The following is a 288,358-nucleotide window of genomic DNA, read 5'->3' as shown; positions in this document are numbered from 1 at the left end:
GTCACCAGTGCAGCTGCACAGGTGAATCCCCTCCAGAAGAAACTGCAGAATTTTGGATCCAAAAAGCTACTCAACCTATCAAGCTAAGAACCCCAACTGGGAAGGGAGGTAAGGAAAACCTATGTGAGGAGCCTGGACATTTGGGCTAAGAGGTTATGAAGAAAGAGATTTGCTCAGGTTGCCCTGCTAATAAAAGATGAAGGATTCTTATCTCAGCATCAGGGGTATGGATGGAGCGTATTCAGTCTCACAGGACCAATTCCAGAAGTTCTGGCACTACCAATTCCTTCATCCATTTTGAGAATCATCTGGAACATTGTTTAAAATGCAGATCCCTGGATCTACCCTCATTGAGTCTGATTCAGTAGGGAAAGGGCCTCGAACCTACATTGTAAAAAGCAGATTCCTAAGTGAAGGGGGTCTTTGGATTCAACTTCTCCAACTCTGCGAACAAGTTAACAGAAAAGCTTTATCTGGCGACTGCTGTAGATTAACTGACAAGGTATAAAATGGATGTTATTAAATATTTGGAAGGTTGATAATTATCCCTTAATTGTTGGCCTTGCATCCTCCTACACAAAGTACTCTAAAGAGCCTCTGGCCAACCCTTGAGTAACAGAAATACACAAAGATTGGTATTAATTAGAAACTTTTGATTGCAAGTAGCAGAAACTGACTTACTGATTTAAGTCAACTCAAGCAAACCAATGAGGGTACAATGGTGTCCCATGGAGTTTGATGACCTGAAACGTATAACCAGAAATTCACAACACTCTGCCTCTCTCATTTCTGCTAATCTTCTCTCTCTCTTTCTCTCTGTTTTCAAATATTCCTTCCCTCCTCAGTTTACAAGGCAGGACATGGGTGCCCCCAAGCAACCCAGTTAACACATGAGAGCTCTACACACTGAGACTAAATTCCAATTCTAACTTGGGTTGGTTGCTACCTATGGTACAATCGATAAGGATCCAAGGTCATCTAGAGGTCAGGGGCCCACAAGAAGAGTGGAGAGTAATCTTGAATAGAGAGTGATAATGAATTTAAAGTTTCAATCATACTCTTTCTGGGCTTTCCATTTATCTCAAATCCTCACCCTCCTAATAGAGATTATCTTACAATTAATCATGCAGAATGTAACTGTTATAGCGAGAAACCAATGGTCCATAGATGGTTCTTTCTTAGAAGGAAAATAAAATATATGGAAAGGATTTAGTCTCAGCACCGGGTCGGCTCAAGGCATAATTGTCAAATGGATGATAAATAACTGATTCCCTTTATCTTCTCTTTCCAAGTCTTTACACTCCACCTGTGTCTACTTGCTCACTCCACCCTCTTCAGTAGACTAATATTATTTAATCATTTGCACCCAGTGTGCATGGATTAAGTCGATCTGTTCCTTACTCCAGGGGAAAAGATAACCACAATAAGCTTAAAAACATCCATTTGAATGACAGAACATTAATTTCATTTACCCTGAAGGGATCTCTTTCTTGGAGCACTGGGCGTGTGAAATGAGTCCTTGTGCTAGGATTTTGGTGCCTCTCACATTTGAGCAATAAAGCAAATCAAAACCTACAGAGTATGATCAGGAGTCCTGATGTCAAAAGCAGATGTATTCTCAGATATATCTTTTGGCACTTCATGACCTATTTGCCTGTATCAGGAGAATTTTCTGTTTTTAAATATTAAAATGGGGTGAAAGAGTTCATTTCAGCCTCAGCGACAGGCAAACCCCATGGTACCCCTCTGCAGCTTGAACAGAATTTTCTTTCTGAAAAATTTCATCCTCCAGAGGTTGAAGGTAGAGGTGTGTGCGTGCGTGGATTGGGGGTGGGGGGAGTTTGATCACAACTTAGCAAACCTTGAAATTCTTTACAAGTGCCATCATCTACTGCTTGAGGGCATTTTCACCCACCCAGGTGTTCTCTACTGGCAGTTAGTTGGGTGTGTGTGTGTGTGTGTGTGTGTGTGTGTGTGTGTGTGTGTTGGTTTTAATCAAGCCACAAACTTCTTTGCTTGAAATTTTATAAGTTCTTTCTGGATTTAATTTGTGCATTTGAAGAAAGAATTACCAATAAGCATCTGGTCTCTTGAAGGTGGACACTCACCAAGCCACCCATCAGACATCAGAGCCAGCTTCAAATGTGTCTCTCTTTGAGTCCAACGAGCACAACCTTAAGCTTTTGGCCAAGGTGTGACTTTTCTTTAAGACGGGATGAGCTCGTGCCAGTGAAATCCAATAGGACAGCAAGCAGCAATTTGTTCCCACTTCTCTTTGGGACTTCACATTTGGTGGGGGTGGGGGCGGGGGGGGGGAGTCTGTCTACACTGAGCCACCTGGTGGTTGTGTAGAGAACAACAGCCGGAGGCGCAGGTCCTGGGTGACACAACAAACATTTGCAGGGGGGCACTCTTGGGGAGGGTGTGGTAGTGATTCTGTGAGACCCCTGAAGTGAAGGAAGCAATTGGACAGCAGAGCTGGCTTCTGCTACTCAGTTCGTCTTCTGTAACAGCTCGTCAGGGCGATGGTATTATTGTAGTGATTCAGAGAGGAAATTTGGAGAGCTGGAAAAATGAGTCACTCCTCATCCCACCGACTACTGGCCGCATAACCCGGAACAAGTTATTCAGCCTTTTGAGCCTCTGAAAAATGAGAATGATAATGGTACGTACCTCACACAGTTGTTGTGAGAATTAAATGAGATAATTCATGAGGCACAGAATGTCTAGCACAAAGAATGGGCTCCAGATGTTTTACGTGGTTAACAAGCAAACACAATGCTGTCAGACTTCGTTGGGAAACTCTCACTGTTTCCCCTTTGAAATGAGAGCCGTGCTCTTCTTGCGTGGTCAAAGATCTGTTGACAGAGTTGCCTTTAGAGAAAAGAGGAAGAATCTTTTAAGAAGTGCTGTTAAATGGTCAAATTCAATTAGTCAAGTAGAAGCGACCTTTAGCTTCTCTCCATTTATGAGGAAGAGGTCCATTGTGCATCGTGGTGGACTCTGAAGATTCCCTTTCCTCTCTGTCTTCATTGTGCCATATTTGACCAAACTAGACATTGCAAAGCCTTAGGAGATATTAGTCAGAGAAAACAGACTTATTGACCAGTTTCAGCAGCTTAATTTGATGTCTATTCAGATGAAAGTTGAGAGTTGTTGGTGATGGTCACATGACCATTGCATTTATCTCATTTAATCCTCACAACAAACATATGAGGTTGGTACCATCATCATACATGCAGAGTGATTCCATCTAAATCCCAACTCACCCAAACCAGTGAGGGAAAACTTCCTTTCCCATTTCCTGTCTGTCTTCTTCCTTCCTCTTTTTATTTGAACATCAAGTGACTCATTCTTAAGTACTGATCTTCTGGATACATCTGAGAGCATTACCCATACCACAGACCCTTTGCTTCTGCCAAAATACAATGAAGAATCTGTTGAGGGGGAAAAAAATTATAGAAAAATGTTGTCCAAACCCAATAGACTTCAATTTTGAGTGATTTTTTTTTCTGCCCAATATCTCAATAAGAAAAACCTAAATAAAATAGAATTATGTAGAGGATGAAATCTCACATTATTAGTGGAAGACACCAGATACTCGGCCATATTCTTCTCTCTCCATTTCTCAGGCTGACTCACTGGAAGAAGGTCTTAGAAAGGTGGATTCAATGCACAGAAAGGGCCACAATCCCAGGTAATGGGGTACGGGCTACTATTGGCATGGAAATTAGAGTCAAGGAATCCAAAGAATATCCAACTGTAGGGGATATCAATATTTTAAGTTTAATGACAGAAGGTATGATTTTGACCTTCTTCCATCATACTATGTAGGTTAAATTAATAGGAGTTGGGAGAATGCTAATGGTTTTCCATCTCTACTAAGGCGTTCGATGTATTTTCTTGATTGTATTGTACTTTGAGTGATGCTACATGAGCAAGAATTATGTTTAATATCATAGGAGCTTTTCACTGTGCAATACTTCACAGTTTGAAAATTCCTTTTAAGTGGGTTGTTCAGTTTGATCTTCACAACAATAAAATGAATTCCACAGATTATTATTAGAATTCAAATTTGACAAATGAAGTTCCAAGAGATTAAGTGACTTGTTCAAGTACATTCTGCTAGTAAATATTCACGCCAAGATAAAAAGATGGTGTTGCTGGGAGCTTAAATGGGATGCCAAGGAAACTTTGGAACTTCCTCCCCTGCAAATCTTTTAGAAACACAGTGTTTTCTGAATAAAGCATTTTGATAAGCGGTCCTGAAGGAAGGTTAGGAAAGAGACCAGGAGACCTCTCCTAAGTATCCTGCTAGCCCTGTAATCGGGACAGTTTCTTGCTCTCTAAATGGAAGGGCAGAGATGATAATAATTAAGCTTTAGGCTTCTGTACTTCCTTTCATCTGAGCATTTCAGCCAGACAGGAAGGAACCACCCCCTCTACACGGTATGGCTCTCTTTTCAAGCAGGTCCATGTCCATTAACTCTCTAGACTTTGATTTGGGGTGAAAGACAAACGTCTTAAGGAAACCCCAGGAATTTGCACCCCCAAAACGTGTGGTCAGGGCTGCTTTTTATAGAGCTGGATGTCATCGTTATAGAAAACTTTCTGAACAAACCAAGTTGCTGCCCTTCTGCATAAAAATGAAGTTATGGCACCGTCAAAGTCTCTAGTCAGCAACATCTGCAAGTTTAGTGGGAGAGTCTGAAGGCAGAGCATGAACAGAAATGTGAATACTCCCTCACTCTGTCTCCGCCTCCTCCCAGCCTACCACCTGCAATAGACTGTATTCATATCTCCCAGAGAAAATATGCTGTTACTGATAATATGATCACTGAAACACTGGGAGTGGTTAGATACCGAGCTCTGGCAGTGGGTTAATAAAAGGCCTAATGAAGAACAAAATATCCTGCCAGTCACTGTAAAAAAATATTGCCCTCAGGAAATTATAAATCAGACATAACAGTGTGAAGTTAAAAATATACATATACATATATACATTGCATTGGCTCGCAGATAAATGCAGGAGTGGGCAGACTGGTGACAAAACAAATATGTCACTGGATGCCCTTGAAGTTCCAGTCTACCTCATACGGCGCAGTTAAACGCCTCTGCAGTGCAAAGCCAAAACCACATTTACTCAGCCTTGTCAGATCACGCTGCACCACACAGCAGAAACAGGATGCCTGGTCCACAAATTAGTTCTAATTCCCAGAGCCTCACTCGCATCTTCTCCTTTTCTTTTTCTCACTTTTTTACTTGTTTGTTTGCCTAATTCCACCTCATTCATCTCAATGGACTCTTAAATGCTGCCTCTGGTTAGAGACCCGTGGTAGGGTTTCCTTAATAAATCCACCCTGAACTTGTCTGGAAAGAACCCAGTGGAAATTAGTTTTATGGGCAGCCTCAACCCAATGCCATCTGACCAACAGAGGAAATATGAGGAACAAACCAAGGTAGAGGCCCTGACCAACAACTTAACCTACCTTTCCGCCATCACTACAGAACCAGTAACCTCAAACATAACCAGAGTTCTTAAAGTATAAGCCCAAGGCAATAAATTCTCCCCCATAATGTAGGAGTTGCCTTTCACTCCAACCTCAAAGTACCAACTTCAAATTTTTATTCTGAGACCCTTCCTCTCTACATCTAGCTTGAAGACAGAATTGGTTCCTGAAGGGTGTTGCTAAGGTAACATCTACCACATGTAGACAAAAATGGGACCAGTGACTCGTGTTTGCACTGCCCCCATCTTGAGCCAAGCCGAAGTCGCACTTTCCCTTCCACATACACTTAACAGTGGCATTGTATGTATTTGGTCATGCGTATTATCAGACAGAGCTTTGTCATGTTGCCAGATGTGTGACCACCAGCCTTATTTGTCAAATAAATTCCTTGACGGAATCTAGTTATTTAGTCATTTTAGTTCATGAATTCCAAATTCTAATATGTATTACTCAAAACCAACTGAATAACCCAACCAAGTTGGATTAACTAATACTTAACACAGTAAGTTATGCTTAAATAGCTCTTGGTCACATGCAAAATAAAGGCTATGAAAAGGTATGTTTTACACCCCTAATTTCTAAGTATTAAAGAAATGACTTGTGTCAAAAGGAGACCCTCGATGGGCAACCAGGGGACCACAAACCATCCTTTAAGAATCAACACTTTGGGAACGCTAAACTACAAATGAACAAGCCATGCCTATGGACCAGAATGTTGGCTTGATAAATTCTTTCTGGGTTTATTTTTTGGGCTTTGTGATTCCTGAGTTTTTAGTCTAGTTATTTTTTTACATGTTCCTGCTGTGCTGGGAGATCTTAAAAAAGAGTCTTCAGTCTACAGCTGAATTAGGACTACTGAGAGACATCATAGGAGACACCTCAAGTCCACATCCAGATTTGGAGTTAGGAAAGAGATGGAGCAGAGGCTGTGCCAGAATATGGTTTCCCAAGGAAACAGCCATCTTGAGAACAGAGAGAAAAGATGAAGGACCTCCCACTGGAAGGTTCTTCCTCTCGGTCAGTTTTAGAGAACTGCAGTCCTATTTTACTAAAGATACCACTAAATGCTCTTAGGTAAAGCATTTAGATAAATAAATAAATATAATACTTATATTTATAAATATATATATAAATAAATAAAGATAAATAAGAAAATAAAGATAAGGACAGAAAATCAGCCTTTGAAATTGGTCCACGAAGATTCCTAGTGGTCTTAGCCAAAGCAATTGTAGTGGAGCGGCAGGGGTGGGAGCCATTCTGGAGTTTGTTAAAGAGTGAGTTCAATGAAAATGTGGAAGTAGCCTTTGCAGACCAATCTTGGGAAGATAAGCTGTGAAAATATGTAGGGAAATGGGGCAGTCGCAGGAGGTGTGACGGGGAAGAGGAAATGTAGAGATGGGAGTTAAGACGGCATATTTGTATTATGGGAAGAGTCATTTAGGAAGAGAAAGATTGATAACGTAAGAGAGAGAGAATGGCCTAATGAGCAGAGATCTTAACAAAGGGAGAGAGAATGATCTCAGGAGTATGTACGGAGGCACCAACATTTGAAAGAAGGGATATGCACTTCATTTTAATATTAAGAAAGAAGAGGACAAGCACTACTGCAAATGGATTTGGACCACCCATTTTGATGATGGAAAAAAACGACAGAGTTCTCTATCTTATGGTTTTTACTTTCATACCGACACTAGGTTATTAGCTGAAACGAGAGGGAAAGAAGTGAGAGTAGGATAGATTTTTTAAATGATGTTGATTATTTTTTTAATGTAGAATTGTTGAATAGTGAGTATTAAGAAGCCATTTGAGGTCTGATATCTTGACTTTTTGTTTTTTCCCTCAGCTATGCCGTACTCCTTCACATGCAGATATGGAAAGGGCAAGAGAAGTTGAACCAAGACTGGAAGTTTACAAAATTCATACAACAAAGGGAGAGAGGACAAGAGCATTGGGATATTTGCAAGGGAGAGCTTTTTATCACAAATCTAACCTGGAAATGAAGGGAAGTGATAGCAGACATGAGCTCAAGGATTTTAAGTAAGCAATGAGATCAACGGATTGAATGTCATGGAGTAGAAAATACCAGAATAATGAGACATTGTGGTCCAAGAAAGAGATATATGTAACTGAGATTCTGGAGTGGATGGAAAGGACAAGGTCACTTCAAAGAGAAGGAAAGGAACTGAAAAGCCAAGTTCCCAAGAATGATGAAATAAGTGTAGAAGGAAATTCAGATCCTGAGGCTAAAATTTAATTTAATGAAAGAAGAGAAATGGCTAGGAGGAAGGCTGTAAACAATGGTCATGAAAAGAAGATGATGATCTATCTAAAGAACTGAGCCTCAAAGCTACAGGAGTTGCAGAGGACGGAGGGGACCCCTGGTCTAAAAGCAGCCTGGTGCAGTGGAGGACAATTATGTCTCTTTCCAGTCCTGGTAAGGGGGAAGAAACCTCTCCAAGAGAGAGGGCTGCTGAGGAGTGAGGTCTTCAGAGGACTGTCAGATGTCAGTCCAGGTGGCAAAGTGGACATTTATCAGAGAGTTTGGGTCTCTAGGGTGGTTTACCTCCCACAGGGAGAGTGTCAGGATTTGATAGTGAGGGGAGACTAGAGGGTGGAACCAGTTGTCCAGTGATGTCAGTTCAATGAATAGGGAAGGAGAAGAGGACGAGCAGAATTGTGAGGCGTGATGGAATGTTCCCAGGTTCTGCTTTTTCTATGAACATAGCCACTACTATGAGCATTACTGAGTATCTGCAATGTATGAGGTATGCATTTGACATGCATTGTCTCATTTAAACTTCATAACAATCTATGAGCAAGTTGCCTCATTGCCCATTTTACAAAGGATGAAATTAGGACATGGATGGGCCATGTAACTTGCCCCAAAACACACAGCTTTTAAAACACAATGTTAGACATTGTTTAACATTTAGTAACAGATGCATTACTGAAGAAGTTGATCATCATTTGAAAATTTTGTTAATCAAGCCACAGTCGTAATGCACTAACGGAGTTCGGATTTCTGGGAACACACTTATGAATCCTTTGTCAATGCAAAAATAACATCCCCAAATGGATGCCTCCTCTGTAATCTGTTTGGCCAATCCCAATTTTCTTGAAGCAAGATAACTTTTATTAAATGGTGTAGTTACATAGTATTCTAGATCAGAAATGATCAAAGCATTTTACAGACAATAAATGGTCTCTCTGATTTAAAAAAAATAAAATGACCCAATAAGGTCAGTGGCAAAAGCAAGAATTACACCAAGGCATTATGATTCTACTCACTATAAAACACTGCAATTCCTTACTCATTAGCAGAGCTTTATTTTCCATGGGATGTATTTCAAATGAGGATATGCTATAAGTAGAAAACAATACATACGGGTTCATTAGTCTTGCTCTTTTAAAGATAAATGCTGTATGTGGGATAAATGCTGTGAGCAAGAAATTATAAGCAGGTTCCCATATGCTAGATATCTATTTCTACAGCTCCTATCATCATGGTTTCTGGGCACTTTGACAGAGAGATGAGGCTAATTCAGGCAACACAGTACATTCAGAAGAGTAGGTGAAAATCCTCTCTCCTTAGCTCCCTGCCTCAAAGAACAATAATTCATCAGAAAGTGAGATGAAGAAAAGATTTTCTGGAATGGAAACCTAAGAGAAAAGCCGCACAGAAGGGGCAAGTTTCAATCTTTTGGTTACAAGTAATAATGTTGACTGTATTACCCTTTGATCAAGGTGTTTGGGAATCTATCCTAAGAAATAATCCTAAGTGGGGAAAATGTTGTATGCTGATCATCATAGCCTTAGATTAAAAAATTCAAAAGTAAACAAGAAAGAAAAGTGTTCAAAAGTAGGAGATATTTTCAAGTAATTCATAGTGTCTATTTCTCTGAATATTATGTAACTGTTAAAATCATATTTATAAAAACTGTAAAATTATTTGGGAAAGTTCTTATGTGACAAAAGTAGTAATCCATTCAATGTAGTATGTCAAATGTTAAATAAAGAATATGATTACAACTGTGATTGGGTGTTGGGTTTAGGTATTGAGACAAGAAGCATAGAAAACACAAAGCATAGAAAAAAGGTTGGGTTTAGGGATTGAGACAAGAAGTCATTTCTTTTTGTTCTTTGAACTTTTCTATATTTTTCAAATTTCTATTAAATAAAGTGTCATATTTTAAAATATAAATGATAATTAATTTATATTCTGAAGGTTTAATAGCTGGAAATTCTACCAATGATTATTACACCTTAAAAATTAGCCAGTGTGTGTTTCCACTAAGTGTATTATTATTGGCTAACCCTATGGTATTTTTTAATCATCTTTAATCAAATGTTCTTGATTTTACATACCTCAAAGTACACTAAAGTGTGGACAGTTGATGCATTTTGACAAGCATGCCCATATAACCACACCACAGTCAAGATATAAAACATGTCCCTCCCTCCAAAAAGTTTCCTTAAGTGCATTCCCAGGCAAATCCTCCTTTACTCTTAGAGACAACCATTGATCTGTTTTCTATCTCTATAGATTAATTTTTCCTGTTCCAGAATTTCACATAAGTGTATTCTTTTGTGTCTGTCTCTTTTGACTCTGCATAATGTTTCAAGGTTAATCCATGTTGTTGTGACTGTATCAACTGTTTATTTTTTTTATTGTTATGTATATATATATATCACATATATGTATATACCACACCTTTTTATCCATCCACCCGTTGGTGGTCATTTGAGTTGTTTCAATTTAGGGATACTATAAACATTTGTGTTCAAATCTTTCTATGAACATGTTTTCATTTCTCTTGGGTAAATATCTACCAGTGGAATTCCTGGGTTGTATGGTAAGTGTATGTTTAACTTCATAAAAGTTAAACCAACTTTCCATGTGCTTTTCCAAAGTGGTTTTAAGCATAAAACTTCTAGGAGAAAATCTTTTCAACCTTAGAATATGCAAAAAAATTCTGAGATAGGACACAAAAAGCACAAACCATAAAATAAAATTTCTTATATATAAGACTTCATCAAAATTAAAATTTTCTGTTCTTTTAAAGGCAGCACTAAGGAAATGAAAAGGCAAGCAACAGACTGGGAGAAAATATTTACAATACATATATGTGAAAAAGGACTTGCATCAGAATGTATAAATAACTTTTACAACTCAATGATAAGAACTCAAACAGCCAACGAAAACATGGGCAAAAGATTTGAACAGACATTTCTACAAAGAAGATAAACAGATGGCAAAAAAAAAAGCACATGAATAAATGTTCAATATCATTAGTCATCAGGGAAATGCAAATTAAAGCTATAATAAGATGCCATTACACTTCTACCAGAATGTCTAAAATTACAAAGATTGACAATACCAAATGTTGGTGAGGATGTGGAGCAACTGGAACTCTCACTGTGTTTTTTAGTGGTATGATTCATCTCACACTGACATCTTAAACAAGTAACAGATCATTTCCTTGAGTCAGGCCTGAGATTTAATTAATGTTCATATTTGTTCTTTATCTCGTTATGCCCTCAGACTTTGCTAATTTCCATGGCGGGATTACTGTATGTAGCATCACTAAATATCAAATACTCTCTACATCAGAAAAGAAACAATTAATATTGGCCTGATAACTTATTTTAGGATATCACCTCTAAAACGCCACCTCTTACATTTAACATCTCATTCCAACTTTGTTCTATTTAAATTTTTATAAATTATTTTAGAGATCATACTGCATCTCATTCTTACCATGTAAATCTTATAATGTCTTTGGCCAAATGGAATAAAAATTCAGGCCAGAAACAATTAGCAAATTCTCGAGTTATCTTTCAGTTTCTACATCGAAAGCCAAATTCCCCTTTGACTCAAGTCAAGCTTTATGGAGTCAATTAGAATGTTAACTGTGCTAGGTTGTGGAGTTTGAACTGTGAGATTGGGAAAATTCAAAAATAGTTTCATTTACTCTAGACTTTTAATTTCCTATCATCTTCTCACAATCTATAATAAAACAGCTCTGTGGTCTTTCCAAAGTGAACACAGGATCACTCTTGAATTTTACTAATTGCCCTCTCTGCAAGTCTTATTTGTACTTTTTTTTGTGTTATTCTGACTTTCCAAACCCCAAATCAGATATTTCAGAGGCAGCTGGGAGGCAAACAATCTGAGATATGTTGTTTCTCTGCCAGAATAATGAAATTTCCACAATATTTTGATGATCTATGGAAATAATGGAACAGATATTTTAAATCCAATTTTTCCAAGACCCCAGATCATATATTTACTGGAGCTATAGCCATACCAAATGTTCTCATCACACCAGAGCAGAAATACGTTTTGATGATATACTACTGAGACCTCCAAGTTTAGACATCACATGTATCTGATGGTTTTATAAATTTTCTGAGGATTGTGCCTTCCACAACTTACTGGCCCTTTTTCAGTACCAATATTGATGGGTTTTGCTTCATTATTCATTTCTTCCTAAGTTTCTTTAAAATCTTGACACATACAGATTAAATCAGATGGCAGGATTGTTCATGGTACAGCCTGTACCTTTTTGGAGACACATATTTAATGAATTAAGAAAAAATAATAGCATTCTGCAGGAAAAGCAAAAAATGCAAGATCAAAACTCCAGCTAAACTCTTTAAGCCATTATGAGTGACCTCTAAACCACAAACAATGCTAAAGTTCTTGGGAAAACTTTGTTTCCCTGGCACTCACAATGCATATTAACTCAGAAGCAGAACTCTGCCAAAAATGTAAACCAGTCACTGTTTATCAACGTGAAATAAAATTAGCACATGAGCAAAAGGAAAAGCACATCTTTGGTGTCAACCTTTCTATGAACTTCTCTATAGTGATTACAGTTGCGTTCGCTGGGTTTTACAGAGGTATGATGGGCAAAGGAAAATGTACACCTGGAGTGAATGGTACAGCTGTTTGTGGTTGCAGGTTGCAACTATGTCAGGTACAACTGTGTTCATTGTTCCTGATTCCAGATTTACAGAGCCTCTTAAAGTCACTGCAAAATGAGTAAGATTTGCAGAGGTCCCCAATTCTGGCTGCACATAGACTCACTAGAGTGTTTGAGAAAACAAACAGACAAACAACCCTCCAATGCCTGACTCCTTCTCCAGGCTCACTAAATAAGAACCTCTGGGCATGGGACCTAGATATCAATCAGTATTCCCTAATAACCCCTGGTGATGTACAGTTAGGTCTGAAAAATTCTATATTGAAACAAACTTTAGCAGCTGTGTCCAACTCAGTCTTCTGAGATGATAGGGGTGGTTGGGACAGGATTGAAGGTCATGGAGCTATTTCCAATTTCTCAAAAAGTCCAAGAGAAAACACACATGCAACCTACAACATGTGGGGTGGGGAGGGGTTGTTTGTTTTCTGTTTGTTTATTTGTGTTTTGTCTATAATTATATTGGCTCAATACTGTGTCATGAAAGAAAAATTAATTTATTTGAGGAATAGAAAATGAAGAAATGAACTATTACATAAGAAAGCATATTTTCAGTAGACAAATATCTTCAACCATGGACTCCAGTTGGGAAAAACTAAAAAGAGGATCTCTTGTAGATAGCTGCGGCTTTTGCCTATACAGCATCCATTTTCCTTTTGAAAAAACAGTGCTCTAATTTTGGAGTCAGGGGGAAAGACTTCTCCCCTAGAGTCAGTCTGAGACTCGTTGAGCCCACCACTTGGTCCTAGGATGAGCATGTGACCCTGACCTGGATAATTCCAATATCACATCCCCTCAGCCAGAATGATTGGTTCAGGTCCTTGACAATGACCCTAGTCAGGCTATTAGAATAATCAGGTGTCAGCCCTGAGTCTTTTCTAGAGGGATAAGAGGGAGCCTCCAGAACCACTGTGAGAGAAAAGTCTGTGTTAACATGAGGGCATTGCAGAGGAAAGCAGAGAATAGCAAGGAAGACAGAGCTGCTCCAGTTGACATAATTGGGTCCCTGAGATACAATGATCAAATCAGCAAGATCTTGGGCTTGTCAGTTATGTGAGTAAATAAATTTAATTTTATTAAATTCATTCATTCATTCATTCATTTTGTAAAAGTCAATATAAATAAAATTTCTGTTACCAGCAGCCAAGCAAGTGTGATGAATGCAAGATCCTTGTCAGTGAAATTGTCAGAACCATTAAGAAATCTGGAGATGCTTTCCCATCTCACAGGCAGTTTTCGTTGGTTTGTTTGTTTTACTAGGCAAACTAAAGCTTTAATTTCCTAGAATCAGAACCTCAAGGACATTTCTAGTCAATCACTCAATCCATTAACAAGTATTCAATGAGCTCCCTACCTGGGCCTGTCACTCTACTAGGCATGACAGGAAAGTGGAAGTAAGTAGAAGGCCTGGTCCCTGCATTCAGGAAGCTTACAGTCTACTCAGAGAGATAAAGCAAATGCATTAGAAATAACTCGGGGAAGAAAATCACGTAAACTTCAGTAGAAAGAAGTATTAATTAGCATGCCCTAAGTGTTTTCCATGAGCCAAATGTCATACGAAGTATTGTAAATGGTATTACCACTGCCTTCAAGGAGCATATTATCGAGAACATAAAACACAGATTCCAGAGATGATCTTAGTGCATTACAAAGCAACATGGCATAATTCAACAACAAAAATGGTACTTCAGAACAAAGGTCATGAGCAGCATGGGAATTACTTGGACAAATTTACTTCAGAGGCTTCTACTGTGACTCCCAAGTGCCTCCAACGCTAATCTCACCTAAACGTTGAATCTCTAGGGTCTGAGGTCTTCTCCAAACTCCACCACAGCTCCCATGTTCTCTGTTGGAACAGGTCATCCTCTAAAAAATAAGACTACCTCCACTGTTCCCCAATTCTCCAACTTTTCATTATCCTCCAATGCCTCATCATCCTTCAACTTCCCCTCTTTCTCTAGCTCTCTTCCACCTCTCCAACTCTCCAAGCTGTTTCCAGCTCAGTGTCCAGAGCTATCCAAGGGCACTGTAACCGAGTTCTCATACTAAAGACAGAGAAGGAGGCGATGGAAGGGTGCACTCAAAGGAGCAGAAATTGCATCCACCGTGAAACAAACCTCTATTTTGTTTCTTTTTCCTCTGGTTCTCGTCTTCCCTTCAACATCCAAATCCAGACTCCTTTGGAAACAAACTACTTTTGGGTAAAGAATTGCTTTTGTACTTTAAAAGAGGAGTTTGTTAATGCAAATGACTCTCCAGAGTATGTGTGTCTCTATGTGTATGTGTATACATGTATGTGTGTGTGTGTGCGTGTATGTTGAGGGTTGATATTTCAAAGCTTTGGAAGAGGGAGGAGGCCAGGAGAGGTTGAGAAAAAAATCACCAAATAAGGATTCTTATTTACTTTATATACTCCTGTATCATTCCTTCACAGGGCGTGGGTGATCAATTAGATTAGTACTGCAAATATTCACATACCAAGAACACAAAGAATGCCTCAGTAACAGAATCAGAGAAAAATTCAAGAATTAAAGGTTCTCTAGTATCGATTCTGCTACCTTACTACCTTAATTTTCCCTTTGAATTCTCACTAACCTTTCTGTGAAGTCATGGAGAGCATGAAGCATTGAAAGGGGAAATTACACGAATTGACTACACAGAACTCTTGTTTTTAAATAAAAAGTTGACATTTAAATGAATGATGGAATAATAATGTTAAAATATTAGCCAGCCTGATCCCACCCACACACCCCAAGTGGTCTCTCAACACGTCTTTGGCTTACCCACTGTTCAGTCAGCTAGGCTGTTCCCATCTAATTGTTTCAGAGAGAGGATGTGACAGGAGAAAACAAACAAACAAAAAAAGGAGTGGCTTCTTGGCTTTTGGATTCAAAAGCCTAAATAACGAAGTAGAAGAATAGAAATGAGTCACAATCTAGCAAAATATTGAGGATAAAATATCATGACAATGCACACAGCTTTCCCTAAGTCCTCACGGCCAATTTAGAAAACAAAATTCCCTAAATGTCACACTAAGCTAAGCCCAAGGCAGAGGACAGAAATCCCTGAGAAGCTGGTGAAATCTAGGTGAACCAAAGGAGGGAAAAGCTGAGAGAAAGAGTGACCTCTGAGTACATTGAGGCAGGTAGAACTTTAGACGATAGCAGCATTTCCCACTCTGCAGTGCAGAGGAGGACAAGGAAGATGACTGACTTTGGTCAAGTGTGGCTCAGAGGTAGCAGGAGAACCGCCCGACATGTGGTTGTGCACACCAGAAGAAGGCATGTCTCTGTGGTGATGCGAGTAGACTGACAGCTGAGATCCAGATGAAACAAGGAATGTCGTAGCCATTGTGGACAGAGATCACTGAGGATTGGATAAGGCAATGGATGTCTTCAAAAGCGCCTAAATGGGCAAATGATATGGAAGACCAGATTTGGCCTGCCCCCTGCCCATGCATAGTCTTCCATAATGCAGGATCTTTAACACTAAATAATTTATAAAGGCAGACACAATATCTGTTAAGCTCTTAAAAAAACTGACATATTTAAGTAATCAAAACCTATTATCCAGCTGAATAATAATGTTCAAGTAACTGTTTCTAATGTAAAAACTTCTCTTTCATATGGATGATCACAAAATTCTGTGAGTGATCTCCTTCTAAAATGAAGCTGATCAAAATTTTACAACTGGCAAATATGATCAACAGTCACCACATCACCTTAGAGTGATGAAAGCTGAAACAGTCACACTTCACCCCCTTGAAAACAGACATGACTGAAATATTTGCAAGCCAACAGGCACCAAAGGCATTGCTTCAAACAAGGCTCGATAATAGCTCCATTTTCCCTGTTCCCAGAGCCATGAGTGGGTGGCTTAGGGCCAGAGCAGAGTAAACCTCTGAGCTTTTATGCTGGGAGTAAATGAAAAAGTATTTATAATGTCACTCATTTGATGCCTCCACACTCATGTACCATTTCCATCATATTATGGTATGCTGCTTTTCAATGCCTTGTACATTTCCAGGGTCTATGCTTTGTGCCATCAAGAAAAGCTGTTGAGGAGAGGGATTGAGTCAAATCCAGTGGACGCCTCTTTATTTTAGGTCTTTCTCCTGTATTTGACATTATTGCCCATTGACTCTTAAATCTCTCTTTGCACTTTGCTCCTTGACTTGGAGCATTGATCACTCAATAAATAGTTATGGACCACTATGTGGTAGGTACCATCCTAAGTCCTGGGAATACTTCTGTAAACAAGGACAAGGTTCTGGCTCTCATTGAGTCAACACTCCAGTGCAGTGAAAAAAACAAGAATTTAAAAAAGAAATATATGAATGACAGAACTTCAGATTGTGATGTGTGCTTTTATTTAGGATTATCAGGAAAGACTTCTCTGAAGAGGTGACTTATGAGCTGAGACTTCAATGATTGGAATGAATCAGACTTGCATATATCTGGGAGGAAAGCGAATAACAAGTGCAAAGGCTCAGAGACAGGATGAACCAAGCCTCCTGGCAAGAAGACCAGTGTGTCTTAAGCTGAGCAGCCTAGAGGGGACATGAGGAAAGGGCCCGGAGAGGCAGGCAGGGGCTAGCTCTGTTGTGCCTTGTGGGCTATGTCCCCCCTCTCCCTGATTGTCCCCTTCTTTTCCTCATCATTCCATCTTAATCTCCTTCATGTGCTCCTCTGGTTCTTCTGGGCTCTCAAATAGTGGTATTCCCCAGATTTCAATCTTGCCTCTATTCTTCCCCTTCCAGGCTTTTCCTAGGTTATCACTTACCATTTGATGAAAACTCCAAGATCATTATGTCCAGTGGTAGAATGTGTTCATTATGGCTCTTAGTGGTGGCCACAGACACATAGCAGTGTCAACATAGGAGAGTTGTCTGAGTTCAACAGGATCAACATATAAGTGTTGTATACAGCCCATCATAACAGGGCCAGGAATAACATCGCCCACAAGGAAACCATTCGTGAAAAAAGAAATTTCCGAATATGAAGCTGTTATATCTCTATGGCACTTCTCCCAGGGGAGGGTGTACACTGCCCCTCTTCTCTCCAACTTGCTTGAAGGTCAAGTTTCCAGGGACAGAGACAACATTTATCCATACAAGATGTCTGGACTGTCGGAGGCACCCATGCAGTGGTTAAGGTAATAAGTCTTTATAGCCCTACCCTAGGTTGGTCTAGATAGATAGAATAATTTTATATTGGCATATTTCTGGAATGTTGAGTAGTCCTATAATAATTATAAATCATTTGGAAAGGCTGCCACTGGTCATTCCCACTTATTACATGGAAGCCAACAGAGCAAATCTTGCACTGTTTGCTGTAAGTCTTAGACCCCCAGCACTTTGACACTAGACCTGAACTCTTTCCTGAGCTTTAGGTTCATCTATCCATTTCCTTCTTGGTCTGTCCATTTTTTTTCATTGTTATGTATTTATTTTTATTGAAGCATAGCTGATTTACAGTGTTTCAGGTGTACAGCAAAGTGATTCAGTTACACACACACACACGCCTATGTATATATATACATACATGCATATGTATTCTTTTTCAGATTCTTTTCCACTATAGGTTATCACAAGATTTTTGTTTTGTTTTTTTTTTTATCATTTTTATGGGAGTATAGTTGATTTACAATGTTGTCTTAGTTTCAGGTGTACAACTAGGCGAATCAGTTATTCATATACATATATCCACTCTTTTTTAGATTCTTTTCCCGTATACTCAATTACAGGGTATTGAGTAGAGTTCCCTGTGCTATACAGTGGGTCCTTGTTGTTTATCTATTTTATATATAGTAGTGTGTGTCCATTATGATATAGCTGGGAAATGTAAACTCAACAGATCCTAAACTGAACTCCTCACTCTCCTCCACAAGCCTAACCCTATACTCTTCCTATATTTCTGATTTATTCTAATGCGATGTTTATACTTTCAGTCACTAATGCCAGAATCTACCAGTCAATTTAGACTCTTCTCATCCCCCACATCCAATCAACTAACAGATACTCCCAGTTTTACTTCTCTCAAATATTTCCCTAAATCCATTACTTTCTCTACATTTTCATAACCTCTGTTCGTTAGGTCCCATCATCTTTCACTAGACCATTGTGACAGCCTTCTAAGTAGCTTCTTTACTTCCAGTTTTATTGTCTCTGAATCCCCTCTACACACTAATGTCAGAGAGGTTCTCTGAAAACCACTCTCTGCCCAGAACACCATTCCCTTGCTGCAACCCTTTCAGTGAGTCCCCATTTCCAACAAAACATCCAAGCATCCTACCATGCATACAAGGTTCTCAGTGATATGTCTCTACCCATTTTTCCAGCATAATCCCACCACCACTCTGCCTTACCCTTTATGTTTTACCCACAACAGATTTCCTGCATTTTCTCACTCCCCATGCTGTTTGCTCTCTCCTTGGAATTTTGCCTGAAACTTCTCCTCTTCTCATACCACCATATCCAATCCATCAGGAAATCCTATCAGCTCTATCTTGGAATTTAGCTAGAATCTCACGACTTTGCACCATCTTCACTGCAATCAATCTGCTCCAGAAATTCACTGTCTCTCACCTGGATTATTGTGACAGTCTCCTAATTGTGTCTCCACTTCTACCCTTGTTCTCTGTAGTCTATTCTTTCCCAAGAAGCCAGAGTAATATTTTTTAAATGTCAGTCCTATCATATCTTTTATCCATTGTTTCCCCATTTTGCTTAAGTATAATCCAGATTCTTTACAATGGTTCACAGTGTCTTAACATGATGTGCTACCCTGAACTCATCACTTCTCAGCTCTCACCTCCTCTCACTGTCCCCTTTGCTCACTGACCTCTCTACTCTTCCTTGGCCATGCCAAGCCTGCCCTTGCTCATGGCTTTTTCACATGCTGTTCCACCTACCTTGAAATCTCTTCCACTCTGTATCCACGTGGCTACTCTCTGACTTAGACATGAAAGAGACAGCCCTACATAAACTAGAACACCAACCTCCCCATGAGTCTCCATGACCCATACTCTGCTTTATTTTCTCCTTATTACTTTTATTTCTCCTTTATCAACACCATTCTATATTTAAGGAAGATTGGTTTCTTTAATCACCTGTCTCCCTCACTAGAAGAGAACCTCTATGACGACAGAGATTACGTTCTGCCTTGTTCATCTTCAGCCCTCTGAGTCTGTAACAGTACCTAGACCATAGAGCTGCTCAGTGAAGGTTCCTTGAATGAATGAGTGAATCTCCATGTCTGCTTAGGCTATGTTTTCTGATGGGTATGTTCCACATTTTCCCTTCTGTTTTGTTTATATTCATTTTTCTCAGCATGGACATCATGCCCTCCATAAAGCCATTCCAGAAACCCCAGTTTGGGCTAATTGTTCCTCCTCACTACACCCATAGCACTAAATGTGTCATCACCTAGCAATCGTTTGTCCATTATAATGACATAAATCTATGTCCTTCTTCTTGCACTAGACTTCAATATCCATCATGAGGGAATATATCTTCATTCGACATACTCAATAAGCACGTATGAAGCACATAGTGCTAGGCACTAGGCATACAGCATTGAACGTATAGGAAAGCCCTCATATTCATGATGCTTGCAGTCAAATGTCTTACTCTTTGGTGCATGACTTGGCATATCTTGGCACATTAATCATCTTGGATGATTAATGAGTGTCTCTATTTGGGCCTATTATCTTTTATCTTACATTTAAAAAGGGGTCTCTCCTCATATTACTTCTGTCTTTCATCAGAATAAAGGGTACAAAATTTGAAGATAATAGCTTCGGTTTTCCTTTGTAGTTGGCAACTTGGTTCCCATTCCAAAAGTCAAAGGCATTCATGCATTTTCCCAGGAATGGGAGCACCTAAAGAACTCAAAGAGAATAAAGAAGTAAATTGAGCTTTTGATTTGTTTCCTTTTAAATCAGTTTTACTGATGTACAATAGACATACACTAAAATGCACTCATTTTAAGGGTACATTTTGATGAGTTTGGGCTAATTTATTAAACCATGCAATCACTATCACAATGACAATATAAGAACATTTTCATCAGCCCAGAAAGCTCTGTTGCCTCCTTCCCAGTCACCCCCATCAACACCTCTAGCCGCAGGCAACCATTCATCTGCCTTCTTTCCATTTAAATTAGGTTTGTCTTTTGTAGTTTCGTATAAATGGAGTTATTCAGTGTGTAATTGCTTAGATCCAATGACCTTTGCACAATCTGGTGTTTCTGAGATTCATCCACACTGCTGCTTGTATCAATATTTCATTCCTTTTTATTGCTGAGTAGTATTCCATTTTATGGGTATATCATAATTTGTTTACCCATTCATCATTGGATGGACATTTGGGTTATTTCCAATTTGGGGTAATTGTGAATAAAGCTGCCATGGACATCTGCATACAAGTCTTTGGTAGAGAACTGTTTTCATTTCTCTTGAAGAAATACTTAGAAGTGAAAATGTTGGGTCGTATGGTAAGTGTATGTTTCATTTAATAAGAAAGTGCCAAACTGTTTTCCAATATGACTGAACCATTTTGCATTCCCACCAGCAAAGTATTAGAATTCCAGTTGTTTTCCATCTTTGCCAACACTTGGTATTGTCATTCTTTCTTATTTATGTCAGCCTATTTCTTATATTTCGGGGCAGACTAATGTCTTGATAACTAGGGCAGAGTTTGGGAATACTCAAGCCTTGTAGAATAAGAAGAACCAATCTGCAGATATCTACTTATAGGCAACTTGGTGAAACCCTATATAGTGGAGCCTGGTACAAGCCAGCAGCCAGGATTTTCTAAGCCCTAGGAGCTGAACTTTGGCAACAAAACTGAAAAGACGTTAGGGTTCAGAAGATAACGATGAAAAGGATAAGAATGCAACTGGAAATCATGGTTGGGCTACAAGCTTTAGTAGGGGAAATACAGGGCTAGGTTCCTGTGAGCCTCTGGGCACAGCATTTTCATCAACCAATCAAAACATAACTTTGTTTTAGGTATGTTTCCGTTTAAAGACACCTTATTTAATATATGTTGTTGATTCATTAACAGTGAACTCATAGACAACAGCACTACGACTCATACCAGATGAAGCTTATTTAAACACATAATTTTCTTCATAAGACACATCACAGCCTTCTTGATCTTGGGGATACTAGACAGCACTTCAGGTCTTCGGCACTGTGTTTGGGGGCCATTTTAAACAGAAAAATCACCAAAAGATCAACTTGTAAAAATGTGGCACTAAATAGACCACAAAAAGGGTACGTGTTTAGAGTAAGAGAGCTGAAACAAGAAAGCAGTGTTGCTTTGTTCATCCTTTGCTGGGAATGTGCACATCCGGTGCACTGAAATTGTATGTCCACAAATGACCGTTAAAGCGCCGCGAGTACTGATCTAGGGGTTACAGGTAAATTTTAGCAAGTAGGCAAATTTGCATAGCGGAATCTGCAAATAATGAGGATAGGCTGTGTGTGTGTGTGTGTGTGTGTGTGTGTGTGTGTGTGTACACAGAGTGGACAGTACGCTCCGTGAAGACATGAACATTGCTGATATGACTTTGGAAAGAAAATTAGCTCTCTGTGGATCCTCAACATATACTGAATAATCAGTCATTTTTGATCCAACATTAGTAGATCAAAGGAATGTATTCAAAGCTCCGTTTCTCTCCAGAGGTGTTAATAAATTATAATCATTTAACCTCAAGCATTCTCTAGACTAAAGTGCTTTGCATTGGTGATGCTTAACTTTGTAAAAAAAAGTTTTTATCCAAAAATACTGATATTCCAGAGTTTGAAAATCAATCACCTTATTGCTGTACATCTAGTTTGCCAGTTTTAGAACGCTTATTGCTTGGGGTTGGGTCTTTGTGGCCAACATGTGTTCCATGTTCCTCATGGAACATCAAAATTTAGATCTTTGGGAGCTCATACTTAATTTGCACCCTAATTTTCCCTTTTACTTTCTAATGCCTCCTCAACTCTTTCTGGAAGGAGCCAATACAAGACTTTCCATATTTTAAAGAAACATGTCACCTTATACCAAATGTAGATTTCTCTTTCCATAATTTTAATACTTCTTCATATTGGCCATTCATTCACTTATTTTTAAAAATCATTTAAGAAATGATGATTGAGTGACTCATGTCCTAGATCACCATCATGTTCTATGTGGGAATCTATCATCTACTTAAATGCCACCCAGTCAGCTCTCTGCTGGGCCTAATAATCTTGATTCATATCTCCCAGACCTTCAATCATCTTCATGTTTATCTTCTATTATCTTCTTTCTTGTTCTAAAGATCTTCTTTTGGTTCAAAAGCCCAGAACTGAATCCAAAAATATCTGATTAGTGCAGGTAAAACCAACGAACAACAACAACAAAAAGAATCTTGGGATTTGAAACAGAAAAAGTTTAAGTTTTTCTAATTATAAAATGACTGGACTTTATTGTCCCAAAGTATTTAAAATAGTTAGTAAATGTCTAATCTCAGCATCCAAAGATAATGCTCTTTATAATTTGTTGTCTTTCTCTCCTTTGCATATTGTTTTAAATAGTTTAAATTGACAATGTATGCATTTTCCTGCCTTTTCCACTGTCCCATAGTTTAAATTCTTTATAAATATAATAATAGTCTTTTGTATAATGACATCATAATTTAATTAGTCATTCCCATGCTGTTAGACAAATAGATTCCTTGTAATTGAGTAACATTGCAAAGGATTTGCTTGCTATCCAAGTGAAGTCTTAGTCATTTTTGACATGGTTAAATATGACCCATTATTTCTGATTGGAATACACAGTGTTAAATTTATTCCTGGAGGATATAATACTCTGTGGTTTTTGACTTCCATTTGTGTTTACCAAGGTTACTTCAGATTTATTCCTACTAAAGGTGTGAATTTAGCAGTGGAACTTTAAGTGGCTTTATTATAAACAAGTGACGCTTGAACAGAAAATATATAGAACGGCATCTCTGCTATAAACAAATCAAACAAAAATATTCTTTTAAAAATAAAAAATGTTAGAACTTACAGGTTTAAAATAAATAAGTCGCAGGGATGTAATGTACAGCATGGTGACTATAGTCAATAATACTTTGAAAGTTGCCAAGAGAGTACATTTTAGAGTTCTCATCACAAGGGAAAAAAAAGTTTGTTGTAACTTTATATGGTAAAGGATGGCAACTAGAATTATTGTGGTAATCATTTTGCAGTACATACAAATATTGAATCTTTATCTTGTATGCCTGAAACTAATATAATGTTATATGTCAATTATACCACAATTTTTTAAAAAGAAAAATAAATAAGTAAATAAACCAACAAATAAATAAAAACAAAAATAATGTTAGAATAATGCCAAAAATGAGCATGGAGCTTGTATCTGCTAGAGTTCAAATTTTGCCGTAAAGATAACAACATGACCTATTTGGGGCAGTCCATTTCACAATAAATTATATATTTTGTGTCATGCATGATAACTAAAAGAAATTAGAGTTCTTATTACTCAGAACTTGTGGAACAAGATCCCCTTTTCCAAATGTAAGCATTTACTTTATAGTTTTAATCATTCTATTCTCACCACTCAATAAATTTATTGAGACCCCCCACTCACCCCAGGGAACATGTACCAATTTGCTTTGTATTTGCTGAAAATAGCAATTAAAATGTCCAAAGAATTTTTATTCTGCAGAAACTTGTTAACCCCCTACTGACAGGTAAAAGGTGCTCTCTTTACATCCCCAAGGTGAAGAAATCAATAGAATCTCAAGTATGATCACCTATGAGGAGTGGAAATCACTTGCACCATAATTATCTGCTATATTATATGGTCAGAACAAGAATAAGAAAGTAGCTAAGTGTAGCTTAGCTGTGGGTAGCCTCTCTCCTGCGCTCTCTCTCTCTCTCTCTCTCTCTCTTTCACTCTTTCAGTTGTGGGTATGGAGTGAGAGGAAGCATGTGTTCTGGGAAACAATTTATGGGCAAAGGGTTAAGATACAGGTATAAGAAATAGACCTCAAGAGAAGGGAGTCCAAACTGGGATGTTGAAAATTATGTACATGTGGATGATTTCACATGGAAATAAATCCCATCCATCATTTCTCAGAATTTGCACAGTGTGAGATTGCACATCCCTGCCTCCCTGATGGAGATGTGGTCATGTGACTTGCACGGGCCATGAAACATAGGATGTGCATCGCTTCCAGGCGGCAGTTTGAAGAACCAGGGCATGGTTTGCCATGATGCTACCTTCTTTACACTGTGATGGTGGATTCACATTTTGAGATGCGACCTCCATCTACCTGGGTTCCTGATTGACTATAAAGAACAAAGTCCCATTGCTAATTTGCTTTGGAAATGTCACATGCACAGGAAGTATATTTGTATTGTTCTAAGCCCCTGAGATTTTCGAGTTGTGGCTGTAGCATAACCCCAATTTATTCTGACAGCCACCCTTGAGGAGAAAATCTCCAGTAACAAAACAAAATGTTTCTTGTTCTCAGAATAACTTCATTTGCAAAGGACCAAGTAGAACTGGGGTAGATACTGGGGTCTTGTGACTGAATTAATTCTTCAAAGCCTACGGAAACGGTAATATTTGAAATTCACCCCTTCCAGACACAGAAGACTTGCTGAGTATTCCTTATTCTATGAGGTGAAATCCACTTCTTAATTCACTTTAATTTTTCCTTTTTTCATATTCGTTCACGCCACAAAGTGGAGTTACCTAATTTGAACAAATTAGGTAACAAATATTGTTACCTAATATGAACAAATCACTTCAAGATCATCTTCAAAGACGACATGAACCTTATATTTGAAGACTTTCTCACCTAAGGATGGGGATAAAAGATTTTCAAATATTAGGATATGAAATAGGAAATGACCTTCCCTCCCATAAATCAATACTTTGGAAACAATTACTTAATTTGCTGTAGAGTTTTCAGGATTTTGATGCACATAAAAAGTGTTTCTTTTCCATAAAGGGATGTGCTCTACATGGTTTTCTGGAACCTGAATTATTCACATCTCCGGAGCATCTTTCCATATGACTACACAAAGACCAACCTCATTATTTTTTTATGTTAACTCTTTTTTTTAATTGAAGTATAGTTAATTTACAATGTTGTGTTAGTTTCAAGTGTACAGCAAAGTGATTCAGTTATACATATATATATACTTTTTCAGATTCTTTTCCATTATAGGTTATTACAAGGCACTGGATATAGTTCCCTGTGCTGTATAGTAGGACCTTGTTGTTTACCTATTTTATATAAGTAGTGTGTATATGTTAATCCCAAAGTCCTAATTTATCCCCTCCCCATCCCTTTGCTAACCATAAGTTTGTTTTCTATGTCTATTCTGTTTTGTAAATAAGTTCATTTGTATCATTTTTTAGATTCTACATATAAGTGGTATCATAAGATATTTGTCTTTCTCTGTCTGACTTACTTCATTTAGTATGATGATCTACAGGTCCATCCATGCTGCTGCAAATGGTGTTGTTTCCTTCTTTTTCATGGCTGAGTAATATTCCATTGTGTATATATGTGTATATACAAATTGCAGATGCCACAATAGTTTCAGCATACATTTTTCCAGACTCACATCCAGAAGAAAAGAGTTTATATTCCAGAAAGCTCACAATTGCATCCTAAGATTGACTCTGATAGGACCAGCTTGCAGCTCGTAACATCCCTGACCAATCACTGTGGCTCAAGGAATTGGATAGGCTGTTTGACCAGGCATCCATCTTATACTCCACATCTGGAATCACAGTGATGAAGCACCCACCCAAAGCGTGTGACCTGAGTGAGAGGGAAGGATAAAATTTTACACAAAGAAGGAAGAATAAATGTTCTTGGCCAAAAAATAATTAATGTCCACTCTAACCCCTGTCTCCCTCTCTGGACCACTATTAGCCCTGCTCACATATTATCACTCTTAACAATCACTCACACATCCTTTTACAAATCTTTGATGCATATACAAGACATACACAAATGGGATTACACTATAGTTTTTTTTTGTTATTTTACATTTCATTAATAATCTATCCTAGACTCTCCATATGAGCCCACAGAAATCTACTTCATGCTTTTCAATGACTACATAATATTCCATTATAAGTATGTACTGTAATTCATTTAACTAATCCTCTATTTATGGACAATCAGTTTTTTGGGGGTAGTGTTGTCATAACAAATAATGTTTCATTGAACATACTTGTACATAAATCTGGCACATTTGTTCAAGTTTATCTCTAGATCAAAATCCTAGACATAAAATTACTAGGTCAAAGAGGATGTGCATTTAAAATGTTGATAGAAATATTCAAAAATACAAAGAAAACTAAAGGTTGAATTTCTTTGTATTCCTATCCATAGTATACGAGAATGCCTGAGTTTCATTGTACCTTTGTACTTTTGCTCCAAGCGATGACTAAAAAGCAGCATTTTTATTTTATTTTGTATGTCATATGTTTACAGGCCACATGAATGCCATTATCTATGAATTGCCTTTTTCCATGCTCATTTTTCTTCTGGGTGCTGAATTTCTCTTATTTTGTTCTTAGTATATTAAGAAAATTAGCATCTATTCTGCTATGTTAACACATGTTTTTAGTCTTTTGACTCTCTACTTTTCTATGGTATGTTTGTCACATCAAACTTTTTCAACATTTTATGCATTTAAATTTGTCAGTCTCTTTCCCTTGCAGCTTCTGGGTTTTGCATGTTACTTAGAAATCACTTTAAATGTGTATAAACCTCACTCATGGTTTATTCTGTTCTTTTAATGCCACTTTTGGGGTCAGGTCATTGATCCATCCGAAGTTATTGTTAGTCTTGGGATGTGGTAGTCCTTAATCACTTGTTTCTCTCTTCTTCCAGATACATGGTGGAGGGCACGTACACAGCTCATGGTGGATTTGACTATGAAAATAATCCTAGGTGATCATTTGTGGGTCAAAGTGGCACAAGTCACTGCAGGTCAAACTATTTAATTGCCAAGGCAAAGCCTCACTTTTCCCTCTGATATGCAATTGGCCGAGTTTGACGTGGTGGCACTTCTACCATCTTGGATCTTTGAATAAATACAATCCACAGAGGCCCCTGGGCAACCATGAGTGAAAAATAAACTTTTGTGGCATTGAGCCACTACTAATTGGTTGCTTTTTTAACTGCAACATAACCAACCCTATTCCAACTGACACAGGAGATCAAGTATTATTTTTGCGTTTTTGTTTAATAGACACTCATTTGTCCAGAGTGTTCCATCTTGTCTCTCGGGTGCAGTTTTAGAGCAGATGGTGTCAGTGCCTCTCCCATATCACCTCCCTGTTAGCATTTGTTTGCACTTGCTCCGACTCCCAGCTCCCAGCACCAGCAGGTTTTGTTGGGGTGTCCTCTCACTGATGGAATTCACTTTGCCACCTGTTCAACAAACTGTAAGTTTCTGGAATCCATGCCTCCAGAAGTAATGCTCAAGCAATATCAGAGGAATGTTGGAGGATAAAAACTGTAGCTCCCTTACCCCTTGGGTGAGATAACTCTAAAGCGGAATAACTTATATGGGCTTCCCATGCTTCTCCAGTGGGATTATACTTCATAACACTGCTCAGTATTTAACCCATTACAACTTTGGTAACCCCATTCTCATAAAAATCCAGGATGTCCACCCCCAACAAAGGAGACACAGTGGAGGGAACATGACATCGGCCATTAGAGCTTAATGTGAATTAAGACCTGGAAGCTTTCAAGTCTCAGAAGATAGAATTCATTTCCAAAAATGTAATAAACCAGTCAATTATTCCATGCTTATTCACATTAAGTGTTTATATTTAATTTTTCTGAGGTTAAATCTACTTGAAATCCTATTTGAAATTCTTTTTTAACAAGGATCTATCAACTTGCAACTGAATTGGTTGGATTTTAATAAAAGGTATACTTGTATAAGTTAAGAACAACTATGTTACTATGGAGAACAGTAAAGAAGTTCCTTAAAAAACAAAATAGAGCTACCATATGATCCAGCAATCACACTCCTGGGCATATATCTGGAAAAGATGAAAATGTTAATTTGAAAGGATACATGCACCCTAATGTTCATAGCAGCACTATTTACAATAGCCAAGACATGGAAGCAACCTAAGTGTACATCAACAGATGAATGGATAAAGAAGATGTGGTGTATATATATATATATATATATATATATATATATATATATACAATGGAATACTACTCAGCCATAAAAAAGAATGAAATAATGCCATTTGCAGCAACATGGATGGACCTAGAGATTATCATACTAAGTGAAGTAAGTCAGACAGAGAAAGACAAATATCATATGATACCACTTATATGTGGAATCTAAAAAAATGATACAAATGAACTTATGTACAAAACAGAAACAAGCTCACAGACATAGAAAACAAACTTATGGTTACCAAGGGGAAAGATGGGTGGGAGGAGGGATGAATTAGGAGTTTGGGATTAACAGGTACACACTACTGTATATATCAATAGAAATAGATAAACAACAAGGTCCTACTGTATAGCACAGGGAACTATATTCAATACCTAGTAATAACCTATAATGGAAAAGAATTTGTAAAAGAATATATATATTATTTTACCTATATATAAGAATATGTGTGTATATATATATATATATATATATATATATATATATATATATATGGGGGGGAGGGGTATAACTGAATCAGTTTGCTGTACATCAGGCAAGAAAATAACAACTAGTATATGGGTGAACAGAAAAGCACAGATATCATTCAGAGATAATATAGTAATTCTTGAGGTGATATTAGTTAAATTTTAATATATTTTTATTGGTGATAAAGTTCAAGTGAGAAGATGTTTTTAGAATGAAAGAAAATATGGTGGTATCCAAAGGATTGAATATTTATTTATCTCAGTTAATTCAAAGCTCATCTTATGTCTCCCATGAGAGGGCATTTCAAGAATGTAGAGGTCTGAGTTGTGAAGTTGATAGCTTTCCACCATGAATTAATCAGCATCCTCAGAGTTGAACAGGTGTCAGATGAGAAAGTTCAGGCTTTACTGACCTAAGGCAGCAGGAAACCAACAAACTAAAGCCTCTATAATCTATCACTGATAACCAAAAACCAAAACACTGTTTCAAATTATAGTTTTTAATGTTTTGTCATAAGCCAATTTTGCTCTGTATTACAGAAAAGGAGGTTCAAGGAACTCAGAGAGAAAAACTCACTTGTGCAGTTTACATGAGATTACGGCTGTGGCAGGAATGTTTCCACTACTGGCAAAGCCAGGAAAAAAATCTTTGTTTTTTGTTTTTTTGCAGAATTTGCAGAAACAATAACTTTAAATCAGCCCTCTTGATCTACCACAGGCTCCGGGTAATTATCCCCAATAGGTCCCTTTAGTGAGTCAGTTTCTATTTTTTTCTTCAAAAGTAGTTTCTTTTTGACATTTTTATGCAGTCTTTCTGTTTGCTAAAATAACAGAAGTCTCCTCTTATAAAAGCATCAACAACTGTCAGGGATTTTGTTTCTCCAGAGCGCAGCTCTCAAGCCTTCTGACACAGTGGCTAACAGAGCAATCTGAGTTGTGAATTTCATGCAGATTCCTCTTTTTCTTTAGCAGATTAATGAAACTGAAGTTGAGACTGGCCCACTGCTCTATTTAATTGTCAAACACCGATGCTGCATACCTGAAATCTCTTTGTGAGTTTCTTGAAATATTCTTTTCTTCTTTATCCTGATCTTAAAGAATCCAGTAGAAGTCAAAAAGAAAAATCAAATAAGGAGAATGCCTGCCTCTGGCCAGGATGGAGAATAAGGAACTGATTTAGTCTCCCACCAAAAACAACCAAAAATTAGACAAAAATATACAAAGCAATTGTTTTCAAGACATTTGATCTTCAAGTGATAAATGATACTGGTCCCTCAGATATGAGAAACAAACCAAGTGAACCCTATGTTGTTCCATCTTGCTACCTTACAAGAGTTTCCAGGCCACATCTAGATGGGGAGAGCTCAGGTGGAGTGCAGCCAACTCCTTGAGCTGAGGAGAGCAAGGTAGCTATAGTTCATGGGACAGAGTACCAGAGAGTAAAGAGCTACACAGAGAAAGTACTGCAGATACCTACAGAGTGTCCCCCTTGAGTACACAGCTGAGTACAGGTCAGTGTGTGCATGTGAGGGAATTACCTGGGACCAGTGAAAGAAACACCCAAAAGGATTAGAGGTACCAGTGCCCAGTGAACACTCAGGGGTAAGAATCTTGCGTGCACCCATCAGGCAGACTGGAAACCTGATGATTTACAGGGCATTGAGTACAATACTCAGAAGCATCTTTCGTCAATGGGGAATAATTAGCCCATGAATAAACAAGACATTGGTTCTGCCTAATAGTTATTAAAAGCAATACCAGAAAGGACAAAACTGTTTCCAAGTAACTTAACTGTGTCCCAGAACAAAGCTCAAGAGTATTTATAGAAACACAAAAATATTCAACATCCCACAAGGTATAATTTACAATGTCTGACATTCAATCAAAAAGTTCCAGACACACAAAGAAACAGGAAAATATGATCCATAATGAGGAGATAAATCAATCAATTGAATCTGATTAAGAACGAACCACAGATGTTAGAGTTAGCAGAGAAGGATGTTAAAATGGTTATTATAACGGTATTCCATATGTTCAAAAAGTTAAGCAAAAACATGGAAGATATAAAAAAGATCCAAATCAAACTTCTAATGGTGAAAACTAGAGTGTGTGAAGTAAAAAATATACTTTCTAGGATTAACAGTAGATGAGACATTGTGAGAGAAAAGATTAGTGAACTTGAAGGCATAGCAATAGAAACAATCCAAAATGAAACACAGAGAAATTTAAAAATTGGACAGAGGGTCACTGAGGTGTGGGACCATTTCAAGCAGCCTAATATATGAAGTCACAATGGGGAGAGAGGCAAAAAAAAATTTGAAGAAGTTATGGATGAAAATTTTCCAAATTTGTTTAAAACTACAAACACATGAAGCTGAGAAGCTACAGAAACATAAAGAAAATGATACCCAGGCACAGCATAATGAAACTGATCAAAACCAGTGATAAACAGAAAACCCTAAAAGCAATCAGAGAAAAAGAAACGTTCAAAGGAACAAAGAAAAGAATAATAGATTTCTTGTTGCAAACAATGCAAGAGAAAAAAACAACAGTAGAACAACATCTTTAAAGTGTTAAAAGGGAAAAAAAGCTGTTGTTCTAGAATTTTATATTTAGTGAAAATGTCTCAAAAATGAAAGCAAGATGAAGACTTTTTAGATGTATGAAAACTGAAAGAATTCATCAACTTCTTGAGAAGATCAGTAAAACTGATAAATCTCTACACTAATCAGGGGAAAAGGGGAAATATAAATTGTCAATATCAGAAATGAGAGAGGTGATATCACTAGAGACTTTACAAATATCAAAATGATTCTACATACACAACTTTATACCAATAAACTCTGCAACTTAAAGGTAATGGGCTGACTCCTTGAAAGATACAGACCATCAAACCTCACTCAAGAAAAAACTAGACAGCATAAATATCCCTCCATCTATTAGAGAAGTTAACTTTGTAGTTTAGAAACTTCCTACAAAGAAATACTGAGGCAAAGATGGCTTCACTGGAATATTCTACCGAAGACTTAAGGAAGAAATAATATCAACTCTACACAAATACTTCCACACAATTGAAAAGGAGAAAATACTCCCCAGAATGCCCTGATTTCAAAACAGATGAAGACATTACAAGAAAAACAATTGCAGACCAATATCCCTCATGATCATAAATGAAATTTTTCTTATCAAAATTTGAGCAAATTAAATCTGACACTATGTAAAAAGATAACACATTCTGACCGAGTGTGCAAGGTTGTGCAAAGTTGGTTTAACAGTAGAAATTTGCCAATGAGTTTCATAATAACAAAGAAACAAATAAATGAAATAAAGAAAAATTATATTAACACCTCAATAGATGCAGAAGAAAGCACCTGACAAATTTCAACATACATTCCAGATAAAAACTCTTAGAAAACTAGAAATACAAGGGAAATTTCTCAGTTTTATAAAGGGAATCTACAAAAATACAGCTAAAAAACTGTAAATACAGCTTTACCTGAAATCAGAAGCAAAGCAGGATGTCCACTCTCACTACTTCTCTTCAATATTGTATTGGAATTTCTTGTCAGTGCAATAAAGCAAGAAAAAGAAATAAAAGGCATCCAGATTGGAAAGGCAGAAATAAAACTGTCTTTATTCAGAAACAACATAATTGTTTATGTATAACTCCATTGCAATCTATTAAAAAACTACGAGAACTATTAGGTGAGTTTAGGCAATGTTTCAGGATAAAAGATCAATATATAAAAATCAATCATATTTTTATATATTAGCAACAAACAATCAGAACTTTAAATTTTTAAAAAATGCCAGAAGAAGGAACTCTTCCAAACTTATTCTATAAGGTCAGCATTATCCTGATACCAAAACCAAACAAAACACTATTAAAAAAGAGAGAGAGAGAATTACAGGTCAATATCCCTGATGAACACAGATGCAAAAATCCTCAACAAAATATTAGAAAACCAAATTCAATAATACATTAAAAGGATCATACACCATGATCAAGTGGGATTTATCCCATGGATGCAAAGATGGTTCAAAATCTACAAATCGATCACTATGATAAACCAAAATTAAGGATTAAAATTATATGATTATTTTAGTAGATTCAGTAAAAGCTTTTAACAAAATTTAATTTTCATTTATCATAAAAACTCTCAACAATGTGGGAATACAGGGAAAATTACCTCAACATAAAAAGGCCATCTATGACACACCCACAGCTAACATCATCATTTCCTCTAAGATCTGGAACCAGACAAGAATGCCCACTCTCACCACTTTTATTCAACATAGTATGGGAAATCCTAGCCACAGCAAAAAGACCAAAAAAACAAAGAAAAAGAAAGAAAGAAAGAAAGAAAGAAAGAAAGAAAGAAAGAAAGAAAGGGAAAGAACAGAAAGAAATAAAAGGCCCCCATATTAGAAAAGGAGTAAAACTGTCACTGTTTGCAGATGACATGATACTATATATAGAAAATCCTAAAGACTCCACCAAAAAAACTCTTAGAATAAATTAATTCACTAAAGTTGCAGAATACAAAATTAACATACAGAAATATGTTGCATTTCTATACAGTAATAATGATCTACCAGAAAGAGAAATTTTAAAAATAATCCAGTTACAATTGCATCAAAAAGAATAAAATACCTAGTAATACATTTAACCGAGGAGGTGAAAGACCTGTACTCTGGAAACTATAAGACTTTGATGAAAGAAATTGAAGACAACAGAAATAAATGGAAAGATATACTGTGTTCATGGATTGGAAGAAGTAATATTGTTTTTTGTTTTTGTTTTTGCTTTTTTAATTTTTTTAATAGATCTTTACTGGAGTATAATTGCTTCAAATACTGTGTTAGTGTCTGTTGTACACCAAAGTGAATCAGCCATATGCATACATATGTCCCCATATCCCCTCCCTCTTGAGCCTCCCTCCCATCCTCCTTATCCAACCCCTCTAGGTCATTGCAGAGCACTGAGCTGATCTCCCTGTGCTATGCTGCTGCTTCCAAACAGCTAACATTTTACATTCACTAGTGTATATATGTTGATGCTACTTTCACTTTGCCCCAGCTTCCCCCTCCTACCCTGTGTCCTCAAGTCCATTCTCTTTGTCTACATTTTTATTCCTGCCCTGCAACTAGGTCTCATCAGTACCTTTTTTTTTTTTTTTTAGATTCCATATATATGCGTTAGAATACAGTATTTGTTTTTCTCTTTCTGACTTACTTCACTCTGTATGACAGACTCTAGGTCCATCCACCTCATTACAAATAACTCAATTTCATTTCCTTTTATGGCTGAGTAATATTCCATCGTATATATGTGCCACATCTTCTTTATCCTTTCATCTGTTGATGGACACTTAGGTTGCTTCCATGTCCTAGCTATTGTAAATAATGGTGCAGTGAACATTGTGGTACACGTCTCTTTTTGAATTATGGTTTTCTCAGGGTATATGCCCAGTAGTGGGATTGCTGGGTCATATGGTAATTCTATTTTTAGTTTTTTAAGGAACCTCCATACTGTTCTCCATAGTGGCTGTATCAATTTACATCCCACCAACAGTTCCCTTTTCAGGAGGGTTCCCTTTTCACCACACCCTTTCCAGCATTTATTGTTTCTAGATTTTTTTGATAATAGCCATTCTGACCAGCATGAGGTGATACCTCATTGTAGTTTTGATTTGCATGTCTCTAATAATTAGTGATGTTGAGCATCTTTTCATGTGCCTCTTGGCCATCTGTATGTCTTCCTTGGTGAAATGTCTATTTAGGTGTCCTGCCCATTTTTTAATTGGATTGTTTGTGTTTTGATATTGAGCTCCATGAGCTCTTTGTATATTTTGGAGATTAATCCTTTGTCTGTTGTTTCATTTACAAATATTTTCTCCCATTCTGAGGGTTGTCTTTTTGTCTTGTTTATGGTTTCCTTTGCTGTGCAAAAGCTTTTAAGTTTAATTAAGTCCCATTTGTTTATTTTTGTTTTTATCTCTGTTACTCTAGGAGGTGTGTCAAAAAAGATCTTGCTGGGGTTTATGTCAAAGAGTGTTTTTCCTATGTTTTCCTCTAAGAGTTTTATAGTGTCTGGTCTTACATTTAGGTCTTTAATCCATCTGGAGTTTATTTTTGTGTATGGTGTTATGTAGTGTTCTAATTTCATTCATTTACATGTAGCTGTCCAGTTTTCCCAGCACCACTTATTGAAAAGGCTGTCCTTTCTCCATTGTATGTTCTTGCCTCCCTTGTCATAAATTAGGTGACCATTGTTTTTGCTTTTTTTAAATTTTTGGCCATGTTGCATGGCATGCGGGGTCTTAGTTCCCTGACCAGGGATTGAACCCATGCTCCCTGCAGTGGAAGCAGGGAGTCTTAACCACTGGACCACCAGGGAAGTCCTAGAAGAAGTAATATTGTTACAATTCCCATACAACCTGAAACAATCTACAAATTCAATGCAATCCCTATCAAAATTCCAATGGCATTTTTCACAGAACTAGAACAAGTAATTGTAAAATTAGTATGTAACCACAAAAGACCCCAAAGGGTCAAAGCAATCTTGAGAAAGAAGAACAAATTTGGAGGTATTATGCTCCCGAATTTCAAACTATATTACAAAGCTACAGTAATCAAAACAGTATGGTACTGGTACAAAAACAGATATATAGATCAATGGAACAGAAAGAGATCTCAGAAATAAACTCACCCTTATATGTTTAATTATTCTACAATAAGGAAGGCAAGAATATACAGTGGCAAAAGACAGCCTCTTCAATAAATGGTGTTGTGAAAACTGGACAGCTACATGTAAAAGAATAAAACTGGACCACTTTCTTATACCAAGTACAAAAATAGAATCAAAATGGATTAAAGAATTAAATGTAAGACCTGAAACCATAAAAATCCAAGAACAAAACATAAGCAGTAAGCTCTTTGACGTCAGTCTTAACAATATTTTTGGATATCTCTCCTCAGGCAAGGGTGACAAAAGCAAAAATAAACAAATGGTACTACATCAAACTAAAAAGCTTTTGCACAGCAAAGCAAACCATCAACTAAATGAAAAGGCAACCTACTGATGATATTTACAACAATATATTCAATAAGTGGTTAAAATCCAAATTCTATAAATAAATCATACAGCTCAATATCAAAAAACAAACAATCCAATTAAAATGGGCAGAGGACCTAAATAGACATTTCTCCAAAGAAGACATACAAATGGCCAACAGACACATAAAAAGATGTTCAACATCACTAATCATGAGGGAAATGCAAATCAAAACCACAATGAAGTATCACCTAACACTGTCAAAATGGCTGTCATCAAAAAATGTACAAATAACAAACGTTAGTGAGGATGTGGAGAAAAGGAAACCCTCATGCACCATTTGGGAATGTAAATTGGTGCAGCCAATACCAAAACAGAAAACAGTATGGAGGTTCATTCAAAAAAATAAAAATAGAACTACCATATGATCCAGCAATTCCACTTCTGGATATTTACCCAAAGAAAACATAAACACTAATTCCAAAGGATATGTGCACCCCTATGTTCATTGCAGCATCATTTACAATAGCCAAAATATGGAAGCAACCTGTATCCACTGATAGATGAATGAATAAAGAAGATGTAGGTATATATACATATATATAATGGAATATTAATAAGCCATTAAAAAAGAGTGAAATCTTGCCATTTGTGACAACATGGATGGATCTAGAGGGTACTTTGCTAAGTGAAATAAATCAGACAGAGAAAGACAAATACCACATGATCTCACTTATATGTGGAATCTAAAAAAACAAAATAAATAATCAAATGAAACAAAACAGAAACAGACACACAGAAACAGAACAAACTAGTGGTTGTTTGGGAGGTGAGGGGGAAGGTAGTGAAATAGGTGAAGGGGATTAAGAGGTAGAAACTTCCAGTTACAAAATAAATAAGTCACAGAGATGTAATATACAGCAGAAGGAACATAGTCAATAATACTCTAATTATTTCATATGGTGACAGTTACTAGACTTATTGTGATCATTTCATAATTTATTTAAATGCTGAATCACTATGTGTGCACCTGAAACTAAAATAATATTATATGACAACTATCCTTCAATTACATAAAAGGAGATAGACATCTTACCTTCATAGGAAGGGAAACTAAGCTAACAATGGGCTGCTTAATGGGAATAATAAAAGCAAAGAGATTGTGAAATAATATCTTCAGAGACAGAGAATACTGGGCAACATAGAACTGAATATACAACCAAACTATCTTCACAAATAAAGGTTACATAAAAATATCATCAGACTCATGAGCACAAGCATTTCTACTTTCCCTCAATTGATATTTATTCTAGTTCTAATAACATCCCAATATTTTGTTTTAATATGTTAAAGATAACTTTAAAAATTATGGAAGAACAAAAGTTCAAAAAAAGCTGAATAAACTTGGAGTTAAAGAAATGAAAGGCAAAGAAATGAAACAAAGTGTGGTGACTTAATCAGATGTTAAAATATTTTAAGATTTACAGATTTAAGACTTAATGAGTGAGAAAAATAATACTAGGAAAATAAGCTACCTCTTTGGGAAAAAATGGATCCTTACTGCATATGATATACAAAATAAATTCAAATGAATTAAGGACTGAATTATAGATGGCAATATTTCAAAGGTTTTTGAAGAAAATATACAAGAATATCTTTAACATCAGGGTAGGTATGGATTTTGTCAACAAGACACAAAAATAATAAATTAAAGGAAAAAGTCAAAATTATATTGCATTAAAATTAAGAACATCTATTTTTCTAAGTACAGCATAAAGGAAGAGCCAAAACAAACTACAACTGGAGAAAAAAATGTCTGCCCCATACATATTACTGACAAGAGATATTTACTATCTATTACTGACAAAAGATGTTGTAATGGACTGAATGTTTGTGTCCTCTCTACACTCATATGTTGAAATCCTAACCCCCAATGGGATGGTGTTAGGAGGTGGGATCTCTGGGGGGTAATTAGATCATGAGGGTGGAGCCCTCACAAATGGGATTAGTATTCTTATAAGAAGAAACTAGAAAGAGAAGATCTCTCTCTCAGCCGTGTGATGATTTAAGGATAAGATGGCTGTTTGCAAACCAGGGAAAGTGACCTCACCGAAGACTAGATCTGTTAGAACCCAAATCATGGACTTCCTGGCATCCAGAACAGTTAGAAATAAATGTTTGCTGTTTCAGAAAAAAAAATTGCCCTTAAAAATTGACAGTAAGAAATATGAAATAATTAGGGATAAATCTGACAAAAATTATGAAAGACGTGTGCACTGAAAACTACAAAACTTGACTGAGAATAATTAAAGGTGTAAATAAGTGGTGAGAGATACTGTGTTCATCAATCAGAAGACTCAATAAGATTAAGAAATCCACTCTCCCCAAACCAATCTATAGATTTTAAACAACCCCAATTAAAATCTTCCCAGGCTTTTCTGTAGAAATTAACTGACTGATTCTAAAATTGATATAAAAATCCAAAGGATCTAGAATAGCCAAAACAGTGTGGAAAGGGATGATCAATTTAGAGAACTAACACTTATGAAGCCACAATAGTTAAGACAGTTTGGTGTTGGTGTAAAGATAGACAAATAGATAAATGGAACAAGATAGAGTCTAGATATGGACCCACACATATACAGACAAATGATTCTGACAAAGTTTCAAAGGCAATTCAGTTGAGAAAAATTGGTCTTTTCAATAAATGGTGCTGGAATAATTGAATATATATATAATTTTAATGGTACAAGATATGGATACATATACAATATATATGTATATATGAATGATCCATATCTTGTACCATGAAATTAACTTAGCATGAATCATAGACCTAAATGTAAAATTTAAACCTATAAAAGTTCTAGAAGAAAACTTTTCTGACCTTGTATCAGATAAAGTTTTATTAGATATGACACCAAAAACACAATCTGTGAAAGAAAGTATTAACAAACTGAACATCAAATTTTAATTTTAATCAAAATTTAAAACTTGTGCTTTTTGAAATGCACTGGTAACAGAATGAAAAAAACATGCTGCAGACTTGGAAAAAATATTTGCAAATTACATATCTGATTAAGGACTTGAATTAAAATATATATTTTAAAATACTCTTAAAACTCAATAATAAGAAAACAAACAGTGGGCAATAGACTTGAAAAGGCACTTCACCAAAGATATACTGATGGCAAATAAGTGCATGAAAAGACCCTCAACCGCATTAAATTAAAACCACAATGAGCAAAACAGACCTATTAGGATGGCTAGAATTTTTTTTTAAAGGTTTACTGTATCTGGTGTTACCAAGGATTTTGGAGCAACTGAACTCTCATACATGCTGGTGGGAATGAATGTAAAAGGGTTCAACTCCTTTGGAAAAAAACATTTGACAGTTTTTTTATTTTTTGGTTTCTTTAGGCCACACCATGTGCCATGCGGGATCTTAGTAACACGTGCCCCCTGCATTGGAAGCCACGGAATCTTAACCACTGGACCACCAGGGATGTCCCTGATAGTTTTCTTTAAAAGTGAAACATATACCTACATATAATCTAGGCAATCCACTTCCAGATATTTACCGAAGAAAATAAAAGTATATGTCAGAACAAAGACTAGTACACAAATGTTCATTGTAACTTTATCTGTATTAGCCCAAAATTGGAAACAGCACAAATGTTCAACACAGAAAAAAGGGTAAAGAAACTGTGATATAGTAATATAATGGAACACTACTCAGCCATAAAAATGCATGAACTGTTGATACAAGCAACGACACGGGTGAATCTCAAAATAATTATGCGGAGTGAAAGAAGCCAGACACTTCCCTCACCTGCAAAATATACATACTTTTGGATTCTATTTGTCTAAGGTTCCAGAAAACACAAACTAACCTATCATGATAGAAAACAGCGCACTGGCTGACTGGGGATGGGAGAGGTTCATGAGGAGGGGCAGGAGGAAGAGATTACAAAAAAGTATGAGGAAACTTGGGTGTGACAGGTGTTTGCATTATCTTGATTATGTTGACAGTTTCATGGGTGTAAATGTTTGTCAAAACTTACCAAACAGTATACCTTAAATATGTACTGCTTGTTTTATGGCAATTATTCCTCAATAAAGCTGATAAAATTTTTAAATATAAAAAAGTAGACTAGATCTTTCCTTTTATACAGAATCCAGACAACCTTCAAGGAAGATTTGAGGTGAAAACTATGGTGACCCCACAAAGAGTCATCAGGCTATAGTCTTGGGAGGTAAGAGGATTCACCTAGAGGATGAAGCAATTTCTTTTCACCTAAAGCTTGAATAGACCAAGGTCAGATCCAAGTGTTTGGGGCCTAAAGAATGTTAATTTGAGGATGTTAGTTTAAGAAAAGAAATATAAAATTTTAAATGTTAAATTAGATTCAGAAGTGATTATCACTACAGAATAAGAAACCAGAAAACCTTTCCAACTTTACAAAGCTGACACACACCTCAAATTGCACAAAATTCAAAAAGTGATGTATATATTCATTAATTCACCACTTACACTTCTTAATACTCTTCGTGCAAAATCTTTGTTCATCTCTTTTATGACAATATTATAACATTTTCTATAAGAAGATAAAAAGATAGTTTGTTCGTTCCTCTAGAGACACCCATATAGCATGAGCCATTGCACATGCAGCATTATTTATTATATTCCTAACCAGAGCACACTTTCTATTCTGATTTCATATTGATAAGAACTACGTTACATTACTAATAATTGGAAGAATTTCCATAGACTCGCTTCCATTTCTGTACATTTCATCCCAAGTTCCTCCTCACTAGCTACCTACTTCTAGTTCTGGACAGCTTAGCACCCGTTCATTTCATGATAAAATCTCCAACCATGCGGATTCTTGTCTCAGTGCTGGGTACGTTGGCCCAGTTGATGGAATGAGTATTTCTGGAAGGCCGTCCTACACTGGGATGGCTAGCAATACCTTAACTGAACATGGAAGTGTCTGTGGCCCACATAAATACATCCCTCTTGAATTGCGCCCCCTAGAATTTCCATAGTCACTCCAATGTTACCCAACCCAAGTAAATACAACAGGGCAGAGAGCATTCAAGGGGAGAAAAGACAATTGTCAACCAATTTCAGTTAAAATATCTAGCTCTCGAAAATTTTGGAAAATCCTGTGACTATATGGACACATCAATAGAGTCCCTCCTGCAGCCTCAGAAGGGCCCTGCAAGTAAGGGACCCTGCAGGTTAACATCGTTAGTTTCCCAGTGGAATGACCTTTGAAATAAGCCTCTATTTCTTCTTCCACCTTCCTATTTTCTCTCTACTGTTTGCTGTCTCCCTCACAACCATTTCCCAGCTTCTTTCAGTTTCTCAGTTTAGAGGATAATGATAGGTATTTGGCTTTATATGTGATCCGTATAACACCTTGAGAACTATAGCCCCTTTTCACATACAGAGGAAGTTATCATCACGATACCTTCAGCAAATTGAGCAGTTATCAAGATAAAGAGAAATACCCTTTGCTTAAGATATATTAATATATTGCTGCAGATGAGAAACCAATATGTGCACACATTTTTTTAAATTAAGCATATGTGGGACTTCCCTGGAGGTCCAGTGGTTAAGACTCCGCCCTTCCACTGCAGGGGGCACGGATTCCATCCCTGGTCGGGGAACTAAGATCCCACATGTCGTGCAGCATGGCCAAAAAAAAAAAAAAAGAATTAAGCATATGTAAAGAATTTGAGAATTTTGGTCCTCAAACATAAACACAGACCCCAGTTTTTATTATTCTTATGGAATTAAAACTCAGATTAATTAGAATTATCAGAGAGTGGCATCATTTAATTTTTTTATGCCCAACTTAAAATCCTTAACTGAAACATCCTTTGTTTTCATTCTGCATTATTCAGAATCTTTGTAAATTTTAAGTGGACAACCTTTCTCACTTAGTGAGAATAGCCTGAATGTAATTTAATTTGATTAATTAGGTTGCTGAATTCTTTCAGGAATGTGATTCATACCAGAGTGCCTGTGTCACTTACAACTCTTTGTGGTGAAAGTAGCACAAAACCTATAGAGTGGCTAAAACTATAAATGGTAGTTTGAGCGAATGTTTGTAATTACTCCTGGAGCAGGTCTTACTTCAGGTAAGGCTTGATCCAGGAGTTCAATGGTTGACAGTATGAGCCTGAATTCTCTCTGTCTCTGACCTCTATCTTCTGTCCCAGTGGCTTCAAACTCAGGTTCTTCATAGTAGTTACCCCAGCAGAGCCATGCCCTCTCCCTTAGGTAAGAAAATGCTGCCACCATTTCAGAACTCACATCCTTATACAATATAGTTAAAGAAGGGAGCTACTCATTTCCAGAAGGTCAGCAAACATCTCATTCCATTTCATTGGCTCTGAATAGTACCTGTTCATTTTTGAACCAGGCAATATGGCAGGAGAAATGGTGAAGAGGAATATAGTGCTTGGCTTACATCAATTTAAGCTCACTTCTAAGGCAGGCATGGGGTCAATTCTGCACAAACCAAACAGCTCTAGTGTGCTGTGGGGGACAGGCAGTGAGGGTAGATGTTCCAGAGGAAAATAATGGTGAGGGAGAATGGATATCAGGGACACAACCAAGAAATAACTGTCCACCACAACATCTATGAAATGATTAGGCTTTGAAGTCAGGAATCTGGAGCTCTAATTCCATCAGATTCCATCATTTATTATGTACAGAACCTCATGCAAGTTGACTTTTTTAAGGCCGTTACCTCTTGTGTAAAATAGTGAAAGTAATACCTACTCCCCAAAGTTATTATGAAATTTACATAATATACATACAGCGAATGACAGAGTGTCTGATCCATAGTAGGTGCTCAATAATAATTTTCACTCTTGTACAAATTCTTCAGTCCTACGAATGGCTGCTATTAAACTGGAAGGCAGGGGAATTCTCTTTTACAGAGAACAAATCACCACTCTGGCTAGAAGAAAAACAGATGTGGACTTCAGGGGGCAACTGGCTTTTCACCATTGACCTCACCCAATGGGTAGAAAATCCCCTTGCAAGCCTCCACTGAGAGGTATTTTAGGATGGAACTAGTCCTGAGGTCCCAAATCCAAACTGAAACTCATTTTCCAGATAAATAATGATGTGAATGGTGATCAAGTTCCTATACTTGCTCAGAAGTACCCATTTAAGTCCTCAGTGTAGCTAAAAACTAGGACCTTCAAAGTACATTGGGTGTGATTGCAATGGATTCTTCCCCAAAACATAAGTCCTTCTACATCAGAGTTTCTATGAGGAAGATATATTCATAAGTGATTTCTAAATGAATTTTCAGTACAGGTCCCATTATAAAATAGTGAGTAGTTTAGTCTGGCAGCAAACACATCATTGAGTGTATATATTTTTTTAATATTTAAAAAATATCATTGAGTATATATATTTTTTAATACTTAAGAAATCTAAATGGAGTCATCTTTCATAGAAAATCCCTGGGGGAGGGAGCAGTAGATGGGCAGAGAACAGCAAAACAACAGATTTTTCAAAGATACGTCACAGTTCCCAAGGTCCATCCCCTCTGCTATCCAGTGTCCCCAGACCACGCTGCAGCACCAACAAAGGTTCTTTCTCTGTATTTCTCTGCAAAATGTTCTTTTACATATATGAAATAGCTTTTGGGATCATTTCTTTTGGGGAAGAAAGGACCAAAGTGAAAAAAAGACTTCTCATTGAGAAGCAAATTACCAGACCAGACCACTAGGTATCCCTTCCCCATCCCAAACAATGGGATAATTTCTGGTGGGCCATCCTCAGCTCCAATGAAGTTCACTGCTTTTTTTTTTTTTTTTTAATTCACAGCTCCCACTCTGTGGAATATTACAGGTGTGAAGCAGCTGTGTTCAGAGTAACATCTCATACATTTGCACAGTGTTTCAGGCTGGGCTTGCATCTTTCTACTTTTCCTTTCTCTTTTCTTTTTTTTTTTTCTTTTCTTTTCCTTCTCATTTGAGTTTATAGGACTCCACTCTAGTACTCAATAGCCATTATGGCTAGAGAGCACTTCCTTTAATTCAACGTAAAATCCTCCTGCTATAATAGCAAGGAGGTTTCTTTCCTCTTCCACTCTGTTGATATTTGAGCACAGCTGGTCAATCAATTCTGTGTTAAAAACTTTCATGAACTTGAAGATATTATTAGATTTCCTCCCTTTTCCTGGCCATAGAATTATCCCCACTCATTTGCTAAAATATTTCTTGCTTACAAATGATTTTATCATCTGTGTTTTTCTTATTTACCCTATCCCCAATTTCCCCATCCCTTCCTGAACTGAACCCCTCACTTTGGTTATGCAATATAACCAAAAGGAATATTGGAATATAATAAAAGGAGAGAAAAGTAAGTAATATAATAAGAGGAGAGGAATAAGGAATATAATTAGTGACCAGAGAGGAATATAATAGGAGGAAAGAAAAGTAACTGTGGACTTGGTCCTTAGATAGACCAGGAGTTGAATCTTGGCCCTGTTGCTGACCTTTTTGGAACATTCTTACAAATTACTCAACACTTCCGTTCCTTATGTAAAATAGAGATAATTCAAAGGGGTATTGTGAAAACTAAATGATATACTACATGAAGAAAAAGCTTTTCTGGCACCAAAGGCTCAATAAATGTTTATGGTGATGTGGCAGGCACTGTGATTACCCCACCCAGATCCCCTTGAATTCCTTTGACCCTTTCTGTGCATTTCTTCCTGCTCCTTGGTTTTTACTTCCAGCGGCCCCGCACATGACTCTCCTTGGGAGGATGAGCCCGGGGCTGTTGGAGCAGAAGTACCTGGGAATTTACATGGCCCTGGGGTGGGCCTCCGCAGTGACTGGTGATATACGTGTATGGAAGCCCAGCCTCGTCCCAGTTGCCTCGTGGGGGACAATCAACTCCCACTCAGGCTCTCTTGAAGGATGAGGCTAAACATCCCAAAGTGGAACTTGGTCTGAAGCTCACTTGTGGCTTTGCTTCTTCCCTTTCCCTGTCCTGATACCTACCCCTTCCATCACTGATTTCTCCTGGGATCACTTCCTTAATAAATCAGTTGTATGCAAATCCTCATCTCAGGACCTGTTTCTGGGGTCCTGACCTAAGACAGTTACCAATGCAATGATCATTCCTCACAGTGTTCAGATACCTCAGTTTAAGAAACATAATACTGATTTTCACTCAGGTGAGCCAATATTCTGAAAAAATTCCCAAAGAGGGCCACTTCCTTAACTCATCACATTATAACAAACTGGCACATCGTGAATTATTTAGTAAATTGCCAGAAGAAAGGGAGGCTTTAAGCAGGTGGCATGGACATTTCCAGAATAATTCACAGTAATTCATTCATTAGAAACTACCTTGCCATTCCTCACCTTGTTTTTGTACTACTGAGCCTACAAGGAATAAAACCCTTCCCAGCCTGTGGACGCAGTTCTGCTCTGCATTAAGAAAATGTGTGTCTAATCTCATCCCCTCCCTTGCAAGAGAGACTAGAGACAGGGCCTTGAGAAGTTGGAACAAGACCTCTTATCCAAGCCACCCTGGAGAAGGAGACACACAAGCAAACAGCTGAGAGCAAGCCCAGACACACACTGAAGTTGGAGTGGGAGGCGAGGAGTCTGAGGTCTTACAGAGATGGGCTCAGGGCAAGAACAGCGAAGAACACTCAAAAAGCATCCCGTGTGATCGCCAACCAGGCCCTTGGGTCATTGCATCTGAGGTGTGGGAGCATGTCAGGCTGGCTTAAAAGTCCAGATGCAGAGATTTTAGAGTTGAAGACCACAGAACGTGGGAGTTTACTGCATCTCACCGTCAAGCCACCACTCCTGAAGGGGGCATTTAAGGGACTTCAAATAAATTAATTTACTCCTCCCATGGGTCATCTCTGATCTTTGTTTTCACCTTCCCCATTGCACCCAACTTCTGGATTGGTCAGCAATTAGTCAATAAATCTGCTGCCCCTAATTGAAGTGGAAATCAAATAACCAAAGGAAGCAGCACATCTAGGGTTCCCTCCGCCCTCCAGGGCAGGACCACACCTGTCCTATACTACATGAGCTTTGTGACAGCTTTCTCTTAAGAGGCTGTATTTCAGTTAGCTGAGGCTGCCAAAAATGCAATCCCAAATATGCAAAGCAGTGTGACCATTATTTTTCATGTGCATTTGCCTTTCTTGAGTCTTATGGGGCAAAGGTCTATACTTTTTCAATTTTAAAATTAATCCGATCACTCCCTTCCATTACCAGTTCTCATTCCACTTAGGCTGAGTTTGAGTCCTTCTAAAAATCAAAGGGATATGCTTTTGTTTTAGCCAAGATTACCCTCCACCCTTGTAGCATAATTAGACTTCCTATCAAATCCACCCACACAACTGCAACCCCATTCATTTTTTTAAACTGGATTTTTACATTTAAATTGGTAACTATAGAGAGCATTTTTAAATAGCTATGTTAGACCACTTTGTTTTTTTCTAAAAGATGAGGAATCACTATTTATCTTTCCCTAGCTTTTGCTCTTGCCAAGGCCACAGCATGATAAATACATTGAGAAAGCAAAGCATACACACACACACACACAAAGTTTCTACAAGGCCTCTTCTCCGGTTGTCATGGTTTCTATTGAAGCCTGGTACCTATGGTAATCCTATTTGGATGATGTTCTAGTTTTTGTTTGTTTGCTTATTTGTTTGTTTGTTTTAAATATCGCATCATTTCCATACTTTAGATTATTGGCTGGTGCTGGGAAGGAATTTAGAACTCTCTTCCTCAATACCGTGTTCTCTCACCCCAGCCTGCTTTTGAACAAATTGTTTCCATCCAAACCCATTTCCTTATTTTATCCATAGAGGTTGTTGAGGTGTCTTGGATTATTTAGACCTTGAGCACAACAGAATTAAGTTCTTCTCAAAGTTACTGATGATATATTAGGAGTTTGAGATTTACAGATACACACTACTATATAGAAAATAGATAAACAATAAGAGCCTACTGTATAGCACAGGCAACTATATTCAATATCTTGTAATAACTTATAAATGAAAAGACTCTGAAAAAAATATATATGTGTGTATATATATATATATATACATATATATATGAATCACTTTGCTGTACACCAGAAACTAGCACAACATTGTAAGTCAACCGTATTTCAATTTAAAAAAATTTGTTTAATTACTGATGAGTTATGTATTATCAAATGCAATGGCTACATCCCAATCAATGATTCTCATCTTATTAGACCTTTCAGCAACATTTGAAATAACTGATGACTATTTCTGCCTTAAAACATGTTCTTCACTTGGCTTCCAGGAAATCATACTCTTTTTGACCCCTCCTTCTCAGCTTCATAGGCTGGTATCTCCTTATGTCTCTGAGCCCCCAGTTTCAATTCATAGACCCCCTTCCCTAAGAAGTTACCTAAGTGATCTCATCCCATCTCATGGTTTTAAACCATCTATCTGCTGATGAGCCTCAAATTTCTATCTCCAACTTGGAACTCTCTCTCTCATCTCCAGACTCATATATCCAAGAGCTTACTTGGTAACGTCACTTGGATATCCAATAGACACATACCTCTTAACATGTTCCAAATGAGGATGTTTACACACACACACACACACACCCTCCTTCTCCAATCTTCCCCATGTTAACTGAACCTCCATTCAACCTGTTAATTCAGTACCTGTTTACATCAATATCCTGAGGGAATCAATAACTCTACTCTTACTCTAAGAGCCGTCATCAAATCCTATTGTCTCTACCTTCACAATATACCCGGAACCTGCTTACCATCCCCATTACCACCACCTTGATCCAGTGCCGACCGGATAATTCTAGTAGCGTCCTGACTGACCTCCCTTTCTTTGTCTTTGCCCTTCATCCATCTATTCTCAGTCAACAAAACATCCAGAGCCATCCTGTTAAAAGGTAAGTATTATCATCTCAGTCTTCTGCACAAAACCCTCCAATGGCTTCCCATAGGACTCAAAGCAAAAGCCAAGCTCCTTTCTATGATTTACAAGATCCTACATGGTCAGGTCTTCATCACCTCTGTGACGTCACCTCCTATAACTATCCCCCTCATTTACTCCATTCTAGTAATCCCAGCCCCTTTGCTTTTCCCCATAAAAATGCCAGGCATGCCCCAGCCCTGTGGCCTTTGCACTTGCTCTTCTCTCTGCCTGGCTTACTTGTCCTCCAGATATCTATTATACATGGCTAGTTCTCCCACTGATTTCAGGTCTTTACCTAAAACCACCTTCTCCGTGAGGCTACCGTTACCTCTCTCTCTAAAACTCTTCCTTCACCTCTTTATTTATTATTAGCCCTTATCACTTTCAAGCCTGTTACTTACTTTACTTATATATTTTGTTTATAATCTGCCTCACTCACTGAAATGTAATACCCATGAAGGGAGAAGTTTTTTCTATTTTGTTCATTACTGAATCCCCAGCTCCCAGTGCCGGAAGTACAGTAAGTGCTTAATGCGTATTGGTTGAATGAATGAATAATGCTTAATATATACAGAGATAGTTTTATCTAACCCATCTCAATTATCCAAATCAAAAGAAGATAGAGTAAGGGTTGTTCTGGGAATGGATACAAGAATGGTCATGGGAAATGGGCATCATCAGAAAACCTACAAACAACAAATGCTGGAGAGGATGTGGAGAAAAGGGAACCCTCTTGCACTGTTGGTGGGAATGTAAATTGATACAGCCACTGTGGAGAACAGTATGGAGGTTCCTTAAAAACCTAAAAATAAAATTACCATAGGACTCAGCAATCCCACTACTGGGCATATTCCCAGAGAAAACCATAATTCAAAAAGACACACGCACCCCAGTGTTCATTGCAGCACTATTTACAATAGCCAGGTCATGGAAGCAACCTAAATGCCCATCGACAGACGAATGAATAAAGAAGATGTGGTACATATATACAATGGAATATTACTCAGCCATAAAAAGGAACGAAATTGGGTCATTTGTAGAGATGTGGATGGACCTAGAGACTGTCATACAGAGTGAAATAAGTCAGAAAGAGAAAAACAAATATCGCATATTAACACATATATGTGGAATCTAGAAAAAATGGTACAGATAAACCGGTTTGCAAGGCAGAAATAGAGACACAGATGTAGGGAACAAACGTATGGACACCGAGGGGGAAATGCGGGGCGGGTGGGGGGGGTGGGATGAATTGGGAGATTGGGAGTGACATATATACACTAATTTGCATAAAATAGATATCTAATAAGAACATGCTACATAAAAAATAAAATAAAATTCAAATAAAAAAAAAAGAATGGTCACAGGAGACCACGCCCAGTCATTACTTAAGCAATGTAAGATGTCAGACTAAAACTCATGACCTTCTAACTTTACGTGCTACCATATGCATTAGTCATTGCATGCACCTAGTTGGGAAGAAATGGATTTCACCCAACTCATCCAGCGTCTTAGGCTGCTAAATACTTACCTTGTACTAGATTACCTGCTGAAGCTTTACCAAGCCCTCAGCTTTTTTCCATGCCAGGGGGGTAGCAAATCTACTAGCCAGTAGTGCCAATTTTATAGGACTGCATCACTGTGCCCTTCTTCAAGGTATATGTAAACATGAAGTTTCTTGACCTTGATATATCAGAGAATTATGTGGAGTTTTGCTTAAAAATGGAGTTCCCATAAATTGATGACACGATGGGTCCCCCAGCGTGGCCATTCAAATCCCTCTGCCTGATTCTCCTGCCTTTTGTTTTTCTGATTTTTCCCATTCTCCTCTTTGCAAAATTTTTTTGCTTCCCTTTTGTTGTTATTATTATTTTTTTAACTTTGAAGGTGCATAGCAGGGATTCTATACAGCTCACCTGAAAGCAACAGAAAATTAGTCAAGTAGTGAAAAAGTACCTGCAATTGTATTACTCAGTGGAGACCCATTTAGACAATTTTTCAGAATTGTGGTAAGTCTTCCAATTTTGTTTGTTTGTTTGTTTGTCTTTCTGTGTCTCAGATTCCATCATACCTAAGACTGGGGGTGGCTTCCTTCCCCATATTGCCTCACCTGCAGACATGAAGTTACCTACAGGCACTCATGTGCATTAGCTGTTAATTTGGGGGTTGGGGATATTACTATTAGGGTGTGGAAGATTTGTTTCATACAGGGAGTTATGTAACATCTTCAGGGGATCTGAGACCTAGAAAACAGCAGTCCTATTCAAGGAAGACCATGTTACCAGGGAGCCCAGTTATCCATCAATGTACCACAAAAATTAAACCATCTCTTGTAACAGCAGTGGGAACACTATGGGCAATGAATTCTTAGGGGGTGGCAAAACAGATGAAACCCAGTCATCACATTTTACAACAGATCTGCTGCTTGATAAAGTACAACTGGAGAGCAGGCTGTTAGCAATAAGGCCATTTCTAAGAATAAAATGAGAGTTTGTAAAAGATCCATTTGAATTATTAATTCCAAAAAAGTGGCTGGAGAAGAAAATGGTTGCGTGTTATCACTGGCTTTTCTCCTCACGTGTATGATTAGAACAAAGGGAGGCACAGAAGAGCAGGGGAAAGAAGGGAAAGCAAATTTTCTTCCAACATAAGGGGGCACATTTTCACGCAGTGCCTCGTCAATACATGGAGAGGCCACCTACCAGGTAAAGAAAAACTGCGGCCATTGTGAAAGCAAGCAGATGCCGAAGCAGGGGAAAACCACACTCATTTTTACCCAACACCGTTTCTTTTTTTTGCTTACAAAAGCATTCCTTTAGTGCCAAGTGGACACCTCTAGCCTTTATTCTGCACACTGTGGATTTCCCCTCCCTGCTCCAGACACCCCAATCCAGACTCCATTTAAAATGCAAGGCATGTTGGAAGTCACAAAGAAACAGCCAAGGTGACCATTACGATCTTCTTTCTTGTATTGGCATTACAAACGGAGGATGAATCGATATGGAGAGACGTATTTGTGTTTTCCAATTCAGTATTTTTCACCACGTTAATCACGAGATGTGAAATCTTTCATCCAAAGAGAAGCAGAGAAACATGTTCACAGGTCACAATGGCCAACGCTGTCCTTTAATTTTATGAGCATGTTTCTTCCATGTCATGTGGAGACAAACAGACACATCCTGACTCCAGAAAATAAGGCTCTTCGTTATGGAATCCAGTCAGTGAAGGAAAAAAGACCCATACTATCATTGATACTGAAGACCCTGGAATGTAATTTGGTCTTTCCCTCTTCCGGAAGTTGCTCTCAGGACACTTCCACATCTTCCTTTTCAAATCCTTTGAGTAGAAAATTCCAAAATCTTCTTTAAAGAATGTACAACAGGACCCTTCAGAACGTGTAGGTCCTATAGATGACAAATACTGTCAGTAAGTAATGTCAGTGTTTCCTGTTTCCTTCCTTATTAAAGATGCATGCCTTTCTCATATAAAGCAAGCAAACGTAAGATAAGCTGAATAATATCTAAGACTGTTAGGACTTAATTGTCTTTCTATTTAAAAGATGGGGGAAATAGAGTTTACACTTCAAATATTGCAGATCTGATAAGGGCACTTCAAGAAAGACAGTCTAAGACCCAAAATAAGGGGAAAAAATGCTCCAGACATGCTCAGCCTGAATATCTGGAGGATGAAAGGCATATGATCAAAGGTTACTAAATCTCCACAGATAAATAGACTTGTTCACCGTATTATGGAATAACAGAGCTAAAGTACTTGAAGGAGGTAGTTTGGGGTTGAATTATTGCAATTTTTTGTGTTGGGTTGTAGGGTTTTTTATGTGAGTTTTTCATACCACAGGGTGAATACAGATTTAGAAAGCAGTTTTTTCTCTGACGTTGTATATAAGATCCAAAGAAGATTTGGGTTCATTTTATTTGTATTTATTTATTTTGTTTTAGGCATTCATCTAAGCACTTTTTTAAAATTAATTTATGAATCCCCACTTTGTATTCAGTAAGGTAGGTACTCTTATTATCATCATTTTTCAGATGGGAACTGAGGCTCAGAGAGCGTAAGTAACCATCTTGACATCACACAGCGGGTAGGTGGTAGAGTCTGGCCCCAGGGTCTGTGCTCGCAACTATTCCATCACCTCTCATTCAATCACACATTCACACATTCAATAAATCACACATTCAATAAATGTTTAGTGAGCACCTTGGGGGGAAAAGTACTGTGCTAAGTATTAAATAGTGTCCTTTCTTCAAAATGTCAACAATTTAGAAGAGAGATGAGACACGAACACAAATGCCTACATCCTAAAGAAGTGTGTGACAAGCTACCTAACAGAGACACCTGGAATATAAGAAGCAACTTTGTAATCCCTACAAGTGGTCCAAGGAGAGCGGGACATGGCAGAAGCAATAGGAGGAAGATTTAGGAGGAAGGGACCAAGAGTCACGACGGGGATCATTAGAAAGGGAGCCTACAGTAAATACCATTCCAATGTTGAGAAAAGAGAGTTCTCTGTGGGAGAAAAATCAGTTCTTAGAAAATGCTGGGGTTTTGCCAATTTCAATGTGCTGTCGACTCAATGAGGCCAGATCTCTTGGAGCAAAACTTGGCTCTTGCCTTTTTTCCCACTTGGACAGTAAGGAAACTGACCAAGTATTTGCACACTTTAAAAATATAATTTAGCTACAACACACCCATGAGAAGGACTAAAATTTTTTTTAAAAAAAGAAGACCTGACAATACTGACAATGCCAAGTGTTGCCAAGAATAAGGGGCAAATGAGACTCTCATAAACTGAAGGTGGAAGTATTAGATGGTACAACATCTTTGGAAAAAGGTTGAACCGTTTCTTATAAAACTCAATATACACCTACTCTATAACTCAGCAATTCTATCCCTAGGTATTTATCCCAAAGAAATAAAGACAGAGGTCCACAAAAAGGCTTGTACAAGAAACACAACGTGGTCGAATCTCAAAAACATTATGCTGAGTAAAAGTAGCCAGACACAAAGACTACAAGTTCTCTGATACCATTTATATGAAGTTCTAGACTTGCAAAAACAATTATTAGGTGTTCAAATGAGAACAATGGTTGGCCCTGGGAGAGTTAGTGCAGTTATTACTGGGAAGGAGCATGAGGGACCCTCCTGGATGATGGTGATGGTCTATATCTTGATAGGTGCTTGGGTGGCACAGATATATGCAGTTGTCAAAACTCATTAGTATCACTTAAGATTTATATATTCCATTGCATATAAATTTTACCCTGAAAGACAAAGAAGAAGTCTAAAAGATATTAAATTCTAGTTAAAGATCTGCATGATGTTATATTTAGAAGTGAAATGTCCTGATGTCTTCTACTTACTTTAAAATGTATCAAAAACTAAGATGGACTGATGGATGAATAAATAGATAATGTGACATATCTACTTATCATCCATCATTTAATATATGAAGTATATTAAAATTTTAATTATAGAATCTAGCTATAGATCTATGAGTGTTTACTGTAATAGTCTTTCAACTTTTCTATATGTTTGAAATTTTTCATAATCAAATGTTGGGAAAATACAACTCAAGAATATATTAATACACATATATTTTTAAAAGAATTTTAAAAATTTGAATTACCTACCAATTAAAGGTAAAGTACTTTGCAGTGAGGAAAGCTTAAGTTTTTATTTTATTAAGTGCCCTCATTTCTTGAAGTGTGGTGTAGAAGGAAATAACCAGAGAAGTAACACCACTAACTACAGAGCAAGACTGAAGGACCCCAGTTTCATGACACAAGACCTATGTCTTATGTTTTAGAAATAATTTCACCATAGACTTCAAATGGACTTTTAATTTAAAAAAACTGGAGTGGATAAACCAAAGATATTGGAATATAAATACAGTTTCTGGACACCTGAGAATTTGTTAAAGACATTTTTTACTTGTTGTGCAGAAGATTTGGAAAAGCTCATAAGTGCACCATGAAGAAGAAAGAAGCCACCCACAAGCCTATCCTCCCACCAAAAGAAAATCACTGTTAATAGCTAGAGAAACTTATTTCCATGGATTTCTCTTTCCACATTGTTAACAGAGTTAAAATGGCAAATATAATATTCCAGTATAATGTAAATATGTTTCATGAGCAAAAAAATTTTTTTCATAAATAATTTTAAAGACTACATAATGTTATTTTAAATGGGTATGTTCAGTATTTTACTATGGAAATGTGGGCATATATGTTGTTTTAATTTTATTTTGCTATAATAATGTTGGAAAAACATCTGAGTGAAAAGCTCTTTACATATTGATTGTTTTTAGGACAGAGAATTTCTGGAAATGTACATTTAACAGAGCCTGTTAGTTGGCCTGTGGGTTAAGAATTGTCCCTGTGGACTTGTGACAAAGTGTCCTTATTGCTGCAGATAGCTCAGTGATATTAAATGTAGGATGAACCTCGTCCCATGGTTTGTCGGCATCCCAGCAACCCATGGAAAGATAATCGTGAACTGTCTACACCTGCAGTTCATGCAAACACAGACTTATGCACCGGACGCGGGTGGGGTGGGGAGGAGGAGATGATGAACTCAGTTTGAAATGCTCCTTTCCAATCCAGCAAGGAGTAAAACATAATCTAAGTGAGGCAGGAGCCCAGCGCTGGAAGAGGCACCAGAAAGTGGGGGAACAAGTTCTTCTCATGGCATGAGGTTCTGCTTGACCCCCTCCCAGGATGAGGACCCCCTCCCTGCACAGAGCAGCCTCTGTATCATCAAAGGATAAAGAAACTGTGTCATGGCAACAAGAGGATGGATAAGCCACGGTGCCCCCGAGGCCCTCTTTAAGGAAGTGGACGTAAGATGGTCAGGTTTTCCATTTCACAGCAGAGAAAGGTGAGAAGCATGGACGGACACTCAGAAATGGGGATTCATTGCAAAAGGACTTAAACTCAATGTATCCTGTAGGCAAGAGGACCTGGTGCAAAGTGAGGAAAGATTTGTGTCTCTCTCGTTCTCTGCCTCAGCCAATGACTCAGAACCAGGAGTGTAGTGGAGCCAGCAGGCACCAGCTGGAGAGAGCTGAATGGTAAGTATTCAGAAATTTTGCAAACCGGTTTGGTAACTTGAAACTGGTCATGATGGGAGTATTTACAGCATGGAAATCAGCAAACTACATATCACAGCCCCCTTGGAAATCTGATTTACCACCTTACCACAGCTCAGATCCAAAGCCCCTTTTCTGATTTCTCTCCCAAATTCCAGACCCACTGTTGGTAACTGCATTCAGAACATTGCTACTCAAATTCATTAGGTTCAAAAGACAACTCATCATATTGTCTCCCACGTATGATCTTACTGTTGTTAACAATTTATCATCTTAACATCAAAGCTCAAAACCTCACAATCATGTTGAACACTCTACTCATTGATAACAAGAAGAATAAAAGGGAAAAAAAGGAGGAGGAGAATTATTTGAGAGACATTAATTTCTCAATGCATTATGTCAGCTCTTGTAATAAGCTCACAACATTCTCACAACATCTCTTGAAAGAAGTTATTACTGTAATTCTGCGAAGGGAAAACTGAAGTTCAGAGAAGTTTTGTGACTCAACCAAATTTTCACAGCTAATAAGTTTCAGAACTATGATTTGAATCAAGAGCCCTCGGAGTACAAAACGCATTCAAACCCAAGTGCCATATTTCTGACCAATCAGTTGCTAAATTCAGCCCCTTAGGACTTTATTTCATTGTTTTTATGGAAGTATTATTTACATATAATGAAATGCACAAATCTTAAATGTACATTCACAGTGTGGACAAATATATACACTTGTGTCAACTCATACTCTTTTCAAAATACATTTCCATCACCCCCCCAAAATTTCCTCCTTCCTTATTCCAGAGAGTAAACACTGCTTTAATTCATTTCATCGTAAATGAGTTTTGTCTGTTCTAGAACTTCATATAAACAAAATCATAAGGTATGTACTCTTTTGTGGAAGTTTTCTTTAGCTCAGCTGTTTGAGAATTATCTATATTATTCATGTATATCAGTATTTCTGTGTTTTATTAATTGTGAGTAATATGCCATGGCATGGATAAATCAATGTTTTTTTATCCACTCTTTTACTGATGGACATATGAATGATTGGCTATTATGTTTAAGGATGCTATGAACATTCTTATACACGTCTTTTTGTTGACATATGTGTTCATTTCTTTGAGAGTAAAACCTAAAATTATAAGAGCTAACCCATAGGTTAGGTGTATTTTTACCTATAAGAGAAACTGTCAGACTGATTTCCAAAGTCATTTTATCATTTTATATTCTGACAAGCAGTATATGATGATTCTAGTTGTTCTACTTCTTTGTCAACAGTTAGTATTGTCAGTCTCTTTAAGTTTAGTCATCCAGTGAGTGTGTGGTGATAACTCATTGGCTTTAATTTGCATTTCCCTGATGACATTTCCTTAATGACTTAAAATGTGGACCTGGAGAGCAAAGAAAACACAGGATTATCAGGAATATATCTTCATGACTTTAAAGTAGGCAAAAATTCCTTTGACAGGAACCCAAAAGCACTAACTTTAAAAGAAAAAAGTGTATATATATATATACACACATATATATACGACTTCATCAAAATTAAAACCTTAAGAAAATGGATAAACAAGCCATATTCTGGAATAAATATATACATACAAAGGACTTATACCCAGACTATATAAACAACTCTTTCAATTCAAATTTTTAAAAAATCCAATGGGAAATTATGGGCAAAAGACTGACAGGCACTTCACAAAACAAGATATGCAATGGCTAAAAAGCACATGAGAACATTTCTCATAACACTTCATCTTTACTTTTCGAGGAGCCAATCATTTTGCATTTTGTACTACAGTTTATGAAAGTATAACTCCCAACCTGAACTGTAAGCCACTTGAAAGCAGAATGAATATTTGAGGCATCTTTGTACCCCCAGGGTATATATACATGTGGAAACGGAATAGGCTCACAAATATTCTTAAATGGTTGACCAAATGATTTAACAAAGTCTGTCTTAAGTCATCTTAGCTGGCTGTCAATATTGTAAGCAAGTGACGCAGTAATATTAGAGCAGTGCCAAGAGAGAAGAAATAAAACAGATCGCAAGAAGACTAAGCCTAAGAGGTGGAAAAAAGTGTTTCCCACAGACAGATGAAATGACATTTCAAGGGTTAGTGTAAAATATAAGAGGAAATAAGTTTAGTAGAATGAAATGACATGGGTAATGTGAAACAAAGCTTTCCAAAAATAAGACACCTACTCTTTTGCATGGGCAACCCATCTCTGTGTGGGTAATTTTGCATCTATGAAAGCCCAGGGGAAGCTATCAGACCAAAACAGGAAGCTGTGCATGTGCTCTCAGGCGGAAGTCTCCAAGACATGCCTCTTGTGTACTCTGATGTGCATCCTGCTTGCCTGAAAACTCAGATTCCTTGTCAAAAAAATAGACCCAGAAAATGCACACGGCATCATTACTGCATTACAATAGTGTTTTCAGATTCTAGTGACATCTTGGAATTCCCAGCATGCCATAATTTTAACTCCTATAGGGTATGTCCTCCTTGAAATAAAATTTGTTCACTGGGGCACTTGTAACTGAGTTGTATGAAACTTGCTCATCCCCACGATTCATGAAATATTCATGTTCAATATTTACAGTAATTCTGAAAGGAATTTTCTAGAAGTAGAGGCTTACTCAAATCATATTCATAATTATTTTAAAATAATAATGCACTCTCTGTTCCAGATGATGACCTCAAGAACCAGTTCTTTTCAGGAAAAAAAAAAAAATCCCTGAATATATCCCAATGATCTTATTTCTGTCCCAGATTTCAAACTAATTTGCATAAATCATTCAGTTCCCATTTATTGGTTTTTTTTTTTTCTTTCCTGATCAGCACTTTCACATACGTGGAAATTCTGACAAATAAGAGCAATTTTCACGACTTTTCCTTTTTGTGATTCTCAGGAGGAAAAAAAAGAAACTTACTGAATAAATTAAATTACATTTCATGACTAGAGCAGTAAACAAGAGGATTAGAGGGACACTCTGGGTGGGGTTCATACAGGTCCTGGGAAAAGAAGGAAAAACAGAAATTTTTTTTTAAAGAGGGAAGAGTTAAAGGATTCAGAAGACCCTAAAAAATGACATCCCAGAATTATAAATTGTGTGTGTGTGTGTGTGCGTGTGTGTGTATATGTCTGTGTGTGTTTATGGATGTGGAGAAAGAAGGTGTATGAGAGTCAGAGAAAAGAAAACCTTAAGTGAAAATTATAGTTTTGCCAGAAAAACCTTGGAGTAAACATATTTATCCCTATTCAAGCAAAACACATCCAGATAATTAGCAGAACCACTTAAATAATACGACCTCACCCAAGATGCCACCTCAGAACCATTGTTCTCCAATTGAATAGAGCCATCTAAAACACACACACTTTAACACCAGACCTGACTCCATAGTAATAAACGTAGGGAAGGAAGGAGAAGATGGAAATAGCAAAATGGCAGAATCCTCTTAAACACATTGGGTGGACATACTTACAACCGTTAAACCACTCTCTTGAGTTCAAACCACTTCTTTCTCAAGTTTTCTCAATGAAAAGCTAAAAAGAAAAGTAAGTACTGGTGGTCAGGGTTGGGAGAGAACAAAAAGAAAATGGTTCAAAATTCTAGAATGACATCAAGGTAAAGGCAAATTCATTCCAGTTATTCCATTCTTTGTCCTTCCAAATGTTAAATAGGCTGAGGATGCACGTTCAAGGCTCCTTGGCTCTCTCCCTCTCTCAGGGCAACAATGGCTTTGATTTTTTAACAAATTTGATGCATTCCTATTAAAGATATATGTGTATCATTCCTTAGATCTGTCATATTTTTTAAATGCTCAAGGAGAGCCTGTTATGTAAAGGATTCCCCTAGTGTATAGATCTAAGTTCCAATTCTGGCATTTCGGACTTCTCTAAAATGCAGCCTATCAGAATAGTATTCCATCTCAGAATTACTGAATGCATCTGCTACACCTGAACGTCATTTTTATATTTTAATTCAGATTCTTCTTGTGACTATCTGTTTCTCAGTTGAATTTTTTGGGTGGTTTAAAGCATTTACATCCTTTCGCATCTCTTCTGTAAGATGCTTAGTTTAGCATCTAACATTTTCCCAGCAGGGTTTTCTTCATGCATAATTCTTTGGCACCCCAGGCGCCAGGCTCTGAAACAGTTGTTGGGCTTTCTCTGGCCCCCAAACTTTCCAAAGGAATATGGGCAACTTGGGAGTCTCCTGAAGGATTTGGTGCCTGGGGTAACGGGTGCTGTTTGTTTAGTGAATTAGCACCTCAGAAAAAGATGTAAAGAAGGTTTTCCTGATGGCGTGGAGAGCAGAGGCAGGAAGCCTAGTCAATTTACTTTGGTACTATTTGGTACTTTGTCAGCACTAGCCACGTTTTCGACTCTGGCTTGAAATTGATAACCCAGATGTTTTTAGCCAGCGTTGACACTGTTTGAAGTTATGATTTAGGAGATTTCAGTCGGAATCCATGATCCATGCGGTTTATTTGGTCATAGAAGATTCTAATGCCTGTCTTGTTCCTTTGTGCTCCCTTGCAGGGGTGTGGAACAAATTTTTTAGGGACCTCAGTTCTGATGTAGATTTTTTTAAAATTCTGTGTTATGGCAATAAATCTATAATGACTATTTTAAGACCTAAATACATGAAACATAAGTGGTGAAAAAGACACCTGCATTAAGGTAGTACCAATAATAGCTACCAGCTACGTGATGCTAACTAGGGCACAGCCACAAGACTAAGCTATTTATATAAACCTAATCTTTATAATAATGCTATGACTTAGGTACCATTATTTATATTTTACAGGTAAAGAAACGGGGCATTTACATTGCTAAAAGTATATCACCTTGACTCCAAAGCCTAGGTTTTTGACCAGTACACTATACTGCTGCTTTCTGTAATACATTTAAGTATACTTTGAAAAGGTATCACACTCGATAAGTATTAGGTGGTATTATCATGGTGTTGGAGAAGAGTCTTAATCTCGTACTATTCTTATTGCTACTCTCTAAAGGAAGAAATGCCTTAAAGTGGTTTGAATGGTATAGCCATCCTTGTGAGTCATTTAAGTGAGTGTAGTTAGACCTTTTGGAATTAGGTGCAGGAATACTTCAAAACTAGTGTTTTACAATTTCGAGAACTCAAGATATCGGCCTATGTCATCAGAAGCTGCTGTTACCCACTCCTGAGTGTGGAAAAGGAAAAGCCTCGGCAAGAAAATAACAAACAGAACAACTACTTCCAGGCTGATGATGGTCTAAGATGCCTACGTTTTTCTGCTGTGGCTGCAAAGAAAACATTTGCATCCTGAGAGCACTTCAAAACGGGTTCAGTTATCTGCCCCTTGGAAGATACCTATATGTTAAAATCTCTAAGATTTTGTTTCTGGAACACCACAAGTGAAAGACATCAGTTTCCATCATCCATTACTGTTATTTTGAAGTGAGATATCGATGGAAGGTCAAAGGCCAAGACTCTGGAAGCAGAAACCTCAAACAATGTGTTTAGTATTTCCATAATACCTCTCCAGCTTGTGCGAATATGACGTTTCATAGTTTAAGGGTTATGGTTTCCTGATATATCTCTATGGAAGAAATATTATATGTCAGCGTTCCCTGAAATAGAAATACACATCACTGTTGAGACACAAGAATGCTTTTGCTAACAAGTTGATAATTTGGGCAGCAATAAACAATTGCAAGTTATCAATAATTGCTTTATTAAGTAAGCAAACAGATTTCAGCAATATCTCTCCAGTAAAATATGGCTTTCATGATATCAACCCTTTATTTTTTTATTTCTTTATTTTTTTATTGAAGTATAGTTGATTTACAATGTTGTGTTAGTTTCTGGTGTACAGCAAAGTGATTCAGTTATACATATACATATATATTCTTTTCCATTGTAGGTTATTACAAGATATTGAATATAGTTCCCTGTGCTATACAGTAGGTCCTCGTTGTTTATCTATTTTATATATGTGTATCTGCTAATCCCAAACTTCTAATTTATCCCTCCCTCCTTCCCCTTTCATAACCATAAGTTTGTTTTCTATGCATGACATTGATCCTTTAGCTGAAAAGGGGAATTAATCTACTGTTGAGGCAACTAAAACGATTTTAATTATAGCTGTGAATTTGGTCTCATCCATAGACTGGGGGAACTACTTTGTTCATCTCAATGGATTCTCGAAATTCCTCTTTCTCTCACTCTCTCTTTCTCTCTCAATTAGAGTCCTTTACCTGTCACATCATCATCCCCAAATACAGGCTTGCAAATCAAAATGAACTTGACATGGTGGGACAATATGTTTAATTTGTGAAAAAAAATGTAGGATGAAAGCAATGTATGACTCAGACCAAATTCTGAGGTCATCCACCCAGTTGCTCATCTCAGGATCATAGAGCTAATGATACTTTGGGTTGTCAGAAACAACAAACAACAAAAATGTTACAATATAAATGATTAAAAGGAGCGGAAGGATGGTCTTCGAAAATTTTGTTCAATAAAAAGTTTAAAAACATGAGACAAAATATCAAAGAAAGTAAAATAAGAATGAAGAATGTATAACAAGTGCATGTCGTTCAAATTTGACGTTTACTCATATACTTGTTGATATCACAAAAGAAAAGATGCTCATTTTATAAGCCATTATTAAATATGTCATTAAAATCAGAACAATAAAATAGAGTCCTCAGGCCTGAGCTGATGTAGTAAATGTCTATTAATGCATTCAAATATCTACCCCGTCTACAATGCTTTGGAGCCAGCACGATTACACACAGCTTCTGTCACTTGAAAGGGATGGCAATACATCCTTCTTGATAAGGTAAGCTACCTGTGATCACACACCTTCAGGAGAGAGCAGATGGGGTGTGTTTGGGTGAGAAAGGTGACTAAGCCAATTTGGGCACCATCCAAGCCAAGAGTATCTCAAGAGCTGGAATTGGAATATGGATCAGAGCTACGGTGTATAACTGAGTTCTATCCCTTTTTGATTTTTAAATTCATATGAAAAAACTGAGCAGAGAAGCTGTACAGTCCTCTCTTTCAGCACTTTTATTTCCTCTACCCTAAGGAAGTCTAATTTATTGTTGTATACAATTCTGACTTGTTTTGTGTCATTACCAATTTATCCCATTTTGTTTTAAATTGTACTCTGCTTTGTTCTGGAGGGGAAACCTTGAAAATTTCAACCTCCCCAAGGACACTGTGATGGAGAATCCATGGTAGGTTGTGTAACTCCTATCAGCCTCTATCTAGAGATACAGCTTGAAAGATCATAGAGTTTTGTGTAAATTATTATTCCTCAGTTAATGAGACAAGGGCTTTGACCAATTAACACACACTTCTCAGCCTTTAAAACAATGTGGGAATGTCCTTAAAAGATTTCTGACAGAAATAGCTAAAATATTGTGTGTGTGTGTATGTGTGTGTGTGTGTGTGTGTGTGTGTATGGGCACACATGCGTGCACATCCCTTGAAGTTTGGGTTAGAAGCTAGAAGGAGAGTTGAAAATTTTAAAAAATAGGAAAAGTCTTAAAAGTCTAAGTATTGTTTTCAGCTTGAATCTTAAAGAAGGGTCTGAGTGGTTCATATTCTATCTAAAATGGTTTGTTCATAAATAATGAATGTTAGAAAGGCAGAATGCTAAAAGTCCCTCTACATCTGAAAGGAAATTTATGATCCCTTCAAAATTTTAAATCATTTCAGGCTGTGTAAAACATATACCTTTAGGTATTATTCTTGATCTAAGTTCTACTCTGCAAACTTGCTAGCACTATATTCCTTATAAGGCAGAGTTAATCAACTTCAGCACGACTGATATTTTGGACCCGATAATTCTTTGTTGTCAGGGGCTTTCCTGTGAATTATAGGACGTTTAGCAACATTCCTGGCCTCTATCCACTAGATTCTAATAGCAACCACACCATCAGTTGTGAGAATCAAAAATGTTTCCAGACATTGCCAAATGCCCCTTGGGAAAAATAGGGACAAAACCATCCCAGTTGAGAACCACTGATATAAGAATAACAATGTAGGGCGTGTGTGGCCCAGAGTGGTGGGGTGGCTGGTCTTACTAAAGAAACTAACATAAGATAATTTCACAATTTCAGTTGGTATTCTACGTTGAAAAACATGGCCACAACAGTTGGCATCTCCTAAGGGGTCAAGTGTATTTCGCCTCCTTTCGAATCTGGCCTTGCCTTGTAAAGAGCTTTGACCAAAAAAAAGTGCATACATGGCATTATGTGACATCTGAAGCTAGGTCTTTCAGCTTCCAATTTGCTGTCTTAGAGAGCTGCCCCGGGACCGCCATGTAAGGAAGCCAGGCTAGCCTCCTGGAAGATGAAAGGCCACGTGAAAGAAAAACAAGGTTCTCCAACCGACCGCAAGGACCAACTGCCTGACATATGAATGGAGCCCTCTTGGGCCTCGCAGGCCAGCTGATCCTCAAGCTAATTCAGCCTCATAAGTGAACCTGGGTGAAACCAGCAGAGGAAATAACCAGCCTAATTCTAGAATCAAGGGAAATAAGGAATCATTCTTGTTTTAAGTCTCTAAGTTTCAGGGTGGTTTCTGATGCAACAAGGACTAACATGGTACCCTAGCTTGGACTCAACGTATGCTGCTATCAAGAGACTCCTACATGAAAGATGGTGGGTCAGATCCAGAGAAGTGAATGACTTTCGGTTAGAGTCATGAAGACATGGTTCCTGGTGACCTCAGAGACTTCACACAGCTTCTCCAGAGCACACATGGAGATTAGATACTAACTTTTCAGAACTTCATTCAATTCAATTAGGAAAAAGTGCATTTATACAGTATCAACAATGTACAAAGTACATAAGGGGAGGAGAGGGGAAGCTATCATTTTCTACCTGCTTTAAAGTAGGTTAAAACAAAATCTTGACTATTATTGTGAAAAGAAGTGAAACATGATGCTCTGGAACAAATAAAAATACATACCTTAAACAGAGAATGATTGTGGTGGGGGGCTGTATTGATCACTTGTCAACTTGGCTAGTTTGGAAGGATTTTCCCAGAATCTCCCACTTATGGTTCTAGATGGAAGTTGACCAAAAGAGAAATTCGCACGAGGTTTTTGAAAGGTGTAGGGGAAGCTGTAGCCATCATGCCCTGAAGGTTTTCATAGTTAGATGCAGAGATGCCAATGGATTCTGCCATGTCCTTGCTTCATCCCCCACCATGGGTCCAGCTCTTCTTCCCAAATGCTGGTCCTGCTGACCGGCAGCTACCCCAAGCTGGACTTTCTGTTGGCTCTCCTTAGTAATTTAACTTCAGCATCTGGACGTGCTTAGCTTCAAGATTTTCCTGTAAGTTATCACTGGTCCTCTTGTATAGTGTATCAGAAGGCTGGTGGTTTCTATCTGATCTTTCAACTCGTCCTTTTGGACTTCTCTCCAACTTCTCCCCATTTGTGTAATGTCTTCCTATAATAGATTCTTTATATCATGATACTCATAGTGGTTTTGACTTCCCAGTGGAACCCTGGAAGATAGGATATCACAAACAGTTCAGAAAGAGGAAATTCTGAGAATAGATTTTGCTCTGTCATTTTTTATGAGATCACACTTAATTTTGAGAAGCCCAGTTTGTTTGACTTCCTAGCATCAGTGATGGTGGAAAATGTCCCTATGTTTATCATATACACACAGTCCCCTCATTCTTCACCTAGTCATGGAGAACCAGAGGATGGAAGAAACCATTAAAATCGCTCCTGCTCCTTAGTTGTTCCAGTTATAAATCCAGGAGGACCCAAGAGGTAGCAAAGGGGATTAATACACTGTCTAAAGAGATAAAGATCTCATGGGCAAAAAATGTATTAAGGAGCAGTAGTCATAGCATTTTTTAAAAATCAGAAGTAGAGAAAAAGTAATATCAGATATTTAGTGAGACAAGATAATGTTTATGGCATTTGAAGGGAGATGTATCTCAGAAATAATTTAAATAGGTTTCAGTGTCTGTCATAAATACCAAAATACCAAAAGAAAAATCTGTAGGCAAATGTAACCTTGAGAGGTATAAATCAGTAAAGAATAAAAAATTTTCTGTAAGACAAATTGAAATGTGTCAGGGAGAAATAAATGCTATGAGCTCCATGCTTAGTAAAATTGAGTGTTGGACTTTGGAAAGCATTGTATGTGCACAAAATTTACAATGTTCATGGTGTCTTTCATAATGGTTAGATGGAATCTTCAAATTATAAAAATTATAAAAATGAGCTGCAAGACTAGAGTTCTGAACTGTAGATAATTTTTTAAGCTCAATGGATCAAGTCAAACATATGCTACTTGTTTTCACTTATGTTTGGCTCTAAATGGTTAACTCTGTGCCAGATTGGATGGAAGATAGACCCAGACTCTAGGGGACATCAGAAATTACCTGGGGCTTGCTGAATATATGCCCTTTGGGCCCACCTCCAGACAGTCAATAGATCCTGAGTGGAATCAGGAAATTTCTGCTGTTTGAAAGATTCCAGGTGATTCTGACCTAGATAGTTTAAGATCATACCTTGAAAAACAGTTATCTGGACCCAACAGAATGAGTTCTCAGGCTCTGTGCTGAGTATACCAAGTGAAAATATCTAAAGGTTATTTTTAAAGTATAAAAATACCACATCACGTCCCATATGACACTTTGCTGAAGAAAACATACCGTTTGCATTGTTTCCAAGTAAGATGTATGAGGCTCATTATTTGTGCACGTGTGTGTGTGTGTGTGTGTGTGTGAACATCCTGCGTTGATGCTGCTGAGGCTGTTGGCATCTCTGTCTCAGATGTGAAGGCGTGAGGGTCCAAATTTGGAGCAGAAGCAAGAAGATGGCCCCAGACCAAAGCAGAATTTTTCTCCCATTAGAGTACTGCTAATTCCAAAGAAATGTATAAAATTACTCATGTGAATGCATTGATCAAGAAAAATCTATATATTCTTTCTAAAAAGTATATTTAGGAAAATTAAGGACAACTTTAGTTCACTATGAAGAGTTTACTTTTGGCAAAAGGGGAAAATGTTGAAACATCCAGCTTTCAAAAATGGCAAAGGAGTTTACATTTTGTACTTAAGGATTTGGCAATAATTCGGATGTGGAACAGGATGTCAATCATCCACACGTGGCATCTCAACTTTTCCTGTTTCTTCGTGAATGGAAAGGTCATTGTATTTAACGAGGATAAGGGTTTCAAACGTTCCCTCTTACATCTTTGCTTTGTAGACTTCCTTCCCTCTGTCTGAAATGCCTTCCCTGTACCTTCTTCACTTAACTAAATCCTGCTTTTGCCAGAGATTTAGCTCAACTCCACCTCCCCAGGGGGCTTTCCTTGAAATGCACCCCCATCCCTACCCCCTTACCCTCCTACACAGTCTCAATATGGTCTCTTCCCTCCATCACTGCCCTGTGACTCTGATGTCTCCAACACCTTTGGCTCCACCAATAACCTGTGAATTCAATGGGATCGAAAACCTCGTCCTCTTCATATCTATTTCTGAGCAAATAGTAAGGGTTAAAAATATCTGCATAATAAGTGGATTTTAAAAATTGAAATTATTAACATTTGGTAGATCCTAATGAAACATAACATTAGTGCCTGAGTGTTAGTTGCACATATACAAAAAACCAGGAGGTCATTAGTTGCAAGATGTGTAACTACACCAAGAGAAGCAAACATAATAACATATTGTACCCCCACAGCAGCAAACACCGACAGGGACACTTAACTAAGAGTAGTATGACCTATGACCTGCTATGTTGAACTGCTACAAAGTGTGATCAGAATTTGCTTTCCCCATTACACTGCAAAACACACACACACACACACACACACACACAAACACACTCAAAGGCAATGAAGTTTCCTGATTCTTCTGTTTGCTCTGGCATCTAGCACAGAGATGAGCAAACATCAATGTTCCTATTTCCTTTGCTCTCATTAATAGGAAGAGTTTAGTATTTATTCTTTGAGATAAGTGTACAGATTCTCCTAACCAAAATTTAGAAAACAAATAAGTACTTGATTTTCAAAGAAAAGGCATAAGATGTTTCCTTCCATTGATTGATTTATTTAAAATACAACTTTATCACTTAATTTGTATTGTTTATTTGGGAACAATTTTACATTTGTTTTTACTGTTCAAAACTCTTTAAAAGTGCAGATTGCTTATTTGTTTTGTCTTCTTTTTTCCCACTGCAAGTTGAGCTGTGCAACACCAAACAATCTGTGATTAAGAAAATGAGTTTTGCTTTTACTCAATTAAATTTAAAAGTTGGCATATGAAGCTCATAGCTCCTTAAAAGAATTACTTAATAAAGAAGCAGTAGTTTAATATTTAGACAGTGAGACAATAATCAGAAAATAATAAAAACAGACACCTTTAAATAGATAAAAGTGACAATCTTATATAATGCATAGGTTTTATTCCAATAACTTCCAAAATTAATATCTCATGAATGAGTGAGTGCAAATCACCTTATTCCATGTAATCAGACTGAACCTGCCGTCTTGACTATAAAGCTATCACTGCAGAGGCATTTATATCCTAACAAACAAATATTGTTCAGGTAAGAAGATGAACACACGTGGGAAGGGAAACATGTACATATTTCAAATGAAAAACTCTTCCTTGAATTAAAAAAATAAAGAAGACTTCAAATACTTTGAATCCTACATTCACCCCAAAATCCCTATGTCACTTTATTCTTAATCTTAGTTCTTAATTCTTAATCTTCTATGTTAATTCTTAATCTTAATTCTTAATCTTATATCAAAAATATATTTTTGTCAATACAAATATTCCTGAGAATTCTGTACATTATATTATAGAAACTGTTTTTGTCTCACAGTTTATAGACTTAGAGATATGCATATGGGAAAACTCATTTTTACAAGAATATCTTAACAAAATATATGTCTGATAAAACTGGGTTTATTTTACAGTCAAAATTTTGAATCTGAAAACTCTGCCATAGATTTTAATTAGCAATTTTTTTCCTTTTTTTCCCCGTTTTATTAAGATATAATTGAAACACAGCATTGTATAAGTTTAAGGTATATAGTATAATGATTTGACTGACATGTATTGTGAAATGATTACCACAATACATTTAGTTATCCATCATCTCATATAGACACCAAAAAAAAGAAAGAAAAAATTTTTTTCTTACAATGAGAACTTTCAGGAATTGCCTTCTTAACAACCTTCAAATATACCATACAGCAGCGTTAACTATAGTCATTGAGTTGTACATTACATCGCCAGCTCCCACTTTTGGTAACTGCAAATCTGACCTCTTTTCTATGACTTGTTTGTTTAGATTCCACCTACAAGTGAGGTCATACGGTGTTTGTCTTTCTCTGACTTACTTCACTTAACATAATGCACTCAAGTTCCATTCGTACTGTTGCGAATGGCAGAATTTCCTTCTTTTTTATGCCTGAATATTATTTCATTGTCTATATATTCCACAGCTTCTTTAATCATTCATCTGTTGATGAACACAGGCTGTTTCCATATCTTGGCTCTTGTAAATAATGTTGCGAGAAACATGTGACTGCAGATATCTTTTTAAGTTAGTGTCTTCGTACATTAGGGAAATTTTGAAAGAAACAATTGAAAGACATTTTCATAATACATTGTCATGCACCCATTTCCTTGATGAGCCCATCCACCCGCATCATTGATCTACTGTATCTATACTACTAACTCATCCATTTAAATTTCAACACCCGCTCCACATCTGTTTTGCCAGGATGACTTCAGTGCTTCGCCATACATAGGACTATGAGTGCAGAAAGTATTTTTATTACTTTTATTACTACACTTTTATTACATTTTCCCAGTGCCCACCTTTCTAGTCAGAGAAATGTGACTTTGTCTCTAAATTCTACTACTATAGTAATGGGGTCATCCTTGACCCTTAGGTCAAGTTCTTCCAGGGAACATGGTGTTCTTAAACTACTCAGCACATATTTGGGAAAGAACTTTAAAATTTACCTTGAAGTTTAGGGATGAAATGACTCACCCTTTCAGTATCCCATCTGGCTACTTGGGTTCACAATTTGAAATTGATCGTGGTCCAACACCACTAATACTCAAGTACCCACACAATCCTAATACAGCTTCATCTTCTAGCTGCCCCACGATCCATCCATTACACATGAAACATGTGATCTGAATCCATACAACATATTAAAGTAAAGTTATAGAAATTTACTGGCACACAGTGTGGATAAGAAAAAAGCAACAAAGCAATACAAAATACAAAAAGGTGGCCATTGTGGTTGTTGGTTAATGGTGTAGATCTTTACATGGGCGCTCATGCCATTTTCGAATATGCATATACTGAAAGTATTGGGTCAGTTGTATCATGCCCCTCTTCCTGTCTCTGATGTCAGTGCGATAATAATTTTTCTGGATGACAGCAATCATCTTCTAAATGGCTTTCCCTTTCCAATCCTGCCTTTTTCCTTTCATCCTCCATAATACTGACAAAAACACCTTCCTAAAAACTTTTAATCCCTTGCTAGCTCCCTACTGCATATAAAATATAGTCATAACCCCTTCAGAAAGTATACAGAAAAAAGCCTTAATAATGTGGCCCCAACTTGATCAGACCACCCCTCTCTCTTCTGTCTCCCACCTTTTCCTGTGTGCCCCAGAGGGAGATGCTTGGTGTAGGAGGTGGCCACGATAGTCCACCTGACCAGGAGCTCCATGCATCTGCTTCATCCATCTAGTGACTAACATGGAACCTGACACATATCAGACACCAAAAGACAGAGTCCAGATTCAAGATGGTTGATGAAGACACTTAACTTCCTTCCTATTCCAAATCGCAGGGGGAAAAAATGAAGGTAGAAATCTGTCCATGGCAGCACTGGAAGTACAGGAAGAGTGCAAACAGCAAATGAGCTCAGGCAGGAAGTTAAGCATGATGTCAACATTGGCCAATAGAATCCAATAGGGCTGAGGAATCTGTGCCCCAATACATGTTTTTTCAAAGGCTCTTATAAATTTTCATGATTTCCAGTTATTTAGGATAATCTATTTTTTAGCATGGACACAACTGATGAACAAATTAGTGACCCAGAAGATCAAGCAGAGCAATTCTCTCATAACACACTGAAAAGATAAAGGTATGGAAGGTGTGAGGAAACTACCACGAGAAATAAAGGATAGATTCAGAAGTTCCAGTTTCTATTTAATAGGGATTCCAATTCCAGGGAATGAAGAAGACGCAGGGTTGGAGTAATTAAAACAGAAAATTTCCCTGCGTTGGAAAAAAAAAAAAAGATGTAAATATTTTGTTTGAAAGGGTTGATACTGCCAAGCTGGAACGTTCTCAACTTAGTGAAAATTCAGCTTCAAAGATAAAGAGAGAATCATAACACTGAAATCACAGAAATATGAAAAGAGTTTCCTTCAGCTTCAAAGGAGTGGAGTTAGAATGAGAATGCAGATGTGTCATCCGCAAATCTGGGTGCTAGAATGGAAAAAGTTCCTCTCGGGTTCTGAGATTAAATTATTTTGAACCTAGAATTCTACATCCAACAAAATTGCAAATCAAGTGTAAGAGCAAAAGAAAAACATTTAGAGGCACAAGAAGACTCGGACAGCTTAAAATCCATAAGCTCTTTCTGTAAGAATTACTCAGTGCAATACTCAAACAAAGCAAAAAAATGATGTATATCATAAAGAGAAAAGCATAGGATAAAAGAAAAAGTAGTAAAAAGAAACAGCTGTTAAACTCTTGATTTAGTTTAAATAATCATCATTAAGTGACTAAGACATCTAAGAAAATTATATAATTCTTATGCTCTAGAAATTCCTAAATTCCTAAGTAAAATAACAAAGCAAAATTTTAAAAAGAGCAAATGGAAAAACATAAAATAAGAGGATATTATATTATATATCCCTTTATAACAATATTTGGGTAAATCTAGAAATCTAGATTCTAACACCCTAGATTCTAGATTCCAGTGGGTCCATAATCTTGGATCGTAAAATAAGTTATATCTTTATCTCCACTCACCTCTAACTGAAAGTTAGCTTGACCTTCAGTTATGAACCTAGGCAATAAACATAGTGATATTAGCATCACCTGTGACAGTTGTCTGTACAAATCACACAAATGTCTATATCACTTTTCAGTTGGTTCGGTATGTGAAAATATCATTATAGTCATTAGATCAGCTGTAGATTGCACATAGTCTCCAAGTTCCTGTCTACAGATGCCCCTGCAAATGGGCTGACCACCCTTGCCCACCGGCAGGGCAAATGTGCCTAGTTATCTATTTGGTGACTCTGTCACCCATTTTACTCTCTCTAATATTCTTATCTACCTCTGTTCACCAATAGTTGAAAGGGGGTGAGCTTTTCCCCTCACTTCGTAAAGTTTTGTAAAACTGGACAGTTGATATGAGAATGTTTAACTCTCCATAAGGCAGGATGGTGTTTTGTAAAACTGATAACTGGTGAGCTACCAGTATAAGCCTTGCAAGTTCAAACACATCACAAGATTGAGATAAATGCTGAAGCATTATTTAAAGTAACTTATTAGGAGTCACAGATTGTGCAGTGATACAGGCCATGCACGTTACAAGTTCTGAGGAGCAGCAAAAGTTCTTTTCTTTATTTGGATTCCTTTTCAATTCCTGTTTTGTACACTGTTATGAAGTAAAAACAAGCCTCATAGTATGTTATACGAGCAGGCTTTGTGCATTTTTATTCCATGAAAATACTGCATGTATTGAGAATAACATTGTGAGAACATCATAAACATAATCAGGAAAAAAAAACCCACACACATTATATGTAGGAAGACACAGAAAGTCATGTGATTCCACTCACAATAAAAGTCAAATTCCAGGAAGAACAGTTTTTTAAATTATTCTAAGAAGAGGTCCATAGATATCATCAACTGCCAAAGGGGTTCAAGGCATTAAAAAAAACAAAAAAAAAGCAAAGGCTCCCTGATCTAGATCGAGTAGATGTTTTCTAAGAAGATAAAAATTACCAAAACTAACTCAAGAAGTGGGGGTGGGGGGATGGGCTAGACCAATAATTATAGGAAAACCTGAAGGGTAAGCAAAGATTTACATACACACCTCTCATCACCCTTACCACCCTACCACTATCACAGACTTGTGCCAAAATGCTGCTACCAAACTTGCAAGGAATGGATCATTTCCCTCTCTCTCTCTCTCTCTCTCTCTATATATATATATATTTATTTATTTATTTATTTATTTATTTATATTTCTATATAGTAGTGTGTATATTCATCTCAAACTCCTGATTTCTGTCTCTCCCTGCCCCACTACCCCACTATCCCCTTTGGTAACCATGTTTGTTTTCTATGTCTGTGAGTCTATTTCTGTTTTGTAAATAAGTTCATTTGTATCATTTTTATTAGATTCCACATATAAATGATATCATATGATATCTGTGTTTCTCTGTCTGACTTATTTCACTTAGTATGATAATCTCCAGGTCCATCCATGTTGCTGCAAATAGCATTAGTTCATTCTTTTCTTATGGCTGAATAATATTCCATTGTGTATATACCACATCTTCTTTATCCATTCATCTGTCAATGGACATTGAGTTTGCTTCCATATCTTGGCTACTGTAGATAGTGCTGCTATGAACATTGTGGTGCATGTATATTTTTGAATTATGTTTTTCTCTGGATATATGCCCAGGAGTGCAGGATCATATGGTAAGAACTCTTAGTAAAAGGAAAAAACAAACAAAAGAAAGTACCCTAATTCATTCTACATATCAAGTAAAATAATCCTGATATTGACTATGAAAAGGATGTATACAAATGAAAACCATTAAAGCAATACTACTTATAAATATGTACACAATTCCTAGGGCATTGAGAGTTGTGGTTTTGCAGATAGGAGAAAAAAAGAGAGAGAGTCTAATGAAATAACTAGTTAAGCTGGAAAAGAGGAGAAGTGAAGAGGAGAGGAAATAGGTCAATGATCTAATCTATTCTTGCTGTTGGAATAGAAAAGTCCAGTTGAGAAGAGTTGATGAGGAAGATTATTACATATTTCTATTATGGGATACTATGCAGCAATTTAAAGAATGAAGTAGATATATGTACACTAAAAAGTAAAACTCCCCCAAGATATACTGTTGAATATGCTGAATAAAATCAAGATGTGTGTGTGTGTGTGTGTATGTGTGTTCCTACCAAATGATGCCATTGCAAGGAAAAGGGCTCACAAATTTTTATTTATTTATTTTTTACTTTCCAATGGTTTGATATTTCTATGCCTAGTATGCATTTTAATTTTAAAAATATTTTTTAAAAAGCTATTTCCACGTTGGAAAGAAATGATGTGCATAAGTCCATCATATAGAGACACTGCTGTTCGTATTTCTATTTGTTTTTATCCAATATTTTTTTAAAAGTATCATTTTAACTTTATTTATTTTTAAATTTTATTTATTTATTTTTGGCTGCTTTTGGTCTTCGTTGCTGTGCGCAGGCTTTCTCTAGTTGCAGCGAGCAGGGGCTACTCTGCATTGCAGTGTGCGGGCTTCTCACTGCAGTGGCTTCTCTCGTTGCGGAGCACGGGCTCTATGCATGCGGGCTTCAGTAGTTGTGGCACGTGGGCTCAGTAGTTGTGGCTCGCGGGCTTAGTTGCTCTGCGGCATGTGGGATCTTCCCGGACCAGGGATCGAACCCGTGTCCCCTGCATTGGCAGGCAGATTCTTAACCACTGCGCCACCAGGGAAGTCCTAGCCAATATTTTTTGATGCAAATATCCTTTCTTATGGAACGGAATCATATTGTGTGTACTGTTTTTAATCAGCTTTTCCCACCTTTTCATAGCATTAAATATTTCTCTAGTATCATTTTTAAGGGCTAACTAAAGCCTTGTTTTTAAATATTTATGCTTCATTCAGTTCTTGTTTCTATCAAAAATACTTCCATAAAAATCTTGTAGCAATAATTTTGCAAACATCCATGACTATTTTCTCAGCATGAATCCCCCAAAGTAAAAATGCTGGTTTAAAGGTTTTAATGCAAAATTCTGAGGCATTCAATAGCTATGGCCAAACTGCCTTCCAGAAAAATTTTAAAAATTTACACGCTCACCAACAGCATGTGACAGTGTCTCTTTCCGTGCCATTTTGCCAGCACTGAGAATATAATTTTTTTCATCTAGTTTTTAATACTAGGTCCCTAAAACTAGATTTATCATGAAATTAAGGATTTTTCCATTCTAACTCTATGTTAAATTGTGTTTTCAAATTCAAATACCATAACGATAATGACCTTAAAGCAGCTTTGATTGCGTGAGACACAGGAATCAATACAACATTTACGTACCTCTTACAGACTTTTTTCCTAAGCTTCCCTTCTTTGGCTATCTGTTACACTACAAGACTGAGGATTAGGTTTTGAGAGTCTGCTTTTAACTGCCTCCAATGAGTAAAATTATTAAAATTTAAATATAAATTTAAAAACTATGCATTGGACCTTTGTGCCATTGAAGAAGGTCAAGTTCAAGCCCCTTATTTAAAAAGACCTCTCCCTGAGAGATCACAGAAGGAAGTCTATTAACATTACATCTTTCTCCTTTCTTTTCCTCTTTGTTCATTTTAAAACAAGGCTAATGCTGACTGAAAGCTAAAATTGCATAAAACTGTCATGACTTATGCTATATGGCATCAAAATTGAGTGTGCTCCCACTGAAATCACTGTACACAATCATTAGTGAAAATCCTTGATGAATTACCCATCTAAACAAAGCCTAGCTATTTTGTTTTCTAAACAATCCTGGAAAGGACCCATTAAAGATTGCCAGCTTGGGCATTTTATGTTTTTATTTTCAAACAAGAAATTTAGAGTTTGGTATATTTGGAGTTTGGTAACTAAACATTCTCTTGTTCCTGTAAGAGACCGTGATGAGTTTTCAAACAGAAATGCTGTTTGAAATGCTTTGACACTAAACTTTGAGGCTGTGAAATGGTCTAAAATTTTAAAATTATTTCTTTTGGGAAGAAAAATAAGATATTTGCTTGCTCTGGCTGTAGTTGTGCTGTAGACATGCAAATAAAACGATAATCTACGGAGAAAAAGTTGAATATGATGGTTGCAAATGATTTTATTGTGTAGATGCAGACATGTTTTTCAATTAATTATAACGACAGTGTTAACTTTTATTGTTTATTCTCCTATAAAAATTGCAAAAATGCTACAATACTGAAAAAAGAGTAGTTGAGAGAGATCAAAGCAGATCAAAAGCAATTGAAACCTCTGTTGTCTTAGCAGTTATCAAAGGAAATCACACAGCTCTCAAGACATCCAATACTTATTTATTTCATTAAAAACCACACAGTTGAAGTAAAAAAAAAAAAAGAAAAACAAGATAGCACAATAAACACAATTTTTCTCTGTAGCTTCACCCAGGATCTTTTCAAACATGTGAAGGCCTGCATATCTTATTTACAAAATAATTATAAACCCTAAAACTTAAATTTTTGCTTTATATACTACTTACCTGGCCACGGACCTATTTCTTTCTTTTATTGCCAAGCTCCAATGGTAAAAGGTCCACGTTAACCATGTCAATTTCATTTATTCCCAGCTCAACTTTTTGTAATATATCAGCTCAATCAAAATATTAAGTTTGTAGTTTCAGATGAGTCACCACATTAGAGTAATGCCAGGTGACAAAGGAGGTGCTAGGCCATACGGAAATTTACAAAAGAGGTGTGTTGAAACTTTGTTACATGTTTCCCGGAACCCCTCACCTACTTCAAGGTTGTAAAGGGGGTCAGGTGTGGGAGATGAAAGAAGAATTTTGACGGGAATAACTTTGAAGAGAACTCTATAAAGTCCAGCTCACAAGGGGGAGGGAGACATCCCACCACTACCCACTACCCCAAACCTAATGAGAGGGGCTTCAGTAAGACCCTTTAGGCTGTTTCTTGACATGCGTTCTTTGCAGTTGGGGGATCCAGAGGACCTTTGCTGAACTCCTATATGGGAAAGCTAAAGGATCTGGGGATGGCCAGTGGGAGGGCCATTGCTGGTCTGGGAGATAACTTCACTGCCTACTGACAATAGGTATAAGGTGCATAAGTCCCAGAGTAGGTGATCAGACTGGAGTAATTTGAACTTCTTCCCAAGAGGACCCCAGAGAGAGTGTGTGTTGAGCGGACTGACAGAGAACCAGGGGTAGGGGTGGGGGGATGGGAGAGTGGGATACTGCCAAAGGAAAGCTACCACATCGAGGGGGTTTCAGTCAGAGAGGCCCAGCAGAGGATACTCTGAAAACCTCCCAAAGTGTCTGACAGAGAAAGTGACAGTGGTAAACATCTGCCAGGCATGTACATGGTCCCACATCATCTTGAAATGGGACCAGTTAAGTGAGTTTCCTGCGTCTCTTCTCTTTCTGCCTCTCTGCCCCAGCCCCTGGTGCCTCACAAACTGTGATTAGTCATCTGGAGAAAGAGGACAGGGCAAGAAAGAGTTAACTTTAAATCCAGTTGGATTCACATCAGGACTGGATACTCTTCTTTCTGAGAAGAGATTGTGGCTACAGGTAACCAGAGGATTTGTGGTTACATGAGAAGGACCAGGAGCAAGGAAAGGCTACCACCTGCCCAAGAAGGTTTAAAGGGCGTATAGATGGCTTATTGTAATTTCGTCCCGTGAGCCCTAAATGCTCCAATGCTCCTAGAAAACACTTTGTCCACAATTGTCAATAATCTTTATTTATTTTTCTTAAGGTACAGTGGAGTGTGGATTATTTTTTTGTCAAATAGATGGCAATACAGTGTGTTTATTAGGCAATGGCACTATAACTGTGTGAAAAGAATACAATATGTGTCAACATTACCAGACTAAGCATTTGTCACAATATTCCCCATTCGTGAGCTAGCAATGGTCAGATGAACCAGAAAATTTAGAAATAACAAATCTCCTCACAGCACAACCTCCTCACAAAAATGAGAAAGGGAAATGAAGCCACAATCAAAGTAAGTTCCAAGTGGCTCATATGTTAGCCAAGCAAGGAAAATCACTCACCAATGGTGAGTTAATTTTTTTTTTATTACTTAGAAAGGAACTTTATTTTTTTTAACATCTTTATTGGAGTATAATTGCTTTACAATGTTGTGTTAGTTTCTGCTATATAACAAAGTGAATCAGCTATACGTATACATATGTCCCCATATCCCCTCCCACTTGCGTCTCCCTCCCTCCCACCCTCCCTATCCCACCCCTCTAGGTGGTCACAAAGCACCGAGCTGATCTCCCTGTGCTATGTGGCTGCTTCCCACTAGCTATCTATTGTACATTTGGTAGTGTATATATGTCCATGCCACTCTCTCACTTCGTCCCATCTTACCCTTCCCCCGCCCTGTGTCCTCAAGTCTATTCTCCATGTCTGCGTCTTTATTCCTGTCCCGCCCCTAGGTTCTTCAGAACCTTTTTTTTTTTTTAGATTCCATATATATGTGTTAGCATACAGTATTTGTTTTTCTCTTTCTGACTTAACTTCACTCTGTATGACAGCCTCTAGGTCCATCCACCTCACTACAAACAACTCAATTTCGTTTCTTTTTATGGCTGAGTAATATTCCATTGTATACATGTGCCACATCTTCTTTATCCATTCATCTGTCGATGGACACTTAGGTTGCTTCCATGTCTTGGCTATTGTAAATAGTGCTGCAATGAATATTGTGGTACATGACTCTTTTTGAATTATGGTTTTCTCAGGGTATATGCCCAGTAGTGGGATTGCTGGGTCATATGGTAGTTCTATTTTTAGTTTTTTAAGGAACCTCCATCCTGTCCTCCATAGTGGCTGTATCAATTTACATTCCCACCAACAGTGCAAGAGGGTTCCCTTTGGCACTCCACACCCTCTCCAGCATTTATTGTTTATAGATTTTTTGATGATGGCCATTCTGACTGGTGTGAGGTGAAACCTCATTGTTGTTTTGATTTGCATTTCTCTAATGATTAGTGATGTTGAGCATCCTTTCATGTGTTTGTTCGCAATCTGTAGACCTTCCTTGGAGAAACGTCTGTTTAGGTCTTCTGCCCATTTTTGGATTGGGTTGTTTGTTTTTTTGATATTGAGCTGCATGAGCTGCTTGTATATTTTGGAGATTAATCCTTTGTCAGTTGCTTCATTTGCAAATATTTTCTCCCATTCTGAGGGTTGTCTTTTCATCTTGTTTATGGTTTCCTTTTCTGTGTAAAAGCACAGGTCCCATTTGTTTATTTTTGTTTTTTTTTTTTTTTAAAGAACAGTATCTCCTTTTTAATTTTTTAAATTTTATTTATTTATTTATTTATGGCTGTGTTGGGTCTTCGTTTCTGTGCAAGGGCTTTCTCTAGTTGCGGCAAGTGGGGGCCACTCTTCATCTCGGTGTGCGGGCCTCCCACTATCGCAGCCTCTCTTGTTGCGGAGCGCAGGCTCCAGACGCGCAGGCTCAGTAATTGTGGCTCACGGGCCTAGTTGCTCTGCGGCATGTGGGATCTTCCCAGACCAGGGCTCGAACCTGTGTCCCCTGCATTGGCAGGCAGACTCTCAACCACTGCGCCACCAGGGAAGCCCTTATTTTTGTTTTTATTTCCATTTCTCTAGGAGGTGGTTCAAAAAGGATCTTGCTGTGATTTGTGCCATAGAGTGTTCTGTCTATGTTTTCCTCTAAGAGTTTGATAGTGTCTGGCCTTACATTTAGGTCTTTAATCCATTTTGAGTTTATTTTTGTGTATGGTGTTAGGGAGTGTTCTAATTTCATTCTTTTACATGTAGCTGTCCAGTTTTCCCAGCACCACTTATTGAAGAGGCTGTCTTCTCTCCATTGTATATACTTGCGTCCTTTAACAGAAATAAGGTGACCATATGTGTGTGGGTTTATCTCTGGGCTTTCTATCCTGTTCCATTGATCTATATTTCTGTTTTTGTGCCAGTACCATACTGTCTTGATTACTGTAGCTTTGTAGTATAGTCTGAAGTCAGGGAGCCTGATTCCTCCAGCTCCATTTGTCTTTCTCAAGATTGCTTTGCTATTCGGAGTCTTTTGTGTTTCCATACAAATTGTGAAATTTTTTGTTCTAGTTCTGTGAAAAATGCCATTGGTAGTTTGATAGGGATTGCATTGAATCTGTAGGTGGCTTTGGGTAGTATAATCATTTTCACAATGTTGATTCTTCCAATTCAAGAACATGGTATATCTCTCCATCTGTTTGTATCATCTTTAATTTCTTTCATCAGTGTCTTGTCAGTAATCTTTAAAAGGCAATGTAATACAGTGAGAAAATAAATGGATCTGTAACTGTGAGATCTGAAATCAAATTCTGAATTCACAGCTAAATATTTGAGTGGCCTTGGCGACATCATTTAACCTCTCTGACCTCATTTTTTTTCATCTATAAATGTAAGAGGTTAGAATAGTTAATCTCTAAAATTCTTTCCTGTTTTTTTAATTGAAGTATAGTTGATTTACAATGTCATGTTAGTTTCAGGTTTACAGCAAAGTGATTCAGATCGATCGCTCGATCTATCTGTCTATCTATCTATCTATCTATCTATCTATCTATCTACTTTTTTATATTCTTTTCCCCTACAGGTTATTACAAAATGTTGAGGAGGGATAGATTAGGAGGTTGTAATTAACATATACACACTACTATATATAAAATAGATAACCAACAAGGGCCTGTTGTATAGCACAGGGAACTATATATTCTCTCCTGTTTTTAATGCTGTTTGTCATGGTTTGGATTCTCGAGAAACAGGCCCTGAGACAAGGATTCTAGTGCATCCTAGGAGGTAATCCCAGGAAAATTAGCAGAGAAGCAGGAAAATGAGAAGGAAAGGAAGTCAGTAAAAAGTGTGTTATCAAGCCAGTTACCACGGTGGGCACCAGGAGTTCAATCCCACTGGGGCACCCAGGGAGGCAGTGTACCAGCACTGACCAGTAGATGTGTGAAGCATGCCAAACTGGCAGTTTTAAATTTTCCAGTAGCCACATTTTAAAAAGTAAAAATAAGGACTTCCCTGGTGGCACAGTGGTTAAGAATCCACCTGCCAGTGCAGGGGACATGGGTTCAAGCCCGGGTCCAGGAAGATCCCACATGCCACGGAGCAACTAAGCCCGTGCACCACAACTACTGAGCCGGTGCTCTAGAGCCCGCGAGCCACAACTACTGAACCCATGTGCCACAACTACTGAAGCCCACGTGCCTAGAGCCCGTGCTCCACAACAAGAGAAGCCACTGCAATGAGAAGCCCACACACTGCAATGAAGAGTAGCCTCCACTCGCCGCAACTAGAGAAAGCCCGTGCTCAGCAACAAAGACCCAACGCAACCAAAAATAAATAAATGAATAAATAAATAAATTTATTTTAAAAATAAATAAATAAAAAGTAAAAATAAAAAGATAGTTAATTTTAATAATTTATTCTACTTATTAAATCCAAAATATTATATTTCAACATTTTAAAATTATTAATGAGATATTAAATTTTTTACTACATCTTTGAAATCAATTTTATACTTATAAGACTACTGGATTTGGACACTAAAGTTTCACCCTGATGTGTATTTAGAGTTTGTAAAATTTACAGTTGGAAAGTAGATTTATGTATCCAAATTTTTCCAAATATAAAGGTCTTCCAGTAACTGGAGAGTTATCATTTTTTACTTTAACTTAATGAAAATCAAATAAAATTGAAAATTCAGTTCCTCTGTCACACTGGCCACATTCTGAATGCTCAGTAGCCACATGTGGCTAGTGGCTGCTGTATTGGACATCATGCCCCAGAGTTATTCTACACAAGGGGCAAAGAGGCTGGGGCATTTATCCTCTTCATGGGCCATCATTGGCTAACGGCTGTTTCTGGGGCTGTTGACAGCTGTGTGCACGACCGAGCTTGCTTACAACCAGAACAAAGCTTTTTGCTTTTTGCAGGGAGGTGCAGCCGCTCACAGTAAGAAGCCTTCTGCACGTGGAGGTGAATGTCAAGGGGATGTGAGCAGAGCACTGATGGCATCTGCTGATGGTGTATGGCCACCATCTTGCCGTGCATTGTCATTTATATCAAGTCTCTTCCTGATCTCTTGGAAGGATGTGACAAATCAATTTTTTGTTTCGAATATCTCCCACAGTCAGCTTTTTCCTTCCATTGCCACTGGTGGTGGACTCTGTGTCCGAGGCCTTGCCTTCCCTAGCATGACTTGCCACATTTACATGGCAACTCCCCTGTAGCTTATTTGCAATCATGCAGGTGTGAAGGTGGGTGCTTCCATATTTGGGGGTCTGTGGTATTCTTATGTTGCCTTAGCCACCTTAGTCTCTAAAAACAAATCTGATTTTAGGTAGAAAGAATTTAACATCCAACTTAATATTCTAGGACTTGGCATTTAAATCTCTCTGTACCTAGTTTAGTCAAGAGCTTAACCATGAGACCCATTCAAACCTGCACCATAGTTTGAATGTCTGATTCTCTGGTCTCTTTCTCCCAGCCCCAGCTGGGCTAATGTCTCTATTTCCTAATCTCAGGCTGGGCCCTACTTGCTCACCCCATAGGCCTCTGGATGCCTTGTGGCTCTGTCCTCTTCCCCCTTTATTCCTCAGTGGTTTTTGGTCTCCGTTATCCAGTGCTTTCTGGGTTGTGTGAGGCTAAGCCCTGTGGACCCCACGTTCTGCCTGCCAGACTGAATCTCCTCCTGTCTCCTCCTTCCTGGCCTGTGCCACCCACCTGGCAGCATCTCATTCCAGGTCCCTGTCTCCACCACCCTATCCCACACCACTGCATTTACCCAAGTCACAAGTGTCACAAAATAGAATAGCATCTGCCTTCAAACCTAAATTAATACATGTAAGTTATTATCACTCCTCTTTCTTTCTATCTATTCTGCATTCTGAAGTCTGACTCATTTCTTGAAATCCTGTACTTGACATACCAAAATTTGCTAAAGAAAATCCATAACTGTTCTACATGGACCAGGTGTCAGGGGGACAAAAGAAGTATATGACAATATTCCTGACTTCAAGGAGTTTTCAAGTAAATTTGAGAGGAAAGATTCATAAGTATGACAGAGTTAGCAAGTAGTGTAGAACAGGAATTGGCAAACATCATCTCTAAAGGGCTAGAAAGTAAATATTTCAGTCATTGCAGGATGTGTGTTTTTTGTTTCAACTACTAAACTCTTGCAGCATAAAAGCAGCTACAGACAACAAATGGGCATGGTTGTGTTCTAATAAAAGTTTATTGGACACTGAAAGGAACATTAAGTTTTGAATTTCATGTAATTTTTCCACATCACGAAATATTATTCGTTTTTTGTTTTTTCCAACCATTTAAAAATATAAACACCATTCCTAACTTGCAGACCATACAAAAATAGGCAGTGGGCAGGATGTGTTTAGCAGCCATAGCTTCCCAGCCCAAGGTGTAGAACACAATTAAGTATTTAGTTGGGTGGCTCAGATCCAATGATATACAAGTTTAAGGAAGAGAGGGAATCATTCTTCTCAATACTTCTTTGATCTTTATTCTGGATAATTTTCTCATATCTATTTTCTAGTATCCAGTTCTTATTCTCAATAGTGTCTAATCTACTGTGGAACACTTCCACTGAGATTGTAATATATTGATATTTGAGCTCTTTATTATTTTAAGAATTCCATTTTTTTAACTCTTTTCTTAGTTTCATAATGACCTCTTCTTGAGTGCAGTATTATACCTTCATTTTTCTCTTTAAACAAATTAAATATACTTACTTTATAGAATAGTTTAGATTGTTTTATTTTCTCTGGGTTTTAGGGTGTGGATTTTCTTGTTTGTTGCTTATGATGCTTTGTTTCTCTGAGAAGGGTATAATTTCTGATAGTAAATGCATATTCAATGGGGTTTTTGCCTGAGAGATCTTTATGAATGTGGCCCTACAAAGCGGTTTTGCATTTACCCCTGCAAAGCCCATAGGGGTTTTACCCATTCCATAAGAGTTTCTATGTTAATTTCTTAGTTTCTATACCATGTGAGTAATATAAATTTAAACCCCACAACCGCAAAGAGTACAGGCTTGAGTTTGATATCTTATGAGCAATTGTTTTCCCATTCATGGCCCTGAGCATAATACATGTTTCCTTGACACCTCCCTAAGGCTGGTGGTTAGTTTTCTAGTCCCTTCAGCTCCTTACCTGGCATAAGCCTAAACCTTCATTTCCTGTCCCAGGAATGACATTACGACCTGAGCCCCTGATGGAAGTCCATGGGTCTCATATGTCCACGGATCGCTGCTTTCTGCTCCATCACTGTGGATTGCCCTTCCATTTATTTATGTATTTCACACATTTAAAAAATTCTATTTTGTCTAACATTTCTGTACTTGGAGGGCAAAGGGAGCCTTACCATGCACCTTCATCAGACAAATTCTCCAGAAGACCCAGTGGTTTTTGTGTTTAAGTTGAGGACATAAAAACATGTGAGGACCAAGAGGATGAAGATTTTAACTGTGGACAGGAAGAGTGTAAAGGTTCTAAAAAAGGAAAATAAGATCCTTCCGGAGACACAGAGGACTGAGAATTCTCTTCGGTATATACCTGTTCTATTTGTTTGTTTTTTAATTGTTTATTTTGAAATAATGTTATATTTACAGAAGACCTGCAAAGATAGTACAGAGTTGCCATATACCCTTCACCCAGCTTCCCCTAATGTTAACGTCTTATGTAATGATGGTACAATGGTCAAAAGTAAGAAATTAACACTGGTACAGTACCATTAACTAAATTACAGACTTTATTCAGATTTCATCAGTTTTCCACCAATTTTCCTTTTCTGTTCCAAGGTCCAATCTAGGATCCACATGGTACTAGATCTTGTCTCCACTTTGTCACCTCCAATCTGGGACATTCCCTCAGTTTATCATTGTGTTTCATGACCTTGATACTCTTGATGAGTGCTAGTCAGGTATTTTGTAAAATGTCCCTCCATTTGCGCTTGTTTCGGGGTTCTCATGATCAGATTAAGGTTGTGCACTAATAGGAATGATATCACAGAGTTGGGGGCCCTTCCCAGTGCATCATATCAGGGTTCCATATCCTATTACTGGTGATATTAACCTTGATCACTTGGTTAAGGTGGTATCTACTGTGTTTGTAGTTTTTATAAAGTTATTCTTTTTCCCTTTGTAAATAATAAATATTTGAGGGGCAATATTTTAAGGCTATGCAAATATCCATTTTCTCCTTAAACTTTTGCCCACTCATTTTAGCATACATAGGTGGATCCTGCCTACAACAATCTTTACTAATGTTCTAGAGGTCTAGTGATGATTTGCTATTTCCTTCTTTCCTTTTACACTTATCATTTGGAATTCTTCTGTAAGGATGAGTTATCTTTTCTCTACCATTTACTTAATCAATCATTTATTTATGTCAGTATGGACTTCTGAACATTTATTTCATTGTTCCATCATCCAATATGTTGTTTTGTTACTGAAATGGTTCCAGCTTTGGCCATTGAGAGCAATTTCAGGTTGGCGCCTGTGGCCTTTCAACATGCCACTGTCCTTAGAGCTTCCTTAGCCTTGGGTACTACAAGATTCTCCAGGCTCACCTTTTATCATCCCTGCCCCAGCCCTAGAATCAATCACTTTTCCAAGGACCTGGATAGAAGTTTTAAATCATAGGAGTGGATAGTTTAGAACCCTTCACTTTCATCCAGGGGAAGAGAAGAGAGTCAGAAAAGAAGCTGGAAGGAACTTGGGGAAGCCCAGCATTCAGGCCTTGAGTAGAGAAGGTCTTATCAGAGAAGTGAGAGTACACTCAGAGTCGGATGTCAGAGAAGCCATGAAAAGACACCCTCATAGAGCATCCTACCAGATCCTGTCACCTTATCTCACTATTTCCTCTTCCAGACAGATAGCTTTATTGCCCTGGGTGAACCAAATCCCCAACTCTGAGGAATCAGCAGTAAATATAACCACAACTAACAAATTCAGCCAATGGACTTTAGTCTTTCATCCCTCTAACTGAAATGTTTTTCCCTCCTCTCTCAACCCAAATCCCACTTATCTTTCCAAAGCAGGGCAAGTTGCACCTTTTCAGCCTACATTTACCATTTGCTTTATACAAATACCATGGCTTTTATCTCTCCAGTCAATTGGTGTTTGGATTATATTCTTTAAAAAAATTTTTTTTCCATTTGTTTCATATTACTTGTTCCCCCAAAATACTGTAGCTCCTTTAGGTCAGAGGCCAGACCTCATACTCTCTGGTATGTTCAGTAGTTAACAATCTCTAAATACCTAATAAGCATTTAATAAATATATGCCATTTTAATACTCATATTAATAAATCAACCACTGTGTTGAGTCATCAAAGAAATAGTTGAGCACTGGGAAGTTTCCAGGAGCCATCTTATCTATGCAGGAATGTTAAAAACTACTCCTTGAGATTCAAAGTTAGAATAGCTATGTGAATTGCTTATGGCTTTGATGATATTCCAAGAAAATGTGACCCTGAGCCGGGGCAATTCTTACTTTTCACCAGGAAATAATTCATCAGTATTTGTATGGCTTACCTACAAATAAGTATTTGTATTTTATATTGACCCTTTCTTGTTCTGTTTTATAAAAACTGTATGATCTATTTCCATTTTTAAAATCAAGTATCTGTTACAGAATTACTAATATACAAAGCTATCAAATTTTCAAAGGACAAATGGGAGCATATTAATAAAATTCATTGATTTTTTAAAAGATAAATATCATTGTTTTTCATATTAAAAATAGTACTTATTGTTGAAAAAATTAAGAAAATATAGATAAGCAAAATTAAATAATCTCATAATCCCAACACCCAGAAACAGATACCATTAACATTTTTTCTAGCTTTATTGATATAATTGACCCATTAACATTTTGTAACACACCATATGTGTATATATATGGTGTGTGTGATCATTTTACAAAAATTACTTTGTAACTTACTTTTTTCACTTAATGTTTCCTATTTCTCACATCGTTAAATATTTTCTACACCATTTCCCTTGTGATAGTGAATGGAATTTTATAGATTGGATGTATTATAATTTATTAAACTAGTTTCTATGCTTTGACATAAGGCGCTTCCAATTTTCCCCCAATATATGCCGCAACAAACATTCTTATACTTAACTGTGAATACATCCATATTTCCTTAGCACAAATTTCTAAAAGTGAGTTTCTCTGTGTGAATGGCTATACACAGTTTAAGGTTTTGGGGTTTTTTTTGTTGTTTTGAAGACCATTACCCACCTGTTGTGCCAATTTACTATCTCAATCAGCAGTAGTTAAGGCAACTATCACATAGTATATCACCTCATATTTTTAAAGGAAACTTGCTCCCTTCTTGAGCCTCCAAAAAGATGATGAAATAAAGCTACATTTTCTTTTTTCTAGTATGGGAGTGCCCTTTTTCCCGCAACTTTGATTAATTTTTTAATAGTTTGCTTCCTGCTATTAAAAAATGCATAACAACACGCATTATTGAGTGTGAGTTGCAAAGAAAATACAAGGTCATCTGAAGTAAAGAAGTTCAAGGGAGCAGGCAACAGCAGGAAGAACAAAAATGAAATTTATTAATTAGGCTCCTATTTGTAAATCTCTTGTCAAGGACAATTACATTTTTAAGTAAGTTTTCTTGTTTTCTTTGGTATTACTAGTATATTTACATGAAAGATAATATGTTGCATTTTTATTTCAGATTCACCAGGTTTTCTTACAAAAAAGAATCTGGATCAGCCAGCAGTTGTATGTACACAAACAATTGAGAAATAGTTGTCACATTTAAAATAAATTTCCCAGTAGAAATGTGATCATTAGTTCTTTATTTGTAGTTATTTATACACTGCACAAAGACCAACAGGGCCAAGAAAAAGGGAAATACAAATTTGTTAACGTCACAGTTCTGCTTGAACTTCAAATTTGGTTTCCTGAATTATTCTTTCCTGTTTGGGACGTAAGTCTTTGTTGCTAATACACATATCAGATTTATTTCATGTGCAACATTAAGATGACAATTCAATAATTTCCAATTATTAATGTTTATGCTAAGAGAAAAATTCACATAAGTCCTTAAAGAAAATAGTAGCTGATATATACACTTCCCCATTTCTATAGCTAAAAACAGAAGAGTAATGTAGCTTAAGTTACTTTCAAAAATTTGAACAGTTTTCAAAAACTTTATTTCCCCTTCAAAGATATGAAAGGCAGAGGATGAAATCAACTTACATTTTTTTTTCTACTCACCTAACATCAGTCAATCGTGGGTGACTAAATCTCTACAAGTTTGCTTTAAATTGAAAAGTCCTTTAAACTAATACTGTATTCTTGAAGTATTCTTAAACTAATACTGAATTCTTAAAGTATAAAGGAGACAAAGTTGGCGTCTAGGAAAATAGAAACATTCTATTGATTCCCCCAAGAGACATGAAGAAAGCCAAAGATCACATAAGCAGTCTGCTTGGCAGTGGCAATAGTGCAAGAAAGAACTATTAGTTCTAAATAGAACTGTGCCCACCAGGACACAGGAATCTGCACACAGGATCTCCTGTTGCTGTTTGCAATATTAATTTATATTTTTTGCAAACTGGATCATATATATTGGTAAGACAAGCAACATTGCTTCTTAAACAAAGGCATAGTAGGTAAAAGAACTGATAAGTGATTAGCAAAGTCGGGTCTACTTCTGGCAAGTACATCACAATGTTTGTAAATCACGTATGAGATTGCCAAAGTGCCTACCGGACAACTGAGCGAATCTTCTAGAAAAACGCCTCACAGTTTAAATGCTAGGGGAGTGGCTCTGTAAATGCATGTCACACCTTGGAAGCTTTTAATAATGTGGGGGTATGCACATATGCATGCAAAACGCTTTACTCTCCTTGTAATGTTCCAAATTCTAAAAATGTACATCTTGTGACTGGCGTGAATTATCTCTCCGATACTGGAAAATTACCTGTCTTTCTAGCTTAAAGTTTTGAAGGGCTTTTTTGTAGATTGAGTGTGCATTGAAAACATGATACATTATTTTCCAGAAACCATAATCATTAGAAACTTTTGGAGGAGGGAAGAGATTTGTGTAAATTGGCACTTTACAACTCAGTACTTTTGAGTTTTAGTTCCTCCTTAATAGAGAATGTTGAATTTTTTCTTTCTAGTGAAAGGCTGTAACTAGGTACGATGACTCTTATTTGGGGCTTCAAATTAAACTTCAAAAGCAGCTTCACTAATATCCAGTGAATGCCTGGATGGTCCATCTTTCACTCCAACTCAGTGTGTGTAATAATGTCATATTTTGATTCATGTGTCTCTTCTTTGTTTAACTTGTCTATTTTATTTCTGGTCTTGCAGAGGTACCGTGCATTTCCTATGTGTCTTTAAGCCTCTGGCCAGTAAGCATTTTCCTGATGCTTTCTGTGCCAAGGGAAGAAGAGATACCCCAGAAAGGGCCCTGACTCTTGCTACTCAGAGACCAGCAGCAAAGCATCATCTGGGCATTTACATCAATCTACTTTTTACGTTTTTCATCTGACGAAATCCACTTTCAGGTGATGGGGAATACTTTTGTTACAGCAAGATTGTAAAGAAAAAGGGAAAGAGTTAATGTTCAGCCTACAATATCCAAAATAAAATGTTTTATTGTGCAAAAGATAAAAGATTTGAAAGCCAAGCTTTGTTAAGAGAAGATTTTCTACTAGTCCTGTCTTTCCCCCTTTTGTCATATCACAAAGCAGGTGAATGCAGATCATAAGTTTTTTCCGCAGCATAGAAACGATCTCTATTCTACCTATGACCTAGACTGTGAAGTTTTCCCTTCATTGGTTTTATTTGGAAATAATTGTATATTTACAGAAGAGCTGCAAACATGGTACAGAGAGTTCTCGTGTACCCCTCCCCCAGCTTCCCATAATGATCAAAATTAAGAAACTGACATTGGCACCATACTCAGACTTTATTTGGATTTCCCCGGTTTTTCTACTAATTTTCTTTCTTTTCCAGGGTCCAATCCATGATACCACATTGAATCTAATGCATGAGTCTCGTCCAAGCTCTGATCATTTTGTGGTCTTTCCTTGTCTTCCATGATCTCTACAGTTTTGAAGAGAATGTCCCTCGATCTGAGTTTATCTAATGTTTTCTCACGATAAGACTAAATGTTTATGTTTTGAGGAGGACTACCAGAAAGGTGATGTTAGGTCATGAATGGTATCCTTAATGTATGAGGATAAGACAAGGAGAAAATAAAAAGCCAGAAGTTTGCTCCTTCTGGCCCCAAGAGATGGGAGGGAGAGAAAAGAGACAGAAGCAGGGCAAGTGGATAAGATGATAATAGAGATCTAGTTTTCAGGATCTCTTCAACACACAACTCTTTGGGCAAATCTTCAGGGCAAGGGCAGCTTTGTAACATCTAGATAGGTACAGTGTGACCAGAGGCCATTGGGTTGATGACTCACTTTCCCAGATTTAGGCTCTAGGTAGTGGTGTGCTGGTAAATGTTTAATAACTGGCCTTGGGGGTGGGGTGGGTGGGGTAGAGGTGTGGGAGGGTGGAGCCCTGATTTAGAAAGTTTGCTCATTTCCATGGTGTAAATACTCCTGCCTTGACCAATTTGAAACTATCAACATAACATTACTGAACAGAATTCGGAAGAACTATGTTGTAGTTCACTGTTATATAGTATTTCTACCATGCAACTATAACAAACATAGATACTAGTAAAATGCAGTAAAATAAATAGGAAGTGATGATTCTGAGTATCAATTACCTTGGCTGTTAATATAATTTGTTTAGAGGTATGTTTATATTATTTGATTTATAATAATGGCTCTGTTGAACAGCTAGAGTGCAAAATTCCTAAAAAAATTTTTACAGGCTCCCTCCAGCATGTCACTGCTTCTAGGGGATTCTGGGCATTTGGTCCAGTACCACATCCCACGCGGACCAGAAGCAAGGATGCAGAGGCGGCTGCAGAAGGTGTACAGGACTTAGAAAGCAGTCCTGTCTCCTCATGGCCTTTGTCTGGGAAGCAAAGTTCTCCGGAGTTTCTCACTTCCCCAGTGAGACTGCTGGGGGACCAGCAGAGGTCTAGGGGAAGAAAAGAGGCCATGGGTTGGGGTGGAGGGAGGTGTGGAACTCTGATACTAGGGGAAATGTTCAAGGTTATGGCAGCAGAAGTGGCCAGCGCACATCATCCCGAAAGATCAATGGAATCTAGTCACATTTCAGTGATACCAATTCCAGGGAGAAAATGGATCCAGTCCTTCTATAGAGGAGATTTAGAGCCTCCAGAAAACAAGGCATGATCCAAGAGCACCACAAGGATACAAAAAGACCCACCTCGTATACCCAGATGCTATCTTGGGAAAGAGAAGGATGAGGGAGGAAGAGAATTTGAGATAGACTGAGTCATCAAAAATAATGTTACTCAGGCTTTCCGGGTGGCACAGTGGTTAAGAATCCGCCTGGCAATGCAGGGGACACGGGTTCAAGCCCTGGTCCGGGAAGATCCCACATGCCGCGGAGCAACTAAGCCCGTGCGCCACAACTGCTGAACCCGTGTGCCATAACTACTGAAGCCCACATGCCTAGAGCCTGTGCTCCGCAACAAAGAGTAGCCCCTGCTCACCACAACTAAAGAAAGGACTGCGTGCAGCAACAAAGACCCGATGCAGCCAAAAATAAAATAAATTTATAAAAAAATAAAATAAAATAAAGTCATGCTACTCAAAATCCAGTCCATGGGCGTGTCAGTCCACTAACTATTACTGATCTGAGGTGAGATAAATACAGGTGAGCTCATGCTCAGAAATTTTTATCATAAATTGACGTTGCCTTGACATCCTAGCATGTGATCAGTGGATGGGGCTTGTTGGACAAGATATAGACCAGTTCAGGTGCATTGAACTGGAATGGCCAGGTGCTTGTGGCACGAGCTGCATCTTAGTCTTACACAGGAAGACCATGTATTGGATCCATGATCCATTGGAAAGATCAATCAATTTGAGAAGCATTCATCTCAAAGGGGATGGTTTTGAAATCATCACCTTTAGAAGGGAATAAAATGCTGAGTAGTTTGAATGAGAGGTTGTCAGCGTGTGCTCCTCGGACCAGCAACTTCAGCGTCACCCTGGAACCCCTTAGAAATGCAAGTTCTAAGCCCCCAGCCAATGTACTGAATCAGAAACCTTGGGGGTAGGCCCAGCAATCTGTGTTTTAACAAGCCCTCTAGGTGTTTCTGCTGCACGTCTGCATTTAAGAACCACTGGTTAGAATGTTTTAAGTGAAAGAATTATGTTCAAGCTGGAGGAAAATGAAACACAATTAATTAAGTGCAAATTATCCCTGCTAGTATGCAGAGCTGGAGCCCATGAAAAAGATCAGACCAGGTAGAGGAAAAAGGAAGAAAACTCAACTTTCTTTGCATATCAGAATGATACGCAAATGCTAAAGCCAACTACTCTTAGTGGGTGATGATTTTTAATTTTTCTCTACAAGCTTACCCATAGGGCTGTGTTTCCACATTTCCAAGCATCAGTCATTTCCCAGCCCACGGCAGCCTGTTTTTACCAAAAAGGTTCACAGCTATAGGAACAAAAGAGTGTTTTCTTCAGCTTTGCTCTCACCACACAACTGCTGGATTTCTGGCTTTCCTTGCATTCCCTACAATTACCACTATTAATAGCTCAGGAGGCCCCTCTTGGCTGCTTTGGGTTCTCCATCCTTTTCCCTCTCTGCTATCTATTCTGGGTACCCCTAGCATCTCATCTTCTCCAATGCTTCTGTCCCTTCCCAGATATGGTTTAGGCTTAGAATCTGGACATAAGCCATATCAAGCCAAGAAATTCCCTCTGCTTTCCATCAGTGCTACATTTTCTCTCTGGGGGACGCCACATGGGGCTCACAGGATCTTCTAAGGCCATCTTTCTCAAACTGATGTGCATGCAAATCACCTGGGGCTCTTGTTCTGGGACAGGTCTGATCCTGCAGGTCTAGGGTGGGCCCGAGGAGCTGCATTTCTAACAAGCTCCCAGGTGATGCTGCTGTTACCAGTCTGCAAACAATTATTTTGAGAAACAGGTTTAGACCAGTGGTTTTTCTGCTTTCACCATGTCTTCTCCCCAGGTCTTGAACACAGGTGAGGAAGTGTCGTCACAGGGTGACGAGCTGTCCTGGTCTGACAGGGATTGTCCTGAACACCGTGTGTCCTGGGATACCCCACAGTCCTGGGCAAATTTGATAACTGGTCATCCCAGCAGCCCCAAACCACTCTGAAGACCCCTCATTCTGCTTCTCCCCGACTCCCTCCTCATCCGACCCTTGGATTTTTGCTTCTTGGCTCTTAAGATTAATGTTTTCTCTTGAGGCTCTTCATTTCTCCTCCATGAGATGCCCTCTCCTTGGCAAACCTGTCTCCACTGGCCCTGAAGACAGAACTGCATTTGCACCCTGTGTAGTTAGTTAGCCCAGTCTTTGGAAGTGCTGCCCATTAAACTTGGTTTGGAAGCTTCCATGTAATGTTTCCCCACAGATGGTCAGAACTAAGAGACCTCTCTGAGATTGGCTGGGCCCCTATTTGACAGTTCACTCCTGTGCTTTCACATAAACATTCGCATTCCTCCTGGTCTCTGCAGACCAATCAGGTTTGCCCAGTGCCTGGGAGCAATGCATATTCTGCTTTGCTTCTTAGGTGATGATGTGGATATTAACTGGAATTAGCAAAAACCAAAATCTTCAACTCTGAGGCTTGGCAAATACACGTTTTCCAGTATTTCCAATTGTCCTTTCTACGTTGAAGCCATGAATTCTTTTATGCACAACTTCATGCTTCATCATCGTAGAAATACAGCTCTGATTATGTCCATCCACAGCTAAACACCTTCATTAACACTGAATTTCCAGCAGAATCATTTCCAGACTCCCCATGTTAGAACAAAGCAGTGGTTCTCAAAACTTTAGGATGCATCAGAATGACCTAGAGGGATTGCTAAAACACCGATTGCTGGCCTCGCCCCTGAGTTTCAGATTCAGTTGGCCTGGGTGGGAACCCAGAAACTTGCATTTCTAACAAGTTTCCAGGAGATTCGGATGCTGCTGGTTCACAGACCACACTCTGAGAACCACCAGCCTAGTGGACCCCTTCCATCCGGCCACAGATTGCTTTCCCATCACCCAGCTACAGTACATGTTTTCAAAGATAGCCCTGTGCATACTGTATGCTTTCCTACTCTGTGCCTTTGTTTTGTTTCATTCATGTATTCCCTCATTCATTGTCTTAGTCTCCTCAGGATGCTATAACAGAATACCAGAGACTGGGTGCCTTAAACAACAGACATTTATTTCTCATGGTTCTGGAGGCTGGAAGTCCAAGATCAAGGTGCCCATAGGTTTGTTTCTTGGTGAGGGCACTCTTCTTGACTTGCCGACAGCCACTTTTTCACTGTATCCTTGTGTCTCTTCCTCTTCTTCTAAGACGCTCCACCTTCATGACCTCATCTAAACCTAATTACCTCCCAAAGGCCCCACTTCCTAATACCACCACACTGGGGGTTGGAATTTCAACATAGGAACTTGGTGAGGGACACACATTCAGTCCAGAACACTCATGGATTCATTCATTCAATCAGTGGTTCATTATTTCATCAAACTTTTTTTTCCAGTTTTATTGAGGTATAATTGACCAAAGTTGTAAATACTTAAGGTTTACAATATGATTTTTGATAAACTTCTTCAAGCATTTTTTTTAGCATTTGCAAATTTATTTCTTTATTTTTAAAACTTTTTCATCAAACATTTTTTAAAGACCAACACGACTGGCCCTGTCCAGTGCCCTCATGAAGTTTATGGTATAAGAGAAGAGAAATTTTACCCTTTTACGGAGTGCTTCATGGTTTCCAAAGAGTTTCCACACTCAGTCTCCCATTAGATCTTCTCCAGAGCCCTGAAAGACCAAGGGGCACAGATCGTTTTACACATTTCACAGATGAAGAAGTTGAAGGGGAAGCGGCTCACCCAAGGTAATGTCAACGCAGGTCTTCCCAGTCCCAGGCCAGCGTTTTTTCCACTCAGTTCCACAACTTCAGTCTTGGCTCACTGTATCCTCTCACTCCCTGCTGTCCAAACTGTATCCCTTCTTTAAAGCCCAATCCGACACTACCTCCTCCACGAAGCCTTCCCTGATAACCCTAGTTAAAATAATTTCTCCTTCTAGAAAATTCTAATTTAAAAACATACATGCACCCCTGTGTTCATAGCAGCACTATTTACAATAGCCAAGAGATGGAAGCAACCTAAGTGTCCATCAACAGGTGAATGGATAAAGAAGATGTCGTGTGTATACACAATGGAATATTACTCAGCCATAAAAGGAATGAAATAATGCCATTTGCAGAAACATGGATGGACCTAGAGATGATCATACTAAGTGAAGTAAGTCAGACAGAGAAAGACAAATATCATATGATATCGCTTATACGAGGAATCTAAAAAAAAAAAATGATACAAGTGAACTTATTTACAAAACAAAAACAGACTCACAGATATAGAAAACAAACTTATGGTTACCAAAGGGGATAGGGGAGGGGAGGAGTCAATTAGGAGGTTGGGATTAACAGAAACACAGTACTCTAAAATAGATAACCAACAAGGACCTACTGTATAGCACAGGGAACTATATTCAATACCCTGTAATAACCTACGATAGAAAAGAACATGAAAAAGAATATATATGTACATGTATAACTGAATCACTTTGCTGTGCACCAGAAACTAACACAACATTGTGAATCAAGTATACTTCGATTAAAAAAAAAATAATTTCTCCTTCTCATAAAGTAAGATAGTACTTTATTTTGTCTCTCTACTGGCATTAAAAATATATATATAACCTCCCTTTCTAGATAGACCCCAATCTCCTCGAGAATAGGATTAATACTTCACTCTCCTTTTGGTCTCCCAAAGCAGTCAGTTCTTATCCTACAGTAGATGCTCATTAAAGCACTGAGAAATGAATAAAGGAATGAAGTTTGGAGAGATGAAAATTTCACCTATTTTCTGAGTCAGTAGTTATATTCATAAGATAATCAATGAAGAATATATTTGAAGATGAAAGCAGAGTTGTCTATTATCTCCATAAACAGGGATGGGGAGGACTAGCATTAATTAAGTGACTGCTGTATGCCAGGTGAGTTATGTTATGACATTTTGCTCTCATAACCTAATAGATAAAAACCATCGTTCCTATTTTCAAGTGGACATACTGAAGCCCAGAATTGTTTAGAAATTTTCCCCAAGTTCAGACACTGATGGCTTGTTAGAGAGGTGACCAAACTCAATTCCTTTTCACCTCATGTGGTAACATGAACACATGAAATCACCTCCAATTTTACTATGACAATAAGAAATTGTCCAGCATTTATCTACATAAGAAATTAGTTCAAATTATAGTAATAATCTTGAGATCACCTTTTAGTAACATAGTCTCTCACAGTATTATTGACTCGTCCTTGATTCACCATTTGTTGGGTGAATCCTTTGATCCATTTTTCCAAAAGAGGAAAGGAATTTCACTACTACCATTGCTATTACTATTTTCTTATTCTTCGTGTGGTCAGTCATCACTAATTGTGAAACGCTGCCATCTGACTTAGTAAATCTGTCTTAACAAGTGGTATTGTGTTCTAACGGAACATGAGTAGACAAGAGAGTGTAAAAATTTGGGGTAAATCCTGGAACAAAGTTGGGGTGGGGGTGGATAAACCTAGAGATGCTTTCATGAATCACCCCCAGAGGAATAATAACTTTAGCAAAAATGAAAAACTCAGACATTAAAACAATTTGTTAGACATTTACCATTTTATAGAGATGAGAATTATTAGGGAGTTTAACCAAAGGACATTATTAATGAATGTCATAGGGTCTGGAGAGAGGCAGGTAAGAGACAGATGGCATGAAGGAGACAGCTAACTCACCTAGGAGGATTCACGAGTGGGTTCTGCAGCTGAAGTCTTAGAAGAGCAGAGGCCAGCAACATCCTGAAAACCAAATAGGCACATCAAAGGTGACTGTTCTTCCAAATGTATAAATACCAATTTGCATCCTTTCCTCTTACAGGTACTGCAATATTTTACCTGGTAAACACCTATCAGTATAATTGGCAGGGGATATTAGAAGGTCTTGTCATTTCATTAGCCATTGAGACAGCTAACAATAAATCCCAGCATCTTAACAGTTGTTTGGGTTTTTTGCTTTGTTTTTTGTTCTGTTTTTGTTTTTGTTTTTATTTCACTGAAACTGTTTCAGGTCATGAAGAAATTCTACCAAAATCTTCCAAATCTTCAGATCTTTTGGATCTGACAGGTGGAATAAAGTTTCAAAGCACATCTTCAGGCCTCCTGGGGTGTTCAGTTCAGAAAAATCAAGTCACAACAAATGTCTTCTTTCTTATACAGCTTTCTATTGTCAGATCAGGGAGCTGGAAAAGGTCATGCATCGAGAGGAAGGTGAAAATTGGGGAAGTAGATAAATATTTTCTCTAATTCAGGGCTGGTGAAATTAATGTAATATTGGCTTCAATGGGCAGTTTCAATCGCTCGTGTACATGTCCTCAGAGATATGACACAAGCGGAAACTGAGCTTCTTGAAAATAAAGAACATAGACGTTTGATTTCTGTCAGTGCTTCTTGGAAAGAATTCAGAAGTGCCTCTTCAACCAATAGTAGGTAGGTTTCTAGAAATCTCTGCATTGGGGAATTCATAGTAAGGACAAAGTACAATCTATATATAGAAATGAAACTGGTTGCTAACCAGTTACAGGGAAATGTCATTTTGTTTGGTCACTAAGGGGCTGTAAAGCAATGAGGTTTGTTTGTAAAATAACAGTAACAATACTAGATGATACTTACATATTTAAGTTCCACACAGTGTTCTAAATACATTTAATTTAATCCTCCTAATCACCCTATGAGGTAAGTACTATAATTATCATCATTTTGCAGGATAAACTTAGAAACAAAAGTTCAACAACTTGCCCACGGTCACACACCTAATAAGTGGTGACACAGGCAGCCTGGCTCCAGAGCCCAGGCTCTTACACAATAAACTCTATAAGATTTCTATATATAAATAATGGTATACATTTTTAAATATAAGGAACCCATATTATTAATAATGGAATATAAGGAACACATATTATTAAAAATTTGAGGTGAGAAATGGAAGAAAAGAAATGGAAGAATAGTGCTACTAACCTCACGAAATTGGACTTTATACTTTCTTTTTTTCAATAATTCCTCATTGTTTCCTTTCCAACTTGTCTTTTGCATGGACTATGTTTTGTTTACTTTTATCTTCCACGATTATTTATAAAACAGATATTCTGTTTCCCATTCAACTCGTACCTATATTAAATTGTTCACAATTAACCTTAAGTGCATTCTTACCTAATGATTTAAAAAGAAAAGCAAAACTTCTAATGCTTTTTTTGTTTTCTCCATGTTCTCTTCTCACATTGTGATCGTAAGTTACAGACTCTTTATTAAAAATTTTAAAACATCCTTTTCAGGATTATTTTATTGAAAACATTGCTTCTTTAGTAAAAAAAAAAAAAAATCTAGCCATCAGCATCAATTCTTAATTCACTTCAATGTTCACTATACTTTATTCATTTATTACTTTGTCTTTACCTTCTATGCTAAATTAGCACTAATCTTTTTCCCTGAAATTTCCTATTCTTGAATTTTTATACTGTCTCACCTCTTAGTGATCTGGAAGCTATCTCTTTGCAATTTTTCCAGAAAATACTCTTAGTTGTATTTTTTGACACCTTGCAGATTTAAAAATGTTCTTCTGTTGTTTATACATATAAGCCAATAATTGGGTAGTCATACAACTTGCAGAATCAAACTTGTTTCTCTTAAAATTGTGTAGAAATTGAACGATGGTCTTAAAAAAGTTCTTGTTCTATATTAGAAATATGAAGGCAATCTACAAGAGCACATATATGTTTTCTTAGATACTTGCAGGAATTTTGTTTGTCCTAGAAATTTAAAAATTTACCAGCCTATGACCAGACATTTATCTCTATTCCTTAGTTTTGCCCCAAAGAAACCTTACAATGTCACTGTGGCTTTTATATGTAGAAAGTTTTCTTCTGTTATAACTTTGATTTTTACGTCTGATCCACCTACTCTACTTTCAGGTGGATCATTTGATTCATAAATTTTATTTTATTCATAAATAAATGAATTATTTTCATTATTTTATTCATAAGTTCAAGAAATATTTATCTAACACTGCTGATAGTATATACTGTGTGTTAAGCACTCTGTTGGGGTAGGATTACAATAAGATGTTTATTGTTCTCAAGGAGCTTACAATCTAAGCTAGAGCTCCACAACTTGCCCATTTTCCTCTTATCCTTTTAACTTTTATTCATTTTCTTTGGATAGTTAGACTAGTTATGAGGTTTATCTTCTGTATCCCTCATTTCTACTTCTGCAAAACAGAAATTTCACCTACTGAATTTTTTATTTAGTCACAATCTATTCTTATTTTTACCTGTTCTTGTTAAATTAAAAACAATACAGTCTGTCCTGCTATATTGTTATAATTGCATTCCTAAGACACCTCGTATTATCCAAAGGTTATTATAAAAAAACAATTATTTCAAGGAGAAAAGGGGCTAGGGGCTAAACAGTTTGAAATGCACAATAATAAAATAATTTTTACTACAGTAATTTTAACAAGTGTGCTTTTAAATCTGTTTTTAACTCAAATTACAACTAATAAATTTTTCTTTCAAAATCAATATAGTGCTCAACATTACTGACCAAGTAATATTAGACTTACAATGTAAAGTAAGACCACATTTTAGACAAGGAGTTCTTAGGACCATGAAATAAATTATATCACAGTTTGCAACTATCCAAGGTAAGGAAAGGACTACAACACCAACTGAGCAGCCAGCCATTCAAACAAATCTATTCCAATTATTTTTATGGAATAATTTTGCTTCCACATGTATAACTCTAGTTCTAGATAGGCCATCATGTTAAAACTAACAATAGCCAGTAAAATGCAAACGATATATCTTAATTTATCAGTGGTGTTATCTCGATATATCTTAATTTATCAGTGGTGTTATCTCCAAGTCCATCTACAGAGGAAAAGCTCCCATGCCTTCAATGTACTTCCGTGAAATTCCCCTTTTCTTAGAAGCTTACGGAGCCAGCTTCTAGCACTTACCAAGAAAGCAAAGGAGAGAACAAAAAAGGAACAAAGGAGAACATTTTGTGATGCTTGTATATTTCAAGTCATTGGTGCACAAGGCCCAAGAAGCCATCAAAGGGAAGTCTTATGTTTGACCATTAAAATGCAGAAATGCAATTCCACCCAGGAGTAACTTTTACTCTGCTATAGCATAGGAAACTCCCAAGGTATGTCAGGGCCAGCAACACTGAAGGCCACAGAAACATGTTACAGTATGAATGTGACAAAGTAGACTCTTCATTCCTTCCAATATCTGGAATATGCTTAGTTCTCATATTTTTACTGTTGATGCATAAAATTCTTCTACAGATGGTTTTAAAGCCTTTAAAAAAGTAATTCGGTGGAAGAGTGTATTCATATATTGCAGCTCATTCAGTGTCTTTGCAGAAGTCCCCCAAATTGGAATCTTAAACTATGCATATTGGGATGAAAAAAAAAACCCAGCTTAAAAACAGTTTTGTTAAATGTCTGTTTTTCTAATTCAATGAATGATTTAAAAAATTAACTTCATTGTTTTTTAATTTACCATCTGTTAACTCAATAAATATGAGTTCTTAAAGTTAACCTAATTGTCTTGAAATTTGCTGTTTTTGAAGCTGATTAAAGTTATTTAAATTAATTTTATTGTATATTCAGACTAGAACAAGGCATGTCTGCATTTGGATAGATCTTGGCTAATAATTCACAAATAAATTTGCCCATTTTAAAAATGGACTAATTTTGTTTATGGTCCTTAATATATATCAGTCAACTTGCAGAAATGCAGAGGTGCTGAGGTTAGATAACCAAAGAGATAGTACATCAATACATCAAAACTTGTAGCCATTAAAAACTGACCAAGTACAAAATTTTCATCAACTCTGTCTCTTGTCTAATAAAGAGGAAACGTGGAGTGAGTATCAACTAGAATGCAATTTCTTTTCACCCTACATTCTCATAGATGAAAGGAGCTGCTATGTTCTTTAAACATTGTCCTTCCTCTGGTCACTTTATTGGATTAAGTGTGGTCATGGACCCAAGTGGACCGATCAGACTCTTCCTTGAGAACTGTGAAAGACAGAAAGATGGTCCTGTCTCTGGATGGCTCCATTGGAACATCCATGGCTCAAGAACAACCTGCAACCATGTTCTGCTACGTAACTGAGGAGAGAAGCAGTTGGACAGTCATAAGGAAGAGAACCAAAGAAGAGATATGGAGAAAGAAGATTGACTGGGTTCCCTCTAGCACTTCAGGACTTCTGTTCTGGGAGGCCGCATTGCACCACTGACTTTGGATTCCATGAAAAGCACCAGTCTGCTTTTCTTTTTTTGCTTAAGCTCAGAGTCAGCTTCTATCACTTACAAGTCAAAACGACTTGAACTAGTGCACAAGAGAGGAAAACCTCCTGATGGCAATGATTGTTTGATCATGGATTCCCAGGCTTTACTCCTTCCCCTCTTTCCTTTAGATGAGGAGAAATTTTTTATTTTAACATGTAATTTATCTATTTTTTTCTTTTATGATTATTGATTTTTTTGGCTTCTCTAAGAAACCTTTGTCTATCTCCAACTTATGTTTTAAAACATAAAGCTCTACAAGCTTTAGGGCTTTAGCTTCTACATTTATAGCTATAATCCGTTGCCAATGAATTGTTGTGTATGATGTGAGGGAGAGGTCAAGGGCTTTTTGTTTGTTTGTTTGTTTTCTCTATGGATGTCTAGTCATTCTAGCACCATGTGTTGAAAATACTTTATTTGGCACATTGGGTTGCTTTGGAGGAGATGAAAATGGGGAGGGAGGGCATGGAGAGGCCATCTGAAACTAAACTAATGACTTAATAGTAAAATGAAGAGGTAGACATTTTATTTTGCTAATCTTATTAATGAGTTTAAGAAAACATAGTAGTCTCTTCATGTAACAAAAGAATGGGCTGACGGTCCATTTATTAGAATTCACTTTTTCCATGAACTTGCACATAATGCACCTAAAACATAACTGATGACCAATAGTTAACTCAGTTTTCTGTTCTATGCTGTTGCCAGCTTAACCCTTTACACTGTCTGTATAATGTGCATCCATTCGTGTTCTAAACATTAACTGATATCTAGACTAGGACTGTATCCATTAGATGGAACAGACTACATTTGCCCAAGAATATTAAATAAAACCAAACTGAAAACCAATTCAAAGTAGGATATAACTGTTGGTCCTGCTTGTTTGTTTGTCTGTCCCACTTTTTTGCACCGTAACTGGAGCTTTTATTGTCCTTTCATTTGCGTAGGCCAACTTCCAAGTTATCTCATGAAGATCTTAGAATAATGATATTATTGTGTTTGAGATGACCCCAAAGTGTGAATGATTCTCAGAATCCATTGATTCTCAACGTGCAAGTCACAGGTGAGCTGCATATAAATCACCTTCATGGTGCACATAGAAAGTGCTTAATATTGGCCAAAAACGCTGGGGTAAATGGTTGAGGCAACTGGCTCAGGCACTCTGACCATCCTAAGCCCTTCCCAGGCCCTGTTGGGTCACCTGAAAGGTTGAAGGCCTCAATATCTTGGTACACTGGTCATCTGTTTGTAACAGAGCAGTTGGTTCATTCTCACCTAAGTACTTCTAGGAAATGTACAGTAGTGGATGGAAATCTACAGTTTTGGCCAATAGGCATCCATTTTCCCTATTTCTGGGAAATTATCCCCAATGTATCTTGGAGAACTCCCAGACTACCTGATTTGGGTAGTGTGGCTACACTCTCAAATCCAAGGTGGGCATGTGACCCAAGGCTGGTGAGTTAAAGAACTGCAGCCCCTGACCAGGGTGATCAGTGCAGGTCTGGGTACAGGATGCAATTTGATCCAGTCACAACCAGGTGTAATTTCTGGAAACTTTGAGAAAGAGGAACGCTCTTTGTGCTGGGGTTTCTATGTCAGAAGAATGGAAGCCTGGAGGGAGTAGCTTACTCTAGTAAAGGGACAACCAGACTGAGGATAAAGTGAAAACAGAAGAAAAGAGGACCAAGAGATAGTTGGTGACATTATCTGAGCAGCTAGATCTAATTATGCCTAAAGCAGGCCTTACACTGTATTTTCCAATTTATGTGAGTATGTGTGAGAATATGTATGTAGCAGGGAGAATAAACAATGAAACAAACCTTCTTTTTTGAGTTGGATTTCTGCCCCTTACAGCCCAAGTTTCTCAAAGCAATGTGGATTGCTGGATCCCAGCTTATTTTTTCTACCGAATCTGAATTTAAAGACACGGAGCCAAGGAATCTGCATTTTAAATAAGCATTCTATTTAATTCCGAAACACACTAAAGTTTGAGATCTACTGTTCCAATTTCATGGGTTAGGAAACTGAGACTAATAAAGACTAGGTGTCTTTCCCAAGATCATTCAACAGCACATATTTATTCTAAGTAGGTGGGAACGATGGGTGGGAAGACATCAACAAACTAGCTGATTAGTTATAGAATCAAAACTAGAATTCAGTTACGCTCTTGTCTTCCTGGTGACTTTGATCTTCCCAAGCTTCTGCTCTAATACCTTGCTTCCCTATTCCAACATATTTTTCATCTAAAATGGGAACATTGGGCAGCATTCACAGTGTATCAAAATAGGAGGTGCTTTAATAATCTTAGGTCAGTGTTACTAGTGTGGGTGGTCTGGAATTTGGAAACATTTCCATCAAAGCGAAGGAGGAGAAGGAGCTGTAGAACTAAGCAAATGCTGTCTCCAGGCAGTCCTCCCCCCTCCCCTTCCAAGTCTCAAAGATTCTTGTTTTTGTTAAAAATGCTTGCAAGGGGACTTCCCTGGTGGCGCAGTGGTTAAGAATCCGCCTGCCAATGCAGGGGACACGGGTTCGAGCCCTGGTCCGGGAAGATCCCACATGCCTCGGAGCAACTAAGCCCGCGTGCCACAACTATTGAGCCCGCGAGCCTAGAGCCCGTGCTCCGCAACAAGAGAAGCCACCACAATGAGAAGCCCGCACACCTCAACGAAGAGCAGCCCTCCCACTCGCTGCAACTAGAGAAAGCCCACGTGCAGCAACGAAGACCCAACGCAGCCAAAAATAAATAAATTTATTAAAAAAAAAAAAAAAAGCATGCAAAACGTTGCGTTCAATTCCAGTGTATGTATAACTGTTTTAAAAGGAAAAGAATTTCTTCCAAAATCTTGAAGTAAAAAAATAAGTACTCCAGAAATAGAGGCCATCATTATTCTCCGGCTTTGTGTGCCCCTGGCACAGCAGCAAATCACCCAGGAGGGACTGGCTTCTACCCCACTTACATTCCAGTCAATTCATTTTCTATTCTTGTTTAGATCCCAGGGTTTCTTTTCTACTAGAATCATAATGACAACAACAACATTATGTTGTTGAAGAAGCAATTGTTAGCCTTTATTGAGTACTAGCTGTTTTGAAACCCTGGGCATTTACTCTCTAGAGGAGGTGGGTACAATTATTATCCCCATCATAAGGATGAGGAAGTTGAGGCAGAAAATTAGGAAATTTGTTCAAGGTCATACAGGCAGCTGAACCAGGATTAGAATCCAGGCAGTCAGACACCCAAGGCTGCTTTGCCTGTATGTATTAATTTACTCTGAAATTCATGTAAAATATTATGATTTGCTCATGCTGCTCCTTTGTCTTCAAAACTCATGGAACATATTAAACGGGTGAACTTTATTGTATAGAAATTATACCTCAAGAAAGCTGAGTAAAAAAATGACAATCTGTAGAGCAAGCTGTTGAGAATTTAAAGATTTGATTGCCCGGTGAATTGAGTGGCTTTAAGAATCTGGATGTGCCCATGGGAACAGAACCTACAAGAAAGCAATCACATACCTTATGAGAGAATACCTAGTGTTTCTAAAGTTTTACAGGCATTTATGGGAGAGTGTGGGGTGTTCTTGCAGACTGCTGACTGTGGAATGGCAGGCAAGTATGGTTTCAAAGCAGGAAAGGAGCTGGGAAAAAGGAGGGTTTAGTGCACTCAATTTTTTAAATTGAAAAATTAACATCATTGAGACAGTCTTAGGCACATGGATATAGGACAGACTGAGTTATAATATACTCTGATGGACAGTAATAAAGAATTTGGCTTTCACTAGAAACATACATAAGCTATACAAATGGGTCTCTGTAGTTCCACAGAGCCTGAGAATACAGTTTTAGGGCCCAGTACAAAATCCATCTGTTTAGCTGGCATTCCTCAATAAGGTGGAAAGATCAGGAAGTTTAGTCCCAGACAATACATATTCTGATGCCTGCTGATCTTTGTGTCCCGCACTGAATGATTTACGCATTTTAGAAATCCAATAATATGTATCAGAGAATGATACAGAAAAATTACGTCTGATCAAGAAAAGATCATTGTGCATCCATGTTGCTGCAAATGGCATTATTTCGTTCTTTTTTATGGCTGAGTAATATTCTATTGTATATATGTGCCACATCTTTATCCATTCATCTGCCAATGGAAATTAAGTGAAGTAAGTCAGACAGAGAAAGACATATCTTATGATGTCACTCATATGTGGAATCTAATTTTAAAAAATTGTATAAATGAACTTATTTACAAAACAGAAACAGACTCACAGATTTTGAAAACAAATTTATGGTTACCAAAGGGGGAACGTGGCAGTGAGGGATAAATTAGGAGCTTGGGATTAATGTAGACACACTACTATATATAAAATAGATAAACAACAAGGGCCTACTGTATAGCAAAGGGAACTCTACTCAATATTCTGTAATAACCTATATGGGAAACGAATCTGAAAAAGAATGAGTATATGTATATGTATAATTGAATCACTATGCTGTACACCTGAAATTAACACAACATTGTAAATCAACTATACTCCAATAAACTTTTTAAAAAGTCATTAAAAGAAAAGACTGTTTTGCTCTTGAAAAATAAACAGTCTAGCAAAGGAAGTGTATAACATAAGGAGTACTCAAAATATGTGCCCCCCTTCTAAAACTTCAGTTTTCTTTTCTTTCATTCATTAGCTCTGCAAATATTTATTGGGTACCCCCTATATACATGGGAAGTTGTGTCCTATAAAATGGGCAGTGTTATAAAGGGCTTTGCATCATCGCTCAGAGGGTTATGTGGTATCAACTAGACCCTCCCGGCTCCAGCCTTTTCCTACCCACTCTGCCACCAGAGTGACCTTTCTAAAGAGATCTGATGGTGTTACCCCATCCTTACAAGCTTTAATGACTCCTTATCTCATGAAGTAGGAAACATTCGACTGACTGGGGGTCCTTAAGCTGGTTTTGACCTGTAGACGTTTTCCCCCCACATGCGTTCTTTAAAATGTGGATAAGTCCTCAACATTTAAGATTTCAATTTTTCATAGCAATCTGAATCAGTAGCTTCTCTTTAAAAGCTGGAAGATCTGACACTTGGTACCATTGGCCTTCCCCATTCCATTTAGGCAGAGAATCTCTCTCCTGCTTGCCATCGTCCCTACCAATGCTTATGGTCTCAACTCCGTCTGCTTTGCTCATTTACATTCGTGCTTGGACCAAGGTAAATGCAAGAGTTTGCAATCCCTTGATGGATGGGATAATGCCTAAACTCTATAGAGTATGTCTTCAAGGTCCTTCACAATTTGAAGCTCTTTGGTTTCATCCTTTGCAAAGACCCCATGTCCCAGCCACACTGAATTCCCTGTAGTCCCCTAAATGACAAGCTTTGTCATCCTCAGTGCCCTGACTCCTGCTGGACTCTGCTTGAAATATCTTCCCTCCATCTTCCTTTTCTGCCTAAAGGAATCTCATATATCCTCAAGACTTAGTTCAATTCCTCTATGGAACTTTCCTCAATCCTGCCGGAGAGTTATTTGCTTCTACCCAAGTGTTCCCATAGCACTTTGTGCCTCTACTAGCATTGCAATTCTAATAGAATTCAACATTCAAAATTCTTTCTGCATCTGTCCAATTGGAAAATGTATTTCTTGAAAAGGAGGACTCTACCCACCTCTGTATCCCCAACCCTTAATAGGGTGCCCGGCATCTAGTAGGTACACGATGAATGTTTACTGAATGAACAAAAATATGGATGAATGTATGAATGAATGAATACTTCTAAGAGAATTTTTTTGTGTGTGTCACAAGATTGTGACATTTAAAATAAGGGAAGTAATGACTCAAGACCAAATTTCAAAGTTTGATAATGATCATGACATCTTCTGATAACAGTTCGAGACCAAATTTCAAAGTTTGATAATGATCATGACATCTTCTGATAACAGTTCTTAAAAGTTCCTGTTCATTGTACCCTTTCCAGGAAAACAAGTCTTGAGAAAATACAGTGTATATAATATTAATAAATGTATAAAGAGTGACTTAAAATTGATAGGGCGCCACATTTTGGTGGGGGAGGGGTGGGTTATAGGGCTGCATTCAGAGAGTGGATGGTGAAAGAAATCAGAGCATGTCTCCCTTTAAGCTGGTGGTCTCTCTGGCAGCGTTTACCCTGAGGAGTGGAACATTTGGGCCCCAAAGTGGCAGGAAGAAATCAGTTAGCTGGAGGCGATCATGTGGACACAAGTCACTATGAATATATCAGTTTTTAGAGCTGTGTACCATAGTTCTCCACTTTGGGGCACAAGGTAGGCTGCTCTCTTTGGCCTTGTTGTGATGATTCCATGGAGCCATGTCATCAGTCTTGGACAATGAGTTGTGAGTACAAATGATGTGTGTCACTTCTGGCCGCAGCATTTAAATACCAGTACGAGACTCTCCAGAGTGATCTTTATTTTTACCATAGCAACATGAAACATTCAAGGTGGCAACTATTCCATCTGCCTGCGACCCTAAATGAGGAGACATGGAACAGACCAGTAGACCTGCAGTGGACTCATCGCATAACCAAGAAGACAACTTTTGCCATTATAGGTCATTAAAAATTGGAATTGTTTGTTACTCTGGCATAACATATGCCTATCCTGACGAATACAATAGATTTGCTCTGCTTTGCAGCAGGTGGCAGAATTAAGACTAAAGGCTGGAAGTATTAGGAAGACCGATTCTGTGCAATTTAAGAAAAAGATGTCATAAAGTGTACAAAGACGGAATTGACTACTTAGGATGTTATTCATTCACACAGTGTACACTGAACTCTACTCTGTGATAAGTATTCTGTAGATAAAATGCTTGCCTCTATGGAGGTAAGTGGTGAGTTTCCCTTCACTCAAGATGTTTGTATTGAAGTCCCCTAAAGTTTTCACTCAACAAATCAACTTTAAAAATGCCTTCCAACCTGGAACTTCAGGACGTCTATTTCCTCCAGTCTAAAAAGGAAAAAAAATCTATGTAAAAAAAAATATTCCTTTGACTCAAACCATTTACTGATCTGCTGAGTTGTCTTTTCACATTATAATGTCATTTTCCCAGCAAGTAAGTTCCTTGCAGGCCAATACTATTTTATTCTTCCTTTGCATCTTTCTCATATTATTTAGTAGGTAATATTTTACTGTCTGTTCTCCTAGGAAGATAATGAGCTTTTGACACTAGCTATTATTATTGACCAATTGATATGTTTCAGATTTAGTTGTCTTTCAACCATTTAAATTAGGTTTGGACTTGTTAAAAAAAAAACTAGGAGCACAAATGTATTACCCTAATAACTTTCAGGCAAGATGATTTTTCCTTCTGAAAAAAAAAGCCTTAGCCCTGTACTATTGAATTTGTGGCCAATTACAATATTTCATTAACTTCTTAATCCAGTAAGTATTTAATGTATTCCTACTATGTGCCAGGGGGCAGGGTTTACATAGAGTTTACCAAGATATGTTATTTCATGCACTGTACCCATCATTACATAATTCTATATTATAACAGCGCCTATGAGTTCTCTGTATAAGACTATTTCCCCGGGGGAAGGCAAATTCAAAAGGTTGGGGCAAAATGTTCCCTTGGTTTAATGCAGAGGACCATATCACACCTTAAATTCTGGGGGCCTGGTTGATAATTTGGGGGAGTAGATGAGTACGTAAGAGTGTGTAAGGGAGGAGAAACAATCTTTTTTTTATATTTCGATTTCTGCTAAGCTTCATTTCAGGCTTTCAGAATTGGAGAATCAGCTGCCTGCTTCAAGAAATTGCTAATAAGCAGTAATTAAAGACTGAGAATTTATTCTTTCCATTCCAAACCTGATGTCATTCCCAGATGGAGATACTGGTACTAGTTAGGCAATTCAGCATTTTGGTAAATGAAGGCAGGAGGATTTGGTGTCTCTTGGACCCTGTGGAAACAGAAAGTGACCCAGGAAGGAAAACTTGTGTTTTATTTTGTTTTGCCCATTGCAATCATTTATACCTTTTTGCTTTAGAACCAGAAGCTGAGGTGGGCACCTGTGTCTTAAAAAAAACCGAGGGGCTAGTTCTCTAAAAGAACGCTAATTCATAAAATTTCTACATTCTTACGTCTTTGGAATTGTCAACTCTGCATAAAATGACAATCAACTGAAAAAGACGGATAAATTCCAGTGAATTCAATACCCATTGATAGAAAAGAACAGGCATATCAGAAACCACAGTGAATACAGGCAGTATTAGCCTTTATTTAGAAAAACCACACAAAAAATACAGCACAGTTGATGTGCTGTCACCAGGAGTTGAACGTAGAATCAATCACTGTGTAAAAGGTAAAATAAGAGGGCACAGATATCAGGATTTTCCCAGCGTGCTTTATTCATAGACATCTGACAGAAGAGGACCTAACAGAGCTTTGAGGAAAAACTGAATTCTCAGCCCACTGCCACTTTCCAGGAACTTCACTGCAAAACAGTGCTCTGCGCTGGCGGGATGGAGATCTTAGCAATCTCCCTCCTGCTCCCATAGTTTCCTGCTCTCTAAATACAATTATTTATGGGGTCTTAATAAGAGAGCGAGCCTTGTGTGAAAGGAACTCAAAGTGCAGCTTCTAAAAATACACCGAGGCGCCTCTACCGTCCTTATTGTTACAAACTGACGTTTTGCAGTTCGAGCTTAACGACCACACACACACACACACACACACACACACACACACGAAGAGAGAAAGTAAAGACTGTGTTTTTTCTTTCTGCGATTCTCTTAACTTTGAGTAAACAGTAGTAATTTCCTATTGTCATACTCAGTGCGCATTTCCCAAAGACAACACAACACAAAAGACCTGTTAGCTCCCTTAGAGCTGGGGGTAAGAACGGCAGGAAAAGAAAGCAAAGTTGACCGAGTTCCAGTTTCTCCTTAGCCTGGGGTCCTGAATCTCCAGTCACCCAGATCTTGCAGAGGTGTCTGGAGTTTCACTCCCCTTTTGGAAAGCTTTCCTCGCCCCTTCTCCTCTCCGAGTCCGCTGTCATTTAATCCTCCTCACTTGCCCTTTTTGCTTCCCGCTTTTTGGAGAAATTGGACCTCAGTTTAGGCGTCTTTTGCCAATGGGTTGAAAAGAAGTACAGCTGCCGACGGGAGGATATTAAATAAATGAGCAGGGGCGCGGCGTGGGGGGTCTGCAAGAGGGCCCCCTCCTCCTCCTTCCGCCACGTGCTTCGCAGTTGGGGTGCAGCGCTCCTGGATGGGGTGCTGAGCGGGGCGAGGGTGGGGTGAAGAGAGGTGCACCGAGCAGGCTGGAAGGGAAGGAGGCCCTCTAGGAAAGATCGTCTCGACCGAACACTGACGAGAGAAAAAAGCTGGCCCACATGCCCCTAGTGGGGAGCGATCCACCCCACGGAGGCTGGCTTGGGGCGGAGGGGGGGGGGTGCGTCGGGGCCTCTCACCTGACTTCCTCCTCCGCTGGCACACAGCTACAATCATCCCCTTCCCGCTCCCCGCTCCCCCCACCCCCCAGGCAAAAAAAAGCCCAGCCAAACAACGAACAACAAGAGGAAGCCGCAGGCGGCTGGAGGAGGGGTGCGCGCGCTGGGGGCCCGGGAGAGGTGAGGGGGGGTGGTTGGCGGGCATCAAGAACCGCGCCGCGCACCGCCACGCGCTCCCCCAGGCGCCCACACTTACCCTCGCGGCCGAGGGTCCGGTCTCCGGCGCCGATCGCAGCGCGCGCCCCTCGTCCGCCCGCGCCCCTCCGGCCCGCTGCCCCCCACACCCGGGCCGGCGCGCTGGGAGGGAGCCTGGGAGCGGCGGCGGCGGCGGTGGCGACTCGGGCTCGGCTCAGCTCGGGCTCCAGCGCGCCCAGTGTCGCCGGCGGTCGCCGAGGCTCCACCGCCAGGGGGAGAAGCCGGGGCGGGTGCTGGGGAGGCGGGCCGGGCCCTCGCCGCCCCGCCGGCCAGCCCGCGCCGCACACGCTCCTCGGCGGCGGCGGCGGCGGCTACGCGGGGTCCACCGAGCCCCAGGGCGCCGCGTGCCCGGCCCGGGAGCTGCGGCTGGATGCGCTCCCGGGTTGCTGCGGGCTCCCGCGGGGGGCGCCCCGGCCGCCCCGGTGCGCCTCCAGACTGCGGGCGCCGCGACCGCCGAGCAGAGAGCGACTCCCGCCGGCCCCTTCCCCCTCCCGCCCCCGCCGCCGCCCCCTCCCTCCCCCCGTTAACATCTCCTCCCTCCCCCCCTTCCTTCCCTCGGCCCCGCGCGCTCGCTAGCTCGCTCCTCGCCTCTCTCTCCCTTTTAAACGCCCACTTCGGATGGGAAAAGAAGACAACTTAAAGTCAAGTTGCAATTAACTTCCGCGGCAGCCGCAGCTCCGGCGGCGGCGGCACCAGAGGCAGAAGCCGCCGCCTCGGAAGTCCGACGCCGCCGCGCCCGCCCGGGAAGCCGCGCCTGGTCTCGGGCCGCGCTCGACAGCCACCGCCGCCCCCAACGCCCATGCCTGAGTGAGTTCTGCTCCTTTGCCTCTCTCTCTCTCTTTTTTCTTTTTGGCCCCTACTCTTGCCCTTTTATCTCTGTCTTTCTTTTTTCGGAATCGATCTAAACTTCACCGTAGCGCCCACCTACCCGCGGTGCCCGTCGTTGGGGCGACTCGGCTCACCTCTCGTGGGCGCCCGGGGACAGGGGTCTTCCGAGCCCCTTCTGTCGCGCGCGGCCGGATCCGGAGGGGTGGCCGGGAGAGTGAAGGAGAGCACCCGGGACGGGAGACTTGAAGATGCCATTCGTTCTTTCTCGGGGTGTGGACACCCTCACACACACCTGCCCCACAGACCCTGGCTGAACAAACTCCTTCAGGTCATCGGTAGAACCCCTTTGGGAAGAGAAAAGGGGGATCGAAAAGACCGAAGGAAGCACACGGGGAAAGGGAGACCCTCTCTGTGCGCCCCGGGGCCGGGCTGGCAGAAAGGTGCCGGGCGGAGTAGGCTGGGGAGTGGAAACGTTCCCCCGCCGGATCGCAAGTTAAGCTCAGCATCCTTCCCCGGTCCATCTGCGCCTTCCTCCGCCCCCCGCCGGCGCGGCTGGTTGGGAGCAGTGGCGGAGAGGGGCCTGGGAAGTTTGTGGCAACTCCTCCATCCCGGGAGCCACTCGGGCCCCGGGGTGCTCAAGTTGGAGCCGGGAGTTTGAAAGGGGCGGCAGTCCGCGTTTCGAGCCCTCGCCGGTTGTAGTGAGGTCGGTCCTGAAGGCGCTGCTGGAGGGAATGTGGGTTTGGAGTTGGGCTGGAGGCCGGAAGAGGTGCTGCCCTCTTTGCAGAGACAGAGACATCACAGGTGCGGCCTCGGGGTCCGCGCCGTGTCTCCCTCCTGCGGCCCCGACCCGAGCGTGGCGGCCTTCTCTGAGCGCTCCACTACCGAGGCTCCCGAGGCGGCGGAGCGTGGGTTTGGACCACCACGATGAGAGGGACAAAGCAGGCGGGTGGCAGGTCCGGGGAGTGACAGGCGCGTACCGGGGAAATCCACTGAGCTGGACTCTTGGGGGCGACCCCAGAAGATGGAGAGGGGCTTAGGGCTCTTGCTGGAGATTTTGGCCCTGACCTTAATTAGAGCGTAGCAAATTTCACTTACAAGCGTCAACCACCGGATCGCCTCTCAAAAGTGCCCCGGTTGGCAGCTTGGACCTCTGCGCCTTTCCTGGGCGAACTTTCTCAGCAGCATTCCGGATTTCCAGGCAAATGCTGTTAAGACTTGGACTCCACATGGTTGTAAAGAGACAGAGAAAAGCGAAAGACGTCCTGTTCTCAGGAGAGAGCCTTTCTGCCCCGACTGGCTGGGGTTCCACCCTGGGAGGCCAGGGGACCTGAGTTTCCCAAGAGGACAGAAGAGGGGGTAAGAATGAGTAAAATGCGACTTGCTGGGTGTCAGGATTTGTCCTAAGCAGTCCCTGAAATCTACCGTGTTTGTGCTGCTGACAGAATAACTCATCCCGCTGAAACTTTCTTGAAATTTACACCCAATCTAAAGTGGATTTTTCTGAGATGTCAGGAATTAAGATTTATTCTGTCGTCAAAAGTAGCTGGGGGAAAAAAAAAAGTAAGACTGGAGAAAGCCAAGGTTGAGGTGTTTGCTCTAAAAACCTTTAATCTGCTGTGTGGTACTCGTGCTATGATTTAGCAGCCGTCCTTTATTTCTATTGCATATTATTTTAGTAGAACAGTAGTTCATCGTATACTGGCTGCTCCAGTCTGCTGGCAAACATTAGCATTCAGGCTTACATTTTTGACAAATGTGCAGACAGGAATAGCATGAATAGGCATCTTAAATATTAACAACCTAAGCATCTGTTGTGAAACAATTTTAATATATTTACTCTGTTTTTCTCACATTGTTAGAAAAGGTTATAATAAGCGCATAAATTCAACTTTAGTTAGCAGAAGTAACTGGCTGTATCTTTCACTACCTCTCCAAGTGTTTAACACAATCACCAGACATAAATACTTTAACTAACTCGGTTAGGCACATTATTAAATACACTTTAGACAATATGTATTCTATATAAAATGTAACAGTAGCAAAATATGTATCCTATTTGTGCACATTTTAAATGACTATGCATTTTATAAATATACCAGGCATGTTTATTCTTCATCTCCATTTGACACTTATTACTTCATATTTTTCCTAATGGAAACAATATTTTAAATGTAGAGTCGTTCAGTCATATGTAATACATAATATGTAAACAGTAGCTATAAAATACAAAGCATTGTTAAATTTGAGTATGGCTACATGTAACAAGATTATACAAGAGAAATAAGAATCACTGCACAATTTTGTATTCTTTTCTAAATAATGAATACAAATGATGGATGAAAAAAGAACAAATAGGGATTTCCTTCCTAAAGTACTAGTGACTTAAAATGTGTGGGGGGTGGGTATTGGGGGGACAAGGGGGGGATGAAGGGAAGAAGCAGGAAAAAAAAAAAAAAGATCAGCAGAGAAAGAAGACTTAAAGAACTTCCAAAAGTCTGAATAGTTATTTCCAGAATCAATGCATTCTTCATTTTCCCACAAGCTGAAATATGTAATAAATAATAGTTCTTTGTATGTAAAAGTATTCCAAAGGAATGCCTTTTGTTCAGTTGTTGTAATAAATTAATATATTCTTTGGTTGATAATCTACAAAAGGAGTTCTTTTGTCTCTCAGCATCTTAAACAAGAACAACAACAAAATGAATAATGGTTTATTTCTGCAAAGAAGTCTGTTGCCAAGCTATATGAACCTGCGATTGAATAAGATGATGTGCTGAGTGATGGTTAGGCAAGTCTGCATTAAATTAGCAAAGACTGAAATATCTGGGAGAGATTTTCAATGATTTTTTTCATGTGACAGGTTGCGGATTGTAAATTAGGCCTAAAAGATCAGGTGACAGGCACCTGTTCCTCATTATTGTTAAAACCTTTTGGTTACAAACACTGTTAAGCTAAATACAACGTGGATATACAGTAGGGACTCTATAAAGCACTCTGGAGGTTTTTCATCTGCTCTGTAAATTTCCAAAAGGGCCATACACAGATATGTCCTTTACACAAACACATCTTTTCTTCCAAGACGTGTTGTCTCGGATGACTCTTGTGTCATATTCGTACTTGGGACTGATGAAGTCTATAAAATAAATGCATATGACCGAATCGATCTTCAGACTCTGTCTGGACCTGTTGTAGTCAGATGCAAAAATATTGGGTTTTTTTTTGCATTTGACTTTTACAGTCCACTGATGAATGATCAGAATTTGTTCAGGTTTTAAATAGAAACCTCCCCAAATTACCTTTTATACTTTTTAGATAAGGTAAGTTCTCATCTTAAATGATGCCAGGAGATATTTTGCTTGGTGCTTATGTATAAGGAGAACATGAGTTGCTCTATACTGTCAGAGCTTTGTGGTATATAGAAAATGGGAAGAAAACCACATTTTACATGAATGCTGTTAGGAAGGGTATCATCATTTGCTCTTTCTACTTGCCACTTCTCTCAGGGGAGTTCAGTAATATTTTGATTAGAATTAAAGAATGTGATCGGATTTTTATGAATGGTTTACCTTTAGATATTTCAGACAGCAGAATAAGCATACATATTGAACAGGCCTGAGTAGCACAAGGTTGCAAAATATGAAAGGTGCCAGTTGCTTTTAATTAACAAAGGAGGAGGATTTTGAGTAAATTCGGTAACTGAGATGATTAAATTCTCTATTTAAATATGTTCTTTGTCTTTTTTGGTTTGGTATAGTTTCTGCTTATTATCTTAAGTAGTCATTTTTAGCATTTGTGATCAGATTACAGAACAGTCATCCTTCTTGCGTTTCCAGTTGGTTTTCAAACTCCAAAACTCTGGGATGCTTTTAACAAATTGGTTTACATTTTGACAGAACAGAGTTAAGTTAATTAATAGATCAGGCACGAAAATCCTCCACGGTAGGGTGTATTTTCTGGTAAAATGAAAGTTATGTTTCAGCACGATGTGCATCAGGCTTCAGTAATCTGTTCCTCGTGTGGAATGAACACTTCCTACTTCAAGCTAGCAGGCACCTACTGTTTATTTACGCTGCATTAAACTGACAGCTCAGCAATCAGAGGAAAAATATTACTTACCTTCCTGAAGTAAATACCAGTTTATAGGTTAGTGCACGTATTTATATTCCTGTCACCACTAAATAACGGCTCTGTCTCCATTTTAATATCTACCTGTACTATAATCCACGGCTTTAGACTCTTCCTGGTTAGGGGTAGGGGTCGAGAGGAGTTTTCTTATCATTTCCCGTGGCTAAAGTTTTAAAAAGAGTCATTTTATCTTCTCATTTTTGTCCTGCGAGAATCAGTTGAAAGGAATATTATACATTTTTCCTTTGCATACTTCAACTATAATATCCAAATCCCCAAAGAATCCACATGCCACTTAAAATAGTCATCTTAGAGCAACCTCAAGACAAATATGTTCAGACACATTCAAGTGTACGTTTGCTGAATTAAACTCTCTACAAAGTTCCAAAGAGATAACTTCAACTGTTTGATTTCTTAGATAATAACTTTGATAAAGTGTCTTCTATTCCAAGCCATAGATGGAATGCTTCAGTTTTTAATGGAGGTCTGCAAATATGAGTACAAAGTGGGACACATTGATTGATTGATTGATTGATTAATACTGTTAACTTTCCTCGGAAAATATTCTTGCCTCCTTTGTCTTTTTGTTTAATCTGCCAACCTTGAATTTCAACTTTTTTACAATACTAAATGCATTTGTTGTTTTTCTTTTTAAGTTGAAAGCCCATTCTCTTTGGAGACCCCTAGAAACTTCAAAATACTGTTAAAGTTGAATTCCAAAACTTATTATTAACTTGAGAAAGTGCTCGTTTTCGAGTATGCTCTGTAAGTAGCTCTTACACTCATCCTGTACACACAGTTGTTAATCTCTAATCACATGTTCCATTGACATCAGAGCAGAATGTGGTCTTAATACAGCATGTAAATCAAATCTGTTACACAAGGTTCTTCTCTTTCTCTCCCAAAGAAAAAGTGTCTACTATGGTAATTTATATATCATTCCTAAGTGTTATTCTCAATGGTAAGTCTATTTCAACTTGATGTCTTCATAGAGTGTGATCAACACATTAACACACATTATTTAGTACTTTTGAACTTATGCCAACGGTACCTTTTGCTGTTTATTTTTTTTTAAGTCTTTTTTAAGATCAGATATTTCATTTCAGAGTAAATAGATACAGATTGTGTGTATATATATTCAGGGTGAGATTTAGTAGCATAGCATTTCTCCAGCATATTGGCCTATTTTTATTCTTTCAAGTTATTCTGTATCACTTCCACAGTTCTTGCTGTCTGAAGGTTCGTAAATAGAAATTCTCATCACCTCTTTCAATGGACTCTCAAGGATGTAATTTAGCTTATGTGGTGATCCAGTTTAGTTATGAGAGATGAAAATTAGTTAACCGGTACCCCAGCGTTTATGTCCGTAGATTCAGCTGAAATTTATTCAGTCCAGTTATTTGATATTTGGTAGTGAAGTGTCTTGTAATCAAACATTAAGAGTTGGTTCAGTTTCCAGTGGAGAAACGATCTTGCTGGATAAAACATTTAACTGTGCAATATTTTATTACACTCATCACTCATTTGAGAGCCTGCTTATTGTGGCACGAGTTTTTGCTGCACCTTAGGGGTGCAGGTCCCCCAAATGAAGCTGAGATGCTTGCAGAAGAAGCAGATGTCAGGCTGCACTTGGTCCTGCCTTTGCTAGGATGTCTGTGGACCTGCATTTCCCTCCACCCCTTCCTCGGCACCCCTTCCCCCCAGGTGTGCAGGAAATGGAGGGCGTTGTACCCGGTGAAGTGGGTGGACCCTACCCAGAGCTATGACCTGATTTGTGACGTACCCTCAGAACTGCAGTAGTGGTCCAGCTGCTTCACAGGCAACTGGTAACCACCTCATTTGGGGATGCTTCTGCCTTGCCAGCAGTGCCAGAGAGAACTTCGTCATTGTCACCTCATCAAAGACTACTTCTTGAGAGCTCTCCTTTAGGGCTAGATTCGGAGAGCAGCCTCTGATATTTGGAGGGTAAGTGGCAGAAAAGTTCCTATTAGTTCCATGTGGGGAATCAGGGCTATAGCCACAGGGAGAGACCAGCATTTAGTGTCCAGGGGAGGTTTCTGTGTTGGGATGTTGCTTTTTCTCAGCGAGAGATGATTTGGGACTAGATACCAACAGAAATTCTGCAGTGTGAATTCTACTGTGGGTGGTGAAATGTGGTAGAAAGCTCCCAGGAGGAATTACTAGATCTTCTTTCCCTGAGATATTTAAAGAAAAGGTAGTCAGTAATCTGTGAGAGGGGGAACTCTTTAGATGCAGTTTTCCAGGAAGCTGGGCATATAGTAGAGTTGATTGCTAGAGGTCCTTTTCTAGTCTTACTCAGTGGTTTCTGATATGCCGTTAAGAGCATGCAAAAGACAATTTGGCCTTTTAATGTTTATAATGTTAAGGACTTTAAGGTAAAAGAGGTTTTCTGTTGTAAATATTTTATTGTAATAAATACTGTAAATAAAATAGAACCTAGTATATGCAGATATCTTTTAAACTTGAGATAGTCTTGAATATAGTGTGCCCATAATTAGCTGTTTGATGTTGAATGCAACTGAGTTTTCCTGTTCCAGTGAACCAGACAATGGAGATCACTGGGGATTAACAACAGGGCTATGTGATGATTCTTGATATAGCAGACCTTTTTTTCCTGTTCACTGATAAAAATATTTTATCAGTAAAGAAAGCACTCAGTTCAAATGCTTATAGTTTTAAATTTTAAAAGAATATCTAGAATTAATAAAATAATCCAAGTGTTTCTCACTATATTTTCACCAACTGAAATAAATGATACCTAGATGTTCTAATAGTAGACAGATTTCTCCAGGCTGTGAGAGGAAGGAACAATATTTTAATAACGATGCTTTAAAATTTTTTTCTTAGAGGTGGGCTCTCTTTGGGGTGGTTTAAGAGGACTCAAAAACAATTTAGAACATTATCTTAAAAGTTTAAAAATGACAGTCTTACTTTGTAAGGAGTCGTTGTATTTTAATAATACTGTACACTTATTAGTGTTATTGGAGCAGTAGACAGTTAATTACAGCCTTTTCTGAGACATGTTAACTGTATATTAACAGTCATGTTAAAAAAGAATGATGTATACTCTTACATACAAGCTGCTGCTTGCTAGACTCTTTTCAAAATAGTCTTTTAGAATGTATGGAGTCAGATTTTGGGTCCAGAATTATCAGAATGTTTTCTACTAAAGCAACTTTATTTTAAAACTTTTCACTGGGATGTAAGATTTTCAATTTTCTTCTTTTTTTTCCTCTCTTTCTTTCTTTCTTTGTAATTAGCATTGGCTTGATTACTTTTGCCAGTGGCTTTAGAAATCAGTGTCCCTCAGTAGTTTTAGCCTTCCCACATTGTATTTTGAGATGCCTACATTTTTGTTTTGTGATGACTTTGGCCAACATAAGCCATTAAAAGCTTATTGAGTTGGTTTAGCACCTCTTAGTACTACTCATTGTGGAATCGTTTTAGTCACTGTTTCTTGAGCCAAGCTATGTTTTCTTACAATTCTCTGTAACCTGGTATTTAAGATACATTTGAGCAATTGATCGTAGCAGTAGTTCTAAGAATATTTTATTTTCCAAATCTAAAGCCTGGGTTTTTGCTTTGGCTTCTGGTATGGCAGAACAATGCGTGACTGAAACTAGTGAGGTTTAAAGCTGGACTGAGCCTGCCTTAGACACTTCTATCAAATTGGTTAACTATTTGAACTCCCTTGGTTAATCTGGATATGTTAACCTTGTAACCTTGTAATACAGCACTTAAAAATGCACTAGGATTCCCACTTTACAAATTTTTAGGTGCTGCCCTTATTTATTTCTACAAGGTATTCAACTACAAGAAAAAAATTCAATGTAAGGTACATGTCTGTGTTATAGAAAACAGTAGAAGCTTCGCAGTTAGCGTTCTGTCTTGCGTGGAGAGCACTCGTTAAAGATTTGCTAAATTAATAATAAAATAGTGAATTTAGCTTGTGCTGATATGGTTTAATGGGAAAAGACTTTTCTCTCTAATTTTCTGTTTTTACTGGGGTTATCTGCACATTTAATCTACACATGCCCGTGTTCTGGATAACTGAGTGTTTTTTTTTCTCTCTGTGCTCTGTCATTTTGGACAGTAGCACTGGGGTTTGTTTTATCCTCACTGACCTTGAGGATGAGGCAAAGTCTGTCTGATTAGGTTCATGGTCCTTTGGTGTTCAGTTATGGTAACAACCTATTCTGGTATAAGCACAGAGCACTCCCTGCAGGTCCTTGCAGTTAGGCTACCATGTAATGGTTTTTCTGATATTCTGGGGCCAAAAATACTATGTGGCCCAAGTCTGATTGACCTCTATCTGTTCTTTTCTACAATAATGATTTTTTTCAGGACCCCACTGGATAAATATCAGCCATGATTAATTGCATAAATAGATTTTTTTCATTGTAGCTGTATCCATTATTTTAAAATGTTTTGAGAGTTAGGGTATTTATATTAATGAAGATTTCACTCCATTCCTTAAGGGTGTGTTAGGTGCATCTAAAACATTCTGAAAAGTTCTGGCCATTCTATGAAAGTTATCTTTAAAAAAGACACTTCCTCTTTAAATTTATTTTCATGTGTGTGGCTCTTTACAAGACAGTGTTAGTTACACAAAGAAAAGTATTCCTGAAGCAGTACACTGCTGTGTGACCTATTCCATTATCATGCACATTCTGTCTCTTTAAAAACAGTCTCCTTTATTTGCCCTATTAATTGTTGATATGTTGCCATCCACGAGACAAAAATTAGAGCTGTAATTAAATAATCATGTGATGCTCCTTAGTGCCAGTGAGAGCAAACTCATTTTTCCAGGCCCTGATGGTCACTGATTATTGTATTACTACTGGCTTGTTTTATTTTTTTTAATGATTCTCTATCTGTAGATTACCCAACTACTGTCCTTCTTTGCAAAATTAAAGAACATAGAGAACATTCAGCCAGTTAATTGGCTGGAGGTCCTCAGGGATGTAAGGTAGACATACCTTTTTCTGCTTTTGGTCACCTGGTAGTTTCTTTGGGGAGGCTACATCAGCGGTGTGGTTGCCTGCCATTTCATTTACACTGGTGTTTTGGCTGGGATGGAGGCATATGGGGAATGCCAGGAGAATTACAAAAGGAGCCGGGTATTAAAATTCAGAAATGATTAAAATTGAAATAAAAGGATGCTGCTTCTTTGCCAGTACTCTGGCAGTCATAATGACACATAGAGATTAGTTTCCACCTTCATCTTTTCCTTCTTTTTCATTTCCTCTTGTTTATTGTTGACACATTTTCCTTATGTCTGTCTCCCGTCTCTGTATCTTTTTGCACTATTGTGCATTCCTAGTTCTCCCTCTTTCCTTAAGCTTGGAGAAGCCTACTTAACCTTATTATAACAATAACAGAATAGGTTATTAATATTTAATATGCACATGATTAAAATTTCTCTCCCTTAAACATAGGTCAGCTGTATTATTATTAACTGGCATGTAATTTTTCATTTAAAATATTCTTATTCTGCCCTTGCTGTTTCTGAAATGTAGTCTACTTTACTAGTGATTTAATACATAATGTTTAGAAAACTGTGGTCGGCTAGTGAGAAAAGAACTTACCAGTCATGGATAATCAATTATGCATGAATTCAGATGTAACAGATGGAATCTGGTGAGTTAAAGTTTCCCTTTGCCTTAGTGGTTTTTTTTTTTTTTTTAATTTGTTTGTTTGACACCTGTCTCATATATAGATAAACATCTAATGTAGCATGTGAGAAATTTCCTTATATATCTCTGTATTCTCTTTAAAGTGAACTTGATTTTTTAAATTGAATTTAAGGGCAGAGAATTTTTTTTTTTTGTGGTCTTAAAGATGATCAGATTCTTTTCCAACACTTTGTAGATACAGAACCGGGTTCTGCTTGGCTTATGAAGGGTAACTCTTCTAGTTGGTAGAGGAAGAAGCAAGACCTGAATCTAGGGTTCCTACCTTTTCTCCACTTCTTTTCCCACTACGTCATTTATCCTTTTTTGTAGGAGTTGCCTAATGATAGAACACTATTACACTAACTCTGGGTTTTAAAGAATTTCTGATGAAAATTGTGGTTGTCTAGTTTTAAGTTGTGTGATATTCTCTTGTATGACATGCAAATAGTATCTGTGAACGTATATATCATGTTATGCTATATGTATATCATACGTACATTTATTCATACTAGGTTGTTGGCCAAACAGTTGGATTTTTCAAATCTATTGAGGATGCCCCAAGATTTGGTTTATATCTGAAACTACAGCATATGCCAGCCACAAAGATGCCTTTACCCTAGCTTGCGGTGTTGTAAATTCTTAGTGACAAAACCCCTTTGTGCAAAGTGAACCTAAAAGTTATTTTTGAGAGTCTTGTTACCTCCACAGAGAGATAAGTTTAATTTTCATTAAATATGATATGAATGTGTAGTATTTTTTTCAGTTGCAGAAGTAATAAAACAGTGGGTATTGTCCATCTTTAAAGCAATTACAGTCTCAAAACAGTTACAAGCTGGTCCCCATCAAAAATTTTCATAAATATGCTGTTTGTTTCTCTTCCAAGTGTATTTATATATAGATAAAAAAATACAAATGAAAATAGTCTTTACAGAATAAACAAAAATAAATGATTAAAAAATAGCCTGAAGGCTCACTAGTTCTGTTTTTAAAATTATGCTACAGCATTATTTACCAACTTTTTGCTTCATATCAGCTGGAAAGTTGCATGTGTATTTATGGTCCACGTTAGTTATCTAATGAATTAAATTCCACAATAAACACACTAATAAAGAAGGCCACACCTGCAAAATAGGTAACTGGATATGCTCTAGCTACAGTTATGCTGTGAAACTTTTTTAGTATTTTATTTAGGCTTTTATACCCAATAAATATGTAATTTTACTTTGGCTTTGCTATGTAATCATATTCCTTAGTCATGCATCAGAAAAATACATATATGTAGGAATGAACTTCAATGAGATACAATTTATATATGAATTTCCAGTACATTAAAAAAAACTCCATCATTAATATAAAAGTCCCTAATACAAAATCAGTAAGAATAGATGATAGGAAACAGAATATCAGTCAATATACTGTTAAAAAAAGGATGATATTACAAATTATTGCATGCAGAAATAAATACTTCAATCGTAATTACTATCACAAAAAAGTGACTGATAAAAATAAATTTGAAAGCCTTTTGGACTTTTTATAACAAAGAATATACTCTTTTATTAATAAATAGGATCTAGAATCTTTATATAGAGACAGTTTATAAATTATTACATTGACTACATTTATACAGTTGTTTTACCTCTGTGGCTGGACTGCATGAAAGCGTCCTGCAGACGTTCCCCTGGGACGGTCTACTGTTTCATGAGTATAGTTAATTTTTACTCATTTGAAAAATATCCAAAAAGAATGTTTGGATATTTGAATGTTGGATATTTGGAGTGTTTGGTTTTTGTCTATCCTTCCTCTTCTTTTGCTAAGATGCAAGAATATAGAAGAAAATCTGAAAAGAGAACCATTTTCTTGCATCAGAGGACCATCAGACTACCTACTTTGGGTGAGATCTTGGTCTCTCATTATTAATCCATGTTACTTATCCTTGGGTCAGGTAATCATCACATGAATTAATTATCCAGCATAGACTGGACCGTGCTGTCGGCGGGTAAGGACAAAGCAGTGGAGGGTTGGCATCAAGGAGGCAGTTGTCAGTGGGCTGTAGCTTATTGTTTTTCTGTGCGGCATGATAATATATGTCTGCCAATCTTAGGAACAGATGAAAGATTGTTTTGCTTTAGTTCTGTCGTTTTTACATTTTTTTAATTGGGGTAAAAGATATACACCATAACATATGCCACTTGGACAGTTTGTTAGTGGACAATTCAGTGGCCTTAATTACATTCTCACTGTTGTGCACCGAGTGCCACAGTCTCTTCCAAATCTTTGCCATCCTCCCAAAGAGAATGTGCTTTAGTTTTGAATTACACTTCTCCTTTGCTTCACCAAATTTCAAGCATTATAGGGGTATTTCATCATGGTCCAAGTGTGTTGCACTTGTTTCTGGTGGTGGCTTTTCTTCCCAATGAACAACCCCTGTCCACTGCTTTGTGGCGATGGGCACAGAGGTACAAAATCAGATGTTGCCCTTGGCTGGTACTCTCCCCCAAAACAATCTGAACCCGGATTCAGGTCTATTTTAACCTCAAACTCTTTTTCCCTTTAAGTAAGCCGAGAAAGATTAAAATAGCATTCACATCACTAAGAAGACGTGGTTGATATGTCTTGGCTAAAGGTTGATTGGGAACAGTTCCTGTTTGGCTTCATTGGAATTCAAATCCCCTGAGCTTCCTGAGAGTAGCGCCCTGCCACTAGCTCTTGGGCACGGACAACGTGAACACTTCAGTTCTGCTTAAGTGCAATGACTAAGTCTAGAAATGAGTTGAACAGTTTTCAACTGTTGCAGAGGGAATCCCACTCCAGGTTGAAATTTTCTGGGAGAAAAAGCCTGCTGGACTATGTTGAAGAAAAAAAAAAAAAAATTAGAGAAAACTGGGATGGTTCTGGCTCCAGTAAATAACAGACTGGTTTTGGAACTTTACTTCCACGTGTAATTTTGTGTTTAGTCGCTTATGTCTGTGATGATAAATGATATACTTGCACAGAATTTCTGGCACCCCCGTTAAGTCTCACGGAGGTGCCCAAATGCTAATTTATCATGGTTCCTCAAACAGCAGACTTTTATTCACCAAATCAATGATCTAATAACTTGCCCCCTACCTTTTTTTTGTTTGAAGCAAGTAGCTTGCCTGCACATATATTTCTTAAATTTGGGGGTGAGTGCTGGTTCCTAGAAAAGCCTTAACTTTTCCAAGTGACCCCAGGATCTTCACTTCACTTGAGGATGTCCTAGCAGGTATATTTGATTTCCTGTCTTCAAAACATTACCTAATCCAATAGATGCCAAACTTGGCTGTACGCTGGAATCGCCTTGGTAACTCTCAACCACCGCCTGCCTGGCCCCTACCTGTGGCAGTGGGGTGCAGCCTGGACATCTGGGTTGTTGAAGTAGCTCGCAGGTGATAACATGCAGCAGATTTGAGGAGCCACCAAACTAACTTCTGATCTTGCACCTGGCTTTACTGCCCAAGATTGCAAGAATCTTTCTAAGATTCTCACCAGCATTCACTTGTAAGAGCAGTTCTTGGATTCCTTTCCCTGAGATGGCAGGCACTGTGAGACACTCCTGGAATACAGACAGGAGTCCACCCGCAAGATGTTGACAGACTTACAGTTGGGAGGGGCAGACATGTAAATACGAAATGGCACACTGAAGGACAGGGGGTGGGATGGAGCATCGAGAAGGAAGTAGCTAATAGCTGGAGGAGGCTTTGGACAGAAGAGGTGCAGTCAAGCTGCATGTTAAAGGATGTGGCAGAGGGAGAAGTGGGAGGGCGGGCACTCAGAAGCAATGGGGAAAAGACAAGGCAACCTGAAACTCTTAAGTAATTTGATGGCGATAGCTACATAGCTATGTGAAGGTCTCAATAGCATTGCTTTTGGAACCTGGCCCCCTCCCTACTCAATTTTGGAGCTAGGTCTAGATGGAGATGCCAGTTTTCATGGAATTATTACCATTGTGCCTTGTCAAGGCTATGCTCCACACTGACATCTATGGAAGGAAAGGTAGCTTTTTAAAAAAATTTGTCCAATAAATTCTTGCTTTAAAAAAGGTAATATTTCTGGGTGAAAGGCCCCGATAGCCCATCAGGTTCTAGAATCCAACTATAATGGCTGCTTATTTCCCTTAGCCCACTCTCTCCAAACTAGCTTAAATATTGGCCTTGTCAAGGCTATGCTCCACACTGACATCTATGGAAGGAAAGGTAGCTTTTTAAAAAAATTTGTCCAATAAATTCTTGCTTTAAAAAAGGTAATATTTCTGGGTGAAAGGCCCCGATAGCCCATCAGGTTCTAGAATCCAACTATAATGGCTGCTTATTTCCCTTAGCCCACTCTCTCCAAACTAGCTTAAACATTGGCCTTTTTTTGCTTAGCTTTAACACTGACCTTTGTCTATTAAAACCATAATCCAAATTACCAGTGGGTGTTTACATCCACCTTAAAGTAATTAGGAAACAACTTTTGATCACTCTCAGTCTGGCTATAACTGAAACCCCATGTATTAGGGAAAAAAACAAAAACAAAAAACCTTAGGCCCCATATTTAGAGTTCATTATTATTTCTCCTTTATCTCTCCGGAAACATATTCAAGCCTTTTGCTATGATTTTCTGCAGTACACCATTATTTGTTTGGTGTTTGGATGCCCTCCCGGTTTGAGTAGGTATCTACATTAAAGCTTCCAAAAAAGCCATTTCTAATGGCAACTGTGCTTATTTAACGTGGGGGTGGGAGAGAGGATGGCGAGTGATTCTGTGGTTTTTAGCTTCACCTATGAGCTATTTAAATGTTCATGGAAAGCAGCATTTGAGGTAAATGCATATTATTCCAAATGTACTCTAGGACCCTTTCACATACAGACAGGTCTAGAAAGTTGTCTTAAATCTGTGTGCAGCGGTACCCAATTCTTATTCCATGCAATCTTACAGATCTATGGGCTTATTCAAAAATGGAAAATGACTTCAATTTGGACATGATTAGAATGTCTGAAAGCCATTCAGCACCTCTAAGACTCCTCCTGGCTAGGTCCTGGATTTACTTAGTCATCTTTGATAGAAGTTCTCCAGATAAATGCTGTCCGATAGAACTTTCTGCGATGGTGGAAGTGTTCTATAATTTACACTGTCCCATAGGATAGCCACTAGTCACATGGGGCTATTGAACACTTGATATGTGACTGAGGAACTAAATGTTATATAATTTCAATTAATTCACATTTCAATGATATAGCCACTTTCCCCTCTGCTAACTCCATCTCACTTCCGCAATCTCTAAAAGGAATTGTCGTTGCAATTAGCAGTGGAATTTGGTTGCAAGTGACACTGAGTGTTTGGCTCTCATTTATTTATTCAGAATGTAAATATTGCAAGGACGCTGTACAAATCCCTGGTAATAGGGCAGTAAGCAAGACGCAGCCGCTGCTCTCATAGGGAATACAGTCTAGTGTGGGAGATATTTATTAAGCCAGTAATTAACCAAATTGTTCATCGATGATAACTGTGAGAAAGGAGAATTGCCAGAGGCTATGAGAGTGTAAAATGGGGACCAGACCTTCTTGTAAGATTAGTCAGAAAGTTTAATCAAGAGTTCTGTTTATTCACTAAACGAGGAAAGCGTGAGGCGGCTTCCCTTCCCCAAGTTCAAGGCTAGGTCAGGCTGACTGCAGGACACAGAGCCCTCAGAGTAGGGCAGCTACCATGTGCCATGCCATGACCTCCAGAGATGCGGGGTCTATCTGATTCAGCTGCATACACACACACACACACTGCAAACTTCTGAACTTGATCAAATAGATCCTCTCCCAAGCTGTGCAGTTGTGATGATGTCAGTCACAGATAAGATGTGAGAAGAATGGTGCAGATGTTTACAGGATATTGCATTTCCTCTCCTATATATGTTTTGACAAAGTTGTTTGGGCTCCAGCCCCAGTTCTTTTTTCCTCTCTGCTCTTACAAATTTGTATTTGGTCCATTCAAGAAACGATGTGGAAATCAGTCCTGACATCCCAGACAGACAAAATGAGACACATGACAGCAGAACATATGGCTCAAAGAGACATCCTTATATGGCCAACACAGACCGTATTCCCAGAAATTCATATATGGAAAACACCACCTGCAGCTAAAGCCAAAAAACAAAGAGTTGACACGACAAAAAGAGCAATATGCTACGTAAAATGTGCTGTTTTAAGAGTGTGGAGAGATAGCCAACAGTATTTGAATTTAAAAATTTGAAAAAAAAAAAAACCCATGTCCTTAGAAAGTGCTATGGTGGTAAGCACTGCTTTGCTAACACAGTCACTGGCGGAGCTGCCATATCTTAAAAGCGTTCAAATTCTAAATACTTTCTCTGTTTATTACAAATGTATGTGCTATTCAGAACTCTGAATGTGTTTTAATGCTTTCGGATATCTGCCTGCATATTTATCTTAATATGTTGCCATCTGAAACATGCAGTAGTCCTTTTATTATTCAACTTAAAAAAAAAAATCTTGTCATCTGTTAAAATATTTTCTCTCTGCTACCTTTGTGTAGCCAGTCTGAATGCCTTCTTCTGTGATAAAAAATTGATGCCCTCTGTTTTAACTGTACACCCACATGTTAAATAGTTCATGTATTTGCAATATTTCATGTTCCTGAGGTTTTCTATTTTCATAGCTAGATTTATAAAGTTTAACTTTTTTCAATACTCTCTTGCATCTTTGTTGCCAAATTTAAGATGCCTGTGTAGAATAAAATTGATGCCCCCTATTATGATAGTTTATTTTCACATATGCCTGGAAAGGTGGTATTTTCCTAATTACCTTTCTTTTCTTCTTCTTTATTTTAGAATGAGTATTCTAAAGGGGTAGATAATATATAGGAAGTTCATCAGTGTACTGTATCACTTGGAGGACATAAACCTCAGTGCCATTTTACTGATGTCATTTCTTATATAGTTCCTAAATAAAGAAATTATTGCTTGGGGGAAATTAGTTATGTATATGTGATTAACAGATTTATAATTGTACTATATTGTTTTTTTTAAATAGTAAAGTCATTATTAGATGTCTTTATCCTCATTTATTCTGTTTATCATTTTCCAAGGCCACGTCCATCCTTACTACACATTTTTATGTTTTGTGTTTGAGAATTAGCTTGTAATTCCTGGATAAAAGGTGCTATTCAAATTTAAAGATTAATATTTTAATCCCCACATCATTAGGAGGCTAAGGCAATCAGGAAACTTTTTGTCTTGTTTACTTGTGTAAATAATGGGATAACCATCATTTACAATATTTTATGCCAATGTGTCTTAATATTGATATTTTCAGTCACCCTTTTTTAGTCTCCTTTTCTCTTTGCTCAAATTTTGTTTTGCCCAACAGCTGTCTTCCTTTTCTTTCTTTCTTTTTTTAAACATTCAACTTGAGTTGCATTTGCATGGATAAATGATTTTTTGCAGTCCACTATACTTTTTCTCTATTTTTAAATTTTGCTATTGTTTGTAAATTTGTACACTTGTGATGCTAGAATGCACTGTCCCTACTGAAAATCAGGCAGGTTTCAGGGAAACATGTCAGGCATCACCAGTTTGAAGCAACTATTAAAATATACATCTTGGAAATTCCTAATTTGACCTACCATATTGCAAAAATCATTGTCATTCTAAGGATAATTGAGTGTTATCCATGTTTTTCTTTTTGAATATCAAACATTAAAAAAAAATAAGTTTACGTACATCCATCCACAATACCAACTCTGACACCAGTGCTGTGTTTTGCCATGTTTATATATTTCCTTATTGACTGTATTTCTTATACTTTAATTAAAATACTCGCCTCCATACTTCCCCACATTTCAACTTTTGAAAATATGTTATCATTTGAGCTTTTTAGTAAAGATTGCCTTATGTTTATTTTCTTGTTTTGGATGCTGGGTTTTGTGTTTTATTATCACATTCTTTTGCCCTAGGCTTGGGTTTCTATGCGCCAAGATTCACTGTTGCCTTCCTCAATTTTCACTAACCTTTCTGGTTTGTGGGTGAAACGTGGGTGCCATTAGAGTGATATATTTTCATTGTGTTTCTCCTAAACTTATCCTCCCTGGGAGGCCATTATTTCCTATACTTTATCTTCTGCTTTACCTTCTGCTTTTCTTAGATTTCTAATGTACACACTAAGAGTGTATTTGTAGTTTTAAAGAGCTTCATTTGCATATTTTCCTCTTATCTCGGTACTTGTGCTAACTTGTTGCTTTTCTTATGTGTAACAAAATGTTTCTCTGATTTTTCTCTTTTCCCTCCTAGTGTATTCTGAAAAATGATTCTTATAACATTTTTGGTTTTGTTTAATGATTAACTGCCTTCAGGGTTCTAAGATGTTAGTACTAAAACCTAAGCATCTCTATTTTGGGCATGACTGTAATGTTCTTCATTTTTATAGGAACTAGATTTAATAGATTATCTAAATAAGAGGATCATACTTACGTGCTAATGACCATTTATCTACCTGGGTAATTCACCGTAGATTACAGAAGTGTTTGTTGCTACAACAGAGGTTCTTACCCACCCCAACTTTCTTGTCTTTCACCCGAGGTAAATTAAGAATGGTGGCATCTTTTCTTTTGTAATAACTAGCTAGTCAGGTCTCTTTCAAGTGACCCAAACTTTGTTTCACTCGGCCACCGTGGGCCACGTACTTCTTCCTCCGACGTGTTCCCTGGCTCAGAAGGGACGGAGTTTTGAATCTACCTCTGACGAGTACAGAAAGGCTCTTACTCATCTTTTTTGATCGCTGGCTCTTAATAGTTTAGGATTCCCCCGCCTTTGAAGATAAATAGTCGCCAGAGCGTTTCAGGGACCCTGGCCTTTATTTCTCTGCAAACGCCTCGGAGAGCTGCACCTCCCGATGGTCCCCTTCGGCCACTTCCTTGAAGTCCCCCTGCCTCGGTGCTCGGCGCCCGTCACCTGCCCGCCCGGGCCGCTCTCCTGCGGGCCGGTGCGCCCTCCCCGCCTCGCCAGTCTCCCGGGTGCCCACCCGCTACGCTCCCGACGTATTCCTTTCGGTGGCTTTTGTGGCGCGCGGGTGCGGTGGTTAGTTTCCCCCGGCCCTCGCCCTCTCCTCCCCATCACTTTCCTCCCCCGACACCCCCCCCCCGGCCCTGTCCCTGCTCCCGCCCCGCACCCGCGCACACCTGCCCCCGCCGCCCGCGCGCCCGGCGGCCGCGGCCCGGGCAGCCCCCCCGGCTCCTCCTCCCCGCGCGCCCGGCAGCCGGCGCCGGCCCGCGCGCTGCGCCCTGTTATTCTGGGTATTGTGTGTAATAAACGTCGGGCCGCCTCGCTCTAATCAAGCTCATTACAAATTCTTGCGCGCCCGGGGCCGGAAATCGTGCGCTCCCCCCTCCCCGCACTCATTCACTAGTTACTTGTCTCGCTGCTTTTTTAACTCGCCGCCCCCGCCCCCTCCCCCAATCCCGGCCCTCCAGCCCGGGTTTTAATCCCCATCCCTTTTCCGCCTGCTCCGTGCACCCTGCCCCCCCCCGCGCCGCCTTCCTCCTCCTCTCCCGCCCCCTCCCCCTCCGCCGCCGCCGCCGCCGCCGCCGCCGCCGCCGCCGCCGCCGCCGCCGCCGCCACTGCCACTCGCTCGCTCGCTCGCTCCCGCTCCCCGGACGCGGCGGCGGCGGCGGAGCCGGCCCCGCTGGGGAAGGGCTCGGGGCGGCGGCGGCGGGCGGCCCGGAGGAGGCTGCGTGCTCGGGGCTGGGGCTGCGAGCGGGGTGACTGTATTAAAATGAGGAGGAGGAAGAAGAAGCAGCCACAGCGGCGGCGGCGGCGGCAGCAGCAGCAGCAGCGGCGGCGGCGGCAGCAGCGGCGCGGAGGGCTGCAGCCCGGCCGGACGCGCGGAGCCGAGCGGGGCGCGGCGGCGGCCACCGCGCCCGGGAGGAGTCCGCTCCGAATTTGATGGGGGCAGCGCCGGCGGCGAGGGGGAGAGCGGAGCGGCCCCGTCCGGGGACCCGCGCCCGCCCGCACGCACACACACCGCCGCGCGCGCGCCGCTCCCGGGGCCACCCGGCGACCGCCGGCCTCGTCGCCACCGCAGCAGCCGTGGCCGCCCTCTAGCCCGCCCGGGGGCCCAGGCGACTCCGGGGGGGCGCCTCCCCCCCCTCCACCCTCCCCCTCCGCTTTCGGGAAACTCCTGCTCAGTTGTGTCGGGGTTTCTGGCTTCCTTTTCCCCCAAGTCCTAGTGCCATTGTGGGGCTCGTTGTTTATTTATCTCGGACTCCGGCTGAGTGAGAGCTCGGCGACTTTTTGGGGGGAGGGGGTGGGGAGTCGGTGGCGGCGGAGGCGGCTGGGGTGCCTTCCGATCCCCCCTCCCCTCCCCCCAGCCCTCTTCCTCGGCCTCACTCTCTCGGCTCCCTAGACGCTCGCAGCCCTGCGTCCATGGGCAGGGAGGGGGTCCTCGGGGCTGTCGTCAGCGAGGGCCGAATCAAAAGTGGCATTTTAATGCCTTGCCGGGGCTTTTTCCGCGATCTCCTGCCCCCCACCCTCGCGGCCCCCCGGTAGATGCCCTGGTCGGGGGCGCGAGGCTGTGGGAAGAAAGTTGAAGGTTTGTTACTATCAGGCGCAATTGTTGGGGAGGGGGAGGGGGCGGGGGCGATCGGAGGGGAGGCGAGCCGGCCTTCCCCTCCCTGCGTTCTCCGGGGTGCCTGGAGAATAAGATTACAAGTGACAGCCAGAAGTAGACTTTCTGTCCTCACACCGAAGAACCCCAGCGAGCAGGAGGGAGGGAGGGAAGCGAGGGGAACCTTTCTTGCCTTTCTGGAGACCTTGTCCGCAGTGATTTTTTTTTTTTTTTTTTTTTTTCCTTTTTAAGAGAATCCTCAGTCACCACCTCGCCTCCCCAGCACCGCCACAGTGTACTGCTCTTAACGGGTTTTGCTTTGTTTTTACGATTCTCCCCCCCCCCCCCGAACGAATCACTTGTCAGATCAATTTTATCTTCTCTCTCCTCCCACTCTCCCCTCCTCCCCCATCGAAAACCCCGTTCTCTGAGGTTAGACATTTTACAAACCATATATGTTGTTTTTCGAATTGCGATTTTTTTTTTTTAACCCCTCTCTCCCATGGCTACTCTTCCAGACGTTTATCGGCCCTTCCCCCGCTTAGGGGGGCGGGGGTAAGGGAAGAGAAAATAATACAATTTCAGGGGAAGTCGCCTTCAGGTCTGCTGCTTTTTTTTTTTTTTAATTAAAAAAAAAAAAAAAAGGACGTAGAAAACATCATTCTTGAACTTCTCTTCAAGAACCCGGGCTGCAAAGGAAACCTTTGTTTTTGTTATTTATATGCTGTCAAGTTTTGAAGTGGTGAGTTTCAGGTCGGTTTTGCTAATTTCACTCAGTAAAACTGCAGTGTTTCTGTTTCTAGATAGTACTTTGCTTCTTTGTCTCTTTAAAAGGTCACAGTGAAAGCTTGGCCTGGATCGTGCCGGCCATATGGAATGGATAAGGGCACAATCTCTTAAAATGTGATTATGAGGTTCTGTGGGCCGAGGGAGGCGATCCAGCACGGAACTCATTGAAAAGGCTCCCACGCTGCAAAAAATAGGTTCTTGAAACCGGAATTTCGGGCTTTGCTTTTTCTTTTCAAAGGAAGTAATCGCTGTGTCTGAGTTCACTGTTTATTTCGTTGATTATCATATATGGACTTGGTTTATGGACAGGGAAATGGGGTTTTGAGAAAGTAGCCTGCTTTCAATGCGCCAGCCAGACGTTGCAGTAAAATGGGTTGTTTAAATGTGTAACTTAAAAGAAACTCTTCAGCCTGGCATCTGTTGAGACTGTAGTTAGTTTCCGTGCTGTCAGTCCAGCGGGCCCCGTGGAGGTTGCTCTTTGCAATTCCAAACTCAGGTTTGGTGAACTTTAGCCTTGGGCGTAGAGTTTAAATGAGTAAACTGGGCGTTTTATGTGCATGTAATTTTGCTTTATAATGTAGAGCTTTTTACAAGATGACTGAGTTTGATAGCTGCTTATAGGTGGGTATTCATTCGAAGGACAATTTTGCATGACCTATATGACGTTTTGATTGTCAATACATTAACTAAATTATCATCTAACACTTTACTGTACAGTTTATAACGCTGTTAAGCCTCATGACTACTTAATATGTTTTGTAGCGTTAACTTTGACGCTTTTATCTACTCCCCCCTCTTTTTTTTTTTTTTTTTTTTGCTCTTAAATTGCCCCACGGGTTAAGTATTTTGTTTTCAAGTCATATGTTTTAAAATTCATCTTCCGCTTTAGGGTAAGGCAGCCAATTTCAGGAGAAGCAGCTCTGTACTGTAACCCATATGAAGCATTATAAAGCGTGTTTTGAATAAGTTAATAATCACCACTAATTTTGGCTTTAGACTACAGTTTAATATTAGTGGAAAAGAGTAATCTTGATAAAAAGTGGTTAAAAGAGGCACATTTATTGTTAATGAACCTCATAACCAAAACCAGATGGGACCTCGATCAACGGTAGACCTTTGGTCTCAGTGTGCCACCCTGGAGTACAAGGATAAATAGCCATTATTTCTCTAACTTTATAGTTCTTCAATTGACATTCTTAAGGTTGCTTTTAAACCTACAGATTAACATTGCTCTCCCCTCCCCATCACCTCTTTCCTTGATGATAATGGACAAAGTAATCTACAGTTAAACAGAGGGGGAAAAAAAAATGCTTACAGAAAGGCCATGCTAATAATGCAAGCTGGCTTTCAAATCTGGATCTGAGTAGCTTCTTCGTTATAGTGTGTGTGTGTGTATGTATGTATATGTATATTTTTTTTAAGTGAAAGATATGTCGAATTACCAGACAGCTGGAGAAAAGTGATAATTCTCATATTGTCTCTGCTTTTTCTATATATGCTCCCCTCTCCCTTAGTGTTGGTGAACTCAGTACTTCAAGTACCATGAAAGTTCATAAAAGAATTCTACTCATCTGTTCGTATTAATGCTAGTTAAAACTGTATTTTAGAAGTGAGTTTGATAATGTACTACTTTATTATAAACAGTATGAAAATTGATGTCCAATGTATAATACAACTGAAAATAATTATCTGTTAATTTTTTCTGAAGTTAATTGAGATGTTGACTTCATTGCATGCTGAGATTATTTTTGAACACTGGCAATTGTGTTTTACCGAAATTATCAAGATTTTTTTCAAAGCGAGTTTAGTGCTTCAATCTAATGTGTATATTATGAAATATTTTCAAAATTTTTGCTATTTAAATTGTTAACATCATTTTATTACTAAAGGACCCCTAAATATTAACCCTAAGACATGTGAGTTGTAACACTTCAGTACTGGGGCTATTTGAAGAAATCCTCCACTTCTATCCATTTGCTTAGGGGTGGAATGATTCAATCACATGTTTGAGACAAGACTTGACTAAATCTTTAAAACAGGTCATGTAACTCTTGATACTTTGACAGTAGAAAAGTTTTTCTACAAATTAACTGTAAAGCCAATAGAGAGTTTCAAAAGCAGAAGTTTGCTACCTTCTTTTGAGGTGGTGTATATGTATGTAGATATATTTTCTTCATGAGAATTAAACTGCATATGAAAATATAAGCAAAGACATCAGATCTAACTAATATTTTGGACTGTGATAATCTTTCCATCTTTGATTAAAGTGTTGTTATTGTGTTCTGTATTAAGTTTCTAATTTTTAAAAATTGGGACTACATAAATACAATTTGTTATTTTCTCTTTAGCTATACTTGTAAATTCTTGTTCTAAAAGTAAGCCCATTCCCCCCGCAGCCCCTCCCCAGTTAGTTTTGCTGGTAGGTGACAGATTACCTTTTTGTTCATGTGTGTTGGTACAATTTCTGCAAATTATTCTGTTACCTTGAATGGAAATATAATGCTGTGATCTAGAAATAGAGTAACGTCTGCATTATATTATATGTCCAGTTAAGCAGTCTTACAAATAAGAGAGAAGCATCTAGGGATAAAACATTTACATGGTGTTATATATACAGAGAGAGAGAGAGAGAGAGAGAAGGAGAGAGATGCGGAGACCCCTACCCAATTATAACATGTCTTCTTTTTAAATTCTGGCAGGTGATCTTTAGAGAGTAACTGAGTATGGATCATTTGAACGAAGCAACTCAGGGGAAAGAACATTCAGAAATGTCTAACAATGTGAGTGATCCGAAGGGTCCACCAGCCAAGATTGCCCGCCTGGAGCAGAACGGGAGCCCGCTAGGAAGAGGAAGGCTTGGGAGCACAGGTGCAAAAATGCAGGGAGTGCCTTTAAAACACTCGAGTCATCTGATGAAAAGCAACCTTAGGAAAGGTAAATACTTTCGATCCAAATCCTGGAAAGCTGCAAGCCCTATGTTCACCCAAGGCCACTTGGTATCGGAGTGGAGAAGCAGAAGGCTTCTTTGTTACGTTCTTTTCCTTGATTCTCTTTCTGATCTGAAGTTAGTTACTTTTCTGGCTGTAGGGTCAGCCACGTTTGAAAATGTAGGCTCTGTGCCTGAGCAAAGCATCTTGCTCTCCTATAGACTGGAGTCTTTGGATGTCGTGGACAATAAGAACTGAGTTAAATGTCATTGTCTCAGTTACACAAGGCTTCCATTGAGAAGATGTTATTGTAGTAGAGCATACAGAGGTGGCTATTGCTGAAACTAACCCTGATTAAGAAGAAGACATTTGGGACTTCCCTAGTGGTCCAGTGGCTAAGACTCACGCTCCCAATGCAGGGGGCCCAGGTTCGATCCCTGGTCAGGGAGCTAGATCCCACATGCTGCAACTAAGACCCGACACAGCTAAATAAATAAATAAATAAATAAATACTAAAAAAGAAAAAAAAAGAATAAGACATTTCCATTGTTTGAGGACCGACCTAGCTTTTTCATAGGATTACTGGTTGTAAGGCAGTTTCACAGATAATGGAAGTCTTCTGCAATATGATGTAAAAGTTTTGTGATGTCATTTTTTTTTTGGTGGTTTGTTTTCTTCAGAGCAAATTCATTATTTAGTAGCGAAAAACCTGATGATTCTAGTGTCTCCCTTTTGCTGTAATTGGGTATTTTTGATAAAAGAAGGGCAGATCTAGACAAGTTTATAAGGAGAGGGTATGTAACTGTGTGATTCCTTTCTACCAATTTTATATTACATTGATGCAGTTGAATAACTTTGCTTTCAACACTGTTGTTTCTATAAATCATTGCCTATCCTGGGCATAATGTGTGGGCCTTAGAAGGTCTTTATTTGTCTCTGAATAACTGTGTATAGGATTCAGATTTTCCTTACATTTGCTAAAGCAGAGGATAAAAATGCCATCTTGTAGCAACCAAGAATATTAAGTAGATAAAGTTAGCAGGCAGAGGAATTTCATTGTGTTTGATGCATAACATTTATCATACAATCATTTATTTTTTCCTTGGTTTGGCGAAAACAAAGAATATATTGATCCTGAAATGAACAGACACAGCAGTCCGTATTGTTAGATCTTTATCTATTAAAAATGGAAAAACAGCACTTCAGCAAATTCTTTGGCCTCGCCTCATGATTACCCTATTTATTGATTGTTTGCCAAGAATGTATGCATCTTAAGAAAGCCAGGGTAAGAGCATTAAAAATATAATTTATTATGGCTTTTCAAACAGTGCATTAATATTGTACTGCGAAGCACTGGGGCTCTGTAAAAAAGACTTTCTGACGCCTGCAAACATGTAAGTTCCATAAATTCCTAAATAGGAGATTTCAGCTGTCTCTGGTATTATGTGATATTTGCACAGCAAACTTTAATGCCAGGACAGTTTTAGACAAGGATTCTACAGACTTCTCTGCTCCTTATGGCAGACGTGCTGTTTACACAGGCTCATAAACCTTCAGCAAAAGCTCCTAAGACTGCCTTCAGGTTTAAATCATGGGGTATTTTTAGCAGTCAGCAGTGACCAGTGCACTCCCCTTTTCCATGCTGGAAGGTTATGAAGTTGGTGGAGTTGGAAGCCTCGTCCAGCACTTACACAAATAATCAGACAGTTCAGAGAAGTCCCCTGTTCAGCTTGACTCCCAGCATCAGGAGGACAGTGTGACAGTTTGCTGGAAGATTTAGCAGCTAGATTGGGAATTAAAGGCTGCTGTTGTCGCTTTATCAATAGCCACCTTAATGATCTTACAGGGTCCCTCTAAATAAAGTCCAAAACAACTCTCATATATTTCAACAGTTTGAAAAACCTACAATTATTTCATAGGTCTGAGGAGAAGCAAAGAGCAGAACAGGTCTGTATCATTCTATAAGAGGAGAAATCAATGTGTATGTTTTTGTTGTATTAGTAACCCAATTCTTTGAAGACCTCAGGACAGGGGGAGGAGAAACCAAAGTACAGTAATTTCACTTCCTGCTCAAGTGCTTTTTTTTTTTTTTTTAAGCATTGCATTCATAGTGCCATTTTAAAATTGCAGTTTAATTGTAGAAGTTTCTCTGCTTACTTCAAGCAACAAAAATTCCTACAGCCTTTTGGTGGTGGTGGTAGTATTTTTTTTAATCTTCTTTTTCAAGTGCAGGGTTTCTGTTTGACAGGTGCTAGATAAAAAGTGGGGCCGGGATGAGAAAGCACACCTTAAGAAAAGGGGTTGGAGGTTTTTGTTTATTTGTTTAGAAGGTTTTGCCAAAGTACCTTCCAGCCAAGGAAGAAATCACCAGTTTGCATACTGCTGTTTTTGCTGTGGTCTCCCCCAGTCTCTTTCTGATCCCTGACGGGTTCTCTCTCTGGTATAAAACAGCCAAATGAGTGACATGAATATTGGCAAGCTCCGCAGCTTGTTTTTCATCCCTAGCCTGTTGGGTCCCTCCAAATGAGTTTGCGAGCCTTTCTAAGTAAACCTAAAGGGGTTTATTTGTCAGAGCTAGAATCTCTTGTGAACAGTTCACTGAAGCTGTGGTGTAGATGCACACGTAGAAAAATGTAGCTGCTTTTACTGCCGGCTTTGTTCAGCAGCAACAAGCAAAGAGGGCGTTTTTAAAGGGCATCCCTAGTGTCAGGAGGAAATCCTGATTTTTATCTCTGCTTGGCAGGCACTCGACACCTTCAGAAGTTGGTTGGATTCTGTGAGTCCAGAGGGCAGAGCTTATAGAGGCATTAATGTGATAGGACTAATTGGGGATCCTGGGTGCCCTGTTAAAGTAACCCTAGTCATCATTTATGCTAAAGATGATACCCTCCTGGCAGCTTGCCACAGTACAGTTCAGATGCATCTGCTTTTAACCCTTTTCCGTTTATCACTGGAAGTCTTGACACTGTGCTGCGTAAACACCTCGAGTACTACCACGTCCCGTGATTTCTGTTTCTAGAAGCCTCTTTGCTAACAGTGATGTGGCCTGTGTTTATTAATCATCTGGCTACTGAGTTATTACGTGGGATTACAGTAAATAGAGAACACCTCAAGTCTATGCAGATTCCTGTATCCTAAGATGCCCTGATGAGGCCAGTTTCCTTTCCTCTCATTTTTATCCCATTTGCTATAGCAAAGATGGTTCATTTTAAAGACATGTGGTTACTGTGATATCTTTTTAGTCAGGTAGATTAAATGAGTAGCCATCAGAGTAAAATCTTACTCATCTACATTATGCACATATTGAAATCGTGTGTTTTGAACATCAGTTTGGTTAAGTTTTGTGTTTCTTCTATGGACTCGTTAGAGTCAAGGTCTTAAAAAAGGAGGAAAATGCTAATAATTTTATCATCAAATATAATTTGTTTGGATACAGACAATGAACGTTTAATGTTAACAAAAGTGTGTAGGAAGCCTGAAGGTGGGTTCTTTCGAGGACAAGTGTAGCGAATTGCGTTTGCACACCGGGTACCACTCACAGCAGATCAGACGAGACCCTGGCTCCTCTCTCATCAGCCTTACGATTTGATCAAAAAGGTAGTTCTGCATTAATTGATGTGGGGAAACGCGCTGTTAAAATTAAAGCAGAGCCCAAGTTACCTCAGGGCCAAGTTCACATTCTATTTCAATATTTCTCTCACAACTTAAAAAAATAAAAATAAAGGCAGGTGTATGTGTGTGTGTGCGCGCCTGGATCTCTGTGCCCTGTCTGCCTTGGAAACACAGCCGCCCCATTCTCTCACTGTGTTGAAGATTTATTTTCACGGCTTCGTTTTTCCTCCCCCCAGACTGTATTTCTGAAGATCGTTGGTTTGCGTCTCTTTTTCCTCTGTGTCCTTGATAGGAACCATGCTACCGGTTTTCTGCGTGGTGGAACATTATGAAAATGCCATTGAGTACGATTGCAAGGAGGAGCATGCAGAATTTGTGTTGGTGAGGAAGGATATGCTTTTCAACCAGCTGATTGAAATGGCCTTGCTGTCTCTGGGTTATTCACATAGCTCTGCTGCCCAGGCCAAAGGTAAATAATGCAGACGTGGGGTTGGAAAAATTGCTTGGCATCCTTTGTTAACCTTGCAGAGAAAGCAACTGAATATTTTCATTCAAAGAACTGTAGCCTGTGTGTTACATGGGTTCCTTCTAGACTGTGGCTTTGAAAAATTGGCTTAATTCAGTTTGGTTTAGTTAACACACATTTTGCTCATGTGGAATGTCGAGGTAGATTTTTTCTTTTTTTAAATTACTTCAGCTGAATCATTAGTATGCTTATTGACCTTAATAATCTGCTCCACTGAGGACCCACAAGGAAGTGAGGAGCGTATTTGAGCAGATGGGCCGTTGAGAGTCAATTTGCATTTATGACTGAATATCTAGTTCTGTTTCTTTTATTCTGTTTCTGATGGTTTTATGGGCTGTAAAGTATTTTTCAATGCTGATTCCCATTGCAGTAGAGAATCTTATCTAAATCGTAAAGCCGTTTACAACTGGTTCAGCTATGTCTTATTAGAACTTCCTGCAAGTTAGGAAAATGTGGCCTCTGCCTAGGTTTTATTGATGGGGTTTTATTTCCAAAATAATAAACAACCCCACCGTCATTTACATAATTTCACAATTTGGAAAGCTAAGCTGTGAATATTTTCATTGACCTGCCTTTTAGAGGGAAGGGAATCATTCAAACAAATAACAATATTGCTTGTGGTGGGGGCAATTAAAAAAGAAAAAGAACAAACCTTCTACTAGGTATGTTATCTGAAGGGTAAAATAGTTAGTGACATATTCTCTTTATCTGGAATAGGGCTAATCCAGGTTGGAAAGTGGAATCCAGTCCCACTGTCTTATGTGACTGATGCCCCTGATGCTACGGTAGCAGATATGCTTCAAGACGTGTATCATGTGGTCACATTGAAAATTCAGTTACACAGGTGAGTCAGGACAGCAACTCTAGGGCAGAACATTCTACTTACCTGATCATCTGAAATAAAGCATCTCTGGTCACCCTTCAGTTGTGATTTACTCTGTGTTTCAGGAAGGTTAACCCAAATTGATTTTGTTACCTTACCCCTTCTGCTTTATTTTCCTAACTTCAATCTATCATTAGAAAGCAGCCTTCCCCCCAAATGCATCGATCTGTGCAGGTTATCAGATGACAAGACTTTGTATGTGCAGTGGATTAAATGATGCATTACAAGAAGGCATTTTACATAAAGTTTACTTAAGAGAAAAATATTTTTGCATATCATGAACAGTGCCATCTGTGTACATTTTGTGAAAGAATGCCTTATTCGCTATTGCCGAGCTCTTCTTCATTTATGTATATTTTTTTTTTACCATTTTAACGCGTATGAACAGAGTCCTGAAAGGAAAGTGTTCCCACGTTCCCGTTTTTCACCATAGCTCATGAGAAAGCAGCACACCTTAAATTGTCTTCCCAAGCACATCAGAGCAGGAAGGTAGAAGTAACGTGAAAAAATAGCCACCACAGGCAGCTGATGTATAATTCATGCATCGATACAGCAGATGTGTTGTATAAAGTAATTAACTAATCGGAACAATCAGGAGACCGAGAGCAATCTCCAGATGCATCTGTTTGATGCGCAAAATGAAATCTGTCTGTCTTAAAGGAACGTTCTGCAGCAGGATGCGATCTGGTCATAATCCCCTTTCTAATCTGTGTCTCCAATAGTTGCCCCAAACTAGAAGACCTGCCTCCGGAACAGTGGTCCCACACCACCGTCAGGAACGCGCTGAAGGACTTACTGAAGGATATGAATCAGAGTTCCTTGGCCAAGGAGTGCCCCCTCTCACAGGTACTTGGCATTGCCTGTCCTAAATGATAGGACATTGTGGGAAGCCCTAGTTGGAGGTGTAATAGGGTTCCATAGTCTAAAGCAACTGGCATCGGAAGCAAGAATCTCCCCAAAAGGCCAAGTGACTTGACCGCTGGTGACTTTCAAAAAATATGCCCTATTCGTCCTGAACAGAGCCTTTACACTTTTTCTCCCTTGGGAAAAAGAGCGGAGGAAAACCAACTCAGCAGAACTCTACACTAGCTCAATTGTAGATTCCTCCTCTGAGTGCTCTGAGCTTGGAAGCTACATTGTCCTGAGAGCCCTTATTTAAGGGAATAAAGGTGGTATAACTTCCAGGCACCCCTAGGTGAGTGGGAAGGGCATTGGAAGTGTTAATGTTGAAAACTGCACCATGCTACCTCAATAAAACAAGAGTATAGTATAGTTTTTGGATACTTTGTTCATTACCAAAAAAAAAAAAAATAGCATTTAGTAAAAAAAAATTTTTTTAAGTAAGAACAGAAAACAGAAATCTCTTCCCTGTAACTAAAGGTTAAATAGTTATTATTCATCAGGATTTTGTCACCAGTTTTATGGCATTGGTTTACCCCCCGCCCCAGCTTTTTTTTTTTTTTTTTTTTTTTTTTTTAGTGGGATCATATGTTTTCCTCTGAGACGCCTGTCATACCATCAGGGATTTTTGAAATGAGACAAAGATTTATTATTATTGTACTCGAGTTTTTAGAATGAATTTTGGTAGAGGGGCAATTAAAACTCTACTGAGAGATTGCCTCTGTTTCTAAATGTAAAGCCAAACATCACTTTTGATGATGCAGAGCTGATTTCAAATAAAAAAGAAAGGATGCCGTGAACCCGCACTTCATGGGCTGCTCGTGTGGTCACGATGTAACTGTGTCGTAATGCCATCTCTCAGTGCCCACACCAGTGAAGGTCATGCCACCATAGCATATAGTTGAAGTGCTGGTCTAACTAGATTTTTACTAAATTTTTAAAGTTTTTCTTTCAATGCAAGTTTAAAATGTAAGTGTGAATGTTAGTCTGTCAGTCATTTGGACTTGAACTGTATGAGTGCTGTAAACATTTCTGCAACTGAGATATTCTCAAAATGTGTTTCTAACGTGATGGCCGTGAAGATACATGGGTACCTTAGGAAGGAAGGTTGTGGCCTTTTGTGCCGCCGTCTCATGGAAACTCCGTGCATTGCAGGTGTGCTGCCTTGCAGTCCCTCGGCTTTACTTTGTTATTTGTTAGCAATTATAGGAATGAAGCAAATGAATTAAGTTTACAATTAACGATGGCTTTTTTTATTCTTTTAAGGTAAGCTATGGCCACAGGTAAAATATTCTCTGGTGTTAAGTGTCCGTTTCTTGAAAATCAGAGGAAAGTCTTTTCGTCATTTTAGCTGATCTTCTCTTCTCTCTCTCTCTCTCTCTCACCCTTGGAGTAGGGAGGATGTGAATTTATAACCATCGAATAAAAGTAATTTAAATTAATTAAACACAGTTAAATCAATAGGATGATATAATGAAGCAGGTGACTCTTAACCTCTGGGGCTTTGGATTTTGCAGACAACTCCAGAGAGTCTGTCACTTGGTTTCAGCGTTTGAAAATTTGAAATGTCCTAGAATTAAAGGCTGGTTGGTTGGTTTGTTTGTTTAACTCAGCGTTAAAATATGTATAAATACCCAGTATAGGAATCTCATGTATCTTCATGTTACTAAGTGTCCCATTGATTTGGGAAGGCAGAGATTTAAGGCATTTATTGTGAGCCGGAGAAGAGGATGCTAGCATAAGTATTTATTGAAACAGGCAGTGAAAACTAATTGTTAAATGACATCAACATTCAGCCAATAAACTCTACCTCACTATAGCTTATAAATACAATTGTGAGTTTACTTAATGTTATCATGGGAAATGAATTGAATACAGACTATTATAATGTTAAACAGAATTGACAAAATGAAATTCAGGACTTGGTTTTGGAGTCAGACATGGGTGAATTTCTATAGAGAGGCCTCGAGAGGAACATGTGGGCCTGGGTAGCTGGGGACCCTGCTGTCATCCTTAAGTGGTGAAACTAGGCTGTAACTTCAACATCAGTTGTAATTACAATCTTCCTTTCTTTAAAAAAAAAAAAAAATTTGAAAAAGAAGTATACATCGTTCAGCAGTGGCAGCAAATATTTGAAATTAATTTAATATTTAATATTATGAAAAAGTGCAACTTGTTCTCTAAATGAGGGGGTTATTTTATATTCTGCTGCATCATCTTCTATTTCTCTAGAATGAATTCATGAATCTGATACTCAATTCGGAATGTTTTAATTATGGACTGTTTTCCATTTGCTTCTTTATTTTCTCTTCTGTCAGAAGTTATTAGTTAGAGGAAATGCAGGCACTCTGAGGCCTCAGCCCCAAATATATGCTGAGCTTGGTAAAACTGCTCTTTTCTTCCTCCCTGGTGAGATTTGGTGATGAAGATGCTGTGGTGAAAAATGCCTAGCAAATAAATACGGCCTCAGTCTTGTACAAAATGGGACCTAACACCAAGAAATGCTACAGCTTAAGACTTTTTCCCCTCCTGTGGAGTTTTGATTCATTCACGTGAGAACTTTTAGCATACAATTATTCAGCATGCCCATTTTGCTGTACTAATTTAAGGGTTTGGTTTTGTTTAATATGGTGAAATAGCCCAGTCTTGAATATGGCCATTGGGTCCCTTAATGATAAGCTGAGCAGAAAGAATGTCCACCCTGTGGGCAAGGAGATTCCCTTTACTGAGGAGCGGCCAGGAGGGAAGGGGAGGGGCAGCCCCAGGAATTTGCCTGCGGTGCCTGGCAGGCCACGCCTCCAGTGCTCCCAGGAGGATTGTCCCCTACTTGAAAAGAGCAAGTCCAGTTTGCACTTCCAATCTTAGAACTAGAAGATGTTATCTTTCCCAGAGATTAAAGTCAAAATGCTGGTTAGTGACTGACCCCAAAGTCCTTTCCCAAGGATGCGTTTTAACGTGTTGATTTTAAAATGAAGACTTAGGTTTTGCTGCAGTAATGTTTTCTTGGATAATCTTTGCAAGGTTTTCTCTAGCCGCAGAAATTCCATGAGTGTGCGTGGGGTTTGATTTATAACTCAGACCTTTATTTCTGTGACTGATTTCCTATCATAAATCTGCCCAAATAGATTGACATCCATTTACTGTTTTTTTCTACCACGTGTTTGTTTATTTTTGTAAACCGTTCTAAGGCATAAGAAACCCGTAGCTCATTATGGATCTGAGGTTGGGTGCTGTGTTGTTACTCTTGCTTTTTTCAGTGGATGTAGTTAGGTAAGGTAGGTGCTGTATTCTGACCTGCAAGTAAGGAAGGGAGAATGAAGTCTGACGTGGGGATAAGAAAGCTTATGGTCATGGGAACTTGGAGGGTATGGATTTGGAAGGTAAATTGGGATTTGAAAAAGTAAATATTTTGATGTACAATAAAAATACATTTCATTTTGATTTAAGTTTCCCCTGAAGTTTTAGAAATTGAACTTGAACATTAGATAAATATATATACATTCAGTACAAGGATAGATTCATTTTGTTAAAAGTATCATAAGTAAAAGGTCAGTTATTACTTCTGCCAGACTAGCGTCTTCCTTCTAAAAATGTTTAGGTCACATATTCCTAAGGGATTTTAATCTGATATATGTGCATTTTTACCACCCTTCCCCACCACACACACATTCACATTTGTGTACACAAACACACTAACACTCACACATTACCACTTTCATATTTTTAAGGTGCTGGTTCTTTCTGTTTCATTTCTCACCTGGGAAAAGTAGCTCCAAGCCCGAGTCCTCCATAAAGTGGGAACTGTCATTTTTATTTTCAAGTAGCAAAAGATACATAAAATGAATTTAAATTCGAACATTCCATTTAGAAGTAACGTGGAGAAAAATGATATTTTGGTTTTCCTTTTTCTGACAGCATCTAGGGATGTAGAATGTGTCAGACTTTTCATTAGGTACTGGCAAAACAGGCGAAAAAAGAAGCCACCTTTCCCTGCTGAAGCTTGGCGTTTAACCATGCCCATTCTCTGAAACTTGACAATCATTTCCATAGACATTAATAAACCCCTGTGTTCAGCTGGTATTCAGTCTGTATTATACAAAGCACCAATTTAAAAAATCCCTATCTGTTAGGCTGTAGATACATATATTTTTAAACTGCACTTTATGTTATTTTTTCCATAATTTTTGGACCAAAATGACGTTTCTAAAAAAATTCCAATAAACAATAATCACATTTTCTCCAGAGAATATCCAACATCAGTATTCAAATATTGTGTTTCACATGAGAGTCTAACTATGAAACTTATTCACATATTCACATACTTATTCATTCAGAAATATGTATTGACAGTCTGCTGTGTGACAGGCATTCTATTTCCTATGGAGTAATAAGGGTGACACACCTTAGTAGTTGAAATAATAGTAACTTTCATTTAGTACTTTTACAGTATCAAGAGTGTGTCTATCACCCTAAGTGGTAGATGGTTTTATATCCCCATTTTCAGTTAAGGAACCCGAGCCATGGAATGTTTAAGCAAGTCCCATGGTTATGGAGCAGGTGAAGCAGAGGGGCGAGAATTCATACGCAGACCCTGTGAGCTTAATCAAGTATTCTCAGATGGATGGATGGATGGAAGGAAAGATAGATAGATAGATAGATAGATAGATAGATAGATAGATAGAGACAGAGACCTTTTTAAAAAACCTTTCTCCAACTAATTTGATGTTTTATAAAATACATTTCTCTGAAGTACTGATAACTTCTTACAGCTTTCCAACTGTATTTATTCTTACTGCTGAAATTTTTCTTTAACGTATGTTTTGGTTTTGTATCTTTGATTTTGTCATTCTTACATTGACTCGCTTTAAAAATACCGTCATGCCCCTAATTTAGAGTATTCGAGGGTGATTTAGACCACGGAGACTGATTCCTGGGATAATCTGGTATTTGGGAGGTTCCAAAAAGTTTGACTGTAAGAACTCTGTTGGCAGTCACTTCTTCCCGTCCTTACATCCTGTCTGGATCAGTAGGTATAATTGCGCTAATAGCCCTTTGTTTTGACCCCCAAGACAATGTTAGATATTTGCATGGGAAACAGTGGGCAATTTCTCGAGTCTATGTGAAAATATAGACCTTAGTCATTCACGGACTCAGTGTGATGACCAAGGGTATAACTGGCAGCTCTATTTAAAGTTTCCTGTTTGAGATGTGCTTGTAGGATTTTGTACCTGCCCCTCCCTAGCATAATATTGTAAATCTATTGTAAATCTTGTTGTTAAATATCATATATTTTGAGGAAAAGCTCCACGTAGGAGCTTTTCTTTCCTCTTTTAAATGACAAAACTTTTCCCAGTTTTTACCCTACTGCCCAAGGGAGTCCGAGGTTATGAATATCTGCTTTGCCAGGCATGGAAGTACTTGATACTAATTGGATTTTATTACCACTTTCAGCAATTGTATTAATGGCGAGATCCATAAAGGAAATGGTAAACCAGTCTTATATGGGCAGTTGTGTGAATTGCTAAACTTACATCAGATTACTTTTTCTGTCTCCTTTTTTGAACCAGTTATTACTTCACTCTAGTACCTCTCTCAGGTTAGACAGTGAGATATCTGTACTGTGTTAATAATGTAATATGTAGCATCTACAATAGACGTGTCCTGCAAATTGCAAATTTTCTTTTTTGTGTCTCATCTATCAGGCTCATTTTTAGCCGGTTTATATACATAAGGGTTTTACTGTAGCTTGATATTAGTTCCCTGTAACCTTTCAAAAAAGCCAAGCTTAATAAAGCATCTAACTTCAAATGGATTGATCGCAGATATTTTATGGCCACTATCTTTTCACAAGAGTAAAACATAAAAGAGTTTAAGCCATGCCAATTTAGAGGGTGCTTTGACAATGTGTAAGCACTTCATTTTCACTTAATAGATTTTTACCTATGCTTTGTTTTAGATCTGAACAAGTTTCCTCTGACCTCAAAATCACTAATGCAAGGAAAATTACCATATCATGAGTGCATTTCCCCTATTTTTTTCTGATTTGCAGAATAATAAATACTGCCAAGGCTTAGGAGTAGACATGGCCTGAGAGAAAGCCTATTAAATGCTATTTTCTAATTTTTTTAAAAAGTTAACCAAATCATGCTAATCAATCAGATTTTCTTGCTCAAACCGAGCTAGTTTTAAAGTGCTTTTGGAGTGTCTTTTGTCGGAATGACTACGTAAATTTCAAGTTGGGCTTTATCTGGATTTGCTTTTTAAACCTGTTCTATTTCATGTCAGATTTTGGTCCCAAACAAACTCATAAACAAACAAACAGAAAACCGTAAACTCAGAATAATCAAAACAGATACTACACGCACCCGATTTTTTCCTCTTTCTTTGGAAACTGCTTGATAGTAAGGTGCTCTGAGTATTAAAAAACATAACAGAGCCTTTAACATAACAGGAGAGAGCGTCAGCCAGGCTCCGCAGTTCATTGCCAATTGAAATAAGGAACGCTCTTGCTGTTGGGACTTTTAAATCTAGACTTAAAAGTTATTTGTTCTGCTTAGCATTTTAAAAATGGTTCTATTAGGAATTGTATGTGCTTTAGTTTTAATTTTAACTCGTAATGATTGTAAAGCACCCTGGGATCCTTGCACGAAGGGCGCTACAGAAATGTAAGATTGTAGTGGGTTCTAATATGCAGTATTATTATGGGGTGCTGGAGTTCCATTCTGGACAATTCAGGAGGCTGCAGAATTCCGCATTGTAGAGAAGGTGGCTGACTTAAGAATCTTTTTCCTTTCTCTCATTCTTACTCTAAAACTTCATCCTCTTTAGTCATCATCTTTTTCTTTCTCCTTTTCAAAAGACTGTTCTCTTGTATGGCAATATTTCCCCATGAAAATGCTAATCTAATTTAGTTTACTCAAAGAGGTTAAAGAGGCAAATGATGTGTTGAAAGTTAAGAACGATTAAAGCTTTAATTGTTAGCACCGTTTGAGATCACATTCTTATCTAGATGACAAGACAGGGTATTTCCTCATTGGGTACCACCCGACTGTCCTAGGCTTGTCCTATTTTACTATCAATCCAGCGCTTATTCCTATGCAACTGAAAAACGTGGAGCAAACCAAAACGAGTATTAACTTTATGAAACTTCACAATAAATATTTCCCCAAATGTATTGAATCTCCTCGGTTATGTTAACATAGGGCAGTGCTTGATCTCATTTTCTTTTTATTTCTTAATGGAACTATCTTTGGAAGTGATATATTTCATCAGCAACTGCTGTTTGCCATCACATAATTAGTAAGCTAATAGCATTCGTTCCATGGGAGTCAAGAATGTGAGCTCTGTCCTTACCGCTCTGTAAATTCAGGCAAGTGACTCCCCATGCCTCATTTTTTAAATCTATAAAGTAGCAAGATAATAGTACCAATTTTTCAGGATTGTTTGGAGAATTACATGAGTTAATACTCGCAAAGCATTTAGAACAGCGCTCAGTTCTAAAGTACAGTATAACGTTACTTGTTTTTCTACAGCGTGGGGATTGAGAGTTTGAAATGACACTTGTGGGTCTAAGAAACTTTGTTGCTAACATAGAAGATTTTGATACAAGTGTCACTTTTTTATGGAAACAACCAAGAACTTTTCATTTGTGAAAAAATTAAAGGTCCGTTTTATAACTCATTCTCACCTTTAAGGGATGCTTTTAGCGCCGTCCTTAGAGTCAGTGTAAAGGTCTGATGCATCTTAAAATGCAAGTGGGGGAAGACTCAAGCATGATGCTTTAAATAAGCACGTTTGCAAGTTAAGCATTTGTGGTATCTTAGACTGGACAGTGTCAAAGATGCCTGATGGGGACTGTCCTCTGGATGTGAGTTTTCCCGGTGTTCCTTCCTTTAACTACCCTCGACCCCCCACTCCCTACAGCCAAGGCTCTGTCCCTCCTTTATGCCCCCCCAATAGCACTTTCCACTTTGTTTTGTAATTATCTGTGGACTAACTCCCTTCTCTGAGTACACTATAATGGATGGTCACAAAGGGACTAAGTTTTATTCATCATCACATTCAGAGATCTGACACATAGTAGGATCTCAGGACTATTTGTCAGACCTAAACAGCCTCATAGAATTTTCATCATGTTTATTTTGTGAACCTATAAACTATGTCAGTAGTTTTATTAGTAGTATTTTATACGTAGTCTTATCTATAATATCCTACTTTACAAAATATTTTTCCTATTACACTTAATTCTGAATTTTTAATTTACCTTACCAAGAGCAAATTACTTCTACATTTTCCTCTAAGAAAACCTACTGATATTCCAAGCTGTCCCATATTTTTGCTTATATTGTTAATGTTCTTGAGTATATGTACAAAATTTCTCTGTTTGTAAGCAGACAATAGTCTTGGGAGGTACAAGGGACCCAGAGATCTAAAAACTGCTATAAAAGACCTAATTGTACGTCACTGTTAAGCACACTCTTTAACAACATATTTCTGTGCACATTTAAAATTTTTCTTTTATAATCAACTATGTATTTCAGCTTGGCTAATAGGTTTTATTTTGTCTCAATTGCGTTATATTTGAGATCCATGCTTTTTTACTATTAGTCTATTTATTTATGTTTGTCTATTTCTCATATTAAAAAAAAAAAATAAAGCGGGGGGAATGCCAATAGCAGAATCAAATGATTTCTAGACCAAGATGCTGACACTGCCAAGCTGGAAATGCCAGCAGTTAGTACCACCCCGTGTTAGCTCACAGTGTCCCTCCCTCAGCTGAGGTTCCAGAGGCCACATTTGGCATTGGAGACTCCGTTTGGGGCTATAAATATATAATGTGTAAAAGTCAGCTGTGTGAAGGTCCAGAATCACCTGAATTTAGAGAGAGCTGCAAGTGGAGATAAGTGTTGAGCCATTCCAGAACAGGCCTCAGGGGCTTGGTTTGTCCACCCTTCTGCAGGAGCACCAGCTCAGCCTGGCTCTCACGCCCCCGGTGATGGACGGAGCTCCTTACTTCATGACGGACAGCCCATCCAGCACATTCTTTTTACCATTTCACCATAACTCCCAAAGAGGTGATTACCAGTATATGGCATTTTCCTAAACTGTAAAGCATTTTCATAATACTGATAGAGGTGAGCTAGGTTAATTTGATTTTTCTCTATGACCTCATCCAGAGGTGACATTGGTTTATATTTAGTAGACGTGGGAAGTCTTGGCTAACAACTAACAACTAATAAAACACAGAAATCAAGGACATGATTTAGCCCTCAGTCTCCTGTGAAATCTTGGATCAGATCTGGGTGTGATCCACTGCCCACGCAGTGGGCTCCCAAGGGTTTGTGCAGACCCAGAAGTTCCAAGCCTCTTTTGGGGAGTACATATGTGGGGAGAGCTTCCATCGGTTTCATGAGACTCCCAAAGAAAGTCTTTGGCCCCATAAAAAGCTAAAAAGCAGCCTTACTTTTCTCCCCAATTTTTAGGCAGTGTGGCTTAAAAATCTAATAGCGTTCATACAAGGAAGGAAGGAATATAAAATGTGAAGAGTTACAGAGTCTAATTCTAGTATTTACTTTTGGAAAAATGGATTGTTCAAACTACTTTAGTTCTTTTTTTCACTCTGTGGCTTGAAGTTTCTCAAAATGCTTTATTTAGGACCTCTGGAATTTAATACAAATTTGGTATCTTTTTCTGCTATTTCTAAGTACAGATATGAGAAATTTTAATCTCCATAGAGAATGGGAGATTTAACCACACAAGGGCCATCAGAGCAAGAAGAAGCAAGCATTCCCAGCGCTCAAGATTTAGAATCTTAGGAAATGATTTTTGCTATAAAATCAAATAAAACTCATTAGATTTAGATTTATCTAATGAAAAACTTGTGAAAATTCTATTTGGAGTAGCATAATGTTTAATGATAGTGAGTATATTTTTAATAATCATATTATAAGCAAGATACCAAGGGACTCCAACCTTCCTAAAAAATAAAACTGTAGTTGGGGATGTCTGAACAGTGAATGGATGATGGGTATTACAATCGCATCTTCTTTAGTCACTAAAGAAGACCCTGTAGGACCTGTGTCTGGGAATACATACAGATCTCATAGAATCTTCAAGCTGTTAGAAGGGACCTTGCAGATTATCTAGTTCATTTCCCTTCATATTGCAGATGAGCAAACCTAAGCCTCTGTGTGCAGTTAATTTGAAATATTACATGCCCTTAGTAACAGTACACTTCTTAGCAAATATTTTGTAATTTAAGCTCTTTACCAACATATTCAATTCGTTTGAATAAGAAGGTTTCAGTAGCGTTAAGAACGATCTAGACCGATACTTATACAAAAAGAATAGAGAATCTGGTCAAAAGATATTATCTGGGCCTTATGTAAAATTACTTTAATTATGCGGAAAAGCCATACGAACTGTGAGCCAGCATTTCCTTTAAAAATGATGAATTGGCTATTTAAACCATTACATAAAATTCCTGTGCTTCGAAACGGTCACATTTTCATCTTTAGGAAATGTAGTAAGAGAATTAAAACAGAATTGCCCAGGTTCTCTTTGTGCTTCCTTTTGTATTCCTTTGGAGCGTTGTACCAAGTTTCTATTTTTAGCACGATACAAGGGTGACTTTGTGTGACGATGCCATTTTCAGGCACCGGGATTGATCAAGATGGCAAGAGCCATAACTATGACAACTGGAGTTTAAGTAAAATTTAGAAGTGATTAGTCTTTTCTCAACAAATTGAGATGCCGAATATGCCCCAGTTGTATCTCCCAAGAGAATAGCTTAGAAAGCAATAAAGGATCCAGAGGGAAAGATTTGGGGAACATAAGCTAACATCACAAACAGAATATGACACTTAGAAATCCTGCCATTTGCTTCCCATAAATTGAAACCTGATTCCCTTCCTCCTCTCCCCACCCCTCCCTCAATACCAGATGGGGACTACCTGTGAATTTTCAACAAATTCGTTCCATGTCACCATCTCCTATGATGCCTTGTTTGTAGTATTTGATATCCTTTGGGATGAAAAGAAAACCCCATTTACTGAGAATCCCTATTAAAACAGTATTTGAATGTGGAGTTGATTCCATTTGATCTGAAGTTAAAATTTGACCTTTAAGTTTCCCACGCGCATCTAAAACCCTGCTGTGAAATTTCAGGCCATAGGCAGGCCGGACCTAGAGAAAGGGGAGGGCCGGCTGAGTGTGTGAAGTTACACTTGTCAAAAGATAAAAATGTAAAGGAATAGAGAGCCAGCAGTTTGACAGATTGTTCAGTAAATGCTCATTTTATTGAAAATTATAAAAAGGTGCTTAATGTCTCTGTGCCATTAATACAATACATAAAAAGGTTACTGTCAAGATTAGTGTTCCAACCCTGAAAATTAACTGCGGGGCTTTATAAAGCATCACTGTGTGTCGCCCGAGACGTTAAAGGTTTCTGTATATACATTCTGCATGCACGGACATTTATTTCAGAAAACAATTATTTTAGACTTCATGCCAAAGACATTAGCAGTGATGTGCTTTCATTTAAGACATGGATGTACCAGATATATATTACAGACAAGGTAGAACCATGAAAAATCGCCTTACAGAATTAAACCTGTGCAAGATGATTTCCCTTGTGTCTCTGGAGTATTCCGATTCAAAACATACATTCCTTCCTACAGAAGAAGATATTCAGATTCCTTAGTTGAAATTAATTAGCATTCAGAAACCAGATAGCATGTTTTTGGGTATTCATGAGATCTCTGTTTAAAAAAAAAAATGTTTTTAACTTGTAGAAATGTGTTGCAACACACAGATGGGAAGAAAAAGGAAAAAAAAAATCTCTTTAGCAAGCACTGTGTGTAAAAGGAATATTACATTTTGCACGCTCCTGATTGCTCTGTGTAAACAGTTTTTGACATCTGTCTTTATAGTTTTCGAGGAGAGGAAGACTTTGTTAAAAGAATCATTTTTATACAGCAGTCCCCATTTCAGTCTTGCTTTACCTGTATTATGAAAGCAGATGGTCTGCATGTCTTTTGAATATTTATAACTATCAAAAACAATCTCTTGCTATTCACCCTTAGGCTTATGAGATGTCAGGACTGTTCTGGTTGAAAAAAAATCATCTTGGGTGTTTACAGAAAGAGGATTACATTAAGCTGAAATGACTATACATTTTCCAGTTTAATATTTGTCCATCAGCTGTTTAATCGTATTTAGATAATTGTGTAAATAAGATGTTGTAGCTTTTGCCCTCTCTGCTGATGGAGCCTGAAAGCTTTAAACTTGGGTGAACCTCCATTTTGTAGAGGCTCTGGCGCCTCTTCCCACCTCAGTCAGACCATCCACAAGTCTTTAGTAAGTTTTGATCATGATATCACAGTCCTGTTAAAAAAAAAAAAAAAAATTTGTGCACGGAAAGCCTGTATGGAGATCACATGAATGCTAGGGAGCTGCCAGCTTCCGGTACAGGCTGTGTAGTTTATTAGAGTATACTGTAATATGCAAATAGGGTCCAGCGCTCCAATTACCCTTTAAAGATGGCATGGCTTTCTCTTTCTTCTCCATGAGCACGCAGCGCTTTGAGGGTATTTTGGAAAACTTTTGGTATAGTCGGGGTTAACTGGTTTTTTGACTGGAAGCTGAGCAATCAAAGATAACAGATTTTGCTGTGGTTGGTTGATTTGGCAGAAAAGCATGAACAGTTTTGGTTTAAATGATTGAATAACCTGATTAGCATTGTTTGGGGGTGGGTTTTTTTGTTGATGTTAAAGGCACAGCAAAGCAACTGTAAGGGTAATCAGATCACTGCCTTTCCCCAGTTGATGAACCTTTTTTTCAGAAGGCCTCACCTCTCCCTCAACCTCTTCCTTGGCTCCTAAGATGACCAAGGAGAAAAATAAAAAACTCTTCTTCCTTCGGTTTTCTAAATGTGTTATAAATACATACTTAACAGTGTACGTCCTATTCTAGCGGGGGGTTGACAGGATAGAATATTCTGAAAAAATTATGTAACCTCCACCAATTCCTTATGGGTTTGGGGGTTGTTTTTTGTTTTTCAAATGCAGAGACCTGCAGTATTTGAGAGCAAAGGTTCAGAATGTTCTAACCATATCGAAGTCAGACTGTAGAAAAATTCCACCCTTACCTTTTCACAATTAGAAAGGTTATAAATAATGTATTTGGCTGAAAAGGAAGCTCAGCCTGTGGCAGATGGTATCATTCTAGAGAACCAGGGTTTCTGTGAAGATGGCATTCTTTCAGATCGGAACTCGAGCAGACTCTCAGAAAGAGCCCGAGCTCCTCATAGGGCGCAGACATGTGCTTTATGGATCTTAGAAAAGCTTACAACTTGGCTCCTAGGATGAGAATATTGTGTCACACTGGGGTTAGGAGACCCACAGCCAATTTCTGCCGACTTCCAAACTGTATTTCCTGACGCTGGAAGCTGGGGCCTCTTCCTTGGTTTGTGTTCCTGGGTAGCGTTTGAACTTGGGATTTAAACCGAAGGAGTTTTATCAGCCTGGTTATTTTAGTCCCTGAACGTGGATGCTTTCCACAGACTGGCCACCAAATAAGAAGACTTGCCAGGCAAGTCGTGCCCTTTTCCCAGTGCTTTGGAGAAGCTCGTATAAATAGACACCCAGAGATCTGGGAGAACAGGAGCACCGAGCTCGGTGACTTCCAAGACATCTGTGCGGAAGTAGCTTCAAAAACCTGGAAGGGAGCTCTTGCAAATTCAAGAACAAAGGTTCTTCAAACTCTTTGAGTTCGAGCTTGACAGCTAAAACTGATGGATCGAAAAGATTCCCTGTGACAATTAATCTAACGTTACCTTTGACCTTTAAGAAAACAGAGAGGAGGACTTTCTGGTAGCCTGCAGTAATGACTTATTTCAGTGACCTTTTATCGATCACCAAATAGGTGCCCAGCCCTGTGATAGGTCCAGGCTATATGGAGATAAGTCCCAAGGCTCACCCACCTAGTAGGAAATAAACAGCATGACGGGTGCCATAGAGGTTCTATGTACGGGATGTTTGGGCCGTCAGGAAGAGCCTTGCAGGAGTCCGCACTGAAATTGTATCCTGGGTGAGCAGCTGTTAGCTAGAGATGGAAGAGGGCATGGATCAAATAAGTCAGAGGAGTGGTGTGTATCTTCCTGATGTCAGCTACCACCTGGTACCTACTGGCCAGCTTTGGAAGATACCACCAAATTGGAATATTGAAACAAATGGAAATGCTCTTTTTCATTGATGTTTTCCCTTGTTATCCCTTGACCCGACTTGTCATTGAATCATTTAATTTGTATCCTCTTTGTTCTTTCATAAGAAAATTTCTTTGACTTAAAATACATCATTTGAAAATTGTATCGAAGACTCATATGTTATTTAAAGCATAGTCTTTCGACTGATCTGAAATGTGATCACATAATAAAAGCCAGTGAAGAGGGAGGCGGAGGGTTGTCATAGTAATTAACTTCTCTTAAGTCCATACTCCGTATGTTCCAGGCTCTGTGCTAATTGTATCACATTCATTGTTTTATTTATTGTCAGTCCAAGTGGAGATAGTATGTCTCTTCAAGTCATTGTTTTTCTAGTGACTTGTTGAGTTCTAGGCACATAGCAGGAGTTCCATAGATATTTGCTGGATGAATGAAAAAAAAAATGCCCATATGAATAGGTTCTTAGAACAGCTCCAAGAGGTGACTGCTGCTGACATGCCCGTTTATTACTGGGAATTGTCATAGTGGTCAATTAATCTGACCGAGGTCACACTACCAGTATGTGATACATCTTGGACTTGAATGCAGGTTTAGCTGATTCTGCTTCATCAAATGAACATTTAGTGTGTATTTAATACATGCCAGGCATTTGGGCTGGAAAGTAATACAGAGCCCCAGACCTGCATGGACTCATAGCTTAGTGAGTAATCTTTTTAGTTAGTGATCTTTTTAAACTACATAGTATCTCCTTTTGATTGACAGAAGAATCCCAAGCCTCTTTCTCAGAAACATGGATCTTTGTTTACCTACCCCCTATCCATCCTCAGCCTGTAGGAAAGTATTATCAATCTTGACTTTCTCTTCTTTGTATTATCAAAACAAGAGGTGTTTCTTTATGATTTTCCAAATTTAAGATACAGGACTGAATGTGATCTTTCAAATACCACGTGCCCCCCAAAATTCTGAAATCTCTCTTCCCTGCCTTTAAAACTCATAGACCTAGTTCGATGCCATGCCTAAGCCTTCAGTGGAGATTTTACCACAGGGAAAAAAAATGTCTCACACAGTGGCTGTCTGAGCAGTTTAGTTGGACATATCACTGCATATTGTTCCAGTAAAAATAGAGGTGACCCCAAGTTACCTGAATTATGGACTATTTCCCGGCCCCCTAAAAGCACAGAAAGATAGAGAATCTAAAAAGTTGCTTTGGCATGCGTCATAACCTGTGGATTAGCCTTTTGACTTATGTCTCACTGAGGCTAATATTTACGTTATTCAGAGTTTCCCTAAGCACACACCACTTGACAGAGTAGAAAGCATCCAGAAAGTCACTTAAGGACAGAGCCTACCAATTTAGGGTTAAACGAGGGCAGGGGGAAGCTTTGATGAACACGCACATATGGATATTATTTTCCACATATGGGTAATAATGAACTACATAGCACTGTTACATATGGGCTCTAGTTTTATAAAAATATTTCAGATGTTTTTTTTTTTCTTTTTCCCACACATTGTATATTTTTCTTCCTCCCCCACCCCCATATATTTTCCACTCTTGCTCTACTGAATCACATTAAATTGAAATGATCTGTTTACATATGTCTTCCTAATAGACGGTAAACTTCTTGTAGGCAGAGGCTGTATCTTATCTGCCCTTGTATCCCTAGTACCAGCCAGGGACGTAGTAGGTGCGCAGCAAAGAGCAAATCTCATAGATGGAACCGTTGGCAAAGTCAGGTAGCCTGGACATTTGTCAGAAACCTCAGCAAAATTTTGATATTTCAGACTTTCCTGAAAACTAAGACATAAGCTACATCTAAAATTTACATGTACTATTATGTTAACATTTAAGAATCTGCCAGCATGTCTAAGTTGAAGAGTAATAATTTTTAAAAAATTGGACCAAAGTAGAAGAACATGGGCTGTCACCCATTTGCAGAATCACAGTGATCCATCAGCCATCTCAGTAGTTTTGTTAGTGTCTGACTTTATTGATCCATCATTACAATAGAGTAAGTGTGATTGAAGCTGACAGATTGTTAACTGGATCAGGTAATCTTCTGGGTCTGGTTTTGGCAACCTTGCTAAGTATCTTTTTGTACCTTGGACTGAGGGACTCTCTTAGGTCTGGATTAATGGCAGAGTATCGTGAGCACATTAAGAATGTCTTTTTAGAGAAATGTAAAAATGACTATGCAGTAGAAAGTGTCAAAAAAAAAAAAAGATATCATAGTGCCTCTTAGGAAAGATAGCCATGTTTTACATCAGTAATGTAACTCCAGCTTATCCTTCACTGGAAGTTCTTCAAAGATCCCCAAGGTTTACATATTACGGGAATGTGTGCATGTTACAAAATTAACACTGATGACGGATGTCAGGAGAATGAATGATAATCAAAAGAGCTCTACATTAGAAGTAGCTTAAAGAAGATAACGATGTAAAAATCCTTTTGTCCCCAAACTGGCTTTTCTGGTTGTTCCCCGCCTTGTGTAAACCGTTTCACCATAGACCACCTGAAGTCTGTAAATGTAAGTTCTCATGTTTCTACACACAGGAGTGGAAGACAGATTGGCTCTGCAAAGTCTAATTATTCCTACGACTCAATTGGAAATTAATTTACCCACTACTAGAGAATATGAGTGTTGTGGCTGGAAATAACCATGATCAAGTCACTGAAATGACCAGGACCAAAATTTCCTGGGAAGAAAATACTTTTCTTTGTTGAAAATGAGTTTTAAAAAAAAGACAAAACTAGTAATACATCAAAATCATTGTCTGTCTTCATTTTTCTATGTTAAACTGTTGACTCCATTTTCCAAGCTTTTGTTATTAGAAGCAGGATTCAGACAAGTGACAAAATAGGGCGTTTTCTTTTTTGTGGTATCCTTGAGAGATGAGTCACCATGAAATGCGTATTTTTAAAAATGATACAGTTAGTTTGAAATTCAAAACCCAAGCTTTACTATATATGAAGCTAGCAATAAGATTGCAGCATATTTTTTTCTTCTGTTAGAGGATCTTGTGAATAGTTTTTCTCTTCTTAAATGTGGTCAGTCAGGCTTGCAACAGTGTTAGTTTACCTCCAAGTGAAACCCAGATACTGTGAGTGGAAAGTGCAAGGGGTGTTTCCCAAACTTTAGTGGGCACGCGAATCCCCGGGGATCTGATTAAAATGCAGGTGCTGCTTGACCAAGTCTGGGGTAGGGCCCAATATTCTGCATTTCTAATAAGCTTCCAGATGATGCTGATATTATGGTCCCTGGGCCATCCTGGGAGTTGCAAGGATGGAGAATTTAGTCACCAAACCACAAAGTGGCATTTATTTATGAATTACAATCAGAAAGTCGTCTCCAAGTATTTGGATTTATTGGGATCGGTGGAAGTTTGAAGTTTGTCCGCCCTGGAACAGATGACATTGGTGGAGGTCCCATACATACTAGAGCAAAGTCTGTGGGTGTGATCATTTTATACCAGTCTCAGTGGACTGTTGCTTTCTACTTAAATAAAGCATTTGATGCTCTACTTATTGACTTTGAAGAAGTCATGGCTTTAGGCTACAGTGTGAAACAAAAATGTATTGGTACTCAGTTGATGAAAAAAAGTTACAGTTTCCACAATTGAAATCATGTCTGTGTTCTGTCTTGTGCCGCTGTGTATTACAACTGTTTCCATCCCCCTCTTCATGCAGAGTATGATTTCTTCCATTGTGAACAGCACTTACTATGCAAATGTCTCAGCAGCAAAATGTCAAGAATTTGGAAGGTGGTACAAACATTTCAAGAAGACAAAAGATATGATGGGTAAGCAGAAAACCGTTGCAGCGGTGGCTACATACCATTACGTGTCATTTGGGGGTTTATCCAAGTTGCATGTAAAGCCAGGTCTTGTGATTGCCCAATTAGAGATCAATTTAGAATGTTTCTTGGAGGGTGGGGAGTGGGTCTGAGTATAATGAGATAATTAAATTCAATAAATGTTTGTGTTTAAATCAGCCCAACTGACTTGGTTGTCAGACATGCAGGAGATGGAGGCGAGGCAGGGGGGAGCTGTCATTTTTTAACATCTCAGTGAAGACCTAACCAGGCCTTGAATAACTAATATTGGCTGTGGGTTCTCTCGGAGATAAATCATGCTTTTATGTTTTTTTGAGTTTTGTTTGAGAGAAAGGGAAAGTGCCAATTTTTACACCTAATTTTTGAGGGTATCCAATTGTATTTATAGTCTCCACAGTTGAGATCAAGTGATGTTTACAGCTATAGTCTCCAGCCCCCCCAGATAGGCACTTTGGTGAGCCTACTGCTTTACCATCTGTAACCAAAGAACCATTGCATCACTTCTAGACTCTCAATGCCATGGCATCCTATCTTAACATGTAACTTTAGGTCAATATTTGTTACACAGGAAATACATTAAAATTATCTGCAGTGTGAAGTGACAGATAAAAGTCGTGTGTTGTACCCTAGCATTTAGATTATGCCATTTCTCCCTCTTGAATTTGTTAGTGTTCGTTAAAGCAAACACTGTGATTAAGGTTAATGTTTTCATTTCTATTAAGGTTTTCTTTCACATACTTGTACCTTCCAAATAAAATGTTTTCAAATAATATAGGAATGGGATGTTTAATATGCATAGCATTACGTTGTGTTTTAAGTCTATTTCTGTTTACGTCCATTACGTTCATTTAGTAAAACAATAATAACTTCTCCTGAAGATTTTAAGAGGCAAGAGAACCTGAATTTTGAGCCTGTTTTAGCTTTTAATATTTGAAGCAAAACCATCCATCTACCAAAACAGATTCTTTGCCGTTTATAGCTTAGAGCTGTAATGAAGACAATGCATCATTTTTTGGAATAATTGCTTGAATTACTATTCCCTATGAATGGCCCACTTGGACTGATATCACTGGTAGAAATGGAAGGTTTCTTCCCCAATGCTTAGTTATATTTTGCATGTATCAGTGACTATAGCAATATGATAAGTTCCTCTAAATATAAAGCCTGAATATTTAATAAAAAGAGAAATGATGATTAAAATCAACCCAGAGTCCACACATGGGAAGCATGGTGTGCTATTTATTTATTTATTGGCCACACCGCATGGCTTGTGGGATCTTAGTTCCCCAGCGAGGGATCAAACCCGGACCCCACAGCAGTGAAAGTGCGGAGTCTTAACCACTGGACCGCCAGGGAATTCCCATGGTGTACTATTTAGAAAGACTCACCTACTGACCATCCTCAGCCTTTCAGGTCAAGAGCATCAAAGCAGTCTCTTCCTTGTAGCAGGAAAGCAGTTGACACACTTACTGTTCACTCTCAGCCAGTCCCTGTGAGGGATCTAGCCAAGGGAGAAATGTTCGTCCTGTGTGGGTGCTAATAAATTGCAAGATGGTGACAGTATCACCATTGCATCAGAGTGACTCCCCACCCCTTCCTTGAAAGATTGTCGTAGCATCTGGTGATGGTCACAGCTTCTTCAAGAAGCATTTGGGTCTTAGCAACACTGGGTATGCTGGCTTGCAATGCATTAAGTCCTTTGCTTCATTCTAAGAAATATTTGCAGCTATACCCGTCATCTAACATGATAGTTAGAATTCAGCAAAACAGGACGTATAAGATACCCAGCCCAGTGTTCAGCATGCACTGAGTTATCATTACTGATCATTATGACCACTTTTATTATTTATTATATTGATTACTTTTTTTATATTAACGGCTAGGTTAAAATTGAACATAAGTAACATTTGTGTACTCTTTTTTTCTTGCAAACTTTTTGCCTAGAGTAGTAACAGTTAATGTATATATTATGAGAAAATACTTGCATATTTCTTTTTTCTACAGTTGCATATGATCTTTTCCTAGCCCCACTCACTCTTTCTAGTTGCCGTTAAGCAAATAGTGTTCTTCTAGAAGCGACTTTTTTTTTTTTTTGGGCCGCATGCACCACGTGGCTTGAAGGATCTTAGGTCCCCGACCAGGGATCGAACCCAGGTCCTCAGCAGTGAAAACGCCAAGTCCTAACCACTGGACTGCCAGGGAATTCCCTAGAAGCTGTTTTAAAATAAATGTTGCCTTATAAGAAGTAAGAGTGAATAATCGTTTGACCCCCAAACTAGTCACATAGAATTTGAAAATAATTGATTTCCAGCCTTAAATGTAAACCACATTATCAAACTAGAAAGTGTTATCCCCCTTTCAAAGTTTGTGCCATGGTGCAGAAGACAAAAGTAAAAACATAGCCAGTTGCATTCCATCTTGAGATGTTCTTAGTTTCCTCGGACCTTGGGTGTGCCCTGTGCCTTCTGTCTGTATTAGGGAATGATGGGAGATCCTTATCAATGCAGATCATTGTTGGCTCAATGTGATTTTCCTTCTCGTCCACTTCAGTGGAAATGGATAGTCTCTCTGAACTATCCCAGCAAGGTGCCAACCACGTCAACTTTGGCCAGCAGCCGGTCCCAGGGAACACCGCGGAGCAGCCCCCGTCCCCCGCGCAGCTCTCCCATGGCAGCCAGCCCTCTGTCCGGACCCCTCTTCCCAACCTGCACCCTGGGCTCGTGTCAACGCCCATCAGTCCTCAGTTGGTCAACCAGCAGCTGGTGATGGCTCAGCTGCTGAACCAGCAGTATGCAGTGAACAGACTTCTAGCCCAGCAATCCTTAAACCAACAGTACTTGAACCACCCTCCCCCTGTCAGTAGATCTATGAATAAGCCTTTGGAGCAACAGGTTTCCACCAACACAGAGGTGTCTTCCGAAATCTACCAGTGGGTACGTGACGAACTGAAACGGGCAGGAATCTCCCAGGCAGTATTTGCACGTGTGGCTTTTAACAGAACTCAGGTCAGTTTTGTTTTATGTGTAAATGGTTCCTCTCTGTCTTTTTCTCTTCCTTCTTTCATCCCATCTATACTGATGTTTATGCTGTTACTTTGTACTAACATTTTTTTCCTTCTCTCCCTGTGGTCATATTGTCTGTACCTGGGGGTGCCTGCATTTTATCATTTCTCTCCTTATCGTAAACCTCTTCTACCAAGAGAAAGCTGTGTACAAATCGATCCTGATTCAGGGGCCTTGAAAGAATAAATATCGAAAATATTTCAAACTGACATTACCTATGCTTTTATATAATGGAATTATAGACTGTTAGTAGCAGATTGAGAAAGGTTTCAGGACTTGGTGAAGGCCATTGGTAGGGCTCCAGGCTTCTAGCCCACTATCCACCTTTCCTAGACCAGAGATCAGCAGACCTTTTCGGTAATAGGCCAGATAATAAGTATTTTAGTCTTTGAGGGCCATAGCAGCCATAGACAGAAATGCATGGTGTGGATATTGTGTTTCAATAAAACTATTTACAAAACAGGCCCTGGGGTAGGCTTGGCCTTGGAGGCCTTAGCTTGAGACTTCTCACTGAGATTTGCATATACCCTTTGTGTTCACACCTTTGTCCTCCTGGGCAAATTCCTGTGAAGATATTATCAGCAAGGAAGATGTTTAGCAGGATGTGGAGAAAGGGTGATATACAGGAGAAGACCTAAGATAAAGACATCTGAAAAGCCCTAAAAAAATTGATTCCATTAAACACTGAATGAGAGGATTTTTTTTAAATGTCTTTTTTTGGAAACTAGTATGATATGTACATGGTGTTTATTACACACACACACACACACCAGAAAAACCCCAGAAGAACATGTAACTTTGATTAGAATGAGGACATTATGTCCTTTTAACTTTCTTGTTTTACCACTGTTCTTTCTTCTGTCAATTTTTTTTTTTTTGGCCTGACTCATACTTTCCTTTCGTATTTAAGTTATTTTGTTTATTACATGGTAATAAGAATAAAATCCGGGTACAAAAATATCTAGTATTAATTCCTTGCTGGCAGAGTTTCCATACCTAGGAGAATCCCAGCTGTGACTTATTTTTGGCTTGCCTTCACTGGATTGAAACTTAGGAGGCCTTACAAAGCCTTTAACTCAGTGTTTTCAGTTTCTTTAACTGTTTTTTGTACATCATCTGTCTGTGTTTAAAAGGGTGGTTGCAAAGTTATTTCTCAGGTTAAAATTGTATGGTTTTACCTAGTTTTATTAATATATCTTTACAACTTAAAAATGTGTTCATTATTAGCTGGTAAATTTAATATGACACCCCTATTCAGTTGGAGGGTCATTATTTTAAAAAAATGAATGGATGAAAGAATCAAGTCAGCCTTCTAGCTACTCCTGTTTCTGGCAGCATCCTTTGTTTTTGTAACTAGCAGTAACTACCAGTAGTTCTCAGTATTGGGCAAAAACTAGGCAGGTCTCTGCCTAAAAGTTGCTTGTTGAACTGAATTGAAAGCCCACGAAGACAAGCATTGACATGGACACAAATGACTCACAGATTCAGTGGAAAGCATTTTGGAAATTGAGCAAATTGTTATTTCTTAAAGGACCAAGGAAAATGTGTTTTATGTAGTAAAGAGAGTCCAGCTGAAGGTGAAAAGGGTAAGGTCACCACCCATCAGTGTGTTTTTTCTTCTGTGGGGCTGTAATGTCCCAGGCATCACCCTGGAGAGTGACCATTTGTTCTCCTTGGGTTTTCACATGGACAGATTCCACAGATATCAATAGGGTTTGTTACTGGAAAAAAGACAGAGTTCTCTATTTTATACCCTATCAATCTCTTTGAAAAGATGGTTATCTCTGTGGTTAACATTGAAAACAGTGACTTAATGTTTTCAAGGGAGAGAGGAGAATGAAACCCGGGTGCAGCTTGATACCCATCTCTTTATTAATAATAGCCAGTTGAGAAAGCGTCATTACCGAAAAATTGTCTGGAGCCCCGGATGACAGAGGGGTTTGGTTTTAAACCTGTATAGAGGTAATTGGGACTCCTCCGTCGAAGTGGATGATGGGCCATGTTTGAAGCTGTCTGATTTCAATGAGAGTCATTGTCTATGTATGTATATTTAAGAGTTCACTTTTGGAGAATTCGCTTTGGAACACGCAAGCATGCATGTCTTTTCGGTGGTCATACCAAAACGCCACGCACACTCACGCGTACACACACAGCTGCATTTATTTTAATGATTATACATTCATATGCGTGTATGTAGTATGTTTATTTCAAACTGTATGCATTTCAATAAAAGCAGGTGCATCGTGAGAGTGTATGGTGTGAGTGTGGAGGGTGAAAATACACATGCTAATGCATATGTATAGAGCAGGAGCTCTGCAGAGTTAAACCGCACAGACACATTTGTGTGTACTTATTAGAGTGTGCAATTCCGTCTCCAGGTTTTAAAAAAATTAATGTAAAATATGTACATACAAATGCAAAGTTCTCTGATGTGATCGGATAAAGATACTGGCATCCTATAAACAGTATGTTAAAACATTCATGTAATAGATAATGCTGTTGTGAGTTGAGAATATCGACAGCTCTGTATAACTTTAAAATCCTGGGTCTCATCTTTCAACTCTTCATTGGAGAATTTTCTCATCAGCTTAATTGGGTCTCCTGAATTAAAACATACCCTCTCTTTTAAGACATTCCTATATCACTATTTTTTTTAAAAAGTTGAAAACAAAAGAAAACAAAAAGATGAAAAAAAAGTCTACCTTTTCTGAAAGTTTGTGATGAAATTTATATAATTCCTTGTTTCAAGGATGTTTCCCCCTTCTGAATTGATGGGCATATGTTCTTTAATTGCTACGGAAGGTACCAGCTTTTAGCATCTGTCATTCATTCAGTTATGCCTACTTGATGTCTTTTTAATGGAAACCCATGGCTAAAATTAATTGCTGAAGCTTCTAGATTTATACTTTTCAATTCACTCCTCTGTATTATTGCTATTTAAAGGTCATGATAGAAGAAAATATATTCTTTAGTGCTGCCCCCCTCCTTTTTTAAATAAATCCCATAGTTTAACTCTGATCCCATTCTGTGGCTTTTCCCCTTTTTTCTCCCCCCTCCTCTTGTCTTTGGCACACTTTATTTTCCAGTAAAATAAAGAATGAAGATGGATTATTCAAAACTGATAACAGTAATGGACCATCATGTAATGTTTTATTGAATTTGAGTTCTGTAAATTATGTGGTGGAGAGAAATTTGCCTGCTTAAGTATAACAGAAATTGCTACTGTGTTCCTATAATTCTTCACAGTGTAATTTAAGAAAAGTCCACTCTCCATATCACTATTGAATAAAAGGTAAAAAGGTGCTATTACCCCAATGTGACAGCTCTTGTTTGGCCTCCCAACCGACAGAGATAAATGTGTCTGCTTATAACTTGCTTGGCCTGAGTCCAAGGTAGGAGGTGGAGTTTGAAAGTAGTCTTTCACCTGGATGTGTGATTAAAAATTCACCAAACAAGAGGCAGGTAGCCTTGAAGAATCTTCTACATGTTTTATTTTTAGAGGGAGGTTTCATCAAATCATATTTTCCTTCTGAGGGCTTTGAAGTTCCACGAAGCTGATAAAAATCTATTTGAATCAGTGATTATGTTCAAAGAGGAGACAAACGGGAGGCCAGACAGGCTTTTTGTTCATATTGGCAGTCTCTTTCGCTTATCTGCTGTTTTAAAGAATTCATAATTAGCTTTTGGAAGTACTGATAATATTTATTGAAGGTTTTTCTTTCTTTTCCAATACTAATGAATTTTACTTGTAAACTCTTTCTGGAATGTAAAAAAGGTTTAGGAATTCATCAGCAAGTTCACTCTTTAATTGAAAACATTAGACATCTCACAACCGCTATGGAACGGCGATGCAGAATAATTTTACGTTTTCATGTATAGAGCACGTCTTGAACAATTGGAAGATGTGAAGTGCCATGAAAAGCAGCTTCTCGTTTCCCATAAAATTGATATCCATGAGGTGCTGGTAACATACTACATAATATACAAAATCGCAAGTTCTTTTTGGAAACAAAAATGACTAATGATTTTGTTTAATTTCATTCAGCAAATTTATTGAGCACCTATGGGGCATAATATTGGTAAATATTTTAGTCCTGGTATTTCAGCCATAGCAAGTATGGTACATGATGACCTTGACGTGTTATTTTTTAGCATGAAGAAAAGTTTTTGGTAAGAGATCTCTCTTACTGTCCACCATGGGGGATTACTACAAATGACCTTGACCTAACTTGGCAAGTCTTAACTGGATTTTCAGTCATGGAAAATGGGAAACAAGGGCCACATACATCTTGAATCCATAAATGTAGCTACTCAACAACAACCCAAACAGGACCAAAACGTGCATTCCCATATCCGGATTCTAATGCCAGTCATTTCGCATCCAGAATTTTCTCAAGTGACATCATTCTCTTTAAAAAAGTAATTAACACATTCTAATCAAAACATTTTCTAATAATATTTTCAAGCATTTCCACCAGGGGGCACTCCCCTCATTGAAAGCCTGGGCCAAAAAAATAAATAAATAAATAAAACCCACAAAAACCCGAAGGTTTGTAAAACACCTGAGACTGTCTACACTGTCTGCTTTCGAGCTCTGTGAGTGTCCCAGGATTTGAAATATCAGTCTAGACCTTCAACACATCCCAGGCAGAAAACCTGCACTTGCTCTAGTTAGAATAATTAAGTGGAAATAAAATGCTTTGCCCAGAAAACATTTCATATGCTCAAATGGGACGTCATGCTAACGTCAAAATATAAGTAGAGAAATTGCTAAATTCTCTCCCAAGTGACCTTCTATCTGTCTGTTACTTTAAGCCATACAGGAATGACTCAGTCTCATGTTAGCAAGACTTGATATCATTCTGTATTTTTTCATGTGTTGGCTTTCTCACTGTAGTTCTCTGCTGTCTCGAGAAACATTTCTAATGGAAAGAGATGACATTTTGTTATCTGAGATCTCTGAATGTCTAATTTCAAATTTCCCAAATATAATAACATCTGTTTATAGGATCTCTTTTGACCTAAAGTGTTTTGTTTTTTTTATTGAAGTATAGTTGATTTACAATGTTATGTTAGCTTCAGTTGTACAGCACAGTAATTCAGTTTATATATATATATATTCTTATATTATTTTTCAGATTCTTTTCCCTTATAGGTTATTACAAAATATTGAGTATAGTTCCCTGTGCTATACAGTAGGTCCTTGTTGATTATCTATTTTATGTATATTGATAGTACTGTGTATGTGTTAATCCCACACTCCTGTTTTATCCCTCCCCCCCTTCCTCTTTGGTAACCATAAGTTTGTTTTCTGTGTCTGTGTGTCTATTTCTGTTTTGTAAATAAGTTCATTTGTATCATTTTTTTAGATTCCACATATAAGTGATACATGATACTTGTCTTTCTCTGTCAGACTTACTTCACTTAGTATGATAATCTCTAGGTCCATCCATGTTGCTGCAAAAAAATTTTTTTTAATTACTGAACAGTTAGTGTAGATAAACATCTTACAAAGTGCCACATAACTTTTCACTGAAGGCTCACCTTGAGTACATTATTAATTACCATTAGAATTTTCCCATGGGGAGCATATCTTGTTGTTAAAGTTTCTGTCACCCATTTGGAACTTTTTCCTTCTATGGTCTGAATACACATAATCCATTTAGTAAATATTTATCAAACACTTACGTGGCAGGCATTGTGCTGGGATGACAAAAAAGAATATTAGACTATTCTACTCAAGGAATTTATAATGTATGTGTACTGTATGTTTCTGTCTCTGTAGAGTTAAGATATATTGCTTTGTGAAATACATCTTTTAATATCTTTAAAAATTTGTTATCCCCATTTGATGGGGAAGAGTATAGAGCAAGGGCTATTTTTTTTACACCTATTTTCAAACATTGTTTCTGAGACCTTTATTTCTTGGTTTCAACGTGACACATCAAAAACACAGTCAATCTAATTAGTTGGCCTTGTGCAGATTAAATAGCTGGGTGATTGACTGCCTGTTTGACTGAATTTTAGTTAAATTGACTGGATGTTTTGCTCATGTATAAACACAGTTGCAACATTACTTGTCAGTATTATAAATGAAAGGACAAGTACCCTTCATTCTTCAGTCACATTTCTTAGGGTGAAACTGGCTTCCCTTGCATAGACCAAATGAGAAACTAAAATGTACTCTTAAGCCCCCGAGCCTATTGGAGGATCTTTTTTAATAGCAGCCTATATAGATCATTTTTGAAGTGGACACTGCTTTTATATTGTCTGTACCCAACTGTTATCTTGGGGCAATATGCTACATTTTCCTTGAGGAATTGGGAACAAAGCCAGGTTTGTGCTTCCAGGAAACCATGAAAAAACCCCAATGTTATAACCTTGGGGCTTGGTTGTTTTGACATGACACTTTACCTCCCTTTCCCAAATGTACCCTGTTGCCATTTCTGCAGGGTTATTAGAAAGTGAAATTTGCAAATGATATAGAGATCTCCACAACATTTTATTCTGAGCCATATTGTGATAATCTGAAATGTAGAAAGCAAACATGTCTTGGCATTCCAGGCATTTTTTCATGCAGAAGGTTGAAGAGGTAAGGCCTGCTCAGTCCTTATCAAATGGGCAGAAAATGTTTCTAATCCTTGTATTTCATATAAGCCCTTAAACAAAATTGTGGAGAAACACCCATTTTTAAAATGCATTCTTCCAAAAATTAAAGAAGTAGTTAACAATTCTCTGTTATTTGGGGAGGAACACCATAAAGAAGTTTACTAATGGTTTGTGAATTTCTTCTAACACTATTAAAAATGTTTATTCCTCAAGAAATTTGATTATTACAGAATTTGATAATATTCTTTTTCTTGGCATGCTACGATGGATTTTTGCAGTGTGGAAAAGGGGTTATGTATTTCAAATTTAAAGGATGGTTTCTGAAGTTCAAATTTTCAACCTGTTACTCAGAGGTATTGTATAGCAAGCAGTGCAGTATAGTTTCCTTAAGCGGTAAATAGAAAGAATCACTTGTCATTGACTCCACTAATTTGAAAACCAAGGAATAATGTAAAATATTGCCTGCAAAAACATAGCATAAATCTTAGATGATGTTTAGTGATATTCTCTTTCCTAGTATGTTACAATTCACTTTCGAGTATTTTCTTTGTAAACCCTACTTCTCTCGAAATGGCTTTGTATCTTTACATATTGGGCTGTTGGCATTCCACTGCCTTTGTCTAGGCAGCTTGAGAACTATACAGTTCCGTGCTGTCGTATTATGAGCATTTCATTTATTCTTAACTTGCCTCAATCCTCTCTCTGTGAAAGATTTCATGGCAAGTTAAGCTACTCAAAGGAAGGAGACCAATTAGGCAGTTGCAGTTTATGTTATATGTAAAGCAGATGCTTAATAAAATTAAGAATACAATTGAGGCTCTCTTCTCTACCACTTCAATTGTAACTAATATATTCCTATGTGGAATTAATGCTTCTGACTGTTCATTTTCTGAACAGAGTGGAGAAGAAAAGGAAAGGATCACCGCGGGCTGGGCAGAGCATGGGGGCAAGCTTACCCTGTGCCTTTTATTCCCTGCAGGGCTTGCTTTCAGAAATCCTACGAAAGGAAGAGGACCCCAAGACTGCATCCCAGTCTTTGCTGGTAAACCTTCGGGCTATGCAGAATTTCTTGCAGTTACCGGAAGCTGAGAGAGATCGAATTTACCAGGATGAAAGGGAAAGGAGCTTGAATGCAGCCTCAGCGATGGGCCCTGCCCCCCTGATAAGCACACCGCCCAGCCGCCCTCCCCAGGTGAAGTCTCTTTTTCCTCCTCACCTTTCTGCTTTTTGCTCTTGTTTTTTTAAAAAAAAAAGTCTAAGGAAGAATCTCAACAAGCATGAGAAAGGTAGATGGATAGGGATTTCTTTTTTTTTTTAAATAGTAATTCATAGACTTGCTTGAGGAGAATTTGGTCCCAGCTCACTAATTCTGATATAAAAACAAGCAGCTACTAATTAGATAGAGGGAAAAAAATTGCTTTGTATTGCTTCATTTGGGGGGTTCTTTGGGGGTGAAAAGTCATCTTTAAATGGGATACATGGCTCTACTACTATTAAGTAAAAAGGTATTTTAAACTCAATAGGAAAAAAAAAAGTAATGAAGTCCATTTTATCCCTGTGCATTTTAGAACCACCATTTGAATAGTAAATAAATAAAAATAAATAATTCCATTTGTATTTACGCTTTCCAATACCAACTGCAGCTGGTACCAATTACACATCATCTCGTTTGTAATCTTTCATAATTAAGTTTAATACAATCCTTGAAGGCAGCTTTAAATGGGGCTGATAAGGAATTCCATCCATATTCTCAGAAATGGGCACATTTTCTATTTTCCAAATTTTTGCACTTTTTAGAAAGGACAAAAGTCATCTGCCAGGTAGTTTTGTGTATGCGCATCTGTATTTTTTTTTAATCAAGTTTAAAAGGTAGCCTCATAACTACTATAAGAATTGAGAAGTTAATTTTCAGTACAACTATTAGATACAAATTTGAGAGTGGATTAGATGTAAGATCCACAAGCAAATATATTTTTTACACATTTGTGGCCTGTGCAACTCTTAAAAATGAGGTCAGCTAGAACGATGGAAAGTAAATATGGAATACTAATTAAAAGTGCTTATGTAACATAATGTCATAATGAAATTATCTCTTAATGTTAGTTTCATCAATAGTAAAAAATGGTCATCCATTTCCAAGTATAGAGATAAAACTCAACACTAAAAATGAAACTGCCATAGATACTCCATAAATAAGAAATAGACATAATATACAGCCACTTGTGGAGGGTCTTAAACTGCATATTGTAATGTTCTGAAATGATTATTGTTTAGAAACATCCCAAAGGTCCATTTTCTCCATTTTATTCAATGAAAATCAATTAAGTCTTGATGTCTATAGGAGCAGACAATAAGGAAGGCATTGCTGTAATTGTAAGAAGGACATGTTTCTCTAGCAGAAAAGAATGGCACCCAAATACATGCATACATATCCATCTGCCCACACACACACTTAACTGAATTTGATCTGTTAAGCTTTCAATACAATATTTCTTACCAAAAAGAATGAGGAACTCTTTATATACATACATGACTTTTGTAGGAGTGATTAAACAAAAAATACTGTACTTGGACTTGATTGAACACTCAGTTTGTGTTGTTTAGAGTTATCATATGTACCATCATTAGTTAATTTTGCTGTTGCAGTCATCATTGGAAAGCCTCTGGGCAGAGTTATTTTACTTATCACTTAATCTTGCAATACTAACAAAAGAAGGGCTTACTTAAGACCAGTGTGAATTTAAGCTTTGAGCTGCTGCTGCTTTTTTTTGTTTTAATCTATCCAAATATTTGACTTAGTAGTTCCTTAATATAGCTTTTGTTTTCTAATTTTTCTAGGATTTTAATGCTTTTATTTGTTTTCCAGATATGATTCTGCTTTCCTTACTCATCAAGTTTTTTGTTTTTTGTTTTTATTAGCCAAAATTACATTAATTCTTAATTGTGATATTTATTTTTGTATACTATTAAGATACTCTGGGTTGCTTTCCTATATGTATGTCTAAAGACTATACCTGCTGATAAGTTGGGATAGAAAATATAATTTATTTTGGCCTGAATTACTGATAAACTGGTTGAGCCACCCTCAGCTGTATGTGTTTGTTCTCAAGAGGGGGCTGAGACCAAGCCTTTAGCTGGGATATTTAGCCAATGATGAATGTACTTAGATACTGTAGATTCTTAGTGAAGCTCTTTCAAAGAAAAAAAGTTTCTATTAACACAATATTATTGGCCATCTAACCACATTCTGAAATGATTATCTGATATGTGTGAATAATTTTATTTCACTGCTTCATAGAGAATCCCTTTGCATTCCTTAATTTTATCATAACAGAGCTCACAACCAGTTTGTTCACCTTTTACCCTTTGACAGTGATTCAATGAATTAAATTTTAGGGAATTTTTAATGTATTAAATCAATGTAAAATGAGTACTTAGGATTTGGAAAAACGGGTTACAGAGCAGTTGAGTTAGTACTGTTTTGCAGCAGTTGAAATCCAGCGCTTAACCTGGAACCAATATACCACACATAAGGTTTTCATGTGCTTATTTACAAATGACTAAAATGGAAGGGGAATAAAGGAGGAGACCACAGGTATAGAAAAGGACTGCAGGATTTTGTCTTTTTAAATTTTATATTTTGCCAGAGAGGAATCTGTGTGAAATCACTGTGCGTTTCATTTCCACCCCCTCCCCGCCCCCCCCAAATGAAGATACTCGAAATCTGTTTTGAGACTAGTCTTTGGCTTGGGTTGGACCCGAACAGGATTTCTTTCTAATGCTTGTTGAAGGCAGAGGTCCCTTGTGGCTCACTGAAGACCCAGGACACCTTTAGGCCTGAGAGACTGGATTATCTAACAGCTTCTCTGAAGAATTTAGGTCATATGGAAGATGATTGGGATGTCCCTGGGTCCTGCCAGACCGAAGACCTAAACCATTGAGGAACTCAGATTATAAATCATCTTCAAGAAGGGGCTTCCTTCAGGCCCCGGGTGTTATTCTTAGGAGAACCTCACCAGGGAAAACCTAGACCAGCCTCAGGAAGCTCTTGGCTGGCTCTACCTAGGCGAGATGGCTCCTGTGCCTCAGGCTTCGGTAGGGGTAGCCACACCAGGGGCTTTGTCTTCTGGCTGGGGCAGTAGGCTCCAGGCCAGACCTGTTTGTTGAAAGCATATTTTCACAATATACATGCTCTAATTCAAGAAATATGAATACCTTGCACTTGATAATGATTCACAGTTTTCTAAGCACCTTCACGTACATGAATTCATGGAATCATTATACTAACCTTTTGGTAAGAGAAAAATGAGAAAAGCCAAATACTTAGTTTTCAAATCCCCTATTCAGTCTGATGCTCTTTCCCCTACCTCAAGCCACTTCCCAGAAGACAGACATTTTAGAAAGGAGAGAATGAAACTTGGGGACTCTTTCTGTTTGTCAGAGAGGATGAGAAGTTTTCTTGTTAGGTTAGAAAGAGGAACACATGAGAAATATTCTTCTGATAGAATACATTGAATATTTGACAAATGATCCACTTTGGAAGACTTTAGACAGTTGGGCATTTCTGAGGTTGTAGAGAAAAGAGCCCTTTCCAAACTTTGGTAGTAGGAGTATCTGGGAGAAACCAATCCCTCCAAAGCTCCATGGCCTTAAAGATTTCTTTTCTGACTATCGCTTAGCAAATTTTCCAGATGAGTTTACAAGATGAATCTTATTGATAGTAATTAATTATTATTTTCTGGAAGTTGTCTGTTGCACTAAACATATCCATTTTAAGTTGATGGTTTCTATTTAGGTGTGCACTTATTACGGAGTTATTTGTGTGTTTTAAGATGTGTGACTTGTGGAGTTAAATTAGCAATTTCTGTCTTCATAAGGACCATTTGAAAGCCTATAATTATCAATTTATAACTTTTACATGAATTATATAATATTTTTTCTTTTTTTAACATCTCTTTATGGCATTCTTTGGTTTCTTCTGAAGATGGGACATTTTATAACAATGTTTTAGAAAATGTACAAAGTTTATATCAATAGAAGCGGTATATAATTAATTTAATCTGGTAGCTGCACACTTCTGTCTCTTTACAACACATTCTTCTATAATATAATGAAACATAGGTTCAGTTATGGGCAGGAACTTCACACTTGATAAAAGTTTTATTTGTTATGAATCCCTTGATCAGCTTTATTTTAAGATCACGTATGTGCTTGGAAAACGCTTCTCATTATTGGTCATCTTTTAAAAGCTAGAGGACTTTTGAAAGTCCAGATCTGGAAAATAACTAATATTGTTTCTATAAAAGGAAGAAAAGTGTACAAAGATAGAACCATGATACTCAAAACAGTGTTAATATATAAAAATATGAAAATGGGGACTGTTTTCTATCACCAGTAGGAATTCCTCAAAATAGCACGGATTTTTTAAACTAATGATAAAACCATTCACTACTAAAAATTAGACATTCATGAGCTAGATTTAGCAAAGGGCCACCAAAAAGCAGGTGCAGCACGTCTTAAAAAATAAGAATTTTTCCAAATAAAGAAGTCCTGTATAACATCATACCCTCAGTGTATTGCAGTGATTTCTAAGATGAGCATTGGTGTTAGACTTAAGTTCAGTTCTCAGCCTTGCCCCATGGACAAATTACTTAACCTCTTTGTTAGCTTTCTCAATTTAAAAATGGGGCAGTAATGTGACATTACCTACTCAGGGCTATTATGCAGGTTAATGTATGTTAACACAAGGCCCAGCTCATAATAAACAACTAATAAATGTGAGTCTCTCTTATTATCATAATTATTATTAAAACTACATCAAACTTTAATTGCATATAGGCATGCCCTCATGCATGTATGAGCTTGCAGGCAATTCCACTTGCATCAAGGAAGAGCACAGACACCAATCAGGACCACAGTAGAGTCCATTTTGTGTAGCCTGTATGTAGTACATATGTAGTACGTATGTAGTATATATAGTTCATTTTGTAGTATGGGTTGATGAATTCAGCAGCGGTAAAGGAGCAAAAAATTCTCATGAAAACTTTGTGTTCTACTGCACAAGTGTAGTAAAATAAAAAGCACACCCTAGTGCTACACCCTCTCCCCATGTGGGAGGGTAAGTAGCAGAAGCTCCAGTTCTTAACTACTTCCCTGGCGCCACCGTAATGATGGAGTGGTACACGCTACCTTGATAAATGCTATTCAGAAAGCAACTGCATTTATTTTACCTCCTGTGCTATTTGCAGAGAAGCGCTGAAGAGTAGTTTGTTTTGCCTGGAATGAACTACTTTATGAATTTTAATGTGTGATATAATATTAAAAGCTAAACCAGGATTAAAGAAGATTTTTTTTTTGTGCTAAGCTAAAATAGTACTTAGTAGAGTGAGGTATAAAAGATTTTTGTTTCCATTTTTACCTGGGGAAAAATTTCAGCTTTCATATTTTTGAAAAGCTGTCCAAGTCAGTTCCCCTTAAGCAATACCTTGTGTTTAGAGAAAAATGTGGTTCCAGAATTCTAATAGCTTATCTCTAATAAGATGCATATCTGAGCCAACAAGATGATAAGGAAGAGCTTTTCTAAATATTTTTTAAATGAGTAATACAGTTTTTTAATATTTTTAAAAGTTGTTGCTCTCACTTTTATTAAAAAAAGAACTTTTTTAAAAAGTACTTTTTTTTTTTTTTAAAGTACTTCTTTTCAACTTTTGATTGTGTTGGCTACTAGGAAATGGTTATTTGATTTTTTTTTTATGATTTAAAATGTTTGCTTTTTGGTTCAAGTTGTAATTGCTTTATTAAAAAAAGAAAAATTAAACCAAAGAAATTTTTAGAAACAAAATCACAGGGTTGAAACAAATGATTATAACCCACCTCGAAGATAAATTCTTAAACATCATTTTTACAAAAGAATGAAAATTATTTTCAAAACACACTGAAACACCAAGTTTCCAAAGCCTGCCCTCTTAACTGTTGCTAAGCAGATGATACCAAGGAACTGTTTCTTCCAATGCCCTGGACTTCATGCCTCCATTTCCATAACATTCAATGTTCAAAGCGATTGAAATGGCTTTTCTTTTCTCTTTCATTTAAGCAGTGAAAAAAATAGGTATTAAAAGGGACCCCATGTGGTGATCAAATCTATCCTTCTGCCTCAAAGCAAGACCACCCCAGAGCAAAGTTGCCAATCTCAGCAAAGCAACTTTGTAGGCAATTTATGGTAATGCATTAACTCTTCTGGCTCCTAAAGTGGTGTTTAGCAGATTACTGCTTCAAAGCCCTGTGTCTGTGCCTAGTGGCCCCCAGTCCTTAAGATGCCTCGGTGAGTTAGTGCCCTTGCTTACTGGAGTCCAGAGCTGGCAGGGGAAGGCTGGAAATCCAGCCTCCGCTCTTGCCGTTTCTGTCTGCGGATTATGCTTTAGGAGAGGCCAGTGAGGCCAGCCGGTGGGTCCCTTGTCCTGCCTCACCTTCTGTGTCCTCACTGGGGGCCTGTGGTCCAGCCATTTCCCTGCATTATCCTTTCCGTGCTCCCAAGGGTAGTGTCCAGGTGGGAGAGTCTAGCTGCATCCTCCAGAGGTGAGTTGTTTTGCTCACCAGCTAGAAGTTACGAGTCAGAAAGCACGTTGTAAAGGAGACTCAGCTTTACTGTCTAAGTGCAGGGAATTAAATGGCTTAGGATAACCTCTGCCCCTCTTTTGATACCAAATATTTGGGGGCAGGGTGAAATAAACATTAGAAGACTTACTGTATGACTAGGAAGGTATGTCATTTGGTGCCCCAAAATCATTTGTTTATCTTAAAATGAGCTTCATTTTCTATTGTTCCTAGTGGATGAGAGAAATGGTCCAAGATGGTAAGTTTCTAGAGAGGGAAAACCTGGATTCTGTAAAGGACTCTAAGAAACGTGGTCCTTGATGAATCACTTTGCCGGGAGAAATGTGGTCCTGCATCTGGACAACTTTTCATTTATGTTTTCATCAGTTTCCCAGTAAAAAGCAGCTACGTGGTTCATATGTGAATTTCCCAGGCTGGTTGGTTCCTATAAATGCTCAATAAAGATCAAATTTTTATTTTAAAGATTTAAAGTTTTAAAGATTGTTTTTAAGTTTTGAAGATTAATCAAATATCAGTAAATTTTGAGGTTGATTTTCCCCATAAATTTTGTGGCATTTTTCTGCAGATATCTGCTTATCATTATTACCAAAGGCATTGATATTAATTTCTCACTCAAGATTATACATTTTGAATATATTTGTAAGTTACTGTTTATATATTTTGTGTAACTTGCAGTCATGTTCTATTAAATATTGTGAAACATTTTCTTATTGTCTGGTTCCACCAGTCAAAAGGAAAGAGTTATATACAGCGGTGCCAGGAAATGATGAAATAATTATACAGAACAGCTTGGACATGCATGTGTAAAATGCAACCAGCCTTTATGATAATTAAGCAAGGCACTCTACCTGTTTCATGGATGGATAGAAGATTTAAATGTGCAGCTCTGCAAATGGCTTTGTTATGGAAGATTTTTTAAATGAAACATAAGAGGAAAAGGCATTAAAAAAAAAAGAGTCTAAAATTAAAAAGGCCGTAGTATGTAATAGCTATTAGTGATGCAATTGTCTCTTAGGCATCGGGTACCCAGCGAACATACAACACTGTGCATTATGATTTTAATTGTGAATTTCCTTTGTTAGAATTACAATGGAAGGTAATTGGGAAACAATTAGTTTAGGGTTTTCAAGTCTTTGAAACTATTCCGTTTTCCAGAAAACTTACTTTATAGCATTATAATTCCTGGTTGTCAGCTGGCAGTTGCTGTCGTATTACAGCTGCAGTCACCTGTGACAGTATGACTTCCTTAACTTAAGCAGTCTGATCTCCAGCTAAGAACTCATGTTGAATGACCGCATTGTTGATCACCTTGATCATAAAAGGAGCAACAATGTCCAGTCTGGATGCCGAGCCTGAGAAGCTTCAAAACAGTTTGGCCAGTGGAAAATGACAGGCATGTTCAAAATGTTTTATAGGTGAAAACAGCTACCATTGCCACTGAGAGGAATGGGAAACCAGAGAACAATACCATGAACATTAATGCTTCCATTTACGACGAGATTCAGCAGGAAATGAAGCGCGCTAAAGTTTCCCAAGCTCTGTTTGCAAAGGTGGCAGCAACCAAAAGCCAGGTAAGAGCCTCTGTTAGGCATGGAGAATGTTTATCTGCGATGCCTGTGAAAGTTCATTCGAAGAGGTGTCTATTTGCAAGTTGAACTTGCATCCCTGAGAGGTCACGGTTTCCAGGATTATTGACAGAGCTCATGATGAAACAGAGGGTTCAGATTCAGGGAACAGAGACACTTGGTTGTGTTTCCTCCAACATCTACTGTCCAGACCACAGATTTCTCAGGAAATCCCTGAGTCAGTTAACAGTTGTTTACAGAAGAGTACTGTAATGTATAGGAGGTTTCTCCATCTGGTCTATTGTAATGGAACAAATAACTTGAATTATTATTATTTCATTAGTACTTAGGTGACCTTGATTTCCATCCTAAAATACTACGAGCATAGTTTTTTTCTGTTCCAACTCAGGCATCTACAACTGTTAGGTGTGCTTATTAAAACAAACTGACACACACACACACACACACAGCTTTGCAAAGTAATGATTTTAGTTTATATATATATATATATATATATATGGATACATATATATGACACACAAATTTAATTACAATTAGAAAAATTGTCTAACTCTTTTGAATTATAAATGAATCGAATTGAATGGGAAAAGTGACAAATCCCTACAAGATATAACGAAGAATAGATAATGCAGTCTTTTTGTCATATATTGATAATTTATGTTCATCAGAAGTAGAGTCATCTACATGAACAAGCTCACAGTTATCTACAAACCCTTGTTCAAGGCCAGGAATACTTTTTAAAGGACCAGAAGAATACTGGTCTTGTCCAGTATAAGTCTTGTCCCCTTTGCAGAAAGATTTGATAACACTATCAAAGTGAGATTGAGAGGCAGTCAAGGAAATTTTAGACAAATATATTTCATTATCATTAATGAACTCTCCTTTGTAAAACAGCCTGTCTGCTGTCAGCCTCTGATAAAATTATACAGTTCTGAGACTATTTACAATACGATGTATTTACAATACAGTACTTTCATTATTAGGTTTTTCTGAAATTTCACTCTAGCGACATTAATAGTGGTCCTTGCTGGGAGTTTTGCTTGAGAAAAGGTTGTTCTTGTTTAAGTTATAGGCTGGCTGGAAATACGTAAGGGATATCTTGGAAATGTTATATAAAAATGATTAAACTCAAGCTGTGGACTGTAAAAATTATAGCTTTATAGGCCACATGCCTGCGTACCCTTCAATCACTGTCAAAGTGATAATTTCTACAATAATATGTTTCTTTTATTGTGAGATTCTAAACATCAAGTGCTGTTTAAACATTAAACTGAATTGTTTATGTTAGTGCCACACTCGGCGTGTCATACATCAGGCCACCGTAATCTCTCATGGAATGTAAAATTCTGTCATGAATCATGGCTTGTATATCGGAAATTACTGTAATTTTGATTGGAAATTACAGGGCTCTTGAAATGTTTCTAATTATGATAGAATGTCAGAGCCGCTTCAAACCTGTGTGCTTCTTCAGATGTCTTCATTTACATGCCAAGACTAGGCATTAAGGAGAAATGTCCTGTTCGCACGTCGCCCCTCACCCACCCACCCTGCACCACCTTCTTTTGGCTATTTAGTCTAATTAGGATGAGGATCTCATATTTCAACATAGTTTCTCCTGCTTTTCTTTCTGATTCTGCATCTCTTCTGACCTTTCCAATTAAATTATCAAGAATAACAGACTGTCTTCTTACAAGGCCAAACACTTTCCCCCAGTCTCCAGAATAGATAAACAGAGAAACTGAACATGCATTATTGTGATAAGGGGCAGCCTTAAAACCAACAAACAAAAATAGAATATTAAAACTTTTTGGTAAGTTGTCATCTGTCAGATAATCGCCACCACCCTCCCTCTCCTTTCTGACGAGAGCATAGCTCCTGGCTAGCAGCATTTTTGCTACCTTCATTCTTTCTTTCTTTTACATGATATCCCCAATTCTCCCCTCCTGGGCTGAGTTCTGATTTTGGAGCTATTCAGACAGTGGTAACAATGGGTTGATAATGTCATGTGAGTGATGTTCTAGGGGGTTTTTAAACATCTTTTCTCTTTGGACTCCTGTCCTACGAAGCTCCCCGTGAGTCACTTGCAAAGATGTCAGTTGCCAACTTCTGTGTATCTGCCATGATGGTGTGTTCCCCAGAACCCCCAAAGCTGCTAGCTCATTACTGGTTGAAAGAGAATCCAAGGGGCCAGTTGTAGACGACTGGGGTCCAGCAGACTGTTAACTTTCATTCCCTCACATAGTTATTCCTAACTACTAATTTACTGGAACTTCGTTAAAAAGCGTTTCTGTAGCTTTCTCTTAGCTGTTCAGTTTAGATGTTAGCACTGCCCTCTTGATGAAAATCTAAAAGTTGATGATTACTGAAAAATAAGACAGTCCAAAAACTGTATATATCCCTAAGAGAAGAGATCTGACTTAACAAGGGCAGGTAGTCCATTGACTTAAGTTCTGTTCACCTGCCATGATTTTTTGTGAAGGAAATAGAAAAACTAGAAAACAAACCAAAACCAAAAAAAAATCTTCAAATCTGACGGACCTTTCTCGTGGTCAGAATTCTTAACTTGTGCAAGAGTTGTTATGCCTTGGAGATAGGTGGCAAGGCTCGTCAGCATGGGCAGAGGTCCTCCCAGATGAAGCACGTGTACAGAGGGATGTGCTGGAGCCACTTTTATCTCAGCCGGTCCAGCCCCATCTGCTTCTGTATCTCGCCCTGATTCTCTATATTGGCCTAACATTCATTACCTTTTTTGTGCTAGACCCCGTCATGCATTATATATTATCTGCATTTAGTTCTCAGTAACCCTGTGGGCTGTAACATTGATTTCCTCATTTTACACGAGGGTTACTTGACTAAAAAGTAGGAGAGCCAACCCCAAATTCTCTGCATCTCTGCATCACTATTTTAGTGTCTCCTCAGGGTTCCAGGCAGCATCAGGACCAAAGGAAAGAGGAATTAAGGATGCTGGACTAATTGATAGTGGAAATGGGAGGGGCTTTCCTTTCTTCATTGACATATTCATGGAATATGGGTTCTTGCCAACATAGGGCCCTTAGAAGCCAAGCTTTTTCATGTCTGTTTGGGGTTGGGGTGTAGGGAAGGGTACATGGTGGAGGACTCAAAGGAGGCTATGGTCCAGGCTGTTCTGGTATTGGGAAATGATTTAACCTTTTTGAGCCCAAGATTTCTTTTAACATGGGAGGAGGTCCCATGCTGTCACGTATGCAGAAGAGCTTTTAGATTTACAACACTGTAACACAAATAGATAATGTCTTATAACGTGCTAAGCAAAAGACTCAGACCTCCACACAGAGTGACTTATTTATTATCTATTTATGTATCTCAAATACCTTTTATTTTACAAGGTAAAGCTTTAGGTAAATCCCCTGAATGGCAGGCAGCAGAATTATTTTGAAAAGATAGTACAGCCCCAGAATGTGGTGGAACCAGACGTGTGTAGCTGTGGTCTGCAATGACTAATGCACAAAGTATTTTCAGGAAAAGAAACCAACTTTTCAGATCCCACCATTTTGCATGTATTATACTTTCTCTTCGATGAGTAATAGAAATGAGATTGTTTTTAACGTTAATAGAAATGTCTGGGTAAAGTATGCAAGTGCAAACTGAAGGTAGGCTACTTTTTGTGCTTGGGTAGGAAAGCAGGCTAATGCAAACTTTAAAAAGATGATACGCTTTAAACATAATGTGAATAGCTACAAATGAATACACTGTATATTCTGGGTATTCAAATAAGCAGCCGTTTTTCCAAGTGGATCATACTAGAATTTTATCAAACATTTAGTCTGATAACATTCAAATAATTATGAGAGCAGAATTCGCTAATTTTACTGTTTAAAAAAAAATAGTTGATTTGGGTAATAACCATCACAGTATCAAGGTTCAGTTACTGTTCAGTGGTTATAGTGTTTTCATATGGGAGACGGAAATGGAATTTTTTCCTTAATGGTGGCAGATGTTGGAATCTAATTTTATTCCACAGCAAACCTCCTGAGAGCTCTGAGACTTAAGGTGTATGTCCAGCAAGGGGACATTAGCAGTGCCGTAGGCCTTGCCTTGTACATCGAATTGTTACATTGATTTTCATGTTTGCAGAGGTGGAGCTTGCAGATACAGTAATGCAGTCAGAATAAAGGGCTTTTCCAGAGCGGCTGCATCCCCACTTGCGTTTAGAAAATGATTTCTCTCTAGTGCTTTATGGAACAGGGTATTTCTTTTAGGTAAAGCAACTAGATGATGGAACTTCTATTTGACTGAACATGCTTTTCAATAGAATCTTTTGCAATCTCTACCTACCAGTCCTGTAGTTACTGGAGTCTTTGGCTGCAACAACTTCGACTGCTTGATAGGTGTGGTTTTTTGCACTAAAAAAAGAATTTCTGCCTCTGTGAAGATAGCACAACCAGTAGAAGTGACCAAATAATTCGAAGCCTTTTGCTTTCTTCCATCTACTTTTCAGACACTTTTGTCATTGAGATTCAAGACCTCTAGGATGGGAGAGAGAGGGGAGAGTGAAGGAGAAAGAAGAAAGCTTTAGTGCTCTTTGGGCTTGTAGGTAAAAAAAGAAAAAAGCATCTTCAGATTTGGTAATTCTTAGATGGTGATTGGAATGCCTTAAATACGAGTAAGACATGATATGTCACAAATCATTAGAGGTAGAAATAGGGCTAAGAATGTCATTTTCATTGCTGGTTATAGGAATCTACAGTGATAAAATCCAGGAAAAAAAAAATCATGGCACCATGACTGCATTCTGTATTCTAGCATGTCAGCGAAGGCATCTTTTATTTTGTTAGCGTCAAATTACACTTCACGGAAACTACACTTTGAAGCCCTGTGCTGATTCATTCTTTTGGAATGTTCACATAACAGACTTCGCTGCAACACGATTTCACCTGTGTAGCCTCCTGTTTCAGATCCACAGGAGGCCCCTGCAGATTTGCGAGTCACGGTTCCGGTTATTTCTGGTGCCACATGCTTTTCTAGCAGCCTGTGGGAAGATCTTTACATCGTGTCCTCAGAGCCCCTTCTCTTGGACTAATAGAGTTGCCTTCAGCCAGCATCTAAGGAGAGAACTGCCTCTTCATACATTTTCCATCTAGTGCCTTATTTTATTTTACTTTATTCATTTATTTATTTATTTTTTACTGGGCGGGAGGAGATCCTGGGGAGATACAGGTTAGGTTTCCCTGGATCAGCTTCCGGGAAGAAGGAAGAGGCCAGAGGAATGCTTGAAGGGAGAAGAGAAGTAAGACAGCCCAGCGTGTAGCATCTCAGGACCTGCCTGTATTCAGGTTAACCCACATTTGGGGAGGGCCCAGTGCTGCCTTCTTGATAAGGACGTGGAGTCCCGTCCATCTCCTATTTAAGGTGTTCTGTGGGAGCCATCTCTAAAAAATCCCTTCTGTCTAAATATTGGGAATCCATATTGGATTTAGTTTTCTACAGTGTAGACCTATCTTTATGTCTCTAGTGGTTGCTCAACAGGACTTTTGAAATTAATGGCTTTAAATACATAAACATTGACATAATCTAGCAGTTTAAAGGTACATGATTGTATGTTATACGATGTTTTAAGACCTAAATTTGTGAATCTGAATATGAGCCCTTTCCACATTTCTATGTTATAAAAACAAGCATATGTTTTAATTAATCTAGGGTTTGATCAAAGAGGTTCAGAATTTATTAAATAGAACACTTACTTGCCGATCATATTTTTGGCTGAAAAAAAATCACGTAAAGGGGTGTTTTTCCCCCAGGCACTCGATATTGTCTATTGCGGCAAGTCAAACCGAAACTTCTTGGTTATCTTATTGCTACCTTCAAATCATTTAAAAATTTCTTTTCCTCTAAAATTTAAAATGCGGTAACTAGAGTGATATAAATGCATCTTCCTCATTCTCCCATTTAATAAGTTCATTGTAACAAGTATAGTCATAACTCACTGAGCCCAGTTTCTCCATCTTTCAAAAAATGTCATAGGAAAATATTAGTCAAGATTTGAAAAGAAGCAATTTGTGGATATTGAGCCAACTCTCTTAAAGAGGATTATCACGTGCGGAAGTTCCAGGAAGGTGACCACAGGAGTGGTCCACTTTGAAGCAGGCCAGTGTAATGCATTCTAAAGCATGAGTATAGCAAGTACATATTCGTAGAATCTGCTTTAATCTAAGGCCACCTTTTGTCCTAAAATGTAGTATAAGTTGAAAAGTGTGGACTCACAATATCCTACGAAAGTTCCTCTTTTTGGAAGCCTTTCTGTAACCATCTTTGACAATTGAAGAGTTAAAGTTCTTCAGGACAGGACCAGTAGCTACAAAATGGGAGTAGGTAAGAGACCAAACCCATGGGGTTTTAACTCTTAAGTAGGAATGAATTTCAAAACGGAATGTCATTCAGTTAAACTTCACACATAATTATAACACTGATTTCGTTCTTTCACAAACTACCAAGTGAAAAGACAAAGTGTTTTCTCAGAAGTCTCAACAGTTGTCTTTTATGGTTTGGGTAGTAAAGGTAGGTTTTATTTTAGCTTTATCTTCTTTTCCCTCATATGAGAAATGAAAATAAAAGTCCCGTGAAATGCATGAGCTCTAAAAATGCATTTATGCAAAATGACAATAGAAAAATAGCTCTGGAAGAAACTGCACTGTTAAACTTCCACATCAGTGAAAGGTACTAAAAGAGGGATGGAAGAACTTATGTTGGTAATAGGAATCTGATGTAGAAATTTTTGGCCTTGCAAGACCTACACCTTAAAAAGTAACCTTTGAGATTATTCATTTTTATAACTATAGTTGTTACGCTTTTGCACATGCAGTTCTTTTGCGTGACAAAGTGACACAACTAAATCATAGACCACCCATTTATATATATAAAATATACATATTAAAAATGTTTTATATATAAATATATTTATATTTATAAACATATATTTATAAATATATATATAAATACATAAAACAGATAAATTAAATAAATATATTTATATATCATATATAAATATAAAATATATATGTATATTTTATATATATAAAATATATATGTATTTTAGAGATTACTAGAAATATAGCCACTTTATAATTTATCATTAAGTACCTTGTAAAAATATAAGCTCCAATCTGCTGGTGGCGTCGCCATACAATTGCTAAATTGATGAAGTTGTCCTTTTTCTAAGACTTAATCTACTTCTGTTGTCTGGTCATAGAGAATCTGTTCTCCTTCGATTTCTTGCTTCAACCATTCCAGTGGCCTTTTGTGTAATTTTTTTTTTTTTTTTAAACAATCCCCTTTTCAACCCGTATGCCTCAGGAATTGGGTTGAAACACACTGTTTCATAAACCGCCAGCCTCCTCGGCTGCCTCGGTGCCTCTGATTCTGTAAATCAGATCATAGGCAGCATGCTGTCGTATAATAAGGTGTCTGATCCTTATTACCAGTTTGTTGATGCACAGGCTCCTTCAAATTGACCATTGCAACACATGGTTTCCCCTGAAACTAGCTGTGATAATTAGCGTGGTTCTAATGAGACAGAATGTCACTGATCTTGTGCTGAACTGGCGAGTCTTGATGCTACGGGTGGGAACTGTCAGAGCCTGCCATCTGTGACAGCGCTTGGCGTATTCCGGTGGCAAGGTAGAGCATGCTCAGTAGACTAGTTTCAAACAAATGGCCCTTTTCTTGACGAGGGCTCTGTGTTCTGTTCAACTCAACGATGTTTGCCCCAACTTCAGCCTACGCCAAAACCCATTTTGAGATCCAAAGGGGAGGAAATATTTAAACCTCTGTTATATGTTACAAAAGAGAGGACTCTTTTGTTTAGCAGGTGAATTTTAAGTGGCATTCCTTCCCTTGGGCTTTTTTTTTTTTTGCCTCTCCCAATGGCCCCATATAGTCAGTAAGGCAGTCCTGGAAGAGCCTTTCCCCCAATTTTCAAATTGCCTTGTTTAAAAGAGATTTGTTGGGGAGTTGGGCTGGCTCGTCATGATGGAGCAGTCAGATTTAGCAGAGAGAGGGGGGGAACGAAAGGAATAGTTGAGAGTGTGTCTAGGAATACACAAGTTGAATAGCAGAATGAAGACGGACAGGATGTTAGATCTGTAGGCTCCAGAGAGAAGTGGAGATTTTTTTTTTTTTTTTTTTTTTGCTAGAGTACAAGTCCAGCGCTGCTTATCATTCCAAAATATGCTTTGTTGCTTTTTATTTCCTCTTCTCTGGCAGACCACACAGGGCTTGTTCTGAAGAACATTTTCACTAATCTGATCAGGCAGCCAAATACGCCGGGAAAACTGCTTTAATGATCCCACTAATTACCTCAAGTCAATATGAACTGTATTATTAGACTGAGGGAAAATATTCCATTAGGTCTCCCCCTTGGGAGTTCCTCCGCTTTGTGATGTCACCGAAGCCTTCACCCTCTCGCTTGTAATTAATTTTATTTACACACGCAGGCACGCACAAGGTCACACCTGCACAACCGGCGCTGGCCAGGGAGCTTGTGGCACTCGGGCTTAATCAGATCTGTCATAATTACCATTCTGCATGTTTCTGACACACGCTGTGAAATATTTCAATTTAACTGCCGCTACCAGCACAACCAGATGTAGTGCGAGTGTGGCTGCATTGGAAATATTATTCCTCAGGATAAACTCTCTCCTCCTCCTCTTTTCCTTCCTCCCCCCCCCCCGCCCCCAATTTACAGCTAATGTAGCACAGAAGCTGATGGGTCCTGTAAATCTTGAATGCAGCGCTAGATTGATAACAGGCGATTAGACAGTTTAACCACAAACAGCTTGTTCATTTTTCACAAATGAAAACCACATGTGGTGTAACTAAAATTTCAGGCCTTTTTTTTTTTTTTTTAAGAGTTGGGGTCTGTATGTGTGTGTGTTGGAGATGTGCTTAAATAAAAATAAAATGCAATGGAATGAAGTGTCTAGAAAAATGGAGAAGTTGCCTAGTTTTTTTCCAGGTGATTTTATCAAAACCATCATCAAATTCCATGTTTTCACTTTTGCCAAAACTCGAATGGGAGAAAGATGGTACTCTCCGTTTCCTTTTTTTGGTACAATTTTTCTTTTATTTTCTTTCTCTCTCTCTCTTTTTTTTTTTTTTTTTTTGTATGGGAGGGATAATATCCTTGGAGTCTCTGCCTTTTTTATTTTGTCAGTGTTAAGCCTTTTATTTGAACATAAATTTTGAAAGAATTTCTACAGTGGGCATATGCAGTTTTTTAATGGACAGTTTCCCTTATTTTTGTTAATGAAAAGTTGTTAGTTTAGGCGTGCTGGTCATATCCCAGACAATCCCAAAACAAAAATGGACCCAATCAAAAAATTTATTTCCTAGAGAGGTGTGTTAATTTGCAGAATCAGTTTGAAAGGTAGAGTTGAAAACCAGTGCATTCTGTTGCTGCAGAAATAGTGGGGATACCCTGGCAGAAAGTGCAGGTGCAGGGTAACCATGTAAGGCCAAAGTTATCACCAGTCTCAGAAGAATTCAGCCATAAGAAAAGTAAAGTATTGGAGCCCTAAGAAGGCAAATAAGCTGGTGGAAAACTAAAATTAAGAGAGGAGAAAGGAATAGGATCAGTGGTGATTTAGAATCGTACCTCTAGAGAAGGTTCGCAACCATCCACTTTAGAGAACATTTAAAACATAGATCAAGATAGTAAAGTGTCTTTTAATGCCAAATAAAATACACTCTCTCTTTTTATCTTTATTTTTGTTTTACTACTAAAGTTATGAGCCTCGTTTGGAAGCTTCCTAAAGTTCCATGGTGATTCCTATTACTGATAAGAGGTACCATTTCCCATAGAATAGCGGATTTTTCCCCTTTATTTCCTTCCCTTAACCATTTTTCCCTCTTCCTTATCTCCTCACATTAAAAAAAAACTTCCCAAGTTTTCACTGTTTGCTTAGTGTTTGCTCCATAATATCTTCCAACTTTGAAATCTAGCATTTTTCTGCCTATTCATACTTTCTTCTGGCCTCATATCACTTTAGAGGAAAAGAAGGTATTTTCGTTTTAGTTACAATCCGTCTTCCATCTCAGCTGCTAAGCAGTTTACATGGTTAATACCAAATTATTAGGTCAGTTTCTTCGAACAGTCTTAATCTACCTTTATAATCATTTTGCAAGATACAGTTATTGTGGAAGATTTGATTCAAGCCTCACATTACCTGTCACATCGCTGTTGCATACAGATATAACCTCAGAATCCTTCTTAGCACAGATGTGAAAGCACCCATTACTAATCAGTGAGATCCACCCACAATGGCTTGCTGTCACTTTTTATTTAGGATTCCCAAGAAGAGGTTTGATATATATAGTTGTATGGGGATGAGTCCAAGAAATAAGAAAAGTAGAGGTTAAAAAAAAGTGCAGCTTATGACTTCATTGCTCCTCACCTTGCTTTAATGACCCTGAAGATTTTGCATAGCTACTTCAAGGTAGGTTAGCCAGCATGCAAATTGAATCACATTTTGCAGTCATTGGTAAAACTCGCCCCTTAAAGGAAACTTGCCTTGCTTTTTTTGCAAGTGAAAGATTTCATTTATAACCTGAAAAATCATCCCTAGCTTTCCACATTTGCAAACTTTAGTTTTCATGTGTTAGGATTTCTTTGTGTCTAAGCACACCTGTAGATACAAAAGGGAAGAGGAAAGAGAACCAAAAAAGAAAAAAAGAATTGCTGTTTAGGGATGCTGGGGTATGTGTGAAGTTTGAGAATATTCAATATTTTGAGTATGAGGGAAGAGCATGTCTTTCCATTAAATTTAATGAGACTACAAGAATCTCATTATTCAAGGAAAATATTGTAATTTTCTTTACGGACCCTGCTGGGTCCCCGTCTAACGAAAGGACAGTTTTCACGTATCTGTTAGCAAGTGCCGGTTGAAGATTCGGTTGAAAAGGAATTTATAAACTTGATCCTGCCTTTCAGCTCAGTCCACCTTCTTCAGCCACTCTGCAGTCGCTCTTCTCCACTGCCCTCAGATCCTTAGGAAAATGTACAGGAAGGAGAATTAGTTTCTTTGAATACTTTCTGCTATTTTCTTTTGGACCCACTGTCTGCATTTTTCATCAGCATTGTCAAAGTCATCAATATCGTCTATTAGTGTAGCTCACGTTTCTATTCCAAGCTGAAAGGAAGGGGGGAGGACATGGTTCCTAATTATCTACATCAGAAATAGGATTGTCCATAAAGTCACACGTGGTTTATATAACAACTTGTACATAAACTGCATCTTTCAGAGAAAGCATTGAGGATTGCAAAGAGTTGGGGGGGGGGTCCCAATTTCCTGTCTACCATGTTGTGGATTCCCCTGGGCAAGTTGCTTGACCTTTCAGGCTTCTAACTTTCCCTTCAGGAAGGTGACATAGATTGGGTCGCACTCTGTAATGTCCCAGGCAGTTCCAGGTTCTGTGAGTTTGTTGCTGAAACAGGTGCACAAGTGTGAAAAAGGATGCTCTTTTGACTGAAGGTCCTGCTGACAGGTGTGTTAGTCTGGGAATGAGTCACAAAGGAGGCAAGGTTTTGAATAAAGGAAGGGCTTAGTTTGTGGGGACAAAGTGCTATTTTGAGGTCTGTAGCCCAAAAGGATTATTTATGAGTGGCATATAGTGAGGAGAACTGATTGTTTGGAATCCAGGGTATGAACTCCATGTTATACAGTGTGAGATGAGCTCAAGATTGATACGATCTCATCTGAGACTTGTTGCTAGAAAACTGGAAGATCCCCCTCTCTCATCAGGGACCTAGCAAAGTCAGGACACTAGAGAGAGGAGGTGAGCTTCATTCAGTTGGGCATGGGCTTGGCTTACTATGTGGTGAAGCAGTGGTTGCCAACACCATATGACTTAGAGATTGCTAAAGAGTTTCCCCCTTTAACATGTCTTTTTTGGGTTTTTAACTGATGCCTGAAAGTCCACCTTTAACTTCTCATTTTGGGGGATTAATGAAAGTTCTTCAGGGCAGGATAGCACATCAAAGAGGAAAAAATAGACTCAGTCCGTGAGAAATCACAGGTTTGGAAGAGGTTCGTGAAATGGAGAGTAAACCAGGAGGAGGAGGCAGGGAATGGCTGCTGATGTGAAGGAACATCTTGAAGCCCATATTTGCAGCTTGTAACTTGGTACCTGTAGCAAGCGTTTAAAAGCTGCTGAGGAGTGCCCATCCCCAAGTGTCTCCTTTAAATATTTACCCATTTTACTTCTGGTACCAACACTAGGCTACTTGTCAGGGTGTTACTTGGCTGGGTTCATTGATGGAGTATTTGGTGGTTTAAATGCAATGCAGATTAGGTAAAAATAAATTACTTTCAATACGGTCAAGAAAGTGAAGGCTATAAATAAAATATACATTCACAAACAGACAAATGCTATTAGAAAATTCAGCTCAGTCTATGCCAAGCTGTTACTGTCTAAATTGCCTTCTTTCTTCCGGGCTTGCAATTAATTTTTGCTTGTGTGTTTGGAGATTGGGGGAAGGGTAATAGCCTAATGGGTAATGATTTTATTTTAGTATTTTGATTAAAGAGACTAAATAACTTGGACCCTGGGTAACCATAAGGACTAAAGCCTTATCCATCAAGCTTAATTTCTAGGCAGAAAGTTGTGTTTATATTTTTGGATAAACTTAGCATTGCGTTATATATAATATAAAGTGAAGCGATGGTAATGTGCTCATTTTCTACCTATCCCCACTTCCTTTACCCTCTTTCCTACTCACTTTCTTTTCTTTCTTTAATCCTTTGACTAGCTTCCTTCTGCCCTGTTCTCAAATCTTAAAGGCGTGTCCTTTGTGACCATTTGCTCTTTGAAGAGGTGATGAGAGGAAAGACCAACCATTGTTTGATTTGTAAGCCTTCCCCCCTCTACCTCCACCCCCCAACAGCAAGCACCTGCCTTATTTCCATTCCTTTCCCCGCCTGCATCCTGTATCTGCCCTGCTACTTTATCCTCTTCTATTTGGGAAACCCAGGTGTCTTTGGAAAATTGATAGTGTTCCTCTCCTGGCACATACAGACATTTCTCAAAGGATACTCTACTAATCTTGCTTACTTTTATAGTTATTCGGGTGGTATGACATTAGTTAACTACGTCAGAGTATGCATGCTTTCTTTATTCAGAGGTGGTAAACCCATTTACTGAGTTTGTAACAGGACCAGGGAAAAACAGTGAGGTATATATATGTGCTAGTGCAATTGTCAATCAAGAAGTTTCAAGCTGTAAAACTGTTGTTTTATGAACAAAAGCTCATCCAGAACTGAAATACATAAATGGGATAAAAGTCTTCCCCCGTTCTGATTGACTTGAGGATTGGTTGGGGGCGGGGCGTTCTCATCAACACCCCACCCTACGTACACACACAACCAGGGCACTGCTGAAACACCCCTGGTGAAAAGCTGGGACTCCTCAGGACGCAGTCTGGGAACCATTAACTAGTGATTAACTGTTTCCCTCCAACCCATCTCTAAGAGGCATGGTCCTTTAGTGGCAAAAAACAAACAAACAAACAAACATGATAAGCAAATCTCTTCCAAGAACTTATAAATACCAAAGTTTTATAATCTACTAGGAGCTTATATAAGATAGTTCTGGAATAATATTTGAAATATATATGTGTCTGTATCTATGTATGTATACAGATACATATATATTGCAGGGGGCACCCTCTTCAGGAGTTCTTAACCTGTGTCCCATCTTCCCCCAGGGGGTCCATGCATGAACTTGAATAGAATAAAAAAACTTTATTTTCACTAATGTCTTACTGAAATTTGACATTTTATTTAATTATCAATATAGGCAACAAGTCACAGTAGAATTAGCAATACCTATGAATTTGTCACCAATAAAAATCACAAATATTTTCATATCACATTTTTATTGCAGATATCTCAAAATACTATTTTGCTCATCACTCTGAAATTACGGTAGTTATTAGATCTGTTCCTAGATCTTGCTATTTGGTACGTTAATAAAGAAGCACATATATTAGTGTATGATACAATTTGGATGACTGTATTTCAGTACAGTTGGTTTTCTTCGTAATTTTATGCATTTTATTTCAGGCACATAAAAACATTTTTCTGAAAACAATGGGCTTTACCAGACTGCCAGAAGGGTCCATGGCACAAAAGAGATGAGACCAATGATAGATAAGTTGTGTGTTGGAAGAAAAAATTACATATTTTTTTAACACGTTAGCTGAGGAATTCTTGAATTTGCCTGGGAAAGAATTGTTATTTGTTTATTACTTTTTCAATGCTTATTTTTCAAGTGCCCTTCACTCCAAAGCATGTAAGCAGGGTTTATGATCAGATCATTGCAATGACATTTCAAACAACAACAAAAACCTTACAGGCCACCTTTCTCCAGCATTCTGATGCCCACATATAGTGCTGGAATTCGAGGAGAGAGTACCTTTGCCCTTAGGCTAGGAACTTTTTGCCAGGTAAGCTACACCTTTGCTATCAGCTTACACATGAAGTTTAAGCTGTTCTGACCTCACTGGACAGTAAGTGCTGGGAGAAATAATTCCCTATTATGTCTGCCCCCGCATCTCTTAGCCTCACAGTAGATGGCACGTAGATGGCGCTTTGTAGTTTTTTGTAGAAGGATGGAATGATTCAGAATTCATCTGATCACAATTTTGCCCTCACAAAAGTGGGCATATTCCTAAGGTAGTCCCAGCGGGGGACCCTGTGCTCAGAAAGACAGGATAGGGCCAGACTCCACCCCTGTCCTTCTGCCCCCGGCCCCTCTCTGGACTTGCTCTCCCCAGTGTAACACAGGACCAGTGGTTGTGAGGCGCAGCTGCCGGCCTGAGTGGCCCCAGCCTCCCTTGTCTCCTGTCATTGGTAAATTTCTAACCTGGCCATTATCACTGGGAGCCCCACGATGCTTCTAGAAATATTTACGCTTTTTTTTTTTTTTTTAAGTATTTGTTTTTATTTATTTATTTATGGCTGTGTTGGGTCTTCGTTTCTGTGCGAGGGCTTTCTCTAGTTGTGGCAAGCGGGGGCCACTCTTCATCGCGGTGCGCGGGCCTCTCACTGTCGCGGCCTCTCTTGTTGCGGAGCACAGGCTCCAGACGCGCAGGCTCAGTAGTTGTGGCTCACGGGCCTAGTTGCTCCGCGGCATGTGGGATCTTCCCAGACCAGGGCTCGAACCCGTGTCCCCCGCATTGGCAGGCAGATTCTCAACCACTGCGCCACCAGGGAAGCCCTACGCTTTCTTTTTTTAAAGCCTACTTGTGAATCCCAAAATTTGAGTCCCTCAATTAAGCCGACTTCTGATGAGTCGGTGTGCATAATGGGTAAAATGATGTGGCTTTTGGCCACAAAATGGGTGTTACTTTATCAGCAAAATCATAAGCAACTTGGGAGCTTGTAATGACCCTGCCCGCTTGATTGTTCCTCTAAGATATGAGTCCCATAACTTTTACAATCCCGAATTGCCTTCCCCTGGTTTTAAAAATTCTTTTGTTATCTCTCCTAGAATATCATAGAGGGAAGATTTAAATTTTTAATTCCCAGCCCCTCAATATGCATAATGGGAAGTATAGCTCATCTGAGGAGATATCTGCAATATTGAAAAGTTTTATATAAATCAATTAAAAATGCAGTGGCAGAAATATTTGTTTAAATTAACCTGACAATAGATTATTTTTGTCAGCAAACAAACCAGTGTATCGAGTCAATCATAACCTAAAAATTGTTCATCTTATAGGTTCATATTTTTATAGTTTTTTTTTTGCACATGGCATATACACACATTCAGCGACAGTTTTTCTTAGTGATCATCATAATTTTGAAGAGAAAAATAAATATTGTAAATTTTTAATAGTGACTTAAGAATGCAACACGATAAGAAATTTGCTTCGTAATATTACAGTATAAGAGCACATATTTATTGGGGTCAAGGGATTTGGGAAAAGGTAAGTTTCCCAGGAAGCTTCTGCTTTAAACAGTCTAATGTATTTGCCTTTGATAGAAGCCTTTAATAGTGCTTCTCTGCCTCTTAAACCTACTAGTTTCAGCTCGCTTTGAATCTTATTCCTTTGAAATGCAACATTATTATGAATGTAAGTTGTTGGACTTTGCTACAATACACAATGCCCTCAGGAATTGTAGAGGTGTATACAGTTTTTTGCCACTAACTAAATGTCCCAGACTGTGCCATTTTTCTATTTTCCTCTGATCCCCCAGCTTACTGCCGCTTCAGTGTTGCAGGAAATCTTTTGCTATATTTTTACACTCACTCATTCAAGTGTGAGCCTTAAAGCGTCTCCAAGCCCCTTGGGTGAAGGAAAGTGTAGAGTATGCTGTTCAGGGGGCTCTTTGCATTGACATTTGTTTATGATACATGTAACTCAGGTAACAGAGATGGGGGTGGATTGGAATAAAGAAACCCATCAGCCTTAGTTCGTGGAAGAAATGCTGAGGGCCTGAACCAGAGCAGTAAGAATGGAAAAGAAGGAACAAATTCAAGACGCCTTCTGAAGGAGTAGAATTGACAGGAATTCATGATTGCTGCTTATGGAGGAAGCAAAGAAGAAAAATCATATTTTTAAATTGAAGCCATTTGCTATGTTTTTTTTTATTAAAAAACAGTACTAGCCAATTTAGAAAAAAAATTTTAATGCAAGCATAAAGGAGGAAAGAACATAAGAAATAACCATAATCCTAATTAACTAGTGATAACCTGATTTATGTTCTTTGCATATACACATACGTGTATGTGTGTATGCATGTATGTATACATATCATGTATGTGTACACATATACGTGCGTGCACATGTGTGTGTGCATATATATGCCTTTCATTCATTCATATGCTATACCCACCTTTTAATTCCCTATTGAGGTATATTTAAGTTGTATTCAACTTTTGCTGTCACAAATAATGCTAATGTGAACATTATTATAGTTAAATATTTGTATACATCTTTATTATTTCCTTATGATTAATTCTCAGAAGTAGAATTATTGGATCAAAAAAGGCATTTGTGTTTTAAAGGTAATTGCTAGTCATTTCTACGTTCAACATTTCTACCTTGCGCTTCAGAAAGTATATACCAATTTATACTTCCAATCACAGCCTTTCAGCCCAGGTGACTGGGTGAGTGGTGATGCTGTTAATTGAGTTAAACTATATAGGAGGAGCCTCGTTTGTGGGAGGAAGATAGTGGGTTCAGGTTGGGATGTGGTAGCTGAATTATTTTCATTAACTCCCTAGATATTTCACATTCCTTTGCATTATCTTTGTGATAATGACAACAATAATAAAAATAATAACAGCTGACATTCATCATACTGTTACTGTGTGCCAAGCCCCTTGCGTGAATTATCTCACTAATTCTTACAACACTGTGAGTGGTGGTAACATTACCCCCATTTTACAGAGGAGAAAATTGAGGTCTAGAGAACTCAAGGAACTTGACCAAGGTCACAGGGCTAGTCAGTAGTAGAATAGGTGTTAAAATGAAAATCCAGGCTTTCTTAACAAATAGATCTTAGAAGTACATTATAAAGAGGAGATGAAGTCACAGTAATTAAGTTGCATCCTCAAGAAAGTATGGTAAAAAGCAATGGCGAAAGAATGGATTCCAAAGCAACTAGTCTACCTATTTTTCCTAGCGTATTGCTAATTCATCTCTTTTTTTTTTTTTTCATTATTCTTCCCACTCTAAATACTGCCCATTCTTAAAAGCCAAACCAACGTGACTCTACATCAGCAAAGACTTCCTTGACCACCCCAGTGCATCTCTTCTTCCTCTCCTCTTGGTTCCCACTGGATGTCTGCCCCTCAGTGACCTTCACTGCATACTGCCTTGCTCTAGTAGTTATTTTTGAATGTCGCCTTTTCCCAAATGTACTGTGAGCCATTTAAGGGAAATGCTTTTGGTTAAGTCCATCAGACCTTTTTGTAGTTATCACGGACCAGGCACTGGGCTAAACGTATCCTATTTCATTTGTACCAGCCGCAGTCTTGTGAGATGAATACCATTATTATCTGCACTTTGTAGAGGAGGACCTGGGGCTCAGAGAGGTAGTTTGCTCAAGGTTGCATACGTAAATGCCTATAACAGGATGTAACCCTTAACCGGTACACTGAGGTGATTGAGAGTAGCTGGAAGGAGTGTTAGTATTTGGATGGGCAGAAAGAAAGGGGAAAGCGCTTTCCTGTTCGAGAGAACAGTATAGGGAATGGGAGTAGAATGTGGGGAAATGGGCAACAGTTAATAAATGGTCCGATGAATTAGGACCTAAGTGTGATTGAAGGAACCTTCAGTGACCTCTGGGGAGGGTGACCTTTTTCTCTGTCTTGGGAAGCTTTGAAGGTCATTTTGAGCCAGTAGGATAACTTTGGGTAGTTTGAAAGCAAAGACCAGAGCAGTGATTTTCATCCCAGCCTCCCTTTTCCAAGGGCATCTCAAAGAGGACTAAGGGGATTCAAGAAAACTTAATTAAACCTGTGTATTTACCTATCAGGAAGTTGCACAGGCCAAGTCAAACATCGTATTTATTTGCTTCTTGTAGGGATCACAACTCTCTATGATAACCCTTGTTTTCTCATTCTTCCCCAAAGCTCTAGTCATCATTGGTATACACTTTCCCCTAAGTTAAGAGAGGAAAAGGAGGATTACTTAAAGGCTGTTTTGTTCAGAAATTAAGATAATTATCCATTGGACATAATTAAAAAGAGTGTTTGGTACCTAAGAGTATCATTCAAGGAAAATGTACCCCAGGGCTGACAAGTCAGTGGTGGGCAGAATGGAAAGGAGCAGACGATTCTTTATGGTAGAAACAGAGGTGAAAATTGTTGCAAGTATTACAGCATGAACCTTGGGGGTATGGTGTTTTCTGTCTTTTAATTACACTTGCTATGAAGAGTGAGGAGAGAATAAGAACTTAAGATTTTTTTTAAACAAACAGATGTGGTATTTTATTTTTTATTTTTTTGGATTCTTTAAACTGAAGTATAGTTAATTTACAATGTTGTGTTTCAAGTGTACAGCAGAGTGATTCAGTTTAATATCTATATATCTATTCTTTTTTCAGATTTTTTTCCATTATAGGTTATTACAAGATATTAACTATAGTTCCCTGTGCTATACAGTAGGTCCTTGTTGGTTATCTATTTTATATATAGTAGTGTGTGCATGTTAATGTCAGACTCCTAATTTATCCCTCCCCTCCCTTAGGATTTTTAAGACAGAGAGTATAAATGTTAAACAAGAGCCAAACCATATCACTGAAACTTATGTAATGTCAAAAATACATCCTGGATTGAGAGGGAAAAACAAATTCTTTTTCAAAGTCTGTATTCAAGTATCGGACATATAAGCTAGATTTTTATTTGTTTCATTTAAACTTTGAAGAAACCATCCTGAAAGCAGCTTTGAAGCCTATGAAAAAAATAATCTTTAAATTAGATATCTTCCATATATACTTTTTTAAAAGTAAAATGAAGGCTTTCTTTGGAAATTCTCTGTTTCAGTCGAATTAAGAGATTATCTTCTTGCCAGCTAGTTTAATATGTTGTCTAGAATTTCATAGTTTTATCTTCAGTCGTCCTTTTTCTCCTTCTCAGATTCTTCTTGAAAATATTCTTTAAAACTTTCCTGACAGTCTTAAGTGAGAACCATTTTTATGTTTTTATCTACCCTGGCCATCTGATAATCTTGCTACGAACCAAACAATCTATAGGAAAAGAAATAAAACACCATATTTACGTGTTCCCTCAAGTCAGTGGCTTTGAGAAGGTAAAAAAGAGGTGAACAATCAAACCACAGAAAACAAATGATGTCTTTTTTTTTTTTTGGCTTGGTTAAATTTTAAGCAAAATTGAAAAATAAAAATCATTTACCAGTGATTCTGAATATTCCTTCTAAATTCACTAAATTTTAATGTGAGCTTCCCCTAGATTGTAGAAACATTTTGCAAATGCCAAACCTCCAGAAACTCTGCTAGATGTGCTTAACCTCTTAAAGACAAAGTGGCAAAAATTTACTCAAGTGAGAAATTTATGGGTAGCCATTTTATGTCCCATTACTACCGCAGTATGGAAACCCACAGATTTTTGGCTAAGATATTGAGTCCCTTAAATAAACTGTAAAGTCTGGAGAGAGTTTAAAACAGTAACAGTTTAGACGTTTAAAATAGTAATAATTTAAAAAACTAGTATGATTGGGTTTTTTTTTCCCCCAGCAAAAATACAAGCATCAGAAACCATACCTTGAAAATAAAATATATTTGGGGATACACACACATATACGTATATTCCATTTAAGTGTGTTTCTTTTTAAAACCCATCTTTGAATAAAGTGAGTATAATGTGCTACTTTTCGAACGGCAAATGCATTTATTGCTGCGCCTCTCTTCAAATTTATTTCCCATGTTTTCTTGAATCTGACCAATGTTAACTTAGCAGGAAAAAGTTACTTGTAGTGCCTGCTGAAATTCTCTTTACACAAAGTAGATATTAGTAAACTGGGAAGGAAGATTCATGTATTTCCTGCTAATTCCATAGAGAACATGTATCTTTATTAATGTTAATGGTGGGGACCTCTCATTATGTTATAGAATAATCTGCTTTAGCAAAGGTTTTTCTCCTCAAGAACTTCATAACATTTAAAGGTTAATATGTTAGGTAAAGAACAATATCTTAAGATAAGCGTTTTTATTACAGGACATGATGGAATGGTTTTTATTAAATTATATGATGATTTGAATGGGGAGAAAAAAGTGCATCGCTTCTTTGCCCTCAACTTTAATGCCTTTAATCAAATAATGACCTTCTGGAAAATAGTTAATTTTCAGCATTTGGAAAGATCAATACCACTTTGCCACCAAAAAATGGCCCAGACGATGAAATCTGATGTATTCAAAGTATCATTTCACCCTTTTAACCTAGTAAATAATTGAAAATGCTTTCAGTAGTGCTTTGCCACTGTTTTGTTTCTCACTGTTCAAAGTGTTATGATTGTTCTTGAAAAAAAAGGTTTAAAGTTGGTGTGTGAAGGAAGGATACAGGCCTCACACCCAGAAGTGGGATGGTACCCCCATCAGGCCTTGTGTGTCTCTGCATTAGGGGCCTGGAAGAAGTAATATGTTTTAATACTATTTGAGGCAGAGTGTGTATAAAGCACAAAAAGTGTGAAAATGGAACCCTTCTGGAACGTTCAAGGGGTGGTTTAAAACATCATTAGTCACTTTGCATCTTTTGTGATATCTTTCAACCTTTATGTTGGGGTAAAAGATTCAGTAGCTCTGACAATTAGAACCCATTTCCCCCCCACCCCAGCTTATAGAACATTGATATGAAATGACCCGCGAGCGCAGATAGCTTTGTAAATTTAAAAAAAAAAAAAAAATTGCCCTCTATTAGCATGTTTGTGGGCAAATTAAAAACTGTCTTCATTAGCATAAGTAACAGATTCTTTTAAAAGTAGAAAATTATTTGCTGAATGATAAATTGCTAGCTCTCTAGTTAGTTGTTGTTGAAAATGTACTCATTCAAAATGCCTGGTGTAGTTTAGTCTACAATACTGAAATTTTTTTGCGTAAGAAGTACTATTTAATGGATTATGTACTTAATCCTGTTCCTACTACTTGCTAAAATGTAATTCATGCTTTCCACTAGAATGTTTGTATCAAATACCTCCCTATTTAGATTGATTTCTTTTAATATCATATATTATTATACTATATGCCCCAGAGATTGGAACAAAATACTCCTGCAAATAACACATGAAAGGTGAGGGTAAGGGGTGGGAGAATAAATACAGACTGTGAAATGTTTTGCTTTTTAGAACTCAAATTACCCATTCTGTTTTTTTTTTTTTTAATGGTTTTTCCTTCTTAGTTGCAGGGAGAATTGTCATTTTCTTTCTCTTTTTATAGCTCTTGGGTTTAAAATGTATATGTACATAATGATAATATATACATATCTGTATATTGTATTAAGTGACTTTTTTTTTTCTCTCAGAGAACACTGAAGTCTCTTTTCCCCTGGAAAACTAGTTGTGTTACGTGCTCCCAGCTCTGTCACAGACCAGGCCTTGTAAGGGTTCTCTTTTTATGTGTGTGAGGCTTCCTAGGTACAATAAATTCATTCGTGAAACGAGGTTGCTTTCCTGACTCAGTTAAAAATCACTGTGCACCCCTTATCTGTTAAAATGATAGAAGCAGTGAATTGACTTGAATTAACTGTTCTAAAAAGAGTGGAGTGGAAATCAGAGATTGAGTTTGGGTGGAAATTAAGCAGCTGAGAGATGAAGGTGCCAGGATTTTTATTTCAATGTGGTACAACAAGATTCTGTCGGTAAAGCACATCATTAGAATATTGAGTTTAGAACTGCTAATTTTTCCTTTAAAATGAGCATACAGTCATGTTTCATGGACCATGATAAATTGCCATTGTGTTGTCATTGAGTTTGTTTTGCTTTTTTTCACTACTGGTTTGGCAGTCGTTCTGCATTTTCTCTTTTCCTTTTTCTCCCCCTCTGATCTTCCATGTCTTTCATAGATTCCCTAACCAAAACCAGTCCAAAGAATGTTATTGATTTCATATAGTCTGAGGTTTAGCATCTTCACCATTTTCTTGCTTACAATGGCAAGACATTTACAGATGGTTCTTGGTTCCTATAAAGTACATAACAGTATTTCCTTTGTGGCAGATGGATTCAAGACTTTTAGTTCTCAATAAATGTAGGTTTACAATACATAACTTTACAGGATTTGTGTTGTATATAACAGGTTTGAACATATTATCTCAGAATTCATCTGCATGGCATTTTCAGCTTGTTCAGGGTCCATGCCAGTTTTTTTAAGTAATAGGGGAAGTGCTGTGATTGATAGCAAGAGCTCAAGGCGTGATTTTGAATAGAAACAAAGGGTTTAGAACAGAAGGTGTCAAATTAAGCTTTGTCAGTTTCAAAAGTAGGAACATCCTGAAAGTTCTACTTATTTATTTACATGTGGCTACTGTTTATATTTTGCCCTCTTTATATGCAGCGTAATGTTGCTTGGCAAATTTACTACATTTAAAGTTTAGGTTGTTCCTTGTGCCATTTTAGTTTTCTGAGAATAGATCAGTCTCATTATTTTAAGGCTGTTAGTCTCCTGTCTTTTCTACTGTTCAGAACGGTTGTGATCTAATTTAATTGTCAGAGCAGTTCCCTACCCCCTGCCTATGGTCTTATGATATTTTAAGTCCCAGAGACCTGGCTCAAAAGGTAATTATGTTCACATTTTGCAACAAAGTGCTGCACCTTATTCACCTCCTCCACCCAGTAAATCTATGCATGTATCATTTAAAAAACCAATCTAGTACATAGGGAAATCATTATTTTTATTTGTTACGTATTACCAGTATTCTGACATATCATTGTCTTTATTTGCCCTAATAATATGGCTTATGGAGAAGTGACCTACGAAAAGGTATTGGGGAATTAGAAAGCATTTGGCTTTTTTCGTCACTTTCTGCAAAGCATAGATCAGATTACTGTCATCATTAATAGAGTCTCGATCGATAGGATTTGAGGGCGTCAGAATATTCCGACATGTTTAAATGGTATTATAATAAATTGATCTTCTTTTTGCCAGTGTAAATTGGGAATGAGCCAGTTGATTTCTCTGCTGACAAAGAACTAGCCTGTCAGAATATCTGTTTTCCGTTATTTGTTGAGGGCGACGCACAGCACACCGCTCCTCCCCCCATTTTTGTTTTTTGGAATACCCTTGTAGAACTAACAGTTCCCAGCTGCACGCACCGTTAAATATTTTTCTAAGAAGCATCTGATTTCAGTCGCTTAAAATCATCACGTCTCTTGAAAGGCTAGCGGAGACATGCTTCAGATTTATAATTCATCACATTATTTTTAGATAAGGAATTAGAAGTATTATTTAAGGGCAGAGGTTAATAGCAAACTACTGGAAATGTTATGTTAGTCATGCACAATTAATAAAAATAAGAATCCATCTCATAAGTATAGAGACAAAGAAGTGACAATATGAGCAAAATGTTTGTTGAATGAGTCAGGGCTCTTTCTCTGAAATATTTGTGAAACCAGCATGAGTGTGATTGTTTAGGAATTAACTATCATTATTAGCCATTTTAAAAGAACTAATGATTTTCTTTTCCAAAGAACATCTGTGATCCACATGTTTGTTTTTTTTTCACATATATGCAAGTGCTAACTGATCTCTGTGTTACTTTTAAAAGTTTCTAAAAGGATTCGAAAAATTATTGGAGTTCTTCAGCTTTCTCTGAGAAGATTTTCTTACATGAATCGTTCTTAATTTAACTTTTAGCAATTTTTGGTTACAAGCATTTATTGCTAAAAAAAAAAAAAAAAAAGACATGCTCAGTGTTAAGCACTTATTGCAATAGTATAATTCTAGCTAAGTAAAGGAAAAAAAAACTGTTCTGTTCTTGATGAACCTTCTAACATCTCTTGAACGGTAAATAAAATTGTAGCAATTTGCTGTGTTTAGGCATGGGGGCCTGTCAATTGCCATAGCTGAAGAATGGAGACAAGGGTGGGGGGGTAATCTTAACCATAGTTAATATTCAAGCCTTCAGGAAGACAGATCTAAAACCTGCCCTGCCTCGAAACATAGAGGTAAAGTGTAAAGAAATAGCTTAGATGTAGGAAAATATAAAATATTTTCATGGCTTAATAGAGAGAGCAAATATTTGTCAGTAAGAGCTAAATAAACATCTCTGGGGCACCATATGCAAGTGGGTCTCAACTATTTCAAATACTCAAATACAGTTTTGTAGTTAATGTTCTAGTCACATAAATAGAGCTAAAATGTGACATGTCACCGTATGATTCCAGAAAGAAGCATAGAGCTGCCATGGTTAGAAGAGAAGCACGTTCAGTGACACTGTCATCACAATTACTTTTATTTTTTATTGAGCTAATATTCTTTCAGGTAAATCTTCAGTTTACTGTCTGTTCTCTTAGCCTGGAATTATGCATTCAGTAGCATCAAATGAGTGCATGATTACATGACCGTCCGTAGGTTAATTATTTGTTTAATTAAACAACGTGTTGAATGGAGAATCAAAGGCCTCTTAGTTAGGGTTAAGGTTAGTAGATGTCATGAGGTTTAGCAGCTGTCACCCTTGACTGGATGGTAGGTGTGCCTTGGGAAGCTAGTGTTATCAGTCTCCATCTTTCCTTTTAAAATGTTTCAAATAGGCCATTTCCGGGAGAATAGGCCTTGCTTCTTCCCACTGTATATTACAGTTAGAAGAAATTTCTCCAGTGGTTCAGTTTGCGAAGAAGGAAAGCAAAGTCGCACCATTTTCTGATGTCACCCAGAAGTAACAACAACAAAAAAGCAACTCCCTTTGGCCAGTTCTAAAAATCAGATACTAAACTGTACTCTTTCCATTCCCATCCAACTCATTTACTTAGAATTTCCAAGAAACCCCTTTGTCTTAGGTCGAGTTCTGTAAAACAGAGGCTAAGATAAGGAATCAGGGGCTCATGATTTGGTGAGGGACCCGGCAGGCATTCAGGAGGACAAGAAGGAGGAAGAGGTCAGGAAAGAATGTGGTCTCAGGTAAAGTCCGTATTGATGGGGAAAGGCAGTAAGAAGGTGGGGGAGGGCCATCTCTGGCCATCTCTAAAGGGTAGAGTGAGTCATCACTGTGGGGCAAGAGGGTGGGTCAGCCAGCCACTGGCCACCCCAGGGTGAAGGGGCTAGTGAGGGGGTGGAGTAAGCATCCGGGCATCTCCAGGTGCGATGGCACCAAGACATTTCTCCAGAAAAGAGTGTGGTTGTGAGCTGACGACAGGCAGCACGGCAGCTGGGGCTGGTTGCCTTGGCTGGTGAAGGGGGGGTGTGGGTGGGACCTCTTCCCTCTTCCTGCCCACCCCATTGCAATCCACCCCATTGCTTAGTGTCCATCATGGCGGCCAAGATAAAGAAGGTTTGGGATGATGATTAGAGAATGTGAGACATGAGAATGTGAGACAGCGTACTCTGTTGGACCACTCGGTTCTTGAGAATCTGAGGATCAGAAACTGGGTAAGCTGTGACAAAGTGAGAGAGTGGCATGGACATATATACACTACCAAATGTAAAATAGATAGCTAGCGGGAAGCAGCCGCACAGCACAGGGAGATCAGCTCGGTGCTTTGTGACCACCTAGAGGGGTGGGATGGGGAGGGTGGGAGGGAGGGAGATGCAAGAGGGAAGAGATATGGGAGCATATGTATACGTGTAACTGATTCACTTTGTTATAAAGCAGAAACTAACACACCATTGTAAAGCAATTATACTCCAATAAAGATGTTAAATAAAAATAAAAAAAAAGAAGCTGGGCCTTAGGAAGCATCAGAGAGGTTCAGGTTTTGGCATTCGTTGGACGTTTCCTTGTCTCTTAGCCCAGGAATTCTATTACAGTGCTCACCTGATGAACCACGTGTGTACATAGCAGCAGGCGGGACTCCGAGGTGTCTTTCTGGAAAGTTCCGTCTTGGAGAATTCTTCTAATGCTCATTCTAAATACAGTGCCTTGCCTTGGACGACATTCTTGCTCACGTAACTGCACACGTCCTTTCTCTCCCTTTCCTACACACTCACACACACACATGTTCACACAGAGTTGCCTTTCTAATACAAAAATTATAAACTTAGGGAATCCTTTTAGAAAAAAAAAATTATTCTAAAAGCCTGTCCTAGCCCTTCTTAAATACCTTCAGAACCTCAGATGGCCACTCATCAGACAAGAAGCACACTCAGCCTTGCTTTTCTCCTCTGACACATTCTGCAGACTCCATGGTAAATGGGTCTTGCCCTTGGAGTCTGAAAAATAGGACCCTCCTTTAAGATGCAAATCTGAACGTGTATTAGAAACAGAGCCCGCTTCCGCAATAGCAACAGCTATTCTCTTAACAGGTTAAAAAAAATTTTTTTTTAACAAATTGGAGTGTTTTTATTTTTTATTTTATTTTATTTTTATTAATTAATTTACTTGTTTATTTTTAGCTGTGTTGGGTCTTCGTTGCTGCACGTGGGCTTTCTCTAGTTGCGGCGAGCGGGGGCTACTCTTCGTTGCGGTGTGCGGGCTTCTCATTGCGGTGGCTTCTCTTGTTGCGGAGCATGGGCTCTAGGTGTGCGAGCTTTAGTAGTTGTGGCACGTGGGCTCAGTAGTTGTGGCTCGGAGGCTCTAGAGCGCAGGCTCAGTAGTCGTGGCGCACGGGTTTAGTTGCTCCGTGGCATGTGAGATCTTCCAGGGCTCTAACCCGTGTCCCCTGCATTGGCAGGCAGATTCTTAACCACTGCGCCACCAGGGAAAGTCCTGGAGTGTTCTTAGCTTGTGAAAAAAGTTAACTTCACAGGGTCCTTCCTTTTTAGCTCCTAATGGAAAATGTCAGCCGCCCCCCCCCACCTCCCCCTGCCATCAGCCTGAACTGACCTGTTAATGCCCTTGTCTCTAAGGGGTGGCTGTGTGAGCTATTACGCTGGAAAGAAGATCCTTCTCCAGAAAACAGGACCCTGTGGGAGAACCTCTCCATGATCCGAAGGTTCCTCAGTCTCCCTCAGCCTGAACGCGATGCCATTTATGAACAGGAGAGCAACGCGGTGCATCACCATGGCGACCGGCCGCCCCACATCATCCATGTGCCCGCAGAGCAGATTCAGGTTCGTTTACCTTGGCCAATTCAATATAACACTCGGTAAATAGAGGTTTAAACTTAGCAGGGAAACGAGCGTTTCTCTTCTTCCCGCCAGTCTAAACATAGGCTTCTGAGCAAGAGATAACAATACACTGCCATCTCACTCAGGGGGAGAAAAGGGAAGTGAACACACATTTTCCAACATGTGTATTGTGTTCCTCTCCTCTCATCTCCCCTCCCCCAAAGCGGTGGAACCCCCTTCTACACTTATTTGGCAAGTCTGTCTTTGTTAGAATTGGGTTGTTTTGTTGTGTGAGAGCTTAAGAATTTTGTTGTCGCTTTTGAAAAATCAGAATTTTTAGAACGCCACCTCTTTTTTTAATGAGTACCAATACTGTCCCCGAGGAAAGTCATGACTGCTGTTTCTGTACAGGAAGTTTATAGGATCACAACTGTATATCTTGGATTCTTTCCAAAAGAGAGGAGGGGAGGGAAACTAAATTGGCTTCTGGCTTCTGACTCCCTGGCCCTGCCTTCACTTTGTAGCTCTATCCTCACAGCCTTAGGGAGCACAGGTTAGGGGTGAGTCACGTCTGTCTGTCTTTCCTTTAGAGCCCCTCTCCCAAGACCCCTGGGAAAGGAGAGTCTAGAGGCGTTTTCTTGCCAGGCCTGCCGACCCCTGCACCGTGGCGTGCTGGTGCTCCGCAGGTGAGCGGGCACAAGTTACCTATGCCAGCAAGAGAGGGACACACAGAGAGGGTGGCGCCAAGACCTGCTCTCTTGGTCAGGATGCTCAACCTTGCAAAGGCCATGCTAACCGTGGCATTGGCCGAAGATCACTGTGCCGGCAGAGTCAGCCTCGGGCTCAGCTTGTCACGTCCCGCAACCTGTCTCCACTCATCCACTGAGTGGATCCACTAACTTCATCCCCAGTGAATTCAGATTGGGAAGCTCTGGGTCCAGGTCGTTGTTGGCCTCCATTGCTTAGGAAGTGTGTTGAAATTGAACTTGAGCTGTACAAATTATTTGTGTTAAATCTAAGGGGACGCTTTTAGCTTTCCCCTTTCAGGGAAAATGCCATTGCCTTCCAGAGTCCTAAAATTCTATGCTCTCTTTGTTGACTCACCTGCATATTATTTCTTGGCATTGCTATTGGGGGGAGGGGCCGCGGGAAGGGGAGGAATACACACACACACACATATGTACACAATAATAGCGTTATCCATCCACTAAGGAAAAAAAACCTTTGTATATTAAAGATAAATTGAAAAAGAGAATCCCTTAGGATATCAAGCACTAAAATAATCGCGAAAGCCTGAAAAATTTGCTGTTTAGCAAAAACAAAAAAATATATATATGTTAAAAAAAAATAGTACTTGTTTGAAAATGTAAATTGTTTTTAATAAAATTGCTTCTTAGGGGATTAAGGAAATGCTTAGGGCACAGTACAAACGTTCTAGTATTTTGGGCTTCCCCGGGTTGATTTGCTTTGCTGATAAGAATGTTGGATATGGAGTGTATATATTATGGGCATGTGTCACACGTTTGTTATGTATGATTGTGTATGGAAATTACAGCACATATACAGATACTAATTATGAAAAAGTGTCTGTATACACTAAATTTAAATCCTAATCACATCTGAGTTTAGTATAGACAAAACAATTTGCTAGCCGTTGTGGGATGGATGGAACCTTTATTTTTCGGTAAGAAAAAAACTTGCAGTGTCAGCCCAGTGCAATTTTGTAAGAAATAGGTGTGTCTGTTAGATTGAAACTGTGTAGTAGGACATTCACACGTGGGAATCTCAAAAACCCTTTGGATTCACAAGGGCTATGCTGCAGAAGAGCAGAGGCTTACCCATTTTATTTGCAACGAAAATAATACTTTGTATGCATATGCTTGCTCAACGTTTTACCCATCCAATGAAATGGGACAAAACACACATTTCCTTCCCCACGTCTCCACAGCTCACCTTTCAAAAATGCCTTTGAAATCCTTACTTCCCAATCTTCATTTAAAATCTTTGTCAATTATTGACATCATAATTTGCTTTGCTGTCTTCGCCTCTGATGCGTATCCTTCTGGTGAAGTTCATGGCTCACATTTTCAGAGCGCTGAGTTCCAGCCACCGTGAGCTAGCCTGACCTCTTGACGAGGAAGCCCAGGAGCCACCCCCCCCCCCCAAGCCCTCTTAATTCCTCCCATCCTGGTGATCATTTTGACTTTCTTCCTAGTACTGTGGGCCATTTAGCTGGCTTGCCTTTCCGCCCAGGATCCCTGTCCCTGTCCGGGTCCAGGCAGGTGCATGTGGGATCCCGGACCACGTGCTCGCTCGTTGGGAGGCCGCATGCGCAGTGGCCGAGCCTGCATGCACGGTGGCCAAGCGGGCCGCTGACCCTGTGCTTGTTTCTTTCCTGCAGCAGCCGCAGGCGCAGCCGCAGCCGGCGCCGCCCCCCGCGCAGGCGCAGGTGCAGCAGCCTCCGGCCGGGCCCCGGCTACCCCCGCGGCAGCCCACCGTGGCCGCGCCCGCCGAGGCGGAGGACGAAAGCCGGCCGAAGGCACGGCCGCGGACCAAGATCTCGGTGGAGGCGCTGGGCATCCTACAGAGTTTCATCCAGGACGTGGGCCTGTACCCGGACGAGGAGGCCATCCAGACGCTGTCCGCTCAGCTGGACCTGCCCAAGTACACCATCATCAAGTTCTTTCAGAACCAGCGGTACTATCTCAAACATCACGGCAAGCTGAAGGACAACTCGGGCCTGGAGGTGGACGTGGCCGAGTACAAGGAAGAGGAGTTGCTTAAGGATTTGGAGGAGAGTGTCCAAGACAAAAATGCTAACACCCTTTTCTCCGTGAAACTAGAAGACGAGCTGGCGGTGGAAGGGAACACAGACATTAACGCCGACGTCAAAGACTGAGATGAAAGTCTTCTTTTCCTCCATCAGCACCAGTGAAATTGACTAACGACGCGGAAGGTCCACCCCTGTACTCGCTCAGCAAACCTTGTTGTCCATTGTTTGGCCAATGAATCTTCAGAAACTTGCACAAACAGGAAAGTCGAGAAAGGATGATACAGACTGCACTAAGCGTTTTGCTCTCTTTTACAAACTGCTTGGCAGCCCCAGGTGAAGCATCGGATTGTTTGGTATTAAAAATGAAAATTTGTGTTCACGAAACACACCCAGGTGTGTACCCCGTAAGCATGATACCAGTGATTTTGTTTTTTTTAATTATTATTCTGGAGCCTCAAACAAGCATTATAACTTCTGTGATTATTATTTCCTTCCTTTAATTATTTCTGTAACACTTCACACTGATCTTTGGAAACTCACCCCTTGTTTTAAAAAAAAAAAGAAAAAAAGAGTTTGTTACTCTATTGTATGTTACAAAAGAACTATAGACTGTGGAATGCAGTTTAAAGATGACATATGCCAACAAATGCCTTGTATTATATGGCACTGCCGTAATTCAAATTTGTTTTTATTTTGGAAATAAAAGTTCACTGTAATTTTTTTTCATTCTCATTGTTACATGATTTTTTAAAAAATGAAAAGAAAATGTGAAACACAGTTTAGTCCATTATTTATTTGTAGATCCTGCAGCATCATGTTGTAATTAATTTTTTGGAAGTTTCCGTTAAATGTAAAATTGCTTCTCTTGTTACCATACTGATTCTTTTCTATTTATAAATGTATTTTGATGGGCAGTAAAACAAAGTGTCTTAAAAGTTTTAAATAGATAAAATGTGCTTTACACAGTTGCCTATAAAAAGTGCTCTATGTTATCCAAGCAATTCATACTATAAGCTTCACTCTTATTGTTGTATGCAATTTTTACTATCATGCAAATAAGCTTAGGTAAATAAAACTAATAGATCACCTTAGAAAATTATGCAATTAATGTGAAAATAATTGATGTTTGCAATGTGTCTTCCTTTGGTTTACAATCAATTTTAAAGCTACATCTGTATAAAATTTCTGTATAAAGGTGTTATTTCTTTTTTATGAGTTTATGGCTATGAAAACACCAGCTATTTTGTTACAGCTGGCTGTTTTTATAAGTGTATCACAATTTTCTTTATGCAGAAATGTTCTGATTAGGAATGGTTATTGACTGTAACTACACAATTAAAATTGTTTGTATGGTATGACATGGTAGGGTTTGTCTGCTTATGTGAAGTAACTTACAGAGTCCAAGACGGCCCTCTCAGTTAGATGCATGTTAATACTTTCTTGATGGTATTTTTCAGATCTGAAAAAGAGCAATTGAAAAGTCACTTGAAACACTGTATATTTAAATCACAAACACATGCTCATTTTTTAAGTTTAACAAGACGATAACCTGTTTTTGGTTAACATATTAATAAACAGAGATAGGAGGATGATCAAAAGACTCGCCAACAAAGACATCAATTCAGTCTCTAGCAGATAGGTGCTCAGAATGGATTCATCTGCATTTACTTCACAATATTTCCATCATGGCGACACTTTTTTTAAGCTGACGTATGAATATTTTTAAAGGCCATTAATAGTAACATAAGGGGAAAAAATGGACCTTCTGTTTAAAAACTCCTTAGTAAGCAATGTATTTTTTTTTAATTGTAAATGGAATATAACTTAATAACTCTGAGCTCATTTGGTTGTGTATGTCATAACTATAAGACCTCCATGAAGAAAATAAGAATAACATGCCTGGAACTGAAACACGCACTTCAAAATTCTTGCAACATAAAACTCAGTAAACTCCAAGACATGAAGTGAGGTGTGCTAATGGTCATGAAAAGGATTGGGGCCAGTGTTGCAGTTTTTGGTTATTTTTTTTTCACATTCACTTTATCTTTTGCTGCTGCTTTTTAAGATTTCCTACTTGTTAGCAGGTGTCTGTTTTCCTTTGCTTCTGAAATCGCCCACTCTCTTCCTGCCCATCTTTTCCCTGGGCCCTGATGAGCCCATCGGCGGGTAACTGGACTGCTTTAATGCTGAACTTAAGAAAATAAAATGGGATCGCTGAAAACTCCCAATTCAGCTTTCAAAGTTACTATTTACTTTTGAAGCACAGCTGAACTACTTCAAAGGCACCTGGTTTGCTGTAAACTTAAAATTATATTGGAAAAGTTTTCAATTCATTAAATGAGAGAACAACTTTTAAATATTCTTGCTTATTACTAGGGTTCAGAAAATCATTTAAGCACAAGAAATTTGAGTTAAAATAGAAACTAGATAGTGTGTATTAAAAATAATAATTAAATAAAATAATATGCCAAGAAGCTTAAAGAAAAGCAGCCTATCTTCTTTCTTTTCTCTGAGTTTAAAGGGAAAACCTAGAGCAGAGGGTAGTTTGTTTGTTTTTTTTCTACATCAGCACAACACCTAATATAAGGTGTCAGAGATTTAATAACATTTAGAAGGAGACTTTGGGTTACGAATAAGATTTTCTCATTCCCAGTAACCTCCTAACTTCTTTGGAAATAACATTTTCAGTGAGTTGCTGAGTGTGTGTAAGAAATCAACATAACAATACTAATAAAATTCTCACTTAGACCCTTTAACTCAAGCAGCATCATCTTGCTAATATGACTTTTTAAACCAAAAAAAGAAAAAGCACGTGTATAAACAATGACGGTCGTGATGGAGTGAGCAAAATTGTTTTCAGGGAAGATGGCACATTTTGCAAGAGGTTTGTCTGGGTTACCTTCCACATGGCTCCCCCAACGTCATGTATGGCTCATACCAGTCCCAATGTTGCCAGAGACTGTGGTAAAATTCCTTGAACAGACTTCACTGTGTCCATGTAGTTCAGAGACTTTTTAAAAGATGGGCATGACATAGCGCTTCGTGCTGTTAAGACCTTAGCAGAGTCAGGTAGTTTACGGGTAATATTCAACCTTGTGCGTCTGAATCTGTCATGGATTCCTTCCCTCAGCACTTTGCCACTAATTTGTATTACACTCTGTGGCCATATAATACTTGCACATTATGCAAAAAATAATGTTGATAGTATCTCCTTGGCACATAATATGCAGAGTTGACACATAACCTTTGAAAACCAAGGTAACTAATATGTGTGCCCTAGTTGCGTGGCACTTGGTTACAAAGCCTGTACATATTATATATAAAATGTGTATTGATTAACATTTAGTCCTAAGGAATTCTGAGCTTAAAAGAAGTGGTTTTTTTCTGCATTAGTGATATCTTTATCTAACTGTGCTTATCTAAAATATATAGCTTGAATAGAAAACATTTTCCAGTTGTTCAAGATTGAATGAAAATGACAATCTCATACATTCCATTATTCAATTCTGCCCTATTCCATATTGTTATCATTGGCTGATATTAAGGTCCTTGACTGTCACGATATTATCAATAAAAGGTATTCTGAACTGCCTGGTGATATTTTCAAAAAGAGCAATTAAAATGTGTATACCCTATTATATAGCCAATGGAAATTGGACTATTGTGCTAAAGCAAGCCAGAATTTGCATGATAGAGTGGAAACCAATAGAGATCCAAAAATACTAATCCTATCTAAAATATCAGAAGATACCGATACTGCAGTTAACCTTACAAATAAATATTTTTTACTTTTTAAGGGAGCATATCATGGATTCAGCATTTCTGAGGCAATCCATTTAATGTAAATACTAAATTCTTGCATGTCTTTCGACAAAGGCTAAAACTACATCTGTTAACATGCACATTTTTGATGAAATATTAAGTACCCTCATTTAAGAAATGTGATAGAAAGTGTATGTCCAGAATACTATTACCTGTTTAACAATACCACATGTTAAGTAAAAATAGTTTGGAATTCATGTTTAAATGATGAACAACATTTTTAAGCCTTCCTTACCTTACCCTCCTTATGTGGATCATACGTATTTCCAAATTTAATTTTATCAAAATAATTCTACAAAAATTCCATTTTGGTTTCTTGCCCGGTATCAAGGTTGTATATTAAGTCACCTTCTTCTGTCAACTATTTCAACTGCTAATATCCCTCTTGTGATCAAAAGCACATGACTAAGGCCCTGTTCTCTCTGATACTAGTGGTTGGTGAGGAAAAACAGTAGAGCAGTACATTATTTTTGTTGCCGTGCAAAGAAAATACAGAGAAACTCTAAAGTGACATTTTGCACTGAGTTAAATGTTGCACATTATTTTTTTACTCTTAGTTGCATTTTTTTTTACTGTTATTGAATATTTGCATTTTATGGTATTCAAATAAGTTTTCATGACAGTGACAGTCTCTTTTCATGCCCTTATGCCCCCCCCAAAGAAAGGATGTGCCATGGACTGCTTTGATTTTCCACTCACAAAAGAACCATCAGTACCTGTTAAATGAGAACACTGAGAAAGTTCAAATATTTAAGTGAGTGCATTAGTTCACTGAGCCTGTGGCAATGTGATACAAAATAAGCCTTTGTTCAGCACACAAACCTGTCCAACAGCATCTTTCACCTACTCCACCTTTGTTGCCAATTTTAATTTCCAAATATTTGTTCTACCAGATCTCATACAAAGGCTTCCTACCTTCTGAGGCCCCTCCCTAGCATTTCCCTCAAATATGCTTAAAATGATAATAGCAACAACATTGGTAGAATGCTTCGTTTTACAAGGCACTGCCACACCATCTCCGTTCCACTATGAGTACTTAAGGCAGTCACAAGGGAGGGGAAAGTCAAATAGGGTAACTGATTTGTTCAGCTGTTAAGTGGCCATATTTGTTTCAAACCCAAGTCTTCTATCTACAAATTTCTATCTCTGTTTACTCCTTAATAAGAGCTTTTTCAAATGCAGAAAATATAGAAAAAATTAAATGCGGTTCGATATTGTCAGAAATAGAGTGTAATGTATTTTACTAATATGAAAAAGTCCATCACTAAGTAACTGAAATCAAGTGTATGAAATATTAACCCCAAAACTCTGCTGTAAAATCCATATACACCGATTTTTTTAAACATACATTTTATTATAGGAATTTCCGAATACACCCAAAAAAGTAGAGAGAATAGTATTTATAATGCACCCGCAAGGATTCATCACCCAGTTCAACCATTGTAACATTTTTCCATTAATAAATACTTCGTGAAACTTGTTAAAATTTTGATGAAACGTATGAAAATATCGAAACTATTCGATGGGTTTTGCCCATAAAGACGTGACAGCATCTTGCTGTTGCAAAGTAATGAATTTTCTGGTTTCTAAAGAAAATATTAAAATGAAGTTTTCCTTGGAGCTCTCTGAGAATTTTCAAAAAGCCAGTTTTAGAAAGAGAACTTTTGAGAATTCCACAAATATTTGTAACAAAAAAAGAGAGGCAAACCAGCAGCTCTTTATTTATAAACAATACGTGCTTTCATATCACTGTTGAAACTAAAGTACATAATTTTCAGTTATGCATAATAAAATATGTAATTAAGCAACATTCCATGGTGGATTAAAGAATTAAAAGCTTCAGGTGCAGAAAAGAATTTGTTGGCATTTTCTTTTTCAAGGTGGTATTTTGAGATGTTACTTTTCATTTTCCTTTGACATCTTATACACAAATAAATAGAAACAGGTGAGAAGCTGAGAAACAAAGAACTGGCTTTACTACAGTGAACCTGAAAAACAGAGTGAGGTAGAGTATTTGCAATGTGCCCATGAAGGCAAAATTAAAAAGGACAGAAATCTTCTTAGCCTGGGGAGAAAAAAATAAAATCTCTTAATAGGGGCATGTGCTCCAAGAAATAGAAATAACATACAAAGTTAACTGCATTTGGTAATTCCTATATTTCAAACTACATTAAATTAACACACACTCCAATTGATACAGTCCAGTAAGCTTATTTTTCAAATGAAGAACTGAATCTAATTAATAATTCTATGCTAGAAACACTGAAGTTCATAGAGGCGTTTGGCATGTATCCTATTTTTAAAAAAGGGTAATACATCAAATAAAATCAAAACACTCAAATGTCAGAAGGTGTCAAGATGATTCTGAAAATAAATTATTCTGCTGAACATCTAAGAAAAAAAATAACATAGAGGTGAAACTCTGCATCTAGCATTAGTAGAACTTTCTACCTAGTATCGGCAGTTTTTCGTGCAATGCTTTAACTACAGTTACAGTCAGCCATATATGAACAAGTAAATTCAACATTTTTTGTTTATATTACTCAAAGAAATATGCACTTGTGAGCAAATAAATGAATGAATGAGATCAGACCATTTAGAAGAAGTGTTGGGGTATGGTATGGAATGAGACCCGTATCCCATGGACAATCCTCTTGGTGGTGGGTTTTTTAAATTAATTAATATATTTTTTAATTGAAGTATAGTTAATTTACAATGTTGTGTTAATTTTTGCTTTACAGCAAAGTGATTCAGTTATACATATATATACACATTCTTTTATATATATATATTCTTTTCCCTTATGGTTTATCATAGGATATTGGATATAGTTCCCTGTGCTATACAGTAGGACCTTGTTTATCTTTTCTATATATAAAAGCTTATATCTGCTAACCCCAACCTCCCACTCCATCCCTTCCCTAACCCGCTCCCACTCTGCAGCCACCTATGTCCGTGAGTCTGTTTCTTGGTGGTGCATTTTAAATTGATGTTTGTACAGAGGATTTGTTAGCCTTTAACATCTCATGGTCCTGCTGAAATATGGCATTGTTGTATTTGTTTGTGTGTGTTTTTATACCCCATCTTATTACAAAAAGAATTTGCTAAGACTCTCATATATACTACACTGACATAGGATAAAAAAGAAAAAAGAGAACAAAATTAATCCAAAATTTGGATAGAAAATAACACAAAATGAAAGGTATGTTTGACACACTGAAATACGTATCCTGAGAGCCTATACAATTTATTAGAGTGGGCTACTAAAATTGTAACAGCTTTATTGAGGTATAATTGATATACAATAAACTATACATATGTAAAGTGTACAATTTGATAAGTTTTGACATGTATATCAAATACAAATATGACACACACAAACACACACAACTGAGAACATAACACACCCAACATTCCAGTAGTTTCCTTGTGCCCTTTTGTAATATTCCCTCCCCCTCACCCCTCCCATCCTCATCTGTCACTGTCCCCATGAAACCACTGATTTGCTTTCTGTCACTATAGATCAGCTTGCATATTCTAGAATTTTGTACAAATAAAATAATTCAGAATGGACTCACTTTTTTCTGGCTTCTTTCACTAAGCATGATTATTTTAAGATTCATCCATGTTCATTCCATTTATTATTGTGAAATATAACCTTTTTCAGCTGTAGCACAGTTTGTTCATCTGTTAAGCATTTGATGGATATTTGGGTTGTTGCCAGGTTTTGACTGTTACGGATAAAGATGCTATGAGCATTTATATGCATACCTTTGTATAGACATATTTCATTTCTCTTGGGGAAATTCCTAGGAGTAAAGTAACTTCTCATATCATAGGTATTAGTTTAACTTTATAAGAAACTGAGAAACTATTTTCCAAAGGACTTTACTGTTTTACATTCCCAACAGCAGTGCATGAGAGTTCCTGTTGCTTCACATTCTTGTCATCACATGATATGGTCAGTATTTTTCATTATAAACATTCTCATAGGTGTGTCGTGATATCTCATCATGATTGTAAATTGCATTTCTGTAATGAATTGCATTTCTCTAATTGAATATCTTTTCATATGATTTGGTATTCATATATCTTCCTTTAAGAAGTGTCTGTTCTTTTACCCATTCTTATTGGGTTGTTTGTTTTCTTATTATTGAGTTTTGAGAGTCCTTTATATATTATGGTTACAAGTCATTTGTCAAATATACGATTTGCAAGTATTTCCTGTCAGTCTACAGCTTATATTTTCATTCTCTTAACAGTGTCCTTTAAACAACATAAAGAAGTTCTTGAATTTGGTGAAGTCCAATTTAACAAATTTTTTCATTTGTAGGTCTTCCTTTCAGTGTTGTATGTAAGTAATATTTGCCTAATACAAGGTCACAAAACTTTTCTCCTATCTTTTCTTTTAGAAGCTTTGTAGTTTTAGGATTTACATTTAAATCCATTATCCATTTTGAGTTACTTTTTGTATATGATACAAAGTATTAAGGTATGCAGCAAAACTAGTTTTTCTTTTCTTTTTTTAAAAGATGTATTTCTAATTGCAACAGTACCATTTGTTGAAAAGACTATTCTTTCTGCATTGAATTGCCTTTGCATCTTTGTCAAAAATCAGTTGGCCATATATGTGTGTGTCACTTCTGGACTTTCTATTTTGTTTTGTTTCTCTATCAGACTTTCCACCAAGACAACACTGTCTCGATTACTATAGCTCTACAATAGTCTAAAGGTAATCTACATCTTCTAACTTTATTCTTCTTCAAAGTCAATTTGTTGATTCCGGGTCTTTTCATTTACCTGTGAATTTTAGGTTCAGTTTGTCAATTTCTACAAAAAATCATATGCTGGATTTCGATTGGAATTGCTTCAGCTCTATAGATCATTTGGGGAAGAATTAGCATTTTAACAACATTGACTCTTTAGACCCACGAACAGGATACAGCTCTTCATTTATGCAGGTCTTCTTTTATTTCTCTCAGCAATGTTTATAGTTTTCATTGTATAGTTCTAGCACATTTGTCGGATTTATCCCTAAATAATTTTATATTTTTTATTTCATTGCATATGATGTTCTATAAAATTTTGACTTCCAATTATTTATTCCTGGTATAGAGAAACACAATTGATTTTTTGTATATTGATCTTTTATCCTGCAACCTAGCCTAAACTCAATAGCTTTTAAATAGATTCTGTCAGATTTTCTACACAGACCATACTATTGTCTACAAATAAAGACAGTAGTAGCTGTAGTTTTTGCCTTGGCATTCACTGTTTTATCCTTACTTACCACAAGGGTGACAGCTTTAACACTCAACTCCTGAGTAGGTTGTCAGGCTATGCCACAAAATTCTATTTGACCAAAGTAAAGTTGAGATGTGGAAAAAGAGTAGGAGGAGGACTGTGCCAAAAAATAGCCCAAAGGGAAGAAAAGGAGATCTAAGAGAAGGAAGAGGGACACAGAAAGAGGAGGGTAAAGATGTTGGGGAGGAAATAGGAAGACTTTGGCTGGCAAGTGAGATTACTCAAAGGGGAAGTATATCTTCTGCATATTTCCATGTAATGAGTAGAAAGAAAATCAGGAACCACATGGCAAACTGACCTCTTTTAGTCATTCTAGAAACACTGCCTATTTTTAAGTTTGGAGCTTCTAATAAGTGCTCTAGTTTTGGATAAAGAAAATATTTTTATATATAATATCAGAGGGGATCAAACAACAGAATCAATGTCGTAGATCAGTGATTGGCAAACTATGATACGTGGGTCAAGTTTGTCCTGCTACCTGTATTGTAAATAAAGTTTTATTGGAACATAACAAGGCCCATTCTTTTATGTATTATCTCTGGCTGCTTTTGTGCTCAACAGTAGAATTAGAGTGGTTGGGAAAGAGACCACATGGCTCCCAAGCCTAAAATATTTACTCTCTGGCCCTTTGTAGACAATGTTTCTCACCCTCTGCCCTAGGACATTAAGCGGTGCCTAGGTTTACAAAGGTCAGGAATTAAAGCAACTTTCTGGACAACTTGTGTCAAAACAAAATAATCGTTTTAGTGTTTTTCAGAAGAGTTGGAGCCTATATTAACTAGAAAACTCTTTTGTTCTCAATTCCACGTTTCACTTGATGTGTATGAAGAACCTAATTCTTTCCTTCTACTAATTATCTCATTGAGCTACACAAGAGCACAAGACCAGAGATGTTACACCCTGTTACTCACCAGTAACTGTTCTATAAATTTAGAAAATTATTGACTAGAAATTTCACCCCTTCTTGATAAACTCAAGAAGTGTTAATATTCTTGGCAAAATTGTTTTTGTGCTAATTGCCGTATCCATCTGTTCTGTGAGATTTATTAGACTGTGAGAACATTTGCTCTCTCCTGCAGTCCGTGCTTCCTGGCCCCGCAGAAAGCTAGACCTGTCTTATTTCCACCCTGAGAAGGACACACCACTGACAACCGTAAACTTTTCCTTTGGGAATCTGAGATTCAGTTGGCACTGCCCTTGGCTTGATGGCCCTTCAGGAAATCATTCTGTCTAGAGAGAGTTCTGTTGAAGGAAACCAATACAACAGGGGTTTAAATGATTTCTGCTTACATAGAGAACCTCCCCTACTTCAGAAAAGCTCCCATATTTCTATAGATCTGGTGGTTGGGTACCAGGTCTTGGAGAAATGTTCTACTCACCACTGGAGAACATAGGAGAAACAAAGGACCCTGACCTCATCCCTCTTAACTCTTGGGCTCATGAAACCTGCAGAGACTGAGTAATGCTGTCAGTGTGTCTAGAGGAAAGAAGCCTCAGGTCCAAATCTGTCTGGATTGGACCCAATATTTTATTTATTTATTTATTTATTTATCTATTTATTTATCTATTTATTTATTTATTGCTAAAAAAAAACCTGTCACAACAGCCTATGGGTTAAAAAAAATGGAGAGAAACTTAAGAAAGAAAAACTTAAACATTTATCCAAAAACAGCAACAAGTTCCTGCCATTACAGTGTTCCTCATGAACCTTATTACAACACCATATTAGACATTTATCCCAGAACTTACGTATATGCAGTTCAATGTCCTACAATGAAACAAACAACTTGATTTCACAGATCAAGTGTGAAAAGACACCTTTCTCTGCAAACCAACAGAAAAAATCTGAATAGAATTTCATTTAACAAAATTTTATACTCTCCTTACTATGGGCCAGGTAGCGTGAGTTTAAAATCACCATTGCCAGAGAGGAAAACTAGAGCAGGAGTTTCCACATGCTTGTCTCTCCATGGGTACTTATGTAAAATTGAGTTTCCTTTGGACCAGAGGGAGTTAAGAAAAATGAAAAAAAAAAAAAAAAGAAAATGAAGGTAAAATTTTTATAATGCTATATTATACATTTTAAAGAACTGCAACTTCTTCTGAGATGTTTTGTTTCTTGGTGGTAAAACATCTCTTTGGTGAAAAAAATGGTGTTAAATTATGAGAGGACCCATCTTTTTTTTACTGTCTTTGATTTTTACCGTCTGGGTGTCATGCAATGAATAGAAAGCAATCTTATTGAGACTACGTTTTAAAATCCTTCATTTTCTTTTGTTTTACATATCCACGAAATCCAAAACCTAAGAACCTTTGAATTTAATCAGAAGTTCTCAAATCTTTTGGTCTCAGGACTTCTTTATACTTGTAAAAATTATTGAGACTTCCACTTCCACGAAAATAGAGTAGACACACTTTTTCTTATTCCTCTTGCTATGTACAACTAAAACCCCTGGACATTATATATAAAACAAACACTGAAGGACTCCAAAAGATGGCAAGAAGGCAGACCAGCTAGGGACCTCACGACCCAAGGAACAACATAGTGATAAGTTCCCCAAGTTTCCTTTTTGCCTCATACATCCCAGACTTGGAGTTGAAGAAGCCAGCAACCCAGAAATGCCAATGGACACAAACAAAAGAAATCCCCAAAAGCCTGCTTTCTCTAGACAAAGGAAAAGAAAAGGAGCAGTCTAGCAAGACAGAAAACTTTTAGGCAATAACTGACTTACTCCAGACATACAACACAGAAAACACTGTGCCCTACCCCTACCCAGGCCAGCAAAGCTGAATGGAGAGTCTAGATTTCCACTCTCAAGAGACTGTAACAATTGCCCCAGCCTCCCCAGGGGGGTGGTGTCAGAGGTGGTCAAGAGGACAGTCAAGAATTTCATCACTGCCCAATGGTGACAAAACCATTCCATACCCCAAAATGGCATCATGGAGGCCACTTAAGGAACAATAACAAGGTACTCCTACCTCTCCCAGCCAGGGAGATATTCCTGGAGTCCTACTAGGGAGCTGGATGAGGAGATGATGAGGAGAACACATCCAAATGTCAATAAAAGCCAAGTGGGGAAGCAGTCTTAGTGCATTCTCTCTATTTAATGTTCTATTTGTCATGTTTTCTTTTTATGAAACTACATTTTAAAATCTATCCAACAAATATGTATTGAATAACTACTGTTTTATTTTGGATTCCCATGAAAGCAAATGCTAGGACTTAGACTTGGTTTCCAGCAGTGTATTTTGGAAGAAGGAGCTGTCAAAGTGAGACACAGAAGGGGGAAAATGCAGTGAAGTGTGTGTTAACCAGTGGATTACAGGAGAACAACTAGGGCTAAGTCCCATTAGAGACTCAAAGGAACCATGTAGAATGAAGCTCGGGATTGTCCCCTGAGTGATGCGAAGGCTGAGGTAGTTATCCACTGATTTCCACCTCTCACTGGTGCCAAGTTGCATTTGGGTCTGTTTAATCTCCATCACTATGGTAGCTATTCTTAACATAATTTTATTGGCAAAGTGTTTTCAAATACAGCAGGAAATTCCAGGACTACTAGTAACGTGAATGGGGTGGAACAGGCTAACCGAAAATATTCCAGATAACTACTTACCTGGGAACATAAATAAACCACATATTGATTACAGCCATGGCTTTCATAACGTGGTCCAGAGAGAAATGCCCTGGGTGCTTTCAGGAGAGTCATTCACAGTGAAATTTAAGAGCAATGGATTGGGATACCCCAGCTCCTGACATGAGATTCTGTTAACAGGGAAAGTATGGCACATTCGAGAAAGATTTTTTTTTTTTTCATTCTTGAAAACTCCGTATTAGAGGCTACTAATTTGCATATCAAAGCCCCAACCCTGCGTATCATTATATCTTCCAGGACATCTTATGACATGTGGAAAAAAAAATCGTGAATAGAAAAGCCTGCAATGAGGAAAATACTACCATAACATAGAGCAATATTTGTCTGTAAGAAACCCATCTCAAACCTTTATTTCTGAGAATGTTTCATGGTTGCTTAATTGTTTGTAAAATCTTACCCAAATATGAAGTTTCCTTTCCTACTGGCTAGAATAGATAAGGTACGAGCAGGGTGGAATGGAAATTCTATTCACAAACCAAAGTATATTATCCGCATGACTCCCCAAACAATAAGCTTCTAATGTGTGAAATATTTCTTTCAAATTTTTCAACTGATGATAAATATACAAAACAAGTTCACTTTCATTACAAACATATGCTGGAAAAGTATCTTTACCAATGGTAATGAGGCATCATATTGACCTGATTTTAATCTATTCTAGTGAATATTTCCATATTTAGAACATTTGTTTCACTCAAATAGAAATTGCTGATTAGATGACAATGCAAGAAACTAAGGAGAGCTAAATTTGAGAAAATCAAAATTATACAAAGTATATCTTCAGATGTAATGGAATTAAACTAGAAACAGGTAACAGAAAGATAATAGGAAAATCTCCAAACACTAACAAATTAAACAATATACTTCTAAATAATCCATGGGTCAATGAGGAAGTAACAAAGGATATTAGAAAATATTATGAAGTGAACAAAAATTCAAATATAACATGTCAAAACTTGTAGAAGCAGCTAAAGCAATGCTTAGAAGGACATTTATAGCATGAAATGCTTATATTTTAAAAGAAAGAAAGTCTGAAAGAAATAACTTGAGTTACCACCTTTAGAAACTTAAAAAAAGAAGAGAAAAATAAACCCAACTGAGTAGAAGGAAGAAAATAATAAGAAGCAGAAAGCAAAACAGAAAAGCAATAGATGAAATAAATAAAACCAAACCTGAATCTTTGAAAATATCAATAAAATATTTTTAAGTCTAGCAAGAATGACAAAGAAAAGAAGACACAAATTACCCATATCAGGAATAAAGGAGATGATATCACTACAGACACAGCAGGTAAAAGGATAATAAAGAAATACTATGAACAACTCTGTGCACATAAATTCTACAACCAAGGTGAAATGGACCAATTCCTCAAAACTGACAAACTGCTAAAGCTCACCCATGAAGAAATAGATAACATAAATAGTCCTATAATTATTAAAGAAAATGAATTCAGAGTTTAAAAAAATTATAAAAAGAAATCTGCAGGCCCAGGTGATTTCACTGATAAATTTGACCAAGCATTAAATAATACTAAATTTACACAATCACTTCCACAAAATAGTAGAGGGGGAGATATTTCTCAACTCAATTTATGAAGCTAGGATTATCTCATACAAAACCAAGACATTAAAAGAAAACTACACACAAATATCTCCCAAGAACATAGACAAAAAATTCCTCAAAAAATAGCAAATTGAGCCCAGCATTATGTAAAAAGAATAATGTATCATGAACAAGCAGAGCTTATCCAGAGATTGCAAAACTGCTTCAAAATGTGGGAATCAATCAATGCAATCCACCACATTAACAATGTAAAGAGGAAACCCACATGGTCTTATCAATATGCAGAAAAAATTTGAAAAAATCCTACTCTTAGCAAACTACTAATAGAAAATAACTTCCACAATTGGATAAGGGGCCTCTACCAAAAAATCTAAAACTAACATCATTCTTAATATTGAAAGGATGAATGCTTTCCCCCTACTATCAGGAAAAGGCAAGGATATCCTTTCTCATCACCCTTATTTTTTGCAATAAGGCAAGAAAAAGAAATAAAAGCCATAGAATTTAGAAAGAGAGAGATTAAACTGTCCCTGCTTGCAAATAACATAATATTTTAATGTAGAAAATTCCAAGGAATCTACCAAAAACCTTCTAGAAATAATAAGTGAGTTTAGCAAGGCCACAGGAACTAAGGTGAACAAATAAAAATCCAATTTCTGTAAACAAGCAATCCAATATTGGAAAAAGAAATTTTAGAAAGCAAGATCATTTACAACAGTGTTAAATAGATGAGATGATCTGGGACTTTCTCTTGGCCAGTACAGTCAGACACAATCTGAACAGAAGACACTGATGGGATAAACTTCTGCTTTGCTTCCTTTTTCCTTTTTTTCAGACAGTTCTATTCCTGTTCTTTGAAGGCAGACACTTTTGGGGGAGCTGAGAAAGCTCAGTGAATAATGTAAAACAGAAGAAACAAAGATTTAGAGAGCCTTCGCTGGCTTTTTAAAAGCTGGTACCAAATGGTCCAGCCATCTCACTCCTAGATATTCACCCAAGAGAAATGAAAGCATTATTCACATAAAGACTTGTGAACAAATGTTCATAGCTGTTTTATTCATAATTGTCCTAAGCTTTAAACAACCTAAATGGCCGTCAATTGGTGAATGGACAAAAAAAATCGTGGCACATCCGTACTACGGAATACTACTCAGAAATAAGAAGGAATGAATTACTGATATATACTACAGGGTGGATGAATTGCAAAAACATCATACTGAATGAAAGAAGCCCGACACAAAAGAGTATATACCGTTTGGTTCCATTTATATGTAATTCTACAACAGGAAAAATCAATATACAGTGACAGAAAACAGATTAGTGGTTACCTGAGGCAGCGGGTTGGGGGGGATTGAGTATAATGGGGTATGAGGGGTGAGGGAGATGTTCTATCAACTGTGCTTGCTAGGTAAATAAATTTGTCAAAACTTATTGAAATTGATCTACTTCAAATGGGTGATTTTTAACATAAGTAAATTATATCTTATTACTGTTGACTAAAAAGAAAACAGACAACCACTTTTATTTACTGTCTTCTACCAACCTTAGGATTTTCTTCCTTTCTTTCCTTCCTCCTTTTTCTTTCTTTCTTTTTCTTTCTTTCTTTCTTTCTTTCTTTCTTTCTTTCTTTCTTTCTTTCTTTCTTTCTTTCTTTCTTTCTTTCTTTCTTTCTTTTTCTTTCTTTCTTTTTCTTTCTTTCTTTCTTTCTTTCTTTCTTTCTTTCTTTCTTCCTTTCTTTCTTTCTTTCTTTCTTTCTTTCTTTCTTTCTTTCTTTCTTCCTTCTCTCCTTCCTTCCTTCCTTTCTTCCTCTTCTCTATCTCTCTTTTCTTTTCTATTTTTTTCAACTCAAAACCCCCTCAAACTGCAGGTGGTTCCACTCATCTTGCAATAATAAAGAAAGCAATACCCTCTGGTCAACAACCTGGAATATGAAAAGGATCTGACAGCTGGCTGCAACTATTTGGAGTCAGGTATGATGAAAACATATGCAGTCAACTGGTTGAAAGCATGAATCAGATCTGCTCATGTATTTCTAAAACAAGCTCAAGTTCAGTTAAAAAATGGTGGAGAGATTCCCAGCAGTGATACTGCTGGCAGAAGGAAAAGCTCTTAATGTCCAAAGACTGCAGGGGAAGAGGAATGTTTTGGAGGCAAAGGTAGTTATTGCCTACGGCAACGATGCTGATTGAACCATCCTAATAGAAAAACTAAGAAAGATAGCACTTCCTCTTAATATCAGATTTGGCCTCACCACCAGGATGAAAGGAAAAGAGAGGGAGAATTTCTCTTCTGGGACACTAAGGCCATAAGTATGACTTTTTAGCTCTTGCTTTATATGGTTCCAATGTTTGAAATCTAATTTCTATCTTAACATGAATTTTATTTAGATCAATGAGGAATTATTCCTTGAGAGAAGAAAACCTCTGCTTGGTTCATTAGGATAATAGTCCTCCTTTATTTTTTTTTTAACCATAGATATCAGGACTCTTCCAAAGGACAACACATGGAACAGCTAAAACTGCAATCAAAGAAATTTTTTGACATCACTGAAAACAGAAATTTAACTAATGTAAACTTTTTCCATTTTTCAACAAATTTTATTTGAAGGAACAATCTAAACCCCATTTCTCCATCTAAAGTTCAGTAGCAGAGAGGAACGAGTAAGATTGTATCAGCACATCCAGGTGAGTGCACAAATCAATTTGGCCTTGACAGACAGGACCGGTTATGAATGTGGGTCATGATGATAAGGTCAGGAGTGTTCTTTTCTAGTTCAGTGGACAAAGCCACATAGTGGTTGAATGGTTTGGCTAAACATCCCAAGGGAGTAGGTACGAGGGATACATACAAGTGTGTGTGTGATTGTTTCCTGCTCCCACAGGCTAATGACTACTTCTTGAAGCAACAGTCACTGAAATGTGACTGGAAATGTCCATTTATTTATGGTAGCTACACCCCACTAAGAAGAGCCAAAAGTTTGATAATCAAAGAATGACCTAAAAGGGACAGAATGACACTAGCAGATGACATTAGCAGAATGATACTATTTCCTAGACAAAGAGAGAAAAATTTCGTTTCTGTGCAAAAATTATTTTTTAATTATAAAAACATATTGACAAAAAAAGTGATTTTGAAAGATAAAAGCCTAATGTTATCACCTTAATAGGATTGTTTTCAATTTTGTGCATTTTCTTACTATTGGTCCATAAGAATGAAGATGTCTGTACTTTATTAAAGTCTTAGCTTACTTATAATTTTGTTTTATGATTTTGTCATTTAGCAATAATTTTCATGAAGTCTAGAAATATTATTTTTAGAGGATTTTCTTAGCTGGAAACAGGCATATGGATCATTTAATCTAGGCTTTCCTAATGTGCTCTATCTGGATTTTAATAGGTGGTAACCTGAAAAAGGATTCCATGATTAAATAAGTTGGCTGACTTCTGATAATGGCCACATAGACTTGAGAAATGGCTGTTGATATGACATATTTTTAAACCTGTTTGGATTATAGGCCCCTTTTGAAAAGCAGCAACTCTTAGGATTTGTGTTTCCCATAATTTGTTCTTTACAAAACATTATTTAAATCAATTTCTCTATCAGGAAACTGAGGCCCAGAGACGTTAATTAAGACTCAACATTATGCAGTTAATTTGTGACAGAATCCAGACCAGAATTTATAGATAAGTTTCCAGAAATAAAACTTCAACCAAAATCTCCTTGACTATTTTGACTGAAATATTCCCACACTGCCACCAAAGATTCTCAGTTATTGACAATTCCACAAATATATTATCTATCACAATGTCCTCCTGTTGGGTCATTGGTATAAACGGAAGCCCTCCTTTTCACCTTAGAACAAAACGAGGTGTTGAAGCCTGGGGGGTAGATATTGAAGTAGTGTTCCAGGGCCCTAGAACCTAGTGATGGATTAAGCAAATCTATGCCTAAATACATACAGAACCGAGCAAATTGTTCATAAGTCCCACAAGTTGGGAAACAAAAGAATATCATTGAGAAATTACACCAGGAAATTTTTGAGCAAAAAGTTTCTTTTTTTTTGCTGTTATTTCTAAATGTCCTAAAATAAAACTATTAAAAATTTCTGCACTAGACCATAGTTCACAAGGAAAGGAACTGTCTTAATGAAAGAACAGGTTTTTCTTAGCCCTGTAATGCTTTAATTTTGATTCTGAAATTCTACACAATACTCGGTCTGCTTGCCAGAATTGATTGATGAAATCCCACTATATTATGAAAGAATGTATTCTTGGCATCACATAGAGTTCTTTATTAAACATTCTATTCGCTCACATACTAAAGTTATTTGAAGGCTACTCTATTAGTAATAGCTTAGTTCAAAGCACTGCTCCCTAAATCATATGGTTAAGGTTATTTCTGCTTGTTAAAAAAAAAAAAGCATCCCCGCCCCCATTCTCAGGGTGGCAGCTGACATTCCGAAGGTAAATCTGTATTTCTTTTCGCTAAAACTGGATACCTTTGTAATGCTAATATAACCAAGACCTCCTCGGTTTGTAGAGACCAATGAAATTTCAAGAACCCAAAGTTCTGGTTCTTGCCCAGTCTGCCCAGACTGGAACGTTCTTCCACTTTCAAAATCTCCTCTGAGTATCTCTGAGAGTCCACAAAGGGCTGATCTTTACCTGGCAGGTACTGGTACAGCAGTGATTTACAGCAGGCTTCTGGTCTAATAGGCTGCTGTCAAGTTAAGTATTTTGCATTGATACCCATGTATGTGCTGACAAACTAGGCAGTGTGCTCTGGACAACTGTGTCTCAAATACCCACTCCCAAATGTCACTCCTGCCAAGGTGTGACTTTTTCACACCTTGAAAAAGTCTGTCTTCTACGCTCCCAGAGCTACTGGTCTTTGATGTGTCATAGCAGACTGCAAAGGAAGGGAGAACGGCTCTTGCCATTGCCATGGAGAACTCCATGCCACGCTGTCACCTACACCCGAAGCAGACTTGCTTCTTCCCAGAGCTTCACCAAGTCCCTCATGAAAGTACATGAAGACCTGATTGTAGCTCTCAGACACTTCACCTGACCAACTCACTCCCAGCCCCGAGAGCAGGGTAAGTCTTAAATGCGTCATCACCTCTTCCAGAGCACCATCTTCTCTCTGCATTTTCTGGACTCTATCATCATCTAAATTCTTCCCTTCTCAACTAGTCACAAAGTGAAGATGCCCGTGAATTTCAGTGGCTGCCACCTGAGACTCATGGTGCCTTGGGAGTGAGTGTTGTTCTCACCAATTGCCACCTGGATCCCAAGTCAAATCAGAAAAATACCCCTTTACACTTATTAAAAAGCATCAGCCCTTGGGGGGATAAACAGGCACATCGGTGTATATATAAAAAGACTTGCATAAGTAACAAGGGAGAGTGTGGAGGGGTGGGAAGGCTGTGATGAAGCCATCTGGAGCATTTACATTGAAATAGCTGTTTCTTGGATATTTAATGAAAGCATTGCCTGTTGACAACATAGACTGTTCTATCTGTACTGAGAAATGACTTCCTTCTTAACTCCACATAGAAAAAAAAATGCATCGGTATCTTTTAATTTTGTTTTAAATGGCAGTAATTTAAGTCACAGAATAATTCCTTCAGACTTAGGGCTGCCACGAAAAATCTGACCTTTGATATTTCCAGTTTTAAAACAATGGATTCTATAAAAGAATGAAAACACTGAGTGCTGACAGCCATGGTCAGGGGAAAACTTGAATGATGTTGGTCAAATTCTATTCCAAAAAGCTCCTTTAAACAATCAGATATGATTCAGCCTTTCAAATAAGTTATGAAGTTTCAATCAGTGGAGCTGGAATATTTCCAAGATTAAAAAATGGTAATCATCTAAAACTGATTTCACATATTAAATCAATGTATCCACATAACTATGACATCTAATGTGACTTTTGCTCTGATTTTTTGAAGTTACCATGCTAAAAGAAATACACAAAAAGTTAAAACACAGCCATGTAATACAGTAAATAATTTTAATTTTTATTGGGAATTTTCTTCAGTATAAGCATATATTGTGATTGCAGCTCTAAAACATACTGTTTTATAAGTAACAATAATGGTCAGTTTCTCTGGTTTGATTTGGACATCAACTCCAGTAGCCTTTGTGAAGAGGACAAGGGCTTGACAGTGTGGGTTAAGAGCAAGTGAGGGTGCAGGAAATATCTCAGAGGTTCAATCCACAAGACATGGTGGTTGGTTGGACGTGGGTAACCATGAAGAGAGCTAGGTTAACATAATTTCCATGCCTTGGAAGCAAGGTGGGTTGTACTGCCATTTACCAAGGTAGGCAATCCATTTGTTTATAGAAAAATGAACTTGTAAAGTTTTTTTTCACCACCAAAAGACAAAAGTACATATATTATAAGCCCAGATGTAGTAGAGAGAGCGATGCTAAATCTTCTGCATCAGGGGTATTCCCTTCAATGGCTCCATTTCGCCTAGATCCCAGATCAATCCAGTGTTCTATTGTGGTCCCCGCTCTCATTCAGTGTGGAATAGTTGTTATCTAATGATTTTATGTTTGATCCCATACTGCTCATCTGAATTTCTTTCCGACCAGGTTTCTTATCTGATTTCTGGTTCCGGTCAATGAGAGGGAGAGTGCTATCATCGTATCAATGACTGCTCTGGCTTCCAGAAGCATTGTTTAGATTCACCTGAAAGTCTGATTTCTTCCATCCTTCTTTTTCCAGTGGCTTCCGCAGTTCCTTTTATCCCCAGATTGCCTGTAACACAAGCGCTGCGGCTCAAACTTCCTTTTCTGAACAGTTCCCTGATTGTAAAGTTGTTTTGATATAAAACAACTTTCATGGCACCTGTGATTGCCCAGCAGCACTCAGGAGCTCAGCTGCTGGGGGCCGCTGCTGGGGGCTTGGGGATAAGAACATATGAAGAAGCAAGTGTGGGAGGGGACCGTTAACCTGTAAACACCCAGAGATTGTGAGAACTCTCCAGGGTGTTCGGTCTGCGCAAGGTGACTCTTGGCTGATCTAAATAGCTCTCCAGAGACCTTGGGGCGTTAGCTCCTGCGTGGACAAGTGGTGCGAACCATGAAGTGGCTGGAAGAAAAGCTCATCTTGCCCGCCACCACTGGAGCCTTCTTCCCTAGCAACGTGCTTTAGCAACAGGGACTTTAAGTTTCACCCGCAGCTGGACGTCAGCTCCTGATTGGCTAAACTGACTCTCCGGAGAACCAACTCAAGGAAAGTTTCACCTCAGTTAAATTTGGGCTTTATTCCTGTCCTCTCCCCTTTGCCTGGAGCAATCGTGTAATTAATCTATCATTGGTCTGGAGTGTGTTATTTCTTTATTGGTTTATTAAGTAAGAGACATTATCCTGTATGCTACTGGCTTGTGAAATTCTTACAATTCTCACAGTCAACCAGTGTTAACTAAAATATTGGCAAAGACAGTCTCAGTCTCTGAGCATAATTTTCCCCCAAACAAGACACAACCCAAAAGAGGGAGATCATGAGGGAGGAAGCTGAGGAATGTGGTTCTGGACATCATGAAGTTAAGATGTCGTAGGTCCAGTTGGCAGTGATATACGTGCATCTGGACTACAGGAGAAGTCAGACAGTTGATAGAGATTTGTGGGGTCCATCGGCAGAATTAGGAGTTGAAATATTGAGCAAGGATATGAGGGTATATTGATAAAGAAAAGAAGAGGTCTAACAGAAGAGCCTTGAAGAAGTCAGAGCTTTCAGAATCAGGGAGAGAAAGCAAAGCCTGAGAGAAGGAAGAATGTTTCAGAAGCAGGAGAAAAACTAGGAGAACCTGGTGTGATAGAAGCTGACAGAGAGAATTTCAAGAACAAAGAAAGAGTGGGTATTGGTGTTTTGACCCTTAAGCATCTGGTTCCCCTGTGCCTTTCCCTTCGTGGTGAGTGGTGTGGGTCAGAGGAATTGCCTGTTTTCTATGAGGAACCCAAAGGGGCCAGGTGCATCCTCCTCTTCTTCTGGGCAGACAGATCTAGCTTGGCCAGTGGGGACAATCTCTTCCATGACTTACAATTTTTAAAAAATTTATTTTATTGAAGTATAGTTGATTTACAACGTTGTGTTGGTTGGTTTCTGGTGTACAGCAAGGTGATTCCGTTTTTCATATTCTTTTCCACTATGCTTTATCACAGGATATTGAATATAGTTCCCTGTGCTCTACAGTAGGACCTTGTTATTCATTCATTCTATATATAATAGTTTGCATTTACTAATCCCAAACTCACAGTTCATCTCTCCCCCATCCACCCTCCCCCTTGGCAACCACAAGTCTGTTCTCTATGTCTGTGAGTTTGTTTCTGTTTCATAGATATGTTCATTTGTACCATATTTTACTTTCCACATATAAATGATATCATACGATATTTGTCTTTCTCTTTCTGACTTACTTCACTTAGTATGACAATCTCTAGGTCCATCCATGTCACTGCAAATGGCATCATTTTGTTCTTTTTTAATGGCTGAGTAGTATTCCATTGTATATATGTACCACATTTTGTTTATCTGTTCATCTGTCAATGGACATTTAGGCTGCTTCCATATCTTGTCTATTGTAAGTAGTTCTGCTATGAACATAGGGGTGCATGTATCTTTTCGAATTAAAGTTTTTTCTGGATATATGCCCAGGAGTGGGAATGCTGGATCATATGGATGGCAACTTTATTTTCTGAGGAAACTCTATACTGTTTTCTACAGTCCTATACCAATTTACATTCCCACCAACAGTGTAGGAGGGTTCCCTTTTCTCCACACCCTCTCCAGGATTTATTATTTGAAGACTTTGATGATAGCCATTCTGACTGCCTCTGACTGAGGTGTTACCTCATTGTAGTTTTGATTTGCATTTCTCTAATAATTAGCAAAGTTGGGAATCTTTTCACATGTCTTCTTTGGAGAAATACATGACTTACGACTTTTAATGTGAACAACAAGAATGCAGGGAGCAGTCAGAGTTAACACATCATGATGGTGGTGTGGACAAGACTGGACCTGGTGTGTGAACATAGTGGTCATTCTTTTACCCAGTTCTCTTGTCCCTCCTGACTATCCAATTTCCTATTCATTTTTCCAGTAAATTCACTTTTATTTAAGATAAATAGCTAATGTAGAGTTAAAATGGGTTATGCCTAAAAAGATAATCTAAAATAGTTTCATTGTATAGATTCAGGTTCAGTAATATTAAAATCACCCAAGTTCACAGAGTTAATTATGGCATAAATGGAATTCATGTCTCTTAACTTCCAGGCTAAGACACTGTTTTTTGTTTTGTTTTATTGTGGTAAAATACACATCACATAAAATTCACGATCTTAACCAATTTTAAGTGTACAGTTCAGCAGTGCTAAGTACCTTCACATTGTTGTGAACCAATCACCAGGACCCTTTTCATCTTAGGCTAAGTTGCTTTCCAACGTACCACTGGTGGTACATGACCACCCCAAATCAATCTACCTTCCCAGCCTCCCTTGCAGCTAGATCTGGCCAATGGATGTGAGAAGGTGCGGCTTGTGCAGCCTCTAGGTTGTGGTCTTGAGAGGAAAGAACATGTCCTTTTTTTTCCTCTTTTCCACTTGAAATTAATGTGGACCGTAAGCCATTCTCATGAAGCCAATACCTGGGGATGAAGGTTGAACAAACATGAAGAACACCACGGACAACTTCATGAAACAGAGCTGCTACAAGAGCTCCAACTATTATACATAACAAAAAATTCCAAGAGTATTTAAGCTACTTTTTTTGGGGGGGGAGGTGTTTCTCTTAGAGAAGCTGAACCAATTGTACTTTATACAACCAGACTGACTTGTATTTCCCTTCCTCTTCTCAAACACCACATGAAAAAATACAAGGGATTTGCCTTCTTTCCTACTGAAATGTTGAGTAGGCGGAGATTCACATTTATTATCCTTGGACCCAAAATCCAAGAAGAATGACTTTTAGTTTATCCTGTTAGCAAGGTCAAGTTGATGGAGGCACACATGCATATAATGCTGCAGTTCAGTGGTTAGGGGGAAGGTTGGAGGACATTGATTTGGGGCAATGTGTTTGAAGTGGGACCTTTGTACAAAAACAGCTTACCAAATAAATTAAGGGAAAAAAATAACCATCTTTTTTATTCAGATGTATTTCTGGAAAATAAGTGTGTGCAGGTGGGGCGGGGGATGAGCAACAAGAATACTGCACAAACATTTTAACGTATTCTTACACGTGTGAAAACTAGGAATATTCACTCAGGAGCTGACGGTTCCACCAGGTGGTAAAATGCTGGATAAAGAATTCAGGAAAGAATGTTTAAGGTTCATATTTAGCAAACGATGGAGAACACTATAAACGTATTCGTTCCAATTCACAAAAGTCTATAATTCTTATGAAACACGCATTTTATATAAAGATGAATTATAATGCTGTACATTTTCTTCTAGAGGCATCTTGGATAGATAAATCAATCGTGTACTACTTGGAAAACAAAGCTGCTTAATTTTTCCCCCAGTGACAGTGTATTCAATATAGATGCTCAGTACATTAAAATCACATGTCTATGAATCAGACTTAGGTCCAAATCCTGACTTAACCATTTGCTAGTGTATGATTTGAAAAAAATTACCTAAATTTTCTGAGCCTCAGTTTCCTCACTTGAAATTGCAGGTAATCATATTGGTACTAGAGGGTTGATACGATGGTTAGGGAATATAATTATGTCAAATGCTGAGCATGTTAACAAGTGCTCCGTGAATTGTGCTTTTTGTTATTATTATCGCTATTTCTAAATGATAATTTCATTATAATAAAGCTTAATTGCTGTGAGTCCCCTCTCCCATGTTTCCTCTTCTTGGATTTTCTTGACCCTGGTGATTTCATATGTTTTTCAATATGAATATTGCATTTTAAATTAGAAAAATCTCAATTAAAAATGTAAAGGGAATTTCTACTTGAATTCAAATCAGGTTGAATATTTTCTTAAAAGAGGAGAGACAGAGAGAGAGAATCCGATTCATATAGAAAAATGCAGAAAACAAAGGAATAAAAAAGAAATTATAAATAACAGAAAGCAAAAAAGTAAGATCCTTAGTACTTTGTCAGTGCCCAATAAATATTAGGTATCACTAGTGTGAAGTATTATTATTGAAAAACTGTGCATCAACATAAATAGAGATAAGTTTTTGGAAATGCAAGGAATAATATACAAAACATTATTTTACCAAACAACTTGACCCATTCAGCCTTAAACGGACAATGCAAGTAAAAAGTAAATAATGATGTATGGGATCCATGCAATATAATTTCTATAACTGAATAGAGTTAATGTTATATACGCATTAATCTTTAGACCTTTCAGAAAATACAATTGCTTTAGGCAACTATAGAACATGTATAAAATATATGAATCAGAGGATCTTTACTACTTCTAAAAAGCCAAACTTATACAGGCTCTGAATTTCAATGCAGAGAAAATAGAAATTAGTTGAAGTTAAAAATTTAAAGCCCCAACTACTCAAAAAATTTAAAAACAACTTTTGTGCTAAAGAGGAAAAAAAAAGTACAATTTCAAAAATACTTAGAAAATAGTGGTGACAACACTGTGTATTTGTAACTGTGCACTATGGTCAAAGGTATACTCAGAGGAAAATTCATATATTTTCATTTTTAAATAAAAAGGAATTTAGAAAGACAAACAGCTGTTTAATGCAGGGGTGAGGGAAGTTCGCTGAGACCCTAAATATCTTTAATCAGATAACATTCACTTTAATCAGATAATGTGTATCCTGTATCTGTCATTTTATGACTAGAAAATCATATTGGTTTCCAATGAGATTTACTTTGAAATTATTGTATATGCTCATCATGGGTTGGCTGCAGGTCTGTGCCCTGACTCCCATTTCCAGGATGGTGAAGCAGACCTTAAGGAGAGGGATCGCGGCACAGGAAAAAGAGAGCATGGCAGAAGCCATGCAATGGTTCTTAAAAGTTCTGTTCAGTGGTGGCCCATGGATCTTCTGCTCATGTATCATGACAGAAACTGACTTCAATAGAGCATGAATGTGTAATTCAACCACGGGAAATGACAGCAAATATTTTGAACAATAATACAATCTTACCACGGTCTTCCATCTTGGTCACAAATATTTTCTTCCTTCCCTTGTGCATGCAAAATACACTCAGTCGCTCCCTAAAGGAGACAACATGGAAGTCTCCTCCAATCAAAGTATCAGACTCAAAACCCCAGAATTCTTGTGCTAGTTTCTACCCCCGTTCTGCATGTGGCTTCTTTTGATCTGGAGATTATGAACAAAAAAGGAATCAGTGACAGGATAACCATAATAAGCACAGCCTTTTGGAAAAGGAGTGAGTGGGAAGTCCACGGTAGTCACTGATCCATGCATAACAATGGTGAAAGCCCACTAGACATGCTAGCCAGGACCCTGACCCATGGCACTAGAAAATATTCCTTGAGCAAGTCCTGGTTCTGCCCCTGTGGTAGATGCCCAGTCCAATATTTTCCATGGCTCTTGGTTCTATCTCTGGGAGGTCCTTTCCTTTCCATCTTCCCCATTGGCCACATATACATACATACCTTGGGGAACTGGTTCTCCTTGGGGGCTGAGAAGCTCTCTTGACCTGCTTCTTGGCTATAGAAACATGAGGATCTGAGTGTAATCTTCCTGAGGTTGGGGTGGAGGGAGCAGAACATATTTTGTACAATAATACAATGTAGCACATATGCTTTACATGTGTTGAAACCTTCCATGGAAAACCAGTTCCACTGGCTTGGGGCCATACTTGGATTCCCTTTAGAACATGTGTTTCAGGTTCTAAGTTTTTGGCATTTTAGTGAGCTTACACCTTGCCTTAGAAAGAAGCTCTTTGGGTTAATCAGCTTACCCTCCTGTATGCCCACATAGTTATGCTGACCTGGTGCTATTAGATCTCAGTTGAGTCAGGAGCTCCTAGGAATTTATTTCCCACTTCTGCAGCTGTCCATCAAGTCAGAGGACACTGAAATGTATCAAGATATGATGCTCTTCTTGCCTTTTGCTGCAACAGCCTTGGTATAGTCTACCTGCAATGAAAAAGGGGCTCCCATTGAGGCACTGCAGTCTTTTCCTTAACTTAGTCCTAAACCTATCCCTCAAAAGTAGAAAATATGACGGTTTTAGAATGAAAAAAGATATTTCCTTCACATTACATTTTTTTCTTTAAGGTCGTTGTGAGTTGCTTCATGGTTTCATGTTTCAATTTGATTCAAAGTTTACCTTTTGTTTTCAAAATAGAAATACAGTTGACCAATTAAAACAAGGGGAGTTTGCAGAGATCTACGTTTACACGGATTTTTTTCAGTAGATACACACTACAGTACTACATGATCTTGTTGGTTGAATCCACAGATGAAGAACCCAGGATGTGAAGGGCCCACTGTAAGTTATACCTGTTTTTTCCATTGCTCAGAGAGCCGGCACCCCTAACCCCCAGGTTGTTCAAGACTCAACTGCATATTTATTATCTTTTCTGATTATAAAAGTATAGCTGCTCATTTAAAAAAAAATTAACAGTATGAAATTGACAAGCCCTGACCTGGTCACCTCACCTGCTGGGAAGTAGGAATTTCCATCTGGACACCTCACATATAGAGCAGAGGCAGGTGGATGCCATAATCCAAAGATGGGTCCCATGCTTGCAGCCAGCCGGTGCTTGTTTAACCAAGTCCAGTTCATCACCAGCTAATCGACAACACTCAGAGATGCTGCTTTCTTAATATGAGACACAGGTATGTGCAATGTTCTGGCTTTAGAAGACCTTCCCCATTTTCTCTAGCGTGGCTCCTGTTCCCCAGAGCCTAGACTCTGTAACTGGATTTCACCTTTGGCAGTAAAATTTCTCCACTCTGCACTCAATCTCCGAACTCTTAATTTTTTATTTCCTTCAACAAAAATGTTTTTTTGATCTGCTTGATAATTTTAACGTCTGCTTCCTATCATTACCAGTATATGATTTTTCCTATTTTTCTGTTTTCATTATTTTATATGTTCTCTTTTAAATTTGAATTTGTAGGAGTATTATCCTTTTGTGAAATATGTTCCAAGCTTCTCGCCAAGTTGTTGAATTGTTTATTGTGTTATTTTGTCATATAAAAATTAAACTTTAAAAAGTCAAAACTTTTAATTCTTTCTTTTATTATTTATGATTTTGGTGTCCCAAATTATACTATATTTTCCTTACTTTTTGTCCCTTTTTCTTTTTTTATCAACTTTAGGGAAAAAGTTTAAAACTTGCACTTAATACATCTCTAATTCCATTTTATTTATAAGAATGTCCACTTCATATGTGTAGCTGTAATTTTATTTGGTACAGGAAGGTTTATGATTTTTATACTTTCTCTGTCAAATATAACTTTTTTTAATATAAAATGACCTTTCAGGACAAGCAACTCCTTTATCTGTTTCACTGAATTCTACTTTGTCTAATATTGGCCCCTCAATGTTGTTTCCTTTGACTAGCATTCATTAAATTTATTTTTACCTGTATTTTCACGCTTAATGGCACACTTTGTGTCAGTTTTTGATGTGCATCATTGTCGGTATATAGCTGGATTTTGTTTTTGACCCAGTAAAAAATCTTGGCTTTTCATGTGGAGATTTAATTTATTTATAATTTTTGTTACTACTTAAATATTGACTTTTAAATCTATCACCTTATTTTGTGCAATCTATTTTATGCTTTCTCATTTTTCCACTCTTTTCTTACTTTTGTTATATAAGTTATGTTTTCATATTTCATCATTTCCCAGGTATGTAAAGATAGGTTCTGATTTTAATTATATCATTGGTTATATTTAATAGTTTCAAAATAAATATTTAATCTATTTTTCTCTAATCTTCAAAAATCTTAGTGAAACAACAAATTTTGAGTTTTTCCCCACCCCTTCATAAGTAAAAGAGTTCAGTACACCTCCTGCCCTATACCTCACTTCTCAATCTTTCTTAATATAATCTGGGGTTTTAGATGCCCATTATTATAGTTACTTTTTTTTCAGTTACTATATATCTTCAATTTTGAAAACAATTCTTGACAATTATAATTATTTAATAGCTAGTTTTTAATAATATCATAGTACTTTATATTTATTGATACAGTTATTGGCAGTGCTTACTATATCTTGTATCCGTTACCCTCTTTCCTTGAGCTTTTTGTTTCTTCACTAAGTGATTTGGAAAATATCATTATTTTTTTCCAAGAAGGACATGTGGTTGGTATATTTTAAGAACTCTTGGATCTCTGAGACTGTCTTGGCTCTGGATAAAATCATCAAGTCAGAATGTTTTCTCCAAATTCAGTAGATATTCCTTTACTAATACCTTCCATTTAGTGTTGTAGAAGAGAAGTCTAAGGCTGTTTTTATTTTTGTTCTCAAGTAATTTTTAGGTAGAGTACCTGTTTATTATCAGCACATAACTATTTTTCATATATTATATATATATATATAAAATGATATATGATGATTTTTGTGTTAGCATGTAATAAATTCATAATTCAAAAATGGCACCAGGGTGTGTTAGCTATCTATTTCTGTGTAAAAAATTACCCCCAAATTTAGAAGCTTAAAACAACAAACATTTGTTATCAGTTCTGTGGGCCAGAATCCAGTAGAGGTTTAGCTGGGTAACTTTGACTCAGTGTCACTGGTGAGGTTGCAGCCTAGCTGTCATCTAGGGTTGTAGGCAGCTGAAGGCTTGCCTGAGGCAGGAGGATTTGCTTCTAAGATAGCTCCCTCATGGCTGCTGGCTGTTGACTGGAAGCCGTAGTTCCTCTCTGGGTGTCATCAGGATGCCTCGGTTCCTTACCATGGGAACCTCCATGCAGGGCATCTGACTTCCCCCAAAGCAAGTGATGGGGGGGCAGGTTGGGAGAGAGAGAGAAAACAAGAAACTGTGGTGCCTTTTATATCCTAGTCTCAGTCACACACTGCCATTTCCACCTTATTTTATTTATTTTTTAGAAGCACGCCACTAAGTCTGGTCCACACTGAAGGGAAAGGGAAGTAAGATCCACCTCTTGAAGGGAGCATTATAGGAGAACTTGAAGACATTTTTTTAAAAAATTACCACACAGAATAAGCCAGTTGTGGGTACGGTTTCAGTGATTTTTTTCCCCCCTGAAAATTATTAGCCTATGATTTCTGATTTTTATTTAGTTTGTAATTTTCTTTTTCACTAATATATTTGGCATTTTCTTCCATTGTATTTCTTTAGCTTTTCTTCATGAATTCTAATTATTCTACAGTATTTCTTTCAGCTTTCTATTCTGTATAGTTATATCTCTTTTGTAACTTTCACATCTGTGTTTTTTTCCTTTGCACTCTGGTAAAGGATTCCAAGTTTGTACTTGACATCAATTCTGCTCCTTTTGACCTCCAACAGCATTTTAAATCATGCTGTTGTTACCAACCAGGGTTCTTGGCCTCCTTAATCATTAGAAATTGATCAGAGACCAGACAAGAAATTCAGGCAAGGCTTTATTGGGACCCCTGCTGAAGCAGGAGGGTGTGGAGAAAAGGGAACCCTCTTGCACTGTTGGTGGGAATGTAAATTGATACAGCCACTATGGAGAACAGTATGGAGGTTCCTTAAAAAACTAAAAATAGAACTACCATATGACCCAGCAATCCCACTACTGGGCATATACCCTGAGAAAACCATAATTCAAAAAGAGTCCTGTACCACAATGTTCATTGCAGCTCTATTTACAATAGCCAGGACATGGAAGCAACTTGTGTCCATCAACAGATGAATGGATAAAGAAGATGTGGCATATATATACAATGGAATATTACACAGCCATAAGAAGAAACGAAATTGAGTTATTTGTAGTGAGGTGGATGGACTTAGAGACTGTCATACAGAGGGAAGTCAGAGAGAGAAAAATACCTTATGCTAACACATATATATGGAATCTTAAAAAAAAAAAAAGGGTTCTGACAAACCTAGAAGCAAGACAGGAATAAAGATACAGACGTAGAGGATGGAGTTGAGGACACGGGGAGGGGGAAGGGTAAGCTAGGACGAAGTGAGAGAGTGGCATGGACATATACACACTACCAAATGTCAAATAGATAGCTAGTGGGAAACAGCCGCCTAGCACAGGGAGATCAGCTCGGTGCTGTGTGACCACCTAGAGGGGTGGGATAGGGAGGGTAGGAGGGAGACGCAAGAGGGAGGGGATATGGGGATATATGTATACATATAGCTGATTCACTTTGTTATAAAGCAGAAACTAACACAGCATTGTAAAGCAATTATACTCCAATAAAGATGTTAAAAAAAAAAAAGAGAACAAACAACAGGTTCCCATCTTGCTTGCTCCCTGAGGAGGGGCGAGCTGGTTCCTTAAATGGGGTGAGGGTAGCGGTGTGTCCAGGGGTCGGGCCAGAGGGGTGGCTGAGGTGGTCTGCCCACCCCTTAGGTGGTGTTGAGTGCAGGGGGCATGCGCAGTGCCCTGCTTTTGCTCCCAACACCCTGCTTTTGCTCCCGGCTCTTCAGAAGTTGCAGTTGGGTTTTGGTCTTTTTGTATCTTGTTGTCCATAATTTGCCCCAGCTGCATATGCATGCAGTTAATTTTAGTCCCTTAGAGTTTCTTTGTATTTTGTTGATTGAGGAGACGTTTGTCCAGGTGCAAGCACTGCAGCAAAGGGTCCCAGGTCCCAGGTCCCAGCCTGTCTCACTATTATTTTCTTAATTTATCTTCAGTCCTTCCACATCTATTTTTAGCTCTTAATGTTGCCTTTTCATGACAACCTGTTGGCTTTCTTCCTCAGTTATTCTCACCATACACATTTCAGCTCCTCCTCATTGAAGTAATTTTTCCTTGTATCAATTGAAGATGCCAAAGAGCTTCATGAAATTTTCTTCTGAACTAGCAGTTGATAATTTTCATAATTAGACTCCTCCTCTGAACTTTCCATATTGGCGTTGTTTCTTCATAGGCTTAACGGTCCTTTCTTTTCACTTTTGTTATAACCTTGGCATATGTCAACAAACAAGATGTGTGGCTTCCCTTGGTTCTGTCCACTTGCATAATGGTGACATTTTTTACTTATGACAACTAGACGGCAGGTTGATGAGTTTACTCCAAGTTCAATACCTACCTCCTAGAAGGCACACATCTGTTGCAGCTCTGCCTTATTGAGATACATTTACTATCGCTACTCTCTAGCTTTATGATGCTGTCAACAGGCAGAAATCCCTAAGTATACATATATACTCATTGATACACGTTTCCCAGCATTCTGCTTATCTCTGTGTGCCTGACTTAGAGAGTTTGTTTTGGGGGCTACGTCCTTTCCTAGGATTAGAGGCATTACCACCAGCATCCCGTTTGTTTTATCTGTTTTCATTCTGGATATAGCTGTCTCTGTAGTGGTGTAAAATATGTGGTATTGAAGAAAAAAGACTGAGCATCCTTCAGAGGCAACATCTCTAGTGCAAAGAACAGCTTCTAATTTTCTGCTTGGGGAAGATCTTGGATTCTGAGGAGACAGACAGTGGGAGAACATACAGTGTCTTTTTTTCCCCAAGTGGCTCTGTTTCACAGGGGTGACAGTTAGGCATTTCATGACATGAAACTTAAATAGTTTCGTTTTTGCTCAGTCTTTTTGTCTTATAGTTAGCATTGAGTCCTTTCAGATTCTTGCATTAAATTGCTCATAAATCAAAGTTTTTAGAATTGTTGTGAATTTTTGTTGTTTTCTGGTCTTTACCATTATTTTCATTGAAAATTCGATGAAGTTTTATTGTGGTGACCAGCCAGGATGGCATTTTAACCTGGAAATTTCTCTTGGTACTATTTATATTAGTAAAAAGGAAATACTTTGAATGCTCAGAAATAGGGAATAAACAAAAAAAAACTTATGTCATATGTCTATGAAAGAACACTTTGTAGTCTTCAGAAATCATATTGTTGAAGCACATTTAATGGCATAGGGAAATGCCCACAACTTATCATTTGGTAAAAAAAAATTACAAAACAGTATATACAATGTGATTCCAACTTTCACATAACAGCAAAAACCGGAAAACAAAAAGACAAGAAAGTTCTATAATATAACATTCACAGAGGTTCTCCAGACAGTAGAATTCTGGGTAACTTCTATGCTTTATTTTGAAGGTGTTTTCTTTATTTTAAAATTTTCTGTTAAAATATGTATCACTTATTAAACTAAGGAGAACAATTTTTCAATTAGCAGTTTATAACTACAAGTTAATTTATTTGCAAAGGTGTTATCTTTAAGGATTAATATTATATACATGGTGGTTTTGGGGTGAGAAGGGAAATGTATTCTCAGGTATAGAAAAAAATTTCTCTTAATAGCAGATATATGAGAACCACAGTGTCCTATGTTTAATGTAACACTCACTAGGCAAGGATTTATTGTCCTTCAAAGTAATTGATATATAAATATTACAACATATGTGTGTACACACACACACACACACACAGACACGTGTGTGTGTCTTCTAAAATTGATTGAAGGTATCTGATGGCCACTTTAATAGGATGCTGGTACCTTTCATCCATGAGAGGACAATAAGGAAGATTAATCTATGGCCCAGTGGTTCTCAAAGTGTCATCCCTGGACCATCAGCCTCAGCATCACTTGGGCTCATATTACAAATGCAAATCCTCAAGCATCCCCTCAGGACTAGACCTACTGAATCAGCAATTCAGACCTGTGTTTTGAGAAACCCTCCAGATGATTCTGATGTATACACATTTGAAAGTCACAGCTATGGATGTTAATTAATGTCCTTGGAAGTGGGCATTATCAAACAGACAGAAGCCTTTTATAGGTCTGGTCATGAAGAACCAAAAGCACTCTGAGAGGCAGAAGCATCTCTGATACTCAGCTGGATAACTGTTCAGAAGACATGATCTATCACAAGTGTCTGATTGAAAAATAGGAAAGTGAGAACTTGATCTTATTTCTTCCGTGGCTCTGGTGTTCCACATCTATTTATTGTGGAAAATAACAAATAAAAATTCGTGTATACTCTAAACTTCCTGTGAACACATCAGTTTAACTTGTACACCATTATTATGTGAGAATTGGCAGAGGTCCAGAAATAGGCTGCCCTGTGGTTCAGTGGAAATGATTTGCCATCTCTCCACCCCGGGGATGCTGATGTCGGGTGCTGATGTTGATGAGCCATGTCTAAGGTCATCTGTTGGACCACAGTGCATAGTGGTGACAATTTGGGAGTAAAGACTGAAGGTCCTAGAGCTCAGAGATCTGGAATCAGGCTGGCCCTTCCTAGTCTTTCTTTTCATACATGGTTGGCATGATGGAGGGGCCTGGGTCACCTTTCTGGGGAAGCCAGACTGAGAGGATTTGACACATCTGCTGTAGACTTTTAGGAAAGAGCTTTCTTCCACTTCCTTACTTGTGGTGTCCTTTGCTGGCAAGTGGGCTGGTAATGACGTATGTGATGGGGATATGGTATGGGTGTGGGTCCAGGTGAATGGGACCAGGCAGGGCACTTGCCTTGGACTGACAGGTAGACCAGGTACCGGGAGTCCTTTTCTTCTTAGTAGGGTTGCCAGATTTAGCAAAAACCAAACAAAACCAACAAAAACACCCGGTGCCCAGTTAAATTTGAATGTTGGATAAACAACAAATAATTTTTAGTATAAATATATTCTATGCAATATTTGGGACTTACTGTATAGTATATTGTATGCATTATTTTGGTATAAAATATTTAATATGTATAATATTTAGTATGTTATTATAGTACAGTTAATATTTCATTATATTGTATGTCTATATGTCTTTTCTCACTCCGTGGATCTTTTGGGGGTTATGGATTATACATTATATCTCTAGCATGCAATATTTGGGACACGCTTACTCTAAAAGATGATCTGTGTATCTAAAATTCAAATGTAACTGGGTGTCCTATATTTTATCTGGCAACCCTCCTAGGTAAACTTGGCTAGATAGGAGACTCCATTAGGATTTGGGACAAAAGCCCTATGAGGAAAACAAAGCTTTTGCCTGAATGTTACCCTCCTTCAAGAAGCTGCTGTGAATTTGGGTGTCAGTGTTCCTATACCCCAGTGTTCCTGTTCCCCATCCTGACACCATCTCAATACAACTCACAAAGAGTGGCTATATACCTGACTGGCTATATATTTAAGTCATTTTTATTTCCTTGAATAATTTCAAATTTCTCAAGGATGTTAAAAAGGGGCGGTGGGGGCAGTGTGGGGGGAGCATGGTCCTTTGTCATGACCCATGATTAATTTCTTTTGAGAAATATATTTTCCTGGTTCACTCACAGCAGAAAACACGATCTCATTTCCTCTGAGTATGATTTCCAAACAGAAGTAACAGCATTACTGATCAATGGGTCCGTCTCTAGGACCAGCAGCCACACTGAACCAGGAGCTCAGAAAAACAGTTGTGATTCATACTTGGTTTTCACATTCCTGTCTGAACAGCAGTTTAGGAGACCAATTTTGTTACCAAAATTTTTTTTCAATAAGAGGAAAGGCCATTTTCTAAAAAAGCCAAGTCTGAAGCTCATCCAAGAAGGTTAAAGGAATTTACTTCGTGTCCTCCAACTTGGTCTGTTTGTCAGTCTGGGAGCAGGGTTCTGTGCAAAGGCTTTGTGTGCTGCTGGCTTTCAGCTGGGGAAGTTGTGTATGAGCTACCGCCCCTCTCCCAGGTGAGAACAGGTGTACACCACTTAAAATTTCCTGTGGATCTGATTGCATCATTTGTTATATTATCCAACATAATGACATGAAATACGTAAATAATAAAATGCCAGTTGCCTGCTGAAAATTTAAAGTGGCAGGTCCTCTTTCTTCCGTGGGAGAGGATGCTGTCAGTTGATGGAGCTTTCACCGCTGAAAAATGATGACCAAGCTGAAGGGAGCCACAGGGGAAAGCTTGCTCCTCTGGCTGATGAAGCGAGTACAAAAAGGAACAGCAGGGCATCACCCCTTCTCTACTCTATACAACTGCCATATCTTCCCGCAGTTATCAGGTGCTTGACAAAACAGGTTAGCCTGGAGCAGCGTTTAAATCATAAGACAATGGAAGGAGTGTGTTCAAAGGTCAAATGCTCCAGTTTCCACTGTATGTGCGTATATATATATATACATATATATAGTCACTCTTGCTTGTCTTTTTATCCAAGTGTCAACTTGATGCGGTAAATGTTTGTGTTGGGTAGAATCCACAGCACAAATGCAAAGCAGAATAGCTTGATTAAAGATTTCCCATGGATTTGGAAACTCAAGGCAAAACTGTCCCAACCTTTCCACATACAGTTTGTCTCATTACCTAGGTTCCTTAAAATCCAAGAATGTTCCCCTAGACTTGAGTAACGTTATCAGCAGGTTTCCATCCACATCATAAACAAAAGGAACTACAATTTTTTATTCAGTTGGATTCAACACCAGTGCACCAACCACCCATTCTGGAAGCTTTGTGTGAGGTTCAAGGAGTTTAATAGTGAGTAAAACATGGTTTCTGCTCCCAAGGCCCTCAGGGTCTTGTGGATAATTTTTAATAGGAATTCAGGGTTTCATCTATAAGTCATTTGCAACGAAGAGATGAATCATAAAGAAGCCTTCATGGAAGGAGAATTCTTTACCTCTAAACTCCTTTTTAAAAAACACAAAGGTGTAGTTTTTAGCTAGTGTTCTTTAACCATTGCTGCAGAAGTAACCATTGAAGATTAACTTACCAAATGTCTCTAGATAGTGAGTGACACTAGGACAAGAGTTGTAAAGGATAAACAAGTTGATGGGCTATGAGAAGAAATAACCCATGAACAAACTGACACTTGTCCTAACCAATATGGTTGGGCTTCTAGTTCTGCGCCGACAAGGACGGGATAAACAAAATATATTCTGGAGGCCTCACAGGAGACATAAACAGTGTGGTGAAGGACTTAACAGGGGATCTGGCTCTGGAGCATTGCTGGTGTGTTGGGTAAGGAATGGATGCCAGCACCGTACACAGCTATGCGACTTGCCACCTCCAAGTATTACTGCTTATGAATTAAGAATGCATTTTGATGGTACTCTGCTAATTTGCCTAGAGGAAGGAGAGTGAGAGCTATAGGAACAGAAAAATCTCCCAGACGGGTGAGACACTGGTGACCGCAATGCTAGGTAAGTTGCAATTCTGCATGGATATGGAAGGAGCAAACATTATGTACTTATAGTGTGACTCTTTGGGGCAATGTTTTGGATGGTATACTGACTATAACTATTCTGACTTAAAATATGTCATTTGCAACAAAAGTGAAAATGAGTTTTTGAGATATTATTCAGAACTATCCTGGTGTTTTATGTTTGCTTTTGGTTTCATATACGTTAGCTTCCCTTCTATGCTTTGTCTGTACTCTTCCCTTCCCTCCAGTTTCAACTTGTTTTCTCTTAGCCATGGGAGTGAAAATATATTGCAAACTGATGATGGCTTAAAAGTGTGAATTGTCATGAAATGACAATTCTTTACCTCTAAATTCCTTTTTAAAAAACACAAAGGTGTAGTTTTTAGCTAGCGCTCTTTAACCATTGGTGCAGAAGTAACCACTGAAGACTGACTTACCAAATGTCTAATGAAATGTCAATAGTATTTCCCTTAAAATAGAATAGTTATACAAAATTCCATTTTAGTTATATGCATACATGTCTCATCTCACTTATGTGTGGTTTTGCAAGCATGGATTTTACCTTATACCTCTATGAATCCTCTCCCAAGGCCCTATTGAACACAATAGATGCTCACTAGATATAACTGGATAAATGAATAATTCTAGAAAAATGGGAGAGAATCGTTCACAGACCTGTTGCAAAATGATACCTCATACATGTGTCTTAAATGGATTGGAGATAGAAAAACTAAGGAACAGAAGTATCAAAATTTCTGGGTCCATAACAAATAGTGCTTTCCAGATTCAAACCTGCCCAATGAATCACTATTTTATTCTAACAGATCTCAGGCTTACCAGCAACATGGCAGAACATCAAGTCAGGTTTATGGATGAGCTGATCTTTTTCCTCAAGTCCTTGGTCCTCTTGATCTTGGTCTTCCATTCAGAGATTCACATCCCATAGTGTAAGTAGAGATCTACAAAACTAGTTCCCATATGTTTGGCTGGTAGAGGCCAGATACCTAGAAAATAAAGTAGTTAAGCCAAATGTTCAAGGCTTGAATCTCAGCTGTACTACCTGCTAGTGACTTGACTGCCATGGCTCTCATTTCCCTCCTTTACAAATGGGGGAAAGTAGTTGTGAGAATTAAGTTGGATAAATGAGTATAAAGCAGCACATAGTAAGACCTTGTACATAATAAAATTATAGACTACTGGGGAAGATGGGATCCTTTCATCCTGTTGAAAGTTGGAAGTAAATTTCGAGCTAGGCCTTAAAAGAAGAGCAGGGTTTTCTTCAGTTAGTTTTGTTTTAGGCACAGAAATAAGGGAATGAGATTCCAGACAGAGGAAACAGCATGAGCAAAGGCACTGGGGTTAGAAAATACAAGAAGGATCAGAAGACCATCCATCTATGGTCCATAGGTGGCCCCTAGAGCATAGGGCCCCTAGAGCATGGATGGAGAGGAGGACATTCAAAGTCATGGACTTGTTCATAGCACAGAATGTGTTAGAACCTATCTCTTGGCTCCCAATGAATGATTTCTTTAACAAATACCAATCTTCCTGATACTAGAATTTAAATTTCCAGCAGTTCTCAGTATCTCTAAGGAAGTTTAAATGCAGTCTACACAGATTGCTGGGGAGAGGCTCTTTATTCAACCCCTTGAAAGCCAAGAGCCTACCTGTTCCGGGTGAATATTAAAGGCTTCTCAGCATGCATCGACAATAGGGGCAGATGTTGCTGCCAATATTTTTAGACAGAATTCAGAGACCTGCTAAGAATTCTGAGCAGCTGAGCATTTACGCTCCATAGAGGCTATTCGTCATCCCACAGACATATCTTTAGATGCCCTAGTATGAAGTTTGCTCATCTTGATCATGCAATTCCAACTTCAGCTGTCTGTGGACGGTTACTTAGTAATTGTGATTTAAAGAAGTGCAGTGGGGTACACTTAGAGTGGACCAACCTATTTATAGACAGGAAGCCCAGAATTACTATCATGCATTGGGAAAATTATGGTTCTACTTATAATGACTTCTAACTTTCCATTACCTTCAGCTAAAGGGAAATAGCAACTGTTTCTTTTTTTTTTTAATAAGTTTATTATTTATTTATTTATTTTTGGCTGTGTTGGGTCTTCAGTTCCTGCGCGCAGGCTTTCTCTAGTTGCAGCGAGCGGGGGCTACTCTTCATTGAGGTGCACGGGCTTCTCATTGCCGTGGCTTCTCTTGTTGCAGAGCACGGGCTCTAGGCTCGCGAGCTTCAGTAGTTGTGGCACGCAGGCTCAGTAGTTGTGGCGCACGGGCTTAGTTGCTCCGCGGCATGTGAGATCTTCCTGGACCAGGACTCAAACGCGTGTTCCCTGCATTGGCAAGCTGATTCTTAACCGCTGCACCACCAGGGAAGTCCCACAACTGTTTGTTTTTAACTTGGTTTTTTGATTCGCTGTGCAGGAGTGCAGCGATTAGCACAAAATGTTCAATAGCATATGATAGATGTTCCATGACATATGATAGGCATATTTTCAATCAATATTTGTTGAATGAATAAACAAACGAAATCAGTTGAACCATACTTTTAAGTTGTGTTTCACAATGTGTGGAGCATTGGTTAAAGCTGATGCCTATGACCATGTTATTATTATATACAAAAAAGAAGCAAGATATGTTCTAGAAAGATTCCTGGGCAGGTGTCAGTTTACTGACCTTGCGCTAGTCATTTAACCTCTCTTATTTCCTCTTTAGAAAAATGAAGGGTTTGAACTCAGTGATAACTAATGTCCCTTCTGACTCCAAAACCCCATGACCTAAATTCTGGTTTGGCTGATACTCTTGTACATGAAATGATCCCTTGTCACATCAGCCTGAAGTTGAACTCTTTTGTTTCACATTGGAAGCCTCGCAATCCATCTTAAATTTCTTCATGAAAATAATGTCTTCTTTAATGGTTTGCTGCCTGATTGGAATGTTTTTCTTCTGCACAACTGTTGCACTTTATACATGTACATTTCTGATGCCGGTCTCTTTCTCTCTAGCTGGGCATCCTGAGAGGCAGAAACTGTGCTTTATTCATCTTTATGTCCTTTAAGTACCTAACACCATGCCATGCAGAACAGAATCCCTTCTTTACAAGCCCAGTGTTATTTGTTTCACAGTCATCCTGGAATAATGGTTCCACCCTAATTTGTGGGTTTAATAAAATGCAGCTGCTACAGCAGCCAACCTATTTCATCTCTCTCTCTCTCCCTCCTTCACTGTGTTCTAGCCATAAGGCTGCTTTCGAGTCCTCAAAAATGCCAAGTCTGTTGTGGCTTCTGGAAGCATGTCCTGTCTGGAATGCTTTTTCCTGAAGTCCTCATTCAGGTGTCATTACCAAAGTCACCATCTCAGAAAGGAATTTCCTGGCCACCCGCCTCCGGGTTACCCCTTCAGCAAATATTGCCTCTTCCTTATAACCCCACTGCCTGAAATGCTTATGGATTTTTAACTAGTTTTGTTTTCCTTTCCCACTAGAATATAAGCTCTGTGGAAGCACAGAGTGTGTCTCTCTTGCTTTTGCCTCTATCGCCAGCAGCTGGAACAGTGCCTGGCATGCTGTGGGTTCTTGTTAAACATTTGTGGGATGACTTCAGTGCCCTTTTCCACCCTCTTCACTACCTGTCACCTGCTGCCCCGTCCCACTAGGTCCTCACCACTTCCTCCCCCTTTGTCTTTGGCCCACCTTGGTCACTGACCATCACTGAGCACTTCCATGAAACGTCATTTAGCGTAACTTCCTTTTTGCTACATTCACACGATCAACCAGAAAATTCCTTCTATCCGCCCCATTTTATGACTCACAATAGGAATTGTCATCTGTAAACAAGCAAAGATTTTATTTTGTCAGGGAACAGAGAAAAGTTCTTTGAAATTTTAATGTGATGCTATTGCTAGACATTCCATGGTTAGAATAATGGGAATGGCGTTGAAAGCATGCCGGAAACTTGCAAGTAACCTTGCCAGTTTATGGAATAAAAGTGTGCTAATAAGGATTGTTGTAAGACTTTGTTAGCAGCGATCTTATCTTGGGTTCTATATATAGAAGAAAGAAAAAGCAATAACTCACCATCAGGCAAAGCAAATAAACTAATATTTAAAAAATAACCATAATCTGATGACATCAGAGAGTGTTTCGCGTGTATTCTCAGGACAGCTTTTCGCAGGAGGACGGCCCTCCAAAGAACACTTGCCTCCCGAAAGCCCCATTAAAAACCTTATAGGCAGAAGAGCAGGTGGAAACAGTTTCAGGCATAATCCTGCTCTAGTCCCAAACATTTCCTTAGGTGGCTGTGGTAGTCAGGGGACTGTCCCAGCTCTGCTACGTGTCACAAAGGACTGAAATGTGTGCCTCCCAGTTTCCCTTGCCAGCTGGAACTCCGGCAATGGAAGGTTCTGGAAGGAAATTGGATTGGAAGGAGGGAAAAACCCAGAGTCTCTCTCCTCCTGTTTCGCTGCTTTGGACTGTGCCCTCCAGCAGTGGTTGCCTGGCCTCTGGAGATAAGCCCTGGCACCTGGCTCTGGTTAGACCACTTCTTCCTTCTATCCTTCCAGCCCCAGAGAAGGGCAGTTTCTTGCTGTTATTATCTGGGCTGTCTCACCATTTCTTCTCTCCCCTTTTGTCCTTACAGTATCTTTCTAATTACTTCCTGATATAAACTTCCCTCTTTTGAAAGATTTGGTGAGAGTTCTCTCGTTCGGAGTATATCCTGATGGTTACAATAGCCTGGGAGTCATCAGTTTCGGACCTTTGTGTTTAAATTTCTGAACCTGTGGTCTTTGGAGAGGCTTTAAGAAAGAAAAAAACCCATCTCCATCAACATGGACCATATTCTTTTCAGGCACTCTATGCCGCGCTTAATCTCCATTGGAAAAAAGTAATTGAAGTTTAAGAAGGATGGAACATTCATGCATAATAATAATGAAAGCATTGTTTAAATTTAATAATGGGAACTTCAGTTTTTAAAAGACCCATTTAAGTAGCTAATTAATAAAGGAACAAGGAAGGGCAATAGAAGGTTCTCAACACAAAGCGACTTACCCAGAGCACAAACAAAAACAGCTTTCTTAGAAACCAAGGATGTTTGCCTATTCACAGGATGTGGACAGCTCGAAACTCATTCTACTGATCCTTGAGAACAAGCTAAATTCAAAGCCAAAGGACATTGAACAAAACATTTCTAGAGAATTATGTATCTCCACACAATATGCAGGGAAGATAAGCAAGAAGGGATTCAAAGGCTTCGCTAATAATGCAAGCCGAGAGTCCCTTGTGATACCAAAAAAATAGGGCTGTGCGTTCCAAGAGGGGACACAAACGCCAGTGGCAGAGGGGAGAGACAGTATTGTTAGAAAATTGGAAACAAATTAGACAACCCATAATTTTAAAAGTTTAATTTACCTGAAGTGAATACCATAAGACATAGACCTGCCTCTCTTTGGTGAAGAGACAGTGGCTTGAGGAGTTTTGATGTCACCTACTCAGGGATGAGCTAATTTTCAGACTGCTTTGCAGAAGACCAAAAGACATGACCAGAATGCATCTGCCTCAAATGGAAGTTTCTGTGAAAAAGAGTTTAACCTGTAAAATTTTGCTTTGCACATTTATTCTGCTCCTTCTAGCCTTCCGCAGGCTGCTACAGCTCTCCCCTTCTTTCTCTGGCTTGCACAGTGTAACTCTTGAGACCACGAAGACACTTTCTCTTTTGTGACTTCTTTCCTCCTCTGATGGCATGCCGTGTTCTCATGGTCTAAAAGCTTGTCATTAAAAACAGATCAGGCACAAATATGTCCTGAGGAATATGGGATTGTTAACCATCCAGAATGCTGCCTATTTGGGGGAGATAGTTAAAGGTATGGAGAATTAAAAAGTCCCTGATTTTCATTCTAGCTCCAACACATCGATCTTTGTGTGCTATTAGACAAATGACTTAAGGTCCATGGGTCTTAATTTATTCTACAGTCAAAAGGAGGATAATATTAATAGTACCGTATTGCTCGGGTTTCTTAGCTGCAAATAACAGAATCCACTTTGGCTATTTTAAGGTGAAATTGAAAATTTTAAGGATATTAGGCAACTCATAAAATCAGCAATGTAGTCACAGGCTCAACTGTAAAGTTTCAGAACAATGGGCAAAGCCCTAAACCATGAGGAAGAATCGGATGAATGAGGAAGCTCCCACAGTAGCTGCTGTCTCCTGGGCCCACGTGGAAGGGAACCCTCCTGGATTCACCACTGTCACCCATTTCTGCTTTCACCGTGCCAAGAAAATGAACGTCCCTCTCTGCCATGCAGAGCCTCTGACCTCAGGTCCCTCAATTCTGAATGAAGTCTTGTGGGGGAAACTCCATCAGGTAGAGGTGACGATACATCTCCACCCTAGCTGCAAAGGAGTCTGGGGTAGGCAAATGTTTGTGTGCATCTTGGGAAGGTGGGACTCATACAGAGAATCATCAAAACAACAGGTGTCCACTACAGATATAGAAAACAAACTTATGGTTACCAAAGGGGAAAGGTGGGGGAGGGAGGGATAAATTAAGAGGTCAGGATTAACAGATACACGCTACTATATATAAAACAGATAACCAACAAGGATCTACTGTATAGCACAGGGAACTACACTCAATATTTTGTAATAACCTATAAGGGAAAAGAATCTGAAAAAGAATATATATGTGTGTATGTATAACTGAGTCACAGCGCTTTGCACTTGAAACTAACAAGACATTGTAAATCAACTATACCTCAATTAAAAAACAAACAAACAAACAGGTGTCCACTGTCAGTACTGCCAGAGGTAACTGGAGTAGGGAACGTGAGGTGATGCACATAAAACATTTAATAGATGCTCAGCCCATAATACACCCCAAAAGCCTGGATTTTATTAATAGTTGTTATATGAAGCTGGGTATAACCCGGATACCAAAACTGAGCACCAGCTTACAGTTTGTCAGGGAAAATTAGCTCAACCACTAGGAACTCTCATACAACTAACCCAATATTCACTTAAAAAGGTCAAGAGGGGCTTCCCTGGTGGTGCAGCGGTTGAGAATCTGCCTGCCAATGCGGGGGACACGGGTTCGAGCCCTGGTCTGGGAGGATCCCACATGCCGCGGAGCAACTAGACCCGTGAGCCACAACTACTGAGCCTGCGCGTCTGGAGCCTGTGCTCTGCAACAAGAGAGGCCGCGACAGTGAGAGGCCTGCGCACAGCGATGAAGAGTGGCCACCGCTTGCCGCAACTAGAGAAAGCCCTCGCACAGAAACGAAGACCCAACACAGCCAAAAAAAAAAAAAAAAGGTCAAGAACAAGGCCTTCACCAGTGAATATGGAGACCACAAGCCTAGTCATGGGGCTGAGGGCGGGGAAAGCAGGTGCAAGGATTCTGTAGATTCATGTGAAGAGACACAAGGGAATCCTGGGAAGCAGACCCTGGATTGAACCGACATGAGAGGAATCAGGAGATTTGATTGCACATAAAATCCTGCTTATCAAAGAATGCTTGGCCTTTCGTGACTGTTTTTGTCTGCCTATTTCTAGATGAAAGGTATTTGTGATTGTTTATACTTTGGTTGAATGGCACTTATGGAGAGAATGTATTATTTTTGAAAGGCATTTGTTGAAATACAAGACATAGACTAGGTAACTAAAGAAACTTAGGACTCTTACGTTACCCTCCCTCCTTCTCCAAACTCTGTGTAGAATTGCGTACCACTGTGTAATACAGAAGAGGTTACTCTTCCACCAACAGATTACGCATGTGGTGGTTTGCATGAAAGCCTGGATGTGGCACAACCCTTTTCCTTAGCTCCTAGGAGATGGGCTTTTATCCTGCTTCCCTTTAGCATATCAGGCACCTTCAGTTTAAAATGCAGATGTTCTTGGCTACAGTTGCTATGTGAAACGTTACGAGATAGAAATTACTGTCGTAATTAATAATAGGTAAAGGTTTTACCTTTGATGTGCTGCATCCTGCATGCGATTGAGTCTTTTTGATTGTATTTATGGTGCAGCTCTAACTTCCCATTGGTTTTCTGGCTGTTTGTGTGCTTAGCTGGATGTCTGTTTCTATTTAGTCAAGGCTATTAATGCCTTTCAGACTTATTTTCGACTGCTTTGTAAACCCATATGGTTTAAGTTGAAAGGGAGATTTACACTCTTACTCTCTTGGATATTAAAACCCACTTGTGTCCTTCATTTCGCTGTCCTTCAAAGATGTTGTGATTTATAAGGAAGGTACATAGAATTTTGCGCTCAGAATAGCCAAAATGAGAACAAAGACAATCCAGAAACTAGGCTCTCCCAAAGCCAAATATTTTGGTAAAATAAAGATCCCAAATATATGTAAAATTGTTACAACTTACAAAGCCTGTTCACATATACCAGAGAGGTATTTAATGTAACCAGTGATTGGGTGGACACTGCATGCTTTTACTTGTCCAGCATCTTTTTCTCTTTCTTCTGGGAATAACTTCTTAATTTTATTTTGAGAAACGGCTCTTCCCTAACTGAATACAATATTGGTGAGTTAATCAAGGTTACATGACATCTCCTGGCAAATGGATGGGCACACGATTAAGGAGATGTTGGTCTCCTTCCCCCTAAAATGTGACTAGTGAGCACAATTCCTCAAAGACCAAAAATAGTTGCAGGTCATTCATTTTGACCATGCACCCCTAAAAAGGCTTCTTGTTAAGTTAACTAGACCTATGCAGGTTCTAATACTTTCCAAAGCTTGAGTTTGAGCTTTTCCTCCAATCCTAGGGGCTATGTGATATCCATTTAGTAAGACCATGCATTCTTTTTTCTTAGGCTCTTTTATTGGCAACCAAAGAACCCTGATACAAAAACTGGAGCATGGAGTGGGAGACAGCTCTCACTGTCAGGAAAATGTGTAATATATGGAATTAGAAATTAAGCGAAGTACACTGAGGCACTAAGTTGCTGCCTCTGGGTATGCGGCATCATAAGCCCACTGAAAACAAAAATCTAGGGTATATGTTTCAACTCCACATAACAACTTAAAAGACATGAGAAATTCTGGCACTGGAGTGGAGTTAGCATTGATTATCTTTAAGGTAAGGGAATGGCAAACTGAAAGATATAAATTCTTTGGCCTCAAGGCCCCAAATGAACTTTAGAGACTGTCCTGACTGTGCTGAAAGGATCTCTTTTGCCTCATATAGATAAGGGCTAAGACCACCAAATACAAAGCCCAGAGTAATGTTCACAAAGTTGCTGGACTATAATGACAGTTGAATTCACAGCCACACAAAGCCTGTTATGTGAAGCTTAGGTAGTGGCCTGACTCCCGACAATAGGAATGGTGATATCCAGAGAGAATTCAGAGTGCCTGCAAAACACTGACATCACAAACACCCTCTGAAAAACTCCCATGAAATACCCCCTACTTCCTCTACCGCCTGAGGAAGCAGAGAGGAGACTGACCCTAGCTACCTCCTCTCTGCCCCCACCCCCCATCTGATCTCAGCATGGACAGGGTGAGGAAAATATGGAGTCCGAGCCAAAAAAGGGTTGCATGGCTTGCTAACATATATCAGCAAAATCTGTGGTTTATTTGTGGGGGTGGATTTTGAAAGTACTTGATCCAAAAGCACGAAGGGGTCTGAATTCTACAATGTGAAGGTGCTTGTAGAATGTTTGTCCTCGGTGTGTTCGCTCAGACACCTGGCTGTGGCTCTAAAAGCTCTCAAGTTTGGTTAACGCAAACATAGATCTAACACTTTCCCCAGAAAGAAAAGAAAAGGCCGGAAATCCTATGATGTAATGGAGAACGATGGTTCTCAGTGTGTGATCCCAGACCAGCAGCATCAGCATCATTTGGGAAGTTGTTAGAAAGGCAGACTCTCGGGCCCCAGCCCAGATCTGCAGAATCAGAAACTCGAGGGACAGGACACAGCAAGCTGTGTTCCAACAAGCCCTCCAGGAGATTCTGATGCATGTTCAAATGTAGGGGAATGAATTTAAAAACAGGCAGGCTGAAATGCTGGTTTGTTTCTATCATGTACTTTCTGCCCATGCACTCCCCACCTATGCCCTTCTAGAGGGGCCACAAGGTTCTCTCATTCAGGAAGGCCTTGAGCACAAAATCGTGGAAAGAACTCTCTTGGTTCTTCTCTCTAGGATGGCAAGACTTAAGGAAAGGCCTATACTAAAAACTCCCCTTAACTTCAGTGGGCACCATCTCATGGCAGCAGAGAGACAAGATGTCAACTTATATAGGCATCAAGGCTGGTGACATCATCAAAAATATCCACAGATCCCTCTGGATGTTCTTAATTAAACATGGCTTGCAAGCATTAAAATTAATAAGGAACCATCCTTTAGTCTTTCTTGATTTATTTAATACACAGTTAAAAACACTCCAGGTCTGGTGACTAGAAGTCCAACTTGAGCCATCACCCTAGGGACCCATAGCCCCTTGCCAGATCTCAGACCTGAGTCAGTTATGGACCCAGAGTCCCACAGATGAAAGAAAGATGGCCCTGGAAGAGAAAGCCTGCTGTTCACTATTGACGCTTATTGCATACTTTCCATGTAGCCCTTCAAGGAAGGGCCCTGCACACATGTATCAAGGTAACTGTGCCCTTGGAAAAGGAAATATTTGGGGGAATTTTGACTGAATTCTGCCTGACAGTAGATTCAATAGGATCTCGAATATATCCAAGAGTTAATTCCCCAGATTTTTAATACACAGTTGGAATAGATGTTGTTGGCAGCCATCAGAATTCCTTCTTTAGATCTTTGAGTAGGTCAGGGCTATTACAGAAAGGTACCCATTGACCTGATGCTGCTCCCCCGCCATATCAAAGAACAAATCAAAAGGCATTGAGCATCCCTGAAGGGAGCGTGGCAATCAGAGACATACTCTGATGTAACAGACTTGATGGATATAGGGGAAGTGTAACATTCATGTACCGGTCACTAAAACTAAGGGTGGGCTTAGAGCATTGATGATGAAGGATGTCCCTCTCCAGGGACCCTGGCATGGCACAGTGGTCAGGAGCATGGACTCCAGCACTAACCAGACTGCCCTGGTTTGATCCCAGCTCTGCCACATATGAGCTGTGTGACCGTGGGTATCACTTAACTTCCATGTGTCTAAATTTCCCCCTGTATAAAATGGAGATGGTAGTAATAATTCCTAATGTATAGGATTATTATGAGGAATGAATGAGTTAATATTTGCAAAGCACTTAGTACAGTACGTAGCACATACTAAATGCTCTATAAGTTATATAAAATCAGAGAAATTCAGAGCTATGTCCCAGTTTGTTTTTATTTATTCATGACCAATGGCTACATTTGTTCTGTAGATTATTGTGTCAAGGGTTTAAGTTGGTTCAAATCAACTATATTTGATATGCTCATCTAGACAATGGATCGTCCTTTCAGCGCATCTGCATTAGGTTCTTAGGGCTGCTTTAACAAAGCACCACCGACTGGATGGCATGAAATGACAGAAGTTTATTTTCCCATATTTCTGGAAGCTAGAAGTCAAAAATCAAGGTGTCAGTCGGGCCCTACTCCCTCTGCAACTTGTAGGGAATCTTTTCTTGCCTCTTCCTAGCTTCTGGTGGTTTGCCAGCAATATTTGATGTTTCTCGGTGTGTAGATGCATCACTCCAATCCTCCGTCTTCATGTGGCCTCCTCGTTGTATCCCTGTGTCTCTTCTCCTCTTATAAGTACACCCACCATATTCTATTAGGGGCCCCCATACTCCCCTCCCCTCATAACCACTCTTCCCCTTATGACCTCATCTTAACTTTACTAATTCTATGTACAATGAGCCTATTTCCAAGTAAAGTCACAGTTTGAGGTACTAGGAGTTAGAGCTTCAAAATACATTTTGGGGGGAGATACAATTCAACCCATAAGAGTATCTTCAAATGAATTGTAATGCCTGTGGATAGGCATGTGCTTTTGATTTTGCTACAGGTGCCACCACTCCATATTGCCTCATCTCATACCTGACTTGCTTTATTAATTCACATGACCTGCTTTCCCTTTGCTCTAGACCATGACTATTAACTGACATTTGGGTCAGAAAAGTAGAAACATCTTTGTAAAATTGGATCATGTTCCACACACCTAGAAACCCCATGTTTCTATACTTGAATGCTATAGAAAATATCAGATTTTGAACTTTTTTTCTCCCTAAGAGCTCAAGCTTTGGAGTCAGATGCATTTGGGGCCAGCTGGCATCTCTACCCCTTGCCAAAAATGAGTCTAAACTGAACTGGTTTTATCATCTATAAAATGGAAAAATTAATATCCATCATATTGAGTTGATCTGATTATTAAGTAGAACCATCTATGTGAAGTCTTTAGTATAGTTCCTGGCACATAGTAGGCTCTCAAAAAATGGTAGCACAGCAGCAGTGGTAGTAGTAGCAATAAGAGTGGTAGTCATTTCTAGATAGGTATTAACATCAAAATTGACAAAGTTGTACTTTAGCCATGCATTCTGGTTTTTAATTATATTTGTTGATTGTATATTCTTATTCATCTTTTTTTTTAAACTGATTATATGTTTAATTTAGCATCTTTTTCCAAGAAAGCAGGGCCTTAATACTTATCTGTCCTTGTGCCACAGGGTCTTGCCTGCTCTTGACACAGACTGACCCTGTCTGTGCCTGGTGACATTAGTACACCACTTGAAAATTAATTGCATATATTTTTTATATTCAGCTACATCTTCAGCATGCTCTTAGCATTCAGACTTCATGTATCCTTGGTCTATGTTTGCATTATTTGTTCACCCCTGGAGAAGAAAGCCAAAGAAAGATTAATTCATAAAAAATGAATGGTTGTTGAACCTCTTCAAAGCCTTGATTTACTGCATAATTAGTAGACAACACTAGAAAACAGAGTATCTTTCTGCCTGTGAATTAAGTAAATTGATTAATTCATTAATTACACATGATAACTCCATAGATAGCATAATTGTATCACTGGTTAACAAAACACAGCAAAAGAATCAAGCATGTTTTCAACATGGTCCAAAATTTAATTTACAATATTGGGTTCCTCTCTTAGAATCTTAATTAAAGATCTCAGGAAAGCCATATATAGTCCAAACACATTTCTGGAAGGAGAGTTGTATTACTTACAAAGCATTGTCACAATTAGGAATAATCCTTTTTTCTTCCAGAATTTCATCCCAACCAGGAATCACTCATTCATTCGTTTATAATTAACAGAATATTACTGAGCAATATCTGTCTTTAAGGGACTTACGTAAGCTTTGGGGATACAGCAATGAACAAGTCAAACAAAGATCCCTGCCGTCATGGAACATACATTTGAAAGCTATTCTGTTCATTATGGTAGGTAACCACCAGCCACATGTGGCTATTGACATGTAAATTTACATTGATTGAGTTTAAGAATTCAGTTTCTCTTTAGGTAGGTTTATTCCTAGGTATTTTATTCTTTTTGTTGCAATGGTAAATGAGAGTGTTTCCTTAAATTCTCTTTCAGATTTTTCATCATTAGTGTATAGGAATGCAAGAGACTTCTGTGCATTAATTTTGTATCCTGCTACTTTACCAAATTCATTGATTAGCTCTAGTAGTTTTCTGGTAGCATCTTTAGGATTCTCTATGTATAGTATCATGTCATCTGCAAACAGTGACAGTTTAACATCTTCTTTTCCGATTTGGATTCCTTTTATTTCTTTTTCTTCTCTGATTGCTGTGGCTAAAACTTCCAAAACTATGTTGAATAATAGTGGTGAGAGTGGGCAACCTTGTCTTGTTCCTGATCTTAGTGGAAATGGTTTCAGTTTTTCACCATTGAGAACGATACTAGCTGTGGGTTTGTCATATATGGCCTTTATTATGTAGAGGTAAGTTCCCTCTATGCCTACTTTCTGGACGGTTTTTATCATAAATGGGTATTAAATTTTGTTGAAAGCTTTTTCTGCATCTATTGAGATGATCATATGGTTTTTCTCCTTCAATTTGTTAATATGGCTTATCACATTGATTGATTTGCATATACTGAAGAATCCTTTCATTCCTGGGATAAACCCCACTTGATCATGGTGTATGATCCCTTTAATGTGCTGTTGGATTCTGTTTGCTATTATTTTGTTGAGGATTTTTGCATCTATGTTCATCAGTGATATTGGCCTGTAGTTTTCCTTTTGTGACATCTTTGTTTGGTTTTGGTATCAGGGTGATGGTGGCCTCATAGAATGAGTTTGGGAGTGTTCCTCCCTCTGCTATATTTTGGAAGAGATTGAAAAGGATAGGAGTTAGCTCTTCTCTAAATGTTTGATACAATTCACCTGTGAAGCCATCTGGTCCTGGACTTTTGTTTGTTGGAAGGATTTTAATCACAGTTTCAATTTCAGTGCTTGTGATTGGTCTGTTTATATTTTCTATTTCTTCCTGGTTCAGTCTCAGAAGGTTGTGCTTTTCTAAGAATTTGTCCATTTCTTCCAGGTTGTCCATTTTATTGGCATATAGTTGCTTGTAGCAATCTCTCATGATCCTTTGTATTTCTGCAGTGTCAGTTGTTACTTCTCCTTTTTCATTTCTAATTCTATTGATGTGAGTCTTCTCCCTTTTTTTCTTGATGAGTCTGGCTAATGGTTTATCAATTTTGTTTACCTTCTCAAAGAACCAGCTTTTAGTTTTATTGATTTTGCTATTGTTTCCTTCATTTCTTTTTCATTTATTTCTGATCTGATCTTTATAATTTCTTTCCTTCTGCTAACTTTGGGGTTATTTTTGTTCTTCTTTCTTTAATTGCTTTGGGTGTAAGGTTAGGTTGTTTATTTGAGATGTTTCTTGTTTCTTGAGGTAGGATTGTATTGCTATAAACTTCCCTCTTAGAACTACTTTTGCTGTATCCCATAGGTTTTGGGTCATCGTGTTTTCATTGTCATTTGTTTCTAGGTATTTTTTTGATTTCTTCTTTGATTTCTTCAGTGATCTCTTAGTTATTTAGCAGTGTACTGTTTAACCTCCATGTGTCTGTATTTTTTACAGATTTTTTCCTGTAATTGATATCTAGTCTCATAGTGTTGTCATCAGAAAAGATACTTGATACGATTTTAATTTTCTTAAATTTACCAAGGCTTGATTTGTGACCCAAGATATGATCTATCCTGGAGAATGTTCCATGAGCAGTTGAGAAGAAAGTGTATTCTGTTGTTTTTGGATGGAATGTCCTATAAATATCAATTAAGTCCATCTTGTTTAATGTATCATTTAAAGCTTGTGTTTCCTTATTTATCTTCATTTTGGACAATCTGTCCTTTGGTAAAAGTGGGGTGTTAAAGTCCCCTAGTAGGTTACTGTCAATACCTAGGAATAAACCTACCTGAGGAGACAAAAGACCTGTATGCCAAAAACTATGACACTGATGAAAGAAATTAAAGATGATACAAACAGATGGAGAGATATACCATGTCCTTGGATTGGAAGAATCAACATTGTGAAAATGACTATACCACCCAAAGCAATCTATAGGTTCAATGCAATTCCTATCAAACTACCAGTGGCATTTTTTACAGAACTAGAACAAAAAATTTCACAATTTGCATGGAAACACAAAAGACCCCGAATAGCCAAACCAATCTTGAGAAAGAAAAACGGAGCTGGAGGAATCAGGTGCCCTGACTTCAGACTATACTACAAAGCTACAGTAATCAAGACAGTATGGTACTGGCACAAAAACAGAAATATAGATCAATGGAACAGGATAGAAAGCCCAGAGTTAAATCCACACACATATGATCACCTTATCTTTGATAAAGGAGGCAAGAATATACAATGGAGAAAAGACAGCCTCTTCAATAAGTGGTGCTGGGAAAACTGGACAGCTACATAAAAAAGAATGAAATTAGAACACTCCCTAACACCATACACAAAAATAAACTCAAAATGGATTAAAGACCTAAATGTAAGGCAGACACTATAAAACTCTTAGAGGAAAGCATAGGCAGAACACTCTATGACATAAATCACAGCAAGATCCTTTTTGACCCACCTCCTAGAGAAATGGAAATAAAAACAAAAATAAACAAATGGGACCTAATGGAACTTAAAAGCTTTTGCACAGCAAAGGAAACCATAAACAAGACGAAAAGACAACCCTCAGAATGGGAAAAAATATTTGCAAACAAAGCAACTGACAAATAATTAATCTCCAAAATATACAAGCAGCTCATGCAGCTCAATATCAAAAGAACAAACAACCCAATCCAAAAATGGGCAGAAGACCTAAACAGACATTTCTCCAAGGAAGATCTACAGATTGCCAACAATCACATGAAAGGATGCTCAACATCACTAATCAATCATTAGAGAAATTCAAGTCAAAACTACAATGAGGTATAACCTCACACTGGTCAGAATGGCCATCATCAAAAAATTCACAAACAATAAATGCTGGAGAGGGTGTGGAGAAAGGGGAACCCTCTTGTACTGTTGGTGGGAATGTAAATTGATACAGCCACTATGGAGAACAGTATGGAGGTTCCTTAAGAAACTAAAAATAGAACTACCATATGACCCAGCAATCCCACTACTGGGCATATACCCTGAGAAAACCATAATTCAGAAAGAGTTATGTACCACAATGTTCATTGCAGCACAATTTACAATAGCCAGGACATGGAAGCAACTTAAGTGTCCATCAACAGATGAATGGATAAAGAAGATGTGGCACATAGATACAATGGAATATTACTCGCCATAAAAAGAAACGAAATTGAGTTATTTGCAGCGAGGTGGATGGACCTAGAGACTGTCATACAAAGTGAAGGAAGTCAGAAAGAGAAAAACAAATACATTATGCTAACACATATATATGGAATCTAAAAAAAAAAAAAAAAGGTTCTGAATAACCTAGGGACAGAACAGGAATAGAGGACTTGAGGACACGGGGAGGGGGAATGGTAAGCTGAGACGAACTGAGACGAAGTGAGACAGTGGCATGGATATATATACACTACCAAATGTGAAATAGATAGCTAGTGGGAAGTAGCCGCATAGCACAGGGAGATCAGCTCGGTGCTTTGTGCCCACCTAGAGGGGTGGGATAAGGCGGGTGGGAGGGAGATGCAAGAGGGAGGGGATATGGGGATATATGTATACCTATAGCTGATTTACTTTGTTATACAGCAGACACTAACACAACAAAGTAAAGCAATTATACTCCAATAAAGATGTTAAAAAGAAAAACGAATTCAGTTTCTCAGTCCCATTAGTCAAATTTCAAGTGACTGACAAGCACATGTGGCTCGTTGTTACTGTATGCAACAGCACAGAGGAACATTTTCAACGTTGGCAGAGAGTTCTCTCACAGCATGCTTTTCTAGAGGGTGGAGACAGAACGAACGATAACTATTAAATAAGGAAGACATGTTTAGACTGTGATTAAAAACTCTGAAGGAAATAAACAGGATAGTGTGATAGAGACCATTTGGAGACTGGGATGGCCACTTTCTACGAGGCGATTGGGATAGACACCTCTGACGAGAGTGCATTTTAGTTAAAACTTAAAGACTTCAACTCTGTGAAAATCTGTCAAAGCAGAGGCACGCACACATGCAAAGTCTCTGAAGCATGGAAGACCTAGACGCGCTTGAGGACAGGAAGAGGTGTGGCTGGAGGACAGCCACGACAAAGAGTAGGGTCTTGTGCTCAGTTCCACGGGAAAGCGCTGAAGAGATTGAAAGGAGATGACACGTCTGATGATTGTTTCAAAAGACAGGCTTCTGTGTGAGAAACAGAGTGGTTGGGGGCAAGATTGGAGGGTGAGAGGCCTGTTCGAAAGTAAAATATTAAGGTAAATGGCGCTGGAATTGTGGCAATGCCTTTGGAAATTAGAATGGAATTGAAATATAATTTGGAGGAAAATGACTGGAATGTGATGGGTTAGACGTTGAGAGTGAGGAACAAGGAAGAATCAAAGACGACTCCTGAATTTCTGCATCGGGCAGGTGAAGGGGGTGATAGTACCATCCTCTTGAGACTGGGAAGATTACCGAAGGGCAAGTTTGAGGTAAACTAACGTAATTTCTCATTTGGTTGTGTGAAGCTTAAAAGTTCAGTTAACATCTGAATCAGAATGTTGAACAATAGTTGGATAGATAAATCTGGAGCCTGCAGAAAAATTAAGGTCAGATGTATCATTTTGAAATGATCATCAAATAGGTGGTATTTAAATCCACAAGACTGGATGAAATCATCAATGATGAATGGAGATAGAGAGGAAATAAAGAGGGCTAAAGACCAACCCTGCAACATTCCAACGTTTAATAGCGGGGTAAAGGGGACAGAGAAGAAAGCCAGGGATGCAGGGGTAAGACCAGGAGGGTGTGAAGCATGGATGCCAACTGGGGAGCAGAGAAGATGCTGAGCAGTAGGGTGGGATCAGGACAGGAAGGTTTTACTGAGGCATCTACAGGAGGCCTTTGGAGACCTGGCCAAGAGTAGCTTCAGCTGAATAGTGGGGGAGTAAGCCAGAATGGAATAGGTTGAAACATGAATGAGAAGTGAAGACACGGAGCTAGTTGCGTGAGGGATCTTTTCGGAACAGGGACAGAGCTGCAGTGGGTCTTGGTAACCAAGGAGGACCTCGCTTAGAATGGGAGAGAGTGGAGCTGGCTTGAGAAAGCAACCTAACAGAGGCACACAGTCTAGATGGGAGGAGTTGTTTTCCTATTGTACGAGGAGCAAAGGCAGAAAATGTGGGTCCAGATGCAGATAGATCTGTAGATTAAGAGGCTGGCTTAGAAGGGGAAGGAGTCCCAGTAATATTGCTTGCGGTTTCACAACTTCACAAATTACAGAAATTCTGAAGGCCACAGTTGTAAGATGCAATAGAGTCAATGAGTCTACTTTTCATCACCTTGGCTCTGAGAAGAAAACATTTTCAAGTCCTCTGAAGTTAGCTGAATATTGCACAGGACAAGGCTTTGGGGTTAGTCCTGGTATGAAGTCCTGACTCCATCCATTAGGAGTTTTTGTGACTCTAACCAGTTATTGAAATTCTCTGTCTCCACTTCTTTGTCTGTAAAATGGCAATTACCACATCCTTAACCCATTAAGTTTCTGGATAACGGATACACAGCATATATACGTATGAAGTACTTTTGAAAAGACAAGGAAAGGAAACAGAAAGGCAGGAATCAGAGATTGCAATCAGAGGTTGAAGAACAAGAGGGGCACAGCATCCTGACTGTCAAGGAAGGATAGGCTTTCAAGACTGGGAAGTAGATTACAGACTCACACAATCCAGAAAGATGAAGAGGAGTCAAGCTGAGAGAAGGTGTTGGATTTGCTGATGCAAAGGTCACTGTTGACCTTCAGGATTACAGTTTCCATGAAATGGTAGGCACCCAAATCAGAACGTATGGGCTTTGGATGTAAGCGAACAGTGAGGAAACAAAGGCAGAAACTGTTTAGCACTTTTTAAAAAACATTTCAGCAGTGAAGTAAGGACAGTAAGGTACAGATAATACAAGAGCAGAGTTGGAACAAGAGAAGTCCCTCTTGCAGTGTGAAGGCAATGGAGCTATGCTGTAGGCAGATGGGAAGGAATTATACCAAAGGAGAAAAGGTACAAGGAGGAGTTAACATGCAAACAGGAGCAAAGTACCCCAAGGGCTACATGGAGATAGAACTTCAGAAGAACAGATAAACTTCTATTCTTAGAGACAGCTAAAGGGACCAGTTTTGGGGTGGTATGACCTCAAAGAAGAAAAGAAGGAGAGAGGTGAGTGCTAAATGCAAATCAGAGTTATTAGGAAATCTGAGAAATTAAGGGACAGAATGGGATGCACAACAAGGTCCTACTGTAGAGCACAGGGAACTATATTCTATGTCCTGTGATAAACCATAATGGAAAAGACTATTTAAAAAAGAATGTATATATATGTATAACTGAGTCACTTTGCTGTACAGCAGAAATTAACACAACATTGTACATCAACTCTACTTCAATTATAAAAATATTAAAACTGAAAAAAAATAATATTCTAGTAATGGAGTACCAAGATCATCATCACATTACATGACTTCTGAAAGGCAAAATAATAAAACATTTTTGAAATATTTCTTTTATAGTAAGTTGGTTTTCAAAATGTAGCTACCTATGTTTATCATCAACTAAACAACAAACTCAGTAGAACATTAAAAAAGAAAAAGAAACAGAATGTGCCGGTTTCATAGCATCAGACTTGGCAGGCTGAGAAGTCTTCAAAATCAGGATTTTCTTGTCTGGAAGATGGATTTTCCCAACAGCTTGATGAGCATCTCCCTTCTTGACTTCCAAGAAACAGAAATGGCAACCTATAGTTCTTTGGTTGTTCTTTTTCTGTAACCTGTTCTCAAACAGGACACAGTACACCAGATCCGGTCTCTTTCCTAGATTTCTATTGAGTATTCTGATCCATTGTTCTGAGATATCTCCTAGGTAACTGTGTCACTCTGATTGAGATTTTTTTAGGTACTCCCAAACTCTTGAATCACAAACTTGTAGATGCCACTGCAGTTAGCTGACCAAACCTACTGCGTGTGGAATGTATTTGTTTAATTCTTAGTAGAAAACCTTGGGGTGCTGCTTCTAGGAAGACCACTCACAGGATGCAGCTAAAAATTGACCAACCCTCAGATTGATGTCACAGGTTCTCATATTGGAATGAGCTGTCCATCAGAGCATCTTATCAGCCTCTCTCTACCACTCTCTCTCTCTCTTCATTATCTGCACCCCACAGAAGTCCTGAGCTGTACAATGGAAACAGTCAGAAGTTACCTCCATCACAGCCTCCAAGCCCAAACACCACTTCATTATTTAGCTGGCATTCCCCAAACTTCCAGGTTGTAAAAGCAGTCTATTTATAAAATATCTGGCTATGGTGTATAATAAACAATGCCAGAGTGAACTAAAAACAGACTAATTTAATAAGCGATTTCCTTTCCCCTCCACTGTTGAAATTTACATAATCCACTGGCTCTAATATTTCGCATACTTTTAATGTTTCTCATTTGTTTACATTACAATTCTGTGCTTCAGACTTCTCCAGGCACCAAAATATCAATGGGCCTACAAAGGGTTTAAAAACAGCAAATATTTTGCTGGTGATCATTACTAGAATGTGAAGGAAGTGAGCGGTAGATCTACTGTATTTTTCTTGCTAATTACAAACTTAATATTCTATTAAAATGTATGCGATGACAAAATCTCAACAAACTCTTTAAAGCCATTACGAGCAGGTGAAGTATTCTCCCAAAGGATTAATATTAGCGTCATTAAAAGAGTTTTATCAAGTGCGCATTTATCTTCACCTTGGAAACAACACAACCCGAAGGAGACAAATGCCCTTGAGTGCTGTGGTAAGAAAACAAACAGCAGTTTTAGAGCCACATAAAGTCTTCTTGTGGCTTCACAACTAAAACAAAACCAAACAAGAAAATTCTTGAAGCCACAGTTATAAGATGCAATAGTGTCCATGAGTCTATTTTTTTCACCACCTTGGCTTCTGAGAAGAAAACATTGCCGGGTTATCTTGATAAGGAAAGAGCTCAGATATTAAAATACATTAACTTTACTTAATTGATTTAAACAGATCCAGAGCTTTCTAAATGCACATGATGTTATTTTTGCACTAGTGGACAAAATAGATCTGTTTTAGATTGCAAAGCTCCATCTCTGTATCTCCTGTCTGGTAGGGAGAGAAAAACCTCTCCATTTCTTAGTCTTTTAAAGAAACCAGAACAACACAGGAAACCATATACATTTGTTTTGTTTTTTTTTTTTTTCGCTCCAGCTAAATAATTTCTTTCTGTATCCTTTCCTCAAAATGTCTTTTGGTAACATCAATGCAGTGTTTTCCTGTGTCTCAGAACGCTGTTTTCACAGAAGAATAACAACAGATAACACTAATTGAGTTTTTAGACTGTCCCAAGCACTGTGCTGCATTGCGTTACTTTGTTTAATCTTCAAATGAGGTAGATCTCATTATTTATTATTTGAACTTATACAGGTGAGGAAACTGAGGCCCCAGTAGGTTGGGTAGCTCACCCAGACAGCAAACAGCTGAGATGGCTTATGAAGTCAGCAAGGGAGCTCTGGGGCCTTGGCTCTTGACCAAAATTGCATGATGTGGCCTCTCAAGGTGCAGGGGGTGTGGGGGGGGTTAATTAAATCAAAGGTCAAGGCCAAAGTTTCTTCTATACATCATAAAAATAAAAGCTTTACACCAATCTCCAACTGAAATGGTTTCTTTCATCAGTTTCTTCCTCTCTGTTATTCTCTTTGGTGTGCAGCACAATTTTTTAAGTTGAAGTATAGTTGATTTATAATATTTCAGGTGTACAGCAAAGTGATTTGGATATATATATTATATATGTGTATATATATTATGCATATACATGTATTTATGTATATATATGCATATATATGTATAATATATATATTCTTTTTCAGATTCTTTTCCTTTATAGGTTATCACAAGATATTGAATATAGTTCCCTGTGCTGTACAGTAGGTCCTTGTTGTTTATCTATTTTATATATACTAGTGTGTTCCTGTTAATACCAAAGGGGAAAGGGGATGGGAGAAGGATAAATTCAGAATTTGGGATTAACAGACGCAGCATGATTTTTACGAGTCAGAGATGAATCACTGAAGGACAGAAGTAACTGGAAGGGCTCACCAGACACCACGTCTAATGGCCCATTCAAGGTGAGGAAGGTGAAGGAGGAAGAGAACTAACTTATCACAGAACTTCCCTGTGGCAGAGTCCACTTCAGACTCCAGAAGTCTTTTATGTTGTTTTTTATACACGTTTATGGTGTCCAAGAGAAAAAGAAAGACAAGTGTAAGTACAGGTTTCCATTTCAACGAATTCCTTTTAAAAGTAGAATGTTTCAGGTTTTGATCAAAAACCTGTAAGAATCTCCCGTTCTGATATGAGAAGAATGGCAGTATTTGGGGCCGTTTCTCCGGCAGCTGAATTAAATGATGAAGCTTCCTCTTCGTCCCTCGGTTCACACAAAATATTTTCTTCTAGGGTTCCTGCAGCTTGGAGTTCTGCTTTTAATCTTGGGTTCACTAAGCCCCAGTCAGGGCCATAAAAAGAATGTTCAAAACATATGCCGATTCTCGGGAAGGTAATGTCCGAGACGATGAAGAAATATGCCACCGCCATCCCCCACTTCAATGCACTGCTCCACATGCAAGAAGCAGCAAATGAAAGGACCCGTGTTAGCACACAGTGGGAAAGCCAAAACTCTGTGTGTCTTTAATAATCCCAAAACAAATGCTATTGAATGGACTGCTTTAAGTTCTCTGTTTATTTTAGGGAAATATTTCCACAGGAAGCCTTCCTATGTAGGGCCATGAAAAGCCTTTTATAAAAGGATATTAATTATATGCTGAAAGTTAAAATCATCATTGAGCCAGAGTAGCTGGATAAAATACCAATATACCATCTCACAGATCTACCAATTTAGGCTAGTCCTGATCCTAGATTTCCAGCTGAGAAATGGAATTATTTAGCAATTATTTAGCTGAGCATAAATATTTAGAGACAGTTTTTGCTAACAAGTCTTGCCTCTAGGATCCAGGCCTATAACAATATTCTTGGCGCTAGTTTTCCACACATAAATCAAGCCTCTAACTTCACACCTTCTCTATTTCATTTTTACTATTTTGTGCTCTTTTTTTATTCCTCGTCTCTTTTTGTATTACCCTGTGGAACAGAAATCTGGCCGACCTCATGTAGCCTGAACTGAGAGTCTGAAAAACTGCTCAAGGGAATCAGGTTGGCTTCTTTTTGAGTGTTCCATTTTGGATTTATAAAGTTGATGAGAGTTTGAGATTTTCAATTTCTGGGGTTTACTTTCACAAAACATGCTTGTTGCTAAACGTTCTCTCTTTCCCTTGTTTTTTTTTTTTTTTAATTCAAGTATAGTTCATTTACAATGTAGTGTTAGTTTCTGGTATACAGCAAAGTGATTCAGCTATATATATATATATATATATAAAATAATCTGAAAAAGAATATGTATATATACATATTTCCATTATAGGTCCTTGCAAGATACTGAGTATAGTTCCCTGTGCTATACCGTAGGTTCTTGTTGTTTACCTATTTTATATACAGGAGTGTGTATATATTAATCCCAAACTCCTAATTTATCTCCTTCCCTTATTTTGTGACTCTGCCCACATGGGCGCAAGTATATGCCCCTGATCTGTAACCCGAAAGGCTATGGAAAACACTAGGATATTTCTCCATCTGCAAGAGATCCCTGTTTTAAACAACCCACCAATTGTGATGATGAAATCAAGTGTTCAAAGCAACATGTTCCTTTCGGTGGTGTGGGGTAGATTTTCCTGTCCCTTGTGGATTTTAGGCACTCGGATTCCTATTAACTTTTATCCTTTGAGAATGTACAGCCTCTTAGGAAAGTTCACATATTTTCCAACTCTCTGCTAAAATGTCCTGGGAGCGTCAGTGACAGCACAGGCTCCAGCTGAGTTCTCTATATACGGTAAATAAATCATGTGAACAACAGTCCCCAATTTCACATTAATTGTTTGGAAATCTCCACAACATCAAACATTTTGTTAAAAGTCTAGAAAAAAATAAGTGTAGCTCTTTTGTTGCCGTCGTCATTGTTTTGCTTCAGAGTGATTTGTTCTAAATACAGCTTAACAGGCAGATGACTGGTTTGTGACTAGAGTATCTTTTCTGAGATGAAAAAGCAATACAAATGCTCCCCAAAAGGATGCCAAGCAGGCACAAAGCAACACGGGGACCGTGGAAGGGCTGCGCCCGGGGAAATCCTTATCACAAATTGGATTGACAGGGAGGGCTGGGTTCCTGCCCCAGCACACGTGCCTCTGAAAAGCTGAAAGGGAATCACATGCTTCAGGAACGAGATCTGGGAATTGCCTGTATATGAGAGTTTCAAATTGCTCAGGCATTAAGAGAATAAGAACATGAGATGCAAATATTGCAGGAATAAAGGGGGAGAAGATACGGTGCAAAGCTCATCATGACTGAGAAGTGGAAGAAGGACCTGGAGCCATGCCCTGGGATGGGATGCAGGAAGATGGCTTGTTCCTCTTGCTGGGCAACTCGCTTTCATCCCTCCCTTTCACAGCTGACTTCTGGTATCTGAACAGAAATGGAAGGTGGGGATTTCTTCAGAATTTGGTGGAGGACAGAAGTAGAAAATCTATTTAGACCCTTGTTGGTCAAGATTTTTCTCACTCATGAAATAATTACCAGACTGAAAAGAGAAATAAAAGCCAAGCTCTATTTGTCTGCAAGAGTCACTGAAAAGGTTAAAAATGAAGGACTTTGATTTTTTATGCGATAGCCCCTTGGTTCCTCTCAATGTAAGATGCCACTGTGTCTATTACCTTGAAGGCTTAGATAGCATGAAGATAAAACAATGAACTTCATTCCACAAAACTCGCCCATAAATCTGGTCAGATTTCTTTAGCGTTCTCTTCTGTGAATTTTCATTTCAGAGTCTGCCTTGCAGGTAAGGTTATGGTGAATTTTACCCATGTTTTTATTTTTTCAAGGATTTCAAAATCTCTGCTTTAAAGTGTTTCTATCCAATCACTCCCCACCCCCCAAATAATCATTTTATTATTGTTCTGATGAACCCCCTCTTCTAAGCTATGGGCATGTGCATTAAGTTACTGATTTTCAAAGTTACATGAATCCTTGGACATCTTTCACACAAACACTTCTGGAGATGAGAATGCTGAGCCCCACTGAGGCGAAGGCACTGACTAAAAATCACAAAAGCAATTTTATGGTCAAGCTGAGGGCAGAAACAGCAGCCTAGAATCTTTCTACATTGCTTTCAAAATAGAATTGGGGGCTTCCCTGGTGGCTCAGTGGTTAAGAATCCACCTGCCAATACAGGGGACACGGATTCGAGCCCTGGTCCGGGAAGAACCCATATGCCGCGGAGCAACTAAGCCCGTGCCTAGAGCCCGTGCTCCACAACGAGAAGTCACTGCAATGAGAAGCCCGTGCACCAAAACGAAGAGTAGCCCCTGCTCACCGCCACTAGAGAAAGCCCGAGCGCAGCAACGAAGACCCAACGCAGCCAAAAATTTAAAAATAAATAAATACATACAAAATAGAATTGGGATATTTGCATAGGCTGGTGTTCATAAAATGAACAATGTGAGATCACAGAGTTTCCCCCTGAAGTATTAGCTCCTATATTTTCCCTTTCTCCCCACCCTGCATAACACCCTGTGCTACACAGTAGGTCCTTGTTGGTTATCTATTTTATTTTAAATTTTTAAAAAATATTTTGTTTATTTATTTATTTATTTTGGTTGCATCAGGTCTTAGTTGCAGGCACATGGGATCTTCGTTGAAGCATGCGGGATCTTTTCGTTGTGGCATGTGGGCTCTTCGTTGCAGCACTTGGGCTTCTCTCCAGTTGTGGCGTGCAGGCTCCAGGGCTCGTGGGCTCTGTAGTTTGTGGCACGTGGGCTCTCTAGTTGAGGCGTGCGAGCTCAGTAGTTGTGGCGTGCGAGCTCAGTAGTTGTGTGGCGCACGGGCTTAGTTGCCCCGCGGCATGTGGGATCTTAGTTCCCTGACCAGGGATCAAACCTGCGTCCCCTGCATTGGAGGGCAGATTCTTTACCACTGGACCACCAGGGAAGTCCCTCTATTTTATATATAGTAGTGTGTATCTGTTCATCCCAAACTCCTAATTTATCTCCTTCCCTCAACCCCGCTATATCCTTTGGTAACCATAAGTTTGTCTTCTATGTCTGTGAGTCTGTTTCTGATTTGTAGATAAGTCCATTTGTATCATTTTTTAGATTCCACATTAAGTGATGTCATATGAGATTTGTCGTTCTCTGTCTGACTTACTTCACTTAGTATGATCATCTCTAGGTCCATCCATGTTGCTGCAAATGGCATTATTTCATTCTTTCTTATGGCTGAGTAGTATTCCATTGTGTATATATATATACATATATATATATATATATATGTATATATATATACTACATGTTCTTTATCCATTCATCTGTCGATGGACATTTAGGTTCCTTCCACATCTTGGCTACTGTAAGCAGTGCTGCAATGAACATTGTGGTGCATGTATCTTTTCAAATTATAGTTTTCTCCAGATATTTGACCAAGAGGCTCCTTTTGTGCATCAGGTACACTGAACTTCTTCACTGCCATGCTGCATGGAAAGGAGGGAGTAGACGGTTCTTGAGTGAGAGTCCTGCTCTTGGTTGGACCTGAGTTGGCTCTTGAGTAAGTTGCCGAAGTTCTCTAAGCCTCACCTCCTCCTGTGTAACAAAGCTACTACTGCTATCTCCAAGGGCACTTAGGAATATTGAATGAGAGAGTGCATGTAGCATAATCCAAAAAATGTCCAGCTCATAATAAACTTGCAATGATGCTTGCTATTGGTGTCATTATTCTTAAAATATGTTCAATCCTATCTCTGGAATAGTTACATGACCGAGTAGAGGACAACCAGGCAAAGGTGTCTGGCCTCAAAGTTGAAAGGGCTTTTCAGTAAAAGGTGGACCTCCATTTCCCCTGTGGTTCCATAAACATCTGTGGTTCCCCCAAGGTTCAAATGTTCTCCATGTAGCTGGCCCTAAAGTGAGATGGGCTCCTACCCTGGAATTCGTTGGTGGTTTTTTTTTTTTTTTTAAACTGGAAACTAAAAATGAAAGGCTCAGCTATTCTAGTGATCCCTGGAAGAGCGAAGCAAAAACAGTAATACTAATTAGTAGCTACCAGAGCTGTTCAGCATGGCAATAAGCTGTAAATTTATGGTTTTGTTAAGAGTCAGGATACGTTTGAAATCTTTTATATAATATTAGATATGAAAATACACACCATCTGGACCTCTTGCTGGTAGCCTTGAAATGTCTACATCTCACAGGAATCAAACCCATTTTACCTGCTAGGGAATAAAACACCTGTTTCACATATTACTTCACACTGGGTGATGAACATTTCCACCATCTCCAACCAGAAAGAAAAAATGAAACTGTGGTTTCACATTGTTTAGTAGATTTTAAAAAGCTAGCAGGGTTGGGGGCTGTTTTATTATCTGGTCGGAAGAAGGCTCTGCAAATTGCCTCTGTATTAGTAGCAGCTCCCTAATAATTTGGGGGAGTCCTCAGAAGCCCTGCTTATTGTCAATAAAAATGCATTTCCCTCTCATTATAAATCTGTTTATGAAAACACTTAGTGAAATGAGCCAACTGCATCTTGGCTGCTGGCTGCATCTTGTAATGGATGGTCCCAAAGTGGGTAGAAGGCTGTAATTCACTGGAGGAACTCTGTTGATGATATAAAATAGTGGAGCAGTTTATGAATAGCCCTAGAATCTTGAGAGAGAATGAGGACTTGCATTCTTTTCTAGGACATCTGCTGTCAGTTATAGATCTCCTTCTACAAACTTAAAAAAAAAAAAAAAAGGTCCTTTAGCATATCTTGCCTTTGCATTTTTCCATAAATCTTTTTGTTCTTTAGCTCAAATCCAACTGCCCTGTTCGGGAGCTAGGTTGCATTTTTTAAAACATAATCATAATACCATTATCTCTCTTAAAGATATCACAATGATTCCTTTATATCTTCAACTATCCGGTCAGTGTTAATGTTTCCAATCATCTCATGATCTTTTAAAGTTTATTTGTGTGAATCAGAATAAAATATGATTGGGACATTATTTCCTTTCAAATAGCATGCTTATTTGTTTTACTGAGGTTCATATAGTCTGGATTTTGTTGATTGCATCCCTGTGGTGTCTTTTAACATGTTCTCATGTCCTCTGTATTTTTTGTTTATTAATATATAGTGTGTACAGTATATTCTGTATATTAGAGGCTTAATTCAATTAAGGCTTGATTTCTTTGGTGAGATTGCGTCACTGGTGGAATTTCTCCTTCTGTAAGGAGGCATGTATTGTCTGTTTTTTTCTGTTTACTGTTTACATCATGTCAGCAGTGATTCACTGTCAATATCAAGATTCATTAGTTCATTCCTTGAAAAATATTGCTATTCTAACCCTTTCACACCGTCCTCATGTATTAGCTGTAAAAAGTCTCTTTAGAGAAAATTTCCCCTGATCTGCTACTGGTTACTCAGTGATACAAGAAGGCAGGATAGAATACTTGATTTTCTCCCTTTATCTATCAGTTTTCAAAATAGTACGTTGCTTTTCTAATATGGTCCAATATTTATCTATTCGCTTTTCTTAAGTACCATTATAAACTCATGGATTTAAACATATTTGAAATGTTTCAATCAGCTGATGTTTTACACATTTTGAAGGTTTTTTTTCCCCAGAGGAGACTGTATCTGGTGATCTTTGACAGCTCCTTTGCTATTTGTTGCAAGACGTTCCAGACTCATTTTATACATTTTCTGCCTCAGATCTGGAATTGGCCATTTTTTAAAGGTGCCCAGGTTCCTTTCAGTGGGAAATGATATTTGGTTACTATAATCTGAACACTAGGCTGATCACTGATACTGAGTTGGTAAGTATTTCTAGATATTCTCAGTGGACAGAGCTGGGTGATATATATACCATTAGTTCATGGAGAGGTTTCCAGTTCAAATTCAGGGCCACAGAATTTTGACTTAAACTCTTCAATTTTAAGTCTGTATCTGATTTAAGAATCCTGGTTCTCAACCACACCAGGAATGATAGAATTGGAATATCCCATACTTATTCAGTTGCTTTACCCTACAGTCTACTCACTGCAGGATCAGAACAGCAATACCTACACTACCAGCAGTAATACGATTACTAAAAATAGTTTATAATTCTTTAAACTTATTTTTGCATGTAGGATATATCCCATTAGAGATGTCAAATTACAGTGTTTTAATATCACTTGAAATTGTTTCTTTTGTTTTTATGCCACCAACTGTATATTTGTTTCATTTTATTTATCTTTCTAAAAATATTTTATAACATTTATTTTTATTTTATACTTTTAGAAAATATTTACATGGTTCCAAAGTCAAATCTACAAATGTAGCAAATTTAATAAAATCTAGCATCCGTGTCCTTCCCTCTTTCCATAAACCGTAGGTAATGGCTTTTTTGAAAATTACTTTCCCCATAGGTTATTATATATTTTTGAAAAATCAAATTCTGGTTTAACCGTTCAGTTGCTTGTTTACTAAATATAAGTCTATTAAATATCTATACATCTCCCTATCTATCTATGTAGATATCAGGCATATTCTACCATGTATATTTGTATATATGTTTATATACCTGGAACTACTTCTTTAGATAAACAGTAGCTTACTATACACATTTTTATCCATTGTGCCTTTTTTTCACTTCAAGTACAACTTGAATATCTTCTCTTAGTAGCATATAAAGATATCTCTCATTTCTTTTAATTCGCATAGTACTCCATTCTACCGTTATACCATAGTTTATTCAACCAATCTCTTATCACTGTTATTTGGGTTGTTTTTAGACTTTTGCTATTAAAAATAGACCCATAGTAAGTATCCTAATGCATATATATTTTCATATTTTTACCAGAGTAACTTTAGAAGAGATCCCTAGAAGTGGGATTGCTGGGTCAAAGAGCAAATGCCCATGAAATTTTGTTAATTATTACCAAATTTCCTCTCCCGTAAGTATTGTACTACTTTGCACTCCCAGCAATGATATACGAGTGTAAGGCTCTGTTTTAATGCCTACGTCTTCCTTGCTGGATATTGTAGCAATTGGTATTTTACGTCACCTTCTTTTATTTAGGAACAAGAGGAAAGGATAGCCATCTCTTTAAGTGACATTTGTGAGAAAAAGTTTCAATGAAGTAAAAATCTAGAGAGATTTAGAAGCAACTCTTGACTCCCTCCAGTTTGTCAAGGAACAAGGTATTAAACGCAAACAAAAGAGCCACCAACTTATGAAAATGGCCACACTCCTTTCTCCTTTGATGTTTGACTAACTTGTTTCTACATTTTACTTTTCTCTGCATTTGATTTAAGATGGTTTGCATCCTGCTAATCTTCAACATGAGTTAACATTTCTTCTTGTTTATCCATTCTGAAATGTTCTGCGTGGAAAAAAAAAAAAAAGATTCACCAGATTTATATCCTCAACGTACTGTCCTCTATGGCAGTGGTACACAAAGCAGGCTCCGTGGAATGTGTCAGTCCACAAATTGTTTGCTTCCACAGTGAGAAAGGCACATAATTAGGGATAAACACAGCAAAACTCTTTTAGTCATTTGACATCATCATGACCCAAGTGCATGATCAGTGGACTTCTGCAAAGGTATTGACACATGATGGATTACAAATGTCATTATTGTAATGATACTATTATGGATTATAATTGTATTATTATATAATGGACTACAAATATGGTCTTTCACCACAGACAGTTAAGAAGCACTGTTCCATGGCCCTGTTTCGTCTTCTGCCATTATCCTGAGCCAATAGTTCTACATCTTGTGTGTTTGCAGAGTCTCCCTTCATCTGATTTAAACTTCTAATAAAATTTTCCTTATTTGGTTTGGCTCAGTGCTTCCCAAAATGGGCCATGGGGTAGAGTTATACAGGTTTCTTTACGTCTTCTCTGCAGAGCTTCTCAGGGCCATGAAATACTGACGTGTTTTTACCAGTCTCTCAGAGATCAGATCCCAAAGGTAGTGGCCCTTGGAAGCCTTTTTTTGTGAAGTGTTTTGTGGGATCAGGTTTGCAGACAGGAAACATAAGAAAATCCTGGTATAGACTCATAATTTCCTTTCTACAAAAATGGTATTATGGGAAAATGTCAACATTTTACAATTCTATCAAACCATCCAGACACTAAATAAAGACAGGGCAAAAACAAACAAGCAAAAACTATTCCAAGACTTTAGATCACCAGATATGGCTTATCCTCTAAATTAGCTTAGCTTCCATTCCATGCCTTTAGAATATCTGGCTACTTATTTGATATTGAAAAATTACTTAGAAACAAGATCCTGTAAGCACTTTAATAGTAGTTTTTGTTTGCAACAAATATAAGTAACAATCGTTCTGAGGTTTAATAATTTTCGTTTTGTGGAGATTCTCCCATGGATGGCTCTAAATCTTGTCAACTTTGGTCTAGACTCAGCTACAATGGAAATTCCTTTCTCTGTGTTTCTAAAGTCCCTCAAATTTCTTTTTCCACTTTTAGTCCTTTCAAGGCTAGAACTCTATATATTAACCTTTGTTTTCCAAGACCAGAATATTTCCTTGGTAACTTTCAATCCACACAGTGTAGATGTGAAGAGCCTAGGTTTTGGAAGCCATCGCACGTGGGCACAGGTGAAGCATGAGTAGGATATCTAAGGAAACACTGATGACATCAGATTTTCCCTTGGTGAGTTGGACATGGTGTGATCTGCCCCCTAATCCCTACTTCTTTATTTCTATTTTCCATTATGTCCTATTCTCAAAAAGAATTTTGGGGCCAGAGTTCACTGCTCACTCAGTGAGTTTTTTCAATTAACATCTATTTTTCTTCTTCCTCATTACCAAAGACATATTCATTGCAAAAACTTTAGAAAATATCTGTGAGTAAATATAAAAAAAAATCCCTATACCATCACCTGACATAAACACTAGAAACATTCTGATGTTCCTCCTCTGGTGTTTGCTCTAAGAATACATATAATAAATATGTTATATACGTATTACACAGATGCACCAATATATGATACATTACATTACGTGATAAATATAATATAGGTTTATATATTGCAAATATCTATTCTCATGATTATATTTCATTTTACGAGAGCACTCCCCATGAATTCTCTTGCACGTAAATCTCAGCCTCAAAGTCTGTATCCTGGGTTACTTGACCTAAAACATCATTATTTGTATGCGTTTATGTGTTATCTGCATTTCCTTTCATGGGATATTTTTCTTTGTGTCTTTTGCCCATTTTGTATTGCTTGGGTTGTTTGATTTTTTCTTATTGATTTATACATATTATTTATATATTCTGGAGATTAAATTCTTTGTTAATTTTACTGTAACTGTCTTCTTTCACTTTGTGACTTGTCCTTTCATAATCTTTATGGTGACTCTTGATGAGCAGGTGATCTTATTTCTATGGTAGTTTGATTTGTCAATCATTTCTTAGATAGTTAGTTAATGCTTTTGTTTTATTTAAGAAAGACTTCCATACCTTGAGGTCAGAAATATATTCCCCGTATTTTCTTTAAAATGTTATATTTTGTCTTTCACATACATCTTTAATCTTCAGGGAATCTACTTTTTAAGGAGTGTTAGATAGGGATTCAATTTCATTTACTTCTAAAAGGGGATCTCAAATCTATACATCTTGCAAAACACTCTTATTTTTAATAATTTGTAATTTTTGGAAGTTTTTCTGTATCAAAACCACATCCTTTTTGAAAATCACAATTTTATTTTTTTCTCTCTGGCCCTTATATCTTCTAATCCTTTTTCTTGTTTTATTCCAATGACTAGGAATTCGAATTCAGTCTTGAATAAAACTGGTGGATAGTGAGAATTCTTGTCTTGCTCCTATTTAGAAGAACAGTCTCATTATTAAGAAAGAATTTTGCTCTACCTTTTTAGTGACAGCCTTTAACAGGCTAAGGGAGTTTTTTTAAAATCATTATTGGATGCTGAAATTTATCAGATGCCTATTTTGCCTACGTTAAGAAGACCATATATATTCTTCTTTAACCTTTTAATGGCATAATTGATAATTACAGATTTTTCTAATGTTACGCTGTCCTTGTATAGATGTGCTAAATTCAACTTGATCATGATGTATTACTTTTTTTATATGCTTCTTGAAACATTTTGCCCATATATCATTTTAAAAGCTTTTATCTATGTCCACATATTAAAAATGACTTCTGTAATACTCTCCTTTGTCTGGCTTTGATAGTGAAGTTTTACTAGACCCATAAATTGAATTGGAAACTATTTGTTCTTTTTCTATATTCTGGAAAGTTTGGGGTAAGTTTGAAATGATTGTTTTTTGGAAAGTTTTATAGACTCACTTTAAAAGCCATTTGGGACTGGTGTTTTCTTTGTAGAAATATTTAAAACTACTGATTAATTTCTTTGTTGAGTTATGTGGACTTTCTAATTCTTGAGAAAAGTTTAAATCTATTGCGACTATGTAGTGGTTCTATGTTTGTTTGAAAAGAATGTGTTTTCTAAGATTGAAATATTCCATAAATGCCCTGAATCACAAATTTATTAGTTGTGCATTTCAAATAATCTAGCTTTACTAATTTTTTGGCCATTTAGAAGAGGTATATTGAAACATCCCACTATGATCATGGATATGTAATTTTTTCCCTGATTTCTACCATCTATTGATTTATTTTTTAAGAGATATTTTAGTGATGCAAAGACATTTGAATTTTTATATCTTCCTGGAAAAATTGAACTTTTTAGTTCAAGATTAAATGTGTCACATAGCCCACATTTAATGATTATAGTGTCCTTTGTGGTAGGCAGAATTCTAAAATGTCCCTCAAGACCTCCTGCTCCCTTGCTATACACACCCTGCATGATCATAGGACTGAATTTGATGGCTTTTACCCCATGATTATATTATGACACGGCTGACCTTAAGAAAGGGAGATGATCTGGGAGAGCCTAACCTAATCACACAAGTCTTTCAAAAGCAGAGCAGTTTCTCTGGCTGGAAACAGAAACAGAAGTCAGAGAGATTTGAAGCATAAGAGAGATTTGGTACAAGGGAAATTCTCTGTTGCTGAGATGAGTGGGACCACAGGGCAGGGATCTGAGAGTGGCCTCAAAAAGATGAAAAAGGTCCCTGGTTAACAGCTAGCAAGACAAGAGAGACCTCAATCCTAGAACAACAAGGAAATAAATTCTGCCAACAACCAGAAGGAGCTTGCAGCAAATCTCCCCCTGGTCAAGTCTCCAGATGGGGATGCAGATTGCCAATACCTTGATATCAGCTTAATGAGATCCTAAACGTAGATCCTAGCCATGCTGTGCCAGACTTCTGACCACAGAAACTGTGAGATGATAAACTGGTGTCTTTTTAAGCTAGAGTTTGTGACCGTTTGTTACATAGTAATAGAGAACTAAGACACTCTCTCTATCCTTAAGAATTTTTTTTGTCTTAACATCTATTTTGTTTCATATTGATATAGTTATGCCAGTTTCCTTTTGCTCGTATTCTGGGTGTATGTTTTCCATCTCATTATTTTCAGCCTTTCCATTTTCTTATATTTGGGGTATTGTATTCTAAACAGCATATACAGAATTTTAAAAATCCAAACTGAAAATCTTTGTCTTTTAACTTGAGGATTTTGTCCAAATACATTTATTGTAATTACTAATGTCTTTGAATTTGGATCTACCATGTTCTTTTCTATGATTTTTTAACACATTTTTTGTCCTTTATTGTCTTTAAATAAATGATTTAACATTTGCTTTTTACTTTGTTTTTTTCTTATTGAATATTTCCTCCTTTATTGTTTGGAAGTTATACACTCTAATTCTATTCTTATAATGGTTGCTCTTGAAATTTTATTATGTATATTTAATAAAAATATGGGAATTATCATGAATTTGCATGTCATTCTTGTACATAAAACTACAAACTTTTTCCTGTATTGTTTAAGTTTAGTAAACGTGTACCCAAAGTAAGAAGTTTCCTAGTGACTCTGACTACTCACTTCACTGTCTCTGAAAATGGGGAGAGGGATGTCTTCCTATTCTTCCACCTTTCGTCTGTCCATGATGATGTCATGTTATGCAACAGAGCTCAGATTCCAGAATTCTTGCTTGTTATGTGCCACTGGGCAAGTTACTTATTCTCTTTGAGCTTCACTTTTCTCATCTAAAAATAGGGGATAGTAAAAACAGGCTTACTGGGGGTTCTGTGAGTAGTAAATATGATAATATATGTATAGCATTTAGATAAATGCCTAGCATTTAAAAATCATTATTTTTATTCAGTATTGATTTTCTTTTTGGCATCATAACTTCTTTTGCCTGTATAGCTTCTCTCTTCTTAAGGGTATGTTATGTTTATGTGTGTCTGTGTTCATATCATATTCTATTTTGTCTCACTAAATTATATCCCCAAATTAAACAATCTATTAAAGGTCTTTATGTATAGGATTTACAGTGTGAAGACTATCTCTGTCAAGTAGAGAGTGGTCCTTAGGGAGCACCATTCTGTATGTTCTCATAATACTTTTGAATATAATGTGCCATGGAATGAATGAGCAGAAACAAATGATAACCCTAAGGAAAACATTATCATCATTTACAGCCAAGAAGGACAGGGCAACTTTAGTAAGCTTATGTAAATTGGATACAATACAATTTTTAACCTATGTATTTGGACTTAAATAAAAGCTAAGTGGAAAGCTTTGCTCCAAAATAGGCTTTCAGAAAGGGTTCATGAGATTTGGTAGCTTTCTAAATTTGACCACGAATGCTTATAGCTTTTAATTTAGTGGACTTGAAATTCTTGGCTTCCAAGTAGCATGTTGTCAGAAGGTTATTTCTGGACCTTCTCCACATGTAATGTATAAAATTAGCATCCTTCTTTGGCAACTGAAACTCTTCATTTCAAAGCTCTAAGCTAACCCAACTCATCAGACTATTACAAGCAAAGACTAATTAAATGTTCTTCTGCTTTCAGTTTAAACTCTTTATTGGCACAGATACCTAGAGGTCAGATTTGAGCAGCATGAGTCAAATAAATGATCAGCAGTATCACAATTACATTGGAACATATAAAGTTTAAAAAAAGAAAAACAGAATTACTGCTTTATGATCACATTAAAGTGACAATGTAACTGTAATTGTTGATCCTCAAAGATTCAACCTAAGTGTAAAAAGAAGGAAGTCTGCTTAAAGGTTGTCTCAGAACCTCACATTTCTTTCTCTCTGAAATTGAACAGCTGCAATGGAAGCAGCCAAAATGTCTACCTTCCACAAGAACAATGGAAAACCTCCTTACCATTACCAAGATGTCTAGAACCCATGCGGGTGGAGAGGCCAATGCTTTTAAAAAGCATGCAAAGGGGGCTTCCCTGGTGGCGCAGTGGTTGAGAATCTGCCTGCCAATGCAGGGGACGCGGGTTCGAGCCCTGGTCTGGGAAGATCCCACATGCCGCGGAGCAACTAGGCCCGTGAGCCACAATTACTGAGTCCGCATCTGGAGCCTGTGCTCCGCAACAAGAGAGGCCGCGATAGTGAGAGGCCCGCGCACCGCGATGAAGAGTGGCCCGCACTTGCCGCAACTAGAGAAAGCCCTCGCACAGAAACGAAGACCCAACACAGCCATAAATAAATAAACAAACAAACAAAAAAAGCATGCAAAGCATCACTACATGACGGCATAAAGAGACATGTCCAAGGCCTCTACTGCCAGGGGTAGGCGGGAGAGCTCTTTGAAGACTGAAAGTCACAGAAAACCATGTTGTTTTCATTTTTCAAGGAACTGGGAACATTACAGGTGGGAATATGTTGAATGTGGGAAAAGACAAGCAATATAACAAGGTTTCATTGTATTTCTCCTTTCAAAAGTTCCACCAAAATGAGAAAATCGAATCATTCTGCAGCAAGGCCTCATTTAAAAAAAAAAAAAAATCTATGGAGCGTTTTGAGGAGGAGAGGTGTGTGCAGAAGCTCTATTTGTTTTGTCTTTAGAAATCTATATAGAAGTGTTGCTTTTGCTCCAAGGCACTTTGAATTATTAATTGTATTTAATTATTCTTCCCAACAGTCTTGTGGGGCAACACCATTTTACAAATAAGGAAATGAAGGTAAGGCAGATTCAAGAAATAATATTCACAATATCTCCACCGTTTGTCAGGGATGAACAACGCACCAGACACTGAATTAGTGAATTAGAAAACATTATCTCAGTAAATACAGGCAGCAATCACAGGGATAGGTCACATGATCCCATGTTAGAAGTTAGAGATGGAAGCTCAGAGAAGTAGAATAACTTCCCCCAAAGGCAAGGTGCAAGGGAATACCAGAGTCAGGACTTGAGCCCAAGCCTGTTGGATTCCAAAGTCTTGCAACTCTTTAAAACAGTTCTCTAATAAAAAGTCTCCCCCCATGCACTACATTGTTGATAAGTCCAGGAAACTCCAAGGGGGCCAACAATTGCAAAATAAAAAGTCCTGTTTGTGCCAATCAACAGTGGAGCTATTGCTCCCATGCACCCCTCTGAGGCTGGAGGACCTCACTGCTCCTGGAAACTGGTACCTCTGTAATGAGTTACCGTCATCATGGCTGGTGGTCCAGCATCAAAACAAACCATCCCAGGTTTATGCATACTCGTGGGTGGCTGGGGCCATTGGATTTCGTGATCTCTACATTGGATATTCACTGGGGTGTCCGAGCTGGAGGTTAGGCTCTGTTTACCACTGGAGATCAGAAAAGGCTAGCCATCCTGAATGGCATGTGGTGTGGACTCCCAGGGTCTATTGTATCAGAAGATAGAAGAGCTTCCTGGGAGATGGGTGAGGAACCATCTGAGACTCACCATGGGGAAAAGTCATCACATACACATCATGGCTGATTAATAGTGGCCAATTTGTTGGAGATGAGGGGACAGTTGATTCCAAATACATCAAGGGGAACTCTTCTGCTCTCCCCAAATCCCCTTGTTATTGAATCCTACAGACATTAAGGGCTATGAGAAAAACCAGAAGCACTGTTTTCATGGACACCTCTGCAAGACGGTTAGGAATCCTCAATAAGCTCCTTAATGTAATGGTTTTCTTTTACCCCAGGAATAGAGGGTACTTATGGATTGTGACCAATTTTGCTAAGCAAAGGAGGCCTGGCAAGTACCACTCAGATTCCTAACAGCTGTACCTGTGGGAATCTGAATGTTTTTACTGTGGGCAGGAAACTTCATTCCTTTATTTTGGTAAAGAAGAGAGTCTTGGGCGGGGGACAGTGGGTGGTTGGTGAAGACTAAAAGTGCAATTGATTGAATTCATCCTGGGTCGCCAAAGTAAATTGAACATGCCCCTTGCTCCACAGCTGGCAGGTCTAATGATTTTTCAGGACTGGCCTGGTTGAGCTGCATTCATAGTTCAAAATTCTGGTCAAAGGGTACAAAGTTTCAGTTACGCAAGAGAAATAAGTTCTGGAGATCTACTATACAGCGTAGTGCCCGTAGCTAACAACATTGTATTGTGTACTTAAAATTTGCTAAGAGGGTAGATCTTATGTTAAGTGTTCTTATCATACAAACAAAAAAATTTACAACAACAATAATAATAATAATGATAAAGGGGTGGGAGGAAAATTTGGTTGAGGATGGATATGTTTATGGCCTTGATGGTGGTGATGGTTTCATGGGTGTATACTTAGCCCCAAACCCATTGAGTTATACGTATTAAATATGTACAACATTCTACATGTCAAACATACCTCAATAAAATGGTTTAAAAAATAATAAGGTTAAAAAAAAATCTCTGGTGGAAGCTTTTCTTCTGTCTTATCCTGTGTTTTCTCACAGGGGCATCTTTGCCTCTGGCCCAAGTCCAGGAAGATAACCAGAATCTCCTGACGACAACTGTGCTTGCCCTTTCTTTTTGGTCTGTATTTCAAATCAATTTTTACCTCCAAGGTTGCAGTGATATGCTCTCCTCCCCCTGCACTCAAGCTTCTACTCCACTCCACCCTTCCCTTTTTTGCTGTCCCTTCAAAAGAGGTGGTTTCCTTCACAAAGCCCTGTTTTAAGATAGAGACATTTATCTTAAAGATAATACACTCCACCCCTCCAGAAAGAAGGAGGCAAAGGAGCAGTTACTCTTAGAATAAGAGTGGGAAGCTGATTGGCCACACCAGATCTACTCCAGGTGGGAGATCTGGCTTCCACTGGACTCTGGCCTGTTTTGCATGTGACTGGCCACGGTAACCAGAAACCAAAAGTTGTGGCCTGGCCAGGATGCACCACGGAGTAGGGCATAGATGTTTTACAGAAGATGAGCTCAAAATACCCCTAGAATAAAGATCTCTAATAAGATTTGGGGTCAGAAAGACTTTACCTTGGTTACCCTCTAGGGCTTCGGCTTTTGTCCCAGGCATATTGCTTGATTGTTAATTTTCTAAAATCCAGTAAAATCTCTTGTTCTGGTGACTTACTGATGAATTTCTCTATAGGCCACCTCCCTGGGAGCTTTTGAGAACTCCCATATATCAAAGCTGTTGAATTATACATTCCTTAAATAGAATGCTTCAATTTATTGTTGAATGCCTTGACAGTTGCCCTATTTGTCTGATATTGCTAATCTGACTTAATCAAACTGAACCAGAAAAAAAAAAAAAAAAAAGGTGGGTTGGTGCCACAAAATTCAAGGGAACCCTCTTCCCTTGCTGACTACAAAGCTTGCTGCTTAATTGTACAAATATGTGTGGGCTTGGCGGAGGTGAGTGCTAATTTGTTGTTTAGTATAAAGCTGGAAAGGTTAGGAGAGTGCCAAGAAAATAGGACCAAAGTGCACATGATGTGCTAAATTCTTGGGAAAAGCTGAAGATCCTGTAGATAGGACACTGCAAGTAGAAGCTTGCAGAAAATCTGAAAGAAAATAGGTAAACAGAACAGGGAACAAGGAAAACAGGCAAGAACCTGTTCTGGGGGTAAAAAGGCATTTTTTTCCCCTCTGTATAGATACAGTTTCATTTGCTAGTTTACTGCATTTGATTTTTGCTTTAGAAATTGGTTTAGGGATTCTAAGGGAGGAAATGATTTAGGGAGTCATAATGCATCAGCCTGGAAATGAGAATACTTAACAATGAGAAACAACCAAATAAATAAAAATTGCAAATATGCCTTTTTTTATGCTTCTCTAAAATAGGTGTAGTGTCCCATTAGGAGGATGAATTAGTTAATGACTGGAAAGCACTTGAGACCCTCAGGTGGAAGCTTTATTGCTCTATTGCCTGTTTTTGTCTGAGTTCAATGTTCTGTGCAGTAAGGTGATGCTTCTCTAACTTGAATGTGTGCACGGATCCCAGGGGGGTTCTTGTTAAAAGGAAGGTTCTGATCCTGCAGGTTTGGGGTGTGGCTGAGAGTCTGCATTTCTGACAAGTTTCCAGCGAGTTCAGTGTTGCTGGACCACACTGGAACAACTAGGGTCTAAAGTCCCCCTTTCTTGAAGTGGGCTGCACATTGGGATCAGCTGGAGAGCTTTTAAAACTCTCCCCAAAGATTCTGATTGGCCAGGCATTAGGATTTTTAAGCATCTGGCTCTGTTACTGATATCAAGTTTGCAAGTTCCTGTGTCAAAACAAACCACAACGTGGAGTTTGGAGCAGAGAAAGGTTGACTGCAGGGCCATGCAAGGAGAATGGGTGGCTCGTGCTCAAAAACCCCTGAACTCCCCGGAAGGGTTTCAGCAAAGCATTTTTAAAGGCAAGGTTGGTGTGTGTGCTGGGGGTGTCCCAGGGTATGTGATCAGCTTGTGAACAATTTTCTGATTGGTTGATGGTGAGGAACAGGGCAGTTAGGTTAACATTATCAATCCTTAGGCACCAGAAGGTCTGGGGGCCACAGGCTCATGATCCTCTAGTACAGTAGCTAATTTCTTCCCTTTGGTTGTGGTTTTTAGCATCTGAAAAGCTCAGGAAATATGCATGGGATACTATTATCTGGGTACTTCAGAGAGGAGCTACAGCAGAGGACATGGGAGAGGTGTCTGTCCCTGGAAGACCCCATAGGGTCCTGCCGGTTACAGCTCCTTCTCTCCCCCCACCATGAGTCCACTGTGCAGCAAAGTGCGAGAACCACACTGGTCTAAGGG

At 38.4% G+C, this 288,358-nt stretch overlaps 1 protein-coding gene and 1 long non-coding RNA gene across 5 annotated transcripts; one reads left to right on the top strand and one right to left on the bottom strand.

Moving 5' to 3' along the window:
* Window positions 1-64,675: 64,675 nt before the first annotated feature.
* Window positions 64,676-96,437, bottom strand: LOC133093725 (uncharacterized). Of its 2 annotated transcripts, XR_009701301.1 has the most exons (4): window positions 96,374-96,437; window positions 94,273-94,344; window positions 66,024-66,228; window positions 64,676-64,856 (listed from the first exon to the last, which is right to left on the bottom strand). It is a non-coding gene; the product is annotated as an uncharacterized LOC133093725 (long non-coding RNA). The 2 variants fall into 2 exon arrangements; XR_009701302.1 differs by lacking the exon at window positions 66,024-66,228.
* Window positions 96,438-111,398: 14,961 nt separating this feature from the next.
* Window positions 111,399-209,653, top strand: SATB1 (SATB homeobox 1). Of its 3 annotated transcripts, none has more exons than XM_061194723.1 (11): window positions 111,399-111,465; window positions 135,403-135,637; window positions 139,535-139,711; window positions 140,486-140,612; window positions 141,374-141,497; window positions 159,461-159,572; window positions 162,156-162,610; window positions 170,256-170,468; window positions 178,306-178,461; window positions 205,968-206,171; window positions 208,570-209,653. In XM_061194723.1, exons 2-11 carry the CDS (start codon window positions 135,427-135,429, stop codon window positions 209,065-209,067), a joined length of 2,277 nt encoding a protein of 758 aa, XP_061050706.1. In that variant the 5' UTR covers window positions 111,399-111,465; window positions 135,403-135,426; the 3' UTR covers window positions 209,068-209,653. The 3 variants fall into 3 exon arrangements, with proteins under 3 accessions (XP_061050706.1, XP_061050705.1, XP_061050707.1); XM_061194722.1 differs by lacking the exon at window positions 111,399-111,465 and adding an exon at window positions 131,961-132,656; XM_061194724.1 differs by lacking the exon at window positions 111,399-111,465 and adding an exon at window positions 206,759-206,854 and having other exon boundaries at window positions 135,427-135,637; window positions 208,534-209,653.
* The last annotated feature ends 78,705 nt before the right edge of the window (window positions 209,654-288,358 follow it).

Source organism: Eubalaena glacialis, chromosome 6 (assembly GCF_028564815.1).
Source record: "Eubalaena glacialis isolate mEubGla1 chromosome 6, mEubGla1.1.hap2.+ XY, whole genome shotgun sequence".
Taxonomy (NCBI): Eukaryota; Metazoa; Chordata; class Mammalia; order Artiodactyla; family Balaenidae; genus Eubalaena; species Eubalaena glacialis.
Note: the sequence above shows the minus strand (reverse complement) of the source record. Positions and strands in the feature narration are given on the sequence as shown.

Bases quoted from the DNA above. Each gene is read 5' to 3' on its own strand.
- SATB1 (XM_061194724.1), top strand. From the start codon at position 135,427: ATGGATCATTTGAACGAAGCAACTCAGGGGAAAGAACATTCAGAAATG. The intron at 140,613-141,373 runs GTGAGTCAGGAC...TGTCTCCAATAG, and splicing joins TTGAAAATTCAGTTACACAG to TTGCCCCAAACTAGAAGACC. The intron at 206,172-206,758 runs GTTCGTTTACCT...TCTTTCCTTTAG, and splicing joins TGCCCGCAGAGCAGATTCAG to AGCCCCTCTCCCAAGACCCC.